General features: G+C 34.8%; 1 protein-coding gene across 1 annotated transcript; it reads left to right on the top strand.

Annotated features, from left to right (window-relative positions):
- Positions 1 to 103071: 103071 nt before the first annotated feature.
- Positions 103072 to 220524, top strand: LOC150095433 (uncharacterized). The gene is made up of 14 exons (XM_090410085.1): positions 103072 to 103544; positions 150602 to 150749; positions 176791 to 176858; positions 177513 to 177593; positions 189916 to 190086; positions 198133 to 198254; positions 202780 to 202894; positions 203089 to 203311; positions 203426 to 203490; positions 206456 to 206536; positions 213208 to 213390; positions 215200 to 215285; positions 216213 to 216324; positions 218193 to 220524. The coding sequence occupies exons 1-14, from the start codon at positions 103433 to 103435 to the stop codon at positions 218288 to 218290; spliced, it is 1665 nt and encodes a 554-aa protein (XP_090266211.1). The 5' UTR covers positions 103072 to 103432; the 3' UTR covers positions 218291 to 220524.
- The last annotated feature ends 67834 nt before the right edge of the window (positions 220525 to 288358 follow it).

Here is a 288358-nt window from a genome sequence, read left to right as displayed (position 1 = left end):
TAACAACGTTAATATTCCAGGCAAGTCTTTGTAAGTAAACAGCTTCTTTACAATTCTTTACCTTTAAATAAATCTCAAGTTCTCTTAAAATCGCCGCAGTCTAAGAGAAATTAAAAAATATTTGTTTTTTATCTAAGGATAAATACAATTCTCGAATAATTCAGTTACTGGAATGTAAATATAATGCATAATCTTAATATAACAATTTTAGTCATATTTTCTCGACGATTTTGTATCATATTTACGTCTTTCTGTAAATCTGAATTAGTAATGTTAGAAATGCGTTGGTAGAAGCAGCACTTCGGCATTCCAAGTGCGTGAAGATAAGATTGCAGCCCAGTTAAAATATGAAAGGAAATTAAAACAGTCCTGACGATGCGTAAGCAACAATTATCAAAAACATGAAACAAAATTTCGGGGAACCCTGTAACCCCTAGAGAGCGCGTGCGTTCCCTGGGTGGCGGATAGGGGAACCTACCATCTATGTATGTGTGTGTGTGTGTGTGTGTGTGTATGGTGGGGTGGTCCGAATATACTGAATAAGGACTCGTGGACCAACAGGGCCATAAGGGATAATCATCTTGATGGTAAGGGAAGTGGCACTCCCGCGGTCCCCTAGCTGGACCTATCCACTTCTGCTTCTACTTTGAGGAAGATCCACTCACTTTAATCTTTCCTATAAGGCCTTATCAACTAACTCTTCTTATTTTATGACCCTCATGCTATTAGAGTACCCGAGGGTCATGGGGTTTTTCCATTTCTGGCATTATAACCATGGCCCCTCTATAAACCTTTACTATAATTCTACTCTGTTCTCCTATAATCTACTCTTTACTCTTCAATATACCCTATTCCTCCTATGGGTTTAAATTTGGAAGAAGGCTAGTTCAGAAGCCTTAAGGTAGCATCCCCTACCACTCAACTATCCATCGTCAGGCTAGTCACCTGACATGGAGAACATATTCTACTTTTAAGCTGACAGAAAAAGGTAATCGAAATGAATCTATTGAAAACAACCCTGGAATGGAAAAGATAAAACGAAAATGGAAACGACAAAATATAATAGACATAGCAAACTGGAATGTAAGAGGAATAGCATATAAAGAAATAGAATTAGACCAAATATTAAATGAAATAAATTTTAAAATAGCAGTAATCACTGAAACAAAAAACGAAGTTAAAAGGAACCATTATAACCGAAAGGTTTAATGTGATATACAGTGGAGTTGACAGAGACCAACGAGCACAAGCAGGGGTCATGATTTGGATTCATAACTCCCTTTCAAAACAGTTAAAACATTATAAATTATGAAATGAAAGAATAGTAGAAGCTAGAATAAAAACAGATAGAGGTTATTTAACAATAATTGCTTTATATGTCCCAGAATAAGGAAGAGAACAGGATAATATTGATTTTTATAACCAGCTACAAAATACATATAATGAAACAAATAATAATGATTATGTAGTTTTAGCACGAGACTTAAATGCAAGAACTGGAAACATGAAAATTAATAATAATAGGAATATATGGAGAACATACTCTAAACAGGAATGGTAAAAAATTGATTGACTTTGTAGTTTATAATAACCTAAAAATAATGAATTCGTTCTATAAACATAAAGACATACATAAATATACTTGAGTAGCAAGAGGATGGAAATCAATAGTAGATTATTTTATCTTAAATGAAAAGACATCAAAGTTTTCGCTAGATGTCAGAGTTCACAGAGGATATGAAATACAAGTAGCGACCACTTCCTCGTTAAAATAAAATTACGATTACCAACTAAATGGCTACAAGTAACAAGAACAGAAAGAAAATTTAAAACATTTGTTTATAAAACTAGACTATTAAATGACACAAATATACAATGGCTATATGAATAAAGAATTAACCAATATCTAGATAAAATAAAACAAAATGAAGAAATAGAAATAGAATGGCTTAATATAAAAACGATACTAAATGCAACAGCAAATGAAAGCTTAGGAAAGACCAAAAATTCAATAAAAGGAAAAACTGAAGATCTGGGATGATAGAATCAAAGAAATAATCAAAAAGAAAAAACGAAGCCTATCACAAATGGTTAAGCAGTAAAAGATTAGAAGATGAAATAGAATATAAAAGAATAAGAGCCATAGCTAAAAGAGAAGTCAGAAAAAGACAGAGAATCATGGAACAAATTCGTTTCTAAGTTAGAACATGATTTGTATAAAATAAGACCCAATGTATATAAGATTTTGAAACACCTAAATGCAAATACTAAATAAAGCATAAAATTAAACACCGAATTGAAATTTGAAATTAGAAGAATTTCTAAAGTTCTACACAGAATTGTGGACAGATAAATATTTTAAAAAAGAGAACTGGCAAACGTTTAATGAAAATGAAAAAAAATAACCAAAGAAGAATTAGAAATCAGCCTGAAAGAAACAAGAAACGGAAAATCACCTGGAGAAGATAAGCTAGGTTCAGAGCTATATAAATACGCAGAAAGAAGAGTTAAAGAAAAACTCCTATTAGTTTTAAATAAAATTTATACAACTAATAACCCCCCAACAGAATGGAAAAACAGCAATTGTGATTCTTATCTTTAAAAAAGGTAATAGAGATGACCCTAAAAACTATAGAGGTATCAGTATAGTAAATTCCTGTTACAAAATATATAGCAGAATCTTAAATAGCAAACTAATGAAATATTTCGAAAACTTTATTTTAGAAGTACAGAATAGATTTAGAAAAGGATGATCATGCATAGACCCAGCCGTTTGCCTAAAATTAATAATAGAGAAAATAAGAGAATACAATTTAGAAACACGTATTGCATTTTTTGACTTTGAAAAAGCATTGGACAAAGTTAAAAGAAGCATTTTATTTAACATATTAAAAGAAAGATAAATGCAAAATAATATCCTAAAAGCTATCATAAGTATATATGAAAATAATCAAATACAAATAAGATGAAATCATGAGCTATCATATACGAAAGAGATAAACCAAGGGGTCCGACAGGGAATCCCCCTCTCAGCAACTCTTTTTAATATTTACCTAAATGAAATAATAATAAAATAGAATAAAATTTCCATCAAGGAATTAAACTTTCTCCTACTGTGAACTTAAACATTCTCCTTTTTGCCAACGGTCAAATAATAATTACAAATTCTGAAGATAACTCACAGAAAGCTATTTTAGATCTAAATGAGATAGCCAAAGATTATGGTTTGATAATATCAACAGAAAAATTAAAAACTATGGCCTTTAAAGGACAAGATCCAATAAGAACTAAAATAGTAATAGATAACAAGATCTTAGAACAGGTGAATTCATTTAACTACCTAGGATCACATATGAAAATGAAAAATATATAAACGTAAAAATTGCAAAATATTTAAAAATAATAGGTGCAGTTAAACTCTATATTTAAACCAAACCTAGTTCAAAAACAAACCAGACTAAAAGTATACAATACGTTAGCCCTACCAGTCTTAAGTATGGAAGTGAAATCTGGACAATAAAACAAAAAGACAAACGAAGATTAATAACAGTAGAAATGAAGTTTATGAGAAAAACTGCAAAGTATACTCTATTTGATCACAAAAGAAAAACGAAGAAATTATGAAAGAATTAAACCAAGAATCAATAATAGAAAAAATTAAAAAATATAAATATAAATTGATGGAACACGTTCAAAGAATGAAAGTAGAAAGATTACCAAAACATGCCTTAAAGTACAAGCCATTAGGAAAAAAAAAAAAAAAAACAGAACGTCCTCTTAAAATATTCAACGATGACTTCTTAGGCTGGAACAGGCCACACTAGGCCTAAATCCTTGATATGCATGATGATGGTGATGATGACGAAAAAAAAAATGGACAAACTTACAATGAAATAAATCTCATCCTCTCCAACAGAAGATATATAATAAATAATACCGAAGTGCTTAATAGATTTAACACAGGAAGTGACCACAGACTAGTAAGAGCAAAAGTATGGATCAACAAAAAATGGGATCGGAATCAGCTCATAAGAAAAAAGTCCAATTTAGTGAATCTATAAAATCTACAAAATCTCTACCACAATAAAATCTGTTATAGAGAATGACTCAAAAATGAACTAAAAAAGTTAAACACAGCTGCTACTACCGATAATGCTAGCAAACTATATCTTGAATTGTGCACTACAAACAGGAGGTGTAAAAAGGCACCAAGTAGAGGAAAAAATAAGACAGGAAACCTTAGATCTGATGAAGAAAAGAAGAGATATGAAAAGAGATTTGAATGACACCAATAAAATAGAAAATACGGAAATTTTTAAAACTATACGTAAAAGGATGAAACATGAACTTAGATCATATAAAACTAGGAAAATTAAAGAAACAATAGTAACATGAAGGTCCTAAGACGAACATTATCAGTTGGAACAAAGGAAATAGCTGCTGTAAGAGGAAAAAATGGTGAACTAATAAAAAATAGAGATACAATAATCAAAAGAATTCAGGAATTTTATACTGAACTCTATGAAGACAAAGACCGGGACATCCAAGAATCCTCTATGGATAACTCGAGTGAGGAAGAACATGCTGCCCCTGAGATCTTACAAGGTGAAGTGGAAATGGCACTGCGGGAAATGAAGAATGGAAAGACCCCAGCAGAAGATGGAATTATGGTAGACTTCTTAAAACTGGGAGGAATCCCTGTTATCAAACAGTTGAGTAAACTCTTCAATAAATGCCTAAAACAGAGAAAAATTCCGAAAAATTGGAACAATTCACTTCTAATATTAATTTTTAAAAACCGCAATAAGGAAGAAATTAAAAACTACAGACCTATAAGCCTATTCCCCACCATATATAAAGTTTTCACAAAAATTATAAATAATAGAATAAAATCTAAACTAGAGGGAATGCAATCCTGTGAGCAAGCTGGATTTAGGAAGAATTACAATACTTTGGACCATATTCACACATTAAGACAGCTCATTGAAAACTCATTTTAATACAATAAACCCTTATGTCTGGCCTATATAGACTATGAGAAAGCATTTTATTCAGTTAAAACACGTGCAACACTAAAAGCATTTGAAACGCAGGGAACTGAGAAACGATATATTGAAACACTAAAATATATTTACAATAATGCAACTTCTGTAATTAAATTATATAAGAACAGTGAAAAGTTCCCAATACAAAAAGGCATCCGGCAAGGCGACAACATATCTCCCAAATTATTTACAGCTGCACTCTAGGAAGTCTAGTGCAGCTGCAAAATAAGTTGTCAATTCTACGACGTTACAGTAAATAAGGTGATTAATAAATTTTGCTACTATAAAGTCGACTGTGAAATCCTTACAATTTCAACCACTCTAAAGTTGTTGCTGCTATTGTTTAGAATCAAGAAGCAACTAAGACCAGTATGCACGTCCTCTAAAGAGAATAACGACGCACAATTTGCACTACAAAATTTCTCTGAATACACAAATTTTGCCGTAAGGAGTTACATCAAATATCCTCTAACATTTTAGTAACCAACCACGCGTTAGTAATGATTTTCCTCTATTTATACAAAAAAGTAACGGATACTGTCAAAATAACTTACAATATAGGATTAAAAAAAAAAAAAGAAAGAAAAAAAAGAGCAAGTGCTGCCATCTATTAACTTAGATGGCAAACTATTAATCAATTTCTACGTATAATTGCGAAAATATAATTCGGATAAGTGGATGTACATTGATTCATAAAAATAAATATGGTAATCAGGAGCTCACGAGCATTAGCTAGCAGAATCTGTAAAACAGTTGTTCTGCATGACTCACATTCCCGCATTATACAGTAATCAGTATAAGTACTGACAATCTGAAACGGTACAATTCTTTTGCGGACTTAACACGCATAAAAATTTATTCTAAAACATAATTGTAGATTTTAAATTATTACCAAACGCATTAAGTTACTTTTATTTAGGAAATTAATATTTATGAAGAAGTCGGATAATTCAATACTGCCATTAGCATATTTATCAGCAAGTAGAAGTAAAAAAAAAAAAAAAAAGTTAAATTTATATTTATTTATTTATTATTCATGACCTTTGAAGTATCATTTGGTAGTCCAATTAACTCACTACATCCTGGCACGTTAGATTTGGTTGATTTCTTCTGATGAAAGTCAAACTCATGGATATAATCGTCTGTGTTTAAGATTATAAGTCTATAGGAAGAATGGTCCAAAATTCCCATTGATCGCTATCATACGCTTGTGAAAAATATGCCCCGTAGGATTACCGTACTCATAACAGGGAAGGAAATCCTAGCAAGATTACATTCAACAATCAGTAATACCATATTGAGGTGGAAGCGCACGGAGTCAACTGCAAGTGCTACCCACAGTCGATGAAACACCACACTTACCGAACCATAGGGTGCTAAGAGGATAATATGCAAAAGCCACCATTCGTCGGCCGACACGTTGAATGCCAGTTCTGGGTATCGACTGGAACACGAATCTGCTGAGGCTCATAACATGGGTTTTCATGGTAGGACAGCAATATGCAAGCCCCACATTACCCGAACCGACTTGCAGAATCATCTTCAGTGTTGCAAAGATTGTATTCCATGGGACGTGGAAGCTTGGAAAGCTGCGTTACAGAGCGACCAATCACGCTACACCCTACCGAGCAGATGGACGTATGTGGTGTGGAGAATGCCCGGTGAACGTTTCTTACGAGAGTATGCGTAACCCCAGCTATGAAATTCGTAAGTTACGGTGTGATGGTCCTGTTTTTTCCTGGTTTGGTCTCGGGCTTCTGTATTTGGTGCCACGAACATTGAATTCAGAGAGGTATCTGAACATTCTGGACAATGCAATGCTTCCTACTGTGTGGCGTTTCTACAAAACTGTTATCTCTTTCAGCAAGACAATGTGTGCACCGTATCATAAAACTGCTTCTGTAACTGAGTAGTTTTGAACATGAACGCCACCACACTTGACTGCGCTCCGCAGAGCCTGATCTGAACCATATGAACATCTATGGGATGAACTGGAGCGTCGCGTGAGGTCAAGAGACGTTCTCCCCACAACAGTCCAGGACCTCATTACATGCCTATAGGAAGAATGGTCCAAAATTCCCATTGATCGCTATCATACGCTTATGAAAAATATGCCCGTAGGATTACCGTAGTCATCGCAGAGAAGGAAGTCCTACATCTTATTAAGGTGGGTTCCATGGCTGTTTGTTTCTCACAGTATGGTGTCCGTTAGCTTTTTTCCAAGCGGTGTACTATAACATTACTAGCGATCAATCAAGAGTGTTTGGAGCCATTGGGAGAAAATTATTACTGTTAGTTCACTTATGCAATATATATATATATATATATATATACAGGGTGTTCGGGATAAATTTGACAGTTTCGTAAGGAAAAAGAAAATCTTCTTTGTATCTATTAAATTTAATGAATTGACAAACAAACATTACAGGCAGAGTTAATTACAATACTATCAACAAGATTTACTCAAAATAACCACCATTAGCATCGATCACAGCTTCAATTCTGCTTCGGAACCTCGAACAAGCTGATGCTACAGTCTCCCTGGGAAGGGCCGCAAAAACTGTTTTAATTTTATCCATTAACTGGGCTTTTGTATTACTGGAAGTGCGATTGGTGTCTTTTTCAACTGCGCCCCATACAAAATAATCCATGGGGTTAAGGTCTGGGGAGTTTGGAGGCCAAACATTTGGACTGGTGAAGTCGTAGAAATTTTCAGACAACCATTTTTGACTTTTCCCAGAGGTGTGGCAAGGGGCCGAATCCTGCTGCCATAGATACGGCCTACAATTGGCTACCCTTGTTATCCAGGGCTTGACTACAGTTAGCAACTCCACGAACAAAGCCCGAATTCCAATGCCAGGGTTCTTCAACACCTGTTCCTGCAGATTTGCGAGGAATTCTGCTGTACGAACGCAATCAGATCGTCTGCTATGGATCTTTCTTCTTGCTACATCCTCGTAGTCACCATTGCAAGTCTCTAGTTCATGCCTGATTGTTTTTACTGTATTCAGGGAGCATTGGGCAGCAGTCGTAATATCCTTATTTTGATGGCGGGCACGAATCATCATGATACAAGTTATTCTCTTCCATGATTCAGGTGCGTTCCAGCTATCCATCCTTTCTGACATCTTGTATATGAATGAAGAAGGGTCCAAACTTTTAAATGAAGAGAAGTGTGTGTTAATACATGTAACTTACGGAAAAATATAATTAATTATAAATATGTCAAATTTATCCCGAACACCCTGTATATAATCTGTTTATTTCAGCTTAATAAACACTCAGTGATCTACATGACGAAGTGTTACAACATAGCTTTTCTATCCATGATACTTTCTTATAACGAATTCATTCGTCCCGCACGAAAACAAAGACTGCCATAGCAAGGGAATACAAAGAAGGGATTTGTCCCTCTGGTAAGAGACAATATTGAACATAGATTTTAACGAATGAGGACGTAATCTTATCCCTGATTTCTCAGCTGTTAATCCCCAATATTCTTCTGGATTATTTATCAATCCGAGATATTCAATGTGCTTCTAGATATCCGGAAAGGGTTAAATTGGTGTTACTTGCTTGTTGGCTCTACTGCACTAGAACTACGTACACTAAAAAGTTTATATGCATATTTTCTGTTACCCCCAGAAGAAGAAAAAAGTACTGTTATCAACACCTAGTCAGGAAGTGTAAGCTAGTTTAGCCTCCCCCCCCCCCTATTAACTAAGTAGCGCAGTCAATACTAGCTCGGTTGACCGAGTGGACAGCGTAACCGCCCTTCAGCAAACAGGCTGTTGGAATGGATGTTCGTGAATGCCTTCAGGTGGAAGATGGATTTCATCGTCCCTTATAAGACCACCCCTACTACTCTGCTTATTAGAGGCATTAAGTGAAGCAGTTCCATGGAATAGTCCCTCTTCATCTAAAGCTTTTCCTACCTACTGCACCGATACGTTGTAAGCTTACAACGTTGTATGGGTGACAGCCACATAAAAAAAAAAATTCCTTTTTTTTCTCTACTTGCAAAACTTCGTTCTCTCCAGTAGCGCACTCAAGATTTAATGTTGGGAGGAGCCCGAGTTGAGTAGAGGCTTTCAGAATACACACTACGCATCGCATACGACCTATAACTGAGCATCTGCAATGATCGCTAATTCATAAGTAGTATAAAGATAGAAGACACGACACAACATAAATTAAAAAAAGATTAATTTTAATTAGGAAAAAATTTTGGAAACTTTTCTAGTGGAAACTTTTTGGAAACTTTTTAAAGATAGAACCAGTGGTGCACCCCTCTGGGTGCACCACTGGTTCTATCTTTAAGAGTTCAGAAACTATTCCACAGAATATGCATCCATTCATCCCCCCCCTTTTAAAAATCCGTAATAGCTTTTTTGAAGAGGTTCTTATTTTTAAATATTTGGTGCATTTATAATATATCAGAAGGTTGACTGGTGTGGTTATCCAGCGAAAGAACGACCCACCCAAATACTAAACGCAATAGGGTTGTTTCTGGGAGGACTTCATCAACAAAGTCAAGAAAACTAACGTACTACTGTACATAGATTTGCTGGAAAGGATGTGGGAGAGGAAGATATATGACTTCTCTTGTATGAACACATTGGAGAAAGTCAACTGTTTTATATTCATTGGTTGAGAGACAGCAGAGTGGTAATTATCTTGGAAGGATTAAAAACGTAGTTTTGAAGGAAAAAAAAAGTGGTCATCAGAAATAAGTTCTACATACGAGGAAGTAAACGATTTATCAATATGTCAGCATAATTTGCTGTCTGTAATAATTTTGAGCATAACCTCGAAACATAATATTTGGTGACAAACGGAATGCAGTCTTCCTGTCACCAAATTCATGAAAAATTGCAATCATAATGTTTGTTGGTTTATTTATCTTAGAAGTTTTCTATTTAGAGTTAGAAAATCAGACTCGTAATTATATACGTGTATTCTCTCCGGCCTCCGAGGTATTTAAGCTAAGTTAGTATAACTGATTAAGTTAACATTCATTAACCTTAATGAATGTTATCTTAAAATTAATGAGCGAAAATAACTTGGAGGCATGCGAAACCTGAACTGATTTTTACATTGTATTTCTATTATACATGATATTCAATCGAAGAGGAATGTAGTATATAAAATGCTGCTATAAGTCGAAATATCGTTGATATCGGAAAAGTAATCGGAAGTGTTGGCTGAATTCAGAAAAATTAAACTGTGCACTCTAGAGGTACGTGCAAGGTGAACAGTGGAATTATGTCCGCAATGCTACCCGCAGCGCGAAACGCAAACGTCAATCTACCCGATTTCCACTTAAGCTAGTTCCATGATGAATACACTGGGCAAAACTGAAAAATGATTTATGACTGATGTAGCAGAGACAAGTTATTGAAAGAAAGGTAAGGGCGGGACTCATAAACAAACATCGTACAGCTTTCACTTTTTGCAAAAGTAATAACGGTTAGGAAAATTGGGTATAAATCGATCGGTGACAACTTGAAATGAGCGGTCGTGAAATATTCTTAACATGGAATTTCTTTTCGGTCAAGAAATAAATAAAATTTGGTTGCTGTTGCTGCACAGAAACACAAATATATAAGTTTAATTTCAGATATAACATTGGCTCGAAAAATGTGCTTTCTGGTATATAAATTATTTGGCATGCTTACGATGGGTCACACCACCGCTCAACCCCTTTAAAAATGCCAAACCTAGCTAAAGAAAGGAAAGACAAAATTTACGATAGTGGCAATGTATGACTTTGTATTACCATCATACTTAATATGTGAAATCCAAGTCTTTACCGTTCCGATTGTTTTACACATCACTTTTTTCCATAATAACAGAGAAGCCTGAAGATGTTGCGAAAGACCCAACTGATCGTTCTTGGTGGTGATATATTTAAGAAAGATTCACAGCTTTCAAAGATCTCGTATGTTGAAATGCCTTTGAAACTGAAATTCTTTTACAAAAAAAAGGAATTATCAACATATTAAAATGCATGAATTCTTAAGTTAATTTAGTCATTTTTGACAACATGAACTGACAGTAAATGGACAATGACCTAACTCATTCGACTTTCAAAGTTTGTTTGTTAATGAATAAATGGTAATAATAATATGTTGATAATTGCAAAACACTTAATTTATGAATAATTTAGTTGATAAATATTAATGATTTCCTTTCAGGTTTACTCCTGCAAGAAACACAATTTGGTAGACATTAAAGTATTCATATGAAGATATCACAGGAAAGCCTTTATGCACTGGGGAAATGGTACAAGATGGCTAGCAAAATAAAATTAGGAATTGTTTACACAACGTGGTGAAATGGAGAGTGCAGAATTTATTTTCTAACTGGAGAACTTCGCTCATCAATGTGAAGGATCTTAGAATTGAAGCAGAATACAAAATTTAAGATGACATCGACAATACGATAAAAAAAGAAAACTTATTTTTATTATTTATGATTTTTTCATAGAGAATCAGTTTATTCTTCTTTTGTCAAACGGCTCAGTTATTTCATAAATTTATTTTATAAATTTTATGAACGTTTCTTAATTGAGCTGTCGATATTTGCACGAAGAGCTACAACTCAAATATTCAACCGGAATTAATAGGCCTAGAAATCCGCTGTTGACTCTTGCAATAACAAAATTATTCAAAAAAAAAAAAAAAAAACGGACACCGTTGCTACATCTTATTTTCTTTCCCCGTTCTATGTTGTAAGAGCACTTTATGTTGGCTAAGGCGAAATTATTATTATTATTCTCCCTGCAGGTAAACTACGAATAGTAATCTTTCTCCATTTCCTTCAGACTGCACTGATGATCAACGCAAGTGATTTTGTGCACGATGTTATTCATATTAAACTTTTGTTTTTTCTTTTAAAACTTAAACTCGCTTCTGAAAACCTTTCTTACATAATACTAAAGGTGTCTTTTGATTGAAATCTTTCAGCGCGCTAAGCTTTACAAGTCATACTTAGTGAAAGTATCTTCAGCTTAGAGCATAACAGCATTCATATCAAGTGTTTATCTCTGAACATCGTAAGGAAGTTATTTCCCAACTTTTCTTCCTATGAAAAAACTTCATACACAGAAAGGTAGTTTTTTTTTTTTTTTGATGCAGTAACATAGGTAATTTTGTTTTCAAATACACGCTATATCAAAAATAATAGCCGATAAAGGAAAAAAATTCCAGGAAGTTTTCGAGATCTTACACAAGGCGAAAGGGTCGTTTTTCTCATGGAATCTGTCGGTCATGAAGACAGCGAAACATGGAGTAGCATTCAGATTAATAAATAAAAACTGTAAGAATGAAACGTGGATAATCATTCAAATTTGATATAACCTACTCGTAGTGAATTACTTAAAAAAGATCCAGGCCAATGCAGTCAAACTGTCATGGGCAAGAAAAGGGAAGCTTCATGGTGAAGTTGAAATTGTTAATTGCTTGGATCAGTCCGCAGACTTCAAGTGTTCATATGATGTTAATTGCGTTGTCTATCTTCAACAAAGAAATCAGTTCAAGCAAAGTATTATTGTGGTAATTTCTTTTAGTATAAGCAAAGGCTGTCTGGCAGAATATAAAATCAAAGCAAGGCTACGCGTGCTTGCAATGAAGTTGAGAAAGATTTCAACTTTCTGATCCTATGAACAACTGATCCTACAAGAAATTAGGGTTAGATTTAGGATGGCTCGCTTAACAACAGGTTTTCCAAAACAATCTAATTGGATCGGAAAAGCGACGACGGCGGACTGTACTACTCGGAATGCACATATATATATTTTTTTTTTCTTTTTTTTTTTTTATACAGAATACTAGGAAAATATCTTATTTAAATTGCACAAATAATGATATTAACAATGTGTTTTACATCTTTTTTCACATACATATTTACAATGATTCATTTAAGTGTACAATGATTCACTTTTTATTAAATGGATTATATTTACTTGTTTCTTTGGTTGGCATTTCTGATTTCTTCCTTGAAGCTTTACAGAGCTTATCTGAGGAAGATAATAGATGGCGGTGGTTTCGTGGTTTTATTTCTATACCCGTCGCAAGCTAGGTGTTGATATTACTGTTTGTAGGTACGTGCTAGGAAGAGTACTATTGCTTGCGCACGGTTTAACTTTTTTTGCAAGTGGGGTTGGATTTAGATATGGTATGTTTCTTCACTTGTAATGGTGTTTTCTTCAGAGGGGCTTTTGTGTGTGTGTGTGTGTGTGTGTGTGTGTGTGTGTGTGTGTGTGTGTGTGTGTGTGTGTGTGTGTGTGTGTGTGTGTGTGTGTGTGTGTGTGTGTGTGTGTGTGTGTGTGTGTGTGTGTGTGTGTGTGTGTGTGTGTGTGTGTGTGTGTGTGATTGAGAGAGAGAGAACCTGTTTCAGCATCTTTCTAGGTTCCTAGGTTTCTGTCCTCGAACAGCAGTTTGTTTATCATGTCAGGTACGTAGACGTTTCTGATGGCCTTTGCCGTAGTGATTATTGTACTTATATGTTATGTAGTTTGTTGACTGTTTTTTCCTTGTTATCTGATAGGTCCTTGTTGTTCTGGTTACTCTGGGTTAGACTTAGGTTGGACTGAAGTAATGTTTAAACATGTTTGTGGCGTAAGTGTTTCACCTTAAATATTTTGTGTTTTGTCCATGCTGCGCCCATAAGTGTGGGTTGTTCCCATTTTATTTTGCAGCCATTGTAATAATATTACAATGATAATAATAATATCTCGATGATAATAATAGTATTACAATGATAATAATATTACAATAATAATTTAATAGTAATAGTAATTTTTAATAGTAATAGTAATTTATTGATTGCTAAAATAATTACACATACAATAGACATCTTGAATGATATTGCAACTTATAATTTTACAGAATTCAGCTCTAAGTGCTGCATTTTCTACATTGATTTCAACTAAAATTTTAATAGTGTTTTTTTGCCTCTATGTTATGTATTTACAACACATGTTCTTCTAATGTTAACAATGAAGATTATTCAGAATTTTTAGTATAATAATATTTTTTGTTTATATAATTTTTTGATTATAAGAATGATTTATTACATTATTTTTTCATGTTACATAAGAGTATTATATTAATGATATTATCACATAATAATCAGTATCTTCAGTATCTTCTTTATTGTTGTATACTTTACTAACTGTTTTATTACATAATCTGCTTCTTTGGTTATAAGGATTATGTGTGGTTGAGTGAGGCGAGTTAATCCCACCTACTTCGAAACTTGGGTTGGCTTTTGTGAAGAGAGTGGGATTTAGGCTTCACTATTTATGTTGTTGCTACTGTTTATGTATGGGATGTTGGCATTGGATGCTGGTGATTTGTGATATGTATATGTGTATAGTTAATGGTATATTAACTTTGTTGGTATATTTTCCAGAGTTCGTGTTTTAATGTTCTGTAGTTATCTATGTGTTTTAAATACATAGATAACTACTTTTTATTGGTAGGTTGTTGAGTTGCGTGGGTATCTGATGTGATCTCACAAAAGAACCGTATGAATTGTTGAAGGATGTAGGGATGTAGAGAGTTGTTGTGGGTCGTGTTATATGATATGTGTCTCTGTTGTTTCGATAGGAGATGTTGAAGTAATTCCTTGTTAATGTCATGTAGTGTTTCAGGTTTTTAATGCTCAGAATTCTGTGTATCGCCATGTCCTTGTCGGATATCAGTTGTTGCGTATAAGGTGTCCAGATCACTGTTGAGACGATTTTCCTGTGTAATGTTTCTAATTTTTTTAGGTGGCAGTTTGATGTGTTTGCATAGAACTGTTATTCCGTATATGAGTAGGGATTCGCAGGTACCGTGATATAGGAGTTTTTTTTTTTTTATGTTGGATGGAATAATGTCTTTAACTTGGAATAGTTTTGCTTCGATGATCCGGAGTTTGGTGTGTTTGGTATTATATATGTTCTGTCCATTTAAGGTGGGAATCTATATAGAGACAGAGGTATTTTTCATGTGATACAGGTTTGATTTCGGAACATTGGCAGGTATTTTTGTTGTTAATGCAGCGGTATATGTGACAATGTATCGATAGTGATGAGTGGCGTGTGATTCTTGGGTTGTGTATTATCAACATCTGTGTTTTGGTGCCGTTGATTAAAATTGCGTTTTGGTGGAAGTATGTTGTGATTTCATTTAGGTCTTGTTGTGCTTTGCAGAGAGCCGTGCTGATGTCAGTGTGGATTGCTAGTAGTGCAATGTCATCTGCGTACTGAAATATTTGACTTCTTATGGATATGTTATGAACAAACATCGTTAAAGTATATGTTGAATAGAGTGTGTGATAATGTGAGGTACACTGTGTTTTATTTGTATACTCCGACTGTGACCTGTACCTGTTTTTGTTACTTTTGTTCTGTTTGAGAGGTAGTTCTTTAACCATGTATGCAGTGTTCCTCTTATGCCTATTGAGTATAGTTTGGTGAGTAGTATGTCATATTCAAGTGTATCAAATGCTTTGGTTAGGTCCAGCAGTATAAGGACTGCGTACCTGTTTTTGTCGAGAGCTTTGTTTAATGTGTCGGCGATGTCTTCTAATAAAGTAATGGTGCTTTTTTTTTCTGAAAGCTATTGGTTTTGTGAGATGATGTTGTACTTCTGTAAATAGTTTTGTAGTCTGGTGTGTGTTATTTTTTATAGAATTTTTGAGATGACTGGTAGGGTAGCTATCGGTCTGTAGTTCTGAATATCGTTTCTTTTGCCGTGTTTGTATATTGGCATAATTACTGCAGTTTTTAGTTGTTGTGGAATAATGCCTGTGTCGAATATTATGTTCACGAGTTTCAAAGTGTTGGAGTTATTTGTTCAAATTAATAATAAAAATAATAACAATAATAATACAGAAGCTCTAAGCCATATGGATACATGTTAAAAGGCTTTATTTTGTGATTGTGAAGATAACACAAATACCAATGCAAACGACATGATTTGCAAACTCCTCAGAATGAATTCTATTCTAAGTATGTGAGTAACTGTCACTGCTATGTGATGTTTCCGTTGTGTTAAAATATATTTTATCCATTTTCCGCTTTTACCAACTAGGAATAAACGAATTTAAACACTGAGCAAGATTACCGAATAAGTTATTTGGTAATGTTGGTAATGCTTCTATGATTGTCCGGCACATTTAAAGAAGTCGCATTAACTGGGTACTGCGGTGCCTTCGTAGGATATAACGCAGGGAAAAAAACCATATAGTGAATGCAGTCCTATAAATATATTTAAGTGCCTGTGGCGGTACTGATAGCAAGGTGAGAGAATTATTACGTGAACAGTAGCATAAGTTATTCAAAACGCGATTCACAAACTGAGCCATAATGTTTGGATTTCGTGACTGACTGTCCATGAATGAAATGGAGTGACTGCAAGAACTGCAATATGGTGCTATTGCATGGAGCATCCATAAAAATAATCACTGGAAATCCCTTTTTTCTAGCTCATTCAACGAGATTCAACTCATGTTTAGAGACCGTTCGATATGTAACTGAGAAAAGAGATCTGACACTAATTTCCTCTTGTAAAGTGAGACCTTTCTTTCCAGTGCCAAGAACTTACTACTTAAGCAATTCTTGAAGAGCCTTTTATTGCTCGTTTACCGAATATTAGAAAGAAAAAAAAACAGCGCAAAGCAAATGATACGAGAAGTCTTACTTTTTTTATGAAAGCGAGGAAAGAGCTCACACTACTATTTTATCTTCTGAACGGCAAGTCGGAAATGTTTCTTTTTAGATTATTTTTAGAGTTTTCTTGTGGAAGAAAGAAAGACAGAACTGGAAATTGCAAATGTAAACTCCCACGCAGTGCACTTTCAAAGATTGCATCCCACAATGTTTTCCTAATAAAGAACAAATGTTTGTGAAAGAAATTCTCTCTTGGAAAGGAAGAAGTATTTTCTTCTTATTCGAAAGCAAATATTTCTTTGTAAAATTTGATATACAAACAAGCGCAACGTATCTTGCAACTGTTTCTCTCATTTGAAATATCTTTTCATGTGACTGAAATCGGAGACTGGTAAAATTAGAGAAAAGATGAAGACTCTCTTGAATACGTGCATTTAAAATTATATCAACTTTTTTGCTTTACTGGAAATCTCTGGCTTCACATATTGGCATAATTTTTTTTGCCATCCAGCGACTGAACCGTATGGAAAATGATGATATGGATAAAGCGCATTTCGTGGGCTGCACAAAAATGCATTGCGTATGATGCTGCAATACTTTTGATTTAGGCTTGTATTGCTTGTGACAGTCACACCTAAAGCAGTATCCTGAAAGCTCCTCATTAGAGTGCCACAGGCTAAGAAAGTCATTCGCTGGTGACTATTCGCACAACTATGACCCGAAAGAAAGGTGTAAGTAAAAATTAATTCGCTTGTTGACAAAATCAACAGAACAAAATGTTTTTAATTCATATTTTATTTTAATACCGTCTTAGAAGGCGAATATTTGATATATTAAGCACGTATACCTTCATCGTTTAGACGATTCTATGAAATGGCTGTTATTAAAATAATTGAACCCTGGGTCACAGGTGAAAGAGGCGCGTTGGCTTAATGTATCATGAAGTGTTGTCGCAGCACTGTAGACAGTTTCAGGAACCTCTGCATGAAGAGCTGGCCAAGGTCACCTGAATATTACGTCAACCAAAACAGACTTCTATATGTCTAATAGCAAGACAAAATGCCACGATGTCCTATCGCCAACTGTCTCGTGAGCGAGATGTGACGCTGCAGATTATTCCCAACGGGACTCTGTTAGGAAGGTTGGATTTAAGCACGGAAGATAGAGTGGTTTGTGTACCATTAACAACAAACTATCGCATGACATAAACTGTTTACAGTAATATACGCTTCATGGAAAACCGTGCAGGGGCGAATGCTGGTCTTGAAATTCACGCTTGCTCTTGTCATCATTCAGGGAGTGAGAGGTGTGATTGAAGTATGATTAACGGAATAATGAATTACTGACCATTTAAAACAATATATTTAGAAATTTATGCACATTTAATCGTACAAACACAACATTTATTTTACAAATGATATTCTATCTTTTTCAATTTAGCTACTCGAATACAAATTCTACCCTACGGTTCTTCTTTATGAACTGGTCAATAACATCGTCAGAAAATGTTGGTTGTAACTTAGTTTTCCCAAGCAACATGTAAACTTGTAAAGGCTGGCTGAAGCTCACTGGCTAGAGCTACTTTGACTGCATATGGCCTGTGTTTAAGACGACGTGAAGGGAGCGGAAATGGCTATGCGCGCGCATGAAATCACAGTGCTGCAGAGAGGATCAGGAAGCTCCGACAACCGAGCAAGCCAAGGTAGCTTTGACTAGACGAGCAAGCATCGGCCTTCGATACACAACGCGAAGCTCAATTATTGCCGCACAAGCTTAAGACGTCTTCTGTCTACAAAAATAAAAGCCTAAATGGCGTGCTTAAAAATGCATGCATTTATTAACAAATAAATATTACTTCTTTCTCAAGTAATAAGCTTGCGCAGCACACATAGCAAGCATTGAGAATTCGCCCCTGAAAATTTAGGAAAATAGGTTTATTCCTCTTAGAACAAACTATGCTATTGCAAGTCTTCAGAGTAATATTAGAAGCATCTATCTTATGTGCTTCGAATCCGAACAAATGAATCTAGAAATTTATCTATTTATTAAGTTAGTTTTCTTTCTTGTTTCGTTATTTCCTGATTTTTACAGTTGTTTTGATTTGTAAATTATCTCAGGCGTGTCAAAATAAGTATATAGAGAGATTTATCTCTAGTTTCATATAGTTGTTTATTTAATTCATAAAAAGAATCCTGTTAACGTTAAATATTTAATTGAACTGAACCATTAGTCATTTTAAAAATTACATCAGTATATCCCTTAGTGATAAAATCCAATACACGGATTTTATTACTAAGATTGCAAACATTTCAGAATTTTGGATTATTATTTAATTTATTAAAATAATGTTCACTACATTAAAATAGAAACATTCATCAAAACTCAAAACACTAAAGTGCATAGAAAAGCAAATACATATATAGCTGCTATTCAGGTTTTTAATTTAAAAGAAAACAGCTTATCTTATCAAAGTGGGGCTATTATATAGCAATGTACACTGCAGAGGTGAATGAAACATCCCTTCTTGACATGTCATGAACCGATGATATATTTTATGATGTCGTCACCTGTCATAACAGTACCTGAAACCATTCTGTAGGAGGCTCAAAGGACAACGAGTTTCTAAATGGATGACAGTTTCTTTCTTGTAATGGCTCTAAAAACTTCCTGAATTCTTAGTTCTTCTTAATAAAGAAGTTTTCGAATTTCTAAAATAGGAGTTGAAATCAGCAAATATACCCCACCTACACAGATCTTTCAGCATTAGTAAGTATTGGAAATATGTTATAATTTAAAAAAAAGTACCTATTCGGGAAGCTTGATAAGAACTGCCTATTTTTAGTCCATCTTAAAAAGTCTGACAAATTCATAAAAATGTTTTTTCAATATATACGTATTAATGGAATCGCGTAGATCCTTGAAATTTGATTTTCTGTCCCTGAGAGAAATGCACCGCTTTGCCTTTTTTTTTTAATGTGAATCTACAAACGATGATGTCGTAACATATATTGGGGGCAGTATTATCATGGATGGGATAAGGATCAGTTAATATGGGTTCCTGACTATTCAATCATAAACCTTTTCATGCCACTTTCAAGCATCCAATAAGCGGGACAGTAGTCGCACATCGGTAGACGAACACATAAAGTCTAACACATAAAGGCACCCATAAACATTCACAGCGGAATTAGAACTCATCTTTTGTAGGCTGAAGAGGAAGGAGCCTATCCATTTAACAAAACCAAGAGAACGATGCGCCACGTTCTTTATCGCTTATTATGGCTATATATTTGTTATGTTAAATGTTTGTATTTTTTGTTAGTAGCATCTTTGGATAAAGTGTGAACAGTGTTACTTTTAAACATGTCAAAAATCCAGTCATACCATTTCAATCAAACTTTACTAAATTTTTGCATACGTCACTACTCATATACTCAGTGATCAGCTTAGAAGTCATGCACCTAACTAAAAGCGAAAGTGATATCGACATATCCCTCAAAATGACGGTGTTATTTGTTCACATACTCTACAATCTGCTGAAAGCGTTCCACATTATAGCTAATTCAAACTCATTCGACTGTGTTTTATAGTTAACAAATTAGTTGCTACAGCGAGATAATGCGCTGTGTCTCCAGCCTCAATATAAAATATAAAAGTAACTGAAGTAAGTAACCTGTAAGTAACCATGACAACTGAAGTTCGCAACGTTCTTTAATTCTGATTTTCCGCCTTACCTGGCAGAATGGTTCGCTTGTCCACTCGCCAACAAACGGGTTCGAATTGAACTATGGCAGAACAGTTGAATTATTATTAGCCGAGAAATCAGGCGTTAACTACCTAATAAATGTTCTTCACAGCTGAATTAATTTCAAAACTTGAAATTTTATTCCAGGTTTTGTTAAATAGCTGTTGCTTTTATCATTCGAAGTATTTCTCAATAAACAAACCAGGGACAGTAAAAATGTTTTCCGTATTTTGAAGTCAGAAAGCAAGGTAACAGAATACTTTCTTCAAGAAAATTAGAACATATGAAAGTTTATGCATTAGATGTTATACATGTTTTTTGGTGCCCAAAAATTCCAGTAAAATTTTATTTTTCATGATGAAGCAAATTTTATGAATAAAACAACATTATATTGCAATCTTTATATTATATTATATGGCAAAAGGCAAATTAGATATTCCAATATATTTATTTTAAAAATAATATTGATATACGTGGAGGATCATTTCAGTTTATTTTCAGACTGGGTTGACTATTATTAATACACATCTTTGATCATCAATCTTTTGAGAGGCGAAGGTTAAATGATGGAAAGGAAGGAAGGAAGAAGTATCTTTTGGATCATGAAGAAATATTTGATTGCTCGAAGGCTGTAGCATGACGGCTGATGGGATATTAATTCCACATTAAGAACAGAGTTTGAAGACAAAGTATTTGCTAATGATCCAAGAAATGACTCTTAAAACTTTGGTCGAATAAAATCACTGATGTTGGAAGGTAGGAAGTCACCTCACCTTACATCTTGGAAATTAAGGAGGCAATCTTTGTTCTCCATTAATTTCTGATAATGATTTGATGGTTGCAAAAGTCATTATACCGAGATAAGATGCCCTTTTTATAAACCGTGTGTGTTCTTTTGGAATACTTAATGCAGGTTTTCATTAGGTTTAGTTGAAATATATTCTACAAGAAGTTAAATTTTTTCAAAATGAAATTTCTTCAAATAGAAACTTCTGCTTCGGTTAAGTGTTATTTTCTCAACAGAGTCGAGAAAAGACCAGTAAAATAAGCATGTGTGTATGTGTGTGCGTGCGTGTGGAGAAAACACATGCACACTCAGAAATTACTCATTTCAAGAGTAAACAGCAAAATGTAAATGAAATGAATTGATTCAGGAGTTTATTGTTGTCAAACTACATTCGATTTTTGCGCAACGTTTTCTTCGAATGTGGCCGTGCACCCTCATTAAAAATTAAACGAAAACATCGTCAAAGAGGATCATCACGAGCTGCTATTGAATGAAAATTGGAATCCGTCTAAGACCTTTTGATTTCATATGATATAAAAAAGTAAAAATGAAAGGATATGAACTGATTTATTACTAGCAATCAGTAAACGAGATAAAAACACTCAAAACTTTTAACAGAAACAAGACTTATGATAGATCCTTCTGTAGTGGGCGGTCATTCGCTCTTCATTTCATTTCACAATTTCCATTTTGATACGAAAAAAACAACTGTTATTTTTACTAAAAACTCGCCAACTTGACGTATTGACAGAGAAGTAAGTTAAGTTCTCTATTTTGCTCATACGAAAATGATTCTGGAAGTACTGCAAGAATGCAATAGGATATGCAGATAATTATATGCGCATGACAGTATAAAATATGTTATACTTCTATGCACAGAATGAAACACCGTTATACACTATCTGATCAAAAGTATCTGGACACCTACTCGAAACTGTAATCAGACTTTCCCTATGACACACTTTCCAGTAGTGGACATTAATAGGGAGCGGGTCCCCCTTTGCTTCTATGTCAGCTCTAACTCTGCCCGGAAGACTTTCTACCAGGTGTCGGAACATCTGCGGAGGAAAGGCAGCCCATTCTTCCTGAAGAGCTGTAGCCAGAGCAGTTCGTGATGTGGGTCGTTGGGGTCTGGAGCGAAGTCGTCATTCTAATTCATCCCAAAGTTGTTCTATGGGATTCACGTCAGGGCTCTGGGCGGGACAGTCCATTTCTGGAATGTTATTGTCCGTAAGCCATTCCCTCACAGACCTTGCTTTATGGCGTGTAGCATTGTCATGCTGATACAGATAATAGTCATCATCGAATTGATCTTCTACCGTAGACGGTATGCAACGGGTCAAAATGTCCTTGTACCCTTCCGCATTTAAATTTCTGTATAGCGTGAAGCCTATTTCATGAAAAACACTCCCCACACCATGTAACGCCACCTCCTCCAAATCTCACTGTGGGTACTACACTACACAGGCTTACATGAATCGTTCTCCAGGCATTCGCCACACCTAGACACTTCCATCAGACTACCGCATGGTAAAGCGTGATTCATTACTCCAAATCACACGTTTCCAGTTGTCCACTGTCCAGTGGCTTCGCACTTTACACCACTGCAGGCGGCGCTTAGCTTTCACAGGAGAAATGTTTGGTTTCTAGGCAGCTACTCAACCACAGAACCCAATTCTTCTTAACTCTCGACGCACAGTCATGGTGTTGGCTGGACAGTTAGTAGCACTGAGGTTGTGAATCACTCCGTTGTGATTGTTTCACTCGATATCTGGTGATTTCCATGAACCACCTTCTTAACGCTCGACGGTCCCTGTCTGTCATTAAACGCTGCCTACCTGACCTTGGTTTTGTTGTGGTTGTGCCTTCCCGCTTCCACTTCACAATCACGTCTCCAACTGTTGACTTGGGCAACTTGCAGAGGGTTGAAACGTCTCTGACAGATTTTTTACTGATGTGGCAACCAATAACTAGTCCGCCTTCGAAGTCGCCGAGCTCTCTTGAACTACCGATTCTGCTCGTACTTCTTATCACTGAAAGACACACAGCTCTGTGCCTCCTTTTGTACCGGTAAGTGAGGTCGTAGTGATATCTAGACGTCAGTTTACGAATTACAGATGGATGTCCGGATACGTTTGATCAGATAGTGTATTTTATAGTTTGAGTTTTATTTTCAAAGTAAAACTTTATGATAATGAGTAGTAAATCTCGGACTAATACTAAAACGAACACTATATACATGAAATTAGCATAATACAACGTTCTCCGTATTATTGTAATTATACTGTGACACTGATCATGGCGTCCAGAAAAAAAGAGATATATATTACTCTCGGCAGCCAGCTATCTACATTGGGTATTACAACCATAATTGAAAACAAAATTAAATGAAGGTTATTTCTTAAAGAAAGTCTTTTACTGGCAACATATCTTTATCTTGACCCAAGTGAAGAATACCCTAAAGCGAAAGATTTGTGTAATCCCTAGTTTAGTTGCATCAATAAACTAGACCAGCAGCATTCCTTTGCGACTATTACAATACAATATACAGATTAGTCGCTTATAAGGAAATAACATATCAGCGCTATTTAATAGACATTATTCTTTTCCATGCATTTCAAGGAATTTCTACACATATATCTTCATTATAGCTGTCACCAGGTCTGTTGCCAAATAAGGTTATGTAGTTTGGTCTACTGGATTTTAGGATAATCTCTCTCTCTCTCTCTCTCTCTTCCTCTCTCTCTCCCTCCTATCATTAATCGGTTGTTGTATAATTGGTGATCATTGCTTTATTTCCCCGGGCGGATTTTGTCCAGGCGTTCTACGGACGAAAGAATGGTATAATAAGACAGAATAAGGATTAGAGTGCATGAGATCAATAAAACATTCCGTAGTAGATTATGAAAGCGATTTCCATTCAACAATATGAAAAATAGCGAAATGCGTCTATTGTGTCAGTAAATGTCACTTTATAATCTTAACCAAGAAAAGAAAAAAAAAGTTTTCACTTTTGGAAGGCAATGATGTTAATGAATTAATATTAAATCATTGAACTATTGATATTTTGATATATTATAGCAATCAGATTTATACAGGTATGGCTTTCAGTCACAGTTATAAAGCGTAGGAGAGTAACAGTAGTCATTCTTCAAATACGAGGAAATTGATAGAAATTAATATAGAAATTTCATGAAAAAGTATTTCAGATGATTAAAATATCATTGAGTAACAGTTGAGAATCGTTGTTTAAAATTATGGCTGAAGCAAATATTGCTGGATGGAAAATCCGAGTTTCTCAAGAAGAAAAAAAAAACACTTTTTTCACTTCTTATAAAGCTGATTATATTCTGATATGAAGTGAGTGATATGAAATGATTTGTGATACGAAGACATTTAATAAAAGTGCTTCGTGGATGGTATTCGAATGAAGCTTTTCCAAACCAAAGGACATCGCGATATCGCGTAAGCTACGGATGCTAGATTAAAATAGATCTAGACATCTCGACGTCAGTTTCATCAGGAAAAATGGACAAACATCATTTTAATAATTCTTTTCTTAAATTATTTGACGTAAGTTAAAACTAAATTATTTTCCTTTAATATATTGATCTGTTTATATTATTCAGTTCAGTGCCACTAAGCTCTTCCAATAATAAATTCCCCAAATGAATTTCTCCTTCAATTGACTTTCATTTCTCTTTCACTTATTCAAAGGATTTTTGTTTATTTCTCATTTCTTCAAGCATACATGTAATCAGTAAGGAAATAAATGTTTTTGTCTAACTAATTGAGAGTTGCTACTCTAGATTAAATTAAACAAGACATAAAAGAATAATACTTCTCAGAAAAAAAAAATCTTCCCCTGAGAAATATTTCTCATCAGCTTGTGATCTTCAGTCCTGAAGGCATTTTTGAGATGAGTTTTTATTCAAACGTTTCTAGTCTTTATTTATAATTTCTAATCGAGAAGATTGATTAAAAGATCAGATTGATTTAATCTTCTTACATTTCATTGCACTGAAAAACAAAATTCTCAAGCGATTTGTAGGACGTTTTTCGAGACTTCGTTTGCCGTCATTAGTGAGCACGAGCTATCGCACCCACACAGCATAGACAAATGCGGTTCTGGAATGCAGCACGAAGAAGGGATATTACAGTATTACTTTCGAACGATTCAAGTGTCAGGAGTGGGTTCTAACAAGACGTTGCAATTTGAAAAATGGAGAGAAAGAGCTGAAAGTGCTGTCGTGTTTCTTGGGTCCATAAGAGGTCATTAATCTCGCTACGGAGTGAAAAATGAAGTGCGCCATCACTTTCCACTCGTTGTCTGGGTTGCCAATCGAATACTGACCAAAATAAATAGCTGTGCTGCTGTAAAATAAATATATAAAAGAGAAACGGCAGAAATAAATCACCGAAAGATCTGTTAGCATTCTTTCCTTCCAACAAGAAAGATCTCTAAGGAGACAGAAGTTCCGGTTTCTGTTTCTCATTACAAACTGAACTCGAACAGATTTGTATAGATTATTGCCTAACAGTTGAATCACTGAAAGAGTATATGCGAGTTCCTGATGTGATTATTTCTTGAAATAGTTAAAATGTTAAAGTTGATATTTGCTTTTTTTTTTCTTTTCAAGGCGTAAGCTAAGTTCACTGTGTTTTCAATGAGGTAATTTACAGAGGTTCCATATCGCCCCACGGTATGCACAAGAAAATGCATGGTAGCCTCGCACCATATACTATCGCGTACCAGTCCTATTCAACTGTCCTGATTTGCATATTCAAAAGCAATCATCAAATGAATGAAAAGAAAAGATGTATGAAGTTCTGATAAATATTAATAAAAAATCATAAAGTCTAGAAATACGAACACCGTGGCAATTCTGTCACATCGTGGCCACCGCAAGCCTGATGCCCATCTATTATTTCCTCTAATCTCATAGCATTTTTGGAGTCAAGTTGCACCTTCTTATTTAAGCTTTAATTTAAATTAATTTAAAAATATTCAACGAACACTTGAGCTAGAACTTGGTGTTACTTAACTTAATTCTTACATTACGAAACTATTTAAACTATTGAACAAACAGGGCAACATTTCTCATACAATTCCACTTACGGAGGCCGGTTTCACATTTATGGCGTAACAATAAAACTAATACCATTACTCTTAGCCCCTGCTCTTATGGATATCTATAAACACTTAGACCGGAGTACATGATTATAATAACATATTTAGTCGATCTGCATATTTTGACATTTGCTGAATCATTTATTAAGGCTTCTTAATGAGTTTCGTTTTCATTTCTCACGTTTCAAGTTTGTTGCGTTCACCCATCCGATTGCAAAACGTTTTCTCTGTAAGACATTCAAAGTAAAGAACATGTTGCTATCATCCCGTGTAGCTAAATAAAATAAATTCTACGCAATTTGAAGTCACTGGATGATGGGAAAGAAGTGCAGGAAGTTTTTATAGTCACGCGGTCTCAGTAAATTGGATAATGTGCAATTTAATTGCGCTTTATGTAGTGTAGATTGAAGTTCAGAAAATTAATTTGACTAAACAAGATTGAATATGATCAATTTGAACTTTTATTAGCAAAAGTGGACATATAGTGAGCACATCTATTGCATGAACATCCCAATATTAATAGCTAAAGCCAGAGATGACATAGACGGGTCACTATGGAAGCATGCACATTGATCATCTTTACAGGTCATTTACTTTCATCGGTTAGTTTTGATTTTTCAACATATCAGTTTAAATAAACTTTTTCCTTACTAAAATGTACTTTAATCAAATAAATAAAAAAAATGCGCAGTTATTACGTTTTTGTGGGCGGCCTAGAAATGTTTTGTGGTTATTTTTAAAGGAATAACTACAATAATAAAATATTTCTATCCTTGAAAATCGTGGTAGCAACAGAATGAAATACATACTCAAAGTGGATCACGACTATGCAAAAACTTTCTTATTGCTTGCATCTTTTAATACCCTCTGGAAGAAAATAACTCGAATCCTAGAAACAGCTAGCGTCAACAAACGAACTGCTGTTCTGTGATACAAAGAGAGAGAGAGATTAACAAAACAAGAGTATTTTGTTTTCAAATATGAAAACATGTATTCTTCAGAGGACGAACGCTCATCTCACAACAAATGTTTTTGCGGTTTGGATACCCTCTCTGTGCTTCAATTTCCTCCTTTTCTTACTGAGGATTTCTGATTTGAAATAATCAGAACTCTGCCTTACAATCTCGACATTTGTTTCATGTGGATCAGCTGTTTATGCGATAGGATGATAGTCATAACAAAGGTCTCGTATAATCAGATAGCAGTAGCAGAAATGAATTCTGACTTACCAATAAAAAATTAATGTTCTCTATGTGAAATATGCAGCTAACAATAGAGATACACCTACCGCATAACGCGATGTATGTTGGCATGGATACATATGTAAGACATTTAGTCATAGGAGATTAATAACTATCACTGCAAACATACTGTAATTGGATACTGGGACATTTTGTTGTTCATTTCTGGATAGTAAGTGTAAATTTGGATTCCCTTTTGGCAATATCTTAAATAAAATCTCTTAAATAAAATATTATAAAAACGTTCATGTAAGTGTTGTGATAAGGCAGAAAAGAGGTTATATTAAAGGCTTGTAAGTATATTTTTAAAAATAAATGTTGGTTTAGCAAAGTACAAATAACTGAAGAAATACTTCGCTCACCTTGAACATTGTAATTTTTGATCTCCACACAAACAAAGGTTGGAATAGATTTTATATTCCTGATTTTATACTTTTATATGCTGTGATTTATATGCTGTGAATGCAATTATAGAATATAATTCTAGTGAATGATTTATTAATAAATGGTGTTAAAAATTCATTTTAATAACAGTTAAGTCGTATTTAATTTACGGATTTCAACTTATTAAAAAATGTAAAGTTTCAGCACAGTGGACTTACCTGGCCAGTGTAATAGTTTGTAATGGTTGTATAATGTTGTATTAGTTTCCGCCTTCATGTCAGTAGCTAGTCATATACTGAGTAAAAATGTCGTTTCTTCTGCGAAATGAGTCTTCAAAATAGAGGAAGTATCTAACTTAGGGCAAACTGCGAAACTCACTGTCAAGCGTTTCGCATGACAGTGAGACCCAACATGTTTCACTTGCAGTATCTGATCTTATGGCAAGTATGGATAGCATATATGCTTTCTTACAACCATCATCCTGGTGCCGCTCTGACATGAGTGAGCCATTCGAGTTCTACCTGTTCCTTAGTTCAAAGAACCACTCTGTGCAAAACACTTTCATGACGATATTTCTGCTGAAATATAAGGCTTATACAAACGTTGGACCGCGGTCCAACGTTCATGTAAGTGTTGTGATAAGGCAGAAAAGAGGTTATATTAAAGGTTTGTAAGTATATTTTTTAAAATAAATGTTGGTTTAGCAAACAGTATAACGTGCGTAGAGCTTTGAAAATGACTCTCTTAGTTTTTCAAAATATTACGTATTAAGATTTTTCTACTGTTGAGTGTTCAAGAGCAAACCGCAGAACGACATTTTCTATATTAAAATAGCAGATATATATGAAGAAAATTCATTAGCAAATATTATAACAAATTCAGTGGCCTAAGTTTGCCTAGATCTCGTTCTAAGCTGGTTTTCACATTAAAAAAAAGTACTGCTGAATTTCGGATGAGAATTATTTAAAACTGAATATTTTCAAGACAATTTCCAAAATACTTTCTCTGCAGAGAGATGTCTAACTATATAAACTTCTAAGTTTGATTTATATCAGGCAGGATATTAAAAAAGCATTGAAGTTGCTTATGGAAGGAAGTTTGATTTCCTCAACTGGAAAGTTATTTTCATTAGTTATAATTTGAAATATTCCTTGTATTTATTCGTTGAAAAAATATATTAAGTTCTTTTCCACGTATTAAAATTATCTGTAAGTAATCTAAAATACATAACACCGAAAAACAAAACAACAATCCCAATAATTCCACATATTCAACTCCGCCCTCCTCCAATCACTTTCATACTTTCCCATTCTTAACTAGTGAAGAATATCTTTACTTAACTGATAACATAAAAGGTTTGTAACCTAGAAGTAGTACACATCGAAACTGTTATCCCAATTGTTTCATTTATTTAAGCAGACTGAAATATGTTTTTACTCTTTTGAAAGTCTCTGACATGAATACTACAGTAAGATAGCTTATGATGTAGCCGATTTACGCTAAACTGTAACTCTTCATCGGTAAATGACGAGTTATAAACTTCTTATGCATTAGTATCGCAGTTATGTAAGTGTTAGATTATCAACAAACTTTGCTTCAGAAACAAAACGTATTACTTTTATCGCTTTTCAAGCTACTTAATGCCCATAATAATCAGGGTAGTGATCTCACGCTGAGGATAGTAGATACATTCAGTTTCTACTATCTTCAGCTCAAATTTCTTTAACACTCTTTATTGTTTTGTAGTAATCATAGGAATTTGGTTATCATATGAATACTGCAATCAATCATTTGATTTCCTGCATATAATATATTGTTGGTACAATGCACGTATGTTGGCAATAATATTATCATGCGGTCTTTCCAGTTCGATATCCAGATGACAGCGAAGATGCTTTGATTATCAAATTATAGCAGCATTACTAATATAAAAATCCGTTCAAATAAAATACTTAAATGGTATTTCACATGCTTTCTCAGCCTTATATTTCATTTTCTGCAAATCTTTGAGGAGTTTTAGCAGGGAATTATATACGAAATCCTTCTGCGAAATAAAACCTCCGCTAGTAGATATTCTTGATGAACTTTGGTGGCCTATTATAACAAATTGTAAGATGTTTGTGCTCGAAGACCGGCCTTTGAGTGCTTTTAGAATTCAGTTCTTTCAAAGATAAAGTGCCACAGTTTGGTTCTAACTTTGATAAAGTGAATTGGCAGTCGAGATGGTGTAGTTTACAAGTAATGGACGATCCCGGAAGTACATTTGTGACGATAGATGAAAGAAACTTCTTCAAAGCATTCACCTGTCAGTGAGAAGTGTGCGACGAAATCAATACTTCCGGCGAAGAACTACTGATATTCTTTTAAGATATCCCGATGATATTATGAGAAACGGAGTATCTCGCTGTTTCACCATTGGCCATATGGATAATGGAGTGCAGTGCAGGCTGGTAATTCCTGTTCAAATTCTCTGTGGGAGAGTAAGTACTTTTCGAGCTGACTAGATTCTCGTGTCATTTTAACCTTTGATGGTCAATTAACTAACAAAGGTCATCGGAGTGGTATCTAATGACACAACCCTCCCCCCCACACACACACACAGATAGTTACATGGATAATGATATTTTATCATTTGACATTGAAAAAGTCAACTTAACATACAGCAATAAGACGTGATTATATTAGCGTAACTAGAACTTTTTTTTCAAAATTACCTCTGATTTTAAAAGTTGAGAGTTTAATGTTAATGTATGTGGTGATCAGCTGCCATTCATTCAGACTAAAAGAAAACACTCACAAACTTCTCTTTTCGCTTGAAAACTCTTCTGCGATTTTTAAAACGGTAGACTTATGAACTAAAATTCAAAATGTAGAGAAATCGAATGATGTATATTCATGCTTTAGTCTTTAATAAAATGAAATTCGGTTTCAGACTAGGGATTAGAAAAAAAAGACCTAATAATTTCTGTGAGGTCAGTTTATATTTATAAAAAATGCTTGAACGAAATCCATCGAATCTACTCACTGGTTTTCCATCAGTCATTCTGTATTGCCGATCCAGTTGTCTGAGTGGTTAGCGTATCCAGGCTCAGCAACCAACAGGCTGCAGTTCGAATTTCGTGGGAATGAATGGATACTAACAAGATGTGAGTTCGAGTTCCAGAGTGGGCATTGATGTTTTTTTCTGGAAGCCTGAAATGGGTTGACAAATTTTTAATGTTTGATTTCTAGCGTCTCCACATTATGCAATCCTTAGTCAGTCTATAGTACCAATATATAATAAGTTTACATCTTTTTTTATGGGATTCACATAAAAACGATAATCTACTCATATATGTCTGATAAGCTTTAAAGAAAATTAATCTCTATTCTTCGGAAAGGATTCTCTTGCGTTCTCTAAGAGATATTGTCTTCGCGATAGATTTCTTTCTCGCATACGCAGTTATATGAGGGGATCTGTAAATTTCTGATAAACACCTAGACCAAACATTATATTAATGCAACTGGTTATATCGGTTGCTTTAATATAATTTTTGTGCTAGGTGTTTAACAGAATTTACCAGACCCCAATCTTACTTCATCCTTCAAGCGTTCGAGTTGGACAGCGCATTATTATCTTCACACTCCTCACATCAACGAAAAGTAGATTTATTAAGTATAAATCTACGATACTAAGATCTGGGTGAGTGCCATACTGTACCACTTTTGGTCCTACATGAATTTCAGAAGCTCAGTAAAAAAAAAAAAAAGGTTCATCGCAAAGTGATAATATATCAGTAAACCAATTCAATACCACGATAACCATCTCACGCTATCAATTTCTCCATCACCATATACATTGCATTTCGGACAACGCATGTTTACACGCAGCTGCTTCTTGGCTGGCTGCAGATCCACGCTCTTTCATCCGATGAAAATAAACTACGAAGAGATTCATTACTCTGAAATGACGTATACTCTTCCAGCTTCCACAGAGTTTTTTTTGTCTGAACAAGTCCTTTGATTATCACCGTCGAAACCATACTCTACAGGTTGTTTAAGTTCAAATTTAACGTGAAGCTTTTGGATATTTCCTTTATATAAGAACGCTTCCTAGAAAGTCACCTGTATCGTTTGAATAGTCTCTACTGCAATGGATTTACATTGATTCTGCTGGTTGGTTTCAGTTTTCCAGCCATTAACTGATGTATTGAAAATGTTGACTTTCCACTGTAATTGTTAATTTCCAATATATAAAATTTACAAGCTCTTCACATGCTTCATGATAATTCCTCCCTCACTATAGTATGAATTTTTTGACTCCATCCTGTAGTATCCTAGTTCCATGCCTGGACTTAGGGAGATATAACCCGGAAATCCTACTGGAAACGGATAGGAACTAAAGTAAGATAATTCAGGAAACTGATATATGAATTGGCTACGTCATTCCATAAATAAAGTTTAGTGGTTTTACATGGAAAACTAAAATTTGCCTATTATCTAAACAGTCACAAACTTCCATCTCCAGAGTGCAATTCAAACCGAAAGCAGTTACAGAGCACAGATGTTAGCGGTGCATCCCATAATTATGAACTACTTGTAATTGTTTGATAAATAGAGCCATCCATTTCGTGTTCGTCTGACACGGACTACGTGCGGATTTGCGTCCCGTAATGACGAGTATTTTATTCCTTTTGATGTGTGTGTGTGTGTGTGTGTGTGTGTGTGTGTGTGTGTGTGTGTGTGTGTGTGTGTGTGTGTGTGTGTGTGTGTGTGTGTGTGTGTGTGTGTGTGTGTGTGTGTGTGTGTGTGTGTGTGTGTTCTCGTGGTCGTTGCCTGTTTTAAGAGACGATAAATCTAGTGTCCGGGAAAAATCCTTCACTTCAATATGAGACCGGGTAACTCATAATTTAATAAAAAGCCTTGATAAAAGTTCCTTTCGTCATAGACAGGATTCCAACATAGATCTATCCAAAGTGCTCCTTCGAAACCAATTGAACTACGGTGGCTCGAGAAAGACAATAGGTACTCTAATCGTATCACACAGAGGTCAAATTGAGCATTAATTATGCAATAGGGACGAGAATGCACTCAAACGTGTGCCTGTATTAATGTGGATGTGCGTCAATGTCTGGTAATCTTACCCGTAGTGTTTCACTGCACATCCTTCCATTTAAAGACATTATGAGAGATAAGTAGGACATCTAGAAGTGGTACAAAGATGCAGTTTGATCTGGACAAGCAATCACAAATCGAAATCTCTGGCAGATTAGTTTATCCCCATTTTGAAAGTAGTAAGTAACTTAACATTTTCTCGAATTCATACGTTTACCTTTAAGATTAATCAACATGTATGCTTATTTAATATACATTTATGAGACATACAGATCATTGTAATAAATGGAAATAATGTGAAGAATCCAGTTTAATTATTTAAATTACAGATCACTATGATGTTCTTCATTCATTCATACGAGAAGATATATGCTTTCCCGAGACTGCCTGGTTCACCATGGGGAGAAGTAAACCCAACCTCTCCTTACTAAAGAGTGACGAGCCTCCCCCCATTACACACACTTTTCTCTCTCTCTCTCTCTCACACACACAAACACGCGCGCGCGCACACACACACACACACACACACACTGGTTTCGTTATTTAGACATTTAAAATAACACGTGATTTTAATCTTTCATTATTCATGTGGTGAAAAAAATAAACATTAGATTTATCTTCCATGTTAGCGCAGCGCAAAAGTGTTGTTGGGAATTTTCGAATATTATAAAGTGCCTGTCTGGTTTTCTCAGTGAATAGTGTCTCTGCTATCAACTTACTATCACCATTCAATACTGAAATAAAATTAGATATAGTTAAAAAAAAGCAATAAATAAATAAATACAGATTTAGTCCAAATATTTCTTATGAACACCGTCTCAATAACTGATGAATAAAGTGTATGAAACAAGATAAAGTTGGGCTAACGTAATAAAAACACAAACAGTATAAGAAAATGGTAAAAAAAGATATATGCGAAACAGCATATTAAACTATGCTAGTATATAACATTACAGTGCACTCTTTTGTATTCTTCCAAAATTAGAGATCAGCCATATTTATAAATATGCATTGGTCTCATGACTTTCCTTACGTTTTATACTAATAATTAAAAGTTTATACTAATACTTTTACGTTTAACACTAATATGCCACTTACTGAGTGGAACATTAATTGAGAATCATGAGATCAATGCCTATTTATACAAAACTTTATTGAACTATTACCATTTAGGCTATACTGATCTTACTTTGATGTCTCCATCCGAATGCTGTTATCTGGCTTCCCATTGGCCTTTCTCTTGTAAAGGATTGTGTTTCAACTATTGCAAAATTTTCTTCTTTCTGCATTCCTACATGTGCACCAGTTACATGTTTACACGTCTCTATAAAAACAAATTAATCGATATATCACAAACGCTATCAACACATTTCGAATATTTTGAAAGAAATCAATTATTCATTTATAAAAGATCTCGCTCCTTGTACAGCGAAAACAAAACATTCGACATGGCCTCTCATCAATGAAGGCAAGCTGCAAAGTTAGTGGAGAAAGACATCCCTCGAGGGGACTCCAAATATTTAAATAACAAAGACCGTACAGAAACCTATCTATCGTGGCTTTACACACAGAATTTAAAAGCAGAAAAAAGTGTTACATATAAATCCTCAGTATTCTCCGAGGTTGCTTAGGCTTAAACAGAACTACGAGTCTTAAAGGCAAAATTTAAACAGCGCAGACATGCATTATACATGCATTCTAGTTAACTTTAACTGGGTCTTTTTGTCTCGTGGCCAAGAAACTCGAAATCATCTTAATCGCCTTGCGTGTATAATAATTCAGTTTTCATGAAATTCACACTCCAGACAGTTCGTTATGCATATAATTAGTATTCAAACAAGCAAGTCAAGCCCCTAATAACTCAACGAAAATTAATGAAAGTACATAAACCACTCCAAAAAAATATATTGAAATTTGACTCACAGTTTGTGATCAGTTGTTAAGTGAAGTCCATTCGAAAATATGTTTCTTATTGCTTGAGAATTTTGCTCTTAATAACGTTTTCCCTAATAATTAATAGCTGATTTCTTCATTTTGGCGTGGCATATTCACTTTACATGAATATCTGCACGGTCTAATAAGACGAGATGCCACCTTTCTTGTTTTCTACGTGGAAGGTGGCGTCTCGTCTTATTAATAGTAAGGATTGTTTATATCCAAATAACATATTTCAGAAGAGGAAAATCTCCACTATAAGATCACATGGGATTGTCTGTGTGCTGAAAATTCCAAATATTCTGCGTGTGCCACATTTCTGGAGAACATTTGTCTTTAAATCCTATGATCATTAAGAGCAGTGCTGTTGGATAACAAATTGGTCTGAAGGGACGAATTTCTGATGCCTAACGTATTTACAGTAACAATGAAAACAATCCTCTTGCTCTTGAGGTCCGATGAGACTTGTTTATTTTCTTTGGACGCGGTGATGAAATTTCCTGGGTGCAGCATTTCAGAATTTTGGAAATACTTTAAAATGCAAACTGCTTGGTCTTTCCGAACACTCATTTGTAAAATATCAGAACCCCAAAAACCAGTAGTCTAACGGCATTTATATGAAAACATTTCATGCTATATAATGTTAAATGCAAAGAAAGAAAAAAAAATAGAAGTATTTCAGCTAAAATAAGCGTTTATAAATATTCATATGTAGTTACCACATACAACTCCTCACCGCCACCTCACCATTTCTCTGCTAGGAAAAAATCCGTTATTACATAAAAACAGACTTCATACAGGAATATGTGGATTTTAAGATTTAAATTCTATTTGATAGTGAATTTTTTTAAAGTTTATGTCTTAAGTTTATGTTACCTACTTTTAATCCGTCTCGGTTATTTCTGCTACTTCAATAGACTAATCAAAATGTCAAAGAAGGGTTTCTTAAAAAAATCTGAAATCTTTCAATGTTAAGATCAAGTCTTGTAAAAACATTTCTGCGTTTCTTATACTAAGAATTTCTTCGGGTCATAAGATTTGAGGATTTTCTTTAGTAGTCAAGAATGTAATTCGGTAACGAAAAAGCACAAAGTGCATTCCCGGTATTTCAAAGAAACGTCTTCAAGTGGACTCACTTAGAAAACTTCAAAGAGCGGAAACAACTCAAGAACGCTCCAGTTATTCTTTGCATTACAGCAAATAGCCGAGAAAGATACCAAGAGTTCCATTCGCAGCGACCTCTCCAATCTGAAGAATGCGCCTTCAGCGTTGGATAAAAGTAGCGGAACCAGTTCGTTTGAAAACGTAGCTTTAACTGAAGTGATTGTTTCACTAGTTGTAACATAAAAGCAAGTAAATACTCTTAATCAGTTTCTAATCTTCCTTAGATATATGAATCCACACAAATGCCTATATCAGTAAATTTCTGAACTCTTCGGAATTTAAACATTAGTTAATTAGAAACCTACAATGTTTGAATTATTTCATTAATTCGATAAGAGTTTCATGTTAAATGTAAAGTCGAAATCACGAACAGCTCCCTATTGTTAATAGCAAAAAAAAATTGCTTTGTTGATTTTTCTTGTTCGATTATTGATAATTCACATAATGGATTTCATAATCCTGTGAATGCATGACTCTCTCTCTCTCTCTCTCTCCAGTGAACTTCACTCATAATGATTTAACGACTGAAGAACATGCATTTATTAGTTTATAAGGTGGATTTGAAACCATTCAGGATGTCAGGAATGTTTTATGACTTATCAACAATAGTATGACCCAACTACGTGATTTATTCTTATTATAAAAAACCTAATAAAACATAATAAATTGACTTTTGTTGATCTTGAAATAAAATTTGGAATTAATCCTTAAAAACATCATCTTAAACCTTAAAGATCTACTAAAGTCAAGTGATCTTAGGAAACCTTTATATCAGAAAACTGAGAATAGTTCTCTACTAGCCCACCCTTATTCGTATAGCAATTTTAAAATTAAAAAAAAAAATCAGCTAACGCCTTTTTATTCCAGTATACGGGAGTAGGCGAGGCCATTTAGCCCTATCTAACTTTTGGAGACTGAGTAGGCAGTTCAATCTCCACTGGTACCCAATCAGAGATATATGGCCCAAGGTACTCCATGATGGAGTACCATATTCAAACAGTATTCTCTTGATAAACTTGGCTTCTGAAAAATGCTAGAAACAAACCCTTCGAACATATGTTATTATCGAAAAAAGGTCTGTCATGCACAGACAATTTTCAGCACTTTCATTCTACCTCATAGGGAAATGACAGTGTTTCCGAGCGAAAATTCCGTTTTTCATCCATCAAAATAGGCAACACCACCAGAAGAGTATATGAAATTTATAACCATAGAAAAAGGGCCTCGCAGTCTTAGTTTCTTTGACCGTAATTCTAGCCATCCAGCAACTACTTCTTCTAAACACCGTTCAATTTCATGAATATCATTGCCTGTTCATAATAAAACTATAGCATAGTTTCCATCGTGTGCGCATTCTTCTTGCACAAAAATGTGGGAAATGAAAACATTTGTTACAAAAGAGTATGTTCGTCAGAGAGTACCCGGAGATGATTTACAAACATATGGAATGCCTGGTAGAAGTGGGGAAATGTTGCTCCTCTTGTTGAGGATCGTGTTGTTTGATACAAAAGCCTGGAGCATTTCTGAGATATTCTATAAGATTAAAGTCTGATTACATTGATAGGCAGTTAAATGAGGCATTTCTTGAGGCATTTGTAAAATTGCTTCCCAATGATAGACGCTTCTCTAGCAAGGACACAAATAATCTTCAAGAGATAACGCAGCAGGTTGTAATGGCCAGCAGAAGACTACCACCTAAATTACACTGTTTTCCATAAATTAAGAAACAACAAGAAAAAGCATAATTCCAAAATTACATGATGAATTTTTATGCTATTCGGTGAAAAGCAATATGATACTAGATGTGAAAGAAATGTCAATAAAATTGTTAGTAAATAGAAAAAATGAGTATATGAAAATAATGGTCAGAAAGAAGAGATCAAAATGAGATTGTCAAAGTGACTCACTAAGGAATTTCGTCATCCTTCACAGCAATATAGCGCTCACAAATATGCTTCATACTATTTATAATGGTATCCAGGAGCTCAGCTGGTAACAGAAACCTTTACACCTGCAAACTTTCCTTAATTTCTTCAAGGTTTTGAGGAGGATGGGTAGAGAGCAGCATCTACCTAGAGCTTCTCAGACATGCTCCGACATGCGTATTGTAATAAAGTGACCTCAATAGGATTAAGGTCAGGATTTCTGGCTGACCAGTGCATACGTACGATAGTCTCTTCTTAAAGATATTGAGATATTAAAGACGTTGTCATCTTGTAGGGTAAATGTTCCTCCTATCGCACCCGCACGCGGAAGAACATAGGGGTCCAGGACCTCGTTTCTGTAAGCTGAAGCATTCATGGTTCCGCTAGGAAGCATACAGATCGCTGCGTTCGCTCAACGAGACGCAACCATCACATGATCTCCACAATAAATGTCCCTTTCGCGGATATTAGAGGGACGGTAACGTGTCTCCGGTTCTCTCCAGATAACAGCAGGCCTAGTACAGCTTTGTAGAAGAACAAATCGGGCTTGTAAGTGAACAATATCAACTCCCATAGTTCTTGTTGCGGTTGATACGAAGCCTGGCCCATTTCAAATCTTCTCTCTTGTAGCGTAGAGACAGGTGCACGCAGACTACCGGTGGAATAGCATACAGACCACCATCGTGAGGGTTTTGCGTACATTTGAAGCAGGTAACATAGTTCCTGTAGCTGACGCGAGGCCATATCGTATGTGATTCGGGCAACCATTCCTGTTTCGGCGAAAAAATAATACGAGACATCGGTCACCCATTGCTATCGTACAGTAGCCCGAGTGCGTACTCCCCTGTATCTCCAGGATGCTGATTGTGATTACTGCAATTGGTTGCACAGTCTCTGAACCAGAAAACAACTCACATGCGACCATCTGAATACCTCTGCCTGACTTTGGTCAACATTTAGTGTAGTCTTACGATGGCTGGAATCAGGATTGGTTGAACAAGCAATGTTCAATAAATTTGTTAATACGAAATGGTTTTTCTCGATCTCGAAATGGAAAAAAAACACCGGCTTTTATGTCGTGGATCATCTGCACATAACTCTGACAGCGCTACGTATTAGTAGTCACCATCACTTTTTACATAAAGCTACATCTTCTCCCCCTCCGCGATTTTTCTCTTTGTTCTTGAATTCATGGAAACCAGTGTATGAACAAAATACTTATACATAACTTGCTAGTTTGTGATGTTTATGACGATAACATCGCATATTCATTGATGATGAACTGGCTAGTTCGCGATGTTATTGACGATTGCACCAAAATTATATTTTGGTGTTATCATTTGGAAACAGCATAACTGGTGATCCATTACTTCAGTTCCTTTGGTAAACGATGTTTACTGTCGAATTTGTTGATGACAATGTTACTGGTTGAATAAGTAAGAAAATGGCATTCAGTAAAGTGATAAAATTATTAGTAAAATTTTAAAAAATGTCTTCACCATTAACAACACTCTACAAAAACTTTTCAAATAAAACTTGAAATATCACAATTCCAATTGGCTTCTACTTTCTTTTTCTTTCTCGTCTTTCTTTTTTTTTATTTACTTACTTTTCTTTTTAAAAAAGTTTTATTCCCATCATATTCATTTCAATATGATACAGTACACTCCTCAGTTCACCCGAATTTCAAAGTTTTTTTTTTTTTTTGAGTTTCCATCTCCCTGAAGAAACAACGTACCAAATACCCTTTGAAAGAATCGTATACGCCTGTGTAAATGGTGGCAGAAGGTTGTTTCTGAAAGGGGATAAATAATCAGTATGGTTCAAAGCCATTAATGAGTGATCTCGTTTTCTCGAAATGCTATTGGTTAACTCGATTAATGTTGAAAGGCGATTCACTATCAAGTTTTCATTCCACGACGGGAGGTCACGTGTGAGGCAAACGTGCTAGAGAAAGAGAAGAAAGGATTGTAACTACATTCTTCTAAAGGGCATTAAAGCATGCAAGTCTGTCTGTGTATGCATGACACGTAAAGTTTCTTCAGCGTTTTCTTCTTTACACGTTCTTAAAAATTGCATTACAATAACCCACTTTTAAGACGTGAGGTGGAAAACGTCCACGCTTCCTCTATTGGCTGAGGGAAATCTTACTCCGGCAAGATATGAGAGATCACACGAAAGAAACCATGATATCCCTGAAGACCCATCGACAGTTCCCCTAAGGGTAAACCACAGTAAGCGTCTTAAATAATTTTACACACCTTAAGGGACTTAAAATCACTCATACACAAAGACTCCCCGTATCTTCAAACTTAAAAAGCTTTTCTTTATTTGCCATTTTCCAAATTCATAGAAGGTTTCCTCTACAATCATTGCAGTTTTCCAGGTCACAAGTCTTAATGGATTGAATCGCTTCTGTATCAGTCATGAAATATAAATGCTCTTCTCGTTACTTAAGAGAGTAAAATCTCAAACATATATGAAAAAGGCAGAATTTAAAGCTGCATATGCAGATTGTTCTCTAGGAATTTTGCTTGTTTTCTTCTAAAATAGCTTATCATTAAAATCAAGTGACTCTGTAACAGAGAAAGAAACCAAGGAATAAAAGAAGAAATGCATCCTTTAGTTCGAAAAATCCTGAATTTGAATTCATCTAGAATGAGAATATTGCCAATTTAAAAGCTTTTCAGTAGTCAATAAACAATCTGGATTCAAATAGATTTTTCTCTTTAAACACACAAGCCGCTCAACAGAACGTACAGGACTATGAATACAGGATTCAGAGCCGTCGCCAGATTAGATCGCGCCCTGAGGCAAACAATTAAATATCGCCCCTAATGGATTATAAGATAAAAATATAAGAAATATCTCCAATTGCTATTTCGTTTTTATTACAAGAGAAACATTCATGCAAAACGATTACATAATAATATTAATTAAATGTTTGCTCTACGGGGATATCGCACAATAAAACTGTTTAGAAGCTCTTCTAAATTTAAATTATAAGTATGTCCGCCTCTATCGATATAGTTACTAGACCAACCAATCCTTCTTGGGTCATTGTTGTTCGCAAATAACTTTTAATCAGTTTAAGCTTGGAAAAACTTCTCTTCTCACTTGCTACGCTAACAGGAATTGTTAACGTAGCGACGGCGCCTACCGCAATATGACTGAACGAGCGCCCTTATTAAGCCGCGCTGTGAGACAGACTGCCTCTATGCTTACATCCTGTCGACGGTACTGACAGGAATAACTTCCCTGTCCTACGAAACATTATGTTTATCAAACTAAGTACCTCAGTCGTAAAAAGCCATTGTGTTCTTAATAAAGGTATTATATCCATTGATTCGGTGTAATCAACAGTGCTGAAATTGAATTTACCTACCAGGAGAGAGGACTGAAGATTTAATTGAAGTTGATTAGTTAAGAACGTATATAAAAGACAGCAATTTGCTGCATGTGGATAACCAGGCTCTGAAACAGCACGTTATAAAATGACAGTTAAGAAAGAGATTGAGAATAAATAACGTTCAGTTTTTATAAGGTAGAAATTATATGCAGTGGCGTTCAGATACGGATTACAAAAGCAGCGAATTTATGCAACTTGAAGAAAGAATTAGACAACTGTTTCTGTTTGGAGGACATATTAATTAATATTATGTTGTCATGTAGACATTTCAAAATCAATATGCAACGAACTGTTTAACATTTTGTGGCAATTCCTACAGGGATTCTTTCTTACTATCAGGATTTTCGGGAGTTCATAATAATGATTGTAATAAAGTGAAATTATTCTTCTACTCTTATCTCCAAGGAGGGAGAACAACATAAACCAATACTCCATACTTATCATAACTGCAAATGTTGGGTTCGGTTGAATAGCACAAATGTTACAACAGAATCTGCCAAGTAACAGTTTATTTCGTAATCGATAAAGAGAACTCTATAACACTGCCACTTATGAAAGTGAGCCTGAGATTTTTACGTCCTTTCCTTACTCCCTGCAAGATTTAACTTCCCTCTTTACTGTGCCTTTTGGAAGGAGTGTGGCACTGTAGTCCAGCTGACGGTACAGAGAAAGGCCATTACGACAGCTACAAAAGAGTCCGTAGTAAAGAATACCTGCTTCCCCAACAACTTATGGCGACACGAGCACGTTATAACACCGAAGGGGGCAGCGGCATTGATCTAGCGATGTCACTAAGTATGCCAGAATATGGCATCTTTTTCATCCAAGTAACGGTGGTTTTTTAATATTATTATTATTATTATTAATTTCTAGATGCTCCGCTCCATCGCACTTTCCAAGAATCATTGCAAATGATTCTTGGAAAGTTTCTTCAACAGAAAAGCAAAAATATTATAAAGAATATTTCAAGAAAAATTTTATGGTGCTAATATGGCACATTGAATCTCAAGTTTTTAGTACTTGCAATTAAAGATTAATTGCTCTCTCTCTCTCTCTCTCTCTCTCTCTCTCTCCTTGCCTTTGTTTTCTCTGTTTCAGGTAGTACATTTTCCTTGTTAGGCTCCTTTTCTGATTTCCATAAGTTTAAGTCCCGCAGTTCCCTACTTCTGCTTATTATGCATTTAAGTTTCACCTTTTCTTCAATTTATATTATTTACAGCAGCTGAAGAAAGAGCAAAGAAAGCTTTAATTAACAATATAGAGCTACTGAGTGAAAGAATATTAAGCAGCTTTCCCGCATAGGATTGCATCGGTAATGAAAAGAGGATTTTTTCTGGTTTTTAACAACCACTAACAGTTTTTGAAGCGATTGTTAGGCTATTAAAAAACGTTAAATCCAATAAAAAGCGAAAGTAGGAGAACCTCTTAGGCAGATCCCTCCTCTGTAAGTGGGGAAAAACTAAACAACTTTGAAGACAAAGGTTGTATTCTAATAAGCGCTCTGGTCGGTTTCGAAAGGTTCAAATATTTGGTTTTGGAAAAGAAAGAATAAGAAGCAATGAATGAAGAACTGAAGCTATAGATGCTAAACCCCCCCCCCCAACACACACACCTTGCTATGCATCGTTAAACGAATAAAAAGGAAATTATATTTTGAATCGCAAAATTCTGTGTTTCATCTTTGTGGTATTTGGTACTTGTGGTACTTGGCTGTTCCGCTGTTTCGTTATTTTTCTGCCACGTTATTTTCAGGGACAAATGGGAAAAATTAGGGATATTCAGTACAAGTGTGTCAATCAGCCAAAATAGTGCACATCGAAAACGATAGACTGTAAATGATGCGTGATAAACTGTGACATTTTCCAATCACTAAAATTTCAAAGTTGCATTATCATGAAGTTAATGGTAATGGATATACAAAGAGCTAATGAGGAATGCATTTCGGTAGAAATTCATGGCCAACAAAATTTAAAACGAATTTTAAAGCTATTGACTGCTGCTATAGCAAAATCGTTAGTCGATAATACATATCATTTGCTAACAAGTAAATTTACGTCTCCAAACTATAGAAAAATGGAACTCCTCAGCATAATTTAGATAAATATTTCAAGTGAAGCAGCAAGAAAAAGGCATTCTTAACTCAGAGCCTGCAGATTTGGAGTATAAGCAGATTGGTTACTTGCAAAATTACTAACTTTCGTATAACTTCTGTTTGTATGTTAAAAAATTAATCAGATTTTTTTTGTTGTTTATTTCAATTCATTCTTTTATTTCATAACTAGAAAGGCAAACCTGAATTAATTTAAATCAGGATAATTTTTATATCTTGAAAATTATTTTAACACAAACGTGTTTTTTGAGACACCCCGACACAACAACGCAGCCAAAATTACCATTCTGTAAGAATATTCACAAACACAACAAAAACGACACTGCTTATGTCGCATTGTAATCGTAATTACGGGCATTCTGTCTAATGAGATGTGACTGAAAAGAACTGTTTTTTTGCAACCGGAACATTACAAGTGGGACCTAAATTATAATTGCTTCATGTGTGAATTTTAATAAAGTGTTATTTCACTGTTAATTTTATGTCACCGATTTTATTCCGATCATAGAAAAACAGATAATTCAGGCAAGTGTCAGGCAACCGTGTATTACTCAATTTCACTATATTTCTGTACGTTACGTTATGTTACCCAAGTATAATAGGAAGAAAGAACCCTGTCGAATGAGCTCGACTAATTCAGTTAAAGTGCACACTGAGCGCATCCGGAATGAGATTTGAACTCGGATCTTTTCATCCGAGTTCAAATCTGTGCATTGAAAGCGCTTGCACATGTAAAAAAAACTCTTTATTATGAAGATTTCCTAAACATCCTCCAAGATTTTTTATTATTATCCTTATTTTATTGCTCGAGGAAGGAAGAAAGAAAAAGTAATTCTATATCGTACTGATTTTTATTAATTATTTCAATTACTTGTCAGAAACTTTTAACAACGCTTTCCTAAAGATTTTCTAAACGCGAAATGAAACGTCATGCATTGGGATATCCAATGCAAGGATTCGCACAGCAGTCGAAGACAGAGCGGATATGTCAGATGAGTTCCATTATCTTGTATTTCTCAACAAATCGAAGCTGTTTGGCAAACGCCTGTAGCAAGGCACTCGTTGTTCATTTGATTACGGGAAGATAATAACAGCTGTTTATTGATTCGGAGCATGTTGGGAATTATTTATTATGTTATTGCAGTTGGGAATTATTTATTATGTTATTGTCAAAACTTCTATAGCCTGCTTCAGATCCATTTCATTCACCAATCTTGACTAAGGATATAAACTTTTTTTTTTTTGGAAAATATATTCACAAATTCATTCACTCATTCATTTCGGATGAATATTCTCGTCGAATATTCATCTGAATGACTGGTCAAATCCAAGTATAAAAACGCGTGAGTGTTGGTTTCACCTAATTAGAATTATACATCTCAATACCCTTGGGATAACGTTATGTGATGTGGATTGATTTTCCCCCATTAACCCGTTCAAAGATACAAAAAACTGATAAAAGTTGTAGTAACCAGAACACAGCAGAGATTCAAGACAACCAAACAAAATCTCACTTAAGAATTTTGATGTTTATATCATTAGATGAAAACATCCCCTTCTGAGTTTAAAGGATGTGTTTGTGTGTGTGTGTGTGTGTGTGTGTGTGTGGAGAGAGAAATTCCACAATTTTGACCAATTCTCAAAACCGTACTTGTGCTATTTTGTTACTGGAAAAGACCCGGGTTCAAATTCTTGGTCTTTGCCATCATCACGACTAAGGATATAAACTTTTTTTATATGCTTACGTTTATTTTATTTGCAAAGCAAATAATATAGAAACCATTATTATTTGCAATTAAATGTATGTTAGCAGATCTTATATGGGTAGGGAAGGATTTTTTTTTAATCTCCGAACTTCAATTTCTACCTTGTACTTCCAAATAAAATGCAAACATACAGTATTTCGTCTGCATTTTATATGTTAGTATGTAGCGGTCACAATAAGTCCTGAACTCTGTGGCGCAAACAAACATTAAGTTTGACATAAATTAGAGATCAGAAATGGTATCTCATCAATAGCGCACTCAGGATTTAATCTTGGGGGGGGGGGACTAGTTGAATAGACGATTTGAGAATACACTACGCATCTCATAGGACCTATGATTGAGCATCTGCAATGCTCGCTAATTCATGAGTAGTATAGAAATATAAGACACGACACAATATAAATTACAAAAAATGAATTTTATTAATTAGGAAAAGATTTTTGGAAAATTTTCTAGTGTTTTTTTGGGGAGGGCGCCTTGCCCCCCTTCTGGGTGCGCAACTGAATCTCATTATCTACTGGAAAACATACAAGTTTGTTGATATGCTACTGTGTTCAAAATATTCTTATTGATCATTAAAAAAAAAGACTGTTTACATTTCGCAAATGGCAGACTTGCATTTCTTGAGCACCGATTGGTGGGGGTGGGGGTGTTCATGTTAAGAAAATGGGTGTCATGGGTGTCATATATAAGAAAATATGGACTATTACTCTTAAATGCACAAAGACAATACATGTCCAATAACCGAAAAGTACATTCCTTGCAATGTGAGCCTTTTTATCCCTCCCAACAGGGGCGGGTATATCGGAGCAAAGTGTTTTCGCATTTCTCTTTTTCTTTAGAGAAATGGCTCGCAAGGCAGAAACAAATGGCGAATTCCACTCCGGTAATCACCCCACTCGTTACTCCAAATCACTGCCACTCTGCGGGAAACAAATGCTCTTTGTTTCTCCTTCGTCCTTGCTCTAGTTCTAAGCAAGTAGTGGAAGATTTAAAAAAAGTTTAGACTGGATCTAAACTTGCATTTGTAAATAAGTCCGATTTGCTTTTACGGATGCTGTTTCGGGTTATTACTTGTGATGTGGATAACATAAATGTCGCCGTGCACAATTATGAAAGTCTACATTTCGATTCTACTTTTTTTCTGGCTAGTGGGATCACGAATTTATCAAGTTGTGACGAAGACTTAACTTCACAAGGAGAGTATATTATAACTGGTACGAGTAGTTGTATTTTCGTGATCAGGTTGCATACATTGTGAGGTAAAATGAAAACAGATAAAAAAATGCACACTATAAGATTTTGCAGTCAAACATTTGGTACCATAGATAAGTATATATATATATATATATATATATATACATGAAGGCCGTCAACATGAGATAAACTGGACAACTTCAAACTTTCATATATGCCATGACGAGATAGAACGCCGCATCGTCGAACCTAAGAAAACACGGGCAAGCGGGTTTTTCGTCCCGTAAACTCAAGAAAATCGGCCGTAGAACCCACATTATTTCAGACAGTAAATATATTGTGTGAGGGTTAGGGACCACGAGATGGCGGCACATTTGAGCCGTCTCTCTTCACTGTATACCGCTTAATTAGCGATAGCCTTGGGCCATCTATCTCTGATTGGGTACCAGTGGAGATTGAACTGCCCACTCAGTCTCCAAAAGTTACACAGGGCTAAATGGCCTCACCTACTCCCCGTATACGGGAATAAAAAGGCGTTAGCTGATTTTTTTTTTTTTTTGATGATAGTTTCGAACCATTTATCCTAATTCAATAATGTTATGTTTATGGAATAGTTAATCGTATTCTTAGAGATGGTAAAATGTGTTGAGTGTCGCAAATGTCATTTCTGGTATAACTGATCAAAAACAGAAGGATCACTTGCCACGGCTGATTTTCAGATGCTGAGAAATCTTCAGATATTCAAGTGTATCCGATACAAATTACACATCCATGTGCAGAACACGTGAGTGGATCATAAATTATGTTGAATTGATTTTAATTTCGTGCGATGTGAATATAATTGAATTCAGCGCGTTACTGAATAAATTCAGTGTGAACTGCTTTGAATCACTGGGATGCACTAGATGTTGTGTAGCCTTTGAATACCAAATGTTGTGTTCCTAGACAAGGATCGAATCTCTCCTTTGAATGTTCTTTAACATCCACAAACTCCATAGAAGTGGATGTCGTTCATTTATAAAGCAATCATTTTAATTCTTAACTGTTTGTAACCCTTCGGATTCTCTTATTACATGCAGTAGAAATAAAAGAAAATCACATTTCTTCGGCTACTTCAGTTTCTCGTCTATTTTGCTTTAAATAAAATTTAATTCGTGTAGTAGTTTTTGATAATTAGATTTCTCTGCAGTGAGTTGATTTTAGAGAAGCTATCTAATCGTTCTTTATTCTCATGTACGAAATCTTCTCTTTTCTCCTATATTTTCTGAAATTACCATGTTTTACTCTGCTTGCCACGGTCTTTTAAGCAAGCCGTTGACCATTCCCTTCAGTCCTAAACGTATGAAGTTTATAGGCATTTCTTTCATCGAAGATTGTTCTCATTTAGTTATACAACATCTCATGATTTTCTTATTAATAAAATCCATGATCTTTTTCATTCCTTTATTTGTTCCTTATATATTCCGCTTTTCAGGAGAATGAACACTTTCCTTCTAATTGTATACAGGGTTTACTTAGGTAAGATTTTCTTTCCTCTCTGTTTACCATTTAAATTAGTATCAGATATCCAATTATTGCAAATTACATTTCCAGTTTCAAAGAATCAATTTTTCATGCATACCGATAAACAAATCTTGAAATATGTTCTTGCGGGGTCGATGCACTTCGCCAAGATGAATTATTAATATATCAAAATTATTTTTTATGGAATAGTATGTTTTCACATTTAATCAACCGCGTCTAGCAGAGTACTTCGAAATAAATTGAATTTTCTGTTTAAATAATTAAACATAATTGAACAAATCTTAATTTAGGGAAAGATTTTAACAATGGCAAAGTAATTAAGTATAAGTAATCCAATAAATGAAATTTCAATTATTTTTTGCACAAAAGAAATAAATGAATCCTATATTTTCCCTTATGACAGTGAATAACTAAATTGCAGCTTTCGAGAAACTTGTAGGCTGAAAGAAATGAGAATAATGTAAAGCGATTTAAAGCTGCAAATCCCTGTATCATATTGAATTGAACTTCCAGTTATTCCCATGGAGTTTGATTAAACGAGAAAGAATATGAGACGGTTATGAAATGAGGGGTTAAAACGTTATGCCAGGAATCGGTTGGATGAGAATGAATCCAGTGTGTCGTCCTTCGAGTTTTCTAATTAGTATCCCAGCCAGCATAGAAGATTCCCAGTGGGAAGGAACAATATTATCTTTAGCCTTAGGGTTTAAGTGCGGCGAGAAATATACATCAGCGATTACTTCGCATCGCCTGTTATGTTTTCTGGCTCCATCGTTACACAAATAGGATTTGCAAGCGAAGCGTCAAACGATGGTACGAATTCTATTCCGCATTCCTCACAACACACGCGCTCGCGCGCACGCGCGCACACACACACACACACACACACACAAGCACAGCAAAGAATGCGTTGAGCAAAATGAGCTCAAAATCATCTCAATAATGATTGCAAGGGACTTTGGAGGAAGAAACATTTTATTTGTCTTAATGGATAACTTGTACAAGTTGCATGATATGTTAGTAACTGGCATTTGGATAGTAATGTAATAGCGAAATTTGAGAAATAAATGTTTGGTTATAGCTGAAAGATTTTTCATGCCCGCATGTATTTCTTCAAGAAATGTTCATTGGGTCAATGCACACTAAGTTTCACTACTAAGAAAATCTACTAGGTTCTCCACTACCAAACTTAAAAAGAGAGAAAGGACGCAAATGCATACATACATGAGCTTTTCACTTGGTATTTAAATTTATGACACTTATTTATAATACATGTATTTCAGCGATAAAATTGATCCTCGAAATGACTGCCTACCATGGGGACTAAATTAGACTTCATCAAATCAACAAAATATTTATTTTTCTTTAAATTAATCTATTTACGATTATTACAATCGGTTATAGGTGGAATGACTTAGATCATAATAACTGTTGCTTATCAAAAATCAAAAAAAAAAAAATATATATATATATATACATATATTTCGCTTTTTTGAAAAAGTAACAGTTTTATATACTGTATACATAAACACACACATATACAGTAAAGCTCCGTTTTTACGTTCCCACAATTTACGTTTTCCTGCCATTTACGTCATTTTCTATTGGTCCCGTCTTGAGGCCTATTCTTACGATATATTGTTTTCCCGCCATTAGCAACTTGATGCGGACGTTATTTCCGGTGGTTAGTGGCAATACTGATTTTCGAATCGATTTCTGCGGAAATATGCGCATTTCTGTTCCCAGGTGGCGTTGCTTCCGGCTGTAGTCTCGTATCTGCCATCACGGTGACTTGCACGTTTGCAGCAGTAATGTAGTGATGAGCGATACCGTGATTTTTCGATCACAGTACGAATTAATATTGCAGAATTTCTGCTAGGTAATTTAGCGTGTGAAAGCTTCTTTCAAGTTGCGGTGGTGGATTATCGATGTTACTAACATGGATAATCAAACATGCAGAAAAAAGACAGAAATTGTATTTTGTCAGAAGAAAAGATGGCAATTCTGCGACGTGTAGATTGACATGCCGGAACACGTGTGCATTTAGCAAAAGATCTTTGACTCTCCGTGTCCACTTTGAACACGATAGTAAAAAACAGGTCAAGCATTGAACTCAATGCAAAGAAATCTGTCGCTATGCCAAAAAAAACGAAAAATAAAAACAATCAACAATTAAAGATTTTTTTTAAAATAGATAAATGTAAGTAATTGGAAATTCATTTATTTTCAGTTATTAAATATTGTAATCTAGTATGTAGACTCACACACTAGCAGTAAGTCATCTTTTAGCCTTTTTTTAAATGTTTTTTTTTACATTTCCTGCTATTTACACTTTTTTCTATCGTCCCCTGAAAACTGTAAAAAAGGGTTTTACTGTATATATATAATTCATCTTGCTGCTTCTCTGATTTCAGATTTTTTTTTTCACTTCGGTCCATTCTTTTCTTCTATTCTTTCTAGTTTTATAAATTTTTCTGATCTGGGTATGAGATGTAATATAAATTTATTTTTTAATTCGCGCTAGTTTTTTATTATTTTGGAAGTAGTTTTTTTTTTATTATCCTGGAATAGAACTTGCAGTTTGAAAAATCAGCAAATTAATGCAAAACTGATTAACTCCGTGTTAACTAGTGCTGCCATCTGTTGACAAAAATATTGATGATTCATGCATTTTTGAGAATAATTATCAGTTTTTGTATTTGGAAAAGGAAATAATTCAGTCAACGCAATAAATATCAGAAATTCACTAATATTTATTTTGTCCTTCAGAAATTTAAATATAAAATAAAATTGTAGAAAGTTTTTTCCCTTTGGTTTATAATATAAATTTAACTTGCTAAGAAGTGATATTTTTATTTAGCCCTTTATCCAAGTGCAATTAATTTGAAGCCTATATACAAGTCGTGTAGATACTCCAAGCCTAAAGAAATTATATTTTTGTTTAAAGAATTAAATTAGAAAAATAATTTCTTGCCAATTTTGATTTATAAAATAAAATTATATTTTTTCACTGCTTAGGTCTGGTATTTATAAAAATTTTCATACTTGTCAAAAAGTATATAGTCATGATTTTAATTGAAATATAGCGTATCACTCTGAATGAGTGATATGCTCTCTTTTGTTCAAGCCTCCATATGAATATATTTTGCAAATCCACAGTATATGTATTACTTATACACAATTTCACAATATATACATAATTTTACAATATATATGCCACAGAACAAAAAATACCATAAATAGCCTTTTTTATTCTGTTGATAAAGCATACAGGTAAAAAATTAACAAACGAACAAAGCACAAATAATATATATGCCAGAATAATATGTCATAGATATGCCGTTTGAAGGATTTGAGTCACTGATTGATTCATTGATTCCGAATCTGAAACATAATTCTTCGCGTGCTGCCTACTTTAGAACAGCTAAGAAAAAACAACCATCCCATTAGCAGCAAGTCTTACTTAGGTTACTCTGTTAGATAGTAAATTTACTTAATGCTGCAGAAGAGATCACTGAAGCATTCACCATTGGGCAAATTCATCACAAGGTATAGGACACATAGATAACCACTGTGATGAATTTGCCCAATGGTGAATGCTTCAGTGATCTCTTCTGCAGCATTAAGTAAATTTACTATCTAACACAGTAACCTAAGTAAGACTTGCTGCTAAAGGGATGGTTGTTTTTTCTTAGCTGTTCTAAAGTAGGCAGCACGCAAAGAATTATGTTTTAGATTCAGAATCAATGAATCAATCAGTGACTCAAATCCTTCAACCGGCATATCTATGATAAAATCTAATTGTCTCTTTGTTTGTTTACTTCCTTTTTCATTTCTATTGACAACTTGCCTCCCGTGTGTGTGTGTGTGTGTGTGTGTGTGTGTGTGTGTGTGTGTGTGTGTGTGTGTGTGTGTGTGTGTGTGTGTGTGTGTGTGAGTGATTGAAGTAAATTGTATAACTTAGCGTTCAATTAGAATCTAAATGCTTACAAATTCCAAATTTCTGCAATTATTTCATTGGTACATTCAAGAATTCCCTTTGCCTTTGGTTTATTCTAAGTAAAGCAAAGAGCGGAAATCCCAGTAAAGAGAATTCAGAAATTTGGCGTTCATTGCTTTTGTTGATTCTGTGATAAACAGAAATCTATAAGGAATTTAACTTCAACCTCAGACGTCCTTACTTCAAAACCTATATTTTAATTGATCTAAAAATAAAGACATAAATAGAAAAATTCATTAACGTAATGATTTTTACTCACGTACCTGTTCGCAATTCCCTTGTTTCTATAAACTAGCCGACAGTGAAGTCTATAGAACTTCGTCCTTTGCAATGTGTTGACGAAATAGTTGCCAAGAATTCTCCGTAACCTAAAGGAGACTTGTGTACTTAACTCGACAGTACAGAATATGAAGTCTGATCAAAAGTCTCCCAAGTAGAATTTCTATAAGGAAATTAAAGTACCGCAAACAACTTACCCTGAGATATCTTATTTAAAGTAGTTTCTTTCTGATTGAATAAAGCAGTCCTATTTTCAATATTTCTTCAATAGATATGGGTAGCCAAACAGCTGCCTTGTTGGGATTTCAGTCTTATAATTGTATAGCTGCAATATGCTCATAATTTTCTCTTCAGAATGATTTTAAACCTAAAGAAGACAAAATGTAGATAGAACAAATATTATGACAACCACAGAAATTCTCTGCATATCTAAGAATTCTGGAAATTCCGAACCTCATGACATGGTTCCTTATAGTGAAGTAGAAACTAATCGTCGGATACCACTGGTCTTTGAGAGCATGCGATCATTGTCCAGATAGTTTATTTACAATGACGTTCACCGTTTGCTCTTCAAATCTGTCTTTATCTGGCAATCCCTTTTTTAATAGTTCATATCTTTCAGTGGAAATATAACAAATCTGAAGCACAATTTGATATCCACCTCTTGATTCCTTCAAAACACCACTTTTCAAGATGAAAGAAAAACGAAACCGTATATTAACTCAGACATAAACAACGCAAGCCAACTCTACTTGTAGATGCTGTCGAGATATTAGGAAATGTTCCTAAACGATGCGCACTTCGAAACTGTTACTAGATTTCTAAAGAAATGCCTATTTGGATATTTTCCATCACCTGTCAGTTTTTCTCAACACAAATTGATAAGAAATTCATTATTGATCATGATTCCTCACTTTTTCAATGCATAAATGCACTTTTTCGAAAACTTTGATTTTGTTGACAGTTTCCTTAAAAACTAATTAAAGTTGAATATCTTTACCTCTAGTGTCACAAGTACATCAAAATTATCCAGAATTTAAACATTTCAAACGCATACAGTTAGAAACATCAGTTAATTATAAATTCCCTAAAGTCTAGTCGTGAAATTAATTTGTGAATAAAGTTTAAAGTCGGTGCTAACCAACACCAACCATTGCTAGTGAAATAAATCCATTATTCTGCAGAAATAAACCACTTATCACCATAGTTGATAAGTGGTTGTTTCTGCAGAACTTTCACGCACACTACTATGCATATGACTGTGCAAATAAAATAATAATTAAAGCGAAATCCAGTTGCAATAGCCTTAATTTATACATATATAAATCTTATGTTTATATGGTTTATGCTGTATATGTATAAACTATGGTTTATACGTATATAATCCATAGCAAACATTACAACTGGTGCTTGATTAATTAATGAAATATACTTCACTGTAAGTAAATGTCGCTTTATTCATTAATAAAATACCTGCTGTAATCTTTGCAATGGTTTTATATGTATATAAATTCATCCATTATCCTTAATTTCATTTATTTTTCATGAGCATGCTTAATGTAAATCAAAAACTGATACTAACATGACCAAACATGACCGGTTTAGAAACATCATGATAAAAAAGTTGTTAAGTTAACTCTGATATGATTAGAATTATTATTTTCTCTAATATCAATTCTGTACTAATGAATAGAAAGCATAGTATTTGGAAAATCTTAGTTGAATATCTTTAAAAACGACTCCTTCTCAACGTGGCCATTTTTAGATATCAAAACAAATTCAAAACTAATTGGCGTTTACTGGCCTGATCTCTCGTGACAACATTAAATTGATCAACAACTTAAAAGATTTATAGTTGGAGACAGCATTTAATATTAAAAAGACCCTAATTCCGTTTGTTAGAGGTATTATAAATACGTTCAATCACGTAGAATGAAAACATACTTGGCTTAGCTTAAAGGATGTAATTGAAGAAACCACTAACTCTGATTCTGGAAGACTTTATCACTCAGCTGCAATGATACGCTCTCCGTTCATAATCTAATTAGGACACTTCTGAGTAAAGATAAATCAAGTGAATAGGGAAAGGGTTCTAAATTATTAATATTAATTCACAGGGTGAAAAAGAATGTTATTTAATTTTTTTTTAATTTTACAATCTTTGTGTTCATTTGATTTGCAAATACGGTTAATTCATTTTCGGAACGGCATTAATGCCAAATGAAGGTTCCTTTCATATCGCCTTAGTTGTTCTGCGAAACTGACCAAAGACGAAAATGTAAACAAAATTGAAACAACCAGAGCTATTATAGAAATGCTTCCATTAGAATTCTTAATTCCTTTAATTGTTCCGGTGGATCCATTGATCACGGCTGCAAACCGTTCCCACTGTAGGCCTATAAGGTACTCATCAAGAGAAACAAACTCCTATAGTACATGCACATGGCGATGGAGTTTATTAAGGAAGTGTTAAAAGCTCCAGACATGTCACGGTGGTAGTGGAGTGGCTAATGGGAGTAAACAGACAATTACTGTTGTCGGAAGGCGTCATCGTAGATGAACAGTTGCCAAGACTGTCGGCAATATGAAACCCTGTCACTTCAAAAGTCACTGAATTGTCATTGATCTGGCAAATATCCAATGTGGTGTGTGTGATTGGCGATCTGCCAGGTCATCTTTGCAATGTATAATGATTTCTAGCTACGATGCTGAAGGTACATAATCAACTCATATCACAGCAGACACAACTGTAATCATTAAATGATAATTACCAAGATTTACTCCTTAATTTTCAGATTTCCCATTATTTTTAGGACGGAAAATTAATTTTCGAAAATATATCTAGCTGTGAAATGACTCAAAAAATATCAAACTCTCAATAAACAAAAATGCGTACAACAAACAAAAATGGGCAAAAAGTAATGTACATGATATCCGGGCGAGTTTCTACAGCGAAGCCACAAATATCATTTGTATACATGAAGTATAAAAGGCGGGAGGAACGGACTCTGACAGCCGATTTTACTGCAACGTTGCCTTTCGGGAAATATTTACATCCGTCCCCAGAGAGAAAGTGAGGAGGAGTTGGATTGCTGATGCATATTTTATGGAATCGATTTTCTTGATTTATGGATTGCAATTGCAAGGATTCTTGACTTCACTCGGATAAGTCATTTGTTTTCCAGTGCAGTCGTACAGATAGAGAGTTCTATGAAATTCTCTTCCCAATGTACAGTTCATCAAAGAATTAAATGAGCCATATGAATCACAAGAAGTGACGACAAACCTCTAGAGGTTACGTAATAGACTATAAAATGTGAGGCTCTCTGCGGCAGAATAGCACAGCTTTGAATTTATTGATGATGGAACTCATGCACGTCACATCCCTTTCACCCCACCAAATATATTTAAAATCAATTTATATATATAGTGAAGAGTGGATGGCCGGATTAATTTTTGACGCGGGCAATAATTCCTTTGAATAAGAGTGATTAAAATCATCTTGTAATACAGAGATCTCACCCTCCCATCAGGTGCTCCGTCTTCATCACCTGTCACCATGACGTCACAAGTAATAAAAACTTATCTAGATTGTGGGAAGTCTCAATGTGTCAAAGAAATATTGGCAGGTCTTTTCACCGCACAGATTATCTCGCACTTAAAAATTCTTCCAATTACGAATGCAAAATTCTAGTGCAAGAATGTAATTATAATCCAACAAAGGTTATTGTTCTGAGTGCTTTCCGTGACTTTAAGTTTGTTTACAGCCAAGAAAGAGGTAAGAGCTAGGTTTTTTTCCCAGAGAGCAGTGAGTAAGTGGAATAGTTTGCCTTTAGGGGTAGTGAGTGCATCAAGTGTGAATGAATTTAAGGGAAGGTGTGACAGCTGGTTTTAGTGATTTATGTCCTTCCTCGATGAGTCCTTGACTCCTTGGAGGTCTCAGATAATAATAACAATAATAATAATAATAATAATAATAATAATAATAATAATAATTTCCGTAGAAGGGAGAGCTTCAGAACGATGTGAAAATTGTAACAAAAGTAGAAGCAAGCAAAAAGAGGTTAGAAAATGTGAAGGAAGAAATAGACACTGCGATCTTGTACATGAAAAATGTGATTGTGCATCCAATTCGTAGATCAAACAAATTGACTTTTTATTTTTATAGATGTCTCATTCATAAACGATTGAAATGTCTTTCTAACAGTTGCATGGATGGAATTTTCGATGTAACGAAGAAAGTTGTGGGCATTTCTATTCATTCTGTGTCATATGAGCTACGAATGGATAAGGAATTATTGCTATTTGAGTTTTAACTGGACTGGAGAACAAATCATAGTTGAAAGTAGAGAGAGAGAGAGAGAACAATATAAATGAAAGTATAATGTAAAACAGTCACAGAACCGTAAGGTTTTACAAAACTCAGTGTTTTTCTGTTTTAAACCTTTTCCTTACAGTTTCCTTTGGATGATATAGTCAAAAGTACAAGTGTATTTGAATATTTGTTCTTTTGAAAGCTCTTAATATCAAATATTTCCCCAAAGAAATATTTGATAAATACGGTTTTCCCAAAAGCCAAGAAACTTCTTTTTCTCTTTAGCTTAAGGCATTAGTTTGTCTTTAAATAAATATTAACCGAATAAAAATGACGGATCACCAATTTCCAAAGGCACCGTGGTCAGGTCAGTGTCTGTGGAAATTGTTGATGTTTGTTCTGGATATTAAATTCAATCGAATTGAATTGAAACACACAAAAATGAATAATTAAATAAGAATGAAATCGATCAATTATGAACTAACTCAGTGATTGATTTTTATATTAATTTTTCATGAATATTCTTTAGGTGGTAAATGGTTTTCGTCGTCTAGTGTGACGGTTCCAACAGAAGATAATATTTATTGTATGTTAAAAGGAGTTTGAAAAAGCTTTATGTTTAGAGCAATGATTCGTGATCTGTGATTCCCTTATTTGGATAAATTCCACCCAAATAAAAGATTCAAATATATGCATAACACTGTGTCTTTGCATTTAGTTAGTTCATTACTGTTGATAAACGGCATTACTGTTGGTATAGAATACGTATTTTGGGGAGGGGGACAAAAGAGCGAGAGAACATCTAAGAAGAGTTAAATTACCATCACTGCTTAAAGTAGACTTAAAAAAAACTCTCTCAAATCATAAAGAGATTTTAATAAACGTTTCTTTTCAAACTGAGAGGGCGTTTGTGAGAAATTTCTCTCTTAACTAGGTAGCACATAAGAAAAATAGCTATATATGAACATAAAATGCATTTATATGTAACTCTATAGTCACAATAGAATTCTGTTATTAACCATGCAGTTTTTAAGTAACTAGTGCAATCTCGATAAGTGAAATACCTTAAGCAGTGAATACATTACAGCAGAGCACTTGGGTTGGAGAACGTTTTTTTTTTTTTTTTTTCTTGAATGTTTGCCATTGGCAATTTCATCTGTTATGGTGACAGCGAATTCAGTATCAAGAAAAAAATAATAATTTTCATCAAATTGAATGCTAAATTTATTTTAAGTTAAGCAATAATTCAAGATTTGCATTCTCGCGTTTTCAACATTGCTTCTTTCATGTTTCTTAAAAGAAACATGAAATGTTGCATTTACCAAATAGATCTTATTTTAGAACAGTAAGAGTTTCTTAAACAAATGTTTAGACGTAGAAAGAGACGTAACGGCAAGTGAAATATTATTGGTATTAAAGGCTGGTATAGTACGCCCACAGATTCGAGACTCTTCGACACTTCTGCGCATGTCAACAGGAGGAGAATCCATTCCGATAATAGGGTAATCAGTCCGTATTGTGGGATGAGTTGTTTATTATTACACGTCGGAAAATTAACTTCTCTTTTATGATCATTGTAAGTTAACTATATTGCTTGTATAACAGCTGGAAAATTTTACCTATAAAGCACGTGATTTCGCGTGTTGGCCACCGATTCGACCAATTCGTACGTTCTTTATTTCTTTCTCCCCTTCAGCATGAATCGACTATTCTTGGCAAGACGCCAAGCAGAGATCTACAACCGGTGGGCGAACTTCCTTGTTCAAATCAAAATTCACGTCCCAATCCTCAACTAATAATTACAAAAATATATCTTAATATCTAAACTATCAGATAACTGTTATTTCTAGTTCATATAATTTTAATGAATTTATCTTTCTTTACAATTATATTAATCCAAACTGACTTTCTTTTTGCTTTTCCAGTATTCGTATTATGTTCAACGTATCTACTGCTTTATGTCCATTTTTTTCATGCTCATTCTGGTACTTCTGTAAAAGAGCTGAAGCTATTTTCTTTACTTTAATTTTCCATTTTTATTCTCCATCTGTTCCAGCTCTTATATACACCCTTGTAGGAAAATTTTAAAATTAAAAACTTGATTTGGGAATGAGGCAGATCAGATATTTTATCCAAGTTTTAAATCAAAGTGTCTATTATTGCTTTCCAAGGTAATAAATGTCATCACATAGAGATAATACTGGAGGCTGAATTTCTCTTGGTTTTAGCATTTCCCCCCTCCCCCTGGAAAATAGTAGCATCGAGCGTATAGTCCTCAAACGCAATTGCGTTTTAACCATTCATATTCACTTTTTATGTTAAATTCCATAATACTTTTACGCCACGTTCTTGAATAAGGTGGGTAATAGTTTTCTGAAACTTCGAGCGTTATGAGCGTTATTCAAACCTGGGATTCTAACAGTCTAATTTCCCCGGCGAATAACATTTCATAAATGGAAGTTGCATTCCAAAAAAATGCACTATGAAAAGGAGCGTAGAGAGATCTGAGTAACAATTGAGGCCTGACTATTGCAGTTCAGAATGAATAGAAACAAGTATAAAGTGTATAAAGATGTAAAAAAACGATGAATTTAAGCGATAAGAATGAATAATTTATCGAATAAATACAATATTTACAAATATTCGTTCCTAATAGAATATAACCATATATAACCCAAATCATTCTAATGGTTGGGTGAAGAAAGGTTGTTCTAAGTTAGAAAATTCAATTATCACTATCTAATGTGAAACGTATTTCTCACATACTGCGGACTGGTTTGGCAAGTGAACGAACAAGATTTTGGTTCGGGTTAATTATGCCCACCCTGTAGTATGAATAGAGACAAAACATGGATTTTTTTTCCAAGACACTTCAGGCCTCCAAGCTGCTCTCGTATAGTGCAATGAAATTCATATTCAACTAAGGACAATTGCAAACATCTATGGCCATGTTCCAGAGTGTACTTACACCACGTTTGGTTGAATTTCGTCCAATACATTTTTTGCTACAGGGCTCTGATGAACACCTCCTCCTTAACTATGGCCTCCCTGTATATAAAAATAAAAATAAATCTTATTTAATCTACACAGGTACGAATGTGCTATAGGTGTCTACAATAGGGTTGCCACCTTTCGGTTGTCTAAAGAGGGACACACGTATCGAATATGAAAGTTCCCCCCCCCCCCTTAAATGCATAAAATGAAAAAGTCAATATGTAATTATCAAAGTTGAATATGTAATTCTAACCTTATAAAAAATTTAAATATTGAATACATTGGTACCGGTATTAGTGATTTAATAATATTTGTAGTTGAAAGTTTAATTTGTATGATTTTACCTTAAAACTGAACAAAATTCACTATAATATAACTTGAAACACTTTTAATCGGGAGAAAATACTAAGGAACACAAGTCTACCGGTTTTTGAAATTCAAGATTTGAAACTGTACTTCTTATTTGATTTGGCTGCTTCTAAAAGCTGTTTTGTTTCACTCTCACAAAATAGTCCTTGCAAGTATCTGTAACATTTTTTGAAATGATGATTTCACTTTTTATGAGGTCATCTAAGCACTTGTTTCTTGAGTCTGTCCACTTTAAGTGAGATAACATCCTTTCTACAAAGGCATTACTACCAGGAATGCTTAAAACAAACCGTATGAGCTTACAGAGATTGGGAATATTTTATTTACCAATATTCTGAATAATCTCCTTACATTTCATATCTAAGGTCTCGTCTGCTGTGTAGTACATTTTAGTGATATTTATTTTGTCACATCTTAAGTAGAATTCCTCGTGTAACTCATCCAGGCTAATGGATTCTAGATTAAGTGCCTTCACAGTCTCTTTGAGATGCTTCAAAGACAATTCACTTTGGAGGTTTAAGTTCTTCAGCAGACTAAAACGATTGTTGTCTGTGAAGTCAAATGATTTTTTTCCAAATGGCTTAAAGCCTTCTCATAGAACTTAAGAAAGTCTGACTTGCACTGATTACTTTCTTGAGGGATCATGGCTTTTAATACCTCTTCAGTGGCATTTCCAAAGAACCTGTCCTCTTGTCTTTTAAGAAGTTTGTTTTGTAAAACATTAACTACTTCAAATGCCTCTGATGCACTCAAATCTTCTTTTTCTAGGAGTTTAATACATTTTTTAAAAATGGTTGAAACATTTGAAAAAAATAAAAAATTAGAGTTTGGCTTGCTGGTTGGCCTTCTTGTTATCAAATATTTGCCTCAGAAAAACATTCTTCAATGCTTTTAAATTAGCTCTCAATAGCATATCAGTTAAGTAAAAGTCTATCAGCTGCAGGTTTCAAGAAAAGCCATCTAGTACAAACATGCCTCAGAACCTCTTGCCATTCTGAATCAATAAACTCAGCATATCTCTGCAACTCTTCTCTTCTTTTGGCGGAACAAGAAAAAGTGGTTGTAAACTTTGAGAACAACTGTTTCTATATCTATATTTAGTGCATCACATGCTTACTTACACGTGTTATGCATGATGTGGGCTGAACAATTGGCTTTTATTATTTTGTTATTTGCCTTAGATAATAACTGATACACTGAATATTTCTTCCCAAAATTAACACTGGCATTGTCTGCACTGTAGCTTGTGACACTGTCTAGGCTCAGGGAATGCTCTTGAAGCCCACGCTTGATATTAAAAAAAAAAACTGAATCTGAAGTCTCTTCTGGATCCTCATAAAAATCAAGAACCAGAGGCCACAGCTTTCTGTTTCTTCTGTTGCTTACATCTGTAGCTACTGATTTTTACTGATTCAGTTACTGATTCAGCCTTTGTCCTACCACACAGAATTATGCAATTTCAGAGTCATTAAATATAACAGGACACATTTTATTGGCACAATCCATACTTGAATATGATAAATTATGCTTCACTGTGTGATAAACCTAACTTAATACTGTTCTCTTTGTGTGGATATCACTGTTTGAATGTTTTTAACGTCATTTTCTCCGCCATGTGCAATACTGAATTCACGGAAGCAAATATTACAGAATGCTTTAAAAGAGTTTGTTCCACATGGCTTCAACCATGGATATTTTCCTTCCCAAACATTTTGTTGTTTGTATCTCACAAAACTAAAGAACACGCTACCTCTCAATCATTGATCATAATAATAACTTACCTCTTCCTCTGAAAAAAATGTCACAACTTCTGCTTTAAACAATGAAAATTAAGTCCAACTCGACGTAAAAAACAACCAACTCGTAGCGTTCATTCGTTGACGTTGGACAAAGTCATATGAGTCATATGGCATATGTATCTAGATTCCAGAAGGCTATGATAACGTATAACATCACTGCAGTATTTCACTGTTGCCAATTAACATACAATAATTATGGTGATAAATCACATAAACACATTACGTAAGCAATGAACGCGCTTATTTCATATTACAAGTAAGATTATAAGTTAATCGAATCACAACGAGCATTACAATCTACGGGAATCTACGTCATCTGAGCAGAATTTGACCAATGAGACCCCCAAAACATAGATATTTTTGCATGGTACACATTATGGATACAAATTTACAAATGTCGTTTACGCTCACTAAGAATTTCTTCCGCATATTTTGTAAGTCTTTGGGATAATTTGGCGTCTCGCCATATAAGCTGTCCCGCTTAGGTGTAATTAGGGACGCTAGAAATTTTCTTGAAATTTGTGATGTTCCGCTTAATTCGGGACAGGTGGAAACCCTAGTCTACAAATAGCTTTCCCTTTCCTGGATGGAGTCATATAAATAATTAAAAGATGGGCCTTAAAAAGTGTACAGCGCCGTAAATCAGTGCTGCATACTAAATAAAGTATAACTGACAGTGCGAAATGCGTAGCTTAATGAACTGCTTTCAGTGAATAATTCTGCAGTTATCAGACTAATTCGATATTTGGTTGTTGCTGTGTTATGTTTCGTAAAAAAATGACATACTATTTTGTTCACGTACTCTTCCAGATGTTTCTTCGTTGTAGTTTGAACCCAAGCAGACCGTCAGCGACAATGCCCTTAAAAAGATTCATTTTTTAAAAACTATTTTCGATAATTCTTTCATGATCATTTTCATGAATTTGATTTGCCTTGTATGTGTGTGTTCTCTCGTCTTTTTTTTCCGACTATCAGATTCCTGTTGATTAGCATAAGCTTACATATACATAGGTGCTAGATGATCTCCATTTAGCCCCTAACACATCACTTCTTATTGCTCTAATGACTTGAATATTATCCATGTTGGCTTAGCATCTAGCTGTTTACATAATCATTTGCCCTTTACCTATTTAGACAATTAAGTTTTCCTTCTTATTCCTTATAACTTCCCACTGAAGTTATACACTGAATTATTCCATAGAAATAAGTCAACACGTCAGATCTGCATATGAAATGTTCATTTTCCTTTTTTGAAGAGCTCATCTTAGTTATTTTTATGATCTGTTACTTTATCTTCTGATCTTGATATTACACACGTACATCAGTTGAAGCGTATTTTCTACTGGGCTAGGAAGGAATAAAATCCGAATCGTTACCATTCCTTTCTCGTTTCGTTTAAATGTTTAAAATTTTCTTAAATGATGCGAACTTAACTTAAAAAGGTATTACAGAACGGAGTTAAAAAGTCCTGCATGTCTGCTTAAATGAACTTAATTCAACTACCAATGTGTGACATGAGATTATGCAGATCCGGAGGCAAGGGAAAGAACGACCTTCCCATTGAAGTTATCCACTGAATTATTATTTCGCACTCGACAATGCTTTGAAATAGTTGGTTTCGAAGCTTCTCCACTCTACTGCCTAATTTTCAAGCTGGGGGGGGGGGAGATCAGCGAAGATTAAAATTTATTATGCTGACGTTCGTTCATCATGATATATAATGAACGGTGAGGAATAACGAACGAAGCTGAGTCAGTAACAAGAATGTCTTTAGGTGGGTTCGAATTCCGTTTAGGAGGTGAAGAACATTTATAAGTTTTTCAGTTGAAGGTGATTCAGCCAGTCAGGTTCTCAGCGGGACGTTTTTTCTTCAGAAAACTCGGAGTTATTCTTCTCTGAGAACACACACACACACACACACACATCATTACAAACATGATATAATGATAGAAACTCTTTCTGACAGCGCTCATTATAATAATTTTTATTCTTTCGGCGACATTCTCTTCGATGAAATTTTATAGTATAAATTTTATTCTTTTTCATCACAACGTCCATTCAATTTCTCCTGCTCTTTCTTGCGTCCTCACCTCAACTAGCTGACCACACAAGTCATCGGATTTGGATATTATTTGGACTTTTTACTCGGATCTCGATTTTTATATTATGAACATATATTATATTTTTATTTATTTTATTTTTTTTATTTTTATATTATTAGGCAAAATTTTATACTTCCGTTTGTTAATCTGCATCTTTTCTCAGAGTTCTATATTACCAACTCTTGAATAACTCTACGATCGTTTTCGTTTCATATAACGGGTAGCGCTATCTAAGTAACATTCAACTTTAAATAGACGATTATATCACATTTTCTCATACAAAATTATATATGAAATGCTGCATTTCAATTCATAATCATTACTTGAATCGTGAATTGTTTTAGGCATTTTATACTTCGTAAAAAATCCCCCTGAGCATAAACAGACAGTTAGTGTATGAAATCTGGTTTGAAAACGTTCCGTATTGTCCAAATAATTGAACTATAGCAGCTGAAATATAAGTTGCCAAGAACATACTTTACATACAGCGTAGTTCCAGAGACACAGAATCTGGAACTCCGCTGTATTTCAAACATCATCTGATGCGCAAAATTACAAAAGATTTTTTCCGTCTTAACTGTTGTAAACACGATGAAGATGTTGAGAATGTAGGATGTGGGCGTAGTAGGCCAGACACGTGTTCTTGAGACACACAGAGAAGAAACATTAGAAGATTGAATAAATGATAGAATAATAAATAATTACGAATGACACACGACTATGATGACTTTCAAAAAAATAACGAAAGGATGCAGTGTTTTTAATAACTATGAGATTGTACATATTCTGAGAGAAAACGTTTTCTTTTTTGAAAGGAGTTGCCTTTCTTGTCGATACCCTGAATTCTAAATAGCATCATTTGTTCACAATACACCTGTGACGACAACAGTAAAATAAATTTAAAATAGGAATAAAACGTTACCTTTATGATAATGTTTTATTTCTATGGCAGTGAAGATTCCTAGTCCCTTGCCAAGGTCACAGTGCAACTTTTCCCATCCCTGTTTCCATCACTCTCATATAGAAATGCTACTATAGTAGCATCATCCAAAGACAAGTCCGACTTACGGGAATCACTGTTCTCTTCCAGTTTCTGCAGTGCATAACTAAACTAAGGTTTCTCAATACACACTTTCTCAAGAATTGCTTACCATCTCACGCCGTACCATCTCACGTCTTTCCAGAAAGAAATAAAAGAAACTTAACTTTGACAAAAATAATGCATCTAATCCAGAGTGTGGGCAATGCGCTGCTTTGTGCTGTTAAGTGGTATCCCACCTACTGTGCTAAAAGTTTTACTCGAGAATTAGCACATATCCTATATCGCCTCATCAATCTATTGCATCCCACTGGCATCAACATAACAGTATGGAAACACGCACACATCCAGTCCTTTCTCAAAACGTATGGAGCAGGTCATGATGAGCCAACTTCTGTTAGCGGCAGTACACATGAAGACCTTCAGCTAATTAGTGACCAGCCATATGGATTTTGTTGTTTTAGATCTACAGCCGATCTTCTCGCATTCACCATTCATCTCCTGGACTCATATCCATGGAAATGTTTCGATAAACTCACGTGGTCGCTCTCAACATATCTAAAGTATTTGATCGAGTTTGGCAGCCTACTCATCAAACTCCCATTCTATGGTTTAACCTTTCACTGTCTGCAAGTGGATGGCCAGTCGAACTGGTCGCTTTCTACTAGTATAGTGGGTGGTTTCCTCTCAGGAGATTCCCAAATCAATTCAGCAATACCTCAAGGTTCTGTAATTTCACTCATTTTCTTCCCCCTTGATATAAACAACTTACTCTAACTAACTTCAAATCCTATTCATAGCTTCACTATGGATAGGATTTGACTCTACGCATGACTCCAATCCTCCTTTTCATTTGACAGATAGGTCAAAGTATAAGAAACACAAGATTTGGCATTACCAATTTCATAAACTCTAATTTCCTTGCTGTAATTCAATTGTGTGAAGACAACCGTCCCCTAACGTTCAATAATATCCAAATCAAAACACGGTTAGAGTTCTCTCCTCCAACCTTACCTGGTCCAAACACGTCGCAACCATAGCTTCTGCAGCCACCAAAAAACGCAGTTTACTTTTCCGCTCAGAGCACTATTCCCATTTGTATACCCGTTAACTGTACTACTTCCAAATCCATCAAGCCATGGAATACTGCTTACACATTTGAGAAGGTACACATAAATCTTCTCTAAGATTGATTGATGCTATCTCGAAGAGGACAATAAATTGAACTAATGATCCCTCTATCTCTCATGGATCCATTCCAGTCTGCCTCTCACTTTCTCTCTCTCTCATAGACATTCGGTTTCCCCTTTGTGCATACTGTGTAGACACCTTTATGAGTGCTGTGCTGAACTGACCACACCATCTTCCCACTTTCTTTAAGAACTGCAAGAACAAGAGCAGCTGTTGATCATCCATTTACATGTTGATTATCCAAACTTGCAGAACCAGTCTCTTCTGTGTTCGTTTTCATTACAACTACTTCTGTTCTTTGTAACAGCTTCTCTCACTCTGTCTTGCACAAATCGTATAATGTTCAGCTGTTTACAAAATATCACACGTATTGCCCACACAAGGCATTTATATGCTGTACGCCTTGCATGACCTTCCGTGTTTAAATCAGCTATAAAAAAGAGAAAGAGGTCGCAGGTTTTTTCTTCTGGAAAAAAACGAATCTTTCTTCATCTTGCAGTTACTAGAGATAATATTCACCAGCTTAGTGGCGATAAACAAAACCATTTTACCCGTGTATGTATAATTTGGTTTATAATTATGAAAGCAGAATATCGAATTCTGATATCCCGCTTTCATGAGAATAGATTTTACTTCTCATCGTAATCAATGACATCTTAAATATATCTTCACTAAGGGATCACTTTTGCGATTGGAATTTCATTAAATAAAGTAGATGATGTAATCAAATATGAAATTAGTGTATTGAATGATCTGGTTAGGGAATGCCAACGTTCTAAAGCAGTGTCCATCAGCGTGTGGATTGTTTGTCGCCGCCGTCGAACGTTGTTCTTGTTTGTAAAAATGCTTATGCTGTAGAGCAGAGCGCGCATATTCTAAGGTTCATGCAAATACCGATCCATTTATATCCTGCCTTCTCAACGTAATCATTTTTCTTGTAAATATTTAATGTTTCTTCTCCAGTTCATTATTATTGCCATCTCGACTATACGAACATTTGTGAATAGAAGAAAACAGCAGGTAAGTAAGTGTTTTGTTTTGCATTCATCATTTTACTGAGACGGCTGCAGAGAGTTATCACTACAAATACTATATTATAGAAGATACAGAAAGGGATGACCTTAGAAAATACTGAAATCAAAAATGCAATTTCTGTTTTTGATAGAATAATGGAATATGTACAATGCTAACGAATGTAGTGTTAGAACTAAGAGAACGAAACTGCAGTCATCCAACAGAAGAGAACATTAATGTACGACAGTTCACTTGGTACAGTGACGTCGCATAAAAAAAATCTCCGTTCCGCAAAACTGACACCCTGTCACTTGAATGCACACCAATGGCATAAGTGATATACAGTACTTGTATTTATCGCCTCGAGCTAATTTTGCATTATCTTAACAAGTAGGCATCCCCTATTTCTAGGGGATGCTTACTTGTTAAATCCGAAAAAAATTTAAAAAGTTTTTTTTTCGCTTGTCTGATTTATCTTACCTTCTTGTCAGCGTCATCATCTTTTATTCACGCTTCCTTTTTCTTAGAGAATCCCATGAATTCGCTCTGTACAAAAAAGGTAATATAAATATAAAACGCTTGGAATTTTAATTTTAGCGATTTTTCGACACGTGAATAGGTTGTCATTTCAGAAAGCATTCACTTATCCTCCTGTTTATTACCTCCAGCTTTGATTTTCTTGCCTACACGTTTAGACGTGAATGTCGACTACATTTTGTAGATGTTATGTGATATTTATGGATAGTTTTTCTCCTACAGTCAATTTTGTGAACTCTACAGTCAATATTCTTATGGGTGCAATGTTTTAGTTAGAGATTTTGTTAATGATTACGTTCAAATGGGTGTCTTCCGATTCACAGAATAGCTGAATTAAGTAATTTTAGATAATATACTCGAGGGAATTACACTATACTGCAGCAAGTTCCACTTGTAAACTTTGAAATATACTTTTTCCATGTCGTAATATATTTCTCTTAGTGCAAGTTGGATAACTTTGAACACCCCTTCAATTTCCGCGGATAAAACACCTTGTCATATTCTATCTTCCAGAAGGAAAGAAGAAAGACTTCCTGGGATTTACAAGAGCTGACAAACGTTCCCATCTCTCTTGTGACACAAATCTACGCAGCAAGGATTGTAAAAATTGGGAATAGTGACCTGAAATAAAGCAGTTTTTGAAGAAGAGACTACAAGCATCAGAATGATAAAGATGTCTTCCTTCTCCTATCCTGTCAATAACTCAACAACACTTCTTATTGATCCCATTTTCCTGGAACTGAAATATCTGCCACCCGCTGACGTTAAAACGCTACTTCAGATAAAAGTGAGATCACAGAAGATGCTGTGCAAAACAGGAATAAGACAACAGCAGAAAACTAGCGCAATACATATCAATATACAGTATATATAGCACGGTGTTCCGACACGGGTTTTTTTAACTTAAATCCGAAATATCTCTTTAAAAGGTCAGATATTTTGTAAATAAATAAACAAATCTAAAGCAGAAGGCGGTAATAATCTACATTACACCAGTAACTTCACTTATCTTGTAACTTATCCTGTAAGTAAGGCTCAAATACTTTTATTTCTAATGTTTCAAGAGTCTTGTATGTTTATGATCTAAGTATGGGAAGGATTTGACAGCTTTTAAACTATTTCATTCAGCATTAAAGTTGTTTCGCTTTCTTCTTCTCTTCATATACCAAAACTCAGAAAGGCATTCTTATTCAGTTTACGGAATCAAAACAGTTCTTCTTCTTTTGTTACTGAAGAAGAGCATTATGCTCACATAAAATAATTCAGTTGCTTCATGCTTTTCATTAATTCTTTGTAGGTTTTCTAGATCTTTTCAGTAAGAAAACCAACTATTCCACAGGTACCTTCTAATATACAAATTCCGTATTCATGAATGGAAAAAGGAATGAAATAAGAGAAAAAATTAACTGCTCGTTTCTTTAAACGTCTCCTCTTTACATGAAGTGGAACTTATAACCATTTTTCTTCAGAATGAATTTATAAAAGTCCTGTTTTGCTGAATGTTGATTCTGCTCGTATTCTATTATACGATGCAGTTAGGAGACGCACCTCTGTTTTATCAGCAAGCTGCTGGCTAATCACTAAGCTTTTATTTCTACTTCACAGCTTTTTCCGTAACTAAAAGGAAGTTAAATTTAAACTGGGATTAAGCAACGAGTGCTGGAAAACACAACAGCGGTAAGCTATTTTATTCTTTATGACTGAATTCCTTTCTATGAGAAATTTAAGCTCTAATTCCATTTAACTGTCCCCGTGTATGTGAAGGATTTGTTTTCTGTGGAGGATACTGTAACCAGTTTCTGCTCGTGTGTTACCATTTCTGTATCTGTCAGAATAGTATTTAAGCTCTTTCGCAGGAGAGATCTTGATTTGAATTTTATCAAGGAGGCGAATAATTTAAAAGTTTTTTTTTTCAGCTGAAGGTCACTTTAGTTGAAGCCTGGCTCATAAAAATGTACAATATTTTCTTCTCTTTTCTCTTAGTAGTTACTTCCGTCTAATCTTAACAGTGCGCAAGAACTAAAGATTGAGCTTAAACTGTACAGCGTAAAACGTTATTTAATCAAAAGATGAATATTCTGAATGCGTGGGCTTTCATTTAATGTTGCTTGTTTTAAGAAAATACCGTTTGTTTCTTTGGCTTGGACCCCGAAGTAACTAAGTCTGTGCAGTCAGTCTAGTATGTCCCATAATTGGGTGTTTGCTCGGTAGTTTTTTTTTAGGTGAAAACCCAAGTTTCAGAGAGGAAAATCCTGCCACCCCCTCAGTATTATACCGATTAACTTGATTTCGTTTGCAAAGTCTTAAACGGAATTCAACACTTGGTCTTTTCATTCATAGAGCATCTTCCATACCGACTGATCTATGGGGACTCAAAAATGATGATTCACATTATTTGGGGAAAAAAATAATAAATAATAAAATATAATGTTGCTGCTACTCTCAGATAATCTGGAAATCATGTACACGCTGTTTTGAGAGTGGATTACTGTTTTAAGAGAAAACAAGATAAAACTGCAATGCTTTTTAAAAAAAACAGGATTGAGTTTTTAAGTAATAAAACATTGTGCCGCCATAAATTAAACTAAAGCTCCAAAGCTCCAATTGCAGAAGTTTGAGTGCTTATTCAAAACATGTTCGTGCCAAATATAATTAACTATCTTAGATGTAACAAGAATCACATATGACAAATCACCATTGTCCAGCTATTTACGTTGCATTTATTTAAATTGTATTTGTGTGTAATCAAACATTCTCTGTGAACGATTTGATACAGTAAAGGTAGTTCCGCGTTGCGAACAGGTTACACATTACTGTATTTTGACTGTTTTGGGAAGAACTGGGGTTACGAGAACAACGAAATCAGTATGATGATGATGGTGGTGACAATACATCTGAGATTGTAAAGTTACGAAACATACATCTACTAAACTGCGTTCTTAATTCTGCTCTCCTCTTGCATTTTCCTATAGCAAAATTAGATTTACTTCATGGCAACTACATGACTAAAATTTGAGATTTCAGGAACTTCTTTAAAGTACAATGAAATGGAATTAACTCTGCAACTTCTAATTTTTAATTATCATAATAACCTGTGTTAGAACTAAAGTCAAACCTAAAAAAAGGGAAACTAAGAAAACAAACTACCTTACTTTTTTCCTATATCAGGTATACGTTGTTGAAAGTGACTCTATTTAAATAAAGGTTGACATTTAGTTTAAAATGTTTCTATGCTTAAATATGCGAAGGTATATATACTATTTTTAGGAATGAAATGACAGAAGAGATGGGAGGGAAGGGGAAGTACTATTAATGATATCAGACAACTAAGTCCAGTTACGGTAGACACGCACGAAAATAATGACGATAACAATGCCCCACATATCAGTGAGTTTGAGGCTATCTGGTGTGAAGTGGAGGATAACAGAATGAAATATATGTTGGGGTGTTGCTAGATACCTGGCAGCTCAGTTGCAGAGGACGAAGGGCCATGGATACTAAACGAGTGATCATTATGGGTGACTAATTATCCAAACATCGATTGGGTAGAATAGAAATCTCATAATAAGAATGAAGAGGAATTTATTGAATTGTTGCGAGACAACTGTCTCAAGAAGAATGTGAAAGAAGGAACTCGAGGTCAAAGAAAGTTCGATTTGTTTACATTGTCAGAAGGGATCTCTGTTAAGAATATGATTATTTTTACCGCCAGTTGGTGACAGTGATCATGACGTGCATCCTTGGGAAGTATCGAATTATATTGATGTTCCCATTAAAACAGGTTACATGCTGAACTACAAAGCTGTAAATTATGATCAACTCAGGAGAATATTATCTTTCATCTCATGTTATCAGTTACTGAATGGAAAAAATGTCAACAATGCATAAAAATCAGAAAACGTGTTTAAATGAGGAGGTATCTGTAATGTATTCCTAGTGTTCAAAGAATAAATAGGTGTGGGAGTGAAATGGATGTGCAACCTTCGCAAGCAAGAGGATGATGTGGAAAGAATATCTTGAGAATAAGAGTGAGATGAGTTATGAAATATGTAAAGCTCAGGCCAGAAAAGAAAGGAGTATTGTTTTAAAGGCTAAATCAGAGTGTGAAAAAAATTGGCTCTGCAAGCTAAAGGAAATCCAAAAGAATTTTATCGTTGAATGAGGAAGAATAACTTTAGTGAATGCAGATGGTAATCTAATGTCAGAAGCCAATCAGATTGTTCAATTACTCAGTGCTTACTCCGCTAAGATATAACAAAAAATGTATGTGCACAGTGCAACTTCTACATTGGATGAAGTGTTAGAGGTGCATGAAAATTAGGTTGAAGAGGTGTTGCATTACCTAGATAAGAATTTGACAATATGGACAGATGGGATATCAGCACGTTTGATAAAGGAATGTTTAGCTGAATTGTATAGGCCTTTCTCATGTTTATATAGCTTGAGTCAGCTCAGGATAATACCACACGATGGAAAGAATGTATGATATGCTGCTCAAAAAGAATTAGAGGATGTTTTGGTTTTCTTGTAAATTATAACGTTATAAAAATAATTTACAAGTGTAACACATTTATTTTAAAATATTCTTAATACACAACAGTGTAGAACACGCAATTGCGTACAGAATCATGCTACGACTTGTCGAGACGTGTCTTAGCCGTTAACATGTGGGGGGTATAATAGCGTAGCTTGTTGCGCTCACTTCCACAGTGCATATTTATCACTTCAATTGTAAACTTGTATCACCTACCACCCATTATTTTGCTAAAAATGGCAGAGTAACATGATATCCCAAATCCATGGCTTGGAGAGCCATTGGTCGATTAGAAGCTGGACAAACGCAGCAAGTTGTCGCTCAAGTGTGTCGTGTATCTCAAAGCGTAATTTCGCGACTTTGAAATCGTTTTCTGGAGACGGGAAAAGTTTGCCGAAGACAAGGTCGCCCATCAACAAAAACTCCAAGAGAACGATTAGTATTTGTCATTACTTGCCAGAAGAAATCGAACATTTAACGCAACACAACTTCGAAGGGAACTTGCCGCAGCAAAACAAGGAGGCTGGTATCAACACAGACAGTACGAAATCGTCTTCATGCAATAGGTTTATATGCTCGAAGACCAATGGTTTGCATTCTGCTTACTGTAAATCACAAAAGAGCCCGAAGAATTTGGGCACTGGAACACTGCAATTGGACAAATGATGATTTGGCTCGTGTACTTTTTAGTGACGAGTTCAGGTTCAGTCTACAACCAGATAACCGGTGTATCTTGATATGGTGTAAAAGTGGAACAAGAAATAATCCACAGTTTGTTCATGAAAGACCCCAACCTCAAGGTGGAAATTTGATGGTATGGGCTGGAATAAGTATTGGTGTCCATACTGATCTCTATTTTATCAGAAACGGTTTCTTAACATCCCAAGGGTATCGCGAGGAGATTGTGGAACCAACAGTTCGTCCATATGCTGCTGCAATTGGCGAAGAATTCATTTTTATGGATGGCAATGCTTGTCCACACCGTGCACATTTTGTACAAGAGTGGTTTGAGGAAGAAGGTATTGAACGAATGAACTGGCCTGCCTGTTCACCAGATTGTAATCCAATCGAACATGCCTGAGATGCTTTAGGTAGGCGCGTTTCTGCTCAACTGGTGCCACCACGATCGCTTCAAGTGCTCGAAATTGCTCTCACAGAAGAATGGGGAAATATCTTACAAGAAGTATTTGATCATCTTATCCGGTCCATGCAATCAACATGTACCGCTGTGTGGCTGTTAATGGAGACCATACGCCCTATTAAAAATTAACAAAAGCGTTTTTGGCTATTATTCTTGTTATTCTTGCTAACTTATTTCACGTGAAAATGCATAATTTGTTTAATTTGTAATAAATATCGATTATTTAAACAGTATCTCATCAATTACACCCTATCCATAAGTAAGAAATATTTTTTCATGTTCAAAGTACCCAATAGTTATAATTATTTTCAAAAATTTTAAATTATCCTACAGAAACTAAAAGATCCCCTAATTGCTTTGAGTAGTTCCATTGCACAGGGGCGGTGCAAAAACTATAACTACCGACCTATCAGTATCTCTGATGTAGTGAATATGTTAGAAGTTGGTAAGAACTCGCATACAGAAATGAGTAGACAAACAAGCTATGCTCTGCAGGGAGCAGCATGGGTATACTAAAGAAAGGTCATGTTTCAGCAATATGCTCATATTTTATAACAATGTTATGGCCTAGTTGGATAAAGAAAATGGATGCACTATGATAATCTTGGATTTTGCTAAGGCATTTGATAGGATACCACAAGAAATGATGTTGCATAAAGTGGAGAACATGGGATTGGAATATATAAACTCTTGACTTAGATCAGTAGATGGTTGACAGACAGATATTAGAAAGTGCATCTGCCATATTTAAGGTGACCAATGTTCATTACCTTAGGGATCAGTCCTTGGGCCGCTGTTGTTTAATCTATGCATTAATGACATTAGAAAGGGTCTAACAGGTGACGTGCAATTGTTAGGCATGGGCAGGGAAATCAGGGATAATGCTACTGATCTCCAGCATATTCAGAATTATATAAATGAAGTGGATATCACATTCAACATAATTTCAGAGCCGAATACAGAAACTATAAAAGTTTTGTATTGAAAATTAACCAGAGTGCTTGCAGGAATACGCTCCCCGCCATACTACGAGTTGCCCTATCCCAACCTAATAGAAAGCACGCACGCCAAATCGCTGGTATATTCGCCTCCTATTGGTCCATTTTGATAAGATGTCACTGGTCTGACAGCTGTTTCAAACTCATTGGTTTACGTCAGAAACCAGGCAGAAACCTAAGAGAGTAAAACTCTCAGTACTAAGGAACTCAAAGCGTCGGAGAGGTGTATTTTCCGTAAGCGAACTCTCTATCAGTAAGTAAAGTATTAATAAAATAAAAATCCAAAAGGCTTCATTTAATTTATAACGACTTAAGACTTCATTTAGTATATAGAAACTTAATTTATATAATTTTGCATTGCCGAATTGAAGCCTTTTGGCTCTTTATTTTAATTATAAAAATAAAAATCATAAAAAATTTGGGCAAACGAAAATGGCTATCGGTTTAATGTTAGTAATTGTAAAGTTATCCACTTTGGTGTGATATTTCCAGCGGCATATTATATTATCGGAGTTATTCTGAGGCTAGGGATCTTGGCGTAATAGTGGATAGGAATTTGAAGTTCAATGGTCACATAGCAAAAGTTGCAAATACGACACAGAGGATAATTGTGATGTTGAAGCAAACCTTAACATGTTAGGATAAGGAAGTCATTTTGCCTCTTTATAAGACCACACCTGTATTATTGGGTGCAGATTTGGTCTCCTAGGTTCCAAGGGGATAAAGAAGCTGTGGTAATGGTGTGAAGAAGAGTTACAAAGATTATTATTAAGAGAGACCTCCAGGGAGTCATGGACTCATCGAGGAAGGCCATTTGCTACACGCACCAGCTATCACACTTATTCATGAAAATTCATTCACATTTCTTGCACACACAACATCCAATTATATCGGTATTATGTGCTTTAGATTATGAGGACAGTTTGCAAGTATATGGATTACAGACTCTGGTTAACAGGAGAAAGGGGATGATATGATAGAGGCCTTCAAACCTCTAAATGGGTGTTATAGGATATCATATGTTGAAAGTTTTCGCTATATGGAAGTTGGGAAGAGAACAGTGGGGCATCCATGAAAGATACGTTTGTTCACAGTCAAGAAAGGGGTAAGAGCTAAGTTTTTCTTTCACAGAGCAGTGAGTGAGTGGAGTAATTTGTCTTTAGAGGTAATGAGTGCATATAGTGTTAATGAATTTAAGGGAAGGTATGACAGCTGGTTTTGAGTATATTTAATAATAATATTTTACAAGAGATATTTCTCTGATTCAGCCTAAACATGTAAGAAGATATGTATAATTCGTCATTGTTACTCACTTCATGACGCTATGAAAAATTTCATATCTGCATTTGAACAAGTTATCTGGCTTATCGAGAGTATGACAAATACTCTTCATGAGCCAGTTATACAGAATACTTAATATTATATACAGGTGGTGATGCAGAACAGTAACGCCCTTGAATGTTGTGACATCTCGTGCAAATTCAAGTGCTAAAACACCATAGGAATATCTTAATGAGATTAAGTTAGTAATAGCTGTTCACAATCTGAAAGATCTTCGCTCTAATATGAAGCCATCGATGAACCTAAAGGATCCTTCTTTGCTACTAACCGAATTACGAGATCGAGCTAATACCAAAGATGATTACCGCAGTTAGACATTAATTGCAACACTGATTCCATTAGCAAATGATACAAAGACGTGAAATAGTATCATAATTACATAGTCCTATAATAATAATGATCAAGATATTGCCAGAATTGTTGAGATATTATTTATTAACACTGTATAATTTAATATCAGAAAGGCAATGAAAGTATTTGGCTTTTTCATTGAGTCTCCTGTTAATCGTCTGAAACGACAACTTCAATGGTTTTTACATATAGAAAATGTCTCGAGGAAATCCGACGCAATATAGAGTATGATGGATTGCTCGACACTCTCCCTAGCAACTGAATTTTAGGAGAAACAAGTGCATTTTGTCTTCTTTTAATGAAATCTTTTCAGTGATTTATTACTGTAATAATTATATTACATGCATTGGATAAGCTCAATAAATTTAACAGATCAGCGTCCATAAATCAAATTCTTGATTATTCACAATATTGTAGAAAATAAAACAAGATGTTAAGTATTCTTTGAAATTTTCATTAATAATTCCCTTAATTGAATGAATGATTGAATGGTGTCTCTGTCGCCGACCATATACATGACTGTCTTTGTTCTTGGAGCTTATTTTAAATTTGTCATTGTTAAGTGCGTATCTTCCATGTACCTTTGATAATGTATCAGCTGGCAAAACATCAGGAGTAAATATTTACTTTGTTTAATAAAATTATATACTTTGTTACTGTTTCCACGTATTTTAATACATAAATGTCAATGCTCACTTAGATCTAAACCAAAGTGCCATGAAATTATAACAGAAAACGGAAAACTTAATATTGATTATACAGCCATTGCATTTATAAGAGGGTTGCTGTTTTATATTCTCCGTATTTGCTTAATGATAATAAATGCTGTAGATAATAAAAATAATCGTAATTAAAATCATCTTATATTAAAATAATGAAACTTTTTATAATTCACCATTAAACTTTTACTATGAAATCCCATTGACCAGCTTGGAACCTCGCTGAGTTATTATTTAAAATTAAACTAAAGCCTTTCGGTTTTGAACTGTTGTAATTCTCTGTTATATTGAGAATATATCTTTTTCTGTGATTTTTTTTATCTTCCCCCATTTACAAATGTCTTTCTTTTCATTAAACAAAAATCTGATTTACTGCAGCCATAAGAGATACTCACAGTATCTCCTAAACGGTGAAACAAACCCCTGATAAACTTGTTATCTTATCTTATTTGACCATGTTATCTCACAATTACTTGCACTCTTGTTTGTATTTCGATATCTTCGGGAGTCAACAGAAGAACCAAAACATCTGAGGGTTTCAGGAAAAGATGCCTAAAGCAAGACTGAAAAATACCGGGATCATTGGAGATGTCAAGAGAAAATCCTTTTTAGTGTTTCTGGTTCGATTAGAATAAGGCATCAGTTTAGATTTTGTACTTTGGTGGACATACTTTGAAAATGACCGAATGAAAAGGATACGGCTTGTTAAACGGACCTGTTAAGCTGGCTCGAATGATACCCTTATTTTTAAAAATGTTTATGACATTTCCAACAGCAGAAACACTTGCTAAATCTCATTCTCTATGGTTATCTCAACACAAAGATTAAAATCATCATCGATTTTCCCCGTATTGGAAAAGATGGGTTAAGATGTCTATAATTAACGTAGAAGCAATAACTGAAATGTCTAAAGGAAAACTACCAACGTTTTGCCTGGGTTATTTTAACCTACTATTTAAAAAAACATCTGCTTAAGGAATCATTTATGAGATCAGATTATTGCCATATATTTCAGTTTTTGACGGTGACACAATACTGATCAATAATCTCTAAAATACTGATACGTTTTAACCGCAATGCTACTGAATAAAAGACTTCAATAGTTTCACCTTCTGTTTGGCAACTAAGAACGTGACCTTATTTTGGAATATCTGAAGAACAAAATCTTTCTATTTCCTCAATGTTTTTCTATTTCCTGGACATTTCCTACCGGTGTTTCTCTAACTTATTTTATTTTATTCATAATCTATATTCTATTAAGGATGGATCGCTAATCGAATCACGCATGTTGATTTTAAAGTAGTATGAACAAGAATGTTACACTGATTTTTATGTCATCGTTCTGTTTAAAATATTTAATAATTCTGGGATAAACAAGCAATGACTGTTTTTTGGGGGGATATAAAGTTACAAGCTGCTCATTGTTAGAAATATATTTTGTTACAAGGTTTGATATGAAATTGAACCTTAGACTGCAATGAACACAGAACCTTAGATTGAATATTATTTCAGTAATTCAAGTTGAACTTTCACAAAAAAAAAAAAAAAAAAAAAAAAACTCTGCATATTTCGATAAACATTCAAAAGTATATTTAATCGGAACTGGTGTTATACAGCAAAGTGCACACACAGGTAAATTGACTTGAAAACTATGCTAAATCTTAAATTCCAACTTCTATTTTCTGTGTTTGTAAACATGACTGTCCCAAGAATAATTCATTCTGGATATTCATTTTCAAATATGTAATAAATATAGATGAGAAACATAAATATTTTCCGCACGTAAAATGAACTTACTGTCATATCTGAAAAATGGGGGTTCGAGACATTCAGGGACACATTTTTCAGAGTTCAAACAACAAATGCGTCACGCGCACGTGCGTCCAGACTAAATTGTGCGAAGACCACACTGAAACGACAAACCATCAATAAACGCAAAGTCAGCGTTCACGAACGCTACAATTTCCCCCAAATCACACAAAAGTTGAAAGTCAGAAACAGCTGTTGGCTATCGACCGACACTGGTGTCTACGAATAAAGACAGATTGATCAGGTCATCACCATAAATCAGTCTGTCAGAGGCCACATCAAACCGGTCATTGTCATTCTCTTTCCTAAATTTCCCTCACCAAAATAAGGGCCATAGGAAAGGGATGAACACGTGAGTCAGCATGAAAAATATCCGCTAGTAAGTGACCATTGAGCCTGATGACGTCACACAAAGGTGGAAGCACTTCCGTGATAAAAACAAAAATAAATAAGAATCATCTGATGCCAAATGGGCCATCGGGAATTTCCAAAAAGTCAACTTCAAGTATTTTTTTGAATCATAAATCAGTTTTCACCCAAGGCAATGCACTCTCTCTTATCCGCAATGCAATAATAGATCAGATCCTCATCTTTCTATTAGAGTAATAATAACTCGTTATTATAATTACGGCTATTATAACCTGATTTTATTTAGGAGTGTCCCTTATTTTAAACACATTGGCCATTATTACTCAAAAAAGGGGTATATATATTTTAGGGCATTATGTGTGGGTATAGAAGGCAATTATAGCAGAATAAAAGAGGTGGGAAAATTTTGTACATACCTTGTTTGAATACTAGGATGTCTTCCAATTTCATGATCCTGCTGAAGGTTGTTTATAACGAGGGAGGGAGGAAGGGAGCGTGGGGGGAGTGTTTTGACGCGGGAAAAATAAATTTGGAAACCTGGGTTTTGTGTTAATAATATATATATATATATATATATATATATACACCATTCTATTTAGGGGCGCATATTGGGGAGGGACGGGGAGGAGAGAAGGAGAAGGGTGTACTTACGTGGAAACTGGGACAGGGGAGAGTGTTAAGGGGGTGTGGACCGTTTCGGTCGACTGACCATCATCGGAACATTATCGGAATGAGTGTAGGGCTATGTCAAGACCTGGAAGTTGAATCTGCCAAATAAGGGCGTTTGTTGTCGCTAAATGGCCAGAGGCGTGGCTTAATCGGTAAGTTCTGGATCGTCCAACATTCGCAAATTAGGTAGGGGCGGTGGACGTTTATTGAATTTTCATCGCATTTTATGGCAAGTTTCGGATATTCTAAGCATTGTTTCATTGTCTTGTTTGTCTATGATTATGGCCTTGTCGATTTGGGGGATATGTTTCTACAGTTAGGTTTTATGGACTAGACTACAAGAGCACTTAAGGAACTGCAATATTCCCATTCCGGATTATCTGAACACAAAAAAACATCGCAACATCAAAAAAAGAAAAATAAAACACAGAGTACAGGGAAGACAGAAATTGCAGCTCACGCGTGAAACATATCCCCTAAATGGACAAGGCCATAATCATAGACAAACAAAACAATGCTTAGAATATCCGAAACTATTGCCATAAAATATGATGAAAATTCAATCAATGTCCACCGCCCCTACCTAATTTGCGAATGTTGGACGATCAAGAACTTACAAATTAAGCCACGCCTCCGGCCATATAGCGACAACAAACGCCCTTATTTGGCAGATTCAACTTCCAGGTCTTGACATAGCCCTACACTCATTCCGAAAATGTTCCGATGATGGTCAGTCGACTGAAACGGTCCACACCCCGTTAACGCTCTCCCCTGCCCCAGTTTCCCCATAAGTAAACCCTTCCACCTTCTCTCCCCCCGCCCTCCCCAATATGCGTCCCTAAACACAATAGTATATATATATACAGGGCGTCCCGAAATTCACGCAAGAAGTAATTTTGATAGAAAACACAGGTTTTTAATTAAAAATTGTAATTTTTTATTGATTCATAAAGTATACAGTATAGGGTTATGCATGGAATAGCGTATCGGGTAAATGGCCTCCACGGCTTTGCTGACACATACGCACTCTTTTATCGAAATTTTCCATGACCATTTTGCATAAATGTGGCTGAATTTCGTTGATACAACGCTCAATTTCCTCCTTTAAGGCGTGGGTGGTCGTGGGCTTATTGGCATAAACCTTAGACTTCAAAAAACCCCAAAGAAAAAAGTCGAACGGCGTTAAGTCACATGATCTGGGCGGCCAATTCTGATCACCAAAACGGGAAATTACACGACCAGGAAATGACTCATGCAGTAATTGAATTGTTTCTCTGGATGTATGGCATGTGGCACCGTCTTGTTGAAACTACATGTCGTCCACATCTATATCTTGCAATTTAGGCACAAAAAACCGGATTATCATGTCGCGATACCGAGCACCATTAACTGTTATTGCCTTACCAGCCGCAATTTCGAAGAAGAATGCACCGATGATGCCTCCAGCCCAAAATCCGCACCAAACAGTGACACGTTGTGGATGCATTTGTTTCTCAACAATCCCTCGTGGATTTTCTGAACCCCAAATGCTACAATTTTGTCGATTAACGAAGCCATCAAGATAAAAATGAGCCTCATCGCTGAAGATGATTTTTTTCGAAAAATAAGCATCCACTTGTTGTTGTTCCATAATCCATTCAACGAACTCTCTTCGCTGTATGTGGTCATTTTTAATAACCCTGAACTGTCAGTGTCACGCTGTCTTTTTTTTCTCGTTGGCAACACTTTACCGCACAAATGGCGCTAAATTTAAATACTGCGTGAATTTTGGGACACCCTGTATATATATATATATATATATATATATATATATTTATTTATTTATTTATTTATTTATTTATACATATATTATTAACACAAAACCTGGGTTTCCAAATTTATTTTTCCCCGCGTCAAAACACCCCCACGCTCCTTTTCCCCCCTCGTTATAAACAACCTTCAGCAGGATCATGAAATTGGAAGACCCCCTAGCATTCAAACAAGGTATGTACAAAATTTTTCCACCTCTTTTATTCTGCTATAATTGCCTTCTATACTCACCCATAATGTCCTAAAATATATATACCCAATAATAATAGCCAATGTATTTAAAATAAAGGACACTCCTAAACAAAAACAGGCTATAATAGCCGTAATTATAATAATAGTGTTTAAGCGGAGTAGCATGTGAATTTTCCCAGAAAACTCTACCTAATAACGGGCTCTTTGCAAATCGTATGTTCACACCCATGCTAGGAATCGTTTATAAATTTAAATCACACCCACATGAACCTTGTTTATATTATCTGTATTAAAGAAGAAAACCGTAATTAAAGTTGCATATTTATTTTAATCCGCCTTTCTTTTGATTCTGGAGAGGCGTATTTTCTGTAGCTCATTAAGTGCCATCAGTATTTTCTTACCTGCCACTGCCTATCTCTGTGGCTGTATCAGTGACAACGAAAAGAAGGAATTGTTCATATAATGTTTATGGAGAGATTCGTCCATTTTTGAACAACTCGCAGCGCCAACTGATTGTTCGGCGTTATCACTTAGTCAAACTTGACTCATTGAGTAGCCTCAATGGCCCGAAGAAAACAGGAGAAACTTCATGTTTAGAAAGCTGTACCAGTCAGTACAATATGGTCCCTTTCCTCTATATGTCCTGCGATTTTTATAACCTCAAATACGTGTTTTGATTTACCCTGGTAATGACATCGTTATTACTACAAAATTATAAATATAGAGAATTAAATACTACAATTAATTCATTACACAAAAAAAACAAAGACCGATCTGGTAACACATCAACAAAAGTAGTCTGGGTGCTAATAACAGTGCCAAAGGAGACATGGATTTACTTATATCTGCACGAGGCTAAACTCCAGAAAGCAAAAAAAATGGAATCCGCCATTACTCTTTGATTTAGTCAAAGGTAATAACTCATGAAGTACATCCTCCAGGTTGGCTTGTTTGAGGGTGAATTAGGGCCGAAGGATTTAAAGCTATGAGGTGTGCACGTGTTATGGAATTTAAAACTCGAGTTTCTAGTAGGATAATCCTGCCACATCTCTATGGAATCAGTTAATAGACTTTCAGCTAAAATGGTCTTTATGATTTTTGAATTTGATTTATGATTTTAGGAAATCTGTTTTTTTAAATGAAGAGATAATGCAATGTGGTCGTCGCTGCTGCACAATGGAGACTGTTCCCAACGTGAAGTAAACGCTTCACTGTAGTCTTATTAACCCAGGAACATAATGATGACGTTTAGGATTTAACATTTCACGTATGTTCACTAACTCGTGGGGCCCTTTTCTTAAGTGAATTCATAACATGCACCCAAATTTTGCCACCTTTTATTTTATTTTTTATTTTTATTATTTTAATTTTCGGAGTTCTTGGACGAATATTATGAATATTTTTAAAAGTACACACAAACGTAGAAGACGCGAGAGTGCTATACTACCTATAGATAATACAGTATTTGAGAAGGCATACTATTTAAATAAAACATATCATGGGTTGAAAATTACTAAGAGTTTTTGTATGATAAAAATAAATGATGGGGAAAAAAGTAGAGTAACTGCTAGAGAAGAAGTCCAAAGTAAGAGGTACTATTAATAAAATCAGCAGAAACAACCCAGACTTTTACAAAGAGTAGAGAAGAAAAATACTGGGTGAAACAGCAAACAGAAGAAATTAAACTGATTTTACTGTGAAGCATAAAACAAGGTTTTAAATTAACGGGGGAATACACAAAGAGTTACAGGGAAAAAATGAACAACAATACGAAAAACCACATTAGTAAGTAACGTGACACTTCAAGTAGAGTTAATGAAGAAGAAGGATATGTAGGAATATAGAAGCAGATATCCCGATGAATGTTATGAAGTAAAATAAAAACAAACTCATAGGACGTATAGGATGCGGGCTACATGAAGGAAGGCTAAATGTTGCTATAAAAGTATAAACTTCGAAATAATAAATGATGCGGCAGTAGATGAGAAGCTATTGTAACAACACAAGTTAACTCTTAAGAAAGGGTAAAAGGGGAAAAAATATAAACTTAGAAATACAGAATTTGGAAGTGTAAAATGCGAGGCACCGTTAATGAGCTGCTCCGTTTCTGAAAGAAACGGAGTGAAAGTAAGTAGACTTCGTAAAGATTAATAAATAGCAAAATATCTTCCAAGTTCCCTTTTCGATAAACTTAAGTATTTTGTGAATTATTTAAAATATCTAAGATGGATTTAAGAATTCAATAAGGAATATTTCCCGAATTAATAAGTCAAAGGAAACGAAAGGAAATGAGTGAGTCGAGGGAAAGTTTGCGATGACAATTGGAAGAACGTAGATCGATTTCATGCAGGAAAACCAGACATGGTTCTTTCAGAGTGGTATCAAGGTGAAGGTTTCCTTTTCTAAGGAAACCTAAAAGTCAGTGATAAAATAACTGGTAATTTTACAATAGAGATATATGGTGATAGATCATTTTCATGAGAGTTATAAAGAACAACATATCTCAGGGAAAGGATAGGATCGACTTCTATGGACTAAAAATCAAACAAAAGAACCATTTGTTGCTGAGATAAAAATTTATTTTTATCTCAGCAACAAATGGTTTGTTGAGCAACAGCAGCAACAACTACTGTTTGTTGAGGTTTGTGCGACACTGCGTGTCGCACAAACCTCAACAAACAGTAGTCCATCTTTAGTCTCGATGGCAGATGACACTTTACTGGTTAGATTTCCACCAAACATTGCTGAGAATATGAGGTAAATTTTCAGTACTCACCTGTCGTGTTCTTTATTTATTGTGATTTTTTTGGATTTCTTTCCATCAACAATAAATAAAGACATTGACATTGATGACAGTGACATCCGACATTGACAATAAAAACAGAGAGTGCTTGACTGATCGCCGTTTTAAGCCCCGAAATAGCCACGACGTCTTAGACGTCCAGCTAAATCTGGATACGATCATGTAACACTTATTCAATAACATGGACAAGAAGTGCAATTTGGTCTCACTATTTCATCCACTGCGGCCAGTAGGGATGAGGATTGGATTAAGACCCTGTGCTTGCCACCTCATCCATTGTATTCATATTTCCTCAAACTGTATCATTACAGTTCCTTAATCATGGCACTGTGCACCGTCCATGGTGATAATCAAAAAGAATTTCCACAAAACCAACTTAACGTTGGCAACTAAGTGATCATAATGTCAACATAAAGTTCATGTTCACTTTGGAACACCAACAAAAATATGTCACTCAAAATCAGAAGTATTCTTAAACCATATCCACTGCTTTTAACAGATGGGACTGTATGCTCTGGTGAATTACAGTCTTCGAAACTGTCTTACTCAAAAATCCTACATCTGGTTTGATGATCGTGTTGCGTGAGAAGACATACCATACTACCACCATACCAGACATTTCCAATACTCCCTGTTCTGTCACCGCAAACTGCATTGTGGCATTGCATGGTGATGTTGTTTCTATACAAATAACTTTCCCGTGTAAATTAGACGTCCTTATACAACCCTCTACAACTGTGGATATGCCGTATAGGAAGCGCGTGCAACCCTTTAACACGAGAATGGTCATAGGTGGGCGCTTTAATGTAGTCTGCTTGACTGTTTGTTTTTTGTTTGGATTTCTTTTCGCTACCATGTTTTTATATTTTAATGATGTCGGTCACAGTTGATTTCAAATGCTCAAACTCTGCTGCATTTTCCCAAACCTGTTTGTGCCATGACGTTACCACATAATGATGAAGAATGCTCTGGAAATAACTTACAAAGATTTTTTGATTCATTATATACCTTTATCTAATTAATTTTCTTTATTCTGCACAGTGATAAATAAATTCTAAAACATAACTGCGGATTCAGGTAACACAGATGGCATAAGAAAATTTCTTTCTTATAGTACAATACGAAATCGATTCCGTTGGATTTTTGAAATATCAGCATTGTAGCATAGCCATACTGAATATGTTACATTTAACGACATAGTAAAATAAGAATTTAAAGAGATAATTTCAATAATGAGATATGTGTAGCGCATATACACAGCAAAATGCACGGAAATGAGAGAGAGAGAGAGAGAGAGAGAGAGAGAGAGAGAGTAGCCCGCAGTTTACAAACACCTAGGAAAAAATTGCTTTTCTAAATCATTTAGCAGGAAGAGATTAGGCATTAATGGTGACGATGGTGTACTCGACCAGACAGAAAAATCGTGTACTTAATCTGACTCGCCTCACTAACTACACTGGTTTCCATAAATTATGGAACAAAGAGGAAAAGCATTATATCTTAAAAACTGAACGATGAATGTTTAGAAAATTGGTGAAAAGAGGCATCATATGATATGGGAACGAAACACCCACAAACATTGTAAATAAATAGTTTAATCCAGTAACAAATGGAAACGTGAATACAATGGCCAAAACGAAGAGGTCAAAATGAGATTGTCTAAGTTCTCAATAAGGAGTCGCCCCCGTACAGCAATATAGCGTTCATAACGATGTTTATGAGCGCTGTATTGTGTCTGGTTATAATGATGTCCAGGAGCTCAGTTGGTAATAATAATCATTGCTCCTATGAGGGGTCTCTTAACTCCCTCAAAGTTTGGGTTTTGGAGAAAGAGCAGAGTTAACCAGGCGCTGGCGAGATGGGAAAATGTAACAAAAGTGGTAACGTGGGGTCCCACAGACCCACCCAAATAATACCGTGTATTATAGAAATCGATATGTTTTTAATCAATATTAGATTAAGTATTGTTTAAGATTTTTCCTCACAGTCTTTTTCTGTATCATACTCATGGTTACTGACTAATTCCAAATCAATTTCACTGTCATCATCTCCGCTAAATGGCTCCTCATCTGTCAAAGCGTCATCTATAAGTTGAAGTAACCTCTGTTCTTCCTGCTCGTAACTCATCTGGTATAAAAATAATATTATTCTCAAAATACCCTCTAAATATTTACGAAAGCGTATTTGCTTATAGTTGGTATGTAAAAATATAGAAGACACAGCAGTAACGATGATATTTTAGTAGAATATACTTGAAAACAACTTGCGTTTCGGAAGTAAATCTAGTCACACTTTTGGTAAGGTAGGGTCTGGTGGACCCAAGCACACTTTACACCTCTGCACACTAAATCTGCTTGCGCGCAACAGCCTATCTATGGCGTCGAGTAGCGGGTTACGGGAGGTGAAGCTACACTGAGGCATGACTCAATGCCACACGTTGTTAAAAATTATAGTCAATTTAAAATCTTCGGGATCTGTGACACCCCACCTTACTAACGCCGGGTTAAGGGAAGCAGCACGTCTACCTAGAGCATCCCAGAAATGTTCAATATTTCATGTCAGGAGACCTGACTGTCTATTATATACGTACGGTAGTCTCTTCTTGAAGGTCCACAATATTTTCTAGATGAGGACGAGCTGTATCGTCTTGTGGGATCTCTTCCCTATCTCACCTGCATATGGACGGGTCAAGGGCCTCCTATCGATAAGTTTCAGCATTCATAGTTCCACTAAGAAGCACACAGGTCGGTGTGTCCATCCAAATAAGACGCCTCCTCAAACCAACACATCACCTCTACGATAAGTGGCGCTTTTACGAATATTAGAGGAATGAGTGGGATTTTTTACACTTTTTCATAATGTGCATGAGGATTATTTTTTCTTCCCCTGAGTTATCATGATGTTTCTATTTGTTGCTTAATTTATAGAAACCAGTGTATGTCTCAAAGCTATTCTAATCATACATCAGCTTGCTAGTCATACCACTGCGGTTCTTTTAAAAATTAGTGAGGTTTGGAAAATAAACAATAACGTTGATTTCATTTTTTTTCTACTGCTTAGAAATAGTGCCTAGAAGAGAACAATATTTTAATGCCTTATTTTTAGCATGATACCAGTTTTGTATAGTACATAGTTTTGATATTTTCTATTCACATTCTCCTTTGTCTCCAACAAACCAATGGCATATAAATGTCCAACTTCGGCACTTTTATACGTGGTAAGCTATTCTCAGGTTATACATTAAATTAAAACAGCATAATTCGCAAAATTTAAAAAATAATTTAAGAAATTTTAAAAATAATTTAAGAAATTTTAAAAATAATTTAAAAACATTTTTAAATAATTTTAAAAATTCTAAAAGAAAGTTAGCGCGTATTATTATTAGTAGTAGTAGTATTAGACCTGTATGGAATCAACGAGTCATTCCTGGAGGTGTTTGTTTTGCTTCGCTTTTATCAAGGAGTGCTTGTTACATAAGATAATTGGAAACTGGAATGGCGTTAAGGGAAATTCCACACGATAAATGAACTTTTTGATGAGTTTAGCTTTTTAGTTATCATATAACATTTGTCATGAGAGTGTTTCGAATAATAATAAATTAACTGTGCCTTTTTTCTCTTTTGCTGCTAGATAAGAAGTTAACTGAAAGAACTCTTATCGATATGAGGAAATTGACTTCATTTCTTCCTCCGACAGGATTCATCAGCTTTCATCTCTCATATTTATGGTTAAAACCCTATGTAAAAGCAAATTGCTGATTAGTTCACTATTTAGACTAATATTTACAGAGGCACGCTTTGTTTGCTGAGACCTAGCAAAATGTAGACGATGTGCATTCGAGAAAGATAAACACTAAAATCACTTCAATACAAGAAAGTTGTGTGAAAATTTTAATTTTCCCAGTGAAGTGATTCTTTGCAATATCTGTTTCGACAAACTTAAGTCAATATGTCAATATATTCTTAACGTGCTGAAGTAATCATATGGTAGCAAAATCATTGACTTTTAAGTGTTTAATTTTCAAATGTAAATTATTATTATTATTATTATTATTATTCCTGATACCTCCAAGGAGTCCGAAGACTCATCACGGGAGGACACCTACAACTGTCTCTACACCTAACCTCTACTACGAATCATCTCCATCAACGCCATCTACCGCCCACCTCCAACACCACCACAACTAGTAATTTTTGTCTGTAAATTGCGTGTGTTCTGAAGGGCCGATTTGTATGTATGCGGGATGAAAAACCCGAGTTTCCGGGAGAAAAAACCCTGCTACCTCCGTATGAGATCGGCTAACTCACCTTATGACAAATCCTATTTCGACATTGTTTTTCTGTTGCAAATTGGACATTGGTGATGTTTAACATTGCAGAAATTGGAATTTGAAAAACCATTCATCCCAAGAGATTTTGGCAAGTTACATACAGAAATGAATATCAGAATAAATTTTTGTTCACTTCTTATCTGATTTTATTTTATAAAAATGGATCCTTATACCCTTTCGAATTGAGAACTCAATTTAATAAAACTGATATCCGTCACGTAAAATGCATTATTTATCTTTTAAAAGGATAGAGAAACTGTACTGTACCGTAACGAGGATATTAAGGAGAAATGAACTGAGTTTGAAGTCAGTGTATTACGCCTTTTAACAGCATGTGTTCTTCTTGCTGATTTCTTGTATTGCAGAATGAAAACAGGCGTGTTTTCAGATGAAGATTTTCCCTTCCTTTTAAATAAAAGTTCCATGAAAAGATTTTGCACTTTCCTGACAGGATTATAACCCAGATAGTTTTAATCGAAGTAAAATATTGCTTAATCTGAGAGAGAGAGAGAGAGATTTTAGTTGTTTGATATCTACTAAAGTGAATCATGCTTTTAGTTTATCTACCGATCAAACGGTGATGACACCCAAAAGATTTTTCGGTTTTTTTTTTCTGGGGTTTCAACCTGTTGATAAAATGTTCATAGAAATCAAGCGAGCATATATTTTAGGGTTTTCGTACAGAAAATATACGAATTCTTGCTCTTAAATTTTTGTCAGCCTTGTAATTCGATTGCATAACGTCTTCGAACTCCTGTCAACAGGTTGTGCACCCCCCCTCCCTTCTTATTGAAGACCTGAAATCGTATTCATAAATCTCGCTGATTCGTCTCTAGTTCAAGGCTTCTAGATTACCTAACCTTGAACCAATAATGTACAATAGATTTAAGGCTTTTGTAATAGGTTTTACATAAATAGCGATAATTTGGGTAATACAGAATAATTGTGCGTTAAATGATATTCTGCATCACATTGACGGGTCAATATGAATACTGCTATCATCTGGTCAGGCAAAATGATAATAATGATACTTTTTAGCATTATTAGAAGCTGTAGGCGTTGGGGAGATTCTTCGGATTTCTTTTTGTCGGGAGACGTGAAGGTAATTTTGCCTTCATATACGGGTATTGTAATATGCATATGGCAGTTTGATTAAATATTACGTTCACACTGAAGAAATATTTCAGATATTACAAAATATAAAAATATTACAAGGGAGATTACCGTAATTTAGGTTAGGAGGTTTTTTTTTTTTTTTTTTAAATTAAATTGTCCAAAGGGAATGTAGATTTATTCACAACGTCCGGTAAAATTCTTAATGAAAAAAGGGTATTTTTCTTTTCAAATCAAATAACCAAAGGTAATGTAGCTGTATTCATAATAACTTGTCAATTTAATAAATTTATTTATAATTGCCTGGCATTATGAATAATGACCTATTAGTCACTTGGCCCATAATATATATATTAAATTAAAAAAAGAATCCAGAAGTTAATAATATCTGAAGCTATATTACAAATACTGTATTAAATATTACAAAAAAAAATTACTTCACGCATCACAAAAAAAAAAAAAGAAAAAGAAATAACGAAAAATCAACAAGACTAAATAAGAAAGAGAACAAGAGTAAATTACGCCATGTACAGTTTTATCATAGACTACTTTGGAAAACTGAGTCTGCTATATATTTTAGTGTCTGCCATGGTTTTTACACCTCACATATACGAACACTATTGTGTCAGTGCGCTAGATCGTATGCTGCATGACTTGCATTAAATTTATTTAATGCAGCGCATGCTGCATAATTAAATGCGCACTGACATGATAGTATTCGTATATGTGAGGTGTGAGGCGCATAATTAAATGTTCATCGCATATAAAATTCGCATGCTTCCCGGAGAAATTCATGTTGAAAAATAAATTAATGCCGAGATTATTTCTTTCGGATTCTGTTTATCGGTTTGTTTCTTTTTCCCTTCGTACAGTATGCATGAACCAGTCTTTGACTTTTAACATTTGACGAGAATTTCTGTTTTCAGACGGTTTCCGTGCAGGTTCTGAGCGCTTTGTATTGGTTATCGATAGGTCTGATGCTGCAGCTAAATCAGACAAAACCGCTTCTTCGTCGGCGTTATCAAGTAGACATTTGTACTACGAATGTGGACACCTTAAGGTAAAACCCTGCGTATACAAAGCGGCTTGTGAAGAGTACGAAACATTTTTACTGTTGTCAAGTTTGTATGAGCACCTGCATTTAACAAAAAAAAAAAAAAGAAAAAAAGAAAAAGAAGAACATATCCAGTTAAGCACTTAAAATATTATTTTATTCTAAAATATGGCGATTTCATTGTTCGAAATGATATTCCTAACTGATTTTTGAATTTATCACATGCATAAAGCATGCATAAAGAATGGAGTTCTTTTATCAAAGAACTCCATTCTTTGATAAAGAACGAAGATGGAACTGATGGATCCAAGGATTTTATCCGTTGATAAAAACCCTGGAGAAAGTTGATAAGTGCTTTTATCAAATGCAAGCGAGTCAGCCGATTTCACATAAAGGTGGCGTGGAGTTTGCTTCTGGAAACACGGGTTCTTCTCGTCTGTAAAACAGACAAACGGATCAGAGAATATCAAATATCAGACATGATATTATTACTTTCTTTGTTTTAATCATAAAAGCCACTTTGTGTAGTATTTTCATGAACTAACATGAATATACTTCAGTATGAACAGAGCTGATTTGCCTACTGCAGCATATTCATTAATTGATTGCATTGATAATATTCTAAAAATAACACGATATTTTTAACACGATATTCTAAAAATAACACGATATTTTTTTTTCAGAGTGGCTTCAGAAATAAATTTCTGTAAATCTGTATTTAACTAGGATGTGGAAATTAGTTTTTCATTTTATTTATTTATTTATTTATTCCACGATGAATACCACTATGGTTGAATCGACCTATGCCATTTCATTAACACTGAGTAGTATTTCTTGATACAAATTTGAAATGTTATCCCCCCTCCATGTATTAATATGTTTAAAAGATGATTGTGACAGTTAAGTGATTAGATTCTTCTCAGAGTGCAAAACAAGTGAAAAATTACTTTCATCGCCTCAAAGTTGTGTTGCAATATCAATATAAAATCTGATCTCTTCATACAGACATGATTTGAAAACATAATAAAAAATAAAACGGATTCTCATTTGCCTGGCTAGACTTTGGAGATTGCTCTTAGAAATTCAAGCTTCAATATAAATGTAGAAAAAAATTTCTATATTGATAATGAAGCATTTTTTTTGAAAAATGCTTCGTATAAAGGAAGCGAGAGAAAACTTTTTTTTCAGTGAAGATATAAAAAGCAATGCATTGTCAGGCCTTCTTGATTGAAATGAATAATAATAAAAAAACAAACATAATTTTTACATTATTACGTTCATTTGTGAAGACATGATGAATATTACGTTCATTATGTCTTTTTGTTTCTCTTCTTTTCTTTTGATGTGCTGATTTCAAGCATTAATCGTGCTGTTGCCGTTATTTAAAGCAAAAAAATGTTTTGTAAAATTAAACACTTGGTAGATAAAAACGAGTACCTTTTGTTCAACTGAAATACTATAAACAAACATTATTTAATGCTCGTTATTAAGCGTTTCTTTATTCGTGTTTCTTAATCTAATTGCTTTCTCTCTTACAAGAAATCAAAGTTGTAGGCTTCATTTACCAAGGCAATGCAGAGCCTAAAAATGCCGAAATGATAAATCTTCTCACTTTTTTCCAGACGTTCTTAAAAGCCAAGAAAAGTTGTTTATCGCCTAGCTCAAAATAATGGATTAAAGAACGAATCACATTTTCCTCGCAATTAAAATAAAACTAAAAATAAAACAGCGATAATATAATACTGAAAAAAAAAAACGGCTAACAATACACAATTTCGTACTTAATGCTTGGAATTAGTTTCGCTAGAATCGTTTTGAAAAATAAGAAAGCGAATCTTAAATAATACAATAAACAATATGGGACCCTCATTAAGGAAATGCAGTATCTCTTCGCTATCGTGAGGCTGTCTGAGAACAGTGGAGGAACTTTTAAAAAATGCAGTTTAAATGGCAAAGTAAATAAATTTAATTTTCAGAAATAACATTCATTTAAAAGCTCAAGATCTGTAGCCAGCGATTTCTTCGACACCAATGTTTATTAACTAATGTTTGTTAGAAACAGCACTAATGTTTCTTCTCGCTTTCTACTCAAGTTCGAACTCGCATCTTTATCTTTCCGAAGAAACGATACGATTGCTCTGAATGTGTTACGGAGGTGTGGAACCTATTGAGCAATGAGTGTCTAAGCACAAGTACATTGCAAGTCACTTGTGATTTATATTTGTGAGATATTTTCTCATTACATTACAGAATTTTCATTCGTAATTCCCTGAAAGATTTTCCATACCGACGCTTTTGTTCTTACAATATCAGTTAAAGAAATAACATAGCCTAGTTCCTTATTAAAATAGAAAATACTGTTTGGTACAGTATTTTCCATTGTAAAAGCAATTCTTCTCTCTTTGTTTAATTCTTTGACAAAAAAAAAAAAGAGTCAACCACCTCATTCTTTACGTAATTCCAGGTAAAGGAAGAAACAACGATACTATTGCAGAGTAGTTCAAGTTTATCACTGCAATTTCCACCCACCCACACACAAAATCACAGTTCTTTCTGAAGAAATGCATTTTTCAGTTTCCTGACCTGTTAGGTTGGATTTTTTGCTCGATTAGTTGCAAACCCACTCGAGGACGAGGAAGACTGAGCGCGAGATGCTGTTAGTAGACGTAAAATTAGATCCGTTGGAGACTCGTATAAAACAGTCATAAAGCTCATAAACGTGAGAAAACTCGTTATAATCAATCCGTTGGAAGATGAACAACAAAAACGTCTTTCGAAATGATAAAGTTAATGGCTTTCAGAAAGATACAGACAAAAGTGAAGGAGAAACATATATTGTGAAACTTCTTTCTCCTATGTCATATTTTAATATCTTTGAAAAATGCAACGATTTGTGTTACAATTAAAATATTTGTGGCGTGTTAGTTTTTAATTTAAAAAAGAGAGAAATCTTAAGTTTTAAAACTCAGGTCGTGTGACGACGGTTCCAGTAGCTTATTAGAAGTAACATGCTGCAACCATGATTATGGTGATTATTCAACATTAGCGAATAAGACGGTGCGTTACAGAAAGGTATCGAAGCACAAAGACAAAAAATATTCAAGTGAAAGGACTGTTCTGCTGATGAACTGCTGACATTCTTAGGCTCAGTTTACAGGTCACTCGTTTATTTTGTGACAGAAGGACTGGTCAGAAAGAATTCATACATGAATAAGATATAGAAGTAGCAAAGGAATTTATGAATTCATTAAATAAATTTCCAAAGAGATACCTATTAAAGTTCGTTCCGAAAGAAACATTTTAAAACCAGGAAAACACAACAACCGTAAATACTACCATTAATCTTTTACAGAATTATCGAAGCCTAACGCAATACTAATCAACCTTATTAACCATAAATTGTAATGATTCAAGCGAAGTGAAGTGTGTCAACACAACAGCAAGCCAGGTACGAAATTACCGCACAAATACCACACACACACACACACACACACACACGCACAACATTCGAGCATTATATAAAACTTGCTCTGTGTGTGTGTGTGTGTAATCTTTGAATTTCAGCGCAACTGCATTTCATGTATTTCTCTCTTTTCCACTATTAGATATCAGAAATGAGAATAGATATTCTCTAGAAAAGATTTTTCACTTATGGGGTGTTTTAAATAAAACATATAACACATGAAGAATGAGAACCACATTGTTTTTATAAGCATCTCTCTCTAATTACTTGATTTTGTTTAAATGAATTTCATTTTACCGCGAATTTCTGCGAATTTTAATGTAAGCAATATACGCAATCCTCTCTCTTTCTCTCTCTCTAGAAAAAGCAGTATTCATCTAACAAATTGAAAACATAACTTGGTGAAATGAAATAACAAAAAATGTACTAAAGTTACAGATGTAGATTTCCAATAAAACTAAGAAATTTAAATAAAGAGAACAACAAAAATAAAGTAAGTAAAATTTAAAAACGAAATACCAATGAAAACGACATTAGACATTATCGCAAGATATTAAATTAAAAAAAAAAACGAGTATTAACGTTACATAACGAGAGTTAGGGAAATTCTACGGTAGCCAAAGAAACTGTAAAACATCGTGGCGGAATAGAGGAGGGATATAAAATAATGGTGAATGCAACACCAATCGTCAAATTCAAATTTCGTATCTTAAAATAAAAATGGATGATTAGTCAAAGTTGTGTTCCTTAGTCGGAAAAAAAAAATAATACTTGCTTTATTTATTTTTTCAATTTTTTATTAAAGCATTTTTAGAAGAAAAAAAAGAAATGCGTTTTTTTCTATTTAGTGGATTCACAAAATTCTCGTGACGTAGTCAGTAAAATGTACCTTAGTTGGAAAATTATTTGATTAGAATTTCCACTCTGGCTCGACGAAACATTTGTAGGTAATTTCATCGAATTGTGAATTATCAGTTCGCGTAGGTAGATGTTGCAGAATTTTTTACCTCCATCTGCTAAGAAATCAATCAAACAAACAAACAAAAAAAATTGAAAAGCAACGGCTAGCTTCATACAAAAAACTTATACAATTACAATACAATTTAGGCAATGTTTGATTAATATTCTTAATTTATAACATTATTGCTATCGGAAAAGAATATTCAGATAACAACAACTTCCAGATTACGTACTCTTGGTATCGTATAAGTATAAGGAGAGATAATTATATTCAGAATTGCGGAAATATTCGCATACTCTATTACATATTTCCCGAAACAATAGGGTACATCATAATCATTACGCACGCACACTGAGAATGCATAACCGGTGCTGCTTAGCAAAATTATGTCTTTCAAACACTTACCAGCAGAAATGTTATCTTGCGTCTGCCAACTGTTTGATGGCTGTTAACTATGAGTAGGTATCAATAGAGACTGTGTGTTGTATGGGCAATATTTTTACTAAGTTTCACTACTCTGGTATTTCTGTGTCATCTAACCGCGTTTATTCTTTTGTATTTCACATAAGTATAGCACGTACAAGTACGTACAGAGAAACTAATACTTTGATCTTATCTGCGCTTTTGCATATTTGTCTTTTTATTACGCTACGAGAACTCACTAAATTAGCGGAGGTGTCACAGTTATTCCCGGAAACACGTCCTTATCAAGATTTAGATGTCAGTTTGTGTTTCGTAGGCACGAACTTGACGAGATAACATCGTTTTTGTTAATGTTAAATGCATAATTAAGAACTGAAGATGGAAATACCTGAATAGCCGTTTGTGTTTCGTAGGCACGAACTTAACGAGATGGCATCATTTTTGTTAATGTTAAATGTATAATTAAGAACTGAAGATGGAAATACCTAAATAGCCATTTTTGTTTGTTTTAAGCGGAAACTCGCTGGCATTGCAACTTAAAAACATTGAAATGTACGGTTATTGCTTTCCTTTCAAAAACGTACGAAGATAAAACCGCAATAATGAAGTCCAAGAAAAAGATATCCATTATCCTCGGAGTCTTTTGCAGCAGTTAGTAAAAAATAAAATTAAAAAGAACAACCAAACTATATTATTAATAGGTAGAAACAACTTCCATTATAAGAAAGAAACAAATTAAAACTATTCAGAATAACAATGCACAGAAGTCCACAGATAATTATGCCTGCAGTTCATATTTTTACTGAAACAAACATTTACCTCCGAGCTACAATGAAGTTATTTGAAAAGTATCTTTGTGACGACATTATTTTTACACGTGAAATAATACTGAAGTAATTATTCTAATAAAGAATTTATAAACACACAAAAGTTTCTGGTTTTCACTTCTGTGTTTGCAGCATTATTATAACATCTAATAAAAATCCTATGTGATATACATTTTTAAATATATTCTGAATATTCTGTTGACTTAATTTCCGTTACAAATTGCGGAAAACGAAGAAACTTCTTAATAAAATGTTTCTTTTCCTCAACTTTTGTCTCATACACGATACTCTGTGTTGTATATCTGACTAACAGCTCGTACTTGGATTATCATGAAGCACATATTATAGAAACACGATGTATTTGTAGGTATTAAATATCCAGTGAAGCCTCTTTCTTTTTATGTGATTTCTGAATTGGACCTTGCAGTGAACGCAGAGTGCAGCACATTCTGATTTATTCTCAAGCATTCAAAATTAGTAATTTCGATGGATAAGAAGTAGTCTACAATTAATGCACTACTTAAACTTCAGTATGTCGAATCACGGGGTGTTTATTAGGCTTGCAGTTAATATAAGAGGAAAAATGGAGCTGCTATCAAAACTTCGGTAGGAGAAGAAAAACATTATTTATTCGACCTTATTAAAAAAAAAAAATTATCAAAGTAAATCAGGTCTTCTCTATCCGAGTAACTCATTAGACGTTCTCCAAAAGAATTAATGCTAAATGAACAGTAAATTGTTCCGGCAAGAACAGCTGTTTCTTTTGGTGTGTACGGTTCAAGACGTTCCCACAACTTTGGCAATAAATTCCAAACGGGAAGAATAGCGTGACATCCCAGACCCAAATTTATGTGCGTAAGGCAATACTTTTATCTTCTGTACGTATAATCGATACCGATTTCTTTCCTGGTACGTGAGCTTTCATTCAACTCTTCCTTATTATTTTTATTGGAATTCTTAACTGCTACCAACTTACAGGGTAAATATAATTTAATTAAATGAAGGTATGATTTTTTGCAGTGTCCAACTGTTTGCATTTCCATAATAAAAAAACAAAATGTAATAATAATTATATAAGTGGAAAAAATAAAAGACCCAGAAGATACATGTAAAAATTTAGACACATAACAAAGTCCTGGAAATCTGAACTTCGAAACTGTCAAACAGTTTGCTATAAAGTAATATCACAATCTTTCTCTGAAACTTCGACTTGGTTTGTAATGCAAATGATTACACATAACTTTATTGGTTTGTACCAAAATGACAAAACACTAGCTGGTAATTTCTGCCTCAAAAATTGCCACTTGATTGAATAAATAAATAATAAATAAATAGACATTTCATTTAGAATAATTTAGATCAAACTGTTGTGACAACGTAGTTTATAAAATTTATGTAATGAGCATTTGTGGAAAGCAGATTAAGAAAAAAAATCATAAACTTCAGTATATGGCGGTGCATTAAAACTACATGAAAATGGTTCTACATATATTGAAGTAGTAACCGTTTTTCCAGTGAATAGCAAACATTTTTTTCATATTGTGATCTGAAGTTGAGAACTTACCGAGCTGCTATTTAAAAGTGGCATCATAATAGCGTTGGACAATATTAATTATATATTGCTACAAGCTAAAAAAGGAGGCTAATATTAGGTCTAGAAGGAAAATTTATTTTACTTATTGTGCATTTATTTGCGGACCTTCTTGCGTATTATTTAGAAGGAATATATTTACAGTATCAGAAAGATTTAGGTATTACATAAAAAAATTTTGTCGTTGAAATTCTTCTGGCGTGATGGTTCACTAATGAGATCACTCTAGTTAATTTCATCTTGACAATAAACTTAAAAAATGAGATGAGTAAACGTACAAACGAAACGCTAAATATCTACTAACACACACAGATTATCCGATCGACTCCATAACTGAATATATGCAATAAGTGACGTAGCTAGGGCAACTATTAAAATGAAACAAAAGTATTCGCTCGTCACGTTCAGTGCTAATACATAATATTCTGGCGAGATTTAACACAGTAAACTCATATAGTGAATATATGAACCGAGGATAAAATATATTTGTTTTATTTCGAGTCTCCATAGTGCAGTTAGTAGCACTGACATATTTTACGTGGGAATATTTAGATTCAAATCATATCTAGAACTAGCTCATAATTTTTCTTCCTGTTAGCCTGTCTCATACAAAGGTGAGAGAATTTTCTTCTTACGCATAACAAACTAACCAGCATAAAATATCGAACTATTCCTAAATTTCAGTTACCTTTATGGATAATTTATTGACGAGTAGAAAAAGCCCCTCTCCTTTATAATTATTAAATAAAAATCATGTGATTTATTAAAAATATGCAACTGTGGAACAAACCACAAACTGAATTATTCACACACTTTCAAAGAATACTGTTCTCATTCCCTGTGATTTAATTTTCAGTTGTTTCTTAACATGCTTTAAATAAGTTCGGTTCCTTTTCATACATATAAATTGATGCAATAAAAATCATTAATACAAATGGAAAGAACAGTAAATTTAAGATACGCATGTTATTTCAGTCTCATTTTAGATTTTATTTAGAAATGTTTCAACATAATGCATGTGTTATTTGCCACAATTGGTATAAATATCAGCAATAATTCTGCTAGCTTGGCACCGGCTTTGGGATTCGTGAGGGCGCGGAAGGCAGAGTGTAGGGGTGAAGTGTTCAAGAAAGCAACAGGTGCAATTTATTTTATATTTATGCATGTGTTTCATGTTCCAATTCTAGTACTGAATGTTTTTCCAAAGCATCAAGATACTTTAAAAAACTGCTCACAATTGTGGGGGGGGGGGGCTTTTCCTATTGGTTTATAGCTACTAATCTAAAGGAAGTACAATATCGCAACTAACTGCGAGTTTTGTGGAACTAACGAGAAAATTGACAGTCATACAAAAACAAAAATAGTGGGTTAATTTTTCCTTCCCTCGGATACGAATACCAGAACCCCACAGTGATGAACTGTTTGTAAGCAGCTGGACAATATTTACTAACCTTTTATGTACAAGTTTTCTAAAGTTTTAAAACTAAATAGTACTTATCAATCACTTTAAAAGAAATAATAAGTAGAACTTCTAGTATCGAGGATATGTGGTTGAAAGTTATTCAAAAAATACATAAGCTTGTTTTTCTCAATGTTCACAAAGCTTTCTTATTGTGATGTAGATGGTGGAAGTCGAGTCATAAAAACGCACTCCTTCAAATCGAACATTCGTTGATTCTTCGGAGTTAGGATTTAAAATATCGATAGAAAAATTTTCTGAGTCCTCTATTCTTCGTATGGAAAGCATGTCAGTGGCGTTTTTGTGAAGCATTCGTATGAAATACGGACACCCAATCTCGTAAAATGCAGTGCGGATATTACAAATATCCTTGGCATTTTAAAGTGACATTGTTTACTACTTGTGTAGTGGAACAGCAGACCAACTATCTCATTGCGAAATATGAAACCTGAATTCTTTGTAGTTAAAGATCCTGAAAACCGCTTAGTTTTATTTGATCAGGATTACGGCCGAGCAACTTAGGCTGTAGGGCCAGTTTATTACATAAGTGAAGTGTGGCTACTCTTCTGTTCGGTTAGCCCAATTTATAAGAAAGAAAAAACCAAAGTTTCTAGTTAGAAAGTCCGCTAACTTCATATTAAATTGACTTTTGAAAAGTCCGTGTAAATGTTTCTATTGTGCTAGACGATAGACTCGTAGAATCAAAGCGGCTTGTTACCCTGTCAGTAGCAAATGCTGTTGAATCATTTCTTGCAGGCTGGGATGCCAAGGAGATTCTTCATATTCCATAAATGCCGTTATATCAAGGTATTTCTGTTGGTTAAATATTGGAATTATTTTAATCGCTAACATATCTCTGCGCTGCAAACACTTAATAGAAGCCGACTGCAGTCCCATATCATGAATCACGGATCAATAATGTGCATGTGGTACATTTGTGTTACATGTTCCATGCCGAGCATTCTGCAATAATTAATTCAATTCCATTCAAATGGAAATAGGCCTCCTCTCACATCCCCTTCTACAAGACTGTTTCATGACTAACGGTTTCCCCTCTCCGAACCATAAGAGAAAAATACCTTGTTGACTCATAACCGTGCAACTGTTATCCAAAGTATATTTCGTATATGGATAATCCGACAAAACTTTGAGCAATACCTTCATGTTATAGTAGATGAACTGCCAGTTTTTTCTGTCTTTCCATCGTTACACTTCACCGACTATCCCTGAGAAACTTCTCTACTGATGTCAAATTCTGTTAAATTAAACGATTAAATTAAATTAAATTATTCTGTCAGATTAAACTTTATTTGCTTAAATTAAAGACCAGCTGGAAGACTATGAAAACTAAGAAAGAGTACTGCAACGAGCATTGTGGCAACAGGACTAAGATACAAGACGGAATAAGAAAAAGAGAAAACTGGTAAAATCACGGAACATAATGTCCTCGTAAGTAGTAATTATTTATAGTTGTGTTATCTTCAATACTTAAAGCTTTTCCCCTAATTATTGTAATCCGTATTATTTAAGCTTCTTACGGCAGCGACTTTGCAGAGGTTTTCCTTTTAGGAATTAAGTTTTCATTGTTATCACCGATATTTATTAGCGTGTGAAAGAAATGATAAAAGAGCAAATTGTTTTCTCAAATGTTGAATCTATTTTCTTATTGCTTTAAGAAGAGAATAGCTTGCATTTGTTCAAAAAATTTGTCTCCTTTAATTTTCTAAAATTATTTACAGTAATGCGATTCCTACTGAGAGCGAATTTTTTCTTACCTACAGGTGAACCCTATTCATCCCAAGTAGCGGAATTCTACCGTGGAATCCTGATATATTGGCGACTAGAGAACATGCCAACGTTCTCTATTGCAGCCGCCTTTAATTAACTAGAAGAATTAAGCCAATTTGTTGCACCAAAGTCTACATTGACAGTTAAGGCACGAGAGGTATTTCACGTCATTGTTCTCCCTTAGTTCTGCTTCAGACACTTCAAATGAACCTCCAAATTGGAAGTGGGGAAGGAGAAATGAATTTTTCCTCACTCCCAGTGTCTGAAAAACTTCTTGGAAACAAATACAAAGAAACCTGCATGCAGTTTGATTCTTCTTGATTAGGGAGATTGTTTCTACAAAAACGAGTTACTTGAAACAACATGTTTTTGTAGAACGTTTTTACAAAGTAATGTTTTCACACTCATCACGGAAATAAGAATGATAAAATTTAACGACTAAACCTTTTAGTTTAATCCAATGATATCTAATTTGACATCAAGAAAATTAAAATAATTAAAAATTCCATCTAATACATATAATAACGGTTTTGCAATTTTTGCATGACAACATCGCTGAATCAACAAACGTAAATACGGCACGATTCATATTTGGTGCATGTTTTGCAGTCTGAATGCTGATAATGATTTTAGCTAATGGAAGCAGAAGCATCAATATATAGGAAAGTCAGCACTTAAAACTACCATATTCTGTGTGAAAGAAATTTATATAAAAATGACAACTCGTAAGAAATATAAATAATGCTTAAAAGTATGTTTCTTCCAGCAGGCTTGAATTATGTGTAGAATAATTGGATAACCTGACTAAAATAAAAATTCATATTCAGACATGCTGAGATCAGATAAGTATATTTTGCAGACTACTGCAGATCGATATCGATTCGCCATGAATTTTATTTCTAATAAATGAAATGAACCGACTGCAACTAAATCTTGAAATGGACGTTTTACGTTTGGGAAGCGTTAACAAAAAAGGAATGGCGTATCAAAACACAGCAGGATAGATATCAATTGCTAGCTTTTCATCTTGCTATCGAATCCGAAATCCTCTCTACTATAACCTCTGCATCACACATGGAATTATTCTTAAGATGTTTCCTGAGATATCTTTGCTAACGCGTTTGAAACATCAATCAAATGATGAGATTAAGTCACTCTTACACTAAATGCGTCATCATGCTGAAATCGACTTAGGTAACTGCGATAAACCTTCCAGTTTCTGACATTCGTGAAGATAAGTACCAATAGTGTTATATGACATTTTTCTCTGAAATCTGTTTATCGTATTCGGTTTCAAGAAAGCTATTTTGCTAAAAGTGTGTATGTTTTTGTGTGATTAATACGGGAGTGGATGGTATGTTCGCCGCATGGCACCGCTAGCTGACAGCGAAGCTGACGGCGTCACACAAATCCGCTAGGAAGCGTTGTTGTCGACTTGAGGTCATCAGCTGTGGATGGATAACGTTATACCGAAAGTTCTTGGGGTGCGCGCGACACCCGCTCACATGTGCTGAGGAGAAAGAGAGAGAGCCCCAACGATCGCGTCACTTCCGCCATGAGAGCGGAGAAGGAGGCCGTTAGAAACAGTGCGAGCACGCGTCACTGTCTCTGAGCATTCTTATTGAGCAATTGTTTTTCGTAATTTCAAAGCCATCCGGAAGTGTAACAACGATGTTTCGGGAATGTGAGGACCTCGCTACGTAGCAAGGAACCTGTACGTTGCTCAAGATGACGCTTCGTCGGATGGTCCATTCCTTTAGTACTGCTGCTGCTGACACGGCTGTTAGCAACGCGGCGTGTGTCATGCGCTGCCGATCACTGAAACGGATATAAGCAACGTCTCCCCCCGTACAACATGCAACTCCTCGTCTCTGGCTGACATTCCACTGTGTTTATCCTGCGTTTTCCAGCAAGAAAACATCATTCGAATATGCAGTCCTTTGCAGTGGTAGGGACTTCAGGATTCCTTTCAAGATCTGTGCTTCGATGGAATGGCCAGCTGCTGGTTCTATTTGTCACTCTGTTCATAGCGCAGGCGGCTGGTAAGTGGACTTCTTTTCTGCAGACATGGGTTAATGCACTTTTGAAATTAGTTGTATTCCTTTCAGCATCTCTAGCAGACAGTTTATTGAGTCTAATGACAGTTTTTGGGTGTTCTTTTCGACGACTTTTTCATTCCAAAACGTTCCTTCGGAAATTCTCTAAATGATATTGAACATCGGTGATTTTTCAATGATTATGTGAATCTAGATCTGTTTTGGTTGAATTGGGAAATAAAGAAACAACACTTATGGTTCAGGCTACGGTGTAGGTTATATTTTACCTGAATTCCGTATTATCCAAAAAACAGTCACTATGTCCAGAGAAAATTTAGATTTTGCAATTCAATATGGAATTTCTGAACAGAAGGATAGAATATGTTAGCCATTCTACTATTCTAGCACTCATGACGACATTATAACTTTAGTCAGATGACTAAAGTTATAATGTCCGCTTTTTAGAAAAATTATTTACATCACAACGAAAGAATTTTTCTTTGATTTATTTCATGTAAACTAAACTTTAACGTTATTTGGTTTATTTTAAAGATCATCACATGATGATGTTTAAATGTCAGGAAGTATATTTATGCTTATGATTTTGGTTTTCAGCCATGTCAAGTTAACAATTGGTTTAAAACTACTAACTTTCCATAGTTATAAAGTTATAATAAGTCAGAGAAGGTATCGACTGCTGACTTCTAACCACACATTAACTACTTTTCAGGGGATTATGAAAAATCGAAATTTGAAACTACGTTTGTTGAACCATAATTTCTTAATCTGTTAAGAAAGGATATGTTATTCAATTAAATTAGTTTAGTTCTTTTTTTTTTAATTTCGGCATTAAACACGATATCTTGCGTATGTTTAGATAGCTGATCATAAAAGGAAATTTGTATTTCTGCCTCGCATCTCTATTTTATAGACCTTATCTAAAAGATCCGAAGATTAAGATTTTCATCCTTCTTTTTTTTATTTTGATTTTCATCCTTCTTCCACCTTTCTGATTTCTACATAGACAAAATGAAAAGTGCATCTATAAAATCAATACGCAATTAATTGGCAGGAGAAATGTCTGCCAGTTCACGTTCAGTTGGCCAACTTTATGACTGTTATACATTTTACATAGCAACAGTTGCCATACCATGAAAACGTGTTCGGAGCTTTAGTAAGTCTCTGTAAGTTGATCTTCAACCAGTTTTTAAAATGATAAGCCTTATTTTTTGCATGCGATATGAACAAACAATGAAGACAAAAGTAGCAAATAATTAGATGTGTCATAGTCACTGCGTATAAACCAATACGGATTTAAGGTGTTTAGCAGCAGAAGTGCCTTACACAGGCAATCATTTTAGCAAAAAAAAGGATTATTTTTTTATTCAATACAGAGAGAGAGAGAATTAAATATTTTCTCCACAACGAAATTTCACATCAAGTAAACGTTCTAACTAAAACCATCCGCGTCTTGATACATTGTATAGCAGGGTCTAAATACGAAGAAAAATTAATTATTCATTTTTCTTCGTATTTCATTTGAATGAGTGGTCATTTAAATGAATTTTCTTATCATTGATAATGAGATTTCCTATACGTCTCTTAGGATGTCAATTATCAGGGTTTTTTTCTTTGCCAAAATATAGAAGTTAACACAGTTCTTGTTTATTTTTTCCAACACTATCATTTATAAGGCTTTTAAAATGTGAGATTCATTCAAAGGATTTTTTATATTAAATTTAAACTTGCTTCCGTGTTTTCAGACAGACGGATTCATCTGAGAGTGGCTACTTTGGAATGTGTGTATAGAGTCACCAAGAGAAATAGTGCTGTGAATTTTTTATAGGAGTAATCTACTTCAATTCACAGACCTCAAATTCTAAAATCTGACTTTCGTAGAATGTGCCGTAAAATTTTCTCACAAATAGATCATTTTGAAATCTCTCTCTCTCTCTCTCTCTCTCTCTCTCTCTAGAGAGATTTCAAAATGCATTTTATAACTATCAGAAAATAAGAAATAGCACAAATTGAAAATTCGCAAATGGGTTATCATGTGTAAGATGATCATAACAACAATAATAAAGAAACTTCGATAACTGTGATTATCAGGCTCATATGCATAGAAATATTCTTTGGGTTTTTTTCTCGCTGATAAATCGAAAATTCCTAAAAACAGCCAGTTTGTGACAAGTTTCCATCAGGTTATTACTGGTTAGCAATTTCTCAATCTAAAAAAAAAAGTTCCAATTTATATATATTTTGAAAACCTTTTTTTTTTACATTCAGGTGTCCAAATATGCGAGTGATGATGATGTGGCCATGGCAACTGACATTCACTTCATGTTATGTTGCCTTTCCTGAATAGGCCACGACCTCAAGCACGTGTGGATAGCCACATGGGATGCTGGATAAAACACGAGTGTGTCGACGCGTTGCCTGGAGCCGAGCATCGTCTGGTCAATAAATAATGCGAGAGCCAAGGGTCTCGTCTAGTCTTACATCCCCAGGTGATCTGCTGCCAGGCTGTAACGACGTGATGGGGGGGGGGGGTGTCAGAAAGAGTGCATTTACATCAGATGGCGAATAGAAATTTCACTACATTTAGAATTTAAGTGAAATTTCTTTGGATATGATTGTTAGACTTATTTTTAAAATGTATGAGTAGGTGATGAAGTTGTTATCGCCGCGTACTCGAGGAATTCAGTAGGGTACAATCACCAGTTTATAATTATTGTTAACAAATATTTAGAGAGGGAAAAACACTAAACATTCTGTAGTCTTCTCTTATAAACTAACCTTTTTGACTGAAAATAGTTAAACGTTGCGAACTCAATGAATGTTACAGAAGTAGGTTCCTCTTAATTACTGGAAATAATTGTCATTACCGGCTAATTCATTTCTGTGTTTTCTTCTTTGGCTTCGATGCTGCTCTGTCTGTTATGCGTTGCGATTTTGCTGAAAGCACTGCTTTAGGTATATGAAAATTAAGTGTTTGAATTTATTTTTCCGTCTCAAGTCTATGGTGAGTTATCAGTTTATACTTTTTTTTTTCTTCTTGGAAATGCAATATTATATTTGCAGTTAAGATTCTAGTGTGTAACATTTTAATTAACTTTCATGATTATTGCATGCTTCTGTCCAATTAGCCTTGTTATCTTGAAATATGGTGGCTTAGCTTTTTTGATGGTGATTTAATGTCCAGACATTACATGACGTTTAAATTTACGTCAAATAAAATACCGTGAACAAAAATTTTTTTGGATAAATCAAAGATAGTAGTCCATAGATTATGATAATCTTCTAGCGTCTAAATTATTTCGGCGATAACCTGGTGGCCGCAAATTTTTTTATTACTGAAAATGAAGAGCTACGTGTTCGCACCGGTCTAGTTAGCTACCGTAAGTGGTTAGCGTATCCGCTCTACAACCAATAGGTCACATATTCCGCCTTGGGCATGGATGTTTGTGATTATCTTTCGATAGGAGATGCCTTTGATGCTGCACTGCTGAACTCCCTCTCCCCGCATAAGACCACCGCCCCGTTAATTCGAGACCTGAAGTGGCTTGAAAGCTTCCATGTTTGGCCTCGGGAGTAGGTTTTCCGGACTATGTTAAAATAAATAAAACATAAAAAAATGAATACAAATAGAAAAAAGAAATCATTAGCCCACCCACAATATGAAAGCACTATTAGTTTACAGAAACTTTTCGTGTTGGGAGCTTTTCGTTTTGTTTGGAATTAGTCTTACACCGAGAGATGAGGTTCAACAGCGCAGCATCGAAGGCATCTCCCACCTGAATATAATCACAAACATCCATTCCCACGGCGGGATTAGAAATAACCAAAGCTATGAAGTCAGTCTATTATTCTGTGTGATAATTACATATTTTCTCTTATTGGATTTCCTGTTTTGCGGAAGGGAAAACCCTGCTGCTGACTCATAAGAAAGCATTTTCAGTTGAAAGTTATTCACATTCCAGACAGTATTCAAATCGTCGATGCCGATTCTTCAACCTAATTATGCGGCGAGTTCGAACCAAGTTCTGATTTCGTCTAATCTATTCTAGTCTAGTCAAAGCCATCAAGTTATTTTACTTTGCCGTTAAATGGATTCGATGGAAACTAGAGTTTTCCTACCAAAAAGTGTCGCTACTCCATACGAAAAGGTATTTTTTTATTTCTTAATACTATAGATTTATTTAGAATGATAGTTCTATAAAGAAAAGGCTATAATAGTAAAAGCATCGTATTTTATTTCTTGATAAAAAATAAGATAAATATTTCATTTACGTCAAATAAAATACCGTGAACAAAAGTTTTTTTTGGATCAATCAAAGATAGGTAATCCATAGATTATGATAATCTTATAGCGTCTAAATTATTTCGGCGATAACCTGGTGGCCGCAATTTTTTGTATTTGTAATTATCAGCATGCATGATTTTGCACCTGTAATAATGGCAAGAAAGAATTATACGTGACAGAGAAGCACCAGATATAGAAAAGGAGAAAATTTCAATGTGGTGTTATCAGGAGCTATTTAGCGCTCTAAAGAACCTGTTGATAATCTACTGTCTTAAAAATAGTAAACGCATGTGCAACTACTGACTGCTATTACTCGATAACGAAACAGTTGGATGGTGAGCATTTTTGGAAATTAAGTGAAGGGAGGGTAAGTGAGAAAAATGACGCGTCAAACATTAGGCGAGAACACAACACATGACAAGCGCCTGCTGTCAAGTCAGAGGAATGTAGATGTAAATATTAAATGACAGGAAGTCGATAGTCTCGTGCAAGCAATAACATCCTTCATGTGACTCGGTGTTTAAGCAGATAAGAAATATCGAGGAAAAATCAGGCGATGCAAGCGGGCATTGGAAAATCACTCACTGGAATTCCCCCAAATTTTAATTTTGATCACATTTTATAACAATGTGTGGGGGAGGGGATGGTGATCGACAAATAATCCTCTGTCAATTAAAATAAGACCATCGGGTTGCATTCACCACGTTTATATTCTTCTGGCTTCCTTTCATACATGGAACTTTTCCCTCCTCGCCTTTGTGGTAATGGGCTTTACGGACGACGCAAACCCTAATCATCTACTTTTGTTTTGGAATCAAGTCGGTCCCCGAGAGAAAGTTTAGCACGTGCTGTGATTTGGCGATTTTTTTTTCCACGAATAGCAGTTAGGGACACAATGGTATCATAATGAGATTATGTCCCTTCTCGCACCGCGTGGAAATTTCGTTACCGGCTGATTGGGGGACTCGGAGTAGAGCGAGCGAGCGAGCAATCGAGGAGGAATGTGTGTGTGCGTGTGTGTGTGTGAGAGAGAAAGAGAGAGAGAGAGAGAGAGAGAGAGACCACAGCTTGGTCTGATTAAATAAACTAAATGAGCTCGCCATACAAACTTTCACTATTTGAAAAGAGATTCTAAGAATTTTACTAGTAAGTAAAAGTTTACATTGATAATACCTTTCACTTATCGGATTGACTTTATTGTTAACGAAATACTGTCTGGAAGAACTTCCAATAAATGCATTGAATCCTACATAAACATTATAATTTCTACATGCACTAGCTTTCATAAGCCTGCAATTTACAGCCTTATAGCAAACTAATATCAATAATTTAAATTATACTGAAATATTATAATGAACCCTTTAATGTTGCAATACTTTTACCTTCCTTTTTTTTTTACCTTCCTTCTGTGCAGTTGCCCACATTTAAGGCTTTGAAACCAGAGAATATTTGCTTGCAAAGCATAACGATAAATGTCAGTTCACAACAACTTCAAGAAAAACGAGACCAAGGTTGCCACCCGCCTGTGAATTTACTCTGTTAAAGTCAGAAATGTGACATGTCCGTAATTCACACAAATATTTATGTCCCTAAAATGAGAAAAATTATTTTAAGGAACATTTCAATAATTTGCAGGCCTTGTTTGCCGAGGGTATACGCTCTCCAACGAACAGCTATTGGTTCGAATCCTGCTTTTGACATGCGCTATAGGTGGGAGATGCTCTGTTACTGGAGACCTGAAGAGGCATGAGAAAGTTCCATGTTTGGTCTTTAGAAGAAGTTTTCCAAACCATATTAAAATAGATGTGTGTATATATATAGAAAACACAACAATTTAATCTGCCCAAAGTACGGAATGTACTATAGATATAAAACTTTTCGTCAGTTTGACATGTAAAAATAATAATAATAAATAACAAAAGAGTGTTTTAAACTGGAATTTAGCAAAGAGTTTTGAAAAGTATTAATCATCGTTGGGATTTGTTTCCGCGAAATGCTTTCACGTGCAGACTTTTATTTGCTTGTTTTATGCCATTATAACCAAACAATAAATTATACGCGGGAAATGACTTCATGGGGTCCGTAAAAATCACGCACATCAACTTCACATTATACTTCACATTATAGTCAATGTGTATGAAGGCAACCCATTGAAGGCAAAGTATTAAAAAATTCTTGAAACCATTTCAATCTACGAAACCTGCTTTTTTTATACTAATAAGATCATATATGTAAAGAATCAAAAAACTTGTCTGCAAAATTTCTTTGGAATGTCAACATTAATGAGACTATGTCAAATTTTGTTCTGATAGTTATTTATTTATTATTTCCTTACTTCTTTGTCTTAACCAAAACACTTTAATGCTGGAATACTTCTTACTTCCAGGAGTTTTAAAAATTCATTGTCATTACTTCCTCTGCGCATTTTAGAATGCCATTAATATTTTACAAATTAATTTCCCACTTTGGGTATTATACTGTAATATTGTAGTTTACATTGTATATGCTTATGATTGAATTAGTGAATATTATAAATTAAGAGAAATTTAATGTCAAGACCGTATTTATAATTTGGTGCATCTGCTGCAGAACATCGACCCACCAGCACACATCTTCTTGCAACTCCATGAACTGTTCATATAGCTCATTTCGAGTTATGTTTCTTGCATTGCAAAGAATAGAGAATAGTTTAAAAAGGAACAGTCCCACTTCCAACAAAAGCTATTTTATGTAAGAACAAAATTTTGCATTGTCACACTAAGAATATTAAAGTATAGTTTGCGTTTAGACCGCAAATGTTTCTTGTTGACTATCCATAAAACAGTCAGCCAATCAAACGTAAGGTATGAAGCACTCTTCTAAAATGAAATATTTTATTCTGATAGATTAATGTTTAAAAAAAGTCTACTTTTATGCTGCAGTCACTTTTCTAGTATAGTTATCGAACAGGTTTATTCGTCTTATTGTGATCCCAATATATCTCTTCCCGTGTTGAAGAAATTGGTCGAGCATCTTGATCCAGGAAAGGACAGCATGCAGTACTTCGCTGTTGATTGCAAATCGTTTGTTAGTCTAACGAAATCGCAATTACTGGGGTTGGCATCGTGCAGATTGGTAGCTCCTTCAAGAGACAACTGAAAGTGGTTGCATTGATTAGCTAGCTGATCCTGATGATCTGCAAATATTTTCTTTGCTGATGACGATATTTTGAGTTTTTTGTTCAGCTAGTAGTTGAGATGATTGTGTAACCAGCTGGCTATGAATCTATATTTATTCGATACCCGTAGCATGTAGAAATAGAATAAGCGTTGAGCATTGATGCTACTACGTATCACCTATTTTCGGTCTCTTTGCTGTCTTTCAACTGATGGAGTAGCCATACGACGTTTGTGTAATGTCATTTCGTGGACTTATGAGGACGACGCAACCGCTCTCTTTACCCATTCATATTACTTCCCCAAACTGCATGCTTATGTGCGATGTGCTGATATCTATCTCATTTTCTGAAACACCCTCGTATTTCTGTTTGTTTTCTTTTGGCATTAGTGAACAGCAGAAGGCTCAAACCCAACTCCCGCGTTCCCCACTCCTCACCCCCGTGGTTCTATTTATGGAAACATCGTCCACAGTAGACAAAGATTATAACTTCTGTTTCTTCGGGAGAAATTGTCTTTTCCGTGATCTTCCCCTGACTTCCTTCCCTCTCCTCAAGTAAACAATAAATATTTATAGACTGCTTAAAAGTATCTGGGAGAGAGAGGGGGAGAGAATGCCTATCTCGCATGTGTTTAGGGCTGACCTGACAAGCAGTTTATCGTTGGCTTCCAGTGAGAGGCTTAATATTAATAATATGTTATTACGACGATGATAGCGTTCATACTAAAGATGTATCGATTCTCAACGTGAATAAATAGCAAAACAATTGGAGAACCGCTTTTGAATATCTCGTTGATATAAGCTAGCGAGTTTTTTTCACTTATACTCCGCCCATTTATTGGATCACAGATGGTAGATTTTACGAAGCGGATTGTTCAGCGAAAGTACACGAATTTTGTTAAGAAGTCTTTCAAAATAATTATCAGCATTTCTTGGTAACAGTGCAGAGCAGAGGATAATAGTCTTTTTTTACGTCTGCCTTGTATTGGGATTAGCGAGAATTACAAAGATCGAAATATTCCATAGTAAACTGGACGAAGGCATCTCCATCCTAGACTCCATAAATTACAGTGAATTGAATTTTTCATACAATTCTTTCACTTCTTCAGCATTTATAATCTCGTAGTTTAAGATTAAGTAAAATTTTAAAAAAGGAAGCAAAACATTACCAAATATCGGTAAAGATTTTTGTCTGTTTACCATGAAAGAAACATTTAAAAATTACAGTTTCCAGCCAAGGCACAAGCAGGCTGATCTCTCTAAACACCGGAAACAGTCAAGCAAAATAAATCTGCTCACTATCCGCAGAAATCATAGTATGATTCACAGTAAAAGGTACAATACTGTAAAACATATCTAAATAGAACAGCGCAACACAAAGTAAAATCTACAATGTTAATCATTGCCAGAAAATTTTAACAGACTGAGATGGTAGGGGGGGTTGAATAGATATTCACGCACTCATGAATTAAGCGTGACAGTGTGAACAAAGGGCAGCTGCAGATAATAAAATTAGTTCGGGATGTACCGCCTCCTCTAAATGTTTTCGAATTACTTTCACCGGAAACGGAAATTCACACACTTTTCTTTCACTGAGCTTCGAATATCCAAACTTTCCAACCAGATGGGAGTTTGATTCATCGATGCTTGTCATCGTACTGTATTTCACCTCACCCCATCTCTGAAGGGCGACTAATTTCCAGAAGCCACGCGATCAGACAGTTTCCGGCCGCCCTGCAATTACTATTATATCTTTTATTCGAGTTAACTTAGAGTTTAAAAGTTCACTTGGTGGTTTCTTAGCTTGTACCTGCGAATTATAAGCGGTTTGCTTTGTTAAAAGTGTTATTTCATACTTATATCGGAATAATCAAAGCGAGAGATATTTCCTGTGAAATTTATGATATCGAACTAATTGCTGTGCGTTTTGAGCATTCGTATTGCGTGTTTCTCTGGAGGTTATCATTCTGTTTTTTTTTTTTCAATAAAAAATCGTTATGTTTTAAATTGTGTTGCACTTCAATGTTAATCATTGCCAGAAACTTTTAACAGACTGAGGTGGTGGGGGGGGGGTTGATTAGATATTCACGCACTCATGAATTAAGCGTGACAGTGTGAGCAAAGGGCAGCTGCAGATAATAAAATTAGTTCGGATGTACCGCCTCCTCTAAATGTTTTCGAATTACTTTCACCGGAAACGGAAATTCACACACTTTTCTTTCACTGGGCTTCGAATATCCAAACTTTCCAACCTATATCCGAACTCAACCCGTACTCAACCTATATCCGAACCCTGTTCTAAAAACCAAGTTTGTTCCATGAGTGTCTTCTAAAGTGAGATTTCAGGATTATCTATTCCTTAGCCAATGTACGGTACCAATACGTGCTATATGTTCACAAATAAACCTTTTGGGGAACTACATAAAAACCAAATATTAAAAAAAAACGATTTGATGATGTTTACAGCATTTTAAGATTCTTAAACTTTTGGTTTAGATAAAAATATTGTTTATCGTTTTGTAGACTTCTGTGGAGAAAGGATAGGCTAGGAATATGTTTTCCGGTATTTTTTCATAAAAATAAACATCACTTGAAATAAGAAACTCTGTTTTTTATTTATTTATGTATTTATTTTCTCGATTAGTTTCCTGAAAATTCTTTTGTTTCACTTCATCAGGCAATTAACATGAATAAACTAAATTTATGTTAATTATCCTGATGAAATGAAACAAAAGAATTTTCACGAAACTAATGGAGAAAATAAAAAAAACAGCTTGTTATTCCAAATGATGTTTATTTTTTGTGGAAAAATACCGGAAAACATATTACTAAAATACCTTTATTTTCATATTTTATAATAGTACAAAACATCTAATCATGTGATATATATCTAAATTGCGCGTAAAAGATGGCAGATTTACAACTTTTGAATGATGAAAGACGGGAAACTGTGAGAAATAAAACTACCAGCTCCGTATGGAATCGGCTAACTTATCTTTAGTTGAGCTCTCCTTCTTAGTGCCCCCCCCCCTTCTCGCTATGGGACCAGAACTGGAGTCTTTCCAAGGAAGAGTACTTACGAGTAAACTTGTATTATATTGGATACTTGTGCTAAAAATGAAATATTTTCGGAATCCAAAGGACAGACCATAAAGTCAAATGACGTGCAAACTATTATTTGGTTGCGTAAGTTAGGCTAAAATAAATAATACTGAAATGAAGCGTAAAACTATAATCTACTGGTAATTATTATTATAATAATAATTACCAGACAGCATTTCATTTCCAATTAGTTGTTTAGAAGAGGAGGAGATAGCTGATTAGTCTGCCAATTAAGTGGCAACGGAAGTAATAAATCCTTTCTCACTAAACTGCTGTCAGTTCTCAATAACATTTTCGAAACGAAAGGGCCAATCAAAGATTTCTTTAAGTATGGCATTTCTTCTCTTCTCCAATAGTGTTCCTGTTAACATCAGATTTTAAGCAACCTTTCTTATCCTCTTTTCACTCCAAGAAACTGAATTCAAATATTATGATATTCGCATGGCGTGGATTTTTCCGAGTTTGCTGACACTAAGCCTCGTGGACAATCTGTCGACAAAGGCATGCATTCAGTAGGACTTTATCAAAACGCTCCATCCCACCAAAAAAAAAAAAAAACTTTCCGTTGCAGTTGGACAGGAAATACGGGGAAGAGATTCGCACTTAATCCTATTACCGAAATAGCCGGAACTGTGTTCGGTTCTGACAGTCTGCCACTGGTCTTCCATCCAGCATAGGATTAAGAGAAGTGTTTAAAGAGGGTGACACAAGAAAAGAGTGGTCACTTTAAGGTTTTTTTTTTTTCCTGAAACGGGCTGGGAAATGTGATGTTCAAAGTGACTTTGTTCATTAAGGTTTATATATTACGTGAAATGAAATAAATAGTCCCACTTGTATTTGTCATCTGTCAAATTAATGTGTTCGTTCCTAGGTTGTTTTAAATTTTATTTCCATCTGAACAAGTAAATGTATATTTTTTTAGAATCACCGACTTTCAAAACGATATATTAAAATAAAAATAATTCTCAATATTCTTGGACCACGCAATTATGTTATTATTTTATGTGATATACCAGTCATTCTTAAGATATCAGCGTCATTGTTCCAATTAACTACTCACCCCACCCACACCAAATTTAATTGTTTCTGCAATACTAATTTAAACTAGCTAATATAATCTGACACTTGCGGATGAATTATCACAAAAATATGCCTTTTTATCGTTTTGATAATAACGAAATCGAAGTCTTGTATTTTAATCCAACTCTTTCTAACCAAACGGAGAAAGGTGTTCGGTTGGAATGACTATCGAAGTACTTATCGTATCGTCTCTAATCCCTTTCGACCATCACACAAGTCCAGCAAGCTCATATTTCCTCTTTCGCCTAAGTAATCTTTAGTGATAACATCCTTTAAATGGAAAAATCAAGGAGTGCCTGAGAGACCCTACTATAACTTGTGGATGTGAAAGGCTAATTTTTAAACAAAACCGTCAAGCGAGAGTGCACCTACTATAATGTTTCTTTATGAACTAAAAACTATTGCAAACTCATTAATACGATTAAAATATAAAATAAGAATAAGGAATATTATAAGCGCTAAGTTCCTTACGAATGTGGTTGCCGAAATAAAGCAAATAATATATCGCTCTTTTAGTTTTTGAATTAAGAAGAAAGTTGGGGCAGAGAGAGAGAGAGAGAGAAGTCACATGGTGTACCCAGAGCGATAGCCTGTTAATATCAGATCGCCTTTATAAAATATTCTCTCGCAACACCGAACATGAGAAATGTCAAAGGTCGAATCGATACCCAAGGGGGTATTCAATTATGACAGGTCAATTAGTGAGAGCATGTCCGACAGGTTAATTGCATTACATCTGCGATTTTAGAGGCGACCACCAAGCCTTGCTAATGTAATTAATATTCTAAACAAGCAGTCGTAATACATCGTTCAGCTCATCAACTGGGACGCATTTGGCTTGTCTCTGCTAATGGTTTAGATAGTTTGGCCTTCCATTGATACGCTTATGTAATCTGGATAGAATTATTTTACATACCTTCATAAGCCTTTCCTGAAATAGTTATAACTTCATTTGGATATATTCAGTCTATAAAAACATGTTTTGAAATTTATTACTACGATCAAGATGGTAATCCAAAATTAAATGTAATGCCAATTGTTTGTTAATTAGAGAACTGTCGTGTTGTGAATATATGTAGACTACAAACTTTGCACGTGATTACCAATCAGCGCCCATTTCATTATTTACAGCATTGTTAAGCTGTTGAAGCAGAGATTTGCTGTACGCTTCTGAACAATGGCAATTAATATGAAACTGATGAAGACAAGTAAGGTGTTAAATGGGTTTTTGCCATATTAGGAAAGTGAAGAAATTCAGATTTCAACCTTTATCTGGTTAATATTGAATTTGCAACTTGTTGCTCATCTCTTTCAAAAGTGATTTTCCAGCTGCTTTGGCAGAACTTGAACAAAATTAGAATATTGTTCTCAATATTCTATTTTTCTTTACTTTTGAGTTTCTTATTCTTAGTTCATTCTTATTATTCATTCATTTATTCATTCTCATAGTTCATATTCTTATTGTAGAGTTTCTTCCTGTTGTTTTGACGAAGCATATTAAAATAATTTCTTTAAGTGCGATCTATTTTTATAGTTGGCGGAGGTTAATTTTTTGTTACCATGACTAATTCGGATATGAAAATAACACGACGTTTTCTCGCCTGTTTCATATCCGGTGGTCTTTTATTAAATGTGGCCCTTTTATATGTACACGTTGTCACGCCACAGGATCGATACGCACTAAATTACTGACTCTGGCGCCAAGTTCCTCCACGGGAGGCTACCGTATTATAAAAGGTGCTAATTCTGCATGCAAGGAGGAGTGCTAATGTTGCTAACCATGTGTCGGTTTAGAGATATTCCGGAAATGGTGTTCACAGAATTTAAAATATTATCAGGTTGGTTTCTGTGTCATGACCTTTGAAGTTCCTCAGTTTACTTTTAATTTTCCATCGTCCCACAGGTTATTTTGACTTTCGATATATACAGTGGTTATAAAATCCTTAGTATTTTAAAACTATGCTAAAAATCGGATCGACCCAAATTAAATCGATTTATTTTTAGATGGAACGTTTATGCGAAATCTTCTAGTAATCATCTGTCGATTTTCTTTCTTAAGTCAGTATTATTTCCAGTGAAGATTTTAATCCAGAAATATATAAATGGAAATAAATAAGCAATTTTTTACTCTTTCTCCGATTTCTGTTACATCAAAGAAATCGTACCTCATATTCAATTTGTATATAATGCCGAATTGCTTACTGCCCAAATAAGTCGATCTTTTCTTGAATGAAATTATTATTAAAACATGGGAGTTAAATTCTATACTCACCGTCTACTGCGTCTGTTAAGTGCATGTGTTATTTGGCCTGTTATTCCCTGTTATTAAGAATTTTCATATTATATTAGAATACGAGGTAGCTGGAAAGACAAGGAGGATCTGCTAAACCACACTTATCGTTCTCGGTGCTTTACCAGGAAATTAAAGAATACTGAAGGCCTAATGGATAGGTTCGTTATTACACAGAGAAAATCGGCCAATCTTTTATGCTGCTTGTCTTATATTTTGATTAACAGGCATGAAATACTGTTTATCCACTACTAACAAAATACACCCGTGATGTATGAAAACATTTGCAAGTCTGTTACATCTATTTCAACCCATCCATTCCTTAGGAAGGATAGGGTCTCCTGATTCGGTTATGCGAATTAATGGCCGGCAAGTCACTCCTTTGCTGCAATCTTTAAGGATAAGTATTTATGCCTAAAGAGTTATATGTTCACGGACATGAGTTGTCTAATTTTAGGGACAAAAATCCCTATATTTCGAGGGGAAAAACTCTCTATCCCTGCATGTAACATCTAAGTCATTGAAAAGATTTGATTGAAAAGACAGGTTCCTCACGTCATAGAAGGGATTCGAACTCAGGTATCCGACCAAAGGGCCCGTCCGTACCAAATGAACAATGGAAGAAATGATTTTTGTTCAGACAAAATTTGATTGGATTCACTCACCAGGTAAAACAGTTTTTGTCTCTAAGATAGGGAATAGTAATTCTCATATTGCAATCAGTGTACTGGTTAGTAAATTGAATGTCACTTAGGATATGATTAATTGAAAACACGATAGCCAGATGTCTTCTTGGTTGATTCGTTATGCTCGATCACTTCTTAATTACAGTATTGCTGTCGAACTACCAAAACGTCAGTTGAAGGTTCTGGTCACACTTCATAGCACAAACGTCGCTCTGTAACAAAATCATCGCATCACATCTAAAGTCTGTATGATTCATATCTGTAAATCTTTCTGGCTATTATTAGAGCACTGGATTATTGTGGATTTTGGGGGATGTAAGAAATCCGCTTTTATTTCATGACCTTCAAAGACTCGCTTATTGCACCACGTCCATTCACTCATGTAAAAACTCCTCTCTGACTGGACAGCATTTAATTCAGTTTCGGTATTATATTCTTTCATAAAATTTGTCATGACGTCTCAGTTTTGGTTTAAAATTTAATTCTTATTATTGACAAAATTAAGCGATATATTTCAAAATGGAACGATACAAACAACATTTGTATCGAAAAGTTGAAGCAATTCTGCTTCGACTTTTAAATGAATTAAAAAACCAACTAAAGCCAATTCAGATAATTTTTCTATTAAGGTGATCTGAAACTAAACATAAGTATGTGCTATAAATGAAAATAAACTGTGTAATAGTATATGAGCTATGAGCAACTTTTGTTGTGAGAAAGAATATGATGTCACAACACAAGAATGCTATCATGAAACGAACCTTTCTCTTACATATAAAACGAACCATATTGCTGTTTAACTGAAAGAAATACTGTAGATATATTCTGCTATTACTGTTTAATTGGATTATGAAGTAAAACATGAGGGACGAGTTCTAGTTTCTAAAGAGCATGTACATATTTTTTATCATCTCCTCTAGTTTTTGTTTTGGGGGAATTTATCCTCACCCAGCCCCCCCCCCTCCAAAAAAAAAGAATTTTGTATTTAGACGTAGCTCTGGATCAAGATAATGGTTTGGGCGGCGAAGGGATAGCGTATCCAGTTGGAAACTGACAGGAGACAGGATGCGGTTTGCATTACAACCACTGTACGAATGTTTGTAAGTCTTCGGTGGTAAGGGATTATTATCCTCCACTTTGCCTTTTACTATCAAATCTTAAATAAGCAATTTGTGATTATCAGTTATCGAAACCTTGCTCTACGCATGCAGTATTTTGTTGTAAATGTATGTACCATACATTTACAACAAAAGGTTGTAAATGTATGTACCATACATTTACAACCTTTTGTTGGTGTGAACGTCATAAAAACGAAGAAACAAAAGAAAGACAAATAAATAAATGAAACAAATCTATAAAACCGTGAATTTCATGATGGTGAAATGGAGTGCTATGTATTATGATAAATAAAAGAAATTCAGAAGTACCAATGGATTTCTTCCAGAATGATTGAACAAATGATGGTATCCAACGTTACTGTTCCGAATGTTTTGGCTTCATGCCACAGCTTACTCTTCCATTAGCCATCATTGTAAATCGGCTGTGAACCTCCCATTATCTGAAAACCGATTCACGCCCATCCGATATTCTGAACATCCTTTGATACAAACTGAAATTTTGAAGGAACATTCCCTATTCGTCATACTGTTAACGTATTATGCTCCTTAATATTACTTCATAAAACGACAGAAATAAGAATGTAGTATTAACATGAGAAATTGTTTAAAAATCTAGCAGGAGTCGCTATAAGTAACTCGATCACATTAAAACCTTTGGCACATCAGTAAAAAGGAAATGAAAATTTGTCCAGCATCTTTAATTTGTTGCTCTTTTTAAATGAAGGGAAATTAGAGAGAGCATTCGTGTCGTATTTTACTATTATATGTAATATATATGTATTTCATAGTATGTAATATACGGAAACGTGCAGCATGCAATGTTACTGACATGCTATATTATGAAAGGCGAGCTTCTCTGCAATAGTTTGCTGTCAACCTCACTAGAAACTACAGTATAATTAAGGTTAAGATATCCGATCAATCTTTTCGGCTCCCTCACACAAGTTGTGTTCAAGTTTTATCGTTATTTACACGTTTAATGACACTGGGTGCGTGTCATGTAGTGTCCGAAAGCCATTAGGTTTCCATGGTAATTTTGATAGTTTGTAGACCAATAAAACACTGAGTTAGCGTTAGATATCTTACGTATCCTTTGACAGTTTCCCTGAGATAGGAGTTCTATAGTAGCCAAGTAATAAACTACGACAATGCGAAACTGTATTAGCAGTCCACTTTAGTGTTATAAATCCGGTAATTAACCAGTTTTATAACACAAATGAAACACACAGTCTTGTTTTATGGGCCAATGAGTGAAACATGAATAAATTGATGTAATAATCAGTTTCTGTGAAAGGCATTTACGACAAGGAAACACGATTAGAAGACAAATAAAAACACGCAATATCTTCTTTATGCGAGTTAACACACCTACTATCGAACCACTTCCTTTCAATCGGTTCGAGCTCAAATTTAATATCTTTAATGCATTTACTCAGATGATTCGTCCCTGACGAAAGGCTGAGTATCGACTAACTGGTGACATGATCGTGTGACTTTGGCAAGGTGTTTGCGAAGCCTTCCCTAGACGACTGCCAGGTGGATGTAGAGGTTGCTTGATGCGAAGCCGTAATTTTTTGGTCAACATGACTTGATCTTATGTAGATTTTTTTCATATATCTTACTATCTTACTTTTTTTCATATATATCTTACCCACTCCGCGGGAGAGAAGGCCCCCGTGCTCTAATCCGCTACACTTCATTTTGCTCAACTTCCGAACTCCTTGTAATGAAGGGGTCGGCTAGTTTCTACCCGTAGCGCGTTGCCTATCATTATAAGGCCTGGCAGCGAGCTAAGGATGGTTTTTAAATGAATTTCGTGACAGAATAGTGTTATTGTGACAGCCATTAAGTTGCTTATTATTTATGGCCATTTTCGTGCTACATGTGTAGTTGCGGCGGTGATCGCATGTTGTACTCTGCCATGAGCTGCCACCGATGCCACTCGCACCCATAGTGCTAATTTGACAAAGTTTTGAGTGCCGCGGCTTTCTTAGTTGCGCGTATCACGAATTCACGTCTCTAAATATTGAAATATATACTCGTATATTCAACTTTAGTAGCTGGGTAAAGATATTTTCTGGATGACATACGTAAAAATCTCGTTACCGATCAGCTTTAGCTGATGATCATTTGCAATCGACTTTGATGTTTGGGAACATTTTTTACATAATACCTCGATTTTATCTCTTGACCCTCGAGGCGTAAAATATTTAAGATCTGGCTCTTCTCAGAAAAGAACATTTTGTCTCCTGTAACGTATACAAACACAAGATTCGTGCAATCAACATCTGCATAAAGTACAACTTCCAACTCACTGAACTGTTCTTCCATTTTTGTCCATTACTTCTGCCTCTTCTGTAAAAACGCATCAGAAAGTCCAAATCAGACTTTGAAAGAGCCAAGCGCAGAAACTTTGTTGCGCGTTCTGACCCATCGCCAAGGTGAAATGGTTTATATCTCTATGTTTCTACTCTCCCAATCAGATAGTATTATATTCAAATAGTATGCACAAAGGCTTGATCGTCAAACTACACCTCACGATTTACCACCCATTCTTTGTAAATGGATTTCCAAACTTCCTCTCTAGTTTTCATTCATGTCATGGTGCCATTTATTTCTTCAGATTTCGTCACCAATACACCCCGGGACACTGTATCTTTGTTACACTCTCTTCTCTTGATAAATGAATTCTCTCACTGGCCTGTAATCCTACCCTGGAATTGTTATGCTGATGACAATGCAATCTTTTTTTCTCTTTTACATTTCACGTCGCGTACAAAATCATCCATAATAAATACCTTAAAGTGATCTCTAACATATTAAAGTGAAGTGAGGAAACCCTTTTTAAATAATTTCAATGTTACGAAATACAGTCCAGTATTATTTCGTACAATAAAGATTATTCTTCACCACCTATACCTTACTTTCATAATTCCCAGATCTTAGCATAACATTTCTCCTCTTACGCTAAGTACATCCTGGCACAAGTACATCACACCCAGAGTCGACGACTTCTCCTGTTCCTCTACTTCAAAAAAAAAAAAATTGTTAATTTCCGATAAAGAACTGTCTCTAAAACTGTAAATTTTAGAATGCTGTTCTCACAGTATTTAGCATGGTTCACCAAAAACATCCCAAAATTTTCAGTGCTTTTCCAGCAGCAGCAGCATACTAAACTGATGACTCTCTCTCTCTCTGGTTACTTTACGTTTTATTTCTGACTTATGCCTATTTTATAAGTATTTTCATGGGCACGTTCTTCTTAACTGAGTGCCATATTGCGCACTTCCAATTAAGTAACTGTTGGTCAACATCCAGATGCAGGTAATCTTCACACCTATTAAACCCACTTCTCGTCCTACTCTTTTTTCCATCTAGCTCTGTTCTTTAGAACAAGCCTTCTTAAAACCTTTTTTCCCATAGATTATTATTTCTATATTTATTCAAAAATACACATCAACATGCTTGGTCCATATGCATTTTCCCAATGTTTCGTATGCACGGGGGAAGTAGTTAAAATATAAAATGTACAAGTCTTCACTCATGCACGGCACTTTTGTTCTACAGATTATAAACTTCCCGTGCGCCAGTGTGCAAATTAATGCTTTTATATCTAGAATTCTGTTTAAATTTATTTCGCTTATTTTATGTGAAAATATTTAGAAACGGCGACCTGTTGGCTCTCAAGCAGACGCTTTGAATACTCCGTCCAACATAAATCTTATTTCTTTGTATGAGAATCATCTACTATTACAAAATATGGAGATGAACTCAAATACCAAGAGAGGAGGAAAATGGGAGGATAGCACTTAAGAATATAATGCTGAGACACTCATCCTGTTTTTATCAAAGGAACGTTTTGTGAAATAACGTGAACAAACTAAATTTATAAGACACTGGAGTATAATAAAAAACAGTATGCAGCATTTTTTTTTCATGTACCATTTCGACAAACATTAATTTTACTTAGAAAAAACTTAGAAGGCATTAAATTTTGGTTTCCAAAATGTTAAAATAAATGATAATAAAGATTCATTATTGGTGTATAATCAGCTTACAAAACAATGTTTGCGTTTAAATATTAAAAAAAAAAAAATAGAAAGTGACAAGCGAGTTAGCCTACTCCATGATGCATTGACATTGCGATGTTCAAAAGGCGATGAACAAGAGCATTTATATTAGTACTTTTGATTAAAATATCATTAAAATGGCCTGATAACCACTTCGAAGTATTAGGTTTTATTAGAGACCAGGTAAGCCATTCAATAATATGGAATCTCAATTCTACATAATTGAATGGCCTACCTGGTCTCTAATTAAATATTTATTATTTATTTCGTATGGGGTTCCCCCTTTTCCTCCCTTGTCCCTTAGGACGGGTTGAGCCCTCCTCATGAGGAATTAAGTAGACTGTAGATCATCGTCATCATTGATATAAAGATGGTCGAGCTTACATGTTGAGATTCATCTATCAAAATAAAAGAACACGTAAGTATCAAAAACTATTCAATAGGTCTAGTATTTGACACATTTGATCACCACCAGTCTCTCGGTGAGCTCATTCATTTATATTATTTTTGGCTTTGCATATAGTAACATTCTGTTTTCAGATAGATTTTATTTAATTCTTACTAGCATCAGGTTTTGAAAATATCCATTTAACTGAATGAATTACTTTTTATATGTAGATAACTGCCAAAATACGTAATATCGTATTTTCTATTCATTATTTGCTATTATTGGCGATTGCATCACCATTACTCAAGTTAAATGTAAAACAACTTTCATTAAAAATACAAAGTAAAACAGTGATACTGTGTAGAAATTAATTCAAATTTTATGCCACAAGGTCTAGTAATTCACCTCGTTAGTTACCTACAATTCTGAAATTCTTGTGATCCTGCCTCACCGACAGTGGACTAGAGGTGTCTTTACGATCGATGCCAAAAAAGTATGTATTTTAGCGACGTAATTTTTAATGCAATTCCACCTGCAAAACCTTGTCAAGCTATCGTACATTTATCGTGATCGGGAAGAGAAGTAAGATGATCAGATTCGATTGCTTTAGCAATCCAGCAATCCAATAATGTCATTTTATAAAATCACTTTAGGCCTCCAACATACAAATTGATCATCTCACACCAGACGAGAGAATTGTCTAATATCTAATTACTTACAACATACATGAATGAAATGACACAGCCGGACTGGAACTCGAAGATTTTTGGTGGGAGAGGTGATGCTAACTGCTCGACCCGCCATGCAAACAACTGCCTAAGAAAGTAATATCGTATTTTTTATTTATTATTTGCTCTTATTGGTGATGAAATCACCACAACTCATATTAAATGTAACGCAACTTTCATTCATTAAAAATCCAAAGTAAAAGTAAATTGCCACACAGCGCTATCGTGTGGCAATTAATTAAAAGCTCATTTACTGAAAGTTGCTTTACTTTTCAGATGAACTGTGGTGGTATTTCAGCACCAAAAGAGAAACTAATGAATAAGTTTTATATTTAATCAATTAAACTTAATTATTTTTTTAAAATCAATAATACAGCCATCCTAAATGGATATAATCCCAAAACAACTCAAAAAATCATCAGTCACTTCTCCACACATCAAACCAGACAGGAAGAAGTCCATAGGATTCCCATACCTAACGTCAAAGGCATCTCCGAACGTCTTTCTAAAATTATGAAGAAATACAATTTTGCCACTTCTTACAAACCTGTCAACTAAATTTACAACTTGTTACCTTCTCCTAAGGACAAATTCTCACCTTTGATGTTGCCTGGCGTTTATGAAATTCCATGCTCATGCAAATTGTCTTACTTTGGACAGACAGGTAAGTCTGTTCAGAAACGCATTTCGGAACATCAAGACCACATTCGTCTTTTTAAACCGCAAAAATCTGGCCGCTCTCAACACGGAATTGAAAATCCAAACCATAGGATCCATTGGGAAAAGTCTGAACTTTTACATAGATCTTTATATAAACATGAACGTTTATACAAAGAAAGTTCTGAAGCCCTACTACACAGACCAAACTTAAACCGCAACGACATTCTTACTATTCCTAAAGTATAGGAAATTGTCATACAAAATTGTGTTAAATAATTAATTTTTTTTTTGTAACACGTTACGCACGTTTAATGAGATTCTATTGTAATCATGTGCCCTAACTGTATGTTATTCCTATTGTTTTAAACTACTGCACTGATGATGTCCTAAGATACTTAGGATGAAATATTTACAATTAAATCATTTTCACTGTGGTTAATACGTGTGTTTCTTTTAATTCTAAACTTAATCCAGTCTTTTCTAAAGTAAACAAATTGGTACCCTGTTGCGGTTCATTAATAACTCATTGTTCACTACTAAAATAAAACAAAAGTCAATCATTCAGGTCCATTAGGCAACATTTTGCGACATAATTCGTCATACATAATTCTCCTAAAACAAATAAAGCATTTAATTACAGAATCACATAAACTCGAATAATCACAGAGAATTACCGGATAGGTTCTAAATAGTGCAACAGAAGGCAGTAGGGGCATATCCCACCAGTAACACTGTTGCTGTCTTGCAAAATGCAAAAAATACAACTTTTCGTCTTATACTTTTTATGCCTTTAAAATTAACCAAATAAGGGATACGTTCACGTCTCTAAAATAGCAAAATTTGTTACATTTGTTCTATTAAACTGCCTTGATAGATTTTGATTAGTTTTGGTCACAGATCTCTGTTCTAATAGTATGGCAGTATGGATATAGTATGGAATTATAATTATTTTTTTTACAGGCTGAAAAAAATAAAAAATTCGCTACCATTTTACACAAAATACAGTGTGTGTATATATATATATATATATATATATATATATATATATATATATATATATATATATATATATATATATAATATTGAAATCTTTGTATGCTGTTAAACTTAAAATTATTAAAAAAACATTGTTTTTATACATACAAAAATAAAATTATTAAATACTTTTGGGAATAAATCTAAACACTTTTTCAAACATTTAAAATACTTTTTCAAATGATAACCATCCTACTATTCTTTCTATCCTTATTATTCTATCTTTGCTATCCCGTTATTCCTCTCCACGAAGCCTCACAACATTGAGAATTAATAAAATGGCATAACTTCGATTTTATTGCAATCAGCTCAGAATCACCCATTTTAAGTCTAAGGATATTGCAGGAATATTCAGCAACTTCTGCATTTGATTCACAACTTTTGCATTTGATTGTTAAGTGCTTTCATATGTCATGTATAAACAGTGTGTGTGTGTGTGTTTTCCTATTATTATCCGGTTAGCTCGTGCTTTTTGCAGTATATCAATCAGTATATAGATATCCATCATAAATATTTTGAACTAATACCAACCTCGCAGCATTGAAATCCCAGTGCTATCACGGTGGTTTCCTACTGTATCACGGTAGTGACTCATTTCGACCAAGTGCGCTAAAACTATCACTCAAAGAACAAATCATATTTCAGAAAGACACGAGTAGAGACGGCCGGCTGCTGATGATCTGTCGGTTGTCTTTAATATCAATATTAAATGGTCCACTCTCCACGTTACACAGAGCTTGTTTTCCAATAAACCACGGCCACATCACAGACCTATTTTCATTGTTAATCGCTCTCTAATTCGAGCTGTTTCCCCGTAGCAGTTTCGGTGCTGAATAAAGAAACGCATTTCTCTTGTCACAATAGAAAGTCGATTATTTAAATCAGTAATCCCTGATAGCAACCATCCCAAACCAATCAGCTGAATTTGGATGCGTGTGTGTGTGTATTATGATATGGCTTTTGTGCGATATGTAGGTTAGTCTAAGAAGTGAATGCACGTTTATTTTATAAACAGATTAATGGCTGTCGAATAAACGTTCAAAAGATTTGAGAACACCAAAAGATATTCTGTCTATAAAATATTACGCCAGGTGCTTCAAACCTACAGCAGTGGGTGGGTGGATACCACTTTAACAATTTCGGCTTCCGAGAATATCTGAATAGTTCAAAGCTTAAGAACCTACATGAAGAAATAATCAAAACAACCAAAACAGAGCATTCATAACTAGAAATTGAATGTGATTTCTGTAAATTCAGTCCATTGTTATGGATTTTGAATTGCGCTAACCAAATTGCGCTAATTTTGTTTCATCTCATCGGGTTACGACTATTTTCCCATATGAAACTGAACAAATATAATATCAGAAATAAAACAGGCGATCACATTTCGTTTATTTTAAATGAGTGTATCAGCTTTGGAATTTGGACCCTTAATTTAAAAAGCTGTCGTAAATATGCAAAGCCGAACGCTCCATCGATATACATACTTTTGTAACACAATAATAATCATTTAGTTTATATTAAGCTCACACAAGAAGCGCTGTATACTTTCAGTACATTTATTATATCATATGTGAATCCCTACGTTAGAGATTTTTACAATTTACTTCAGGTCTCCAGTGAACTGGACGGTAGTCTCACCAAGGCGATAAAAAAAAAATCTAAAATTTGTGAATTTTATTTGATTGGCTGTTGGTGAGCCATATTAACTCTGGCAATAAATGCTGGCGATTAGCTGCTACAGTTACAATTTTGAACTCTACGGTGTGCAGTGTTCCAATCAATTTACACTGCCCCCAATCTATATCTAAAATTGATATAGATGACTACCCTCATTCACTTTTTTTTTATTTAAATAGAGACCAAATGCCAGTGAATATTGGATCACTGTATACACAGTTACAATTTACTGCAGAACCTTTATTTTCTTTCTTTTGTTCTCGATAACTGTTTTTTTTTCAATTCCTCAGTAATCTGTTTTATTTTCTTTTTTACCGTTCGTATCGATAAGTAGCAGTAACATTAGTTCTGCAAATTAAATGCTGTCCAGTTGCATAACACTTACAATCCAGAACTCTATAGAGTTTTGGATTGTAAGTGTCATTCAGTGTTCTTTTCTTTCAAGGCTAATTTTAAAAAATAGTAATAATTTGTATTCAAGTAATATTCATAGAAATTTTAGTATGTATACAATTTTGCATCTGCCACGTTTCAACCAATGGCATGTCACACTTGAGGGGATTCCAGTCAAAGAATTTACGTACAAATGCACTCTCAATTAATTACATATTAGAATTTGGGTTACACAATCCCACTTATTTATTTATTTAATGAAGAGAGAGACAAAAAAAATGTGGTCTCTGTTGCTTTTCCTCAAATGATCTCGCGAAAGTTCCATCTGAAAAGTCGAAAAAAAAAGTACGAAAGTAACTCCAAAATCTTCGCCAGTAGTTTTCATGCAACATATGGCAGTGTTATTAAAATTTCAGAATACATTATTGCAAGATGAATCCACATGTGTTTTTCATAATATTCACTGTCTGTTGTGGAATTTGCAATATTGCGTCTCCTTATCTCTGTTCCACACCAGAGGAACAACCACTTATTCTTCACCAATTAATATTCATTCTTATATCGGGTTAATGAACTAGTGCTGCGAGTAGCACATACACGGACAGACTATATTATCACTAATATAGTCTGTCCGTCACTAATATTGGCTGCTTAACAAGTGCAGTCATTGAGAACTTCAAACCGCAGGGGTTACCAATTTGCTTTGCGAATAGAAAATAATTCATTTTGGCCGATTGCTGCTTCGAGACATATCGATACTGAGTCACGCTACAATATGTTAAATCGTTTGAATGCCACCATCCCAAAGAAATGTCCATATCTGAAAGAAACATACAATTAATCTGAACTAGAGAGGGGGGGAACGAGTGTGTGTCGTGAGTGTGTGTCGTGAGTGTGTTTCCGAAACCTTCACTCGGAGTGACATTTTAGTGATCTCATTGTCTCATCCTCCCACCGCATGGTGCAACATTTCGAAATATTGCCCGTTTTTATATTGATGCACAACTATTCGCACAATTATTAATGTATAAATAATGCACAACTTCCTCTTTAGAAATTTTATATCTTACAAGATAAAGGATATTGAAAAAAGTCTTGAGATTAGACCTTCACATCTATCTTTTTTGCGAACTAGTTTAATGACATATTTCGAACAACGACCCACAATCTGCCAAGAGGCCAATAAATATGGTATATCGTTCTACGCAGCATGATTGATGCCATAATTATGATCATTGGGAAGACGAAAACAGTCTTAAGACTGTCCGAATGATTGGAGAGATTTTACAGAACTTATTGTAGCATAAAAACTTACTACACGATATTAATTATCCTGATTACCGTTGGAGATAAACAATTATGACAAAGGTAATGATGCAAAATAAAACAGGCTGTTAATATCATTACTAATATAGAGCACACCTCATGTTATAGGTAGCGCCGATAGATCTCATCATCTAATACGTGATGTGAGATTTAAGATATTCACGGAAGAATGCGCTGCCGGATTATTTTCAGGCAGCGCATTTCTTTGAAGTTTCTTAGAGAGAAATTCTAAGGATGTAATGTGCTTGGTATTTTAGATATCACGTCGACTCCAAAGCGAAACTCTTTGGCTGCTTAGCTGAGCAAAGACCTCTTCCATTGTATGAAATGCATGACTATTTGAAACCGAGAATGTGGAAAATGGAGTTGGTATTCTTCAAACTTTATGTGCTGAGGGTATTGCTGCAATGATGTTGATTTCTAACATTGTTTCTTCGCCTCAGTGTGTGTGTGTGTCTACAGTAAAAAGATAAGCTCAGTTTTGGTTTTTCATAAACCCCATTGCTTTTAATAATGTGAATTATTTAGCGCACTAATATTATTCGTACCTTAATTTAAGATGGGAACTTAATTATTGCATTTGGGAAGGTAATAATCACATATTTTTAGCTTCCTTACGTAATTATATTTTCACTTTTATCTATTGATTGTATGTTCATAAACCAAGTTTTTTCTTCGATTGGATAAAGAAGACAAGGAACCGAAAATAAACGAAACATTGGGATTAGTGGATTAGATCAACACTAATCCACTAATCCCAATCGGTGTAATAAATTTATAAATATATACTGTGGTACTTTAATTCTAAGCCAAGAGCGCTAAAGAAGAAGAAATAACTAACATTAATTATAAACAGATTAGTGTAACCCATCATGAAATACGTAATAAGAGTAGTCCATAATAATTAAACAGCCACTGACAGCAGATTAATATTCTTCACCATAAAGAATATGACCCTTTCCCTTCGGTATCTTGGTTACTCTCTTACTTGTTTATCTCCTGGATTTTCTTACGCAGAAAAAGGTGTAGCCTGGAAATACTTTGAACTCTTTACCATTAAGATTTATCCAGTTATATTTTAGGAACGCTTCTGTCATACTGATAATCCTTTAGCAGGTTTCTTTGTGAAAAAAAGTCGTCACGCCTTGTTCGTAATATGATCCGATAGTCGTCTTTGTTCTCCATGAGATTTCGTTGTCTCCGATGTGAGGCATGATACGGTAGACAACACTTGAGGCTCTGGCTCCACCCTGGAAAACGGTACCACAGAACCTATTAGAATGCTTGTGAAAAGATGGAAATTATTACAGAAAGCAATCAGTAAATGGACTCATCACACACACGACCACACCTCAAGAATGTCGTTGGTACAGACACGCAGAAGTGAACTCTCGAAATTGATTTTTATGTTAACCATCCGACTACTGTATTCATCACTCAGTATGAAATAATGAAGCAACTCTTCAATCACTGAAAGTGATTTCTGATGTGAAGCCAGTCAACCATTTTTATTCATCAACCAATTGTGACGTCATTACTATGAGTAACGAGTAAACATATATATCTCATAACTGCTTCCTGGATATAACTGAGGTAAAGAAAGGGCACACATAAGCTGAGAAGATTGCATGAGCGTAGAGAGCTGTTTATTACCACCGAAAGTAAAGCTAAAGGATGTCTGTACAATGTGAGTAACTCTAGGAGAGGAAGCTATAAAATTTGTAGTTTGGTTGGAATGGCAGTCGAAGCAAGTGAAAAGCGTATAAACTGTTTTAAAATCAGCACTTCCATATGAGAAGGGCTAATTCATCTTTCAGTTGAAAAACTCATAAATAATCCTCACACCCTAAACAGGATTGGAACCAAGGTCATTCTTGGTTCGAACAAAAGAATAAACGTGACTTTGTCTTCCTAATCACTAAAATTTCGAATGACAAAAGGTTTTGTACAAATTTGAATATTAGCGTAAAAAAATTGTTTTCATTACCAAATATGTATGTTCCACATCATCATATCTCATAAAAGAAATTGTTTTCTATTAAGGAATGGGATAATAACCTAGATTAATATTTAGGGTTAACTGATGGAGGAACAGCGGCGTAGTTACCTTATTATTATCAACAGACCTCCATGAAATCCATACTCATCGTGGAAGGTCCCACCTCTCACATGCACAGACCATCGTACCTCGACTTAAATACATCCACTATCCCTACCACTCTCCATGCAAAAACTCTACTTCCCACCCCCTTGGTCACACCTATATTATACAGCTTCCCGGAATGGCCTCTCGTTCTTCCCATGTCACCAGATATTCTATGAAAAATCTCATCCAGGTTAATCTGATAATTATCCCTTACCAACTTATACGTCTCGATCATGCCGCCCCTATTTATTCTATACACCAGGGTCTGTAATTTTCATTCCCTCAATCTGCCCTCATATTGATGATGGCAGAGAAATTGTGCTGAACTCGGGCGGAGATGCTAGGAGCAAATACTGATTAGTGGTTTTGAAGCAGCATGGTGTGAAGTGGATAGGAGGAAATGTTTAGTAAGGTGTTGCTATAGACCTGGTAATATGGAAGGCAGTGAGAAGGAAATGTTTAGACAAATTGGGCTGGATAATAAGAAAAGGTCATCATTTTGGATGATTTCGGTTATGGTAATGTAGATCGAAATGAAGAGACAGCATCAGGAACCAAAGAGAATGACTTTCTTGAGATTTTAAAAGATAACTACCATAAGAAATACATAAGAGGCTACACATGGACCTAGGATCTTGGATTTGATTATCTCATCAATAAAGATTGTTGTAAATGGAGTGTCACATCATCCTCCAGTTGGTAAAAGTTACCATGAGATCACTTGGCTGGTGGCCAGCCATATCAGGACTTTCAAGAGAAAGAGTTCTATGTGGAACTATAAGGCGGGTGATTATGGTAAACTCAGGAGACAGCTTGCAGCGATATCATGAAATAGGGAATTGCATGGGAAGTAATTAATCTGATGGTCTCTACTCAGGAATTAACTAGCAGAGGCAGTGACTGCGTGTATTTCAAAGGTCAGGAGATCGAATAAGGTAGGTGTAAATGAATGACTGTGAAGAAGCGTGCAATCTGAAAGAAAAAGGCATTGTGGAGACGGCACAAGATGAGTGGAGATAATTCTTTTATGTGGTTACCACCCACGAAAAGTTATTATTAAACCTAATTATACTTGTACCGTGGGTGGGATAATGGGATTTTGTTCCTATTTTGTAAATTATTTTATTTTTACATGGTCCGGAGGTGAAGCGTGCAATTGGTTTCTATAACAAGGTCCACTAACCCCACTTCTCGGATATGACTCCTCTACATTTTCCCCTGTCCATTCCTGTCTAACATCACTGATACCCCAAACCTAAATATCACTTGCACATCCTTGAGTCTCTTAGTCCTTTTTTCAGCACTCGCATATCAATTCCTGAAACCATCGTCTACACTTTTCAAGCAGTGTCCCGTCCCGTCCTAACTTTGTAGCTAAACGCATTTTGTGTGTGACAATTTCGATAATTCGTAAAATATCCTGCCACCCTTGTGTCCTTTGAACTGCACAGTGCCAAAGAATTCTTACGCACTTGAGAAGAAAAATAGGAAATTCAAATTTCCCTTTACATTGCACATGACAGAGCTAATTACGTTTCCTTAAGTTTAAATTATCTGTAAATGAATTTTACTAAGCTATCAAAGCAAATCCCTTCTTAAATTTAACATTACGATTATTAACAAAGGAACCCCATTTTCAAATAAGAATGGTTTGGGATGCATATATTTCAATTATGAATTCAATCTACTTATTTATACGGCTACAATGAATGGTTTTTGTACATACTCGTAATGCAGAAATATGTTTATAAATCTAATGCACTGTCTTCAAATATTTTTATGGGGATTTGGGTTACAAGCAAATAGTGATTGGGAGTTGTTTCATATTCGTTTCCAAAATTCTGAGAAATATGTTAAAACCAATGAAATAAAACGACACAAATATACAGTATATCAAAACTTCGATTGCTTATTCTTATAATCTCTAGTAAATTTCAAAATTTTCAAGTTTTAATCTGTCAATAAAACAATGATGAATTCATTTGAATATTGGAATTTTCTGATACCCCCCTTTTTTTTAAATCGATGTGATTTTATCTTATCTCTATAGAACGATGTCTAAAACGACTGCAAAATCAAAAGTGCGCTACATTTATTTACTTAAGCTCGGAAGAAAAATAAAGAAAACTGAAGTCACCAATAAAAAATATTTCATTCTCTTATAACGTTATCATGAATACGCTTCCTTCTCTCTCTCTCTCTCTCTCTCTCACACACACACACACACACACACCATTTTGACTGAATTTAAGTTACATAAGAATGCATTTTGTCATTCGCGTCTCCCAAAGTATTGAATCAAGTTACTTACATCCAGCAGATCTCGCTTTGGAATTGTGTTTATCCCATAAAAAGAGATCATTTATGAACAGTCGATATAAAACACAAACAAAAACGGAAAACTTTGGTCGGATGTACTATAATCCATTTGGATGTAAGAAACAAGGTGGAGCCCTTCACTTAACAGTCTCTCTCTCTCTCTCTCTCTCTCAGCGCGCGCGTGTTTTCACCAAACCTGTCACCGAACACGCAAAACTAGCCATCAAGCAAACAATGAAAAAGAAAGTCAGAAGAGCTGCAAAGCCGCTCACTAGAGGTTTGTGTTTATTGAAAGGAGCAGAGAAAACAGCACACTGCTGAAGACTTTCCGAGATGTTATTCTTTGTGCACCCTGATCAATATCTAGTTGCTAGCAGTTATCTACGAACCAGAAGCCAAAGCCGAACCACAGGAAAATAAAAGTCTTTCTGACCCGCCCCTACAGCTGAGGCTACTTTCTATTAGCGCAGGGAGGCTGCCTCGTGATCACATACTACCACAGTATCCAGTGTACAGTTTATTACTCCGAGACAATATCCGTGCTTGAATTCCCACGAAGAAGAACATCTGGTAAACTCTTAAAGGATTCATCGTTTAGCCTGAGCTGCACGCTGAACGATAACGGAAGAGGCAGTGTGGAGGGTGAAAAACTGTTTACAGAGCAAAGGCTAATCTCTGTCGGCGTTTGACAAATGGTTTCTGTTGTCTAAAGCAGGTGCTTGCGTCTTTTTCTGATGACCTGAAGGAAACAGCTATTCCTTTCTTGTCTCGAAAAATGTCTAAAAGTGTCCGTGTTTTCGGGATAAAAATTTGTCTATAGATAATTTGTCTACTTGTCTGTGGTCAGAGCGGCCACAGACAAGTAGGAGTCGTCTTGCTTCGAACAAAACAAAGTTAAAATTGAATGTTATCAACGGTGCATTTTAGTACGTCAATGCATTAACTTCCAACGCCAAGCACACCCGGTACCATATATGTACCGTCTTTTTAGTGTGCCTTCTAGTCAATTAGCAGAAAGAGAGTGCTCTGTAGATAAAAACATGTGACGAATCTTTTCTCAGGGAATGGAGAACATTCATACGGGCTTTTCGGGTCACCGAATGAATGTCACCGAATCTGACTCATGATCATCTAGAAAGTTTTGCTTTAAAAGCTCTGGGAAATTTAAAGGCTCTGCTTTTGTTTAAGCGATTTTATTGAAATTAAGCATTTAAGCTTAGTATTAGTATATACCTTATCATCGGAAGTTCTGTTTGAATCGAATGATTTCTGTGGTAAGACTTTACAATTTTTTTCGAATTTTTTTCTTGGTAATTGAAGACAATATACACATTTAAGCACAATACCTCAAGTCTTACTGCCTTGGAAGTATTACGATGCAGCTATAATAATCACAATGCGAATCCTTTCTTCATCAGTGCCTATTTACACATTATAATGACCCTCAAGAACAGAGGAATTATCTCTTCGGTGGGCGCTTATGCGTGTGTATTGAACGAGGATAATGTTAATTTTCATTTATGCTGTGCAGAATTCGTTTTAATATAACCGACGCTCATCATGATTCTTTTATTAAATGGTATTTCGTTTCTGGAATTCTCATTAAGTGCGTTTCGCAAAGTACCTATTAAATTCCTTTTTGTTCTGCCGTTCTGCCCTCGTGCCATGGCTCTGCTTTTGTTTAAGCGATTTTATTGAAATTAAGCATTTAAGCTTAGTATTAGTATATACCTTATCATCGGAAGTTCTGTTTGAATCGAATGATTTCTGTGGTAAGACTTTACAATGCTGCTAAGTAGTGACTACTCTCTGGCTAGCAGAATTTAATGAAGTTTAGGATTTCCACTAAATTTTGTCAAATCATCTTAATTTTGTCCTTTAGTACAGCGCTTCCCAAACTGTGGGCCGCGTCCCCTCAAGGGAGAACGTTAGTTTTGTTGAGGGTACCGTGAAATAATGAAAACAAATTTTAAACGTTTAAAGACTAAATCGTTTTTTTTTTTATCTTAAAAGAAACTTATTTAATTTTTATTATTTCTTTTTTGTTATTTTTTATATTTTAATGGAAAAAATCACACATGGTGTTGGTTCACAAATTTTGCTTCCTGTGCATTTCGGCGCTTAATGAATATTAGTAAATATATGCTTATTCATATAAGTTTCATTTCAAAGGTATTGATAAGAAGCACAAAAAAGCTTACAAACGCAAAATCTTGGGCTCATTTAAAACGGCCAGTTTTTCGCGCTTTAAATGAATGTTTCATTGCTAGTGTTGCAGTTTCAAATATTTCACCTGATATTGACTTTTTTGTGCACATATTTTGTACACAATCTTTTATGTTTTTAATTCTTACTTTGTTTATACTAATCGTTTTACATTTCATGTGCTTGCACTGCAAATGTACAATAACAATGTATCTATCTATATAAAAATATGAGATAATGTGCCATCTCAAATGTGTATGTAAATTGCTAAAAATGTTATATTTCCATTTGATTTTTGCAATATTCGCTGTGTATGTTTGGTATTAAATATAAATACAATAAATATTATAATGATATATGTCTGTATTACGATTTGTTTTTCTTCGATGAGGGCTGTGAAATGTTTCGATGGGGCCGTGAAATATTTTAATTTTTCCAAAGGGGCCTTTACATCCATGAGTATGGGAAGTACTGCTTTAGTAGGTCGATATATTGCAAAATTAGGAAACAAAAATATATCTATAGTATATTTGATATTCGCTGTGTATGTACATGTAGTCAACAAACATGTAAATGGTCCTTGATAATCATGGAAACGTCCTTCGTAATAGAATTATTGTATAGTGAAATATTATACAAAATACTAACTGGACGGAGCTGCTTTTTGTTCGCATATATTTTGTACACAATCTTAACTTTAATTTTAATTTAATTCGCTAACAGTAGTCCCATTTAAACTACAATGATTCCAAGTACTGATTTCAGCAAAATTTGTGTAGTCTGATCTAAGAAATAACGTGTACGTCAAGAGGAACTGACTAAACAAATCGAATTGATATGTGAAAGACTTAAAACGGCTCTAAGCGCAGTTATTGCGGAAATGAGTGATAGCACCACACAATATGAAAAACCTTTATTTCCTTGTTTAACAATGATCGGTATTCGTGTCAGTTTTTGCATATAACAGTTGTGTTATTTATAAAAACAGTAATTTTTCTGAATTCTTATTTTCCCTTACTTATCAGTAGCAAAAGTCACTTGAGACAAATCCCCACTTAGTGAAATCTTTTGTACATCAGACTAAGTCTAGAATTGATTCCCACATGCACTCGCTCATTGTTCATTCTTAGTAAATTGCTTTCCTATTGTACAAAGAGGTACGTGTGAAACAGAGAAGAGTAATTTATTCTGCAGATGTCTCGCGCCTGCGTGTCTCCCTTCCTTCCGGAATGCAATTATAGAATTCACAACGGTAAACAAGCCACTCGAGGGAGAAAGACATGTCACTTAAATAATTTAGCAGCTACAAGTAGGATGAGGCATTTAACGGGGTGGGAAGGAATCGCAACCCGTTTGTGCTGCAGATAACGCGTGGTAGAACGCATGTGATGAAAGTCACGCAGTCAACAGTCGTTACGAGCGAAACACGCACCAACTGATGGTACAGTGATTTTGAGTCAGCCTCCGAAAAGAAGTTGGAAGTGCAGATGCCGTAAAATAATGTTTATCTTCGATGAAGCAGTTATCTTTAAATGGCGGAAAAAAATTCCTGCTCCTTGATATTCACCAAGGAGGGGTTCATATTCTCGACACCAAGTCTATCGAATCATTATCTGTTGATGTATAGGTTTATATTTCGATCACCAAGGTTAGATATATATGTGTGTGTAGTCAGTATCAGCACATAAATGTGTTTCTCACTCACATGCAAAGACTGGAGTGGATATCTTCTTTCTCCAAATAGTAAGTTATGGCTTTAAATTCTCCTGTATGAATGTTTGTGAATAGTCTTTAAGTGGTAGACGATTGTCAATTTTTACTCGGTGTGAAAGCACCGCCCTGCTGACCGGGGTCCATTATTTATCCCCTTAGTCTAGTCAGAGTTACTCAATATGCAAATTTTTACAACCTGTGCGTGCGTGCGTGTGTATGTATGGTGGGGGAGTGCGTGTGTGTGAAAAACCGCTGACGATATTTTTTTCCGAAATGGAGTACGCGAGGCTATTCAGCCCTAATGTTTTTAAGTTTGAGTCAACTCCACTCTTAACCAATCACTGACCAGTTAGTCCAATGCTATCAACATGCTTCAGGAGTACACCATACAACTGCCGCCATTTGTTAACCTAACTCTAATACTATATTTATTTTCTGAAATAGTGAGAGTTTTAAGGTCGATTTTCTTGGGTAGAGGAATTAAAAACCATAATTTCAAGGAGAAAAACTCTATTTTCCCGTGCCAGTGCTCGAACAACTCGGAAACAGTTACAAGTAAGGCATAGGAAAAATTTACTCCAGTCAATGACTAGAAGAATCGAAGTTATAAATAAACGTCATTGTTCAGGTTGCCTAGTGATACGAATGCAAGTGCCATTTCCTCAGGGATTTACAGGATGTAGTTGCTATTTCTTTTTATATTTCTTAATCGAATGAGAATTTTGGAGTAACAAGTGCAATTTCATATTTTGAATTCATCATACGTTTTATGTATTACAATTGTTTCTATTAAAATGTGCTCGTTACAGCAGAGGCAAAGCGCTTTTATTTCAATGTTATAAATATTTTAATTAAACAGAAACGGTATGGTTCGTTTTAACATACCTGCAGCAATAATTCGAATGGTTTTTGGTATAACGTGACAATAGCAAAATTAATCTTTTGGTGAGTGAACTTGTTTCGTTCTTCTAGCTTTGCACAGAACTTAAACTGTTAAACTGTTGTTTAAGATGACAAAGAGGTTCAAGCCAGGAGGCATGAATATTATACCTTTCTCAGGGTTACTGGATATTGCTCGCATTTTATTGATTTGAAAGGGTCACGATATCTATAACGACGGTAGAACCTGAAATTGACCGTCTATGTAAAAGGAGTCTGGAAGCAATCGATTGTCAGTAAGCCAATTAATATAACTGAGTGTGATTTATTTGTTACGGTTCTACTAATGACTATCGTCCGTCAGTTTTATAAGCCGTCTACATTTCTGTAACCTTTATTAATGATAATTTTCCTAATTAATATATTTAACTGAGTCCCTTCAAGTCCTATTGCATTATGAATAGAAAAGCTATAATTTAGACATTATGGATGTCTAAGTGATTGATGCATTCTTCTGTAGTCTTGATAATCAGATACTGGTAATTTTTCTCTGTATTTAAAGAAAACTTTCTTGCCAATCCAAACAGAAGTTAGAATACTGTAAAAGACGAAATCCATTTCTCTCCCCCATAAACATCATTGCACAAGGTCAGAATTCTCTTTATGAACCACACAGTCACACTCGGCTGAATCGTTGCTAAATTAATAAGGAGAAAGCCACAGAATGAACTTCGTTTGGCTCCAGACAGTCGAAAGGAAGAGACACAAGTAATCGATGACGAAAACCTAAATATGAGACCGATCTTTACGAAACTGTTGTTAAAAACAATGATTAATAATTCCAATATTTCCGCCACTTGAAACTCTTACAAACAAGAAATATCTTCGGTCTCAGATGGCTGGCTGTATCTGAATATCGCCAACTTAAGTGCCGTCATGCTCCAGTTAGAATCAAGGGAAAAAACAGAGGCTTTAAAAGAATCCGTAGGAGGAAATTGGAAAACTTTAAACTCAAGAATTAATCATATCTAAACGGAAAGCTCTTGACGTTACTGCTGATGTATTCTTGGTTTCAACTTAGCATTGGATGCGTCAGTTTGTATTGAAATTTTTGAAACCACAAAACCAATCAAAACTTTTTAGGAATTCATTCGTTCCAGTTCATTCCAAGTCTGTCATAAACTAAATGGCTTTTTTCAAACAAAACAGATTTACTAACTGCGTATTTAAAAAAAATATATTAGTCTGAAACTCGTTTCAGTGTTTAATACATCTTTATATAATTGAAAAAAAAATTAAAATTAACTTTGAAATCCTAGTTATTCGGCATTGTATATTCCAGCATTTTTTAAAACTTTCGTCTTTCAGATATAATTTTAATAAAGCATACGTACCAGGGTATCATTCATAACACAAAATTTCGAAACATACCCTCCAATAGAATCTATTTTGTACATTCCTACCAAATATTATATTTTATAAGAAAATTTCATCCGCGAAAGGTTGCAGAATTGTAGAACATTTTAATATCATGGGTGAGCAGAGATTATATTCTCCAAACCTTACTCTACCGATACCTTACTCTAACGATATGGGATGTAATATCCCTTAACTTAAACAAGTCATATGTCGCCGAATTGAAGCCTTTGGCTCTTCATGTATCTAATAATTTATTAGGACACCTCTCGGCAATACTCATAGAAGGGTGGGTTGTAAGTTCTGTTCGCTACAAACTTGGTATTAACTAGGTCTACCTACTCACTGATGAGACCCCAATGAGGGTGGAAACCGGTTCGTGGCGGATCTGGCATTGAGAGGCTCCGCTTGGAGGTAGGTTTTTGCATGTCTCTGAGTGACGCCACCGCTGATATTATGGATCTGCTTGGTGGTGGGGTGAGCCTGCCACTGGGTAGAGCCAATGCTGAGAAGTTCTTCTCGGTGACGGGGTGAGCCTGTCATCGAGTGGAACAACGCTGAGTTGGGCGATCTTTCGGGATCGTCTTATTTTTAGAGCCCGCTTCACCTATACATAAGGTTGAAACCGGTCTGGGTAGTGACCTTCTATCATAATGTGAACAGTAATACAGCTCCTAGGAGCTAAGTTCACATTATGGGTAAATATCAAGAACAGTGATCGGAGCTTGCTACACCTTTGACATGAGTTGCCTCAGCTTGCACTACCGTAAGGGTCAGTTGCTGCAGTATCCAGGTATTTGCTTACGTTTGGAATCGCCGAACTTTATACAGTTTCTACTATATTCGGCATGAAACTCTTTGAGTTTCTTATTCGGCTAAGAAACGATATGGGATGTAATATCCCTTAACTTAAACAAACCTTACTCTACCGACTGAATACGGAATAATGTTTTCGAGCTATTCAGGCTTCTTCCAATAAACAGGGTAATCATCCATGCGTGAAATGATATTCGAACCCACTACCCACTACAAAAAAAGACAGGAAATTGTATATTGAGGATACTGAGGATTCTTCTAAATTATTTGAATTTGTTTATTCTACAGGAAGATTTTTCAAGCCAATTTCGCAAGGACCTTGTTCTCAGAATATATTTTAAAGCTCCACATTTAAGTATTCATTGTCTTCTTCCTAACATGGAATTTAGGCCAAGTGGCCTGTTCTGGTCTCATGCCATCTCTTTCTGGGTCTTCCGATTCTTCTTTTTCCACTTATTTTGTATCTGTATAATATTTTTTGGTAGTCTGGTGTTTTCCATTCAATTTAAATGTTCTAGCCATTTTTGTTTATACTGTCTTATGTAGTAATTAATTGGTTTTATTTTCAGGGATTGCAAGATTTCTTCATTTGTTTTGTGGTCCCACTTGGTATATCCAGCTGTTTTTCTGAGGAACTTCATTTCTGCTGTTTGAATTCGTTTTTCATCTTTCCTTTTCATGGTCCATGTTTCGCTTCCGTATAGTAGAGTTGGTTTTGACAAGACATTATATAGTCTGATTCTAGTGTGTTTTTGTACCAGGGATGGCTTAAATATACTATTTATTATGCCATTTACTTTGACAAAGTTTGATATTTTAGTGTCTATGTCTTTTTCTTCTTCGTATGATAGATCACATCCGAAGTATCTGAAAGTGTTTACTTGTTCTAGTATTTTATTATCTATCACTATTTTACTTCTTATTGGGTTTTCGCCTTTGAATGCCATTAGTTTTGTTTTTTCTTTAGATATTGTCATATTATATTGCTTTGAGATATCCTTTAATGATTTTAATGATCTTTGTAAGTCATCTTCTGATGTATCTAATACTATTTGATCATCTGCAAATAGTTGTGTATCTATCTTCATTTGCGGGGTGTATTCATTGTAAATTCTTAAATTATAAGAAGTCCTTATAATTTAAGAATTTTTATAAAAGGGATTTTTCTAAGGAGTGAACATCAGGAAGAAATAATTCAGGATCCTATTCTACATTAAAATTTGCAATTTATTCTATCACTAGAAATGGGATTCGGCCGGAAGAACAACACAGAAAACTCATTAGGATGAACAGCAGAAAACTCATTAGGATGAACAGCAGAAAATCATGTATGAAAAGTGATGATCATGATTTGTTCGGGGCGAACCTCTATAACTCAGTCTGTAATGACGATTTTCTTTTTTGAAAACACCTGGTTTAAATCCTCCAGGATGCAAACAGTTTATCAACCCAAGGTGAAAACCTGAACAATGTATAAGTGGACGAGTTCTTTCTGCAAACAATAAAACCAACCAGAACTTAACCGGTATATTATGACTTAATAGTCACAATATCATACATTGGCTTCGCACCCGTGGTTGCTTTAGCCATCATCATAAATAATGTGATACCAGCCGAATGGTTTGTCTGCAGTCAGTGCTAAAAAATCGAAAAATTAAATATAATTTACACCGTAATATATCGTTACTAAACCTAGAAAAAAATTAAGTAGTAAAGGCGTGAAACTCCATCTGAAAGGAACAATTATCGAGTGATTGACTTTTAAGAATACTAAAATTATAAATAATGCGGCGAACTCCCATAAGGTAAAAGAAAGAATCTATAAATGATTCAGGGGAATTAAAAATAACTTCAGGGTTGAATTTCGTTATAATTTAATTCTGTGTTCACCAGGCACAGGGCTGATGTTTGTAGATTATTCAGATAACGTCTCATTCTGAAAGTACAGTTCCAAGAATATTCGAAATGAGTATCTTAAGAGATGTAGGATACCACTTCAAATTACTTCGTTTTCTGTATAACTTCACAAAATTTGCCCGTTTTACAGATAGAAAAGTAGAGATACCACAAGAAAACAAGACATTCTTGAGTGCACGAGGAGCAATATTCATTATGCTCGGCCAAAAAATGCATCCTGTATGATTAACAGGTATCTGGATAATTTAGGGTCTGCCTAATTACACCTTCTCTACATTGAGTAGACTTTTAATATTAATGCATTCCAACAAGTCATGAAACTACATTTTTCTTCCACATTTTTACTCACATTTTCATCAATGACTGGTGGGAGATTAACACTCCATTATTTTGGCTTTCAAGGACACCTCGAAGGACTCATCGAAGGAGGTTATTCTACTCCACTACGTGCGAACCTACCATTTTGTTTTACTTTTTCCATCGTTTCAATGAAACATAGGTTGCATCCATAAACTAGGTGGAGGAGTATTCAGCGAAGTTACCGAAAGATTTTCCAATAAAAGTTTTATTATTAATATTAATATTATAGTTGTATTTATATATTTTTTTATCTGAATTCTTAATAAACGAAAGACAGGGTGGCCATAAATTAACTTTCTCTCTTTGGAAGTATCTGTAGCTGAAACCAATACACGGAATGAGACCACATTTTATATTGAGACTTTCGAAGGCATGGGGAGATGAATTCCGCGAAATAAAGATTTAGTACCAAAAGCCACCGATAGGGGAAATTTTGGCGCTGGCGGAGCTGAAAGCTGAAAGTTCAAATATTTGCAGTAAACGTAGGTAAAAAGGATTATGCAAATTTGACTGTGCGTACGTGACAGCATCGCCACTAATTCCACTTAAAAAAGGGACTGAAAACGTTCATGCAGTTATTCGAATGACAGACAAATTGTGCTCAATATGCATCCTACCTTGCCTCAGCATGCTTCACTTGTTAAGTTGTTTTACCTTAAACAGTGCGATGCCGAAGCGGCCCTTCGGGAATTTAGGAGGCTTCATAACCTGCGTACAGGTCCTATGTCAGCTGTAGCACTGAGAGCTATGATTAAGAAGTTTGAAGAAACTGGATCACTAGGAGTTAGACCTGGCAGAGGACGGAAAGCAGTGCAAGAAGAGACAGTAAGAGACGTTGCTACTGCAGTGTTCGACGACACAGGGACCAGTACTGGTCCAAGCGCTCGTGTCATAGCTCGTAAAATTGATATGGTTTATAGTACAGTCTGGAAAATCTTACAAAAAATGATTCACTTCTATCCGTATAAATTCTGTCGAGTGCAAGAAGCACTAACTACCGCAGATTATGATAAGCGCATGACCTTCGCGCTAACGTTTCTTGTCCGAATGGAGGTCGACAATGACTGGCCTTGGAGAATATTGTGGAGTGATGAGGCTCATTTTTATCTGAATGGATCATTCCTGCACTCACAACTGCAGAATTTGGGCATTTGAATATCTCCAAGGGATCCAGCAAGTACTACTGCATTCTCCAAAAGTAACCGTGTGGTGTGGCTTCACAGCCGATTTCACAATAGGACCATACTTTTTTGAGCGTATTACCCTTATAGGTCCTCCTCCGTTACTGGAGAGATTTATCGACGAATGCTTGAAAATTTTATCATTCCTGCAATGCAGAAATGACAATGTTTGGACTCCATACTTTTTATGAAGGATGGAGCACGGCTACACATTGAACGTTCAGTGCAACGCCTTTTACGACGGCATGGCCGCCTCGATCCCCGGACATTACTCCATGTGACTTTTGGCTGTGGGGGGTATTTGAAATCCGTTGTGTACGTAGGTGGCGTTCCGAACTTGCATGTCTTGAAACAGAACATAAAACTGGCTGTTATGAACATCCAATCCGACTCCTTACGCTCAGCTGTAGAGCATATCGCACACCGGATGCAATTTGTTGTACACAAGAAAGGTCAGAACATTGAAAATCAGTATGTGGTCCAGGGGACCCTGATTCTGATGAATAAAACATTATTTCCTGTGAGTTCAATCACTACATTAATTTCTGTGTCTCTAGCAAGCTGTTTTTTTAGTTTAATTATTATTATTATTATTATCATTGTAACGCACCACATATCCAGCTGGAATGAGTGACGAGGCTGTCGCTTACACCGTCGAAATGTTATTATTCCATTTTATCTGCCTTTAAACAATTATCCGCTTGTTTTCGGCTACGCCAGCGCCAAAGTTTTCCCTATCGGCGACTTTTAGTAGTAAATTTTTTTTTCGCGGAAATCATCTCCCCATGCCTTCAAAAGTCTCAATATAAAAGTTAGTCTCATTCCGTTTATTGGTTTTAGCTACAGATGCCTCCAAAGTGGGAAAGTTATTTTATGGTCACCCTGTACAGTATATTAATAAACGTATGTGTTACTTTAACTAATGAAGGTTAGCAATTTGGAAATGAGTGTCATTTCCAAATCGTTAGCGACCTTTATTTATGGTAAGTCAGCTATCACTAGATATTAAAATATCAGAATTCTGGATCATATCCTAGAGTTATCGGACCCAAATTTTCAGTGAGTATATTACTATCCGAACACAACACAGATTAATTAACAGTTCTGCAGAGCCGGAATTGAACGAGGATGCTAACATATAATTCCAACTGCTACTAGCTCCGATACATGTCAAACAATAGCTCATTTATCAAATTCAAACTGGTGACAGCTAACCCTGCAATTAAATTCTGATAACTGATAATACGAACATTCTAAACTTCAATCATTTCTAACCGATGTGATTACTTACTATTATTCTACACCAGTTACACAACTTTCACTGACTGTTCATTGGATTCCAAATAGATCACGTGCATAATACAGAATCTCTAGTTAGCCACTAATCCAACAGGTAAAAAATACCATCAAGCACAAGACTGGAGAGTTCTCTATAGCGTGTGCGGAGCGAGCGCACTTTCCATTGCCTGAACTCATGAAACAATTCTCATTAATCCAAAATTATTTCTGCAAACCAAATTGTGCTATCAACATGAAATTCTCTTTAAGTGTTTTAAAAGAGTCTTCGTCTCATTCCAAAAATTTCCCGAAATGCAATCGTTAAGCATTTACATGAAGCTCATAACGCACGCAAATAGTCGTATTGTAAAAAAAAAAAAAAAAAAAAAAAAAAAAAAAAAACATGCTCATATTTGAATAACGAGACTATTGTCTTGTAAATTAATAAAATATATATTATTGGAACTAATCTTATTTTTCAGAAAGTTGATACAGGGTTTACACTTTAACCGATTTATAATTTACAACAATATACACTTGAAAAGACTTTGTTTCAAATGCCTACTTATTGGGACAAAAAATATCTAAAATATCTAAAAAGTCTTTAAAAAAACTTGGAGTGAGTTACGAGTACGTTGTCTTAATTGAAAGTCGCAAGGCTTGTTCAAAATATATAAGTTAATCAAACAGAGCACAGAATATACGCAATTTACAAACATAAAAGACTCGCATCATAACCTTAGTCGCCTCTACATAATTCAAACTACTCATCCAACTAATATCTGGATTAATGTTCTATCTCAAGAATTATATAACAACAGAAAGTTATTTCCGGCCTCACTGAGTTATCCCATCCACTCTTCGACCAATAAGATGCGGGATTCGACTCCCACAGTGACATAAATGTTCTGAATGGGTGGAAACAAATTTTATCCTTGGTATAAACAATCTCTTTGCATATCGGATTTAGCCCCGGGGGGGACTAAAGAGGGTGCATGTGTCGTCTCTAGAGCAGGGATTCCAATATATCTGACCCTTAATCCATCCACTGTTTGTGAATCCAGCTCACTTACGTGAACCGGATTTACATTAGAAAAACACATTTACGAGAACTGCAGTTATTGCATTTGATGCATTTTAATAACATAATAGAGTTCTCACTAAAGAATCTCCTAGTGCAAAATAAGTGGCAATCTTAAGCAAGTTTAGATAGTCACTTACTAAATATTGTTGTGCGGAAGAGTCTCCTCTTCCACTCAACAAAGCAGAAAATTTGTGAAGTAGTAACGAAAAGAATCCTCTCCTACTGCTTCTCAAGATGAGACTTTTGTATAACTGCCCCTGCTGAAAAAAATCAAAGACATTAATGATATTAACGGATATTAAAATATTTCAACTTTGCATGTCTCTTTATCCAACTAGCTGAACACAATGAATTCATCTGCTAATCTTCACAGTAGGAAATTACATTTATGTAAACTACCATAGATTCACTGAAAAATCATACGAGTGTTTTCCTATTCCGGTGATGCGTGATTGCTTAAAATAATTCACTTCAGTAAGGAGGATACTGCATGTCAACGCTACAGAAAAGAAAAACAATAGGAACAACATACTGTATAGCAATGAATATAACAGTAAAAATACTTATTGCTATCAGTATAAGGAGAGATCGAAATCATCGCTTTTAAATCATTGAAAGCGATAATTCTTTTTACTTTATTTTACGCTGATCATTTCTAATAACTTCTTTTTCACTAAGAAACTCGACACAGTAGAATTTCGAACCTCAACACTGGAAGAGAGCTTAATAAACACCCGAGATCGGTCATAATTCGTATTTATGACTGACGTTGGTAGCAAATAAATCTCGAAGTCCACAAGCAGAAGTAATAATGAAATTAAGACCTCGTTTCATTAACAGTATAAAAATAATGACATCACTTTAGATGTTTAGTAATAAATCTTTAACGTCAGCCAACTTTCGCTGCTCTCTCAGCCAGATTACATTATAACTAGGTATTATTAATCACTCCGGCTGAAAACTTTACAAAGATGTGATCAAAGTGTCACTACAAAAGATCTTAAAAATTGCTTCTTTCTTCCGCCTCGGTTGCGTAAAATATACGAAAGACGATAATGACCTATTATTCCATCCTGTCAACATTTTCAAGCAAGTAATAAAAGGCTTCAGTTTCCTGAAGGAGTATTTTGCGTCAAGAATACTTCATTCGGCATATAAATACTTTAATTTTAAAACCTCGAAGAAGATCCATTGAATATGTTTCATTAATGTATACAGTTGAATTGCAATGCTCGTTTGATCGAAAATTATTTTTGTCATTTGTAAAATGAGCGCATAAATTAGGGGCAACTTACTAAATTGGTCAATGGAGCTTGTATAAATTTTGCTTCTCTGAAAAGCATAGCTGTGGTTCTCATTGCAGCAAACAGAAGAAGAAGTGCAGTTCAAAATATAATAACAAATGCATCTGATTCATTCAGAAGAATAAAATTCATTGGAAATAGCAAATTTATATATTAAAATAGTAATTTATGATCCGGTATGTGAGAAGAGTTGTTCTTCCTACAGATGAGGAGTAACTGAGAACATAAGTTGGGAGGAGTAAGTAACAATTTACATGTAGAATCGAAGTAAAATATCATAAAAAATGAAACGTGGAATCATCTGACGCCTTCTAATTCCCCAAAGAGATTAGGATGAACGGTTTTAGCTGTGATCCTAAACTCATCTAGCACCTGTGAAATGAACTGGAAAGGTGATCAAGCCAGACAAAATCGTCATTGACCCACATCACTAATTCAGGCTCTTCTGGAAGAATGCAGAGAATTATCGCAGCAACCTACCAAAATCTAGCGAAACACCTTCCCGGAAGAGGCTATTATTGCAGTAAAGGATGGACCAGTTCCACATTTTGAATATTGTAATCCCTTCCATATCAGAGTGTGAGCTGGGATAAGAAGGCTTCCAGATATTTTTGATCTGATAAGGTATATTCAATACGATATATACTGCAGTAAGCAAAGAAACTGGAGAAGATTACTAACATTTTTTTAATATGATCCAATATATGTTAAGGAAATGCAGCCCATTTACACCGGGAGTGGAATAAGAGTTATACAGTACAATTCAGTAATACTACAGAAATTAATCAAAGAACTTTAACTTTTGACCGTTGGTCAAAGAACCAATTAAGGCGATCTCATCTTGGCCATCCAGTGTCGGTACTGACACCCTAGAAAAGATAATGAGGATGATTTTTCACATTGCATGTGGACAGTAGCGCACTCTGGATTTAATCTTGGGGGGAGGGGGCGAGTTGAGTAGACGATTTGAGAATACACACTACGCATTGCATACGACCTATGACTGAGCATCTGCAATGATTGCTAATTCATAAGTAGTATAGAAATAGAAGACATGACACAATATAAATAAAAAAAAGTATAATTTTATTGATTAGGAAAAGATTCTTGGAAAATGTTCCCGTGTTTTTTTCCTTTTCCTCTGGGGTGCCCGAGCTCTTTGCCCCCCCCCCCCCCGGGTGCGCCACTGCACGTGGACATTCAAGGATAATCACTAAAATAAAAGGCAGTAAGCGAATTCATTTTGAAAATCGCTTTCCGTGACAATGATGAATTACGATAACATTCTTTAGCTAAAGATACTCGCTAGTCGATCTCTTACTTTCCTTTATCAAAATTATGTTGCATCAAAATAAAGCAATCTTTGAGTTGCTTTTCTTTGAAAACAAAACGCGAATTTCATACTCCATTTCTTCTAAATTTACAAAAAAAGTGGTAGATTTCAATCTTTTCAAAACTCGCCACTACTGCATGCCACTCCAGGTCTTCCCTATGAAGGTTCTCCTTCTTGAAGTAACAATACTTGGTGTTTTATTTTATATAAAACAGTGCCCACAAAATTAGTTTTTCTACTTCGCTTTTACCTCCGTAGCGTTATCCAAGTTGTTCACACAAGGAAGATTCCCACGTAAACTCCGTTTTTATCATGTATTAATATTTAATATTCAACTTTTAGTATTAAATAAATTACAATACAAGCAACTAAAAGTATGATGATAATAATAATTTATATTTATCAATTTCCTGTTTTCTGGTCGATTTTTCTGTTTTGTCAGAGCGAAAAGTATGCTACTCATTGTTTTTTATCACCAGCTAACACGCCTACAATTGAAAAGGTCCTATTAAATGTTCCACAAGAGATTTTCTTAATTCAAAACAGTCAAAGTACCTTAGAAACACACGCATGGCGCTCGATTTCTAGTCTGTATTCCAACTAATTGCTTTCTCTCTGGAAGCTATTTCACCTCCGAATAATGACTCACATTTATGCACGAACTCCTCCTATTTAATCGGCATCATATGACTGTTGATTTGAGATGTTAAAAATTCTGTGTTCCGTTCAGTTTTTGCTGACTTTATATACCATTTCCTAATCAATCATAAGCTGGTTTACTAAACGTCGGCCTCTGAAAAGTCCATTTACAATACAAAAACAAACAGCACATACTTAAGGAACACTTTCCCTAATATTTTTAATTATTAACTGTGATATTACTATGGCAAGATGATAATATCTTTATTAATAATCAATATCATGTTTTCAAACAGACGTCTCTCTTCATAAAGAAAATTTCATTTTTGCATTCTCACTATTCATTTTTTTAGAAAGTGTGAAAGAATTTTTAGTTTCTTTTCGTATAAAATAACTAATTCAAAATTGATTTATAAGTAATATACGAATACAACTTAAATTTTTGTTCATTTTGGTAGTATCCCCCGACTGTCGATTCCCCAGCAAGTGGTCCGGTACTTGGTTCGAAAAGGGAATTCATCCTCCAATCACAATTGATGGGAAAAACTTTTCAAGCAAAGGAGAATGCATTAATTCTTCGGGTGATATGTTCCTCATCGAAGACAGGTGAGTCCCCATTTCTTCACTTATTTAAGGACAGTAAAATGTAAAAAAAACAATACGTGTAAGAGGTGGAATAAGATGAAGTACAAACTGCGAAGAAGTGAACACTCTTTTTATGCTAATCTCATTCACGAGATTTAGTAAATTCATTTTGGGGGGGGGGGGGGTAATTCAGCAATGAAAGAGGTAGCCTCCATCACATTCAGAAAGATGAAAACTACGAACAGCTAAAAGTATCTGAGTTCATGCTAATTTTTTTTTAAATCTACACATACCGACTACTGAATTAAAAGCTATTATTATTTTACGTTTTTTACATACGGGCATGCGACTATATAGACATGCGACCAGTACAGAACAAAAAGAAAGCAACCGTCTTCCTTCATACCACTGCGAATTCTGCCAATATCAGAATCAGCAACTCGCCCAGTTCTGATGAACAAACGCTGTCCATTAATGCCAATTTCGATCATGTATCCATGAAATATTTTAAAAATGGAATATACAACAACTGAGCTCTGTATAAAAGATGTTATAAAATTGTGAAATATTATCAAGAATTAGCTTATCTCGCTTCTGTAATGGGTAAAGTAATTTTAAGGATACATCTCATATGAGAACAGTATCCAACGGTTGTAAGAATTTACAAATTGTATAGTCACCATCTGTTAAGAAGAAAATTATTCTTGTAGCGAAAGAGAAAAAAATTTTGGTGATGCTGAGCAAAGCAGGTGATGCCTGTGATGTGTTTATGTTAAGAAAGACGGGACGTTAGAGTAATTCCAAGAAGGGAAAACTGGTCTTGTTTTGAATGATGTCCTGTAAAGACGAGTTCTGTGGCGGCCTCTGTTAGGCACTGCAACTGCGCATTGCACGTTGGTTCCTTAAGAAGAATGTATCAGGAAAAATCTCTTTAGGAATTCACTGGATTAATGAATATTCCATTAACTTCTTATGTCTGTGGCCTAACAGTGTGTCTTTGGTCAGTAGTGACTACTGAAACAATAAGCACATCTTCAAGCAAGACGTGACATATTTCTTTCGAGTCAAAAGGTATATTTCAAATCCACTCTGTGAATCAGCCCGGTTGGCAGAGTGGATAGTTTTTTTTTGTGTTTTTTTTTTTGCTTTTATTTTATTTTTTGCTTTTCAACTTACCGGCTTTTTTGTCTTTAGTTGGAAGTGATCATCTGCAAGCGGAAAAACACAAGTTTGCTTACTGGAAGCACTATGTTTTGTCTCTTGAACAACTTTCCAAAATTATTAATCTCTTAAATCATTCGAAGTATTAAACATACGAAAAACTACTGAAAAACCTTTAATTGGTAGGATTCTCTTAAAACATATGTAAGTTGACCAAAGGAGATGACAACATTTTCTTCAGAGAAACTTGAGATTTTATTTCTGCTACACAATCAAACAGGTCGAACAACATATACAATTAATACCATACAAATTAGCATGCCTTCCCGCATCAGATGAAATTATTTAATTGCAATCGATCACTTCTGTTCCAAGCAGCAAATGTAAATCTGAAATGAATCAAGTTGCGCTTTCAACTTGGTGGGCATTTTCTTTGAGTCGTGAACTTCATTAAAATGTCTACAAGGATGGGCGAAGAATGTCACTGAATAGCTGCTTTTCAGAAATATTCAAGCACAGATTTCGAAGTTGTAGGTTTCGCTAAAGTTCATTTGAGACACTAAAAAATGCTTGGGTAAGAACATTTTGAGTGTCCCAAATGAAATGTAGAAAAACCAACAACTTCGAAATCTATGGTTGAATTTTCTGCAGGAAGAGGAATCGGAACGTTTTTGTATAATGAAAACATATCCCAGAAAAAAAATCACGCATTACTGATATTTTAGTTAAGCATAGAAATATTTTCAAACAAACGATTTCTTTTATCAAAAAGTTTCCATTTCTCTTTATACAACATTTAATTTAAATTTTATATGAGTTTTAGCAATATCTCATTTCCTGTGAATCACTTCAAATTTCCTGTCAACATTATGAAACAATTATGATACATCAGAAGTGCGCAAATTTTACAATATTTTCCATAAGCAAACATAGTGCACGAATGCATTGCTTTAGTAATCTTCACTTCAGTGCATTACGATAGAATGCAACCACTTTTTTTTTCACAACTCGCACTGTCCACCACTCCCATAATAAGAACTGAAATTTAAAGAAATGCAAGGAACTAACCAATACATTAATGAATATTGAAGAAATGAATGTTAAAATATTTATAAATATTTTTCGTAAATTATTAGTAAATTATGCCATAAAGAATGACGAATTACCCTCACCAGACAGACGAAAATGTCATTTTGAAATGCTGGCATATTCCACTCTGGTACGAAAAACAAAAGTGTCACTGACGGTGATGTCATTTGTCAATCAAACAAAACCCAACAAGAAAGTAATTCGTAATTCCCATTCATGATTAGTAGACCGAACATTGAAAGACAAATGGAAAATGTTTGCACTCTTATTCCTTACATTGATGATCCCAGTTTGCTCTCTTTATGTGGTGTATCAGTGCTAACTACACCTGCGTAATGCGGTGTAACTGCATACCAAATTCTCTGAACAATTTACTAGCACAAGTTTCAAAAGTTTTTCAAAATTTTGATACTCTTATTAATTATATAATTAATTAATATCTTATATAATTCAGAATAGCCATACGCTAATCATCTGAAAAAATGTGTAATAATAATAATAATAATAATAATAATAGAATTACTCTCTAATATTTTAATGTCGCAACAACCACAAAATGTCTCTAATTACAGGTCATCACGTAACACGAGCTAGCAGCAAATATAGTTGCCTCCTTCTCTTCAATATTTACGACCTAATTTTCCTAAAAGTTCCTCTTGATGATCAACATCACTTTTTTTTCAGAGTAAAAGTGCTAATTCATTTTGTCCTCCAATCAGAGAGTAGAGGGGGGGGAAGGATTGCACGAACTAATATTCTTTTCATTATCTTTTATGCTCCTTTCCTCGTCACTTGCTATTCGAGGAATGGAACTCCGAACACATCAAAGTTCTAATTATTTCGAGATGTGAAAACTTGGTATAGTATAAGCAGCTCTTGTGAAAATATAAATGGCACATTGAACTATAAAATATACAAAGTACACGAGGTCTGTTTTCAAATGTTTTTATAAATGTCTGCTCTATCATAATTAGCATTATGATAGAGCAGACGCAATTGGCAAAACGACGATTGGATCTTACGATTACCTAAACAGCATATGGAGATATCATATAGGAAATATACGGGTACTTTCCGTAAAATACTCGATATTCTTATGGTAATTATATACGACAGAGTTATGCTTGATTTTTTTTATTTCTCGATTTAAAGAGGAAAGAACCTCGATCAGAATACTCAATCAAAAGAGATTTGCTTTGGACGACCATCCACATAGAAAATGTGACGAAACTATGGAAAATGTGTGCGATTACTTCGAAATGACTCAACACAATCCAAGGGCGTTATTACCAATTACTATTGGATAAGAGTTTTGTTTCATCTGGAATAAGATATCTGTTTTATCTGCGTTTGTATTAATGTGCCACTGAAATTCAACAAGAGGCTGTGGAAAGAATACATTTAGATGTTGAATTATCTAAAGGATGCCATATGATGATATAGGTGTATAATGGCCCTTCAGCTTCTTCCAAGTATAAATCACTTCTTACCAACGATTGTTGTTTCAGCAAAAGGTAACGATGAAAGCACAACCTGTGAAGTGATTATAGTTGTTTTGATTTACGGCCGAAGCAACTGAGGCCAATGTACTGTCTGTAAACCGCGTATGGCTGGTTTGCCTATTTTGCAAGAGGAAAAACGCGAGTTTTCTGTAGGAAATACTCAACAGATTCCGTTTGAGGATCGATGGAGTGAAGAGTCACTTAAAATATACGCTCATTAAAACATGTACATTTTGAATATGCTCACACGAGTAGGGTTGGCTCCACTAGTCTTGCTGGTGGATCCAAATTAAAAAATAATGCATAGTTTTTATTTTAGATTTTTCACTCTTTATTTCTCTGGTTGTTTCCAATATTAGAAAACAATGCATAAAATGGAATCGGACTGCATATTTACCGGTCTAGTTGGTCGAGTGGATAGCTTACTGGCTTTCCAATAACAGACTGCTGGTAGAATACCACCGTGAACACATAATTCATATATGATATAAGATGAATTTCATCACATAGGCGAAAGATTTCTAGTTAATCATTTCCCTCGCTTCCTATCAAGAGTTCACGTGGTCCTCTTGTCAAATAAATTACCAATTCTTCTCTATCCATCACCAGCTAACAATCCCTTCATAATCATAAGACAATTTATATAAGAATATTTAGTTTCCTCTCTGAAAAATTATTAGTGTTTCTACTAATCATGGATGGTATAATTTGTACTTTCAGGAACATTGCATTAAATGTTATAAGAGGGATAGAAACCGACTTTCTGGGAAGAAAATGCTGGCACCTCTGTATGTAACAGGCTAGCTTACATTCAGTTAAAACCCTTATAACTACAAGGAACCCAAACATAAGGGCTATTCAGCCAAAAGGCATTTCTCATTTTTCCGATAGCATTACGGAGGCGCCTCTGCACCGCTGCAGTCTAATCTCCTGAAGTGATTACGAGGTTTGTGACTATAACGCTTGTAACTGAAAACGGAAGATAACATCCGCGCAACATATAATTACTTATTCACATCTGACGTCATTATTATGTCGTATGGTCACGCAAGTACTTCATTGCGTTTTGGGAGTTCGAATCCAGCGGGATTCGAACCCGCAACCTCTTGCGGGTTGGCTAGAGAGAGATAGAGAGGATACGCTGACCACTCGGCCATCCAGACCGGCAGCGAAACATATAATTTAAATGAATGAAAAATATCTCATCTGTCAATTGTTAGATTGTCTAAAGTCAATCTTGAAATTCGAGCTCGACCAAACTTGCTAATGAAGATGTTGTTTTATGTTGTCTTATTTTTTAGAATGTCTAGCTGGTTATGAGTCACGTTAGACAGAACCACGGAAGGAAAGTATTTAGTATAGTTCTACTTGTGGTGATATCACTAAATGCCTTTTTTCCTATTCGCGTTAATTGGAAAAAGTAATACGGCATCTTACTCTAACTAATAGATGAACAATTTTGTAACTTTTCAAAGTCAGCTGTTAACCCGTGATAGGACGTTGTTTAGATAAGCAAAAGTAACTATGTCTGTGAAGGGAATGTATGATATAAAGAAAAAAAATTTGATATTCCGAAGCCAGAAAATTATGTCACCCTTTATTTTTAATTTAATTTGTTTTGCACCTCAATCCCACACAAGAGAGGTTGTACATTGGCGTCCTTTTTGGACTGAAACTGACGAAAAAGGCGACACTTGTTAACAGTAATTTCAAACACAGTTAAGGGTCGGATAACAAAATCAAATCCGTGTTAAATTCTTATAAAGAAGCAAAATGATCTTCTTATCGTTAAATATGAATGCCATTTCAGCGTAGGAATTATTCTCTGAGCTGTATTTGTTGTGTAACCTTTGAGCTTTGACTTCTCCAAGATCTCAGTTTTAAGTTATCTAAACATAACGCCATCATACCAGACTGAGTAACTTTACACTTTCTAACATTGAAGTGACAACCAATTATTTGACCACATTTGACCTTTTCGAGTCAACCTATTATTGTTGATTGTCCTATGTTTGCATCGTCAGCAAACATTTGAATATCTTCTGTCAGGTCTTTCCCAATATCATTAATAGGTAGATTGAATAACACTGCCTGGGAAACATTACCGATCGCCTTAACTCTGTTAGACTCAACACCTATGTCACTTTCTCATATCTATCCGTCAATAGCTCTCTATCCAAGTCAATAATTTATATTCCATTCATATATCTTATAATTTATGCAACAGCCTTTCATTTGCTAAGCCTATTAGCAGAGTGCAACAGTATCATTCTCTTTATCCAACTTGCGGTAATATCATAAAATGTGACCAAACTGCTCAAAATAATCTCCCTTAAAGTAAACTTATGCTGTTCTTGCAAAGTGCAGCTATCAACCAATTTCCAAAATTATTTTCTGATATAAATACAAGCTGTGGAAGAGTAAACAGTTTGAGCCTTGATACTAAATGAGAGATCTAAAATTATAAGCACCTTACCTCTCCTACTTTAGAATATGTTCTAATTAGGTTGCTTCTTAGATTACCAAGTTCTTACTAGCATGTTAGCATGTTTATGAGGATGATTAACACCCCCTCCCCCCCACACAGCAATCAAGCATAATCATTCAGTTGTCAACATTCTTCCTGACGGAGCCGATTAATACTACAAAACGAGGTCGGTATTCTGTCACGGTTCAGAATGAACAACATCACACAGCCATCGTCACCGGAAATGGTAGCTTAAAAAGACATCACGATTTCTCAATGGACTCACGTCTCTGTTTATTGCGCAGGAACATACCACGTAATGGGCATCGGTGGATTAGTGGAGAGACAACAGAATGTAAAACGTAGAGCTGAAGTCGATGCATTAGCAGCGTTCTCGATTGGCAATTAACTTCCTTGAGCAATGTAGCTCATCTTTTGGAAGTTTATACTGTAAGCCACAAATATATGAGTATTGGGTCACGTGTATTCTCACTAACTTTGAAAGTAGTTTCATAAATCAGAAAGCGCGTCATCCGGATGGACTTGTATCTTGGTCCATCTGGATGCACGTATGTTTGCGTGTCAGATACCGAATATTTAATGACTGATAACCCCCCTCCCCTAAAAAAAAGTTAAACGATGTATTTTGTATGAGTAATGCGAAGCTTCTGACAGTATCTAGGGAAGGTCGTGGTATTTTTTTTATCTCGAGCACCAGCAGCACTCGGATAAGACGATTAATTTGAAAGCAACATTCTCTCACCTCTACACTTCTGTGCCTTTATCCATGAACGTCGAAAGGCATCTGTGAGAAGGAAGAGGCAGTGCAAGTCCCGATTGTCCTCGTATTTAGTGTAGCGAGCGCGAAGTAATAGATATTCCCCAACAGACAGCCACAAGTGCATGTCTCTCGCGAGCTTCGAGCAGCTTATTTGATTACAGTTAAAAGAGTCATCAATTCCGCTCGTTCCCGAGGAAATTGTTAAACTAACGCAGATAAAGGGAAATGTTCGAGTGACGTGTACCGACATCACTTCAATAAACTGCTTTAATTAATCAAGTTTGTGTAGTGAAACACGGAATCAATCTTGTAGTAATTGCCGTATATCCAGCACATGAGTGTGACCGATTCAGCTATGCCGGGACAGAGACGAAAGACATTGGTCATGGGGGAATATCTCCTCATTACTGAAGCAATATATAGATGTCAGTGATGGCTACAATAACGTAAACACATTGCTCTTGACAGCCATAGTAAATATCTGAAGGACCGAAATCTTGTCAGTATAAATAAATCAGCCATTTCTTCATGACTGATGAGAATACATTTTTATGCTTTCGGAATTTTACGCTGATGTAGTCTCGTAAACAGAATATAATTTCATCCTTCCTTTTTTTCTTAAGATGTTTGCTAACACATATCAGAGAGCAGCAATGGAATTGAATTATGGCAGTTATTAATTGAAACTTATATTTTGGGAATATCATAAAAATGACCCCAAAGGTTCTCCACAAATTAATTTAATACAGGCGAGCCAGAGTAACTGAACCAGCAGGAGTTCATGTATCTGTAGAGGTTTCAATCACAGAAAATCATATTAATATGCAAATGTAAGTGACGTAATAACAGAAAAGGTGTGCAGATTATTATTTTTGTTTTAGTGATGCACAGTAGTTTGTCAATTTAATTAAAGTTAATTTAATTGGATTCCTACATTTGAAATATTAGTTTTTCGTTTCTTGTTTTTATAATGCAAAAATAGAAATAACACTCCAGATCAAATCATTACAAAGTTTTGTATTCATACTATATCTCCACTGAAATTACAATGCAGAGCGACACACGAATCCTATTTTCCTGTAAACTATCTTCGAATAATCCACAAACATTCAGTGAAATGTTCTCCAAATGTTCGATGAATCACCAAAAAAGGGCTAACTAACCCCGATTGTAATAAAGTTTCGTGAAAGTTTCCATTCTAAGTGAAATCGTACCGAAGCTCTTCTCCAAACCATAAATTGCTCGCTGCTACTGTAATTTTCGGTGTTCAAACAGAATGAGAGGGAAAATGACACTTTCAATTAAAAGTTATGCGTTGTCTTCGATTGTTAGTAGCGTGTATCCAAATTTGGCCCAGCTTCCAAGAAGAGAAAGCAGTAGCACATTCTTTAAACCTTTTAATAGGCACAACCATGGAAAACGTTCACTGGTAGTATGAGTCTGATTGGCATTTTCTGAACAAATAACATTCGAAATCGCGTGATTCTCAACATAACTTTGTTCTTTCTTTGAAATGAAAGTAGTTTCGATGGCTTTAATATTTTCTTTTTCTGCAGATAGCATCTGCAAGAACACGCCTAGTGTGCTACTACTCTACACTGGTATGTGATCTCGGTTTGTGACGCAGTTTTTAGTCGGCTGCGATCTTATGATTTAAAAAAGGTTCTTAAAGACCTTTTTCGCAGTAAAACGATTTCATGGTCATACTCTGATGGGCATTTCAGCATTTGATAATACAAATCATTATTAAATGGGTTCACACTGTAGCTATCTTCGAATCTTACTGTACTATGGACGTTTATGAATGTTATTGCAAGCCTGAAATGACTTCAAAAATTCTATGCTTGTATCAGAGCATGACTTCGGGCTTAGCCGATCCATCTTAGCCGAATCATGATATTAATATACGATAGCTTTATAAGTCTTCGAGGATGGCATTGAAATATATTTAATTTCGGAATTCTTAGAAGCCGTTCATTGAATAAAGGAGGAATTGGCCACCTTCATTGGTCCAGCTTTATGTAGATTCATCTTAGTATTAAAAAAAATAAAATACTTCTCACTCGCTTGTGAATGTTATCATTCAGTTAGTAGTTGCGATATCATCTACACTAAGTTCTAGTGTATGAAACGTTTGATTCAAAACTTCACATTCTGTTTTGAATCGTATTATCCGGATTAGTGGCAACATGTGTTTCTTGATTTCCTGCGTGGTTAAAATCGTTTATTGTACATCCTCCATTGGGGAACGTCTTTTAAAATAGAACTGCTTCCTTTCTTTAATTCCAATCATAAAAATAATTTCTTTTCACTTAAGTATCTCACAAGCTCATCATGGAATGAAGGATCCTAAAAATCTAGTTCGGATGTCTTTTACACAAAATGCAAATACTTCTCCTACACTGAGAAGAAAATTACCTGATGCACGGTTTGCATGGCAGATGTCTTAATTAACTTTCTGCGCACTGCCATCTTCTTAAAACTTTGTTTCCATAATAATTCTTTTTGTCTTCGATTATGAAATGAGCGAAACTTTTGCATTTTTCCTGTCAAACACTTTTTTTAACCTTGGCTCAGTCTTCTACGAGGAATAAAAACACACCGCAATCTACAGCGGCTGAAGAAACCCATTTAGCCCTCCCGCTAATGAAAGGAAGTTTGTGTTTCGTGAGACGTCTTGCTAAATGGTCTCGAGAGATGTCAGTGCTGTTTACGAAGCCTTCGTTTAAGTGAAACTATATGACCGCTTTTTCACGTCGCTGAATTCGAGTTGGCTTTTACGGTAATTACAACCGCTCAGAGAAGAAAACAAAAGCTTTTCATAAAACCCATCTCCCTCTCTTTCTTTCTCTGTATTCTAACAGAGAGAGAGAGAGAGAGAAAGAAATTTTTCTTCTGAATGACTCAAAAAAGGATCACTTGAGGGAAGAGATAATTAGGATTTCATTTTGTTTTGGTTTAGAAGAGACCTTAAAACTTTTGTCCTCAACAAACACTAAGAGTTTAAGTGTTTGTTATCAGAAAACTGGTTTTCCGTTAAAATTCTTATAGCTCATTTTTGTAATTCATCCAACAATGAAAACATCGTACTACCAATTAGAAATTGCTTTTTTTTCCTCGAGCTAATTTTTTATCTATAGGAAATCGAATTTTAATGGGAATTTCATAGACATCACTCGGTGCTTATGTGATTGTTAAAAAAATACAGGGAAAAAATTAAGAACAAGGAAATAATAAGAGTTATTAAGAATAGCACTTGGAAACGAGTTTGAACACTGTGTATGTGTGTGTGTGCGCGCGCGCGCTTGTGTTTCTTGAATTGAATCCATTTTCTACTAGTCATTCATTGAACCAAAACGCTGATATCAAGAGGTTCTACGTATTTCAGCTGAATCATCTAGAAATGTTTTAAACAAACCCCGTGACCCATAAGTTCGTGATCAATATGAATTTTTAGACCTTCACATTCAGTGGACTGACTCCACTTGAGAATGCGTTTCCACTTTTCAATGTAACTTGATCCTTACTATTTTTCAAATGATGAACGATCCCAGCCACAAATATTCTAGATAATTCAAGTTATTATCATTCGAGCATCTTACTTCCAATAATATAATAATCATCTTACTTCCAATAATAAAATAAAACCTCCAAGGGTTTTATTTTATAATTTTCTTTTTCTTTGCTCCCAAAGAAAAATATTTGGGTCTACGACCAAAATATTTAACTACTAGTAAGGAAAATATTGGCGAATTTGAAAACAACAATTAGACCCTACAAACAGAATGTGAAATCCGGAAATACTAAAGCATTCAATTAAGAACGATGATGAACACTGCTACAGGGAGAGAATCGATATCTTAATAGAACATATCTCCTTCATAGTAATACTACTATAGAGAAAAAAACAAGAAAAATATATTAAGTTTAAATATAGGGGAAGAATAAAGAAGGGCAAACACTCCATCATGGAGGTAGTAAAATATTCCTGCTTAAAATTCAAGAGATAATAGAAATTAAGGAAATGATAAAAGTGGAATTAGATCCAAAGATAAAGGATGAACCTGAAAGAATAAAAGTGACACGTGGACTGCAAGTAAATATTTAGATATAGATATCAGTTTAATTGGTCAAGAGAAGAGATTACTCTTCTCTTGACCCTTATAACAAATCATTTCCCACACATGGTATTCATTTCCTATATGCTCGATGCATCTTGTCACGTGGGCGGGAGAGTTTATGTAAATTGTGTGTGTTCGTTTAAATGGTTTGCCGTGTATTAGATGAAATATTCCTTTTTGAAATAAGACTAATACGTATATATTTTCGTATGGGTAGTTATGAAGCTCTAGTTATTTTCTGAGATGTTATCTCTTTTTTTATTTTCATTTATATGACATTCATACAAAGTTATAAATATATATCTGTATGGTGTTAGCTAAACTCAATACATTACTATCATTCGAATATATATTACTATCAAACGTAGATTTATGAAATCTACGTTTCATAGATGGTCAATCGTCAACCCCCTAACTGAAATATTTCAAAATAAAACTAAGACGAATAAAAGGGGATAAGAAAATAGCTTTCAGAAACGCACTATTTCTATCGACAATTTCTTAATTAGTGTTATTATAATATGAAATTATTTGTTCCTATTTATATTATAAATGTTCCTATTTATATCACTACACCTAGCTAATAAATTATGGATGCACCGTGTCACTGTGTCAACTGATCCATTACACGCAGCATACAAAATAATGGTACGAAATAATATATTTATTGTTCAATTGTTTATCACTAAACTTCCAGCATTTACATTTCAGTCAAAAGTTGTTTTTCTCACTTTTTTTTAATTTTTCTGAGTTTCTTAGAATTTTCTAGAACACAACATCATACAATGATAATCAAGCCTTCTTGACAACTTTGTTCAACAAAATTCTATTAACACTCCATTCTCAATGAATAATATGACAATTTGTGAAGCGTTTTATGGCAACTCAAAATTGGTTTAAATATACCAGCAACACTTCAAATTTTAAAATTTTCATTACTTGAACGGTAATTATCGTATAACACAAACAGTTTATCAAAAATTATCTGGGACAGAACTTTTTGTAGGGCAAACTACTAATATTATTTCATACTATCAGTAGTTTCACCTACAAAAATTTCCCCACAGTTTTGAAAATGTAGGAGATTTGGCAAATCTACTAGTGCCACCCACCAGAAATGAACACAAATTGACTACATGAATATGTTTGCCTCTGTTCTACTTTAAGATTTATGAATTGTTTGTTAGTGTCATCTCCGACCAATCGATTTATCATCTCTCCAAACAGTAAAATTGCCTGTTTGACAAGGAAATGCATTATCGGACATAATACACTATCCTCATAGCTGTAGTTGCTTTGCCGGTAATCCCAAATCTGGGCTGCCTGTTTTTAAATGTTGAAGGGACAAAGTGAGAGCATCAAGTTTCGTTGCAACGTGAAAGTCATCTACCGAAATGTATGAAGAACTGGGATAATCATTCGGAAAAACCGCGTATTGTCGACATAAGACTGAAGGTTGGAGCATAAAGGATTTATTCCTTAATTCCCAATCACTTAACAGTCTACAAAGTCATCCTTCTTCAATATCTTCACGATTTATTTTGTTGGAAATACCACGATTTGCGCGCAGCTACCTCTCCTTTTCTTTCCAGACTAAAAAAAAAACACCTTGTATTAAAAATCACCTTACGATGCAGCGGATATACAACTAAATAAAAAGCGATGGCTGTAGATCATTCATAAACATACCTTGGGAAATCAAACCAGAAAGAACAGGTCATGCCATCAGAAGCATCAGTCTGATGAGAAAAACTCAAAGTGACTTCTTTGTAGTTTTTTCTCGAATATGTATGTTGTAAACAGCACTCCTGTGTGGCAAGAAAGCACTCAACAGTAGAATGTTCTTAGAGAAAAGTAGTGCATATTCATAACAAATAGATTACATGTCTTATAAATTAAGGGATAAAAAGTTGCTTAATGTATCTTTGTGTACTTTCTGATGTTTTCTTTGGTTATTATGTTGGTAAGATTTCAATGAAGTAACGCTTCTCTCTTTGAAACCGTTATGTTGAAACTCACATTAAGATAATTTGCATGTTGATCTACGAATAAGAATAACCGACCGCGTTATTTCAAGGAGTTTTTCGTTGGCGTTTCTAATTATGTTGTGCAGTAAGAAGTTGAAAACCAATAGTAATGGCAAAAGTAAACCCGCAGCTAGATACTTAGAGAATCTCGAAGTACACTGAACTAATGAGACAAGTGAAGAAAAAAACACCTTTCCTTACTGATAATGTTCCAAGTATCTTAACATCCAGTTTTTAATCAGCTGACTTTTCTTCCTCCCCAAGAAGAACTTAATCCTATTTGTGAAGAGCAAAGCTCAACAATAAAAGTGCATGATAATCAATTTATTTGGAAGGTTCACGAGGAGCTTCATCCATGCTGAAATATTTTAAATTCTAACTGTAGTAAACTAATGAAATGAAGAAATTAGTTTACACGAGGCTACTCCAGTTATCTTTCCCCTCTCTTCAACTACCAGTGCCCCATTAAAACTCATTTTCCAAATGACTTTCGCGATATTTTTACACTCTATATCTCGTCCTATGGTGCCTTTCCTGTCATATTAAAAACAAAATTCATTTCGACGACTGAAAATTAAATTATTTCACGACGGTGCTTCCAGATTCTCTCTTTTTTTTAAGATTTTTAATCAGACTTTTTTTCCTGTTAGTTCCACTTCCCTCAGGTCATACAGCGTTTATTGATTTAAACTAAGCATTAATAAATCTGTCTTGTAACGGCATGGCACCGAATTTAAGATTTTATGCCTTCGATCGGCAAAAGCAGTCTTTAGTTCTACTTGTTTCGACCTGTCAAAGCACTCATAATGATTTATAACACCATTTGGGGATCCTCCATGTCCCGTAACATAGTGGATCTCCCTATCAACAGAGGCAATCTGTGCTTGATGAGAAAGAATTGTTCGACACCGAAGAGTGCGTCGGTAAAGTCCAACGATAATTTAGAGAACAAGTTTTATTAAATTAGACTAGTCTAAAAACAAATCGGAGCAGTTAATGAGTTAATCTTCACTACATTCTGGTAAAATAATTATAACTAATATAACAAATTCAAGCATTCATAGTTTAAACTGCTAAAGATAGTGAAATACAAAAAATTCTAAAAGACGATAACTTCTAATTTCACTGATCTACCAAATATTCCATACATCAACTCTTACAGCTGAAACTGTATCAGTAGAGAATACTGATAAAATACTCACCGAAAAAGAAATGATATATCTTTTATATTTCCACTGCTGAAATTCCGAGTATGTTGAACCTACCAAATAACTATTTTTTTAACGTACTAACGCAGTTGTAGACATTTTGAATTAAAATGAGCCAATAAATGCCGTTAACTCCTTTCTTATAGATTAAGCAAGTTAGAGGACAGAAAAGAACACCCGTGCGCGTATTGTAATACTTTAACAACAGATATGCTCTATTTAGACATACCACATATAAGAATAGCTAATACGTTTCCAATGTCAGCTGACTTCGACGGAAATATTTTCTGTTTACTTTTTTGGGTGAAAATATGCTGTGCTGGAATATATATGAGGTGGCACAGAATCATATATGAAATTCATATCAAAATCATTCATTTCGCAAAAAAAGCATAAGCAGAAATAATTAATTTTATGTGAGCATCAGTAACTTGATTTTTCTGCTTATGTTAATCATGTTACTGATGCTTACATAAAATTAATTATTCTTACCCCATTTCGGTTTCTTGACCTTTTATTCTCTGATACGGAAGTGATTAAGTTTTTAATTGTATCTGATATATTCTAGAAGCATATGAAATGTTTAATTTCACCGACAGGACCACTAGTCACACTTATAATGAACAAGACTTATCTGTATCTTTCTTTATAAGCCAACAATTATCATTCAACAGACGTGCGAACCAGACAGCTGAAGGTACAACTATATTAAGGTCTATCGATATGCGTACTGTGTGTTTATTTGTCAATTATTCCTTAAGCGAGAAAAAAATTAATTTCGCAGAATTAAAATTTCACTTCTTTAGCATTCAACTCGCCATATGTTCACTCAGCTCTTCCACAGTCAACACTGCCGGCTTTCTAATACCTTTACGCGAACCAATTCTCTTTGAATTACCCGAAATTCATTCTTTTAAATAAATTTCCTGCATTCCAAATGATCTTGTTTGCAATGCGATGAGTTTCATATTTTCCGCTTGCTTGTCTTGTTTCCAGGAAGTTATTACATTTTCTGTTTTATTACAATCTCCATCGTTGTTGTGTTTCTGTCTGTCTTTATTGTATTTTGCTCTCAGCAAATAATCATTTGCCCGCATCATCCGTTCTCTGAATATTTGATTTCCTAAACTGTGCAGTCAATGTGGAAGTTCCGATTTCCTTTCGTGCCCACCCGCACGCGCATTCACATACACAGTTATGTATTCATTACGAAATGTAATCTGATAAGCGACTTTTTGTTTATTCTTTTTTATTCAACAATCGTTATATTTGTTGTTCTTTTATTTCACTTCTCTGAATAGCATTATAGCTAACATGATTACTCCTGACGAACGTTGTCTCTTTAAAAAAAAAGAGCACTGTTCTGTTTTGTTTTTTCATTAAAAAGTTTTGAAACAATTCGATGCCAAAAACTCCTGTATTCTTTTTGTACACTTGCTTCGCATTACATTTTACATTTATCTGCTTTCATTCATCCGTAGCCTTTCTCACAACGATGACTTCAAACAAGAAAATCTTCCCACAAAGTAAACTAATAAGCGTGAATCTCATTATTTAAGCAACCATCGATAGCAGTCATTACAAACACTATTATATACACGCAATCTACTGGATTGTGAAGTCATCTCAAGAGAAGAAATAGAAGTGTTCCATAAAATACTCGTATAACGATCGTTAGAAAAATGTAAATTCTATTTTAATTACAAGCAATTTTTTTAATTTATTATTTATTTTTTTTAAGTATTTGCCCAGAAGTTAATTTTTTATCATAGAAGAAAAAGCTAAGAGAGAACAGAAAGTAATGTGTCAAAATTTACACTCCTTTCGGGAAAAATGTAATTCTCTCAATACTTTCAAAATAAAATTAAAAGTATTATTACTGATTATAAATCATAATTAGCAATATAAAATATCATTCCTAATTCTGATTTAGAATTATACAACAATATCTTTTTTTAAAACATTTTCCTGCTATTTTCGATAAAGGTTTTCAAGTAAATTTTACCCTCATGAGATTGAATTTCGCGATCATCTGCTCGAATCTAACCTGGTTGCTTACTTAGCGAATGGCTATTTTATGAACCTTATTCTTTTTTCGTACTTTGATAAGCAATTTATTCTCCGGACGTGTTTCATGACGGTTGGCTTTCTCTCTTCAGATTTTCCCACCAATGAAAAATTACCCCAGGTCTCCATAGCTTCATCTCGCACTGCCGTCTGTGCATAATCCACCCTCTGTCATTGACTTTTAATCTACATCCAGGTTGCGAAGCGGCGGAGAGAATGTGCTCCTCTGATAACAATAGTTAGCAAAGTCCATTTCTCCTCTTACTTCGACAAACCTTCTAGTGGTCAAGTATTCTAGCTTAGATATTTGCGATAATTAATGTCTTAAACACTGATCACCCAGTTAGGACAATCTTAACATCAATGTAAAAATAATCCTGTTTTCTTTCTTAAATGAAACCATTTATTTACGACTCGTTACTTTCCATATTACTTAAATCGTTCACCTCTTTGTAAGAGTAACGGTTAGAGGCGGATAAAATGTTTGATTCTATTCAGAAAGGCGCAGTCCGATTAATCATAACCCTTCTTCCTCTCATAGACTCAACCCAGTCACTTTTCGTAATATTTTACTCGATTTCATAGTTTGGTTTCACGTGCAATATCCAGCTCAAACGGCGTCTCTCCTTTCGTCACTGTCATTTAACTCTGAAAGACATGAATAACTGCTGGTCGGCATCTATTCACATTCCCTTTCCAACCTACTGTCGTCCTCTTTTTTTATTCCATTTATCTCTGTCTTCTAGAACAGTTTCCCTCACATTGCGAGTCCCGAAAAATGCAACTTTTATCTGTTCCAGAAAAGTATCAAGAGGTTCTCTCTTTCTCTCACACTGAATTAATGTTTCATATTTGCAATCTCTTAATTATCCTCTTCGTTTTATTTATTAAGTTAAGATTATCTTCCAGTATATTATTTGTAGGTTTGAAGTGACTCGATAGATTTCTAGTATAGGTTTTACCTAGAGCAGCTTCCGTATTCCTTAATTCGTTGACCCCACTTTGTTAATGTGCAATAACTTCAGAAACACTTTTGTGGGTCTGGTACACAAGAAATCATAAAACATTTCAAACTTTTTAGTGCAATATTCCCTGAAAATACTCATTCAACACGAAACATTTTTATTGTTTATTTCTCAGCAAATAACTTCAAATAATTAGCCCTTGCTTACTCGAGGGTATAACATATGAGCAAGTGATATGTTACAATTGATCCTTGTAGCAGTACCAGCTCCGATAATCTAACTGAAGTACATTGTTGTTTGACATCCTTCACAAGGTTGTGTGTGTGTGTGAAAATGCATTCTCATAAAACAATGGCTTGATGGAGGTGTATCCAAAATTCGATGGTATTTCACACCAGTGAAACCTATATTTATATGTGAAACCTAAATATATTTCTATATTTACTGTAAAATATGGTTGGTTCTCTAATATCCCCCACTTTAATATCTTACGGAATTAACTTTTTACATAGTTTTGTTTCTTTAAGTGTAAAAGCTGGTTATCTCTGGTTATCATTAAAAGCTGGTTATCTCTTCATGTTATGCAGCATTTATAATTTCTGACCTGGGTAGCCAAATGGATAGTATCTTTTTTTTTAATTAATTAATTAATTTATTTTATTTTATTTTTGAAAAATATCTCTACCAACAAATCAAATCGATTCTCACTGGCAGGTAACTATTTGGCCGATACAATGGAGGTCACACCGGAATCCTTTTTTTTTTTAATTCTCCAATGAGAAACCAACAACGTGCTTATTTCAAAACTGAACTGATTTAAAAACTTCCATGTCTGTTTTACCACTGGATTGGTGTTGTTAATTAGTGAGAAGGTGATCATTGTGTGGAGTGTCCGGCAAGTGATATTTGTCGTAAATGTGTCTTGAACACCACCCCATTATATATCGCTGCTTCTACCCAAAAATTCCGAGTCCTGCATAAGTGCCGGTAAGACTTCAACTGCAGGGTAAGCGTTTTTTTTTTCCCTTCAACTTTAGATACTTCACTTTGATAGTCATGGAAAAACAGCTACACGAAACAATATTCGAGGAGGTGTATAGAGAATTTATAAGACTAGGTGAACTACTTAACATTAATTGGCCGGGAAAAGTGAAACTTTACGACAAGTTTCCCCCGGAAAGTGTCACAGACTTTGTCGCAGTAGATCAGTTAGAATCGGTGACTTCTACTCCTTCAGACTTTGTAGAAGCGAGCACGCAAAAAGCGAAGCACAACAGAAGAACCGCACAAAGACAACGAAATGGAACAGAATGCTCAGGGTTCGGACACCGCTATTTCTCCAAAAGAAAAGGTGCCTCCGATCATCCTTAGAGAAAAGCAGAAATGGGCAGCTTTGAGATCCACAATGTCTAATCTGCGCATTGCCTTCATTAAGGCCAAAAAACATGGATGAAGGCATAAAGACACAGCCACCAACAGTGACAGACTGTTGGTGGCTGTGAGAAGCTATTTCTGCAGTGTCAGTGTCTTCACAGACACCACGAAGGAGCATTTTTAAGTTTTTTTCCGAGCTGAGCGCAAAGGTATGATACTGGATGCCTCTATCGTCCAGTTCTTTGGTCAACCTTGTATCATACCTTTGCGCTCAGCTCGGAAAAAAACTTAAAAATGCTCCTTCGTGGTGTCTGTGAAGACACTGACACTGCAGAAATAGCTTCTCACCTTATTTCTCAGGAAGGTCAGCAGAATGTACAAAGCAGAGAAGACTCCAATGCCAATAGTCTTAGTAGAGATTCATAAAATTTACAAAAATATCTACAACTTAAAAACAGTCTGTGGTCTCATCGTCACACCAGAACCACTCCGGAAAAGATCATCTTCTGGGCAGTGCCACAGGTGCCAGAAGTTTGGAAATGCCCAGAATCTATGTAGAGCGGAATATAGATGTTTGAAATGTGGGGACAGCCACCCAAACAATACCTGCACAAAGCCGAGGACCACCTCGGCTAAATGTGCCAACTGCGGTGGCCCTCATCCTGCGAACTACAAAGGATGTACTCAGCACCCAAAGAACAGACGGATGGAGGCAGTCAATCAGCCCTTCTCCTACAGTATAAGAACACCAGAGGCCCAGGCATCAAAACCGGAGACTCAGCGGCCACAGTTGGAGACCTTTAATAATAGACACCCAAAAGCAAACAAGAAAGCAAACATGAACTTCATCAGAGACAAAAACAGAGCTAGGAAACGATTCCGTAACGCGTGTGCACCACAAGATAAAACAGCTCTACAGACCAAGTATGGAAAGCAAAGCCTCCATTTCACCTACTGATCACTCCATCTGGGGAATACTGAAAAATATCAGAAACCAAGACAGATCCCTCCCGCCAATATTCTCTGACCAGGGCCTTGCACACACAGATGTAGACAAAGCAGAAATTATAGCAAACAATCTGGAGGAGCACTGTAGGGCTTCGTATGAAAACCTTGACTTTGACCACATATATAAGATTAACAGCAAGGTCAGACACTCACTCAAACTTCCTGACACCAGCACTGACCATATTGCACCAACATCACCTGCTGAGATATATGACATTATTAAAAAAATTAAAGAACAAGAAAGCTCCTGGGCCAGACCGCATTACTAATCGGGTGATCAAACTTCTGCCCCGAAAAGCAGTAGTGCACCTGATGACCACAATTATAAATGTAATCCTAAGTCTTCACTATTTTCCTTCCACCTTGAAACTGGCCGATGTAATTACTATACATAAGCCAGTCAAGGATCCTCACCTGCCTCAAAATTATCGTCCAATCAGTCTCATCTACAACCTAGGCAAGATTGCGGAGAAGGTCATCCTCGCACGTCTTCACGCCTTAATAAATGAACTAGACATCCTTCCTAAAGAGCAGTTCGGCTTTCGGCAATACCACATTACTACTCAGTGGAATACATTACTACCAGCTACAACTTCCGTCAATACACATGAGCTGTTTTCCTTGACCAATCCAATGCATTTGAGAAAATATGGCACTTCGGATTGCTACATAAATTTATCTCAGCTGGTATCTCAATGAAATTGACACATTTAGTTAGTTCATATCTACAAAACAGGACCATGCAAGTCAACATTAACGGTACTACCTCATCTCAGCGACCCATCTTGGCTGGAGTGCCACAGGGATCACTACTGGTTCCATTGCTGTTCTCTGTATACATGTCTGATATCCCGCACAACCCAATGACATCCATCAAGGCCTGTATGCAAATGACACAGCATTATTAGTCAGATCTCTCCGACCACATTTCGTTATTAGAAAACTTCAAGAAAAAATTCTAAAATTAGAAAGGTGGTTCACCAAATGGAGACTGCAAGTAAATCCCCTAAAAGATTCAGCTATTCTCTTCACAAAAAGGTCGATATCTCCTGTAGGAGATATCTTATTATTCAACACCAAAATTCCATGGCAGATGGAAACAAATTGCTTAGGTGTCGTCCTCGACAAAAAATTAACTTTTAACCAACACATCAAAGCTACATGTACAAAGGCATCTAAAGCCATCGCTCAGATCTACCCCCTAATAAACAGAAGCAGCAAGCTAAACATCAGAATCAAACTGCTTTTATACCAGCTGACGATTCGTCCTATAGTTACTTATGTTTCTCCAGCCTGGAGCCACACCTCCACTACAAATATTATCAAATTGCAACGGGTTCAGAACAAATGCTTGACAATGACCCTAAACTCCCCATGGTTCGTCAGAAATCATCAACTTCACCGAGATACGAATATTCCTTATATCTTCTCCTTCCTAGAAACTTTAGCTGCAAAGTTCTTCCTAAAGACGTCTCTCTCATCCCAATGATCTAGTTCAGCAAGCTGTAGCCTATGAGCCTACGGATACATTCAAACACAAAAGACCAAAAGTCATTTAACTTCCTTCAGTGATGTATAATCTCCATGCCCATTCTGGGCGAGCAAACTGCTCATAATATTTTCCCTCACTGTGACCGTAACAGACAACGGGGAATATGAAAAGCTTTTCGCTTCACCCCTTAAGTCATAAATGTCAATTGTCAATACCACTCTATTCCGTTGACGCTTGTTAGCAAAGCTCACTATGTTGCTATAAATATATTCACTTGCTAAAAACGGTTTATTTTCTCATAAAATTATGCTATCGGTAGGCTTCTCTTCTGTTGGGTTTTCATTGATGATTGCAGGAAGACCCAGATGGAACTTCTTTTCGGCTAAAAATCTTCATATTTTATACTGAGATATTTCTTCCTCCCAGTATTTCTTTTAGGAATTCAGAAGCAAAGGGAACGAGTTTAAGGGATCTACGTAGGAAGATATTTGCGCACTTCTTAAACCGTTATGTTAAAAGGTTTCGTTTTTGCTCTTGATTTCTTCTGTTTAAAACAAACTTCGTATTTACCGAATGTGAATTGTCGTCCATTTATTGACTGGATTCTTATGTGAATGACAAAAACTATATAAATGCAGCCACGTGATCTGAATAAGCTATCTAATATAGCATGCATAACTCACGCAGGCATTCTCCTAGTTATTCTTGCTGTAGAGCACTAGGATTTCTTTCCTCTCTCTCTCTCTCTCTCTCTCTCTCTCTCTCTCTCCCCCTCTGTGCGTGTGTGTGTCTTCAAGTCACTTTCCTTTCACTTGCTTTTGTTCTCTCAAGAAAGAAGTGAGAAGTTGGATTCCCAAATAAAACGGTCTTGTTGCGTCGGTTTTTCGACTTCATTCAGAAATAGAAATTCTTAAATTACTCGTCCGAGATGACAGCGTTCCTGAAGTGTGGCTAATGGCTTTTCTTCCTGCCACTCGATTCTCGGGCGCGAGAACCGCAATGAAAATACGTTATCCATCTCGTGTCCCCCTCTCAGCGATGCCACTTTGAATTGCATGAATCCAGTTTCGTTTAGTTTCTCACACAGATGTGGACAGTACGAAAGAAGAGTTAAAAAGAAAGATAGCGAATAATACTTTTTAAATTAAAGAATGGTGTTAAGATTTCTTTAGTACTCGATCACCGCTGCACACGCTGAGTGCTTGGCATTCCAAAGGGTTTCACTCATCTTTCTTGCAGACAGGTGGCGCTCATGTTAATATCTTCAGAATCGATTTTGTCGCGAGATGAGGGGAAACGGAAGAAAATCCAATTTCTTCTTACGTCAAATCAACTTCGCTCTCTCTCTCTCTGTGACATGTTTACTTCTAGCAAAAGAGGAACGAACGATCCTGCCGCAGAAGTGCAAGCGACAGGTTTCAGTCTGTTTCTAACAAGAGAAATGCCGATTGACCTTTAAGTGCGAAACAATTTCATCTGCTGTAACTCGTAAGTCTTTAAAACACTATTGTCATGCTTAGTCATTGCGGATAGCGATAAAGGTTTTAAATTTATCCGTACCCTAACTTCAGCAAGAGTAACTTACTTTCGCCTCATGAACAAATTCTGTACACTGAACAAATGAATGTTTTGCGAGTCTCTCTTTAAAGAAACCAACAACTTTCATTCCTATCGACATGTTTTCAATGGATCAAGATGGCTTTGTAGTTTGCAGTGCTTCTACTGACGCGCAATGCTCCTAAAAATCCCATTTCAAATACACACAGATAAATTCATTAATTTTAGCGTGCGTGTGCATGCGCACAAACACACACGAGCGTGTATAACTTGATCCAAACCACAGAGCATATTAATTACTAAACAACGGCATAATAGTTGATTTACAGGCAGTAGGACCTTTTCTAGTATATTTTGTTTGAATAAATTGTACAAGAACTAAATTAAAAAATATAAAAAAACTTTAGGGATATCTGCCCATCATGCTTGAGCACAAATATAGTCTTGATTGCAGATTTCACGAGTGAATGTTTCTTAAGCTAGGAATGAATAAATATCTATTGCAACTAGTTACACAGGCATTCTCAGGAATGACACTTTAGTTAGTGCAGCAGCGTAAGAATGGACAACCGCACCTGTACAGAGCTACTGACTGCAATCGTCGCAGAGAAAAATAGAACACGGCGATTGCAATATTTTAAAGTTGTATTAGGCAAACAGAACAAGAGAAGAAATAGGTGTAGATGAAAATAAATCAAAAGCAAAAGTATAATTTCCAAATAAAGTGGATTGTTGAAAAGGTAAATGGCACAGACTTTATGGGTGTTATTATCGAAGGACTCAATTTCGTCAAAACATTAGTCTAATGTTATAATTTTAAGCCTAAAGACACTAATCGAACATACTTTAGAATAAACAGTAAAACTAATTACCTAATGGGAATATTCACCCCTATCACTTAGAACAAATTACCAGTGCACACACATCAATGGCATAAAATAACATAAATTTACATATTTTAAAATTAGATCATACACAATTGCACGTGTGCTCTCTTTTGAACTTCTATTTAATGCGCAAATAAACAATGAATGGCGTTTTTAAATGAAATAATTTATTATCATTCAAATAATTCTAGAATGATATTTTCGTAAGTGTCCCTTACTGTCTACCTGAATTTCTTCTATATCAAATATTCTCAGTACTACGGAATGCACAAGGTGAGTTAGATCAACAATATAGAATGTCTGTAATTAATTTTACAGAAATGAAAAGATGAATCGCAAAAATGACTATCTCTGTATCGATAATATCAGTACACGGGCAATATAAATAACACAATCCGGAACAACAAGTCGCGTAAATGAAACACATCGAACTACGCCATGTGGTGAGTTTTGTATTTATTTTATTTGAGAGCTGTTTAAGATCAATTACTCTTCCTTGACGAACCAGAACTAATGAAACGTGTCCGTAGTCACACAAGTTTATTTTCTTAGAAAAAAATGACCACTACTCAAGCCAGGTAGCTTTCTTCACTAATTCCGAGAAAACATCGTATACACACACAACTTTAAGGAGTAATCAATATTGAATACATGAAAACATACGAGTGGATGTCTTTTATCGCCATAATAATCTTGAATACTGGAGTCCGAAATTATCTTTAAGATCTTATTTGTGCATCACGTTATGTAGTCATAATCTTTTTTTATAGGAACGAAGTTGTTCTTTTCTTGAAGATCATGTTTGGTCTTCCATCAAATCGTACAGTTTATATATCATGTCTCACCCATGACTAATATATTATACGTTTATAACCATTTACGATTGAAAACCTATAATATATAATTATTACCTGTAATTATAATCTATTATTTAATAAACATCTAATATAAACAACTTTCCGTTATATTACAATAACTGTCATACGTTTTAATGTCTAATAGTTAATTAGACTTTAAAACAAATTATAAGAAATTTGTATCAGCGCTGTAAAGATATAAATTATTTGCATGGAGTTCGTGAGATCGAAAATTCGAGAATATCCGATACAATAAATTCCAGAATATTGTTTTTTACAAAAATACTATTATGACTAATAGAAAACAAATCTTTCTTTCTTCTATCCCATGTAGCAATCTACTCAAAGAAATGGAGTAGCTACGTATTTGAAAGTCTTCGTTTTTCTTAAATCGAGTTGAATGAATGTGTTTGCCAATGGTATCATGAAGCAGAACATGTACGAACGAAATCGAACGCTTCAATTCGTGATGAAAGTTCATTTTATAATATGCGTTTTATTCATTCCGAATAAAACCTTTTTATTCGGAATTTGGCCTCTCACAAAGCTGGGAAGAGCCATAGCAAATACTCTGGCAATCGCGCAATCACCTGAAAGCATAACCTAAATAGAATTAGGAAGTATTTACAAAAGGAAGATTTTGGTTATTTGTTTGGAGATCATACAGCAAAAAATACAGTATAGGAGAAGTACCAACTTACAGCTCGTTGATGAGAGAGAGAGAGAGAGAGTAAAATCTTCGTTTTTTTTTTCCGATAACAGGCTCTGCAGCCAAATCTTGGGTAAGCATGTTTTAATCAGGAATGTTTCCATTCTTCTAGCGTGGAAATTTATTCAAGTAGTTTGCCATATGGCAAAGATCTGTTTTATATAGACATATTTATGTATAAGAATTTATGCAACGTCGATCAATTTTTATGGGAAGGAAAACAAAATGTATAATAATTGTCTATTCGAGATAAACTTATTACCGCACATGAAAAAACGAACATTTATGTTAGCTATTTGAATAATATTATGTGTTATTTTATGGGAGATGCATTTGAAATGATGTAATTATTTAAACAGAACAATAATTTACGTACACTTTTTTAACGAATTCTTCCACCAAGTTTCTTGGTCATTATTAGTGCAACCTGCACTATAGTTGCGCTAGTACTTAAAGTAATTAATTACCCCTCACCATTGTAACACCAATTTTCTTTTTTTTTACCTTACTTTATTTAATACGCAGCTAATTTTTTGTACTTTTGACTAATGGTATTAAAATCTGTTCTTCTCGTGTTTGCAACTGTGTTTTTTAACTTCTGTTCCACTGTTTAAGAAACTTAGTCAGAAATTCTGCCTTCATTAAGTAAAAAAGTGCATAATTTATTGTTCTGTTTAAGTTCTGTTTATTTGTCATCTAGAGGACGTGCATGTTTTTTTAATGAAAAGTACATTTATGTATGTCCGCATCATTATTTCTAACTTTTACAGATGTGTTTCATCTTTTCTAGCAAAGATAAATGCTATCGCTGTGTGGTGATCTACGAAAAGCATCCCAATGTCCTACAATACAGAGAAAGTGAGTATCTTTCATGACTACTCTTCTTCTTAATGGTTCTCTGTAAGTTATCCTTAGTTCCATAACCTCATGTCCCAATAATCTTAAGATAACAGCTTTAATTGGCCCTCGCATTCCTTGACATTTGCTCTTTTCTTTACAGTATTTTCTCTCCTTACGTATCTTCATCTCAACCCTTCCGATTAGTTACTGAACACACTTTCGTTCTTCATCTACCAGTAAATGGTTTGCCAAAGTGCTCATGTGAGCAGCAACAATAGCGCGGCTCTTACCGAAACCATGACAACGGAATTCTTTCCTCCTGTCAGAGGCTAGTTGAGTAGCGTTTGCACGTCAGCAGCAAACTCTAAATAGCCTCATGAAATCTGAGCAGAAACAAAGTTCGCATGGGAACTACACCAATTTTCACCTCCCACGCTCATTCATTGCCTCGTTCGTTGCCATTTACCCGAAAGTGGCTCTTTTTATTTCTTTCAAGACAGAAACGAGCTTAAGAGAGCCTTCATTGTGTGGATGAAAATATATTTGAAAGTATATTCATATTTAAAAATTTTATTTTATCATTAATGGAAACAGGTGACAATTAGAAATAGCACGTCTTAACAGAAGCAAAATCATTTTACCAGTGAAGCATTTGTTTTTCTGTTTTTTCAGCCTACTGTGACGAGTACCGGACCATGGATCAAGCATGTCTCCGGTTGACAGTTGACGCCCATCTCTACTCAATGTTTCGAGGTAAGCTATGTATTTTTTTCAATTATCCTACCCAAATTATTTTCATACTGTGATCCCATATACAGTAATTAAGCTGTTAATGTACTAATTCACTTTTACCCGTTTTTGAGAAAGAGATAGTTAAAACGTTCTCATGAACATCATCTAGTTGCTATGGGAAATTTCCTTTGGGGGAAACTCAAAATCAAAAGTCTCTCTCTCGCTCTCTCTAACTACAGATAAAAACGGATGAATGTGACATAATGTTTCTATGTCAGCCATGGACTGTATTTTTTGTTAACAACAAAGTAGTAGCGAGGACAATGTAACTCAGTAGAAGTGCCGCTTGCGTCCTCTGCACTTGGTCGCTCGAAGTCAGACTTAAGTTCAAGTCTAATCGCTGACTGGAAGAACTTTTTCTAAGCCTTTCTTCGACCAACTCCCGAGTTAGTCGATCTCTAGCACACGGGCAAACGGGTTTTTCCTCCCGGAAACTCGGTTTTTTTTATCCCCGTAAACTCAAGAAAATCGACCGTAGTTCTTACATTATTTCAGACAGTAACATATCTTGTTAGGGTTAAGTACCAAGAGATGGCAGCACTTGTTTGCCAGCCACTTCATCGGTGGCTGCTATAATTAGTGATACACATGGGCTAGCTCTCTATGATTGGCTACCGGTGGAGATTGAACTGCCCACTCAGTCTAGATAGGGTATAAAGGCCTCGCCCATAAGGAAATAAAAGATGTGAAAAAATGTGAGCGCGATAGCGATGTACACCGCCCAGTCAGTTTTGGAATTGTGGTGCGTTTATTATATTACGTGTCTTGAATATCATGCAATATTTGATTCCGTGATCTTGCCAAAACAGTACAGAGTCCCGTAGCAGTGCCAGTAAGACTACAACTGCACGGTAAGCGTGTTTTTTTTCTTTCTTTTTTTTTTAAGAGATACTTCACATTGATAATCATGGAAAAACAGCTAAATAAGATAATATTCGAGGAGGTATATAAAGAATTTATAAGACTAGGTGAACCACTTAACAAAAATTGGCCGAGAAAAGGGAAATTTTATGATACGTTTCCCCCGGAAAGTCTCACAGACGTTATCGCAGAAGGTCAGTCAGATTCAGTGCCTTCTACTCCTTCAGACTTTGTAGAAGTGTGAGCACGCAAAAAGCGAAGAACAACAGAAGAACTGCAATGACAATAATGAAATGGAACAGGATCTCAGGGTTCGGACGCCGCTATTTCTCCCAATGAAAAAGTGCCTCCGATCATCCTTAGAAAAAAGCAGAAGTGGGCAGCTTTAAGATCCACAAGGTCCAATCTGCACATTGGCTTCATTAAGGCCAAAAACATGGATGAAGGCATAAAGATCCAGCCAGCAACCGTGACAGATTATAGAAGGTTGACCAAACAATTGGACGACAGAGGCATCCAGTATCATACCTTTGTGCTCAGTTCCGAAATAAAAACTTAAAAGTGGTCCTTCGTGGTGTCTGTGAAGATATTGACACAGCAGAAATAGCTTCTGACCTGAATTCTCAGAATCTGCCTCCAGTCAAGGTCAGCAGAATGTACAAAGCAGACAAGACTCCCATGCCATTAGTCCTTATTGAGATTCATAAAATATATAAGGATATCTACAACTTAAAAACAGTCTGTGGTCTCATCGTCACACCAGAACCACACCGGAAAAGATCATCTTCTGGGCAGTGCCACAGGTGCCAGAAGTTTGGCCATGCCCAGAATCTTTGTAGAGCGGAATATAGATGTTTGAAATATGGGGATAGCCACCCAACCAATACCTGCACAAAGCCGAGGACCACCTCGACCAAATGTGCCAACTGCTGTGGCCCTCATCCTGCGAACTACAAAGGATGTACTCAACATCCAAAGAACAGACGGATGGAGGCAGTCAATCAGCACTCCTTCTACAGTATAAGAACAACAGAGGCCCAGGCATCAAAACCGGAGACTCAGCGGCCACAGTCGGAGACCTCCAAAAATAGAGACACCAAAAAGAAAACAAGTAGTTATGCCGATGTGACCCGTACAAATAGACCAATATCAGAACAAAAACTGTTCCGATATTGGTCTGTGAGCAATCCTTCAACCACTAACCTTGAGATTACAGGCGTGGAAATAGTCACCAGCTCCACTGGCAAACTGAAAATCTACTCAGCTTACAACCCTCCGAAATAATCTCTGACCTAAATGCCATCTTATGCGTCAGAGAGTCCACCATTATTGCCGGGGATCTGAATTTCAGACACCCTGCGTGGAATTGCACAACCACAAACAAGAATGCTTGCATCCTTTCTAATTACCAAGGATCAAGCAATGCTGTTGTGGCAGGCCCCACCGGACCAACTCATCTCAGTACGTTTGGCACTGCTGATATCCTGGATATAGCTATCCTGCCGGATATCAAACTTCAATACAGCATTATATCTATGGATGAACTATCATTCAATCACAACCCAATTCTACTACAGCTGGGAAAACAAAAATACCTGTCTCCTCCTTCTCACTCCTACATAGCGTGGGAAAGACTGTCAACAGCACTCAAAGATTATATTGGACCTGTTCCTCACATACGCACAAAAGAAGAAGTAGAAACTGCAGTTACAAATTAATTCTGCTATAACGGTAGCTACCTCCTACAAATCTGCGCGAAAGCCAGAACGTTTACCTGAAGACATCATAAACTTGATCAGAGACAAAAACAGAGCCAGGAAAAGATTCCGTAACACGTATGCACCACAAGATAAAACAGATCTAAACAGATTAAATGGGGTAGTAAGAGATGCACTCAACGCTCATAGAGACCAAGTATGGGAAGAAAAGTTAGTTATTTTTCAGTAGTCTCCATCTGGGGACTACTGAAAAATATCAGAAACAAAGACAGATCCCTTCCCCCAATATTCTCTGACCAGGGCCTTGCTTATACAGATGTAGACAAAGCAGAAATTATAGCAAACAATTTGGAGCAGCATTGTAGGCCTTCGTATGAAAACCTTGACTTTGACCACATATATAAGATTCACAGCAAGGTTAGACACTGACTCAAATTTCCTGACACGAGATCTGACCATATTGCACCAACATCACCTGCTGAGATGTATGACATTATTAAAAAATTAAAGAACAAGAAAGCTCCTGGGCCAGACCGCATTACTAATCGGGTGATCAAACTTCTGCCCCGAAAAGCAGTAGTGCACCTGACCACAATTATAAATGCAATCCAAAGTCTTCACTATTTTCCTTCCACCTGGAAACTGGCCGATGTGATTCCTATACATAAGCCAGGCAAGGATGCTCACCTGCTTCAAAATAATCGTCCAATCAGTCTCATCTCCAAACTAGGCAAGGTTGCGGAGAAGGTCATCCTCGCACGTCTTCACGCCTCAATAAATGAACTAGACATCCTTCCTAAAGAGCAGTTCGGTTTTCGGCAATACCACAGTACTACTCACCAAATCCGCAGAATAGTGGAATACATTACTACCAGCTACAACTGGCGTGAATACACGGGAGCTGTTTTCCTTGATCTATCCAATGCATTTGAGAAAATATGGCACTTTGGATTGCTACATAAATTTATCTCAGCTGGTATCTCAGTGAAATTGACATATTTAGTTCGTATCTGCAAAACAGGACCATGCTAGTCAAAATTAATGGTACTACCTCTTCTCAGCGACCCATCTTGGCCGGATGCCACAGGGATCACTACTGGCTCCAGTGCTGTTCTCTGTATACATGTCTGATATCCCGCAAAACCCAATGACATCCATCAAGGCCTGTATGCAATTGACACAGCATTATTAGTCAGATCTCTCCGACCACATTTCGTTATTAGAAAACTTCAAGAAAATCTTCTAAAATTAGAAAGATGGTTCACCAAATGGAGACTGAAAGTAAATCCCCTAAAAAGATTCAGCTATTCTCTTCACAAACAGGTCGATATCTCCAGTAGGAGACATCTTATTATTCAACACCAAAATTCCCTGGCAGACGGAAAGAAATTACTTAGGTGTCGTCCTCGACAAAAAATTCACTTTTAACCAACACATCAAGGCACATGTACAAAAGGCATCTAAAGCCATCGCTCAGATCTACCCCTTAATAAACAGAAGCAGCAAGCTAAACATCAGAATCAAACTGCTTTTATACCAGCTGACGATTCGTCCTATAGTTTACTTATGCTTCTCCAGCCCCGAGCCACACTTCCACTACAAATATTATCAAATTGCAACGGGTTCAGAACAAATGCTTGAGAATGACCCTAAACTCCCCATGGTTCGTCAGAAATCATCAACTTCACCGAGATACAACTATTCCTTATTTCTTCTCCTTCCTACAAACTTTAGCTGCAAAGTTGTTCCTAAAGACGTCCACTCTCATCCCAATGATCTAGTTCAGCAAGCTGTAGCCTATGAGCCTACGGATACATTCAAACACAAAAGACCAAAAGCCATTTTAACTTCCTTCAGTGATGTATAATCTCCATGCCCATTCTGGGTGAGCAAACTGCTCATAATATTTTCCCTCACTGTGACCGTAAACAGACAACGGGGGATATGAAAAGCTTTTTTTTAACCGTAGCAGACAACAGGGGATATGAAAAGCCCTTAAGTCATAAATGTCAACTGTCAATAAAATGCGTTAACTGATTTATTTTGTTTATCGCTCAGATCTATCCTCTAATAAATAGAAAAAGCAAGCTCAGCAACAAAATCAAATTGCAACTCTACCAGATGACGATTCGTCCTATAATCACCTATGCCTCTCCAGCCTGGAGCCGTACCTCTAATGCTAACATTATCAAACTACAGCGAGTGCAGAACAAGTGCTTGAGAATGATTCTGAACGCCCCATGGTATGTTAGAAACCCTCAACGTTATAGAGATACAAATATTCCCTATATTTTCTATTTCCTACAATCCTTAGCATCTAATTCTTCCTAAAGACGTCCATACATCCCAACGATTTTGTTCAGCAAGCTGCGGCATACGAGGTAATGTACATATTCAAACATAGAAGACCAAAAGCTATATTAGCCTCCTATAGCGATGCATAATCTCCATGCCCATTCACGGCGAGCGGACTGCTCATAAATTTTACACTCACTGTAACCGCAACAGATAGCGGGGAATATGAAAAGCATCTTGCTTCACCCGTAAAGTCATAAATGTCAATTGTCAATTTTATTTATTTTTAACAAAGTAGTATAATCCACGCTACGATTTCGAGAAGTTTGCCGTAACAGTCCAAATCGAACACGAATATTCTTAACTGAAAATAAAAAATAAATGAAACTGATAAACTAAAGGGAATTTGAAATTTCATTAAAAAAATTGGGCCGATATTTTATCAGCATGGGTTGTTTTGTTTCAACAATATACGGTACTTTGATAGCTCTGAGTATGTTTTTAACTGCTATAGAAAATCAAAAATTAAAGGCAAATTAATTTTTTATTAATTCTAGAAGCTAAAATATAATCTCATTTTTAACGCAGTTCCCTTGCTTTTCCGAACTTATTTTTAATTATCTGCAAGTGAGTGTCTTAGCGCCTCCTCAGAGAACTTGTTTGCGGTTACTTTATCTAAGCATATACTATACAGCTTCTATGACTATCACATCATGCTAGAAATCATTTTTAGAGAAATGACAAATGCAACATTTACTTTGAATTTCAATGGTCGCATAGACTAAATAAATGAGGACAAGCATTATTTAAAATATCACTTGGGAAATGTTTTTTTATATAGATGTGTCCACATCATTCTTACCTTTCACCATGGTTCACCACCATTCTTTTTTACATTTCGTATGTGATCGGAAAAATCTGATGGCCGACATTATTCGCATATTATCAGTGCAATCAGAAAGAAGCAGAACTCATGTTTAGCAGAAAACTAGGAAGGGACATTTAATCTTCCTGGTTGTAATCGAGCAATTAGAAAGCGAGTTCTGACATGTATTCTTCAGGCATGCACATTGTCCTTGCTGTCGATTTCTCTTCGAAAAGAGTTCTTAATATGCATGATGCAGTCTACAGAATTAGATAAAATTATTGTCTTCAGTTATTATTAGGAAAAACAAACTGGGACCGATGTTGGTTGGATTCGATGTTGGGCATAAAGAACATAAGGTATTTCCACTAACACAGTGAGTTAGCAAATCTCAGACGGAGGCCAAGGCTTTCTCTCTGAAATTTGGGGTTTTTAACATCTGAAACTAGTTAGAGAAGAAAACACATACCACAATGACTCCATTGAAGGCAATTCAAGTTTTGTATAAGGGAGAAAAATCAGAACATTCAGGTGATGTTCCAATTGCGGGCTTAGCTATTCAAGCAATTGCAGCATAACAAGGAATTAATATCAACTATACGATCCCCAAGCTGAGCAGAATGGATCAATGACAATAAAAGGGGTTAAGCCAACTTTTCGGTATTCCGTTTCAAAAGATACTTTGAATGTTTCCACTGAGAATTCAGTCTTCTCGATTCTTTAATATTACAAGTTCCATGGTATTGAAACAAATCCGTAATAATATCCAGCTGACGATGAAAGGCTAAAAAGGCAAAACGTCTACTCTTTATAGAGATATTTAAGCGGTTCTGCATGCAGTGCTGCTTTAAGGGATAAGAAATGTTCCAGCAAAGCGATTTATCCTTTTGATAAATCACTTGGGTGCATATCTCAATAGACAAGGTAACTTTATGCGAATGGACTGATACATTTTATGTAATAATCCTCCGGTGGATTTCTATTCAATCACTCTAATATACGGAATTCTTTCACAAAAGTATGTTAATTGATAACGATTCTGCCTCGTCCTAAATCTCGCACACGAAGTTATATAATTGACGAAGATCATTGAACAAAATTCACATATGGAAATACTATTCGAGTCCTTTCAACGTGTCTGTGTTACTTCCCTTTATATTTAACGCTATCGAATCACCTGTGTTTTGTTTAGGAATACTGAGGAGAAAGCTTTCTAAGTGAATGTTAGTTTGCAGTTTTAGATGAATGCAGTCATTTCAAAAGTTACTTCGGGCCGATTTTGTCAGATGACAATGAAGCATTCATGAACACGCTTTTGCCACTTTTGAGATCTAATATAACTTTGTTGTTCAACTTTTGAGGATCCAAAGAAAAGGAGTATTCAACACAACTGTTTCAATGTAAAACTAACAAATGTAACCCAACGAAGCTTCCATGCTAAACTGAAGCCGGCAACACAAATAATCCTCAAAGCAAAACATAAGTTTAATTGCTTTGCAGTTGAAAGAAAATACGATACAGCAGTCATTCGTGGATAGAATATCCAAGATCTTGGATTACTTATTCATTCTGAAGTTAAGCTAAGGCTCTTGGTTTTATCATGATAAGCTATTTTCTCATACCTGAATGTTTTCATTATAGTAAATATGCCTGCCTTCATAATATGTGCCAGATTTACAATGCATGCGTCGTGTTGTTGATATAAAAAATAGAAATTAACAATATCAGCAGTTATTTATGAAGAAAGTCGTATGGATGTGCATTTAAGGATAAGGAAGAAGAAAGATGTTTGAATGGCAAAAGATAAATCTGCAACAAGCATTTTTCTTAACCCGGCACTGGTGAGGTGGGGGAGGGTCCCAAAGACATTACCCAAATAATGTAGTGTATTATATGCTGCTTTACCCCTATTAAGCAACAATAGAAGTGAGTCACATAAACATCGTCTTACATATTTGTTGTAACTATAATCGAATTGACATGATCAAAAATCAATTTCTAAAAATAAAATATTTTAATTAGTTCCATTAGTTAATTTATATTAAACATTTTTCCGAGTGAAAGTAATTTGCGTCCCAGTCTGTTTTACAGCATTTGTTGTATCCCACCAAGGATGGCCTGCCTGGTTGTCCGAGTGGTTTAGCGTACTCGCTCTTAAGATTCCTCTGAAGATTCTTCCTCACAGTCTTGTTTTGTACCACTCATGGTTACTGACTAATTCTAAATCAATTTCACTGTCATCATCTCCGCTAAATGGCTCCTCGTCTGTCAAAGCGTCATCTATAAGTTGAAGTAACTTCTGTTCTCCCTGCTCGTAACTCATCTGGTAAAATATATATATATATATATTATTCTCAAAATATCCTATAAATATTTACGAAAACGTATTTGCTTATAGTTGGTATGTAAAAATATAGAAGACACAGCAGGGACGATAATATTTTAGTAGAATATACATGAAAACAACTTACGTTTCGGAAGTAAATATAGTCACACTTTTGGTAAGGTGGGGTCTGATGGACCCAAGCACACTTTACACTCTGCACACTAAACTTGCTTGCGTACAACAGCCTGTCGTCTATGGCGTCGAATAGAGGGTTACGGGAGGGAAGCTATACTAAGGCATGACTCACTGCCACGGGTTGTTAAAAAGTTATAGTCAATTTAAAATCTTTGGGGTCTGTGACACCCCACTTTACTAACGCCGGGTTAAGTCTTCCATAAAGATCAACATAAATAATTACAATAATAAAACTAACTATAAAAATATATTATTAGATTCATAGGTTGTTCGTGAAACTTCGTTTTGATTTATGTGTAGAATAAAACTGTCTCGACTATCTTCTACATAAAGTGCAAAATAACATTGACAAGACATGTGGCTTTACCCCTATATTAAGCATCAATAGAAGTGAGTCACATAAACATCGTCTTACAAATTTGTGGTAACTGTAATCAAATTGACTTGATCAAAAATCCATTTCTAAAAATAAAATATTTTAATTAGTTCCATTAGTTAATTTATATTAAACATTTTTCCCAGTGAAAGTAATTTGCGTCCCAGTCTGTTTTACAGCATTTGTTGTATCCCACCAAGGATGGCCTGCCTGGTTGTCCGAGTGGTTTAGCGTACTCACTCTTAAACCAACAAGCTGCGGATTCGAATCCCGCCTGTGGGCATGGATGTTTATAATTGTTTAGGTGGGAGATGAATGTCGTTGTCAGAGCAGGTTTTCCATACTATGTAAATATATATATATATATATATATATATATATATATATATATATATATATATATATATATATATATATATATATATATATATATATATATATATATATAATTCATAAAAACAGGGGGGAAATATCCTTAGCCCGCCCACGGTACGAAATGTATTATAGGTTTACCTTTCATGAGTGGGAGCAACATAAAAAAGCCAACTCTCTTTACTTTTTAAGTACAATATTTTCATCTAAATAATAAGAATAGTAAATACAAATAGCGTTTTATTAATCATCCTCCCTTAAGAGCTGACATTGTTCCATCCTATGAAATTATATTAAATAACATAGTTAGGGATTATAACTATCGCCTTTCTTCCCAACGTCTCTTTTTCAATAGTAGTGAAACCAAATCTGAAAATTTCTTAAAACGACTTCTTAAAATTTGCAGTTTGTTTCAGATAATTTCAGAATTGAATATTATAACTCAACGCATTTTAAATTCTAAACTAAAATCTGTTTAAATTTCAAAACGAAGTATTTATATCCAAAATAAAATCTTTAATAAAAAGAGTATGAAATACTCAATATTTGCTGTTAAGTATTATTTAGTTCATGGAAAATAAATAATACTTAACAATGGCAGATGGAAGCAACGAATGTTGCTTTACGTTAACAATAGTAACTTAAATGTAACGCAGGATAACGACTGCAAGAATATTTTTAAAAAATAATAATAATAATGTATTTTGGGATAAAAAGCACTTTTGCTTTTAATTAAGATGGAAGCTATTCATAAAATATTGTGTTCCACATGTCATCGTTTTTATCCTACTTGTCTCGATCCAAAGAAAACAGCGTGTGTTGGTTCCAACTTTGTTTTTATTCTAACTATGACTACCAGACGTTGTCAGCTGCCATATTCCCATCACAATCTCATCAGCTGAGACAATTTCTAAAGCTTTCGTCATACGGCACACTAAAGCCATCGTATCAGCCATTGCCTTTTCCCACGATGGTAATTTGCACGCGTTTATCACATTCTTAATAGCATTGCTTCCTGGAAATGGAAGATTGCGTATTCTTCTATTAGAACAAAGCGCTGTAGACAGTTACATCATTACAATCAGCATAGCCAATGCCAATGTGATTAATCTAGAATAGAGCATTCCGTTTGCAAACCACCATTAGATTGATTTTGAAAAATGGTTTCGTTAGTTCTCTTTTAGTAATTATTAATTTAATAGGTGTTGAACGTTGAAAGTTATTTAAATAATATTTAGATTTGTTTTCTTAATCACAGCGCTCACTTGCAGAGAGATAAATTTTTATTGCTTTATGCCTGTTCATAACTTTCTTGCCTCCATTGCTCTTAAAACAGACTGAGATTTACATCTCCCTTCAACCATGGCTTTCCGATAAACGAACTCAATCAACTAATGACCATAAAATAAGTGGACTATGTCTTCGGAATCTAAAGTTTACATCCATACATAAGGGAACACTGTGAATTTGGGAGAATAATCCAACTCCGTAAAAGTTAATGAACTATTACATTTAATATCATGACATTTTTGCAAGTTCAACACCAAAATATTACTTCACTTATTTACTGTTCCACCCAGAAGTTTCAAACTTTTTTTACTCAAAATGCATATAAATGTTTTATTTTAGAGTTAAAATGCCGTCCAAAGTGTTCATTGTCTTTTATTTGCAGAAATTACTCCCTTTCTGTTTATGTTTTTTTGCGGTATTTCTCATCAACTAATTTTTCCTCATCTTTTCATGTTTATTTATCCAAAGTGGATTGATTTTTAATGCGGTTATTATCTTTGAAAATTTCTCCAAGCAGTTTTAAAATGAAATATGCTCACAAAATAAAGAACATTGTTTCTTGGGGGGGGGACGCCAAAGGAACTTGGATGATTGAAAAATTTTTCTCTGTTTAACAAAAAAGAAAGCAGTCTTCCAGGATAAATAATAAAACCAGCGTCATCTACGAATCAGATCAAATTAGCATTCATTTTTCTTACTAACCTGCACGAGGGAAGATAAACTGTGTTACAACGAAAACACTACACTCGCTGTAAAGATCTATGGTACAACAAAATTGATACTTTTAGGATATATTCTTCTATAAGAATTCCATCTAGCACTTTTATAAGTGATTAATCACGCAGTTAAGTATTAGTTCTTGGGTGTTTGCTACGATTTATGCAGAGGTAAGTTTGAAGTTTCTTAGGTGATCACCTGTTACTATAGGAAGTATTGTTTTTCTCATCTTTGCTGCTGTTGTGCACTTACTAATTCTCTCCGCCAAAACCGATCACTCCCAACCACGCACGCTAAATTATCTTCGTATCCGATTACCTATACTGTCCGTAAACCAGGGCGTCATCCCACCCACGCCCTGCTCCGAAAGTAATTATGAGAGAGTAAAATTGCTGATCACTTATTCACGACTTTACAATCAGATCGGCTTTCCCCAGATGGCATGGATCATTAGGAGAGTTAAAGAATTACCAGACTTCCCATTTTACAATTTTTTTCCCTACCATCTCCCACCCTTTTGTTCTATGAAGAGCCATTGAACGATCACGCTAATTTTCGCTTGCACAGTATATGAGTATGTGCGTGACAGCCCTTGAAGAAGCAACAATACAGTAATATGTTACTGTATTTCATTGTAGTAAAAGTATTGATGACATTGCCTTTCAGTTCAATTTGGTGAAATCCTCTCTTCGATGATTTGTCGTATCCATGAACTGTCATTTTTACATTGTTGGTGTATGCTTAACTGATGCTGTTTTCTGTATGAATTGCAGATGTGTAATGGATGCTTTTTGAATAAATTGTGGATTCCCGTGAATGGTTTTGGATAAATACGAATTTTAGTGGGGTTCTTATCAGGATAAATATGAATTTTAATGGGTGCTTTTTTGGATGAATTGTAGATCTTAATGAGTGGTTTTTAGATATATTGTTATTAATAATAATCCTACTAATGTACGGAGAAGTGAATTTTCTCCGTCCATTAGTAGTCCTGTCCTTACAAAATTATAAGTGACAGTCGATCGTATCTGTTAGCAACGTAAATTCCAAACGTAACATTATGCGGCCATTTTCTGTTTCTTCAATATACTTATTTTTCAGTCCTTTAACCAAATAAGCAAAAGAGTCCTTTCTCCATTGTTGTCGAAAATAAAAAATTCTCCATTAACCTTTTCCCTAACAAAAGGATAAAGAGTTTTATCATATACATGGTGAACTTATAGTTTAGGAATTTATTCTATGTTTAAAGGATTATTTGTTTGTTTCAGTGAATGCCACGCCAGTCGGATGTCCCTTCAAAGGCCCCTTCACGTTTTCCTATACCCGAGGACACGAAGAATGCAAACATCCCCTATCTACTGTTGATGTGTGCACGGAAGAATCCCGCCTTCTCTTCCGTTTTCAGGCTTGTGTTGACATCGCCACAACGGAGAGCAGTGGTAAGGTAGAAGGGACAGAGTTCTTTTTGTTTGGGGGAAGATATGGAATGATAATATTCTTGTTTACTATCTCAGACAAGACAAACTATTATATTTTCCACTATGACATAAAAAGTATAAAAAACATAGGATTTTCATTTCTTTGAGTGCGTATGCGGGTTTGCGTGTTCTTAGAATATTCGATATTTAATTTCACTGCTATTGTTGTTGTTTTTTCCCCACTGGAAGAAGACTTTTTTTAATACGCGCACACGCAATATTATTTTTCTGTTCAAGTCGATGACGTTTACTAACTAAAGTATTCTGATTTTCTCTCACATTGTGAAATTTCATCTAACCAGATAACGTCTTTGATACGACCTGATTTTGTGTCCTTTCTTCCACACTCGGAATAATAAGGTAAGATGTTTCCAGTGAAAATCTCCTCTTTCATTTTATCATCCACACCTAGTGCGTGTCAGACAATCACGCAAACTTCGCATTTGTTTCCAACCCGATCTTCCTCATTAGCAGACTCGCATCCGATGTACCCTCTCTTAATGGATACCTACAAGGCTTACTCATTCTATTCATCTGAAAACTTAATCACTTTCCAGGTTTTCTATACGTGTTCCCTTGATTGCTCACTTATTTTTAAGAGAAAGACCTTCAAAACTTCGCCCTTTTGAACAGGGGTATGTATCTTATGGCAACCCGTAATTGATACGTGCAAAAGAACAAAAAAAATATTTCATTCTTTTAATTTTTTGCCATTCTCTCTCTCTTCCTGTTTAGGTGTGTCTACCTATGTCAGAATAAATTCATAATGAAACTTGGAGAGAGTAAAACCCGACATACAAATAACTAAGCTGTCCAGAAATAATAAGCATCTACAGTGAAACATTAAACGCACATGAGAATATGCGTTTGATGTCTGTACAAATGAAAATTTTGCAAAAAGGAGGACAGAAATTCAATTTAGAATGAATAAATCAGATTAATGTTTGCCTCTATATTATAATTCATCTTCCTTTATTTTTTCTTAGAATATGATGCTTTTATGTTTGGTTGAAGTATTATTGCTAAAAGAGGTTTACTCTTGAAATTCATAATGAATATATTGTGGGAATTTAGTCATTCGCATTCAGTTACGCGACAAATCTGATGCCTGACTGGTCGCTCACAAAATTTCGACATTAAAGGTTATAAGAAATTTCCTAACTGATATCATATTATGCGTGGGTAAATCAAAGTATTCTCAGAATACCAGAATAATCTGAAATGCAAATTACCATTCCGCAACATTGTCCAATGAACTGTATACACTTGTTTGCATCTTCACCGATGATAAATTAGGACCTTAAAAAGTATTTTAGTTGATGCCACAAGTGATAGATCCAGAGAGAAAATATAAAGTGAATCGAAGATCCAGCATTATTTCAAAGCCGAATGTAGAAACTATGAAAGTTTCGTAAAGTAAGTTGACCAGAGAGGTTATTACGGGAACACACTCCCCGGCATTCATGAGTTGCCTTAGCACGGACTACTTAGAAGACATAGGCGCCGCCCAAGTGTAAGTCCAGTGGAACCTTATCAAAATGTACTAGTAGAAGGCAAATATATAGACGCTTGGGCGGCGCCTATGCCCTCTAAGCACTCCGCGCGAAGGCAACGGTTGAGACATTTCTCGACACGGATTTATGCTGAGATAAAATTTAAAATATTTAATTCAAATCATGCATAAGACGCAGATCCCTGAATGATCACGAGGTGATTTTCTGATAATGAGTAAATCGTGTTGCATCAGAGTAACCGAAATCTACTGCTAACATATGTATCATCAGGGCGATGACATGTATTAGTGGCACGTTTTATCGAAAATGTAAGATTCAAGACATACTTCAAAGACTATTACTTAATTTTGTGGAAAGAAAAATATGACTATTTACCGTTGTACTGCATGAAGATTCAAAATATAGAAATTGAAATCGATTTATAATTAACCGGCTGGCTAGAAGCAAATATTAACAACAACTGTAAATATTCAACCCACCTATTCGTTTAATTACAACCAGAAATTTTAGCATAGTAACATGTAGTAACAGCGATTGTTACAGAAATACTCGTAGTCTACAAACAACAACAACGATTCTTACATTGTTGTCGAGTCCTTTGAACAACTTCTAGATATGACCGTGGATCTGTAGAACTGCTTTGGCAATCTGTTGAACTTTGATGGAATATAGCTTTTTCTCTAGAGTTATTGTCAATTTTCTGTAAAGCACCAGCAATTGCTGAACAAGAATAAATATGTACAGGTGTTAGTTCAACTCCTGGATAGCTTTTATATATTTCATAGCGCCTACTACCGTCTGGCTGAATTCTCATGCCTTCAAAATGTTCCGTCCTTAGTCTGGTGATGATTGTGGTTATTTCTCTATTTTCATTAATTTCACTGATTTCATTCTTCTTGATATTTTGTTTTGCCAATCTTATTTTGGTGACAGCGTTAGCATCAGTTAGTGACAGTGGGTATAATTTTTGAGGTAAGTATTTTGCTTCTTTGGATAGTCTGTCTGTTCTTTCATTGCCTTCAATATTTACATAGGCTGGTATCTATTGCAGTGTGCAGTTCTAATTTTTCAAATTTAAGTTTGTTAGTAGTTCATGAATTTCCTGTGTGAGTTTTGCTCGTCCATTTTTAATGCTTCAAGTACACATTTTGAGTCACTATAGAATGGTTATTCCTTCTGTAATGTTTACTGTTGTATTTTAGAGAGAGAATTTGAGAGCTGTTTGTATGTCTGTTAATTCACAAGTGAAGTTTGAAGCTATTTTGCCAGCTGTGATTTTGATTTGCATTTCCTCGCCTCCAGGTAGAGTTAGAAAAAACCCCTGAACCTCCTTGGTTGAGTGCTTCATCAGATGATCCATCAGTGTTGGCAATGACATGGTTTGGATTGTTTAAGTGATGTACAGTGTCCAGTCCTTTTCTTTATTTTCTTGCTATGAATCCTTTTTTGAACAAGATTCTAGGAGATTTAAATTTATCATTATGTTTTTTTTTTTTTTTTGGTAGAATAGTGGAAAAGAATGGCTCTTTGCTTATTTGAATGGATAGGTCTCTAAGTCAATCTGTTTTCTAATTTTATGATCATATTGTAACGTAGATGATCTCTTTAGTCTAAATTTTCTTGTCCAGGTATCGAAAGTCCTGAGTGAGGTGTGATCCTAAGAGCCTTATTGGATATATTTGTAATATGAGTTGTAAATCTCAGTTCAATATCTAGGATTAGGCCTAAATATTTTGGACACTGTTTTTTCTATTATTCGTATTATATATTTTGATTTGGGGGTCGTAATTGTGTCTATGTTTTCTATAGGTGGAGAAGATGCTCAGTTTTGTTTTTTCTGGGTTTATATGTAGTTTAAGTCCTTTGCTCATTTTTCTAAGCCTTTTATTGAATTATTTAGGACTTTTTCAGATTGTTGAGGATTACTGCTTGTGTGCCAGATTGCTATATCATCTGTATGGCATGCTATGTTTATTATTTATTATGTGAGGATGGATATTGTTCGTATAGATGAGAAATAGGAGTGGGCTTAAAACAGAACCTTGTGGCACTCCACCCCAAGTTCGATGCATGTTGGAATAAATTCTATTAACTTTTACTTTCATTTTTCTTCCTTTCATGAAATCTGAAATCCAAATTAATGCATTCCCCCTTATTCCTGTATCGTATGCAATTTTTATTAACTTTTGTCTGCAGACACAATCGTAGGCAGCTGCGAGATCCAACAATATTGCTGTCGTCTTCTTTGGTTTTTTTTTTCTTGAAAGCAGTCCATAACTGATTGGCAAAGATAAAATAATTGATCTTCTGTACTGTGTTGAGACCTGTATGCAGTTTGGTAGAAGTTGATTTTGTTTTCTAAGAACCAATTCATAAGTCTGGTATGTGTTATTCTTTCGTTTAGTTTACAGAGAGTGCTAGTCAAAGTTATTGGTCTGTTGCTTCTTCAGTCACTAGTGTTTTGGTAGGTTTTAGTAATGATATAACGTTTGATGTTTTCCAGATTTCTGATAGTATACGTGCATTCTAAGAAGGGTTAAGTATCTTCAGAAGGCAGTTTTTGTCTATTTTTCCCACGTTTTAATCATATGTCCAAAGATAAGATCAATTCCGGGTGATTTGTCATTATCAGTTTGACTAATTGCTGTTTCTAATTCTGTCACTGTGAGGTCCTGAGTAAAGATGTCTTCAGAAGAATATGTTCTCGATTGTATTAGCAGCTGTTTTGCAATTTTCCTGCACTTTTTGTCTTCTTTGTTGTATTGCATCTGTCTTTCTTGCATTGGAGTAATGTTTGGCAAGTAAATTTGCCATCTGTTTGTTTGTTGCTGCTGTATTGGTTCCTGAGGAGACTGTGTTTTAAGAGTGATCAGTATCCTGAAGTGTTGCATTGTTTAATAATCTGATGATGTTCCAGTGTTGTGAGCCTTTTCTTGGATCTAGTCTATTGCAGAATTCTTCCCACATTTTTATTTTGTTTGCAGTTAGAAATTTCATCTTCTGTGTTTTGAGTTAATTCTATTAACTTCTTTCTGTTGTCTTCTGTATTATTTTGTTTTAACTGTTGATAATCTCTCTTTCGGTGATCATAGCATTGACATTATGATATTTCCAAAATGGAACCCAACTGTTTTTCCTGAGTCCTCTGGGAATTGGATTTTTTGCAGCTCTCTGTATTCTGTTAGTTAGTTCTAGTAGTTGCTGATCAAGTTCTTTACTAGTGGGTGTGCTACAATGATTGTGTTGCTAGAGAGAGAAGCATCTAGTAAAAATAGCAATGAGTGTGTTATCGGACAGAAATCAATTGGTTTAAAGCTAGGTGCGGTACCCTTACTTAAGCGAAAAAATGTCTTACTTTATGGATTATATATCGACTTATAGCAGCTTTTGTATAGAAAGCTGCTGTAAGCAGAGGATGCCAATGACTACCAATGGATTTTTGTTTGATAAAGTGTGTCGCAAAACTTCTATTTCCATGACAGCAATGATTTCTGCTTATATTACAAAGTATTAAGCATTATTTCTAACGTTATCGTTCATTGTGTATTTCATTACTGACTATCCCACAACTACAAAAATAAAAATGAAATGGGGTTTTAAGCACAGAGACTCTTGCAAAGGATAAGTTTATAAGAATGCTTGTATTATATTTATTCTATTCAAAGAATAATTAAAATGTAAAAAGACTCAGCTGAAAGCAATATATTTTTCATGAATTCCGTTCAACTAAATCCAAGTTATTAATTTTCTTGGTGGAAACGAAATAAATGAATAACAAGTACGCCAATGAAATAGACTAGTTATGGATATTAAAACAATTCCGGTAAAGTAACGTGAGTTAATAGCTAGTGAAGAAAACTCTTGGAGGATTTAGTCAGTGGAAAGAACTAATACATATACAGTATATATAAGCATATTTTACTGCACTTATCTGGGAAAAAATCGAAATAGTGTGGAATGATAAATGAAACATGTAGCAGTTACAAGTTTGAAGTTATCATCAAAAACAAAACTAAATATGATAGTTGTAAGTATATGAAATTTGAACAAAAAATTAACGATTAACAAAAAACTACCGAGATTGGATTATTCTGGGACAAACATTTAGAAAATGTAGAGGATATGATCTTCTTTCTCATTTCTTTATTGGGAGTGGCGTGGTACCTAATACTGTCCAATTGGTAGCTTCGGTTACAGTTTGATATTTATGTTCCATTTTTCTCATTACACAAATAAACAAGCAAGCTTCTCCTGTTACTGATGTTATTTATTTATTTTTATTTATTTTTTTGTTTCTTTATATCAGTACAACCCGAGAATGCAAAATATAAAAACAATCTGCCATGCCGTCTCCGTATTAAACCAGCTAACATATCTACAACTGAAAACTCTTTTGAAGGTTCCTATGGGGAGATTTCATGGACTTCGAATCAGACCTTTTCGGCTAAAGATATCTTTCGCTACTAACAGAGAAACGAAAATTCCAGAAATTAATGTGTTTTGACATGGAATTTTTCGATTAATGTGTTTTGATATGGAAATATCAGAACACATTAATCGGAAATCCATAGCGAATGGGAATCTACACAAATCTTGAACAGCAAGTGAATGTGTAGAGAATTTAAGCTGAAGATCTCCAAATTCATTGGATGATTTCAATAGTTTTAAATGTACAGAAATTTGGAATACGATAAGCAGTGGATGCCAAATTATTTTACGGTAATGAAATGCCTTGAGAAATTTTCTTAGCGTAAAATATATGGATTAAAAAAAGAGAGAAAGTAATTGTTTACGGGAAAATCAGAAAACAAGAAAACCCATATATTACTAAGAGTTAGAGAGTTACACTAAAAATCAGTGTAAAATCAATTTTTTCTGGAATATTTTTGTGTCTTAATATCTGCACCCAAACAAACTTACTAATATGATGACAACATAATACCTAAAAAAGAAAACGACACATTTAATCAAAATGGAAAACTTCATACTGAGAAGAGTAAACTCTTGGTGGAGACCTAATAGCGAGCAGCAACAGATTACGGTAAATGTTGTGAAATGAAATACAATAAACTGAATCTACCAGGGTGTGTCAAAAAATAATGCATCATCACTCAACCACGCACGTACATACAGATCAAGACGAATTATTTGTATCTAAAAGTTAAATGGTGAAAAGATCAATACATCGTTCTTTTCCTCTACAAGCTACAAAATGGTAACACATGCACATTGAAAAGTCGCACCGTGAGTTGCAAATCCGACAAGGAACGTGGCTATACTTCGAACTATGCAGCACGATCAAATTCCTATATGTAAAGGATGGCACGAAGAAGACGTTATTAAAAATTTTAAAACAAACATCACATAATAGAAACAGATTTTGCTCTTCTTGGACGAGCAAACTTATTTCAGAATTAAAGAGTACGCAAACACTCATCGCCGATAACACTTTTATCAGTCACATGACTTAATCAGAGAAGACAAACAGAAACACTGAATGACTGTAAGAGCTTAACATCTCACTCGGTAGTCTCCATACCATCAATTCCTGACCATCTTAACTACAGAAAACTTTCGGCAAACTAGTTGACGAAGAAACTCATGCACGTTCCCTGAGCTATTTTAATGATCCCTTCGAGGAACAGTTCGAAACTAATAATTTTCATTTCTTCTCATTTCTTGATGAGAATCTGTTTGGTTAATAATTTGCAGCTGATGGTGATTATTAGCTGCAAATTATTGCGAACATCTGCAAACAAAATGTCTATACCTGTTATGAGACTGTGTAAAAGTGATTTACCTGACATCTGACTGTCTCTTAGAAAACTTTATATCAGAGTGAAGGCCCTTTACATAAATAAGAGCGAATTTGTCTTATTTTAAAACAACCTCGTGTTATTTTAGTGGAAAATTTAATATACAACAATGATCACTAATATTGTGTAAGGTTGCTATCTTTTCTAACTTCAGTTATCAAAGATTCTTTCAAATTCACTAAATCAACATTGTATAGTCTTATATCTGATATTCTTGTATATTAATGCATTTAATCCGCTGTGGATAAAACAGAGAGAAAAATGAATGTAACGGATAAGGAAGAATCTGACTAAATATTGTAATTAATAAAGAGAATCACAATCAAATATTTCTTATCCTTAGGTTTGAATACAGACACGGCAAATGAAAAATGTATTCAGCATACAAATGTGTACACTTTAAAAACGGAATGTTGTCATTTCATTTCAACTTGAAGAATTTTATAAGTGTGGGGGATGAATTCCCAAAAGAAAGAACAAAGTATTTTTCTTTTCTTTCCATACAATTAAATTCAGCATGGTTACCATTTCCATTTTGTCTCCACCAATCGCATTTTCAAATTTACAGCATGAAATACATTTTTCTGTGTGTACAGTGTTCAGACGAGACTGCACGTGCACCGAAACGATTTCTTGATGTCGTAGTGAAAACGTGATTTTTTTTTTCTACCTTGCAGTGGAAGAGCTGACGTGCCTCGGCAAGTGGAAGGAAGGATCATCCCATTATCTTGTCGGGAAGATGCGGCCGAAGAAAAGCTACGGGATACAGATGGAGGACGAACATTACTACAGATGCTTTGTGAGTATTGCCACAGCAGGTGCTCTCAGCATTAATAATAGAGCGCTCATTCCGAGACCCCATTCGCTTGCAAAACGGTCATTTTATATTCATGCCACGGGGTACGAGTTGAATGGGTAAGGGGAGGGAGTCCCATTTTAATGTTCGGCGGACGTCATTATTTTCTGACATGATTCTAAACACTCTTCGGAGACACAAATAAATGGCAGAAGATGAATACTTCATGTGCGTTGCTTCTGTTTTTTTAAGAGACGCGCGCGAGTGCATAGCAGTGAAAACGAGTTGGAATACACAGATCGAATCCTGTAGGAAAAGTGGTGTCGAGTAAGTTTCTACTTACTCCTCAAAAACGCGTTGAAGAGATAGCAAAATGACTAGAACCGAGATTTAAGTAAAAAGGTTTTAATATACTACTAGTTTCGGCCTGGAACAGCCTTCATCAGGTGACATTATAAAAGAAAGAAAAAAGAAACAACATTAAACACTGATGATTAAAAGACTATGAACAACATAGACAGTCTCTATACATAATTAGCATGAAAACGTTGTAGCTGTATTTAAAGCTGTTCTTTCGTTTTGCATTGTTGAGAGAGTTCGTGCTTGCAGCATCACGTGAACGCCAGTACATAATTACAGCTGAATGGCTATCTAGGAGGTTGTAGCTCAAGTTATTATTTAGATGAACAGGATTAAAGATTATTTCTCTAGATTCCACGATTTTTCTCTCAAGTTCATCATTGCAACGGAAGATGTTAGTAGATTTTTCCAGCAGAATTTGTGACTTTGGTTTTCATCATTAGGATTAGCCGAGAAAAGGATATGACTTGATAATGCACTGGCTCGCTGTCTCTTGTAAGTAATGTCCCTCATGTGTTCTTCCATACGCAATTCGACAGATTTGTCTGTCTGCACAAAATAAGGAATATCACAATCACACAATATTTTATATATTTTATATACACCAGGGTATTTGAGTTGATGATGACAAAGTTTTGGGTAGCTTATTAAGAAACAGATCTTTGGAAGTGGAGTGAACACGGTTCTGATATTGTATTTACTTAGAACGTTTGCTAATTTATGTGAAACTGTACTTATGTAAGGAATAGATATATTGCCTTTGAATCTATTTGTTTCTTCTGAGTGATGTCTAGGAGGATTAAGAAGGAATTTTTCAATGATTCTCTTGGAATATCGATTAACTTCGAAAGAAGTTTTCAGATGGTTTATTTCTGTAAGAAGTTCATTTGGGTCATCCAGAAGAGAACGGGCTCTATGTCCAAAGGTGGAAATTATTCCAAGCTTATGAGAAGGTAAATGATGGGACTGACTATGCAGATATCTGTTATATGTGTAGGCTTTCTAATATATATCGATATTTTGAGTTTACCAGAAGAGCGAGTCAGTTTGACATCAAGAAAAGGCAAGGAATTATCCGTTTCAAGCGCGGCAGTAAACTTAATACTTTGATGTCGGCTATTGAGATGTTCGAGGAAAACCATAAGGGATTTATGTCCATGGCTCCAAATAATGAAGACATCATCTACATAGCGTTTCCAAACTTTAGGTGTTAAAATAAAGGAAGAGATAGCCTTGGTTTCAAAATCCTCTAAGTAAATATTTGCAAGTACAGGAGATAAAGGATTACCCATAGCCAGTCCATGATTTTGTTTGTATATATTATCTTGAAATTTGAAGTAACCGGACCTGAAGCAATGTGTAAGCAAGGTTGACATTTTTTTGGATAACTTGTCCTTGAGTAATGTTAGGACTTCATCTGTTGGGACATTAGTGAACAAAGAAGTTATGTCCAAGCTAGCCATGATGTCATCTTCATTAACTGTAATATCCTTGAGGTATGTAACAAATTCTGTAGTGTTCTTAATAAAGGATGGTGACTTGCCTGAAAAACATTGCAGATATTTGGCAAGATATTTTGAAAGATTGTACGTCGGAGAATTGATGCCTTCTACAATTGGGCATAATGGGGTGTTCTCTTTATGGATTTTAGAAACACCATATATGCGAGGAATTAACGGAAAGAGCGTAGAGATAAGCGAACGTTTCGGGATAATTCAAATGTTGTTTTTAATAAGTTGTTTGTACGATTTTGAAATTCACGAGTTGGATCTCTCTCGAGTATTGAGTAGGTATCATTATGTAGTAATTCAAGCATTTTATTCTGGTAATCTTCAGATTTAAGGATGACTGTTGCATTGCCTTTATCGGCAGGGAGGATAATTATATCTCTGTTGTTTTTAAACTTTTAATAGCTTTGCGTTCTGTTGAAGTAATGTTATCTGCAGGTGGTTTTGCGTTATTGATAATAAAGATCGATTCAATACGTAGAAGTTTTGCTTCTTGTGGAGGGAGAAAAGAAATAGCTTTTTCTATTTTTGTAAGTAGTGTCTCCTTTAGTATTAATTTTGGGGAAGGAATAAAGTTTAGACCTTTACTAAGGATGATTTTTTCTACATCTGAAAGTATATACGAAGATTTGTTGATAACGACTTTGTCAATATTGATGTGTGGTTTTGCGAAGTTCCTATTATTTTGTAATATTTTTAATGTTTCAAATTTACTTATAAGATTTACTTTGTTATTATATTGTATTGTGGCTGCTTGAGATTCACAGTATGTGTTAAAGGTATGCCAACTTTCATTATCTAGAGATTCTTCCAGTTTCTCCGCTATAGTTCTTTTTTATTGAAACGAAAAGCGAAATAAATACAACGTTTTCATGCTAATTATGTACAGAGACTGTCTATGTTGTTCATAGTCTTTTAACCATTAGTGTTTAGTGTTTTTTCTTTCTTTTATAATGTCACCTGATGAAGGCTGTTACAGGCCGAAACTAGTAGTGTTTTTTATATTAAAACCTTTTTACTTAAATCTCGGTTGTAGTCATTCAATTCTTCATAAAAATATGTATGTTAACCAAGTTAATGATCATTCTTTCATCTATAACCTTCATGACGAGGCTTCTATTATTAATAATGAAAGAAACTTCAACAGGACACTGAAGAGGATTGGACTAAGCATCAACAGGTTGGTCTTCTTGAAACGTTGCAAATTCCATGCTGTCTTTCCTAAATTTATTTGCTTTAAAGAAAACATAACAACTGAACGTGCGAGGAGAATCTATCATAAAGCTAAATTAGACCTACCCTCTGAAAGAATCTCGGATTCTAAACGAGCTCTCGTTTTTCTTTTCAATAAAAAAATATTATAGCGGAGAAACAGAACACTGTATAGAGAATCTCTAGATAATGAAAGTTGGCATATTTAACACATACTCTGAATCTCAAGCAGCCACAATACAATATAATAACTCAAAATTACTTATAAGATTTACTTATAAGTAAATCTTATAAGTAAATTTGAAACATTAAAAAGATTACAAAATAATAGGAACTTCTCAAAACCACACATCAATTTTGACAAAGTCGTTATCAACAAATCTTCTTATATACTTTCAGATGTAGAAAAAAGCATCCTTAGTAAAGGTCTAAACTTTATTCCTTCCCCAAAATTAATACCAAAGGAGACACTACTTACAAAAATAGAAAAAGCTACTTCTTTTCTGCCTCCATAAGACGCAAAACTTCTACGTATTGAATCGATCTTTATTATCAATAACGCAAACCCACCTGCAGATAACATTACTTCAACAGAACGCAAAGCTATTAAAAGTTTAAAAAACAACAGAGATATAATTATCCTCCCTGCCGATAAAGGCAATGCAACAGTCATCCTCAAATCTGAAGATTACCAGAATAAAATGCTTGAATCACTACATAATGATACCTACTCAATACTCGAGAGAGATCCAACTCGTGACTTCAAAATCGTATAAACAACTTATTAAAAACAACATCTGAATTATCTCGAAACGTTCGCTTATCTCTACGCTCTCTTCATCCGTTAATTCTGTTAAATCCGTTAAGACCGAAACTAGTAGTGTTTTTATATTAAAACCTTTTTACTTAAATCTCGGTTCTAGTCATTCAATTCTTCATAGAAATATGTATGTTAACCGAATTAATGATTATTCTTTCATATATATATATATATATATATATATATATATATGAGAAATGTAATCGCCTAATATTATATATAACAGCGGTTCCACATATGTCAGTAGATTAACTGAAGAAGTAACATTGAAATCATAAAACCGATGCTCAGAACTGTGAATTTCAATATTTCAGTCCATATCATTGATAAGCATGTTTGCCCACTGTACTAAGACATCACATGGAAAAGCACATCCCAGATACTTCTGTTGAAGAGAACAAAGTCGTTGCAGTCAGTCTGTCTATTGAGATTATTCATTAGTTTCAGTTAATGAAAGATGCTATTAGTTTCAGTTAATGAAAATCTTGAAATTTCTATTTTCTGAAGAGCCATTTTACTTCTTACATCAATTTGTAGTTTCATAAGCTAAGAATAGATTTAAAATTTCTCTATAGATTTTCAAAACCTATCCCTTATTTATATGGTGACAATTTATTTTTCCTTACAGGTGTACTATCAAATGTTTGACAGATCCAGTTACAACGTCTCTCAGTCCGCTGATGCTACCTGTGATGGTCTTCTCACTACCTGGGAAGGTGCTCGTATCGTGAAGCTGATCAAAAGTAAGTCCGAAGAGTAATTTATTATTATTTTTCTATTCCTAGATGAATCAGATTTTAGTGGACTATGCGAATATTAAAGGATATATTGATGACCTGTTGTTATGGAAACCGTGAGCGATGCATTACTTAATTGCATTATTAATGAAGAGCTTGCTATAACTTTTCCGATGTATACAGTTTTCTGTCTTCGATAGGTAAACATCCGGTCATCGGTTGCCAGTTTCCCTCGTGGGTATCCGTGCGACATCGATGGCACACACTGGACGGGAGGACGTCTTACTATTTCAGTCAAAAGAACACAACATTCCGTATCGTCCACTCTCATCCCGGACTTTCGGACACAAAAGTTTCGTGTATAGAGGAAGTGACGTCATCGACCAACTCCACAACCCTCGTCGTACACAGTGTACAGGGATGGTAAGTATCGTAGTAAGCTGGCAAATATGCTATTGGATATTATATTATAAATTAAGTATTCGGCCGATATGGTGCAATTCTGTATACAGTGTAGTCATCCGCTATATCTTGCAGCTCTAGTGGGTTCGTGTGCCTCAGCTTTGTCCAAAGAGATCGACACATCATCGAGATACAAATGGGTTAGTATATTCCTCACAAATTTGTAAATCAATCTCTCTCTCTCTCTCTCTCTCTGAAAAGTTTAGCTTAATGGTTTCATAAAAAAAGAAAGCATCATCCATAAATACGTAAATTACAAAGCATTTTCGTATTTATGGATGTAATTTACACCATTTCTCTCGAAAATAAAAATGACGCATATTTTTACTTATACGTTGTAACTTAATTTAACTAGCTTAACCTTTTAACCAGCTTGAAACATTTTTAAGATAATATTACAGTTACGTGAAAAACGCTCCGACCTTCGATCGTAAGTGGGACATCTTTGAATCTTCATATCAAATAATTCGGAAATAATTCCCACGTTAGGAGATGTAACGATCAGAGCGCAACTTAAGTTATCATATACTTGCTATATAAAGAAGTACCGTCATAGATTCCATTTAGTAGTCGACTAATAATTTCCCTAAGCTTTTTTAAGCTAGCTGCTGAAGTTACCTGAATTTAGTGCAGGTCTGAATGGCGGGATCATTCAGAATATTCAGATTATTATATACTTTGTGATTATAAAATAACGTCAAGTGTTCACAGCCCTCTAGCGAGTAATGTATTGGACGAAACACACCAATATTCGGTAGATAGACGTACACAGTGGAACATGGGGATTCGATTTAACGGGAAAAAAGTACCAAAAGTCGCCAACAGGGGAAATTTTGGCGCTGCCAAATTAATTTTAGTAGGTGTGACTAATGAATGACTAAATGGCGAATGAGAGACAGCACACATCAATTTCATTAAAGTTTATTGTTAATTACAAATGAGTTTCAATATAACCACCATTCTGACGTTCCAGGAACTGCATACCGTGCACGACATTTTCCACAGAGGCTCTCAACATATCGGAATTGATTTGTCTCACGTGTAACGTTATTCGCTCTTTCAAAGTTGGAATATCGGGTGCATGTCCTTGATACACAATGCTTTTAAGAAATCCCCATAACCAAAAGTCACAAGGATTGAGATCAGGCGATCTCGGTGGCCATGGCGTCGGAAATGCACGACTAATGATTCTTCTGTCAGAGAAATGTCGCAAAACACGCTGTACCGGAAGTCCGATGTGGGGTGGTGCACCATCCTGCATGAAGTTGGTCGAATCGAGACATACTCTTTGCTGCAGTTGTGGAACCACAAAGTTCTGTAACATATTGGCATACCTGTTAGCATTGACGGAACAGGTCACTGGTTCATTTTGGCGATTTTCCTCGTAAAGGTATGGACCGATGATAAAAGATGCCGCAAATCCGCACCACACTGTGACTTTGGGTGAGTGGATAGGCATCTGCAGACACACATGCGGATTAGTTTCAGCCCAAATGCGACAGTTGCGTGTGTTAATATCGCCGTTCAAATAAAAGTGCGCTTCGTCACTCCATAATATCTGCCACGGCCATGCATCATCCACTTCCATGCGCGCTAAGAATCTCAAAGAGAAGTCGATTCGTGTGGTCGCATCACCAGGGCGCAATTCTTGAACGTCACTGATTTTATGGGGGTAAAACTTCAACATCTGATGTAGGAATTTCCACACCGCTGTGTATGCGATATCCGTTTGCCGGGATATTGCTCGTGCACTGCTGGTACCCTGCATATTCGTCATCTCTTGTTCCACAATAGCAGTTGCAACTTGTTCAACTTGTTGGTTTACATCCCCTGCCTACCTGCACTGCTAGAGTTCGAGTAGTTTCAAATCGCCGAATCAGTTTTCGTAAGTTTGTTATGCTAATCGATCCTTTTCGTAAATTTTTCATACGCCGAAAATCACGAAAACAAGCACTGGCATTATTGTTCCGCTGATAGAGTTTGACTAACAAAGCACCCTCACGTAAGGTAAGAGGCATCGAAAACCAGTTCGTCTACGAATGATAAGAAATCTCACAGGTTTTCCTTTTATCGCATGATCGCTCACAAGAAACGCGATAATGCAAATTAATGCATTTTACTCGGTAAACAGCGCCAAACGTTCCCCTGTTGGCGACTTTTTGTAGTATTTGTTTTCGTGAAATCGAATCCCCATGTTCCACTGTGTATGTCTACCGAAGATTGGTGTGTTTCGTCCAATACATTACTCGCTAGAAAGCTCTGAACACTTGACGTTATTTTATAATCACCCGGTATACCTCAGTTTTCTGGAGTGACCCTGTCATTCAGAAAACTCTACCCTAAAAACTCTTGCCATTCCAGACAGTAGTATAAAACTTACGATTGGGAATGCGAAATCATCATCATCCTCAAGTCTTCATATCGTTATGAACTCTGATATCGATTACAACTGAGTTGGTGACAGCTGCATACTGATTTTCGGAAGTTGGGCTAAAACTTAGGGTTAATTGATAAATGTGTACATTTGTTGGAATATTGATTTTATTTCATACTCGCCTCAGTTGCCGAGGTTTCTATAAAGCTGTTTTGCTGAAACCGTAGCGTAACTTTATGGAATACAATACGCACACTATTAAGAAAAGAACAGATATTTTTGAATATCTGTATATCAGGAAGAAGTTTTTAGGGCTAATTTCCAAACATCGTTGAAATTAATGCAATTAGCGCATTTTCAGGGTAACGCAAAGAAGAAATTAATTGCTGCATATGAAAGACTAATCAAATGATACTTGAACTCAAATGAACAAAATTTCGCCTCCAACAAATTTTCTTCCGAAACTTTTTTCCATCATTTTGGTTGGAAAAAAGGTTAGTTTCATTTTCTCAAACATAGTTTACTTTCTCGATTTTCATTTTCAGTTAACTGTATTTACCGTTAACAGAAACATTTCGCTTCTGTTGCAACTCACTCAGCAGAATAATTATGTAAAATTTATGTTAAAATTCTTTAACAACATTCTGAACGCTTTTTAAACATGAAGCTTCTGATAAACGTTTGACTAGCTTTTGGGTTAATAAATTTTTTTTTCCTTTATCACTGTGCAGGTAATCTTGCCAGGAAAGCTCTCGAAGCGTGCCTGTCTCCTTATTACGACGATCCCACACTGGAATACGTAACTCTAGTGAGTAAGTAACATTCATTCTTTATCCTTTTGATCCAAATAGTAGTTTTGCTTAGTATTCAGAAAGAGATAAGAAACTTTTTCCCTAGCTGTTCATACTCATATTCGTGAGTGCAAATGTAATATGCTACATAAAGAGGCAGTATAACATGTAAATGAGCCAGACCAAGGAGAGTTGGCACTTTCTTCAGTTTTATTTCTATATATAACTTCGTTTGCTGAATAAAATGGATATGATGTTATGTGGTTTCATTGCTGCAAAAGCATGGCTACGAGTATTATTGCCGTGGAATAATAACAGGACGAACGTTTCATGTCATATTTTTAGTGTCGTCTGAAATATTTTATTCATTTAGCGAGTGATAATACATACAGAAAATGATTAGAGAATAAATAGCTGAAACTTACATAAAATCCATACAAGTCCCAGTATAAGAGAACCCAGTATAAAGTCCAGACCATTAACGGCATGGTTAATGGTCTGGACTGAATAGCCATACTCACAGTATGGAGAATTTATTGCAATTTGGGGAGCATCCCATGATCTGTTCTAAACCGGTTGTGTAGACCATATTTGAAGGTCAAAACCCAACAGTCTGATCAGGATAGCGATAAGTTAGTTCAGATCAGGAATAGCGACATGCTTGCATCTGGCTACGAAATATAAAATAGTCCATAACTTGAAATTAAAAATATTATAAAACAAGTCCAAAGCATGCATATTGGCTGACACAGTGGTGTAGCTAGAGTTTTTGCCGCCCCTCTCAATACACACCAAAAATACTACAAAAAAGTCAAAACGACGTATAGGGAAATAAATTAAAACACTGTGTTTATTTTTGAAGTAAAACGTTTAATTTCAACATTCTAAAATGTTATTTTTCTTGCTTTTCTGTTAGCAAACTCGTCGATGACATTGGCGAAGTCTATTTCATAGTAATATAGGTAATTATTAATCAATTTTATTTAGAAAAACTCCTCTCACAAGTAGCAGCACTTACAGCAATTGTGAGGAAAATTCGCAGTAGTATTACAATATTTGGAAATAAGTTCTCGAGACTGTATTTTCGAATTAACTGTGAAAGTTCAAAAAGGTTCAAAGTACCGGCCAGGGAGGACTGCCCCCTCCGCACCCCCTACCTACGCCTCTGGGCTGACACAAAAATACGCACCCACCAAAACGATGTTACCACCACTTTCAACGATAACAGATAGCAAGATTAAAGCAGCAAAGGCGTCGTTTTTTATATTTTCATATAAATCTAATTGTATAGTCCGTAGACTTTGATCCATGTAAGCACTGCTGTCATAAAGCGATAGTGTTTGACGCATCTGGTCATACCAGCAAGTCCTTTAATTTTACACAGATTTCTCAGAAATCATTTTTTGACTACTTTCTTTAAATTCGCTTCCAAGGGAGAAAAACGCTATTTTTCCTTTTGAATAATGAACCATTGTACTAACGATTGTTAATCTAAATCTTATTACATGCTATACAGAGGAGGAACTATTGTTAAAACTGTTTCTCATTTTACGACAAGCAATTTTTATTCACTGATTATTTCTTGAAGTGCTGCTGTAATCCCCTCAATTGGCGCTCAATTTCGTGTCGAGGAACACAATACATGAGCTATTGTAAAGGTGAAGAGAAAGTGAAATTACTCTTGTAGATTAAAAAATATCGTTCAGATTATTTTAACATCCGCGAAGCTTTCTTTTTTGTTTCGAAAGGAACAGCTAATAATTGAATGCCAAAACTGTAACTATTTAGATAAAAACAACACAGCCTCGCTCACTCTGATGCCTTAAGATAAAAACACTCGTGATGAAAGGGGAGTGTTAAAGGGATTTAAAAAAAAAGAAATACGATGGTAAGAAACTTCGAATGAGATATTTTACAAACTAAAATGGCTGATACTGATCACATGGAGACAGTTGATAAACAGCGAATATAAAATTATATGGAGTCATAAATTTCCTGAAGAGGTTAGATTTTATAAAAAATAAAAAAGATTAAAAAATCACTTTACGGAGCACAGTGTCTTAAATTCACACCACATGAGTAGCTCAACGATCAATAAATCTGTTCCAGTTTAAAATTTCGTGTAAATAATTTGTTGGAAGACAACAGGGATTTATTTCATATTATTATGCCCTGTGGTTCAAATTCAGGATATATGTGCAACACGTGCCCTTTTTTCTCATTGCAGAAAGTACCTGCGATTCAGTTGTAGATTATAAAAAACAATTCAATTACAGTTTCATAATTTACGCCATTCAACTAAACCGATTTTATCGAACGCGATTCAATTAGATTTCTTTTCCGTCTTTTAGCAAAAATGGTGACTTACTATTTTCTAACGTTAGTTTAAAATTGGCAAAAACGTAAGGGAAAAAAGTAGCTTTCGCGTTTTCTAGAAATCCAATAATATCCTGAATCAACCAGTATTTTATGATGGTTAATGTAATTATAATCTTTTGCATGATTTGATGAGCATAAAATTCTGCTTTCACGAGGAGAAAAAAAGAGCTGATTGTTTGGGAAACGCGTGCAAGAATGTAATTAATAAAGAATGGAATTCGATTTTTGAAAGGTCGTTTATTGGATAAGTTACAGACCTACAATGGATAATTAAATTTTCTTTGTATAAGCAGCAAATTCTATTGAGTAGATGCATTTTGTTCGTACGAAATGAAAATATTGCTAATGAAAATAATCATGATTTTTATTCTGTAATTATTTCATGTTTTAATATAAACACGATCACTTTATTACAATAATAAAGGACAAAATCTTCAGAGTCGAATAAAATATTTAAGGTAGAAGACTAACAACAAATTTTAGCGGACAACCCATCCTAAGAACGAACACTGTGTGATGACTTCCAAGCAAAAGAAAATATCGGCAAAATAAGTCGATTCTTTAGATTTTCGAAACATCTCTCTCTCTCTCTGTGTGTGTGTGTGTGTGTGTGCGCGCGCGCGCGAACACAGAGAGAGAAACAGAGCGGATACGCTAACCTCTCGACCGACCAACCACACACACACAAAAAAAAAAAAAAAAACGCAACCTATAGAGCTGTCGGCGGAGGAGAAAAAACAGGAAAAAAAAGGAACATTCCTTCCCAGTCCTGCAACTAATGCAGGACTGGGAAGGATCTTCTTCTTCTTCTTCCTATCATGGAATATAGGCCATGTGGCCTGTTCCGGTCTCATGCCATCTCTTTCTTGGTCTTCCGATTCTTCTTTTTCCACTTATTTTGTATCTGTATAATATTTTTGGTAGTCTGCTGTTGTCCATTCGATTTAAATGTTCTAGCCATTTTTGTTTATACTGTCTTATGTAGTAATTAATTGGTTTGATTTTTAGTGATTGTAAGATTTCTTCATTTGTTTTGTGGTCCCACTTGGTATATCCAGCTGTTTTTCTGAGGAACTTCATTTCTGCTGTTTGAATTCGTTTTTCATCTTTCCTTTTCATGGTCCATGTTTCGCTTCCGTATAGTAGAGTTGGTTTTGACAAGACATTATATAGTCTGATTCTAGTGTGTTTTTGTACCAGGGATGGCTTAAATATACTATTTATTATGCCATTTACTTTGACAGAGTTTGATATTTTAGTGTCTATGTCTTTTTCTTCTTCGTATGATAGATCACATCCCAAGTATCTGAAAGTGTTTACTTGTTCTAGTATTGTATTATCTATCACTATTTTACTTCTTATTGGGTTTTCTCCTTTGAATGCCATTATTTTTGTTTTTTCTTTGGATATTGTCATATTATATTGCTTTGAGATATCATTTAATGATTTTATTGATCTTTGTAAGTCATCTTCTGATGTAGCTAATACTATTTGATCATCTGCAAATAGTAGTGTATCTATCTTCATTTGCGGGGTCATTTGTATACCAAATGGGTTTTGCTGTTTCCAGATTGTTAATATTTCATTTATATATATATTGAAAAGCAGAGGTGAGAGGGTACATCCTTGTCGTACTCCTCTTGATATATCTTTCCATACTGAGGTATGTTCTAATTTAACTGCTATTTTATTTCCTGTATATATTTCTTGAATAGATTGTAAAAGTTGGTTTGGTATGTTTAAATTGGTTAATATTTTAAACAATTTTTGTCGACCAATTTTGTCAAATGCTTTTTCATAATCAATAAACGCCACATGTGTTTCTTTTTGAAATTCTCTTCTCTTTTCTATTAATAACTTTAAAGTAAAAATTGGATCTATGCAGGATCGGCCTTTTCGGAAGCCATTTTGTTCTTCTAGTAATTTGTTTTCTACAATGCTGCTTAGGGAAGGATAATAAGCATAATATTTTATTATAATATTTTAATAGCTTTTTTTAGCATAAACTTAGCAATGGATTAACAATATGCACCTCGAAATCAGCTTCAAGGGAAGTGTTCGGATAAATAGGCTCTAGAACCATTTGATATGTGACAGGTTACTCCGTCCTGTTGGAATAACTCCCATTCCATTCATACCATTTTTCAACAGGACGAGGACGGAGTAACCTGTTGGAAAAAAACATTTCATTTTTTTTAAAGAGGTTACTCCGTCCTATTGGAAAAAATTGAATGTTTTTTGCAAGTGTTATATACAAATCCTGGGTGAATGGAACCAACGTATTCTCGATGTAGCGTACGCTATTCAAGGTCATGGTTACACCACCCTTTTCAATGAAGTAGGGCTCAATGTTGCCACCGCGGAAACCGCACACTATGCGGTGACCTTGTCGCTGTAAAGAGGTTTTCTTGGACAAATTTAGGTCTCGAGGAACCAAGAAACCTGTAGGCTTTTCTGTTTACATGACCGCTTAGATAGAAATGCGCTTCGTCTGAGAACTTGACATTATGGAGGAAGGACGGATCTTCATAGACAATGGCAGCACGCGTGCACAGTATTCCCGCTGTGCAGCGTAATCCGTTGCTGTTAAACACTGACCCACCTGACGTATGAAAAGGCACCCAGCTCCTTAAGGATTCTCTGTAGTTATCACCTTGGTACCCTAAGTTTTACTGCTGTTCAGCGTTGACTGCATATTGGAGACTACATCACTTGCTCCAGCACACGCCCGTGATTCTTATTTGTTCTACTAATTCCGTATGAACGAAAATAATGCACAACAATAAACGTCTTTTCTTCCGTCAACATTGTTACCAGTCTATAGGCATTTCTCTTAGCGCGTGTGCTGAAAAGGGTGTTCGAAGTTGAGTAGTTTTTTTTTTGCGCCATACCATGTAAACATACCATACTTAATAAATAAATAAAAACGACTCTGACGAAAAATGTTTATGTCTCCACGAAGCGATTTATACTAAACTATTTCACTGTTTGGGTCCTAATCACATCTTAGAACTTCATGAACTGATGATGGTGATGAACTAACTGACGTTTAAAAATTCATAAGCTCTATTAATGAAAAGTCGAAGCTCTGTTCTAAAAAAGAAAAAAAAGATAGCACAACGATCCTCTAAAATAATTGCCTAGCTCTTTCAGTGAATAATATACAGCATTATCTGCTGTATATTATTCACCAAAGCAGAATCAGCTCTAATTTTTTGGAACCCAAGAAAAAATTTCAGTTAGCCCTTTCTTGTTGATATTAGCATTCTTTTACTTCAAAATGAAACAAAAAAATTAAAACAGAGAAATTTAATTTTCTTTCTGAATTTAGCCTTTTGCTAATTTAGTCATTGGTGAAATGGCTCCATTGTGAATGTACCGTCCTAAGCAAACGTCTTTGATGTAAGACAATCATCCGGTTTGGAGGCATCAATTCATGTTGTGAATTCGTATGTTATGGAAAAGGCGATTCACAATACTGTACTCTATCAGAAACTTAAGCACGTCCACCTGGACACAAACCGAAAGCTTTTGCTATGGATTGCCACACACACACACCATTTTTGTAGGTTATTAAAATAAGTATATTCATATTATTCAGCAAAAGGTTTGTTCAAATTAAGTCAGAATTCGAATATAATATTTGGTACTCAAATTTTATGCATTACTTTTGATGCAATGAAGAACCATTAAGATGTTATTTATGACTGCAGCTTCCCTTTACATCAATATAAATGCAGTATTTTAAAAAAGAAAACCAAGGGAATTGCTTTCCTGCAATTAGTATCAGGTGGCACGGCCAGTACTTACTACAGATTCAGTAGAACTTTTCAAAGTATGGAGGAGAAAAGCATTCAGAGAGGAAATCAATTACAGAAGCAATTTTGACATAAATGTTCTGTTTTGATTTCTAAACAATAACTAGTTCCTCTGGAACTACTTCTACCGCCATTTCGATTCAAATAACATATTCAGAAATCAACTATATGACTCTGAAAGAAATAAAAATATAACCCATTAAAACTGAATACTGTTTGGATGCATACGTATATTTTAATAGCAATCGAATGGAAACAGTGGTTACGTCCTTTTAAATATTCTTTGTACAGAAACTGCTTAAGAACTTTTAATGCATTCAATTCTCTTGAAAAGAAATGCGAAAAAATAGAAATATATCATTATCCTTGCAAGTAAAGCGAACAGTATTTATCGAAATATTTAAATTTTTCGGTAATGTTTATGTAAATCTTATTGCTTTATTTCCTGTGTCGTATGGTAATCAGCATTTATTTGTATTTTACTTTTTTGTCCAGCACCGTCCCTCACATCTTACATTTGTCCAGAGTTGGCAGAAACTGAAGGTCTCAGAGTCCAATCCGGTAATGTCCATCTCAATTCTGACATGTGCCTGGATACTACAGCAGCCGTGGTTGGATGCAGAAGCCCGCACACACTGGACTTTTTAGTTACATGCTCTGCTGCCAGGGAACACATGAGTAAGACAGTTTTGTAAGAATTCTTTCACGTAATTCTTATTTTAGATTAAAAATAATTAAATATGTAAATGATCTAAGCATATATTTTACTAGGGAGGTTAAAGAAACTAGTTACGTTTGAAGATGGATGCAACTTTGAACAAGTGACGTGGAAGATTTATGAATTTCTTTGTAGTTCTGAATTACTGTTGTAAGAGACCACATAAATTTTCTGTCCCGTGCCATTGTGCTGAAAAATAAAGTGAAAATCGGTTAATCTCCATAATTTATACTCATCACCAACTCGCTTTCTTCATTACACTTTTGTTTTTATTCTTCGGTAATACAAGTTAGTCATGGTATTATCATAACCGTCTTATGTGATCATTCCATTTTGAACTCTTACTAAAGTAACTAAATACTATAAAGTCTGTTAACTGTGTGTTCTTTATGCCAGTGTGCTTATGCGCAGGATGAGAAACCTCTCCTGGCAAAAAATATCCACCTCCATATGATACCAACACTTTCCTGTACTTGAAGCCTTTATAAACATTCCTCACTTCTCAGATGGAACTCTGACCAGACATTTCCAACCAATGGCAAATATGATGCCGTCCTTTCAACTGGGCTACGGAATAACTGGTCAAGAGCATTTTATCATCAACGTTTTACTATTACTAACGTTCTCGAAGCTCTGTTATTTATGGACTCTCTTCTCTCTCTCTATATCGTTGAGTATGTTTTAATATATATCAATGAGTGCGTTTTCGTTGCCTAACATTTATTCATTTTAATGCTTTGTTAATGATTATTTTCTTAATCTCGTCTTCCTAGTCATATCTTTTTCAGAGAGCATGAAAGGCATAAACAACTAATAGAAAAAAAAATCTTTAAATGCTCATTTGAATGTCACTCTCTAATGATAAATGATAACCTAGTCTGCTTTAATATTTGAGAAATTCATTTTTCATAAAGAAAACAATAATCCACCGCATTTAATTTTACTTTTGATACCCACCAGGCTCGCAATCAAATTGCGATTGACCATCTTGAGATAATCCGGCTTGTTTAGTTGCCACAAATAAACTGGACTTGTCTTGTACTTCTACATCCAAATTCTAGATTCTGCCTGAAGTGACTGGACAATATTCGTCCACCAACCGTCAAGGTCTGGATTCGTGTTCCACTGTTAGATTTTATTGAAGATTCGGGGGCCAGATGAATTCCATTTCCCAGTGAGAGTTCGCTCAGTTGCCTACTTTAAAGCCTGTAAAGCAGCTTAAAAAAGTCCATGTTTGGTCTCTTGAGCAAATTTCCAGTTTAACCATTAGCCCATCTTCCATACTAAATAATTCATTAGAGGTTTAGCGCATTTGTTCAGTGGGATTCTCATCAAAAATGTAATAACTACTCTCAAAGTGTCCTGAAAATCTCCTTCAAATCGATCTCAATTCTACTGAACTCTTCTTCTCTGACTAATCATTATTATTTTTATGTTCTTACTTTTTTACGTGAACCATTTAGAACAGTTATGCTAATCAAATTATTTGAATAACGGTCTTACTGATTTGGAACATTTGAGTCATCATATTTTCCCGTGTGTCTTTTTGTAGTTTGTGATGAATTTTCATACGGCTTATTTCGTAAATTTAATGTGTTCGTCGATCTAACGGTGACCGGAGGGATGAAATCGAACATCCTTCGTAATGGATGAATATTTCTTATGTGGGAAAAATAACTGCTTAAATGGTTAGAATTGTAACAATGATTTTTTTTTATTAATTTGTGATGTTCAATTATTTGCGTGAAAGATTTTTTTTTCTCTTTCAGCTTTCCACTGCCAAGGTGTGTGGGAAGAAAATGGAAGAAATTATCTTATTGCGGGTCTCAAAGGATCAAAAGCTAAATTTTGTTTTGTAAGTATAACACCGCAGCAATGATTAAAAATTAAAAAAAACAAATTAGACATTATTGCTAAGAAACTATCAGAATAAAAAGATTTTTATCCTGATTTTCACACGTGAAAATCAGGTGTAAATGTCTGTAATTATTAAAAGTGACAGGCCATTGTTACAACTTTTTAATTCTATTCCGTAGCGATTTTTACTGTTGGTCCTTTTATTACAGAAAGCTTTCCAATTCCATTCTTAAGAATGATGTGGCGGTTGGAGAAACACTTTTTGTAAAGAGCGCAACAGTTCTTTGCAATCTGCATATTTTATTACCGAATTGGTGCGTTGTTCATATACTGATGTAATCTGAATTGTTATTAGTTCGAGAACAACCGCAATCAGATTAGAAAGACTTTAATGTCCCAGGAGTATGCGTTGCAAGGGAACAGCAGTTTCGGGTAAAATTAATGTAGGGTAAACGTTGCCTTTCTTTAAAAGCTATTTATTAATCTTCTGCTGTTCTTCTCAAACTTATTGTATTACCTCTTCTTACTGTATTTCTGCATTCACCCGATAAAGCAAGCAAAGCGCATTTCATGCATTATTGACGTCACAATGAAGGCGCACTTTCATTGATGTTTAAACACGGTTTTATTTCCGAATAAATTTAGGTGGGACAGTGCATCAGTGGTAATCTCATTTAGAGCTAATATTGATCACTTTGAGTCTGAATTGAAGTCGCAGTTTCGATAAATAACATGAATATGAGATTCAAAATGCAATGAATAAATGTAGTTATTCCGTATGCCGTGTATGTCGGTTAAAATGGTGTTTGTGTGAAACGTTTCTATGTAACTGAACTGTCCGTGTGGAAGCGCAGATGGTTGATTGTATAGGAAATGTGTCTTTCATTTCACCTGTTATAAGATGCATTTATTTATTTATTTTTAGGTGTATTACCATAACAGCACCGTCACGCATCTCTCTGGCATGTCGGACACCTGTCGACGAAGTGTAGTTCCAGGATTCAATGGAAATATGCCTTTCAATATAACTTCAGCAGGTGAGCTATGGAACCAATCTCTGGCCATTTTTAATTGTTTTCATTGTGAGCTGTACTCAATTCACGTGCATGTCCTCTGTCCTCTATATTTTCTACCTGTCCCTTTCAGTAAGCGAATGAACGAAGATTACGTATTATGAGAAACCTAATGGCGCTGTAGTGGAAGTCGGCATTAATCTCATATTTTTAAAATTTTTTCTTATTATAAGATTTTCATTACGTGTTGCGTGATGTGGTAATCGTATATGCATTAATAACAATTACTGGGTTTTCATTTTTATAACTACACCTATTAATAGACTATGTATTTAGGATGGGAAAAAAAAACGGAATAACTGTCATCTATTGCTTTTATAGCAAGCTAAAGGAAGCGGACATTCATACTTCATTCTTTTCCATAAGATGAAATAGTATTTTTGAGAATTTCTAGTACTGGGACAGTGATATTTATTTTGTCATGTGAACGCGATACAAAAGTACAAGGAGTGAATTAGATTGACTTTTACATTTATTTAAAAGAAAAATCAGCTAATGGTTCTCCTAATGCAGACAGCCTTTCTTAATACATCTCAGTGCTTTAAGTTTGAGAATATTGGAGTGATTCTCCTCACGTATCAAATAGCTATGTAAAGTTAGTGAGTTGCTACTTCCGCGTCAAATACAGGATATTTATTGTTGTTCTTGTTGTATTGGCTAGTAGCTTAATTATGTTAAAGAAATTCGTGACCCTTAGTGCAGTGGTTTAACTTCAAGGTTATCTAAGTTTGGTTGCTGCAACTATGCTATCTGCAGATAGTATTTTCGTCTCGTGAACGCAAACAACTAAAGGCAATGGAAATTTCTCTTCGTACATAAATAAATCTAGGCCTCGGACACCAAGCTTTTCAAATTCCTGCTGACAAAAGCCAGTGCAAATTTTCATTTATGCAAAGGAATTTGCTTTCGTATTCTCCAAATGGAACTTTTGAAAATGCTATTCAATAGACTAGAGATTCATTTCGTATGTAACTTTCTTAGTCAAGGAAATTCCAGGAGAGGTGGGGGGGGAGTCTTTCGTGGGATTTCTGGGAAATCCAGGAGAGGGTAGAATAATAAAATAATTATATATATAATATATTATAAATATATTAAAATAAGGCATATTTAAATGAAATTTGGGCGAGATCGTGAGCATGGTTTTAATTCCTTCCGCAAATTTTTATGCACAGACATCAGGACCAAAATGAGAAACTAATACTGATTTGTCTCTTCCATTATATACATGTTTCTTCCATTTTATATATATATATATATATATATATATATATGACAGCAGCTAATAATTTATGTAGATTTTAATGCATTCATTACAAAGGATTAATGCGTTTTACTCATCTCCTATTATGTAACTGGAAATAGAAAACCTTTCTCGAAGAAAGCAAACGCATTTTCTTTCTGTTTCAATTATTAGCAGTGAGAAAAGTAATATGAAATTATTACGTTTTATTTAATCGAGCGATTATTAACCTGGCAATATGTTCTGAAAACTTTTGCACGATTTTTACCAATTTAAGTGAGATTAGTAATAATTTAAATATTCTAATGATAGGTATCGATGCTTCAAATGAAGATCGCAATGTGAAATTCGTAACTAACGAAGATAATAACTAATTAATAGTTCTCTATTAATTACGGTCCACAATCTTGAGTTTATAAAACAGTTTATAAACGATGCTACTGAATCGATTGATTAATTAATTAGTACGTTCTTTTTCGATTATAAGCAGTTTTGTAAGAAAAGTGATGTTTTATAAGTTAATAGCTTACGTCTCTTTCAGCAGCTTATAACGTATCCACCTGATGCTTGGTTTCTCCTGTTTCTCCTGTAGGTGAATGCGACAACTTACTGAATGGAAGTATTGGAAGCCATAAAGATCACGTGCTACTCTTCACACTGATGTCCCTCCTATACTCCCTCCTGCGATAACTCTTCCTGAAGAAATCACAATTCACATCCAGCAACGCCAAGTTTTCTGGAAGTCAGTGCCTCAGTCAGTCGGACTCAACTAGTGATGTCTCAGGTTCGGATCTGTTCAAACCGAACTTAAGTGTCGGCCTTTTGTGTACAGGTTGTCAATAGATGTCGCTAGTTCTTCGAGCTTCATAACATTGAAAAATGCTGGACAGTTGTTAGTGGATCGATAAACCCTTTATTTTCTTTGGCATCACAACAGTCCGTTCTTCTAATGTGGAAAAATTGCAGATTAAAATTATTTCAGTAATTTTGTCACATCACCCAACATATACTTTCATATCCTAGTTGGACAAAGTTTTGCAAGGGTACTGAGTCTGTCAGGATGAATCTTTGTCACTAAAGAGTTATTAAAAACTTGGTTCGATTTTCAACTAGTAACGTTGCTGTAATAAGTTATTAATCAGTGAAAGTTAATGATAAAATATAGAATCATTTGAATGGAAAGCTCCGCGATGATTTTATTATTCTCGGCTACTATTTTTATATTAAGCGTCGCCATTGTTACTTCTGCCTGTAACTCTCTCTGCACACACAAAGTCAATAATAGCATTTTAGTTTGGGTTTGGTATTGTTATCATGTTTTACGTTTTTCTGGTTGGAAAAGATCTTTCTGAAACTGAAGATGTCATCCTAGAATCATTTCAATTTAATGATAACAGTGAGAAAGGAAAATATCTGTTCCTCGCTTCATTTCTCTAAAGAAATCAAATAATAGCGGCGCTTCTAGAAGAAACAGCTATAACGCAGAGCAGGGTGATATGTTTTAAAAATATATCAGATCAAGGTTTATGCGCTCTCTCCTGATGGAAGATATCTTTGCCGGATGGATGGAAGCTGAAGTAAAAATAAAATGTAAAAGGATAAAAATAAATTCATTTATCTTAGAATTGAAGTATTTTGAAACATGATGAGATGCCAAACAGCTATAAAAGTATATAATCTCGCATGAAATTATTGGAGGAATTTGACGGCGACACCTTTTGTCGATGCTTCCGTTTCATTTCAAAGTGTTAACATTGATCTGTTTAACTACCGTATTTGTGTCCAAAATCACCATTAATTCAAATAGGCTTATCTATCTATATGCTTCTAACTAACCTACATTAGGCTGATTACGAAGCTTGTCTTGAATTTATACAACATTAACATCTCAAAGGATATACAGACTTAGTATCCTTTAAAATGCAACCTAAATATTAAAAATAAGCAATTAAAAAAAAACTGTTTCTTGAATAGCATTGCTTTTCTCTATGGGGTGCTCTTATTAATACCCTTTTATGAATCCCTTTTAAAATTTTCAAAACACAGTTTGTTATTCTAAATCGGCACTTTAAGAGCATCCTCTTCTCTACTATGTTATCTCATTCTGCATCAAAATTCGGTTGCAAATTTCTCATACTGTTTTACGTTCATATTTTCTTTTTTCTTCCCTTTAGCGATTTATGAAATATATGCGCGTGATATTTCATAGAGTGAAACTGCAGTAGTTTGAAATAACTATGAAATGTTTACTGTGTATAGCTGTTAGTATAAAAATGAAAAATTCGCATTAATTATTTTTATTTTAGATGAAAAATATGACAATGGCAACTAGGGTATAATAAGAGCAGATAGAAAGAGGAGGATAAATTTCAAATAATAGTAATTTTTGTCTATTACACTAAACAATTTTTTTATATATCGCGTTAGCATTCGCGGTTTTCTTTGGTTCTTCATCTTATTATGAGAGAAGAACCGAAGGAGCAGAAAACGGTAATATTTATGGCCAATCGATTAAGGGTTAATATGTGAAGCTACATTTTTCACCTGGCTGAGAAAAGCTCTTAAGAATAATGAAAAAATAACAGAGTTTTATTTTTTACTTTCTTTTTATGTACCCCCTGATCTCTACCGTCAAATCTAGTCAAATTCGACATTTCAGGACGCTCTGAAGAAAGTTTTTAGCACAAAAAAACTTCAGTCATTTTTGAGCGTGAGACGTTATCCGGCGGTGGACCCTAAACTGGGCAGAGATGAGGCAAAATCCAAAATGGCTGTGATATTACTGTGAGCTCCTAACCTGCCAAATATATCTGCCCCAAGCCTTGTCCTTACCACCCCCTTTCCTTGGCCTTCACTAGCTGCATACAATCAGAATCTCTGTATTAACAATGCTAATTCTAATAAAGAGGAATTTTTGTAAAGATCTCTTGTTTTTCTTTTCTCTCATAAATTTCATCGTACAATTCTATTGTGTTATATTCTTAAGTCAAATTCCCACACCTTATACGTAAATTAAATGAAGATTGTTTCCTGCTTGACCTGATTCAGTGTAACCAGGTTATAAATAAACAAGCACCAGAAAACATTGTATAGTTAAGTGTGAGGAACTCATACAAGATAACAATTCTTAATAAAAAAATAAATAAAATAAAAAAACGACATCACAAAGAATTCAGTATTACTGCATTCAATTGATATTTGTACAATTTGAAATAGTAGTGCGATATTTTACGGAGTTTCGTCATTATTGCTTCATGTAGAGTATATTAATACTTAAACGTATACTTATTGTGAATAATTTTCTAAGTATGAAATCCTAATTACTTTGGAAATCCATAAGGCGTTTATATCATGCATTTCAACTGTTAGGCCATCAATCCATATAATAATTCATGTGGAAAAATATTAAAACGGTATCTAGGGATTTCCAAACCTATAGATGGTATTCATACACTCCAAGGAGAGTATACGAGTGTCAGCTATAAGGCTATAATTTTTGCTGCAGACAGCGCAAAAGGCAATAAATTCTAAAGCTGAATTTGGTAAATCCATTAGCAAATTGATAGACAAAGCGCGCAGAGTACGATAATACAATACAACGCGCAGAGTAGTTGACGATAATACAATGAACATACACAAATATCTGATGTCACTGGAAAGCAATCAAAGTCACTTTCCATAAAGCAATTTAAGTGACTTTAAAATTCCCGTTAAACAATCGAAGATACTAGAAAGAGCCTCGTACTACATTACAGAAAACCATAAACTTTCCAAGAAATCAAGATGGAGATTTACATCCTAGGTGAAAACCATGAATAATGTGATAAAATGTTATGAAGCATATCATGTGATAACGAATCCACATGTAGTGGTGGAAAAGGAAAAATGAAAATGCAAAGCGTAAATCAAATAGCGAAAAATCTTCCCGTTTATATGCATTTACAATTTAATGCAAATTATTCCATTTCATATTTCTGTGAAAAATTGAATTAAATTATATTCATAAATCTAAAAATATTAAGAACTTAAGTATATATCCTCTCAAACTAATTCTTGGATTCTTTATTGATATCGCGCTTGAATTATGTACAACAAAATAAGTACTATACCGCAATGTTCATAGTGACATCGGAAGTGCTAATGAAATTATAATGTAATTTCATTAGCACTTCTATACAGAAAGGCAAAACTGCATATTAAGAGCATCTATAAAAATATTTCTATTCAGTCTAATCGCTCTTTTAAGATTAAAATTTTAAGATATTATTAAGCCAATTATACCTACAGTGGCCAGTGTACGTATAATTGGCTTAATTCAATAGCATGTAGCTTTTCACGATTTTCTAAAAATTTTACGCACAATCTGAAGATCGTTTATACATTTTTAAAAATTCAGATCATAATTCACGTCTGAGTTACCTAAAACATGGATTACTAAAAGACTCTGCTAAGAACTTTTCTCTAAGAACGTTTCGTTGCTAATGCTTCTGTGATATGAGGACATGATGAAATTGTAATGCTGGTATTAACCAGCAGAGTTGATACGTCAAAAGCAATTAAGGTTGACTTCTAGCCCCTCAATAAGATTTCTAATCTTCATAGGCCTTCAAATCCTCGCTATCCGCCAATTATGAAACCTGGCGTTTACATGGCCACCTTTACTTTTGTTATGTAGGGTATTTCAAAGACATGGTTTACAAAGAAAATACAAATCAGGATTGGGAACACATACAACGGAAACCAAAATGAAGTATTCTGGCAGCGAACTGAAATGATCCAAATAGATCACAGTTCCTACATATTGAAAGAGTCAGCAGAAATGATCAAGCATCAACAACAGTGCAACAAGAAACAAGGCATGAAATTACATCAAATATGGTTCTCTTTCATAAATCATCTAGCGCATATGGAAGCCTGTGGCTCGCATAATAACTTTCTAAATAAAGATTTTAAGAAAACACAGAGGGAGAACCACTAAATCACTTTATGGAGCTCCTATTGACTTATTGGGATATATCATTAAAAATGAAGGATGGGGAGAACTTAGGCGAGTGCATTTTTTGTTTGGCAAGTAGGGTTTGAATAATTTATTTAGCTATATATATATATTTTTTTTTAATATTTATTCATCAATCAATATTTATTTATCAGGCAATTTATCAGTCCATTGTTGCACTATTTTAATGCAAAACAATCTAATTTTGCTGTCATTGTGGAAATTAATAACTGTCTTAATACGTTTGGTATGAAAATCAGCAATTTAACTACAAAAGCTATACAAAATAGGCAAGAACCTGAAAAGTATCATCTATATTCTCGACGGAGAACGTACAGAACAAGTAACGTATTATAGCTGTTTAGTATAGTATAGATGGAAAATTTTAATTTTAGTATAGATGGAAAAGTAAACGTATAAATAGGCAATACTCAAAATAATTAAAGAGAAATTGTCCAAACACTCAGCCAGCAGTTTAAGACACAGATCTAAACTCCGTTTTATCTTATGTATTTGAGAATTAAGTAAGAAATAAAAGTTGACCAAAGATTGGAAACAAAGATTTCTGAGAAAAATTAGAGCAATAAACAGATAGCATCATCATTTACAGAATTATATTTAAAAATGTATTAGAAAGGAATTTGATTAAAGGATAGAATAATTGGAGAAAAATTCATGATACGAAGCTAATAATAATATAAACTTAATCGTGTTGTACTATACAAAACTCCTATCCATCCCTTAAGAGCACTTACGAAGTTGATGGTGATCAATATCCCATAAGAGGCTAATAATCCTGTAGCACTTCAGAACTGCAGATGAGGTTAACATTAGATAATCTGCAAACCCAGTTTGAGATCAAACGCGAAACGTTTTCAAGAAACTGTTTGCGTTTTCAATAAAGAGAGTGTTGGCATGTTCAAGCTAGATCAGCTCCCACCTCATTGTCTTCCATAGATCATTCAGTATCAATACAACGCCTTCGGGGAAAAAATGAGAAAATATTTGAGTTGAGAAATCTCAGCTGGGTTTAAAATTTGATAAGCATTTGCACCGTAAACATTTTCACTAATTTGCAGGCTAACAAAGTCTTATCTCTGAAGTTTAGGTTTCACTGCAATGCACCAAATTCGTTTATATTTTATAAAGTTGTTTCCAAATTGATCACGAAAGCTCCAGTCCTTCTTATCATCTAAGGATTTCTAAGGAGATATGAAATAAAATAATATAAAATACTTATTTCATGAAATATCAATGAAACTTTTATAATATATTTTCATATTTGTTCTCGAAACATCGTTTTATTTTCATAAATTCCTAAATCAGCATTATCAGCATTCAATTCAAATATATTATTATCGCGAAGAAAAATTGCATTCCTCCTTCAAACTAATTTAAAATCGAATATCTTCCCCAACAGAGACACACACCATTCAATAACAAACGCATATGAAATGTTAATCAGACCTCATATTTAAAAGATTGACAACAGTAGAATATGTTACTAAATCGGGTTTTAATCCTCAAAGGATATCACTCTGTGGAATGCAAATTTCCTTATTTGGAAAAGAAACGTATCGTGCGTCTCAAATGATAAACTTATGTTTACATGTTTGTCAAAGCAAACATAATAAGAATTAAATATTTATTTTACACTCTGCATAAGCTTGTTATCACTACAATAATCATATTACATAATTAAAGATGCCTTTCTCTTCATATCTCTTTCTCATAAATATGAGAGCTAGCTATCGTGTCTTAATGTGCGGTTTCCAGCCACACAAGCCATTAGCATTCCCAAATTACGCTTAAACCAATTAGTGCAATTTAGAGGCACTACAAGTGAGAGAAGAAAATCTAGTTGGCTCATTATAACACAGGAACATTGTGATAGAGGACTTCATAGCATTTCATGTGATTACTTGTACATTACTTATTCTGGGATGCCGATATATTTATAAATTAAATCTCTGTAGTCATTACAATCGTATTACAGTCGTTCTAATATTTGCTGCTTGTACACGAAGTCGATGTATAAAGTGAAGGTGCTGTCACAAAATTTATAATGATTTGAGAAATACGTTAAAACTTTTGGATTTACCAACTACGAATATTAATTCATAATTACTTCATTTTTAATTAAATGCCCCGAATTAGATTTGTTCAAAATTGCATATATCTCACTCACAAAAATTAAGCTTTTATAAGTTTTTGGTTATATGAATATTGAGAAATAGACAAAGACCTTAGTGTTAAATTTTTATGTTTTTCGTTAAACTAATGTTGCCCTACGGACCTTTGAAAAAGATCTAGGTCTAATAAATCTAATAATAGCTAATCATACTACCCATCGGAGATCGCATCTATCAAGTAGTCCTATGAAAACCACAAATCCTGTTTTCACAGGAATTGTTCAGTGGTTTAACAGACTCCAGAGCAACTAACCATAGGCAAGTGCTTTGGCGCCCTCTGGCGGTTTATATGATGAAAAAAAACAAAAAAACGTCTTGATTTGGAGAAAATATGCCACCCCGAAGTGTTGTGGCATTTTCTTGTAAACACCATCATCGAAGAGGAATGGCTAACACCAAAGTGTTAGCCACGTGAGTTAGCCGAGATCGACTAACTTACTTTTAATCTGAAGTGCCCATATGACGACCTCTTTTAGGAGAATGGATATCGAACTGTCACTTCAACAAGGATCATTGCTACCAACTAAACTACGCTCTCGTATCGTACTCGATTGATTACCTTTTGAATCTTATTTTGAGTGTTGGTAATCCAAACACTAAGTTCCCTTTTTGGTTGTATCATACATAATTTTAACCATTTTTTTAAAATAACCTGATGCAAATAAATTAATCCGTTATCAATAAAGCTCTGTACTGAGTATGCAGGTTTTAGAACATATGTTATTGATGCACATTAACTCTGATGTGCTGTAGGTTTTACAACCTTTCATATATATGAGTGATTTAAAAAAGATCCTTTTTCCAACATTTTATTAAATGTGCACTGTTGGAATTTTAAAAGAATAATCCTGTTTAGTGAATATTACGGTCATCAGAATGCTCATTAAGAACAAGGATAACAACCAACATGATTAAAAGGATTATTTAGTGATGTTGAAATATTCATTATCAATAAATTAAAAACTGCATTAAAATATGTTGTTAAACATGCGGAAGAGCTTTTAAGAAAAATCTATTCGATAGCAAAGGCACGATTCTTTAAAACTAATTAAATAACTGAAACATTTAAGGAAAGTAGGTTGAAGGTGGACTTTGAGCGAGCCTTTATTGATTAGATGGAACTGAATCACTGGAAACTAAAGGAATATACAAGAAAACGATGCACTGAATACAGAAAGATTTTTAAAAAATCACGTTGGCAGTGAATCAGATAATGGTATGATTATTAATCCATACGAAAAGCAATATATATGAAACATCGTCTAAGATAAATAAAGTGAATTCTTTAAACTTGTTTGCGTATAATTGCAAAGATATGAAAGTGATTTAAAATTTCAACTTAATTTTGTTGATTACCTAGAAAAACAAACAAGTACGTTAGTGATTTGTACAACAAGCAATTTTGTCTTAACACTATCGGAAAGCAAAAAGTTTGCATTTATTAAATATCTTTTAAAACTCAATTTCTGGTATTCTTATTTAGCTTCAGATTTCTACGCAGAAATAGTCATGAGTTTCTTTCTCCTTCTTCCAAGAAAACCCAAGACAGTTGGCTTTATATCGATCAATGCGACCGTTAATTTCTGTTGGGAATATCTGGACCGTGTATAAGATGAGGCAAGATTTACAAGGAATTTCGAAACAGTAGAATTTTCTACTTCCAATGAATGTGGTGTTTCTTTCTCTAGAATTCATGTTCTGTTTCCATGAAGAAAAAAAAAACTGCTGGACGAACACAACGCAAAAACCAGGGTCCTGAAAATGCTCTTATAAAGGCTCCTTTATAAACCCATTATATTTTGCGTCTCAGATGATTCAATTTTTTGAGGTGAAAAGAGCTTGGGTACGAATCCCGTTCAGGACGCGAAGAACATTTATTAGGGCTTTTCAACTAAAGGTGATGGTCTGTTAAGGAGGTCAAAGGTTGAGGAGATAAGGTACGATTCAAACAAAAATCTTTCCAACTATCACGTCGTCCTCGAGAGGGTGCTACGAAATATCGCAGCAGCACTTTTCACTGCATAATTTCCATTTTGGAGAAAATATTGGCTGAAATTATATTTTTGTAATCGCTATTGACTTGAAGACAAGGTTTATTCTGATTCCGAAATGAAACGGATTGGGAAGCATTGAAGTGTCTGATAATTTTTCAGCACCGTTTAAACCCCCCCCCCAAAAAAATGAAATAAAACAAATTTCTCCCTTATTTCTTCAAGTTTTTATTTCTTTACTCGAACTCCTGATTCAATGTAAAAAATCGATTTCGGATATCTCCAGGTAATGTAAATTGTAAGATTCCTCTCCTAATGTCATCGCCCAATTCGACTGCCATTTTCCTTCTTCTACCAATTTCTTTTAAATTCAAGTGCTTTCGATCATAAAAAAAATCCGCTTTTGACTGGTTTCGCTTTTCATACCATTTTATTCATAACTCCAATAAATATCTGAATTGCTTTTAATAGAAATAAAAGAAAACTAATTTCATACCTCTACAATCTTACTTCTTCTACATAGAAATTCTACCAGGGGTGTATTTTCCGGGTGTGCGCTGCACATCCACGGAACAGCAATATCACCGATATACTTTTGCATTTATTCCTGTTAAAGATTCCCCTAATTTTTCCTAGCTTCGCGTGATTCCTAAAATTAAACAATATATTGATGAAGAGGACACTTTTCGACGCATAACCATTGCATCGCATTCACGTTAATAGCCTGGATGTGCGGTCACCAATATGGACACACGTTTGATCCCCTTTTAACAAACGTACAGATGGCACACCAGAAGGTGGCAGGGTGTGCGCTGATACAATGGCGCCCAGAAATCAGTGGCTGTGATTGGTAAGTGTCAACTAATCCAACTGAACGTTGTAATTTGTCATGAACTGTGTTTCATCTGTTTTGCGTGCCTGAAATGTGAACTGACGTGTTTAAGACACCGATATAGAAAAGTTTTTAATAGATAACTGTCTATAAAAAATTTATAACTTTTTTGCCATATTTAGAATGAGAAACAATGATAAATTTAGTTTAATCCTTTATCCCAGTGAGAGCAAACAAAGTTTGCACATGAAAATATCTTCAGGACAGAATATAGTGTTGTACTTGGGTAAGTAGTACAACACCAGGCAACTAGTAACAAAGGTGGAGCAAGCTACCAACACTCCTATCCCAGTATCTCCCATAATGCAAAACACATCTCCTTGTGGATATGTATACTGTTATGCATTAAGGGATTGGCCACTACACAGACTAGTTTCGACCTTTATTGAGGTCTCTTCAGTGGGAGCCAGGCCCAGAGTTGGAGATACCAGGCAGAAGCAGTAGCAAGGTCATCTTTACCTATAGGAGTTGCCAAAAGGTTTGCCACCTTTTTTTATTAAATTACTCTGGATTTAGAGAAAGATGTTGAAAGTTTATTTTTCACAAGGTTAGACTATGATAAATTTAGTTTAATTTTAGTTTTAGTTTAGACTATGATAAACTAAATTTATCATAGTCTAACCTGGTGAAAAATAAACTTTCAACATCTTTCTCTAAATCCAGAGTAATTTAATAAAAAAAGGTGGCAAACCTTTTGGCAACTCCTATAGGTAAAGATGACCTTGCTACTGCTTCTGCCTGGTATCTCCAACTCTGGGCCTGGCTCCCACTGAAGAGACCTCAATAAAGGTCGAAACTAGTCTGTGTAGTGGCCAATCCCTTAATGCATAACAGTATACATATCCACAAGGAGATGTGTTTTGCATTATGAGAGATACTGGGATAGAAGTGTTGGTAGCTTGCTCCACCTTTGTTACGAGTTGCCTGGTGTTGTACTACTTACCCAAGTAAGATAGTACAACACTATATTCAGTCCTGAAGATATTTTCAGATGCAAACTTTGTTTTCTCTCACTGGGATAAAGGATTAAACTAAATTTATTATAGTCTAACCTGGTGAAAAATAAACTTTCAACAATGGGAAGCAATATCTACTGAATGTCCTGTTTCCTGCCAGAGCTTTCGTGGATTGTATGATTATAGTGAAGGGGGGGGGGGTTGGAACTTGTATATAAATAAGTAGGTAAAACGAGCTGTTTCAGCCTTTCTTTGGTTCAATCCGGAAAAATAATTTCCCAAGTGATTACTTTTTCCATTTTCTGCGAGCATTATATGACTGTATTTAAACATCGTATCAGAATTTAAATTATCCGTGTCTCACTCAAGTATTTCCCAATGATAATCTAAGATTATCACGAAGCATAAACCCTTTGTGCTTCTCACATCAACGGCGTTCGTGAAGCAAAACTGTTGTTCATTTGACCTTTATGTTTTCCATATTTACAGTTATAATTGATAAATTAAAGTATTCAAAATTATCCTACAATTAATTGCATTTGCCCAATTAAGATGATCGCCGCTGTGCACTCTTAAAACTTTCACAGATCAATAAAATTCAATCATACGGTCAAATTGATGTGAATTTTGTAGTGCAGGTTGTATAAGCCACAAGATAACACACCCAACCTAAATGGACGCCACTGAATTCTAAATATCTAATTAATTAATCTCATTTAAATACAGGTACATTTCATACAAATACATTGAGACCACTACGGCTATGAGAATTACGTTTCTGTTAAGTCGCGTATTATTTTTTTTTTTCCATGAACATATAGACTTTCGACTAGTAAAGTCCATTATAAGGAAAAATGCACTAGGTTTATTTGACCGTAATATATAAAAAAAACACAATAACCGACTAGTTAAAATTTAAAAAAGAAATACAATAAAAAGCTTTATATTTACTAAAATTAAGAACATGTAGGATCATTTCTTGGTTTTTCTGTTGAGTGTGCCCTGTGAAGGGATGACCATAGTAGATTCTTTTATGAAAATTTATTACCCTAACAAAAGTCACGAGCCACGTGTAGACAGAAATAAAGCATAGATAGAATTTAACATGTTGTCCCCCCCTTTGATTGAAATAATTGCTTCCAAGCGTCAGAAGACTTTCTACTAATATGTGAACACTCAGCGGTATTGTATACAACTCCTTCTTTCAAACATTAGAAACTTCCTCTGATGAAGAGAAGACCATCTTATTCGTCACGTAATTCTGCTTTCTACCTCTTCCCACAGTCCGTTGGATTTAGATTGGAATTTTATGATAGCCACTGATGTTCCAATATTATTCTTTTCCATCGAGTGTTCATTTATAAGCCTCACTTTCTGGCGTGGATCGTTATCATGTTGGCAGGGTCTAAAAGACTGATACCAAACCATTGTCATATTGAGACATGAACAGCTATTCAGGACATTATACAGAATCATCATTTTTGACTTCTTGCATTACCATGAGTGAACTATTTCAAATAATGAGAAGCAACTTCACATCATTGCACTGGCATCTGTAATCTTCAGCATTCGGACAACACTTATGTAAGAAGTGCTCTCCAGGCATCTTCCATATCATACCCTTCCATCAGACTGTAATGGCAAGTAACGTAATTCACTCTATACACCCTCATACCAATCGATAATCAATGTTCGTTGTTTTCAAGAAATGCTTTTGTGCGGTAGCTCCTCCGAGAAAAACTGAGACAAACCAACCTTCACGCATGCATATACGTGTCGTGGAAAGAAATACTCATGGCCTCTTGCACCTCCAACAGTGATTCTCTAGGATATGACACCGAGATGGCCTAACAAGTCTCCTAAAAAAAATTCCGACTCCTCTTAGTCGTATAGTTAGCTCAATCTTACCAATGGACTCTAAGTCTGGTGCATGTTGCCGTCTGTGGATTTGCGAATGCCTAATTGCAACAATACGTACAATCCTTTTCCTCGAATACTCATTCCTCTCTGAAACGTTCTTAAACGGTTGTATACGTTGAACACAACATCTTAAGGAGTTCCAATGCAAATCAATTTTTGTGCAGCTGAAAAGGTGTTTCATGACTTTTAATACGATAGTGTACAGTCGCTGTACACTATCGTATTATACAATACAGTCGCTTCCTAGAATTAAAACTAATCGTCTATTTAAGCCTGATATACTCTTTTCAGTAAAGAAAGGAAGCAAACTGCTTCATAGTTAAGATTCTCTCTCTCTCTCTCTCTCTCTCTCACTCTGTGTGTGTGTGTGTGTGTGTGTGTGGAGGGGTGGGGGTGGGGGGGGAAGGAGTGCAAATTGTTAGCCATAACTTAAAAATGTGTAAATTCTGTCCGATTTTCCATTCTCCATAAGTAAAAAAAAATGAAATCACCATCCATTAATAAAAATGTGTGCAGATAAATCAATATCTTGATCACCCTAGAGTCATCTATAGAAACTAGATTTTTATCACATCTGTTTAATGGATTCTTAATCGATATATATAACTGGGACACGCGGTTAGGAATTCATATTCACATAATTATGTAGTCGGTATATCTTTGTATCCTTATAAAAAAGGAAAAGAAAAACGTTTATATCGGCTGTTCCTTTTCTGTGCTTTCTTATTTCTTTCAGAGAACACAAGTTCTGAACTTCCACAGAATGACATTTTCTTAAGTAATCTTTACATTTCCTGTTTTCTCTTTATCACCTATGCGTGACAAGAAACTTCGGATTCCGAGAGGAAGCTCTCTATAGGCACGTGTAGAAGGATGATTACACCTTTTCGATTGAAGATGAGTAAACAATGTTTCATGTGTCAGGAGAGTTCCCTCTCGGAATCTCAAGTTTCTTATCACACGTAAGTGCGCACACACGCATAGTTTGCTCGCCTCATAACAGCCTTAATTGCCTTGTTATAGCCCAACTAACCAACCAAATCATACGACATCAATGTTTTCTGGACTAATCCTCCTTACTAAGTGCAGAAGGCTCCCTTTATAGCATCTACGACTTTCTTGTATGATCTTTAATTCCGCTACGTCGCTTATCTGTCCGCAAAGTCAGAACTACGAGTAAACGAAATGACACACCATCCAGATCGGGGTCAGGTGACCCATAAGACGAGTGGAGTGAAGAGGTATGTAACCGAACTCAAAGAAAACTTTCGTTGTCTGCGTCTGGAACTCTTCCAAATGGCATGATTATTGCCTTTTCATTAGGTGTATATCGCGCATTTGCTACTGATTTCACACCTCTATCTTAACGCAGGTTTGTCTTAAGAGTCTGCAAAACATTTTTCAAAAAGTAGAGAGGCAAATTTGAGAAGTCTGTGTCTGATGATATTTGAGCTAATTTTGTTATTTCTGGAAAGTTAATGAGTAGCTCGACAAATGCAGTTTGTCATATTAATGTAGCATTTTAGGTTGTGGATGGAAGTAATGTAGAATTAAAATCATTCAACCGACTTTGAATTTTGTTAAAGAGGTTGACTAACTTGCAAAAGAAGTTTTATTTCTATGGATATACATACAAATATTATGTATTATAAACCCATTATAACCTCATATTTAGCAGATTAGTAATTTCGCAGAATAATATTACAGGGATGAGCTGAAAAGTTCTGATAAACACCTATAAAAATATATATATACCAATTTATGTAACAAGGGAAAACATTTTTTTCTCCGAGGATAGCAAATGATGCATCAGCGTCGGTAACAAGTGTATAAGACTTGTGGGGAATAAGTAGAATAATGTGAAAGTTATATGGTTCTACCTCAATTCCTTCATGGTGATTATCACAACTTTCAACTCAGCTTCGTATATATAAAGATTTTTTGTTTGTCTGTTTGTTCTACTTTTTAAAATTTTTATGAAAATTCTCAATTTCAAGTACTGCACTGGAATGGAGCTCTTCGATATATTGCGCAGAACCGAGAAAGTTAATATTTAATACCTTTCTGATTTTTATGTAAATTATTTCAACGATCATTGTATTTAAAAATAATACGCGTTTAACAATTCTTTTTTGAAATTACTTCACTGGATGGAAAATGAAGTATCGACAAATTCTATTTAAACGTTTTTCAAAAGTTGAAAACCGAACAATTTCCAGGGTAAACTGTTCAGTTAGTCTCATTACATAATCTCTCTCTCTCACACACACACACACAGCCTTCTTAGTACAGGTGAAAGAACTCGCATTCTGCCTTTGGTTAGAAAGGTTTTAAATCTCATGTAATGAGCAAGCAAATTTTATGAGTTAATATTAAATGAAGATACGTTAGTGATAAAGATTTTTGTGTTATTATTATTATTATTATTACGAGAAACTTCCCCTCTAGTCCCTCCCTTCAAATCACCCATTCTACAAAGAGAACACAGTTACCAGACATAATTCAGAACATAGATACATAAAAACAGGTTTATACAAAATTAATAACGGAAAAAACTCACGTACAAAGATTATTTAATAGTATAATTTTCGCCTGTGTGTCTCAGGCATCTTCAGTACATTAAGCTCAAATTAAACAATAATTGACAATTCCAAGAAGCGCCACCTAGTAGCTGGTGTAAGATAACTAAAAATGTCAATAACTTTCCTTTAAAAAAATAATAAATAAAATTAAATTAAATTAAATAAAAAATTAAAATTAAATAAAATAAAAAATTAAAATTAAATAAAATAAAAAATTAAAATTAAATAAAATAAAAAATTAAAATTTAAAAAAATTAAAAATAAAAAAAAATAAAAAATCAATACAATAAAAAGTTAGGAAAGATGAGCTGATGAAAGGGGATAGACGTAAGCCGTCGGATCTGTTTAAGTTAGGAGAATGAAGCAGAGTTTCACATGTTTCTTTATAAAGGCGTTCCATGAGAAACTGACTTTTGTGAAGAACTTTTGTCTTTCTCCAATGAACTCTGTGTCTGGTGAAGATGGCATGTTCTGCAAGTCCAGACTTTTCAGGTTTAAAGTATTCAATATAAGATTGGTGTTCTTCTAGAGTTCATTGGAGAAAGACAAAAGTTCTTCACAAAAGTCAGTTTCTCATGGAACGCCTTTATAAAGAAACATGTGAAACTCTACTTCATTCTCCTAATTTAAACAGATCCGACGGCTTACGTCTATCCCCTTTATGGGAGATAGTACTTTACAAATCAGCTCATCTTTCCTAACTTTTTATTGTATTGATTTTTTTTTTTTTTTTTTTTAATTTTTATTTTATTTTATTTTATTTTTTATTTTTTTTTATTTTTATTTTTAATTTAATTTAATTTTATTTATTTTTTTTAAGGAAAGTTGTTGACATTTTTAGTTATCTTACACCAGCTACTTAGGTGGCGCTTTTTGGAATTGTCAGTTATTGTTTAATTTGAGCTTAATGTACTGAAGATGCCTGTGACACACAGGCGAAAATTATACTATTAAATAATCTTTGTACGTGAGTTTTTTCCGTTATTAATTTTGTATCGATATGTCTACTCACGGTATACCTCTCTTTTAAAACTTATAAAAATAGGTTTATATCATATGTTCGTCAAACCGTATTAAGAATATTAAAAATTTAGCTTACTTAGTTAAATACTTAGTTTTGTAGTCATGAATTTTATTTTTTCATGAACTATAAAGCAATCGGAAATATTCTCTATGGATAATGATCACCTGTTTATTTCTTATATTAACATTACAGATTCACATTTGTTGAACTGGCTATCTTTCTAGACTTTTTTCAGATCACAATCCATATAAGGATATCGGATTATTAAATTGCAAACTACACATTTCATCTGCCTTTAAATCGTAGTTAAGTGCTTTAAGCTATAAGACTACACTGTCTTTTATTAAGTCTATATCAAAATTAAAAGTTATTACAAAAGAATGACAGAAGAACATACATTCATTCGAAATTATGCCGACCTTATAAGTAGCTCAATTGTAACGCACACAGGAAAAATATGAAACCCTGGTTCTTATAAAAGGTTCATGTCTTACCAGCGAAAACATGAATAAATCATAATGCCGGTAAACCCAAACCAATGTAATGCTCATAAATGAAAATGAATAAAAATATCTCAGCAAATTATCTGGGTGTAGTGCAGACTTTGATATGAGATGGGATGTTCCACTCCTTGTATAATAACATATTCAGTGAATTTTCATTACTTGATATTAATGTTCCATTTCAAATGAATGTTTCAGTTTTGTCAACATTAATTAATAAAAGAGGAGAAATAGTTCTCAATGATCTGAAACGTTTTATCATTACTAACTAGAAACTAATGGGTTTGATATGCTTTAAATAGACCTGGACGTTCAGCCATAGATGCTACTTCTGTTTAGGTTTGACATTACGCAATCATTTCCAGCGAGAGAAACTTTATATTAATTTGAATGCTAAACTCACATATTATCAAGAGAACTAAAATGTACCGTTGAGAATTTCTAGTGATTTAAGCTAAAGCTTTATAACGAAAACGTTAACAATATCGTTGCACGAAGTTTGCTAATTTCTATTAAAGTTTTATTGCACTAATTTTTCATATTGCTGGTTCCCCATTCTTCGGTGTATTATTAAAGACGTTGAAGTAATTCCTGGAAGATTTTTATATGCAAAATGTAATAAAATTAACATTTAGTGAAAAAAAATCATCTGGTATACTAGTGGCACATCCCGGTAACGAGATGCATCGGCACTTGATGAAATGCCATAACGAGTAAATTAATATATTAGATACCTTAATGTGTTGATTTAGCCGAAAACAAAATAATTCCTCTGAGATGTTTCCATCATTCTGCAAATTAGCTTCATAATATCCGGTTTCACGATCAAGTCTGGGACCAACAGTCCTCATGCATTATTAAGCATAGTCAACGTGGTTCGTTCTCCCTAATATCGCTGGTAATTTTATTTTTAAAGCTCTTGAGAGTTCGCAACGATGACAAAGTTCTTGTCATTCACCATATACTGTAAACAGTTATTCCTTTATCGAGGAGCATTTTCCTGCCTTTAAATAATAAATTAGTGATCCCACTGTTGTGAGCTCTTCGCTGTTCTTTGGCTAGCATATCCCTGCCTTCATAAGCTTAATACACACAGAATGATCTGGGACTTTATAGCTGCTACGCATCGCGTTAGTCACGTGATTGTCAATAGCATTGGATCCGTGCTATGTTAATAAATAATAACAACAGTTGATTCGATGGCAACTCGATATTGCACGCATTAATATTTCAATGTATTAAAGGTTTAATTCTGAAAGTTTCATCTTAACGTTCTTAAATACCGACCACTACTGAAGAATTTGGGAAAAAAATGAAAGGTATTAGTCGGAAGTTTGGCGTACCAACAAGACACTCCCTTATTGCTGGTTTAAAACCGGATTACGATTCTTCCCTCGAGAAGAATTTGTTTTTTGCAATGAAACAATTTCCATTACGATAGTGCTCAGACATTAATGGAACTAACCCATATCATCTAATCGTGACTTTCTTGTCTAACAACGCTCTTGTTTTAGAAAAATAGCAATTCAAAAGCATAATAAAAGGTGATCCCCCAAACACAATGGACTTTAGTATGCCTTTCGGCATGAAATAAACTTTTATCTGCAACATATTTTTCTTTAATATCTCAGGAGTTTTCATAATATAAGTATATGTTTACGGAAACGATAATAATAATTATCAAGAATTGCTTAGGCAAAAATCCATAATTTTTAACACGACAGTTTTGTAATCCCATTTTCCATTAGCTTATGAAAATGACCCTTGGTTCATTTGAAAGAGTTATTTTTTTTATGAAAATATCCTGGGTTCATTTCAAAGGGGATTTTCTTATGAAAACATCCTTGGTGCATTTAAAGCCATTAGATAGTAGTATAATTTAAGCGATAATTTCATAGCCCCGCGTCAATAAGTCTTGAAGCATTTAATTAGAACTGCAGATCCAGGAAGTTCTTATTGCATGATCTTGAATCCGTGAAGAATCATGCATATTGTATAATGCATGTTATAATTACATTCTGAATTATATTGCCGCGTATTCAAATAAAGAAAAACTGTTGTTATAGCCTTTGAACTAATATCAAATTAATGTTTTCCAAAAAAATCGGAATTGTGATGACTCTTCTAAAGACAGATAGTTTTACTTATGTGAATCCCCTCACTAAAGAAAAGAACCTCCGTAGCTCATTTGGTATCGATGATGCCCTTTGGGTTCGAGTGTCATCTACATCGCAAAGAAATTCTAAAAGGGGTTTTCAACTTAAGGTTAGCTTCTCTCATACGACGGTTGGCAGAATTGTTATCTGCCACAAACGTGGTTTTTCATTACTTAAATAATAAAGAGCCAATAGGCGTGACTTCGGCGATGTAACATTATTTAAATTAAGGGGATATTAAATCTTACATTATTTCAAAGCCGAATAAGAAACTCAAATTCCGTTACAGACAAACCAAAACATATATATATATATATATATATATATATAATCCAGAACTAGGGTCAGCCACCAAGTAGTTTTTTGTATGTACATACAACTCGTGATATTTGGGAGGGGGAAGAGAAAAAAAAAAGACACGATTTCTTCAAGATACTGCGAATAGTTTTAACCAACTCGAACCTAGCAAGAAATTTCGTGGTGTTTATTTCTGAACAAAGTGGCTACTCTTTCTATCACAAATATATAATAATGATTCTCCATAATGATACGTAAGTCTCTAATCTTGGAGATTTTTAAGAGAAATGTCCTTTGCATTCCGCAAAGATACACGTTGCATCGTTCTATCGCTAAGTTTTCAGCATCTTACTATGTCAGAAGCGAAGGTGGGAAGGGGATGAGCAGATGTGAAAGCAGTTTCACGTAGCTATAGATTATAAAAACACGAAAAAGCTCTTTCGTTTTTATATGGCGTTTATATAAAAAGCCATTAGCATGAATCAACAGAACTAAGTGCATATAACCTCATACATACATGTACCAGTCTCTTGTTATTAACTGTTTCTAAAGGTAAGGTTTTCATCTGTTTTATAAATCCTCGTTAATCCTCTTAAATTCTAGTCCATTAAAACTACTTTAAAAAAAGTAAAACGGTAACTACGAACAGGGATTATGTCTAGCGCTTATCTGCTCTTGGATAAGGTTTTCATTCCAGGCAAGCTATTCTGCTATTACAGTCTCCTTCTATCTAGAACTAGTTTAGTTGATATTCCTTAAAACTAAATATTGCTATAAAATTCTCTACCAGACACAAATGATATCATGGGAATAAAATACCACAGCAACAGAAAATTTCATATTATTTTTATGAAGTGAAGAGATTTGCAGGTTACCGTCCCTACAAAATACTGTTAATCGTTCTCTAGTTATTGCAGAAAAAATAAAGTTTTTCCTCCAGTATTCATCCTGTTGAAATGGCACAGGTGTCCTGTGCCATTTCTGAAGACAGTCACCATGAATGGTGTACTCATCAGTCCAATGGATAGGTAATTTCTAGCACTTGAGAGCCGTAGACTCAAGCCGCAAAGATTACGAAGAAAATATGCCTCATACCAGAACACTGCTGCTACCTGTTTCTGCCGAACTTGGAAATTCCTCGACCCGGGATTTTCGCCTAATCATTCACCAACCATATATATATATATATATATACACACACACAGCACAGTTCGAAAAGAGATTCATCCGAATTTTTTTTTATTCTTCACTAGTCCAGTGATGTCTCTCAGATACAAACTATAGAGGTAGTGATCGATTATTAGACATAATTATGGGTATCGACTTCGGAGACCGATACGGAGGAGGATACGTTGGATTGTAATCTGGGAAACATAGCCATTTAGTCGCCAGATTCGAAGTTTTTGTCTATGGACTTGCACAAGAGGAACAACTGCGTATATCTTGAGCATCTATGAGGTGTGGGAGTTGGCTATACGACTGCTGTTATGTCCAGTATCCATTCACTCTTTCAACACCGCAACTATATCACTACTCGAACAGCGTTGGCCTAGTTGGCCGAGTGGTTAGTGTATCAGCCCTTTAGCCTAGAGGATGCGAGTTCGAATTCCCCTAAGGGCATGGATGGTGTGATTGTCCTATTAACCGTTTACCATATGTGCTGCTGTAGCCTGTGTCCTAGCGCAGTATAATGTTTGATGTCTTTACACCAAAAAATTAAAATTAACTAACCTGAAATACCCTGCAACATTGCATGAGTTTTCTGTGTAATATCAAGTGTCATCCGGTATCTTAGAATCGTACTTTTTTTTCTTCTTCGAAATCCGTGATATCACGTTTCTTGCAGATGTCAAACCGCAACTTCGAATGAACTGTTCGCCATACACTTCGAATATTCTGCACGCTGGTTTTCGTTAATTTGAGCGTCACTTGACTGATGGAATATGGCTACCTATGGACAAAATAAATACAGCAATAATTCTGCTGTATTTTGTGTACATTAGAAGTAAAGAGATGGAGATTACAAACGCCATACATTATTAGAGCAATTCTGGTGTCCATTGTGAACACCAGACATCGAAATAAAATGTAGTTATATATGATAGCCACATTTTTAGGTAGAAAGAAAGAATCCAAATTCAAGAGGCATAGCAGCTTATGTGAAACTTTTGAATTTATTTGGAAAACAAACATCGAATAAGAGGAATCTTAGTAGGATCCTTTCAATTTAAGGTGGGTTAGCCAGTTTCATTGAGGTGGCTGGGTAATTTCAGTTCAAATCTGAATTTCCTAGAAACAACTAAACCAGCAAACAAAACATACACTTAACAGGCATAACACACATAATAAGATTCCATGATTGTCACCGTCTTATCTTAACCATTCAGAGAAATTAAGAAAGTCATTTGAATTTCATAAGTTTACAAACGTACCTTCCTCCCACTGCCATTCAGATGTAAACAAATCAACCCGTGTATATTTCATTTAGGTATTATTTTACCAAGTAATGTTTTATTTATTTTCTTCTCTTGCTTTTAGCTATGTTGTCCTACAACTGGTAATTAGAAAGTGGCCATTTAATTCTGAAATGTTTCTTATCCTTCCTAGAAACTCTGACCTAATTAGCAAACTCACTAATTGAATTTCTATACCGAAACAAACAAGTCCTTCTAATTAGTCGAGAAACAGTACAAAGTCGTCGAATTGGCCTTTCGATCTCTTAAAAAATGGACGCATTTTCAGCACACTGGTTGAGACACTTTAATCAAAAGGAGTATCTGATGAATGGAAGTACATCACTCGCCTTGTTTCCCCAAACATTACACACAACGCTACAACATTTCTCTGGGCTAATTGCTTTCCTGCAGTTCGTGCATTGTAATAAAGATGTCGAAGCATTTTTCCATCGAGTAATTAGACTGAATATAAATATCTTTCTGTTTAGGTCTTACTGCTCGTTCCTTCAAACCATTGCAAGGTAAATTCCCCATCGACAGTCTTTGTTTGAGTATTTAAACACCTTAAAAGTAATCGTTCTGATTAAGGGAACAAAGAGCGAGGAGTTTAGTGTTTGATTGTCAGCTGACAAGGAAAGTTCAGATGGATGAAGTGAATTATTAGACGTGCTGACATTAATCTTCTCACAGATGGAAAAAACTAAACACTTATAATCTATTGTTTCAACAATTTATTTAAACACCGCGATGACTTCAGTAATCTGAATTAGAGAGCACAGGAGTGGCAAGATTTTCCGCTGATAACAAGGAATCGTCAGCTGCAAATAATTGGTTTTTAGAAACGTGGAAATCTGTAAAAACCACGTATTAAATCTCACAAGAAAGAATGCCTTTTGAGTATGAGAAAACAAATATATAAATATAAATAAAATAAATATATTTATTTATTTTATTTATATTTATATATTTGTTTTCAACAACAACTATTTGATGGAATAAAAACAACAACTAACCCTGCTCAGTGTATATTTGTTTTTTATTAATTGCTTTCCATTAAGGTTTCCAGTGAGCTGTCATGATGAATTGCTGATCACAGACGGTTTTATCTGCATTTTCAAATATCACTTTCAAAAAAGGTTTCGAAGGTTTCTTTTCTTCGCTTCGTTATTGAACATTGTTCCATTACGTCTGATAAGATGACGGTTGTCTTAATTTTCCTACGTTTCAATGAGATTCATTGCAAAGTTGAAGCTTCTATGCCAAATGTTTTTCTTTATTCTGAAATAATTTTTTGTCTTAACAACCAAGAGTTGGTTTTTTATCATTTGTCTACATTAAAAAAAAATTAAGCTTCTTTCGTCAAAATAAAACTCACTTAAATTTAATTACTCTTCTCATTTCCTTATTTCAGCAGTGACAATGTTTGAAAAAGTGGGCATTCCCACTATTTGTGAAGCGATTTTGAATCATACGAAAAGAAATTCTCTTTCACAAACATTCACTCTCCCTCCAGCTACAACAATATGCAGAGAGATGTAAACAGGCCAGCAAAGTCGCAGCTGCATCCATTATAAGAAGGCCTCCGTCAGCTTCTTCATTTATTACCATGCAGGAATGAACTTTCATATTTCTCTTTCAGCACACCGTAAACCAGTCGGCCAGCGAAGACCTTCATGTTCTCAGAGGTTCTTCCATACTCAGAGTAACCAATCTGCATATCCTTTGACATTTTATATGTTCCTGACATCTGGAGTGTTTTTGTTTTGTTTTGTTTTTTACATTTCACAATAATAATTCGCGTCACGACTTGTCCCGATTCACTTTCGTAACCATAATTTCAGGATAACCTGGTTTTGTATGTAAATTGTGTGCGTTCTCCTAGCCTATTTTTTTTTTTTTGTGTGTGTGGAAGGGGGAGGAAACAATTTTTCGAAGAGAAACCTTGCAACCTCTGTATGAGAAAGTCTAATTCACCATTAGTTCAAAACTTCACACACGGAATTTCAACTCAGTTCTTCCCAGGTCAAAGAGGTTTGTCAAAACGAAATGAGTTATCAAGATTCTCTTTTTCGGACAGTTTGATTTACTATTTTCCAGATAAAGAACCATCACTTATAAACAAGGTTATAATTACCGAGACTTATTAGAAGACAAGAAAAGAAATAAGGAAAAAATTCAAGTTCAGAGAAAACCTTTAAATTATGCTTGACCCTTCTTGCATGCTCTAGCCATTTTGTCTATTTAGTAAAATGGGTTAATTGGAATAACTGTCAAAACAAGTCAAGCTGCTTTATTTTGCTGAGGAAAAACTTCAAAGCCAGAGGAAAACCTTCCACAATAAGACCGGCTAAATTAGCTTATCTGAAAAGAGCTCCTTACTCAATACTGCAGCATTTCTCTCCTTACTCATTTCTTTCCATGCCTTCTTTATCAGCTCTATTTCCCAAAGAAATCAATGCGCGAGGAAACTGCTAACCAATAATAAAATGTCGTTTTCAAGAAATTTTATCCTCCCAGAGAAACACGCTTCTTAAGCAAACGTATAATGATAATTTTATACTGAAGAAATAGTTTTTTTTTTTTTCCGACGGATTTGAATTAAGTGACGGATCTACTGTGGTTACGAACGCTGATTTCTCTGAACTATGTTCTACTTATAAAGAAAGGAACGAAAGAATAAAAATTAAATTTCACAATGACTTGTAACTTTATGGAATCGAGACTTCAGTTCTCGATGCCATCTTCATCTCTATGAAGATAGCCTCCCTCCTAGACCACAAAAAAATCAGAGATTAACATTTTGGAAGCAGATGTATTATTAGAGAAGTTAGGTTTGTCGAATGCTGCTCCACTGTACTTTAATCAACCAAAGTAGATATGAATTCAACTCAGATACTCATATTTAACAGTTTTTAGACGAGATCAGACGGCCTGGTTGGCAAGAGTAGTTATCGTATTGGCTATCCAGCCAAGAGGCTGGGATTTGAATCTTGCCATTTGTCTGCGATCATACCACTTCTTGTAGTAGAAGGTTTCACTCCTAAAACTCTATGAAGTACGAGAATAACCATACGAACAAAAATGACTGACATCAGATGTGAATAACTAAGTTCATGAGATCATGTACATTTTTGTATTTCATTTCGGATTATAGAACTGGAAAGTTATATGACTTTTTTTAGGAACCAATGCAAATCTGACCATCCACGGTACTAACGCGTTATTCATTACCCAACCTCTCGCGTACAGCATTACCATAAAAATCAAGTAGTTCATTTGTTTGGGCAACAAATGGGATTCAGAAAGGTTTATTTTTGGATCTCATGGATAACAACATGATGCCTCTAAGCTGTGTTATAAATATAATCTCAGCCATTTCTAAAGCATCGCAAACGAAATGAGAATGAAATATATCATAGAATGCATGCTGAACTTTCACCCATTCGAAAATTAATTTATGTCTTGTTTAAGTTAAGGGATATCACATCCCCATATTGTTTCTTAGCCGAATAAGAAACTCAAAGAGTATCATGCCGAATATAGAAACTATATAAAGTTCGGCGATTCCAAGCGTAAGCAAATACCGGGATACTGCAGCAACTGATCCTAAAGGTAGTGCAAGCTGAGGCAACTCATGTCAAAGGTGGAGCAAGCTCCGATTCTTGATATTTACCCATAATGTGAACTTAGCTCCTAGGAGCTGTATTTTTGTTCGACATTATGAGAGAAGGTCACTACCCAGACCGGTTTCAACCTTTATTGAGGTCTCATCAGTGAGTAGCTAGACCTAGTTAATATCAAGTTTGTAGCGAACAGAACTTACAACCCTTCTATGAGTATTGCCAAGAGGTGTCCTAATAAATTATTAAATATATGAAGAGCCAAAGGCTTCAATTCGGAGACATATGACTTGTTTATCCCTTAACTTAAACAAGTCATATGTCGCCGAATTGAAGCCTTTGGCTCTTCATATATCTAATTAATTTATGTCGCCATTATTAGGAATTTGTAGAAAATTGAATAAGAAAATGTAGTTGATATTTTCATTTATTATAATTATTCTTACACAAGATAGTGCAATTAGAATACGCGAAGAAAGTGAATTTCCATTGTGCTTCAGGAGTGTTACGGAATTATTTCGGATTCGTTCATTTTAAGACTTAATGAAAAGCCTTTACACTTAACTCAATTTTTCGTAGCGTTAAGTGGCTTATCTCGATCAAATGCAAGAAACTACTGGAATCAGTGGCTTTAGCAGAATAACAATCTGTCAATAAAATTTCCAAAAAAAGAAAAAAGCGTTCCTTCTTACTTTTTGTGCATTATGACGACATGCAGTTGAAATTTAATTAAATTCTGTTTAGCAAATTCAATTTAGCACTTTCGTACTATTTAAGCCAATGTAACATGAAATGAATATAAAATATCGTTATGAATCACATGCTTTTTGATGTTAGATAAATTAATGGCATGAGGCTTTTACAAAGAAGTGCACCTTAAGATTGAATACTTCTAAGCCATTCAATGAAAGGAAAGGAAAGCGACAAAAAAAAGAGGGAAAAAAGTGTCTTCAATCTCGAACTTTTTTCTCTTCTCGACTACTACTTTTAAAATGTTGTATTCATGGATTGAAGCGTTTTTATCTCTCTTTTATTGGGGGAAATTCATTGGTTCCTCTCACAAGAGTGTTGTAAACATCTGGGTAACATCAATTATCCCAACAGCCTATAAAAACGTGAGCTGTCGTCGGTCATGGACACGTGGGCTCTAACAATGAACGATATTTTTGAATCGAAGTTCACATTTCTATAAAGAACGACTGATTTTTTTTTATTTTGTCATTTATTCTGATTTTAAAAAGCAGTTGAAAATTTCATCTTGTATCAGCCCCACCAGAAATAGCGCCCTCTAGACCTGCGTGATCATCATTCGTTGTTATTAACTTAGTCCAGCCAAAAATCTTTTTTTTGTGTGAATTGAATGCGTCACTTTTTTGGGGATAAAGGGAGCATGGGATTTTTTTTTATCGCTTTGTTTACATCAGCTTGTAATTGTTTAGAACTTTCTTTACTGAGTAAAGAAAGTTCGAACGGATGTTGAGCATTATAACTACAGATTTGTTTATGGCAAATATGTTTTTATTAGTAGTAACTTCGTTAACCAAATTTTTTTCAGCGACGTAAAACTATTTTCACGTACAAAACATTTCCGTTACACAGGATCTTAATTATCTGTTCGATTCTTTTGTAATAATTCACATAACAAACCAGGATAGGCAATGACTGATTATTGAAATGAACATGAGAAAGAATGGAGAAATTAAAGTACTTTTGAGATCTGATATATTCGGGTATATCAAGAGTGCTTCCCTCCGAGATTCTTTGTAGCGCCACGGATAAATTCATGATTTCACAACTGAAGAATTTAATGATAAAAATGGAAAGAGATGCAATTTTTATTTGATTTTTTTTTATTTTTGAAGTTACATTCTGAAAGTATTTCTTATTTTGTAGAATGTGGGTGCATATGGGGACAGTTTCAATATATATTTTAAACGGATAAAAGATTAGGCCAATTGCAAAAGTCAATTACGCATTTTATAATTAGATGCTGTATATGGTTGTTTTATTAATCTTTAGAATCGATTTTTATAATCGGAATAATTTTCTGGAGATGGTATTTATCTAAATACCAGTGTATCGACCGTCGAGAATAACCATAAAATCTGAAACATTTCCACAAGATACAGAAACGAAACCAAGTTTGTTGAAACTGACAGTTTGGTATTCAAGTATTCATAATAAGCGGATTCTGAAAGGTAACTTCAGCATTCAAATGTACAAGTACTTTGAGTTATATTCTTTTCTCATATGAACACCTGTAATTTAAGTTATTATGCCAAATAAATTAAACAGCGCATTGTCTCGGACGTAAAACTGCGTAATAGAATTCATAGTATAAGAGAGAGAATGAAGAGAATAAAGAGCTTGGTTTTTGTTTACCTGTAAAAATTTATTCCATGAGATTAATAATATGCTGAATTCTTCCTTTCTTATAATATACTATTCTTATAATAACTCAGCAATATTAACATCTCTTTTTTTTTCAATTGTCAATGCCTTTCTTCATGGAGTGACTTCAGCTCGTTCCAAAATACTTATGATTACAACAGAAAGCTGACCACCTCTTCGCTTTGTCGGTTACGAACACGTTTCTCATTTCAAGAAATGAAACGTGCATTAATAGTACAGCTTTAAAGATAATAGTTCTAATGGAACGTGACTGGTGATTTGTAATGATATCAAATCAGTTTATGCTTGATTTAAAATGATATATAAACATATTCTATATCGAAAGAACCTCGATATAAAGCAAATAACGAATTAAATGGATCCATCTTACTTGATGGCTAAAACTATAAATTTAATTGCTAAACTTGATGTAGGCCATAAATAGCAAAACACTTATTTCTAAGCTAACAGCGATAATTAAATAAGTATATAAATAACTAGAGAACAACTCACCCATATGCGATTTTAGTAAAAGAAATAACCTACAGATTATTTGAAGCCTTTGGGTCTTCATAAAATTAGTAAATAATCTACATTTTAAAGACAGTGCAGTTGACTTAATCCGGCAGCAAGGCGCTTTTAGTATTATACTAATGTTTTAATTGACCTTAAAATATTTAATATAATGTATCTTATTTAACAATAGTTAATTTGGCCTGAATCTTTTTTTACTTACTAATGAAGAGGCACTACTAATTCACAGAAGTAATACCTTAACATCTTTGTATATCAAATTTGTTATTAGTTCATTAACTTAAAATACATTATTTTGGATAAAATGGAGCTAGATTGAAGCTGTTAGAGAAGTAAAAAAAGATTTTAGAGGGGATTCCATCCGCTCCCTAACCTAATATACAAACAGACCGGAGAGCACAGGCAGTTATCAGTTGATGTATGCTCTCTTCAGTGCAGTTGTTGCTTCAATAAAATCATGAACAGTAAATGCTATATCAGGTTTCCCAATGCTTTTTTTAATAATAAAGATCTCTCTCTAACAAAAGATTATAAACCTATAGCACCTAGGTATTGGGTGAGGTAAGAGATAATCCAGTGACCCTGTTCTTGAAACCAGAGCACTTTATTCAATTACTTCAGGCCACTAGTGAGCAGGTGATCCTGTTCACTCGAGTTCATCCTGTGAAACTCGAACAATGCTTTTTTTGTTTGTTTTGAAAACGAGAAGAATGAGGATCGAAATGTTCTTAATTATGGCAGAAGCAACTAAATGATAAAGGTTATTGTAATTAATTGTATTTTCTGATTTTCTGGGCAAAAAAAAACAAAAAAAACATTTTCCCTAAAGGAACTTAGTGTTACACCTGATATCTTAGGAATATAGTATTCTTAGCTATCATGGTGTAACATGAAGAATAAATATCATAAATTAAAGCCCCTGCATAAAAAAATGAATTATTTAATGGAACATTTCTTGCATCCAGTAATATGTATAAAACTTAAGGGTTGTTGTTAAAGTAGCTGATAAAGGAAGGAATGTATTAATATTGTAATATGACTTAAAATAAGGAATTCTAACTAAATAAGTAGCTAACATAGGAAAGTATAGATTAATATTGTAATATGATTAAAAATGAGAGAGTTAAGTAAATAAGTAGAAATGGGTGAGTCATAAAATACGTTATGTGAGAGATTAAGTTATTAAGTAGAATTCATAGAAAAAGTCTGAAAGGGGATTAAGTCAGGCTAGCACAAGAAAAGCAAAGCTATCGCTTAGGGCCGATCCCCGGATTGAAACATTGAGAACGGGCTTGCCGATCAAATGACGTTTGGCAAGTAAACGCCACCCTAATTGGTCGATGATTAAAAAACAAGTAGAAGGAGGAGAAAGGAAGTAAGAAAAGGTGTCGTTAGGGTAGCAGCTATAAAAGGGTTGGTAACCCCCTGGGGAAGACCCTTTTTGGATAGTCGCTTTTGGCCTTGGAGTTTGGTTTTGGTTCCGGTGGAGTTCACGGGGTTTTCCTGAGTGGCGACAGGAGTGATATTTCCTCGTTACAACACGGAAACGAAAGTGAGCGGGATTTCGATTCCCGTTTTCCCGAGTAGGAAGCAAAGAAAATTTTGCCATAGAGTCCTAGAAATGGAGGGATCTTCTTCGTTTTGACGGCAGTGATAACTACGCAAAGCAGAAAGCTGTAAAGAGATCGATGTCCTCATTGCTAATAGTAGAGCAAATATATGTGAGTTAAGGTATTCCAGAGTTATGAGAAGTTATGCCAGAGGTTCGTTTGGAAAAAAATAAAGGCCCATACGAAGAGCTCAAGAAAGGTACTGTAAATCATAACCTATGTTAGCTAGAAATTTGTCTGTGGAAAGTATCGTGATTCCAATACAGAACTGTTGAAGTTATACTAGGACTTTAGTATATGATAGAATGTGTTATGTGTTGATTGACTAGTGTTAAAGATTTGTGAATGATTAATTGTGTGTTAGTGCAATTAACGGTATAACGGAATAGTGTGAATTAAGTAATTACGTATCCTAAGAATTGAATGCCTAATGTAATGTATAAAATAATTGAAATGTCACAAGCATGTGTTAGCAGTGAATGATTTGTTAATCTACTTCAGTATGAATAATCAGATAGTGTGAATTGATCTAATTTGTTCACATCAGGTGAATTTATGAATTAATGTGTATGGCGGCATAATCACAAATAGCCATATTGCTTGTAATGATTTAATGTTAGTCTATAAGTATTTGAATTGTACCATGTTTAGAAACTTAATAAACCTTTTGTTCAATGATAAAAGAGTTGTCTGATGTTGCTAATCCAATTCACCGCTTAAAATCATTGTACCTAATCACGCGGGAAATTTAATGTTGAGAAAAGAGATTAAGAGTCACGACTGCAATAATATTTAAATACTAAGAGATGTATTCGAGATTGACTTTCTCCCTATTCATGACAACATAAATGGTGCAGTTGATAACCACTTGAAAATATTGTACTTAGTCACGCGGAAAATTTAAGCTGAGAATCGAGTTAAGTGTCACAGCTGAAATAGTTACACTTTCAGATATATTTGAGTTCTTTCTCCTTGTTTATGTATGTAATATCCTAAACTAAATATCCCAAAAGGCGCAGTATAAATACAAATATTAGGGGTACTACGAGGAGCAATAACTTAGATATTGGTATAAGTTTTGGTAAAATCTCGGGCATAGAACTTAGAATAATATAGATAAAAGGAATGTGTAAGATTAGAGTAGAAATCGTAAATTGGGACACAACACTCTCTCATTTTTAATCGTATTACAATATTAATCTATACTTTCCTTTGTTAGCTACTTATTTAGTTAGAATTCCTTATTTTAAGTCATATTACAATATTAATACATTCCTTCCTTTATCAGCTACTTTAACAACAACCCTTAAGTTTTATACATATTACTGGATGCAAGAAATTTTCCATTAAATTCATTTTTTTTATGCAGGGGTTTTAATTTATGATATTTATTCTTCATGTTACACCATGATAGCTGAGAATACTATATTCCTAAGAAGATATCAGGTGTAACATTAGTCATTATAATGGTTTGCATATTACAAGAGATTTAAACCCAGGGCTTTCTCATCAAATATACTTATTTTTTACAGAATAAGCTACGCGGGTTCCATTGAATAAGATCGACATGCAAAGCATACATATCCTTTGCTTCTCTAGACCACTGTCGCACTTGAGCTGAGCAAACATTTCAGATTTGTTTATTATTTACCACCATGAACATTAACTGCATAAAGAGTGCTCCGAATGGTGCGTTATGCACAATGTAGTTGTTTTTCCTTTGCGACAATGACTTGCAAATGATTCGGGAAGGTGGATTTTTCTTAACCATAAACGTTCATAGTATACCGTATTTGTGTAAATTCCATCCATTTCGCGAATACCCATCTTAGTAAGCTACCTATTTGTATATAATTCCACATTTACTCTCACGATTTTGCCTAGTAATTGAAAACCGATGATTACGAAGGAAGTAGATCAGTAATAAGCCTGCCTATAATAACACGTTGCACATAGGAACCTCATTATTCATTCAAATAACCTACCACGTAAGTAAGATTTGAGAACATATTTGTTTTCAAAACAGTGTGAAGGTTGAAAACGTAATCTTATAAGATAATGCTACCAGGCTTAGCAGTTGTATATATAGCAGATGATTTTACCTTTAGTATCGCTTCCCTTTTATAAGCTCATAATACAACACCATCCACGTAATATAGAATTCAATAACATTGGAATTTCAATGCAATTTCATCGCGTAAAAATATTATAAACTTTTTTCAGCACTTGTTTTCTCTGAAAAAAGTTCCTAATCTATATTTATGCATTGAAAATGTAAGCTGCACTTTCATATCATTTTTTTTTATTATTTGTTTCAGCAAATAGGGTGTTTTATCAGACCTCAAGGAACTTAACCGTTGCTTAAATCAAGCGTCTATTGTACATTTCTTTTGTATATATGGTTCAGCACATTATTTGATGAATCAGAAAACACATTTTATGGATTTAAAACGCATTTAAAATTTCCATTTCATACATATAAATCATGCATTTGGAGTGAAAAATGCACATGTCATTTCATCTTAATTGGCGAAAACGAATTTCAATGAGGTATGTTTGAGATTTTTTCATGCAACAAATTTAAATTCTAGATAATGCATGCACGCATTAAAATCACATTTATTTCTTAACGATTCCTGTATAATATACACTAAATAGGCAGACATTACTGACAATAGGAAGGTCATTGTAAGGATCATCTTCTGAAGGTTTCGATCATTTGGAGGCTCTTACAGATTTCTTTTTAAAATAACGAATTATTTAATAGGTTTTCGAACTAGCGGATATTCAAATTGACATAGATCAAGAGTCTGCTGCATTTCTAGCATTCTTTAATATAAAAAATAGCCTTCTGTGTAAATCCGCATTAAATGCGTCGGAATATTGTACTAATCTGCAAAGTTTTATGCTAAACTCCAGCAGCAGTTTATACAGACTACTAATGGAGCTATATGAATGGAAATCCAGTTTCTAATGATTATTAGCATATAAATGACGCTCAGAATAGGTTTTAATTAATAAGTATTGAGAAAGAGCCTAACTTGGTTAATTTAATAAAGAAACCACAAACGGATCACATTCTCACTCAAATATACCATGCTACTGAATCGGACAGGAGTACGTTTTCAATAACGGTTAGAGAGCCAAACATAAGTTGGCTCTCTAACCGTTATTTTTACCAAAGTTCCTTCATTATTCCTAAAATAAATAGATAATGATGAACATGGAAGGGATTCAATTCTGACTAGAATTTTAGTGGATATTTATGTAACTCCATAATTGTAATGATCTTTTTTTTTAAACTTTCAATCATAAAATATTCGCCTGAAAGATAAATTCTATTTATCCTTAAACCGAGTAAAAAATAAATAAATTTCTATTACATTAAGAAATTAATGTTAGTAATGGGTTATTATTCAAATATTACTGGAGCTGAATTAAAAGATCGTAAGCATTTTCTTAATTCAATAATGTTTATTTGTTTGTACAAAACTTTTATATAAAAAATCAAATATGCACCACAAGTAATTGCACTCTTCAGTTTCACTTGAAGGCAAAAAAATCTCATATTAATTTTATTTCCAAAGTATTATTTGTACGTAAAAGTACTTTTTACAATCCCAAAACACAAGGTGAGACGATTTTGTAAGTAAAGATATCTTTCTGAGTTAAAACCTTGAACGGATGGATATACATAAGAAACTTTGTCTCTCTCTCGTCTATTTGCATCATATAAATAGAAAGTTCGTTTTGAATTTTTTTCCATCTTTTTATCTTCACTTTGAGGTGCATTTTTCAAACTATTCTTGATTCACTTTGTCATCCCGCCTTTTTCTATTGATACCATTTCTCATTCCATATTCAGCACGTCTTCTCGGTTTAAATTTAAATCGGAGTATTTTAGTACTAAAATCAGAAGAAACCACTCGATAGTTCATTGCTGGAGTGGTAGTATATAGTGCTTCCAGTCTTCAACAATGGGCTTTTACTTCTCAAGGGGGGGGGAGATGTGTGACGCCACTGCAGATACCTTGACAACAGGTTTCTTTCCTGGTTGGGATTCGCATAAAAATATTCAAAATTATATATCACAAATGAGAAACTCTCCTTTGAGGCATATCTTTGGCATATACTGTACATTACATGCGTTTATGTTCATTTATTGTCATTAGTAGCATATACTTTTGATTATTTTACTTCATTGTGAAAATTAGTGTCATTACAACGTATAAGGATGAAATTAAGAAAGAAACATCCTTTTGTGATTCTCTCGGTCATTGCAATTTGCATTTCAAATGCTAAGGGAATGTCAGAATAAATACATGTACTGAAACGTATGCTACATCCTTGTTAAATAACATTTTAGAATACAATGCTCCAACAGAATTATTTAAGTATAATGATATAAACCTTGTATTAGGAATTGAGAAAATCCCCCAATGGCGTTATCACTAAGACCTTTTTGGTACTAACTTTTTTCTGCCTTTGATCGTTTAAACAGCGATAAATTTCCGGTTTAGAATTGTGGTACATAAAACAAGAAGGCAAGAAAGAATAATACGAATCCCGCCAAAATCTAATTATTACTGAGATGGAGAAACTCTTAATGGCATTGCCTTGAACACGTGACTCTTCGTCCAACAGGTGGTTTGCATTCCCAAATTATTTCTTCGCTTAGCAACAACGGAGTAATTTTCAAGTAACTGAGTGGATTATACATCTTACCGACTAAATTATCGCAATGTGTTTGCTGTGTTCATCTTGCAGTTCGGCGACTGTCTGTTCATTAACCTCTTTCTCCATAATTTCATGCAATTAAGTTACAAACCTTCAGAGGCCTTGTAATTGGGTTATGAATATTCACCATACCGACGCGTAGTACAGCAGTGTAGCGTGTTGGGTATTAATTGCTACATAAAACAGATAGACGTGTGAGAAAGTTACTGCCAACCACAAAGGATTTTCTGCCAACACAAACCTCTAAAGGGAATGATTTTATTCATTACAGCATTGTGGGTTTGGAATGTCATTTTTCGCGATATTAAAATATTCTCTTTAATTGACTAATCCAATCATTGCATTATTGTCGTTTTTTCTCTTTTTTTTAATTTGTTGGAATATCTAAATGTATTTTTTAAATATCTAGAAGATTACCATCTTTCTTAATTTTTGGAGATCTAAATGTGTTCAAGACCATAACTGATAAAATAATTTGAGATCTAAAAGCATGAAAAAAGAAAACTTTAAGATCTGAAACTTAAATTCAATTACTAAAAGATATAATTAGAGGAGTAATACATATAATGAACACAAGAGGTCTTCATGATATCAGTTAATCTCCACAGAATTATTATTCCTACTTTGAATGATACTTGTAATAGAATATTTAATGTGGTCAATGTTTATCGACGCCTTTGACTACCATCTACGTAGTGGAAAGTTATTATATGAAACTATACCCAATCATTGCACTATTGCTTTTTTTTCTTTTTTTAATTTGTTGGAAGGCCTAAATGTATATTTTTTAAATCTTTCTTAAATTTTTGAAAGACCTAAATGTGTTATAGACAATAATTGATAAAGTATTACTGCAAATGAGAAAAAAAACAACAAAAACTTCCAGATCTTTGAAACCGACAAACGAAATCTGATGGTAAAAACAAACAATCAAGAGAAAATTCAAAAGAAGATTAAGGCGAATGGTGTATGTATTGTACTGCAAACAAATAGAGTTTAATTTAGCCCTATGGATTATTACAAAGTATATTTCGAGTGACTTACTAAGTGATCCCGCTGGTCTTCATAAACCGTGCAAAAACTATTCTTTGTGCCTTCATGATATTTATAGAAAATTATGGATTTGATAAATTTGTTTAGATCATTTTTGCATCTTGTGTAGACAATGACAAAGGGATAAGAGAAAACAGAGATTCGAAAAAAGGATTTTTGTTGAATGAAGCAGAAAGAGTAGAGATAACGTAATACTCGAACCATAACGAAAAGACTTACGTAACATTTTTCCTTCTTCCTAAGAACGGCAAAGAAAGGTTTCGGGATTTCGGGAAGCGACAAGATGGGTATTTGTGGTATTTAAACGCAGCATAATCTTTTAGGTGTCTTGCAGCAGTGCACGAGTAGCTATTAAGGTCACATTGTCTCGCCATCCATTTATTATAAGAACGATTGTCTGGCTGATGGTTGTTATGAAAGGTGTGATTTGGATAATTTACTAACATTACCGAACATCTTCCACTATAGTTTTAAATCGCATATTTCTTGTTTAAAAAGTATATAAAATAATCTCCAAATATTACTTTAATATATTTAATATGCAACGTAGTAAAGCAATTAAAAATTAATCGCTCCTTTTCCGAAAAATAATGTCATTGACTGTGTCACCATTTCCAATTAAAGCAATGGGTGTGGAATCCATGTATAGAGGATACATTTTGCTATTATCATTAATTTCGCGTAGTTTGAAACACTAATGGCAGCTGATTATTTTTTTTTTGTGTAGTAATCTCAACCACAGAGGACTGAAAGCCTACAGTATAATGTGCCAAAGACCAGAGAGAGAGAGAAAAGAGTAAAGGTATTTTGCCTTACATAAATGATAACTGTAGTTTGAAATGATGGAGTGTGGCTTGTTCCAGTCATGGATAGATGGGAATGAAATTGGTTTCAATCACACTAAAACAACTAAAACTATGAAGTGAATATGTCAGTCGCCTGCGTTCTTGGACTAATTTGTTTGTTTCTGAGAGATCAAATAAGTAAAACAAGTTTCTGAAAGGAAAATGGACTGTCGTCTCTATGAGAAGCTGTTTAAGTCATCTGCAAGTTGTAAAGTACTTCTTCACCGATAGAATTCGAACCCAGTTCCAAATAGTGGTCACATCTGTTCATAGAAATGCTTAATGGCGTCGAACGAAGATGAAATGGAAAAAAAAAAAAAACTAACCACGTGGCAAGTTTCAAGTCGAACTACCGATGCATTGTGGCAGTTGCTGTATATGCTTTAAGCTGGACAACGACCATGAAATTAGATATAAGCATGTAATTAGCGGAATTAAGATATAATAAGTGCTATTAAATTACACGATTGCTATCTATTGAATATAAAGTGTCTAAATTTTAATGGGAGAAAAACATAAGTGAAAGAGAAAACACTTGGAATTTTGGGATTTTGATAGCAGTTATATTCATATTCTGTGCAGGATCGACTTTATTCCACGAAGATGCACATTTAATCAATATTTTTTGATAATGAATATACGTATAATTTATATTCGTGTTATGAGAATGAATTTTCCATTTTTTCACCTGTGAGGGCACAATACGAAATTCACTCCGCTTGTTTCACTGAATATATTTTATCTTCATCAAGGTAATTTTGTTCATTAATTTCTCAGGAACCTTAGAAACAAACTGTACATGACTTAACATGTTGTAGTAGCATTAAATTTATTATTATTAGAAAAACATAATTATATTCGATACCCTTTTGATCGGATTAGCAGTAGCCTAGCCCTTAAAAACGTAACACCATCCGATGAAGCTTAAATATATTCAGTGAAACTCGTGTAGGATGTGCATTCCTGGTGTTTGGCATTGCAATTGACTCCTTGGGGAAACAATCTTTGCAGCAAAAACATTAGGGCGATGAAAAACAGGAGTGCTCCTTCCAAAGAGGACATTTGGCCTCAGAGGGCAACTGTCCTCTTTGGAAGGAGCTTCCTTCATGTACATTCAATATATGCAAACTCAAAACAGTTTAGAGATCCAATCACCATTCTGTACAGTTTGAAAGTATATTAAAAACCTTATGAATTAAGCTACTCTTCTTAAAATAATTTTAGAAACTTTGCTAATGGTGTCGCCATCTAGTGAACAATGAAAGATTTAGGAATGAAAGTTCAGTATTTATAATTCAGAAACCCTGGCTTCTACTAAGGAAAATTCAATAGATCAAATACCGATATAAAGTATGTGATTAGGTATTAAACCTGCACAGAAGTTAGACAGCAGAAGAATTCATAAGAGCGTAGTATAAGTTGAATAAGAGATTTTCATATTTTACGAAACCTAAATAGAGTTTTACCTGGTTTTACTCCATTTCCCAAGTAAGCAAACAGACAAGTAAGTCAAGTTTGCGCCTGCAAGTATTGAAAGTCTAGGTGATCCCACACGTAGCCCAAGACCAAGGCAACTCATGGTAAAAGGTGGATAAGCTCTGATCACTATTCTTAATAATTACCCTTAATGCAAAGCACATCTCCTGGAGAAGATGTATGATCTATGTATTAAAGGCAAGGGGCCATTACCCAGACCGGTTTCGACCTTTACTGAGGTCTCATCAGTGGGAGCCAGGCTTAGAAATACCAAGATTTTAGTAATACAGAGCTTATAAGTATTTTACCAGAAAGTTACCATAAGGTGCTTTGATCTTATTAAATAAAAATCTCAGGAGGAGAGATAGATGTAGAAAGTACTTTCTACTTTATATATATATATATATATATATATATATATAATGCTTCCTATGCACAGATGAGGCCGCAAAGCTGTTCAATGCTATGTGTGTGCCGGGCTTAAGAGAAAACCAGTCTGTTGATATTCTTTCTGAAGAGCGAGAGGTTGTATTCTTAGGGAAACCTTGTGACTAACTCGGTTCCACAGAAAAATGGCAGATGGTACTTATTCTTAGAAGTATTCAGGCGATGAATCCATTTTAGTATGAAAATATTTTAAACCTTTATCCTGCTTATCAAATCAAGTTTAAATTGACTTTAGATTATCAGCTGAAGGTAAATGAGTCACATCAAAAGACAAAACACTCAAAATGACGTGGCACTATAAAAGAGAAAGTAACCCTAGATGCTGCAAACATTTACCATAACAAAACCGCAATCAGTAAGTGTGAATGCATAAGTTAATGTGGCATTTTATCATTTATTTTTTTTCCTCCTCCATGTGCATTTTACGTTAACATTTTCTCATCTATGCATTGTTTTCTCTCATATATATGTTTTCTACTATTGTTTATTTGCACTTACTCTTTCTTATTTCATACGTTTTACCAATTCCGTTTCTTATAACTCGATAAAGTGAATCTTGGAAACATTATCAAATTTATTTCAATCGGAAAGCTCTCTTTGGTAAATCATTAAAAAAGATATGCACCTTCGTTGAGCGACGATACGCTTGATTGGAAAGCATATCGAATCCCATCTTAAACATGAATAGTTATACGGACTTGAACGGAAAAATGAGTCACCAGGTCTCATGCAGTCTCATTCGTCGTACTAGTTAGCGCGTATTCTACTAAAGACGATCAAAATATTCATTATTGCAAAAGATAAAATTTCACAAAACGTACACATTGAGAGACTTAGCAGATTATTGAACAGATTAATATCTGATCATTATTCAAATCCAATCGTTCTATAAATATTCAAGGTACTGGATCAAGAAACAACCTTCCAATGTAAAGGAATAGAACATAACACGGTCATCAGAATTCTGGAAGTGTAATATGTATTAAAGGTATACATATGATGATGTTTCAAGGTAAAATTACAAAAGACAATACGAAAAGAACGAAACAGAACATCTTAAATGCAAAGTTCCAGAATTCGCATTTCCACTAAGTTGATTAGAGGAACGTTCATTTTAGAAGAATGTCTAACATAGCCGAGCATTATAAAGTTCTGTTAAAATTAATCCTATGTTACAGTCTTACATAGAAAATCACGTTTTGTAAACCTACGCATTCTTTTTAACAATACTCCACACTGTAAAATCCATTGGAATACAAGTAATTTAACTCATTATCCATATTTTTGGATTTTTTTTATCACTTCTTCATTTTCTTCTTCTATAGTGCATTTTTATTCGATTTCTTCCGTCATTTTCTTTATAGGTCTATTGAAGTCAATACTGTCTCTTTTTTGGAACATAGTTTAGGTTTATTTCTTGGGTATCATCAGAACAATATGGTGTTCATCTAATAAAGAATGGAAGAATGAGCCTCTTGAATATCTTCGTCCCTCTCCTATAAGCTTGTGATATTCTATTTGCAGGATGAAGAATCGCTCCATGACTGAACGGAACGTATAATGTGGTTCACTTACTTTCTCAACAAAATAAGCTTATAAGTGGGAGAGTGGATATTTGAGAAACTACTCAGATAGTAAAACGTATTTGCCATCACTAATTCAGTTTTACAGTTGAAAGTACTTTTTTACAACCACATAGAAAATTTTACTGAACACACAAAACTTTTTCTTGAAGCATGTTATATTATTAATCTCCCAGCTCGAAACGCTATAGCTGTTCCATCCTTAATTCTACGCACATAGAATTTGACTACACACACTTTGAAACACGTTGATCACGTCGATGTACTTCGAAGAACAATGGGACATTGTGCCCTTTAACCAGAAAAGAGCTGATTTCATCTCTTATCATAATGAGTGGGCTTTTATATAGTTTTTTTTTTTTTCAGTTGGAGATCGGTTAGCCAGTCGCATACGGCGGTAGCATGTCCTCCCCTACTTCCAGAAGTAGAATTTCTTTCCAGTAGAACAGGTAAATTTTATAAAACATTAAGACAGCAGTTAAGACAAAATACAATGTTGCGGATAGATCGTGTTGTATATACGGTGGATAGTGTCCTGCGATGAGTTCTCGAATTCCATGGAGGCGTCATGTCAATAATAATTAAATCTTAGATGCTTCCGTAGGGTTGAAAACGATCGAAGAAAATGTCTGTTGTAGAAAAAGTGAACAATTGTAATTGTACATATTCTAATTCTAATTATTAGTCGGTATCGTACCGATAAGGCAAACAACTATGAGTATAATGTCTTCACCTTTACATTCAGAGAAAGCTTGCAATATCACAAAGGAAAGATAAAGGATCAGCAGTATATATACACGTATTTTAAGACACTCTTTCTTTTTTGTGAATGAATTTCACCCAGTTGCCAAGGAAAAACACACTACTTTTTACTCTCTTATTCACAACACGCACACTCGCACAACTTTCAGGAATGGCCCTGGTCCTGGTCTCGCTTCCATATCCATTCCTTGAGAAAAGAATGGATATGGAAGCTCATATTTACACTCTTACTGTTTTGGCTAAACAATTTTACAATGTCTTCAATTCATTTCATCGTTAAACGCACTATCGCAATAGCGAGATATTTTATCTTTTCGTTACAGTAATTAAAAAGGTTCCTTAGATGAGCGTCTAATTGGTTCTTTGTCAGAGATCAGGTAAAATCCTTAACCAGTAATTCAAATGCGTTGCTTGCTTTTATTTTCCTTGCAAATCTCTTCGTTTACATTCAGCTGAGAAGGAAATCGACACGCAACTCATCACTTTAAAAACCCTCATTATTCAAGATGGTCATTAATGTCATCTGAAAGGCATTATCGACACCAGAAATAAATGCCGTGTCAGAAGCACCGAAGTGCTCTTCTACATCTTCAATCTGTTCGGTACTAGAAATGAATAAACGGCTCTAACCAGTTGTTTAATGTTGTGTGTCCGATGCAGAGATGACACATTTCCTGAGTGGTGCTTCATCTGCTTTCTTAGAAATAAGTGGAGGAAACGACACACCAGTAACGGCACGGATATATTTACTAAGAGGTGGTTTATGTTCAATATATTTGGGATGTTTCATAGACCATTCACTAATTGCTAAATGTTCTATGAGAGATGAGAGCCGTTTCCCTCAACGCGATGTGAAGAAATGGAAACGGGAAAATAGATAGAGTAAATGTTTTTTTTTTCTTTAACAAATAACTTTATATAGATTTCCAGATTTTTTTCAGTGCTTTTGGCAATCCAATGTGGTATCTATTTTAGGAACGCCATGATGAGGATTCGCTTCCAAATTAGAAAAAGAAAATCTTACACGTACTTGAATTTGTACCCGTTTTCTTTTATTTGGGAAACTGATTATTGTAACACCGACTGTTCATTAATGACTCGTTGTCAAACAGTTCAAGCTGTTATCAGTAAAATGTGCTAATTATTATACCTATGAGAAGAAGTTAAAATAGATTTCTGAGTAATATAATTGCAACTTTATGGAAATGAAAAGTTCCTAGAGTATTTTTCACCTAATTCCAATAGCTCTTCCGGAAAACGTTCTAATGAGGTATCGCATTCTGTATACACAAACATAAAAAGTCAAGAATATTCCACAAACATGTGAAGACTATCCAAAAACTGAGACTATTGCAATAAAACAGAATCTGGTAAAATTTTCTCTTATTAGTTATCATTCTAGAAGTCACGCATTTGTGAACTTTAGGTTCGGTTGTTGTTTTGTATTAGGGACGAAGCAACTAAAACTACGGTATTATGATTACAAATTGCGTGTGTTCATGAAAAACATTCATCGTCGAACTACTTGAAACATTCCGACATCCACGCACCAGCTTTCCTATGTGTGCCACAATTTTCTTGCCTATGTACGTGTATATCTCTCTCTAAAGAATCAACTGCTGCATTTTAGCGATGAAGTTGCGATATTTTCCCTTCATTTGGATGGATGTAGGTTCGAATCCTGCCCGGGATATGTGAGGAATCTAAGGATTTTAGACTGAAGATGACTTAGTTTGGTCTCATTCGAATCCTACAGAATTCTCTCAATGGAGACTCGTGTTTTTGATCTAGAAAAGCGGGTAAACTTTTCAGAGATCACGAGCTGTTACTAGACATAATACACTGGTCTCATAACAGTAGTCGCTGTGATCATAATGATTCCAACCAATCAATTCAGTCTGTCTAATAAAATTTCAACCTTTCAAAAGACGAAAGAATGGAGTGCTTCGGATGGTTCTTATAATTTCATGAAATGAAAGATAGAGTAATTTTGATCAAGAATTTAAAATTATCGTTGAGCGAAAAATTATATTTCATTCAGCATTCAAATTCAAAGTTTGGTTTTTAGCTAAACATAATCGAACTGCCTTTTATTTCCATGCAGTGGAGGATCGCAGTTTAAGTCAACTGCATATGTCAAAAAGAACTCATTTGCAGGTAAAGGAATCAAACAAAATATTATCCCTATGGGTACTGAATATACATATATTTACTTATAAATGTACGAGTAAAAAGATGTAAATTAATCTTGATGGGTTCCTGGAAATTAAATTAGAAATGGTTGCTAAGAAAGTTCTCCATGAATGCTAATTTAGGCATGATAAGCACCGATGTGAGTTCCGCTTACCACTGTAGCCCTTCAGAACAGCAGCTTGACCTCCCTAATGAGTGTTCATCACATTCTTAGACTGTTGTTTATGGTGCCGTAAATAAAATGCTAGCACCCAAGTGACGCATATGGGCAATATATTCTTTGATAACATCAGCATAATGGCCTGTACATGCTATTGCAACACCATAAATTAGTTTAATTCCTCTTTCACTCTCCAATGGGAGTAATTATCGTATGACATCTTCTACGGTTGCTTTTAAGGCAGCAGTAGAACTTGTAAATACGTGTAAGACTTCTTCGATGGGCTTGAAATTTTATGAAAAATGTCAAAAAATAATGTACAACACTTTCAGCTATAGTAAATATCTGATTTTGCTATTACCATGACCTGTGAACAAATATTAGCTGAGCTGAGCGACAGTTTTTAGGTATCATTATTTACACGAGGCCATTCGTTTTATGTGGTTGCGTGTAGCATATCCGTTTTTGTCATTATTAGTACTGCTAAGAATTCTTGAGAATTCTTCCGTGCATCTTCGCTAATCATAAATAACCCTAATTCAAACATTTAATAAAATCAGCTGTGTTATTTTAAATGTTGTTTTGAACTTAATAATTACATACCCTTTATGATTAATCCTTTATACAGCGTAAAGTACGTTTTAGAGGGTTCCGTATTGGGGAATAAATCATAATAAATCACACATATGATTTTTAATAAGTTGCTGTGAGAGATGCAAGTTAATTCATGAAATTTAACAACAAACTACTTCTCGAGCAGCGCAATGGCTGGATTCATAATACTTGATGCTTTTTAATGAAAACGTGTCCTCTTAAATAAATCATCTGAAACAGTCCCACCAAATACGAATAGCCGTTATTAAAATAGATAAAGATCAAAAATGAAACATTTGAAGAAAAAAGTAAAAATAAGCAGCATAATAGAAAATATTATTATTATTATTATTATTCCTGACACCTCCAAGGAGTCCGAAGACTCATCGCGGGAGGACACCTACAACTGTCTCAACTGATACAACTGTCTCAACCACTACACCGAACCTCTGCTACGAATCGTCCCCATCAACGCCATCTATCGCCCATTTCCACCATCACCACAACTGGTATTCTATGTCTGTAAATTGCGTGTGTTCTGATATCGATTGTATTATTAATTAACGAAGCGATCGAATAAATATTAATAAGATGAGCATGACTTCAGTAAAGTAAAGAAGTAAAATGAAACATTAATTGAAATTGCACTAAAGTTGCATTGTTCTCCTGGTGGGGTGCTGATTAATTAAAATTTACAGTAAATAGCCCAAACCACGAAGCTGGTAGGGTGATGAAATATTTTAACCAGTTTCAACACGAATGGAATTCTAAACGATTGAGATGCAAAATAATCCTTCAAGCACGCTGGGAGAGTTACTGAGAGAGTTCTGAGAAATATGAACAAAAGGTCAAGTATCTTCATCAAAGGTAAATAGTTTAAAAAGAAATATACGTAATTCCTAAAGGTGAATTACGAATGATAAAGCGCATCTAGAAAAGCATTAATAAAACGACTAAAAGAAATCTTAATTGTGCTTCTGCGGTATTCTTCAAGTCCCTTGAAGTCGGTCTGGGAAATCTTGTTTCTACGTCCTCACTAATGTCTGTATTTGTGGTTTATCTGATACAGAATGATCCCACTAATCCTATCAATGGCACAAAGTTGCTTATTACATTCTGCTATTGCCTTCATGGAAAACCTCTGCAGGAAGCCTTCCGCTTATCATTCATTCAGATGGATGTTGCAGTCGTGTGATGATTTCGAAGATTCTTCTGGTATTACCATCTATTACACGAAAAAAATCACTGCCCACACGCAGTCTTTCCTCAGTCACGTATGTTGTTATAGATATTGCGTGCTTCTTAATACGGCTTATGCAGCGGTTATAGATTAGATTTTAAAAACTCCAGACTGGGATTATCTTTAAAAATCAATCGATATTGAATAAGGAATGCAACATGTTCACGTTTATTCCTTTTCTAATATATTTTTAATATGCTTAATGAAAGAATTAAAAGTGGAAAATATTACGTTCATGTCTCCAAGATTATTTTCTCCTACTTATGAGAAGTTCTGATTTGCAAGACGAAACTTAAGAATGATGTAGAAGAAAGATAAAATGGTGCAATGGAATTAATTTCAAATTATCCCTGATCATAATGAGTGCAGCAAAGGTCTTTCTTCTTGGATAGAAAGATTTCGGTTCAAATCCCGATGATAAGGTACAAGTAACGCTGAGTTTGTCGGCGAAAGTCTTTTTTTACTTCAAAAGAGGCAAACTCCTCAGAATGTACGCAATTAAGACAATAATGTGGTGATCTCATAGCGGCTAACTCCAAACAAAGTAAACAAATGCTTTTCGATTATAGGATATGAAAATCATGCTTTAACTCGAAAAATTTCTAGATGAACCCCTGATACCGTGTGTATTTTACAATTAGGTACTTCTTTCCTCATTATTTAATTTCCTTGTATTAAATGCATCTAAGGAATCCCTAGGAAATGAGATAGGTGGGTGCTCAGAGTTCTCGGCCTAACAATGAAAAAAAAATGCATTTATAATTTCAGAATTATTTTCATGTTTCAACATAATCTCCCTTAAGACTAATACATTTATTCCAGCGATGCTCAAGTGCCGTTATCCATTCCCTGTAGTTGTTCTCAGTAAGATCTGCAAAATACCCCTCTACAGCTGCAATCACCTCTTGATTCGAAGAAAAACCAGCGATTGAGAGTTTTAGTTTTGGGAAGAGAAAGAAGTCAAAGGGAGCCAAATCTGGGGAATAGGGTGGATGTTCCAACAATTCATAGTGCACATCCCTTAATTTTTCCATTGCCAAAACACCTTTGTGGGCAGGTACATTGTCTTGATGAAAGATGCTTTTTTTTCTTACATTCTTTCCTTACAAAAGTACAACTTATTAATGACATCATGATGTGATAAGAGTTACATTATTGATTCTAACATAGAACCAAAAGAAAAGAATTCAAATCGACTTTCAGTGATGAGAAGACCTTTTGCGCTTGTATCACTATACAATGAAATAATTTTAATTGTTGTCTAAGAAGGATGTAAAGTTTGCTTCAAGATTTTCTGCTGGGTGGTAGTGTAATTATCGTATGCTTCATTTGTATTATTAGTAATTTGTCAAGAACGAAATAGGCGAGCCTTCCGTAGCTAAGTATAAATACCTTACGTTCTGAATTCGAGTTCAACTTAGAGTTCTCGATGATAACGGATAGAATTAGTCGGAGAAATGACTACTGGAAATATAAAACGTCTCCGTGAAATTTGACTTCTTTTGAATTGAACGAAATAGGAGATATTTCATCGAGCTGTGCGCCAATTCTCTAGTGAATACTATTTAAAAATAGTATACATTTGTTTCTTTACAAGAGAATCCCATTCATCAACCACTCTTGAAAGAAAAATACTCGAAAATACATAGTCCATGAGTGATCGCAGGAAAGGCATTGTTCATGCGTGCATTAGTAAACGCTGCAACAGCAAAAATTCAAAGTGGCAAGTTGGTGAATAAAAGATGTTCCTTCCCATAAAGCGGGACGAGAATGACATACGGCAGGAGAGGGTAACTTGGAATTGAGAATACTAAAAGATATGCATTTTTAACAGTAAAACAAAAAGCGAAAGGCGGCGATTTAGTTGAGAAGTTTGTCATAATAACCATGACGTAACTGTTTCATTTCTCCAAACGGAAGGGAATGTACCCAACGCTCTTAAACAAATCTATTGGTGTTAATATTATTCGTTTGTAATCTTAAAGGAGTAGGTACTTTTGTAGTCCTCCCCTCGCCAATGACTACAGACTCCAAATATTCAAGAACGAAGACTACAAGTAGGTGTATCCTCCCCCCCCCCACACACACACACACGGAGCTCTGTGTATGATATCTAGAGGTTTTTTCACCCACTCGTGTGTGTGCGCATGCGATATAAGGAGAGTGCAATTTGATATTTACAACTTACAAAAACAGCCACTGACGGATATGTTTTCAGAAATGCAACTTTCAAACAAGATTTCATTTTCTGGCAGAATCCTCCGAAATGTATGAAATTCATTATTTTAGAGAGGTGTTTGTCAAAGCTTGTGCTCGTATCACATATGATGAGTGGATTTTAAGTGGAACACTATTCATGATCCGTCCATCCATTGGATATCATTAATACCGTATGGTCACTCCGATGCTCGGTGATGTGCCACACCAGTCCTCGCCAGGTGGTTTGTTTTACTATCTTCTGGAGGCTTTAACTCTCTGAAGATCAGTCACTCCAGACATACTATTTATCCGTTTCACTGACGGTTTACCCCTTCCTATTTTTCCAGGAACTTTACCTTCTATTACTGTTCCGAGAAGTCCTCCTTCCATCCTTTCAATCTTTCCTTCCATCTTACTCCTTCTGAGAAGATGGAAAGATGGAAGGAGGACGTCTGTTCTGAGAAGTTCTCCTTCCATCCTTTCAGTCTATGATATCCTCAACAGCCTTCTGTAACACATCTCAAAATCAGCTATCCTTTTCCTATCGGATTTCTTTAGGCACCCATAATTCGCTTCTGAAAAAAGAGCTACATAAAGAATCCTAAATTTTGTTTCTGTGGCGATAGATCCGTCTTCCAGATTTTAGACAAATCGCTGATTGCATTAAGCATTCATCTGGCTGCACAAACTAACTAAAAGTTGGCTTCTGCTGTTGGAATGATAGATAATGATAATACGACATTTTAATAAGAAGTCAATTACAGGAAAGAAAGAAAGAAAGCATGTTTTAGCCATAAATCTTAGTCGCTTTTTTCTAAAAATCTAATCACAGTTAACTCAGAATTTAACGTGTATTTTTGTGTTTACGCTCCAGCCATTGCGCTGTGGCCGCTAACTAATGTCACGCAACTTCCATCATTTGAACTACTCTTGCAAGGTAAATTACATTCATATTCCATGTTCAAGATAAAAATAGGTGTGGTTATTAATAATGGAGCTGAGGAATATAATCATGGTATATTTAATCCTTCCCATCCCTTCATGAGTTAATATTAAACTCTACTTTTGAAATCAGTTTAGATGAGTTGCAAAGCAATATCTGAAAAAAAAGTTTTCAAAGCAGTCTCAGTGTATTCTTATCTGAGCAGGAGAGCAGATTTCAGTGAGTAAGAAACCCTTTATTTATCACCCATCAAACAATTCACAATGATTTGTCGGGGGAAAGAAAAACTCAGCTAAAAATCAGGTCCTTACTTCTCATTAAGTAACTGAATTCAAATTAAAGTTTCTTCTTCAATGTTAATTTTGAATATCAACCCCTGTCGGAAAAAGCAATGAAGTAACTTCTGTCTTTCCTAACCTCATATGAGCGAGCTTTGACGATCCACACTTGATAATTAATATTAAAACGAAAAAGAAACTTTCTTATCGATAAACAACAACAAAAAAAACACATCTGCATAATAAACGTGAAAATATTTAACCTGATATCTCTGCTCTAGTGTCACAAGCAGATCCTTTCCTCTCATTTAGTAACTGAATTCAAATTGAAGTTTCTTCTTAAATTGTTTTAATAAATATATCAAACCCATAACCGTTTATCTACAGCTCTTATTTTTCATACAAATTTCGGAATCATTCACTATAATTGTTACGCGACTACTATGAATTTGGAAAACACTGTTTAGGGGAACGAATTTCATCGTATGGCATTTGGAATGTCGAAGAAACAACGAATCAACCGTTTAAACTAGAACATTCTCATAATTTTGTGACGCGCTTAGGACAACAAAAAGATGTAATTACGTAACATTTTCTCATTGAGAATTTGTATGTAGACAAACGTACAAACACAAGTTCACATCGGAACTTTTCTATACTTACCTGACCCCACGTGTACTAGTAGCCCACAACAGATCTCGCGTTCCGTGGAGAAAACCGAAACTTGACATATACCTGCTGTCTTTGACAGCTAGTGATTTTGCTGTCACAAGTTCCTCGGCGAGGTGTCGAAAACACAGATGTTGCTCTGACAGCTAGCTATGCCTTATGTGGAGGCGACAGTACCCCTTTTCTTAAATTGCCCTTAACTCTGCACATAATTCTGTAAATAATGAGAAAATTTTTACCACACTTTCATTCGTTTGTCACTCAAAAGCGTATGTAATTGAAAGACGACTGAGTTGAAAATGTCATGCGATAAAGCATTTGCTTCTTTTCATTTTGGTCACGCGGTAAAGCACAAATCTGTAATTGCAGCAATTAATATTTGATATTAAATTCCAGCAGTAAAAATATACAATGCAAATGCAATGACAAAGGATTAAAACCTGAAAAAATCGCTATTTAACCTAAATGAAATCTCCAGTACAATAGTTTAATGTAAGATGGCGATAATCCAGTAAGATGGCGTCAGAGAAACTAACGGCTCAGAGAAATAAATGACTTGTAGTAGATTATTTTTTATTGAAAAACTATCAAAGTATACCTGCATAAAAGATTATTAGAAAACCTGTTTTATGATTACCTCGGAACATTTCCAAACTTGTTCAATTATTAAACGAACACTTTGGGAATTTAACAGGCTATTGCTGTTTCTAATACCACATTTGCTGTTGTATGAGTACCGAAGCGAAGATTTTAAGGATCTCATAACTGAAAATAACTTTTCACTAGTTAAGACAATGTAATGCAGTATAAAATTAAAACACCTAAGTTCTATTAAGGAAGTATTTTCATTTCCCTCCAGTTCTGCCATAAATCAGATTGGTTAAGTCCACTCCTTATGTAAAACTGTTTTTTCGATGTTTTCTAATACCGTTTCACAAAGCTTACTGTAGGTGCTGATGGGATATTGGTCGCGGAGTGATGATAGGGTACTGTTGACAAATGTTAGCAATTTATTTGATAGAGTTAGCACTTGATATAGTTAGGGAATTTAACAGGCTACTGACAATACAAATTAATCCAACAGTGTTCGTGTTTTTATGACTTTGTTTGACATATAACCACAGTTGGAACTTCTATGTGATGCAAGCATTAGCTTTATTATAATACTACACAAACTGGTAAGGTACTAAGTATTATTTTTATAATACTTAGTATTATACTTTAAGGTACTAAGTCATATTAATATATTCCAAGTTAAAGTATCAGTCTTCTACTGTGTGTGTGTGTGTGCGTGCGCTCACGAAGAAAAATTCGAAGTACTTGAGAGATTCTTCGCCGACCGCACCACTAAGGCATTTTCTGGTAAATGGATTTCTTTGAGGTTCAACCTTCTCCCCCCCCCCCTCCATTTCTTTCTTTCTCTCTCTCTCTCTCATGGTAAAGTTTACGATATTGCGAATCTGTTGGTCTTAAGTAATGATAGAATCCTTGATTTTGACATTTTTCAAATAATACAGGAGTAATTAACCATATGAAACGTATATTCGCAGATCTACCACTATTTTGACAGATTGATGCTGCATGTTTATCGAAGTCTGTCTGTATCATGAAGAGTTCAATCAGGTATTTTCTCGACAGCAAACATTGTTTGTCTGCACATATGCAGTAATTAAAGAACATATCTTGCCCTAGTTGTTTTGACTTCTAAATACTGTGTTTACATTTTCGCCATACGTATGCAAAATTCTGATTTGCAAATTTCCAAAATGTACAATAGAAAAAAGGTTGCTTTAGTGCGGTAGTACTATTGGGAATGTCTCTTCTTCTTCTTGTGGACTGACCAACCTGCAGTCTATTCACGTGACCTTAAAGATGTGTTTCACTTATATAAGTGAGAAAGATGGCTGTTTGGCGAATGGCTGAGAGAAAGAAATATTTCATGCGCAAATATTTCATCCATTTCTCGTCCGTCCAAGACAAAATGAACACCCTCCGTATGATAGCGGCTAACTTGCCCTTTAGTTAGCCTCTTGTTGAAAAGACCTGATAAAGGTTGTTTTTCGCGTCATACATGGGATTCGAACCCAGGTCTTTCCAACCAAAGGGCTTCGGCTTAAGCAAGATTGTTAATCTCTATTGAGTCGAATTGGCTTACTTTTGTCACATAGAATTTGTACCCATTGAAATAAAAAATTCTGACAATAGATACAAATTTATATCCATTGTGATATAGGGAGTAATAGGATGTTTATTACATATCAGTCTTCACGCAAGTTTTTAATTTTGTCAAGAGGTCTGCAACCATTTTCACAGGTGGATCCGTTTCAAATTAGCTATTTTGCAAAGAAAAAAAAATCATCTTATTGATATGAAAAAAAAAATAGAAAAACAGTTAGTATACGTTGGTTTTCTCTAAGCACATTATTAATATACTTTTTTTACTCGCTTTCATACGTATTCAGTTAACCATTGTATTTGAAACAGTATCTTACATAAGGTCATGTATCATTTATTCCATTAACTTTAATTATGCGATCGAAGTTGCTTAAATGTATTATTATTATTACGTGGCACCTTTAGGGAGTCCAAGGACTCATCGTGGGAGGACAACACTACTCTACTTCGCTAAATACATCTCATCCTCTCCACTGCTACCCAATTCTCCAACTATGACACTAGTACCATCAACGCCATCTATCTCCCCATCACCAACAACAGTATTTTTTGTCTGTAAATTGCGTGTATTCTGAAGCCCAATTTGTCTGTACGCGAGATGAAAAACCAGAGTTTCCGGGAGAAAAACCCTGCTACCACTGTATGAGATCGAGTAACTCACCTTCGTGAATCGAAGAGAGCAATGTTCCGCTATTCTTCCAATTGCTCTACGGCGGCTTATATAGAACAAATATTGCTCGACATTTCGAGAGTGGAGCATCTGAGATCTAAATTATGGAATTACACACACACACACACACACAAAGTTTAATTCCTGTACCGAGTATCTTATGATTGTGCGGCCACCACGTACTCTAAAAATTTGCACTGACGGTTCGCTTCATAATAAGTCATGATGGCTGTTGTTCATTCATAGTGGTTCTTACTTTAAAACGATATAGTCTAGATTTCAGCATGACTTTTTTGAGGTCAAAATTTAGCAGTAAATAACTTTATTTGCTGCATTGATATTGATCATTAGGGAGAAGTTCCGTGCATTCAAGATGAACTGGAAAACATAAGGAAACGATATTTTCACTGTTTCTTTCTTAATTAATAATTCAATGGAGACATTATTAAAGCACGCTCTCGCCATCCAGGAAGAAACTGGTTTTTCATGCCCACGACTGAGCAGAATCTACTGCAGAACAGAAACACACACAATACTAGTTAGAATTAGGCTCACCGTCTTCATTACGCAACAGAAATCCACTCATAACTGCGACGAGTATGGCTCCCTGCTGATATCAAAACCCTTTGCAATGAATTTATATTTTAAGTGAAAAAGTACATCATCTTTATATCAAATGTCTTGTAGGATTTTTATAAAAGCAGAATGATATGCCACGAGTGTTAATTATTCTGATTTAAAATTGTATGTTTTTCGACGTTATCAACGCATTCTGTTTATAAAGAAAATGTCAAATTTAAATATGAATTAGATTTGCTGAAGGAAAATTATGAGTTAAAAAAATCTTGTTTACATACGTCGTAGGCTGCACTAATAAAAAAAATCCAAGTGCTTGTCACGTGATTGTTATGGACAGATTTATGCGGTACTGGGTATTAATGGTGACGTAAATCATTTTTTACTTAATTTCCCGGAACGAAGCAAACATCCGCTACAATGGAGAGAGAGAGGGAGAGAGAGAAGAAATTTATGGGGACGTAAAGTTAATGGACGATAACGAACTTCGATAATTACATGAAGTACTCGTTCGTCTGGAGTTGCTTCAATCTTAAGTTATTGAGTGACACTTAAGATCAAGGTAATGAGGTAGAACGCTTGCTTGTACTTTTTTCTTTTTCACATACATACGTTCTTGATAATCTTTCTCGTTCGCTCCGTTATGGCAGAAACGAAAAGAGACGGAGTTTCGACGTAGATGTCATCAATGAAGTCAAATGTACATCTATGGCTAATCCAAGCAAAGCTAACTTTCTAAAGAACCGAAATGCGAAAAATCTTGAAGGGCGATTTTTTTTTTCCAGAAATGATTCAGTTATGAATCCATTATGAAAAAAGCGGATTAATGAATAATTACTTCGTTGACTGAATAGAGAAAAGGGATCGGATTGTCATGCAATCATACTCTTATTTAGAAATATTAAATTTAGAAATCCATGACCATTTTACAAATCAGCTATATCTAAACATCCGAGCCGAATCCACTTAAAAAACATTGCTGTACTGACTTATGCTCTGTGATCAAGAGTGTGTAGCGTCTACGTAGCACAAATGGATGGGCAACGTGTTTTGGTCGTCGTCTAGGTCCTCAAGAACCTTTATATTGCTTTCAAACTGCGATGAATCAGCCGATATCATATGAGTTGGGTTGATGAATTGGAGCAGCTAAAGCAACCAAAATATGAAGTTAGTAATATTATCACTTAATTGGTGGTTTTCTGGATGTTTACGTTCCTCAAATGAAAACCCCTCAACCCCCCCCCCCCGGAGAAGATGATTCAAGCCGGGATCATGATATTTACTCAGACGAAAGGCCAATGTCTCGATATCCCAGAAACTCTGGCTTACCTTACCATTCATCCAGCAATTATCAGACAATGCATCACCCTCCAAAGTTGCTTTGAATAATGTTATCCAAACCCAATCCAAATATGTGTTATGTTATCATGTATCGTTGTTATGAGTGCCGGAATATATCAAACTGTAGATACGTTCCTTCAGTAACTAACATATTCATTTAATTTATTAATAAAGCATCTTCCATTCGTTGTTATTTAATGACAAAATATGAAAGAAAAATCTAAACTTTCTCCAAAGATAAAATACACGTTTTACCCAGGTTATGATTCAACCGGTAGTTGAAAACAGCAAGAAAATTTATAAAATATAGCATTTTATTCTTCTTCGGCACTATGCCTTCCATTTTTTGGGTTTCATAACTCACTACGAGGTGGGGTCGTTACCCCCACGCTCAACCATGTGTAATTGTCTGAAGCGTCGTGTTCTTAAGACCGGTTTGCCTGCTTTGCGGGAGGAAAAATCCCCAGATAAACTGGGGAGAAAAACCCTACTGTCCACGCCCAAGACCGGTTAACTTGGCTATGTCTGAGAAAGATCCTTAGCTTCTCGCGTCAGCGACGAGAATTGAACGCAGGACACTCCTTTCCCAGGCATATGGTTGCGGAGCGCGTAACCACTCTGCTAACCGCGCGGACAGCATTTTATTATTAAAAACTTTTTAATAATAAAATAATAACATTCTGAAGAACGTTTGGCCTCATCTTCCATCAGATGCAATTTAGATGAAGTATATCTGCTTCGTTAGAGAATTATGGCACGTTCTTTCAAGTCCTGATGCTACTTAGTATCATTTTCCTGACTAAGACTAACCATAACAAATGTGTTTTAGGTTATCTTTCCAATAGAATCTTTCAGCCGTTATATTTTATGCAGGCGTTTTTGTTCCAATGTCGTGCAACGTGATAGCTTTCTTTCAGGCTAAGGTAGATTTGTTAGCAAATGTCTTATTTCTTCCCGATATTCTCCCCTTTAATAAAAAATTAAATCTCGACAAGTTCAGCATTTTTGTAATTAACCTCTTGTCAACATAAACTTTCAAAAGACCCGATATTTTGATGGGGGGGGAGATAACATATCTAGTTGAATTAATCTCCAACAATTTTCATCTGAGTATGTTATTATAAGTTTTTCCATTTGGTTATACTATAAATTACAGATGCCAAGAAGTTATATTCTTGATTTCATCCCTTATCGAAGTGTAAGTAAACAAAGTTTGCACGTGGAGTCACTTCATGACTGGGCTACTTCTATATAGAGGGTAATGACTTCACATCACTTGCCTTAGTATCCCATAATGCAAAGCACATATCCTTACCGGTATGTATAATGCTATGTATAATTCATTTCAGTATCTTACTTTGCAATCCAATTCTTCTTAAGGTTAGATTATACTATGTGTATCATAAAGTGGGTTATAAGATGGAAGAAAAGGCTGAAGCCATGAGTGTGGCGTCTTTTAATCATTTAAAAGGTGTACATCGCATCGTATCTGGTGAGTATATTTTATTTGTGAGAAGTTTCTTCTAATTAATTGTGGCTGTAACAAAAAAAATCGCAATTATGCGACAGTTCTTGAGAACGCCTTTGTCATTATTGTGTATATTCAGCATACGAAAATGTTATTGGCATGCACACGTTTCAACTGTTCAAAATTTAATTCAATTTTTCCTGTTCCTGTTTTTGAATTCCTATTGATAAAATCAAATGGCTATCTAAAATCAAATAAACTATCACTCTGGTGGTGCAATACAAATGAACAGGTATATTTCATTCTTCGAATAATCAATTTTCGCATCTGCTGTTTTCATAAGGCTGCCGCGCAAAGCAATCCTTCATGAATTTGTGTGAGGAATCTGTTTACACAGAAAACATCACTCGATTCTCGCAACGGAATTAGAGCAGACGCAACATAATCCGAATTGCAAACACGCAGAATGTTTATCTAAAAGTTTAGAACTTTATTCCTGGATCTTCTGTTCAATACGGATGAAATTATACAAATAGATTTCAGAAAGTATCATTCTAATTATTCAGTAGTCAATGAAGATTACAGTGCTAATTAAATAATCACTTCGGATTAGTAATTATCGCATTCTCTCTATCTCTAGTACTGTTTTCAGAACATGTAAGAATTTACTAATTATGTGACTGATTTATTTCATTCCTAATGCCAAAAGCTGTCTGAAAAAAATCCTCTAACTTTCTTCTGTTACAAAATGATTGATTGACCAGAGTTATGTCGGTTTACCAGAGAGAACTTTCCCATCGTCTTAAATTTATTTTCAAGGGAAGTGAGAAGTAGTGAAAGTTATGTGCTAGTAATTAGTCATTTGGTAAGTGAAAATGTTACGAAACATTATTCATATATCTCGAAAATTAAATAATTTTCATCCCTAATTCCCATGCATCATGTGTGTGGCCTCCTATGTTAATTACGAACAACTACTGTAATCAGTACCTGAACGAAGATTGGAATTTTTTATAGCATATAGAAAATCAATTGCGATCCTTGGTAGCCGAGTAGAATATGGCATCCGTCCTGTAAAATCTCGTTCATAAGACGTTTAAAATTAAATAAAGAAAATGGGTTATAATTTATGACATATAATTCGCTTTTTAACTTCATTAAATTAATTTTTTGTCCCAACTTCAACTTGCTATTATGCAGCAATATTCTCTAATTTTAAAACCGGAATTTGTAACCGCAAATGCAGAACGTCACACACGTGAACGAGATTATTTCCAAGTCACCTGTTGATCTGGGACGCACAGATCATTTCATGTATCTTCTTCCTCCGTTTAGATTCCTTTTCGGTATCAAAAGCCGTCGGATCTGGCAACATCCATTTATTCATGTCAAGAAAAGAATGTTCTCCGGTCTCACGGGAGAGAGTTATGCAGAAGTTTTCACCGCTAGCGACGAACGGAAGATACGTTGCTATGGCAGCCCAAGCGGTCACTACGAAAGAGACTTTTGTATGAACGATTTGCATGAGACTGGCACGAGAGTTGCCTCAGGTAATCCACTTGTGTATGCTTTCTTCATATAACGAACGACACACGTGGGAAAGATGCATCACTAAAATGCGATTGTGGTAACCATGTCTTGCATCAAACACTTTCAAGTCTTATTCGGAAACTCATCCATCTCTTAACATTATTGGATTATTTCCTCCATACGTTGCGCCTTCATCTTTCGATTTTGTGTGCGTAGTTGTGTTTCTCAGAAGGAAGTGAAATATCAGATCAGATAATATGAAGATTCAGATTTTGGACTGATGTGAACTTCTGACGTGAATCACCGATTCAGATGGAAAACTAAGGTAACGTTGATTACGCCATACCGTCTGAAGAACAGATCTGATTATTTCAGCTAATTTGCTTACCAGTTTCGTTATATTCAACAACACAAATTATCTTTAACGTCTCTGGACTTTATCGAATGATTAAAGTAACCATGGCGATATCTTTGGGAAAATTAATGAAGTTGGATGCAGATATCCTTAACATCAAACTGTTAAAGATACAGAAATCTTCATACCGACTACCAAACATTTTATGTTTGGCAGTCCGTAGTAAGAAACGCTAGCTAGAAATCTCACAACTCAGCAAACATCAGTCGTTGTCACGCTCGCTGCCATCATAATGAAGATTATAACGGTGGCTCAGACCTAATCGTCTCTAAATATCCGCAAATACACACACACACACACACACACACACACACTTGTAGATAAATCACAAGGTAATGTTGGGGCTTAAGGTCGTGAATTTCGTCATAGTATAGTGCTCGAGATAATTACAAATATTTCCACAATATGTCAATATTGACTTCAGGAATGTTATATCTTTACTAGTAGAACGGACTACTGAAATGAGTTTGAAATAACGAAAAATATTTGGTTCTGAGAAATTATTTTCAGAAAATTGGAAATTCTCAAGTCGTTTTATATTCAAACGTACTAATAAAAATTACTGCATGTGCGTTCGCATTGGGAACTGCAAATATTAAAGGCAATTTATTAGTTGTTAATTTGAAAGTGGAATATCAAGTTGAGTGGTAGGCCACGTTAGTAACAAGCGCAAAATAAAATGTAGAATTTATTTACTAAAAATAAATGTGATACTCAACTGAATGACTGCACCGGGGAAGTTGTTTCTAATTTATAATTTCAATTAAAAATTATTTTAATCTTGAATTACTTGTAGCATGTGTGTGTGTGTGTGCGCGCGCGCGTCCGTACTACAAACGTATCGACTTCTGTTTCTTTGCATGTGGTTGCTACAAGACGGGCATCTGTATGGAAATTTCGATGAGTATGTGATGTTATTACTGTACACGGGCAAATTGCACCTGCATCTTTAATAATTCCTGTTCTATATGCAACAGTTGCTCTGGGACATGGGGGGAAAGGAGAAATAATGCAATTTCTAAGATCAGAAATGATGTCCTATCTTTGTGTCACCCTCTTCTGCATCACAGTGTCAACACTACGGAAATTCGTTTTAATACCGAGCCATGGCTTGCTCTGCTCGTGTCTTGCGAAGCGGTAAATTGAATTACGTGTTTGAATGCAAATTAAAATCCGCAATAAAGTTGGAAAGTTTTGAATTAAATTAGTTTTCCAGCCTAACTTTAGTGATGAAAGGAAATGTAAAGATGAATCGTTGTCAGGGTTTAGTCGTGTGTAGTTTAATCACTTGTGAATTCTTCTTATGATGCTGCTAGATTGCATTTATTTAAATATGGATTATTTGCGCATGTTCTGTTGGTTCCCTGTATGAAGCGATGTCAGGCGTAATTGTTTAACCATTTCAATCAGACTGACTACGAAGTAATCGCTTGGTTGTGGATCGTAATATGAAAATTTTATTGTTGTGTATGACGTAAGCAATTCTTTATATCAGAAGAAATTTGTTGCTCTTTCAATAAACGAGTTTACTGAAATATCAATAAATTTCTTCTATTGATACACTATGCTTTGTGCATTAAAATGCTTAAAAACGTCGAACAAAATTTCAAACTTTTTTATTTTTATTTTACTGAGAAGCCAAAATGGAAAGACTACTTCGATTATGCAGTCAATAAGGACTGCTTATTAATCGATCCGATTAATAATAATGGATTAATATAATCCGTTAGTCTATTAATAATCGACTAATGGATTATAATAGATTACTGTATCATGTTTTAGATTTGTCTGGCGAAAATGCCCGAGTACGTGTCATATCGGTTTCTCCACGAGCATATGAATAATTCTTTGCCTATGGGAGTTAAATTAAAATTTAGAATTTCTAATTTATTGTGTTATCTCAAATATGAGTTTAAATCGAAACAATTTAGTGGAAAAATTTGATTTCAAACGAGACAATTATGCTACGCATGATAATACAAAACTTAACTGTACATAAAGCCAATACACCTTAATTGTTCAATTGTTATTATAATAGTGACGTCATTATACAAGAATGCTTCACATCAAAGTCCATCTTTTATCATTTTTTTCATGCACGTTAAATAACAATTAATATATTACTTCTAATTATGACATAGTTCTACATCTGTTTGCATTATAGAATGAACATTAAAAAAATAGAATTCTTGATTAAAAGAAGAGCTGGTATCCATCCTGTCAAAGAAATCTTTCCAAATCGAAACATAGTTTGATTTAAGTAGATGGAAAGTGACAAGATACGAAGCATTTCAGAGATAAAAAGCGCTTTTATTGTTCTAAAAACAAGAAAGAAAACCCGATAGGTTTTTAAGCGTTACCTCGTCAATAACCTAGTAATGTTCTCGTTGATCGTGTTGTGTTTCTCCAAGTCCAATAACTGCCAGCCATGAAGGCCCCACGCTCTTTCCAATAAAATACAGATCATAACAGACAATGCGCGAGCTACTATAAGACAGTTGCTCGATCAGCTATATTTATCACTTCCATTCGACAGGAAGCAAAGCCTTTGTGGCACGATTGATAAGATGCATACCTCGGTTCAAAAAAGATGCCTGGATTCAAATTTTATGAAAAAGATGTCAACGACGTTTGGTCCCAGGCGTTTTAACACAAAATCAAGTAAATGTGTTTGTGAACAAATTTAAGTCCTAAAAAACATAAAGAAACAGGAACGCTGCTTAACTTCATATTGAGATTACTAAGCAAAATTATCTCAATGTGAAGAATCACTATCTGCAGACTGATATTTATATATTTTAAATAATCATCCATGATCATTTAAATATATATAATATGGCAGACTTCATTTTCATTAGGATTATTCTCAAAAAAAAATATTTTGGACAGAGTCATTATTTAAAGAATAAACTTAATGTGCATTGGCTGTAACATTATCTCCCCTTCCATCTGATTCAGACGGGTCTCCTCCCAAAAAATAATGCAGCCGGCACGCAACTCCTCTGCTGCATCCTTATTGGAGGTATTCATGACTGTCGTCCTTGTGTGTTCATTCATGGGGTCGGTTTGCCTGCTTGCGTGATGAAAAAACCCAGCTAAACTGGGGAAAAAACCCTAGTGCCCACACCCAAGACCTGCTAACTTGGCTATGGCAGATCACTGAGCTCCTCACGTCTACGACGGGAGTCAAACCTAGGACACTCCTTCCCAAAAGCATATGGTTGCGAAGCGCACAACCACTAGGCTAACGTACGGTTGTAGAAGTAAGTTTTGTAAATCCATTTCAATCAGACTGACTACAAAGTTATCGCTTGGTTGTGGATCGTAATATGGAAATTTTACTGTTGGGTATGACGATTTAGATTTGCAAAACCACAACTGGGAATGACGTCCATTTTGCTAGAGAATGACTGACATAAAGAAATAGTTATACTCTTCTGTTGATAATGATAACTTAAAAATATTCAATAAAAATATTTAGTTTAACCGTCTGTGTAAGAAAATATTCTAACCATAATAGAAGTATTTCTACTTATATGTAGAAAGGCATATCAGTTTCAAGTTACATCTTTTAAGTGTCTGTTCCATCAACGAAACAGATTAAATACGCAGTCATCTTTACCTGGGGGGGGTCGTTACTGTTTAAACAGTTTTCTTTAGTACATGCGGCAGAGGTAGAGTATAATATTTTCATTTACACTTACTCTTAGTTTGGCATCCATCAATTACTCATACGATCCTTTCAAAGGATCTCGTTTTAAGAGGTTTCTTTGCGTTATTTTCCCAAAGACTGCAAACTCTACCTGTTCAAGAAGCATTTCAACACAGACGTTCCAAAACTTTCTTGGAATGTCCGTGTTGAGAGCCACTGCCTCGTCAGATCCCCACTTTCTACTTTAACCCAGCATTGATATCCTACAGGTTTTGCAACTTTTCACATGCAGGAACGATAATTATTATGCTACATGTTAAAACTGAATCTTTGAAGGTTTTACGACTCATTTACAACTGAAAAGTTGGTTCAGAAAGTGAACCTTTATTTATTAATGCGCAGTACAACTTGTCCAGACCGGACTGATGTCCTAGTGAAGATTTTATGAAGTATATTTTCTATTTTACACGAATTTAAAATGCAGTCCATTATAAAATTTTGATCTTCTGTATGAAGTGAAAATAAGTATGAAATAGCTTCTCGAAATTGAAATAAATGCTTACTCTAAAATACAGCACAGCTACTAAATATCCGATGGGGAATTTTCTACTCTTCATGAGAAGCGTAGAAATCAATTATACACAGGACCATAGTCCAATTCATCTTTCTCTGACAGCCACTTCAAATTCAGAGCATCTGTCTCCCGATCATTTAATTATATAAAAATGGTATCTGTTTTTATTAGGAGCCATTTTTATAACAAGTACTGGATTAAACTCTCTCTTATAGAACATGACATTGATTTTAGAGTTTTATGCTTGGAATCTAATTTACATGTCATGGTTGATTCTTCAGAAAGTTTTCATGAGATAGCATGACTGTCATTTAAAAGACGATGATTAGATTTATTTGGCTAGATGCAATCCATTGATGTTTTCAATAAAGCTATAAATTGATCATCGAGTATTATCTAATATTTTTATAGCTACCAGTATCAATTTATGGCGTTTAACTGTCCTAGTGTTATTCGAAACTCTCGCAAATTCTTTTTCTCTGTTGAAATCAAATAAGACGCTTTAAGAAAACAAATGACTTTAAAAAGTAATAGGCATTAATTCACGCCAAAATTAATTTTTGTTCTCAGATATCTTCAGAAAAATTAATAAAAAATCTGTATTTACTCATAAAAAATTAAGGTTATTTGCGTGTAACTCTGTGTGGAAGAAAGTGGTTAAAGACGTGGTACCAAGAACTAGTGGAAGGTGTCCACGTTCTCGATTATGAATATCAAAATTCACCGAAACGCATTTAATTTCAAAATCCCAAGTTTCTATCATCTCATTTTCTTCATAATTCAGTAATCTGATCTAATAAGCAAGGTTGCTTTATTTTTCAGTTATTTTAGTAGAGTTGGACGTTATTTTAAAGATTGATGTTTTACGCCTCTTCAGTTTCCAACAAACTTGCTGGATAGCAAATAGAATGAACGTTTTTGATGTTTTTGATTTATTTTGTGCACACAGAAATATGAGGTACTGCTATAATATGTTTGCTGTTGCTTATGTTGCATGAACGGGAAAAATGTAACAGCTTCATTGTTTCTTGCAAATAATATAATCGAAAATCAGGTACTTCCAGATAATAAGCACCCGATATTAACTCACATCTCGAATTTTACAGCGATAATGTGCAGCATGAAATTTACGTTTAATATTTTAATGCAAAAATCAGAACAACCTTACTGCAGTCGAATCATGAATTTAAAAACTGCGCATCATAAAGAAAGCAAAGAACGAGCCTTAACTAATTTCCGTACCCACGATTTTTGTATGTGAAAATGAATTCCTCTACTTCAAGATGCGGGACTAATTTGACCACAGCTTTATGACAACAGTCATAGCGGCACGAACTAGCTAAAAAAGAGAAACTTAATGCAACGCTATACACTAAACAAATAATGAAAAATATTTGCAGTTTAAAAATAAAAAATAAAAAAACTACACGTACCGGAATAGAAACGTGCTGTCTATTTTGTAGCAGAACTTCTGTTCTTTATTTAAAAATTTTAAAAAAAAATTAAGTAATACTCATGGCATTTTTTGCTCTAAATTTTTACGTTGGCGCGTATCTTTTAATTAAACCGTCGTTTTAGGAATTCCAATCGAGTACAATGACATTTACTTTGCGTTTATTTTCATTTGTCTATTAAGCTTAGAGATGTTTGTGTCTTAATAATCAAAGTTAATGTGCTGTAGTGCAGTGGTAATGGCTAACAGACGTTAAATACGAGATAGTAAATAATGGTCTACTCGAGTAGCTACAAAAATAGGCTTTCTTATCTTGTCAGATTGGATCTGAAAAATACAACGTTCTCTACTATGAAGTGTCTCTAACTTTTTAGTTTAAAAAGTGTTTGAATACTTCAAATCAAAATTTAAAAAAATTACTTCTTGTCATCAACTCTGACTTTAATGAATCCTTTACAGTCAAAGAAATATCATCGCATGGAATAAATTTACAACACGTGTCTAAACTGTTCCGTTTCAGTTTATTCCCAACAACTATAATACGCAAGCAGTTGCCAGTACATTAAAGCTAGCTACATTAACTTTGCTATGCGGCCAAGCACAAGCGAGACTACTATTAGTGATGATTACACATTTGTTCCCATTCTTCACTTGTAACATATGCTACAAATTACGTGTTTCGTCATTAAATAACTGCCATTGTGCTCATCAGGGTGGAAAAACTCCTAGAACTTGTGTTCATTTAAGTAACAGTTTCTCCCTACTGAGGACTAATTAGTCTATCGAGAGAAGTGAATTACTCTCGTGTTTTAATATTGTACATTTATTCCATCAAGTCTTAACAACAACGCAAAAATGTGTTCACGAGATTCTCGGATTAAAGCGCGTGTATTATTAATAATGCAACGACGGTCTTTGAACAAAGCAGAATACGATCTATGTTTACATCTGCGTTTCTTCTGTTAGCATATATCGTTCGTCGGTTACCATATGGCATTAGATTGAGTGAAATAACTATTTAATATAATGAAAATAAATAAAATAACTCTATGAAAAAAAAAAACGCGATATGAAACAGAGTTGTTCATATCGCGAGGGTAGTTTTTTAACCTTCGGAAACGCGTGTTAACAACCTTGAAAAGAGAAAATCGATCTTGGTTGCTTATAAAACAACTTACCCTGAGATTAAAAATTCGTTATACCGGGAAAGGAAGGTGGAGATGTAGAACCACTTTTTTTACTCAGAAAACTCTACACCTACACCGGAAAAGCAATTGTTTAACAGTCTCCAAAAATGTTATAAGCAGTCGAACTTAGGTTTTATCAAACAAAGGCCCTGTCGAATCTTCCAGGTGCTCAATGATGCCGATAATATTCCCACCAATTTCGATGTTATCTACTAATTTCATAAATAACTTGCAATAAATTTTCTCCTTACAGTTTTTATATTTTGCTCATGCCGTAGACTTTTTGTAGTATCTTCCACACATGCGCTTTGTCAGTCTGTATATTTCGCAAGCTGAAATTATCCCATGATAGGTGGTGGTCATGTCCTCATTGATCACAGAATAGAGATTGTTTCCTTGAGGAGGACTGTCAATGCAATGAATCCTCATTGATATTTCCTACTAGCAGGCAGGACTAAAGTTAAGATAATACATTAAAGCTTTTGATCCAAGATGATGCTTCCGTGACAGTCTGTCCCTTTGTACTGTGATAGTGAGGTAGCTTACTTCGAAGGTTATGTTCTGCATATATTCTAGTGAGCGAAACTCAGTTCAAATACTCGCTTAATATATTTAAACACTCTCATAATTATGAGGAACATTATTTCAAATGACACTTAAATTAAAAATTAATTTAATGTTACTGTGATTCGAGAAATGACAGCACTTTGGTAACTTCAAAATGTTTTCATATAAACGAATACTTCCATTCTGATGGCTAAGTGAACAGATAAGCATGAGGCTAAAAGAAATGTTGGAAGATATCCATAAATTGACATCATAAATCTATGCGGAAGTCAACATCAATTTACCATAAATATCTGTTGCAGTCTTGAAAATTTTTAATTTCCTAATTAAAAATGGACCCTTCAAATGAAGAAATTATGTCACACCAAGGAAACGATATTTAATAGATTTAGAAGTAAATTTCAGAAGAAAAAAATTAAAAAAAAAAAATTTTTACGTGAAGTCAGAAAAGATTCCAAGAAGGAAAAAAAATCGTACTTAAATGCTAAACTAGCGGTAAACGACGCTTACGAACGCTACAGTTTGTCCCAAATCACACAAAAGTTGAAAGTCGAAAACAGCTGTTGGTTATCGACCGAGAAGATATCTCCGTACAAAGATCAGCGTGATCGGGTCATCACCATAAATCAGTATGTCAGAAGCCACATCAAACCTTCCATTGTCAGTCCAAACCTTAGCAGTCCTCGTCAAAATAACGGCCACAAAAAAGAATATACACGTAACATAGCAAGGAGAGCGTCCAGTGGTAAATGGCCTCTGCCTGGATGAAGTCATTATACCAACTCCTATCAAAACTTCTCAGAATTTCAAAAGTGAAGAAGAGCATGAAAACTGCGTTTGAAGTCTCACATTTCTGAAAGATATTTCCATTTTTATTCTCATAAAAGACAGAAATTAGAATATCATGATGGCCGACTTCCTTGCTTCGCTAAAATAGTTGAAAACACTGAGGACTAGGTCGTAATACCCATTCTATTTGAAGTGGAATGCACAACCAGTTTGCATTTCATTCTGACTAGCTAAAGATGAAGTTGTTCCTATCGTTGAAGGGACAAAGTAAAATTTCAGTAATACCGTCAAAATATATCTCATATTACACAACGAGTAATAAAATGTTGATGTTTACGGCTTAGTAATAATAAAATTCATGTTTTGATGGCAAGGTATGGATTTCATTTTCATGCTTATTTGTATGTAATACACTTATATGTAATACACATTCAACAAAAAGGCGAAACGTTACATGGAAGTTATGCTTTAAATTTTAACCAATACTAATTCCTATAAGTACATATGTATCTATTCTGAATTTTTATATCAACTGAAATGATATAGTTCAATTTAAACACATGTAAATTGGTCTCAAATGTTTTAAACTGAAATATAATATTTTAAAAACGGTCTTTTAGCTGGCTTGAATTATCGCTCGCAATGGCTAGACAGGACTTCATGAAATTTGGTATTCAGAATCTGTTGAAATTTGATCCTCTAAATTTTGGTTTTCATCTGAAATCAGGTCATATGTTGGGTGTTACATTTTTTTTTTTATTACAAACGATTCAAAAATGTGTATATCATGCATTATATATTGACAAAAATGGCTCAAAGTTCAGCTGCTGTGATAATTCATGAGCAGCAGTATACAAGAATGTTACTGTGAAAAACAGCTTTTAATGACTGTCTCAAATCATTTCATGTTTGGTTCGTGAGTTTTGTACATAAGGGATGTCATAAAATATAAAACTATCCACCCTGTTTGGCCGAGTGGTTACACTATCTGCTCTCTACCCAGCAGAACGTCCCCCCCCCCCACGCGGCAGGGATGTTTTCGATCAAATTTAAGTGGAAGATGAATCTCATGGTTTGGTGTGAAAAGACTACGACCCTTATGGGTATGCCTAAACTAGTTTGATAAAAGTTTCCATTTTCGATACTATTTCTGGGAAAATTCCCATGCTACTCCTCTAAAATTAACTACTATTTTAATTGCTAATATCATCTACTTTCGTTTAGGAGTGCTCCTTTTTTTTTTAATGTCATTTTCGGTCTGTAAAGCAGAGTTTCCAGGACCAGTTAAAAATAAATAAAAATACAATAAATAAAAACTACAAAAAAAAAATGGTTTGAATATACTATATGTTTTCAAAAATAACACCTTGTGGGCGCGAGCCTCATAAAAAAAATTAACTGCGAGTAGTAGTTGCTCGGATTGCTTATTGAATGACTGACGCTTAAAAATTGTGCATTTTTAACGAAAAATAAAGGATTCTTTAAAAAAAACAAAAAAAAAACAAAAACAATTGCTTTATGAAAACATTGCCTTAACCCCTTTTGAATTATATTCAGCAATAAATAGAAGAACGCTTTTCTTTCATTTTTGTTCAGTTCAGCTTATCATGCATACTATATTTAAATACGAATATCAGTAATGCTATATTTGAATGTCAATTAGCGAATTTTTCGCTGACAAGGAAATAATATTTAGAAAATAATAATAAAAAACTCAATTGTACTTATTTTAATAACATATAAATAGGTCGTACCATATATTAATAACATATGGATGTTAATAACTGTTCCATCGCCTACTAAAGTAAATTTTCGCACACACAAAAAACATGTTCTGCGAGTATAAATTTGGCAGTGGTGTCACGCTAACCTTCTGGTTTAAAATTTATTGCCAAAGTTGTGGGAACGTCTTGAGTTTGACCCTGCAAGATGCAGCTGCTCTTGTCCCAATAATTTACTGTTCATTTAGCATTAATTCTCTGGGCGAACACCCAAGGAAGAACTTTATGGGAAATCGCCAAACTTTTAGGTGTTTTTTGTGTGTGTGTGTGCGTTTTACTTTGTTTAAAATGAATTATTCTGTTATAAATTAACATATTTTGTTCCTTATAATAATAGAAACTCGGATCATTCTGCCAACTTTCAAAAAAACTACAGATTAAGTGAGAAATGTCTCAAGAATACTTCTACCGGACATAATTGTCATTCTGTGTGAAAAATATACGAATAAAATAAGCAGTGAACTGTTTATTTTTTGAAGAAATTAAAACTTCATGTCTAATTTTAAAAACATTGATTGGATCTACACATTTTTATTAATAAATTCCTATTTAACTTTTCAGTGCGAAATTAAAATGGAGTAAATGGAATGGATTATAATTTTAATAATAATAATTAATCGAATATATCTCCTTTAATATAAAGGGAGTAGAAAAAATATCTAGCCGAGTTACAAAAGCTTGAATGAATGCAGTTGATGCAAATAACACTAATTTGTCGGCCTAGTGGCAGTACAGCATAATCGCTCTCTAACCAACAAGCTGCAGGTTTGAATACCACCTTGCTTGCCATAGATATCTGTGAATCTCATTCAATATATATATATATATATAATATATATACACACACACAGTCTCAGTCGATGTAAGGTACTAACGTTTTGTGGGTTTGATTCATATAAAATATATACACCTTAAAATAGTTGAGTTTCGAATCACACTAACAAATGTATTTTGTTGATGTGATACAAAACTCATCGGTGTGATTTGTGTATTGAATTTGACTGTTGTATTAATTTTGTTAGTTTCCACTTTTCTATGTTGTATTTTAATTTCCGTTAAATTGCGAGTAGCTTAACCATTCTCATTCAGTGCTTTACTATATCAGTAAAGTTTCACAATCAATCTTGTTTTCAAGAACAATAATCAAGGTGGAACAGCTGATTAAGAGAGTTTTAGAATATCGTCATTCTTAATAGATCTTGTTTCGGAAAGCTAATAATCTCTCCTCACATATACACACGCACTATATCGAGATGAGCTTATTTGTGAGCGACATCTCTTTAATTATACAAGCATTGCGGTTGAACTTTTCACTATCAAGTTTCAGTGCATAATTGCTTGGCAGGTTTCCCAATAATGTGTGCGTGTTGCAGATAAATCTCACATTTCGTATTAAAGTATCTAGGTTCTAAGAACATCTCTTCCAAGATGTTTAAATGCTCAGATGTCGCAATCATTCAGTGCTGAAGAATTAATCATTGTTTATGTTCAAAGAAGAAAACTATTGATCGATTACATTGTTCTATCTTATTGCGGAAAATATTTCAGCTACGGAACTCCGTTTTTTTTTAACCGTGAATACGTTATCCACCGTAGCTTAGTTGTTTGTGACAATTCCCTTTGGTTTGAAAAAATATTTGGGGTTCGAATCCCGTCCACGATGAAAAGGACCTTTATCAGGACTTTTCAACTAAAGGTGAGTTAGCCGGTCTCATACGAGAGTGGAAGGTTTTCTTCTTCTTTTCGGAAACTCGAATTTTTCATCCTGCTAAACCTGCCAGAAGACCACACCCAATATATGCATACAGGATACTACGGGAATAAGGACTAACCAATCTATTCCGTTGGATCTGATTTGGTAAGCTTGCATCGTGTGGATCTACACGTAAGCGTAAAACAGGAAGGAAGCAATCCTGAATACAATAGGAGAATAAACTTTTAGTGCGACAAACTATGAATGGATAAATGGTTGAAAAAAGACAACGTTTATTAATGGTGTTCCTGAAGAATGTGAATTTGTAGAAATGTCTAAGTCGGAGGTAGGGTAGATCCAAAAAACCAAAGGCATGAATGGATGTATTAGTAGAAAATGTATATTCTAGATTATGGAATCCATTACAAATGGATTCCACTTGCACATTTCCTCCAAATTTACATTCCTCAGTAACAGCATTAACAAAGAAGAAGAATGGATATAACAATTTCATTTATTGTGATGTAGTAAGTTGCTTGAAACAGTAGTCATTGTAATGAAAACCAAATCAATGTGTTCGTTGTCTTTCTCTGAAAGACAACGAACACACTGAAACAGAAGAAAAACAAAAACTAACAATTTTAAAAAAGATTAATATCCTCTAGAAAAGTAAACTTTTTTTTTTTGCTTGGTATAACCCATTGAATTATAACGGACTTGCCTTGATATCGCATCGAACCACCTATCTCATGGTTTGCAACTCAGTGGCCTTAATATCACTATATGTCTAATGTCGCTGTGGATCTGTCGCCAAGACATCTCACAGTCCCTGAACGGAAGAGGAGGTTGCGTCCATTCATCCCATATCGCAAATATTCCACACAATTGTGTTGGTACCCGAAGAATTCCCCAGTCGTTCCAACTGGGGATTTACTTCATGTATATATTGACCAATTTCATTACAGAGTGAGCGCCTGATGTAACATGGTGTATTATTTTCCTGAAATACCTCGTCTCGGAACAGATTAAACATTCTGGAATGTATACTTAATTTGCTATGGGCTATCCGAAAGCAATAGAAAAATCTTAATCGTAACCAGCAAAACATATTCCATACCATGATGGTGCTTCCCCAGACTGGATGGTGTAAATCTTACACAAGGATGTTCATAGGTTCATGTTGTTTTCTACAGGTGCTTTGTCGTTAATTGTATGGCACACAGCAAGAAATACGACTCGCCAGCACAGCTTTTCCACCCCTCTCGCATTCAACCAAAATGCTCTGACATCCAATAATCAGAAGCAGTCACTTTCGGTGAGCAAAGGGCATCTTGTGGGTGGTCACCTCTGCAACAATACGTGAAAGTATGGCACATATTATCCAGAATTGTTTTAAACGTCTCGTATACAGACTAAATCACAAGCCACTGCATTCTTTAAGTGCTTATTATTGTGCGACTGATAGTGTTAATGTTTTTATTTGGGCCTATCTTGCAAATTATATAAGATATGCCATTAAAAGCAATGCTAAGAAACGTTATTTAATGGTGGTATTCATCCACAAAAAAAAAAGTCCTAAACCATTAGT

Source organism: Typopeltis vanoorti, chromosome 20 (genome assembly GCF_054136105.1).
Source record: "Typopeltis vanoorti isolate ZY-2024b chromosome 20, IOZ_Tvanoo_1.0, whole genome shotgun sequence".
Lineage (NCBI taxonomy): Eukaryota > Metazoa > Arthropoda > Arachnida > Uropygi > Thelyphonidae > Typopeltis > Typopeltis vanoorti.
This window is presented reverse-complemented; position numbering and strand designations above follow the sequence as displayed.

Coding starts and splice junctions, on each gene's coding strand:
- LOC150095433 (XM_090410085.1), top strand. CDS start 103,433: ATGCAGTCCTTTGCAGTGGTAGGGACTTCAGGATTCCTTTCAAGATCT. Junction 103,545..150,601: donor GTTCATAGCGCAGGCGGCTG/GTAAGTGGACTT, acceptor TCATTTTGGTAG/TATCCCCCGACTGTCGATTC. Junction 203,312..203,425: donor GTACACAGTGTACAGGGATG/GTAAGTATCGTA, acceptor TATATCTTGCAG/CTCTAGTGGGTTCGTGTGCC.